General features: G+C 52.8%; 16 protein-coding genes across 28 annotated transcripts; 7 read left to right on the top strand and 9 right to left on the bottom strand.

Annotated features, from left to right (window-relative positions):
* The first annotated feature begins 4945 nt into the window (after positions 1 to 4945).
* Positions 4946 to 27332, top strand: WSCD2 (WSC domain containing 2). 4 transcript variants are annotated; one of them, XM_032127809.1, is made up of 9 exons: positions 4946 to 4964; positions 13999 to 14910; positions 17698 to 17812; positions 18552 to 18736; positions 19551 to 19672; positions 20886 to 21060; positions 21865 to 22029; positions 23711 to 23911; positions 25536 to 27332. In XM_032127809.1, the coding sequence occupies exons 2-9, from the start codon at positions 14535 to 14537 to the stop codon at positions 25886 to 25888; spliced, it is 1692 nt and encodes a 563-aa protein (XP_031983700.1). In that variant the 5' UTR covers positions 4946 to 4964; positions 13999 to 14534; the 3' UTR covers positions 25889 to 27332. The 4 variants fall into 4 exon arrangements, with proteins under 4 accessions (XP_031983700.1, XP_031983697.1, XP_031983699.1 ...); XM_032127806.1 differs by lacking the exon at positions 4946 to 4964 and adding an exon at positions 5055 to 5306; XM_032127808.1 differs by lacking the exon at positions 4946 to 4964 and adding an exon at positions 5625 to 6066.
* A 3897-nt stretch (positions 27333 to 31229) lies between these two features.
* Positions 31230 to 42241, bottom strand: CMKLR1 (chemerin chemokine-like receptor 1). Of its 3 annotated transcripts, none has more exons than XM_032127811.1 (3): positions 41863 to 42241; positions 35027 to 35117; positions 31230 to 34588 (listed from the first exon to the last, which is right to left on the bottom strand). In XM_032127811.1, the coding sequence occupies exon 3, from the start codon at positions 34521 to 34523 to the stop codon at positions 33438 to 33440; it is 1086 nt and encodes a 361-aa protein (XP_031983702.1). In that variant the 5' UTR covers positions 34524 to 34588; positions 35027 to 35117; positions 41863 to 42241; the 3' UTR covers positions 31230 to 33437. The 3 variants fall into 3 exon arrangements, with proteins under 3 accessions (XP_031983702.1, XP_031983701.1, XP_031983703.1); XM_032127810.1 differs by having other exon boundaries at positions 31230 to 34585; positions 41863 to 42240; XM_032127812.1 differs by lacking the exons at positions 35027 to 35117; positions 41863 to 42241 and adding an exon at positions 40240 to 41832 and having other exon boundaries at positions 31230 to 34585.
* A 12173-nt stretch (positions 42242 to 54414) lies between these two features.
* FICD (FIC domain protein adenylyltransferase) lies at positions 54415 to 60393 on the top strand. Of its 3 annotated transcripts, none has more exons than XM_032127632.1 (3): positions 54415 to 54460; positions 55032 to 55367; positions 56741 to 60393. In XM_032127632.1, the coding sequence occupies exons 2-3, from the start codon at positions 55082 to 55084 to the stop codon at positions 57811 to 57813; spliced, it is 1359 nt and encodes a 452-aa protein (XP_031983523.1). In that variant the 5' UTR covers positions 54415 to 54460; positions 55032 to 55081; the 3' UTR covers positions 57814 to 60393. The 3 variants fall into 3 exon arrangements, with proteins under 3 accessions (XP_031983523.1, XP_031983521.1, XP_031983520.1); XM_032127630.1 differs by having other exon boundaries at positions 54444 to 54460; positions 55004 to 55367; XM_032127629.1 differs by lacking the exon at positions 54415 to 54460 and having other exon boundaries at positions 54690 to 55367.
* On the bottom strand, positions 59361 to 74699 carry SART3 (spliceosome associated factor 3, U4/U6 recycling protein). Its single transcript, XM_032127628.1, is given in 20 exon segments — positions 59361 to 60750; positions 61629 to 61816; positions 62922 to 63074; positions 63759 to 64201; positions 64936 to 65101; positions 65472 to 65548; positions 66064 to 66176; positions 66395 to 66504; positions 66968 to 67026; positions 67242 to 67319; positions 67717 to 67824; positions 68160 to 68298; positions 69106 to 69261; positions 69696 to 69820; positions 70576 to 70681; positions 71663 to 71847; positions 72854 to 72958; positions 73638 to 73764; positions 74270 to 74567; positions 74569 to 74699. Coding segments are annotated over 20 exon segments (3033 nt in total). The 5' UTR covers positions 74685 to 74699; the 3' UTR covers positions 59361 to 60569.
* Positions 74700 to 74999: 300 nt separating this feature from the next.
* ISCU (iron-sulfur cluster assembly enzyme) lies at positions 75000 to 77767 on the top strand. The gene is made up of 5 exons (XM_032127633.1): positions 75000 to 75108; positions 75184 to 75297; positions 75520 to 75630; positions 76282 to 76360; positions 76741 to 77767. Exons 1-5 carry the CDS (start codon positions 75025 to 75027, stop codon positions 76833 to 76835), a joined length of 483 nt encoding a protein of 160 aa, XP_031983524.1. The 5' UTR covers positions 75000 to 75024; the 3' UTR covers positions 76836 to 77767.
* Positions 77768 to 78400: 633 nt separating this feature from the next.
* Positions 78401 to 81087, bottom strand: TMEM119 (transmembrane protein 119). Its single transcript, XM_032127627.1, has 3 exons — positions 80695 to 81087; positions 79831 to 80015; positions 78401 to 79744 (listed from the first exon to the last, which is right to left on the bottom strand). Exons 1-3 carry the CDS (start codon positions 81007 to 81009, stop codon positions 78967 to 78969), a joined length of 1278 nt encoding a protein of 425 aa, XP_031983518.1. The 5' UTR covers positions 81010 to 81087; the 3' UTR covers positions 78401 to 78966.
* A 3594-nt stretch (positions 81088 to 84681) lies between these two features.
* SELPLG (selectin P ligand) lies at positions 84682 to 87140 on the bottom strand. Its single transcript, XM_032127615.1, has 2 exons — positions 86788 to 87140; positions 84682 to 86020 (listed from the first exon to the last, which is right to left on the bottom strand). Exon 2 carries the CDS (start codon positions 86013 to 86015, stop codon positions 84825 to 84827), a length of 1191 nt encoding a protein of 396 aa, XP_031983506.1. The 5' UTR covers positions 86016 to 86020; positions 86788 to 87140; the 3' UTR covers positions 84682 to 84824.
* A 1070-nt stretch (positions 87141 to 88210) lies between these two features.
* Positions 88211 to 138455, bottom strand: CORO1C (coronin 1C). Of its 4 annotated transcripts, none has more exons than XM_032127610.1 (11): positions 136202 to 136304; positions 111892 to 112091; positions 102378 to 102500; positions 95916 to 96045; positions 94993 to 95174; positions 94346 to 94465; positions 93379 to 93483; positions 92324 to 92469; positions 91749 to 91806; positions 91421 to 91666; positions 88211 to 90745 (listed from the first exon to the last, which is right to left on the bottom strand). In XM_032127610.1, exons 2-11 carry the CDS (start codon positions 112084 to 112086, stop codon positions 90626 to 90628), a joined length of 1425 nt encoding a protein of 474 aa, XP_031983501.1. In that variant the 5' UTR covers positions 112087 to 112091; positions 136202 to 136304; the 3' UTR covers positions 88211 to 90625. The 4 variants fall into 4 exon arrangements, with proteins under 4 accessions (XP_031983501.1, XP_031983503.1, XP_031983505.1 ...); XM_032127612.1 differs by lacking the exon at positions 136202 to 136304 and adding an exon at positions 129626 to 129735; XM_032127614.1 differs by lacking the exon at positions 136202 to 136304 and adding an exon at positions 129610 to 129682.
* A 3192-nt stretch (positions 138456 to 141647) lies between these two features.
* Positions 141648 to 175843, bottom strand: SSH1 (slingshot protein phosphatase 1). Of its 2 annotated transcripts, XM_032127924.1 has the most exons (15): positions 175730 to 175843; positions 171198 to 171238; positions 158213 to 158316; positions 156507 to 156571; positions 155657 to 155778; positions 154266 to 154334; positions 153811 to 153876; positions 152398 to 152592; positions 152017 to 152110; positions 150833 to 150961; positions 150170 to 150216; positions 148804 to 148950; positions 148020 to 148220; positions 146663 to 147269; positions 141648 to 146231 (listed from the first exon to the last, which is right to left on the bottom strand). In XM_032127924.1, exons 1-15 carry the CDS (start codon positions 175793 to 175795, stop codon positions 144960 to 144962), a joined length of 3225 nt encoding a protein of 1074 aa, XP_031983815.1. In that variant the 5' UTR covers positions 175796 to 175843; the 3' UTR covers positions 141648 to 144959. The 2 variants fall into 2 exon arrangements, with proteins under 2 accessions (XP_031983815.1, XP_031983816.1); XM_032127925.1 differs by lacking the exons at positions 171198 to 171238; positions 175730 to 175843 and adding an exon at positions 160811 to 161107.
* Positions 175844 to 176693: 850 nt separating this feature from the next.
* DAO (D-amino acid oxidase) lies at positions 176694 to 185101 on the top strand. The gene is made up of 11 exons (XM_032128198.1): positions 176694 to 176818; positions 177917 to 178169; positions 178291 to 178405; positions 178723 to 178799; positions 179199 to 179264; positions 179619 to 179673; positions 180115 to 180219; positions 180694 to 180776; positions 182245 to 182362; positions 182880 to 182978; positions 183314 to 185101. Exons 2-11 carry the CDS (start codon positions 177976 to 177978, stop codon positions 183446 to 183448), a joined length of 1047 nt encoding a protein of 348 aa, XP_031984089.1. The 5' UTR covers positions 176694 to 176818; positions 177917 to 177975; the 3' UTR covers positions 183449 to 185101.
* Positions 185102 to 186731: 1630 nt separating this feature from the next.
* SVOP (SV2 related protein) lies at positions 186732 to 205406 on the bottom strand. Of its 2 annotated transcripts, XM_032128432.1 has the most exons (16): positions 205213 to 205406; positions 203007 to 203167; positions 201688 to 201773; positions 200641 to 200739; positions 199269 to 199340; positions 198767 to 198891; positions 196869 to 196932; positions 196198 to 196323; positions 195122 to 195250; positions 194710 to 194783; positions 194354 to 194430; positions 193065 to 193172; positions 191672 to 191783; positions 191345 to 191426; positions 191034 to 191123; positions 186732 to 190608 (listed from the first exon to the last, which is right to left on the bottom strand). In XM_032128432.1, exons 1-16 carry the CDS (start codon positions 205245 to 205247, stop codon positions 190420 to 190422), a joined length of 1629 nt encoding a protein of 542 aa, XP_031984323.1. In that variant the 5' UTR covers positions 205248 to 205406; the 3' UTR covers positions 186732 to 190419. The 2 variants fall into 2 exon arrangements, with proteins under 2 accessions (XP_031984323.1, XP_031984322.1); XM_032128431.1 differs by lacking the exon at positions 205213 to 205406 and having other exon boundaries at positions 203007 to 204432.
* Positions 205407 to 207206: 1800 nt separating this feature from the next.
* On the top strand, positions 207207 to 220491 carry USP30 (ubiquitin specific peptidase 30). Its single transcript, XM_032128433.1, has 13 exons — positions 207207 to 207228; positions 207636 to 207745; positions 208176 to 208358; positions 208958 to 209061; positions 211137 to 211235; positions 211964 to 212006; positions 212271 to 212365; positions 213086 to 213145; positions 214158 to 214244; positions 214706 to 214786; positions 215580 to 215799; positions 216423 to 216546; positions 217483 to 220491. The coding sequence occupies exons 2-13, from the start codon at positions 207646 to 207648 to the stop codon at positions 217733 to 217735; spliced, it is 1449 nt and encodes a 482-aa protein (XP_031984324.1). The 5' UTR covers positions 207207 to 207228; positions 207636 to 207645; the 3' UTR covers positions 217736 to 220491.
* Positions 220492 to 221307: 816 nt separating this feature from the next.
* Positions 221308 to 223411, bottom strand: ALKBH2 (alkB homolog 2, alpha-ketoglutarate dependent dioxygenase). Its single transcript, XM_032128435.1, has 3 exons — positions 223105 to 223411; positions 222238 to 222436; positions 221308 to 222060 (listed from the first exon to the last, which is right to left on the bottom strand). The coding sequence occupies exons 1-3, from the start codon at positions 223316 to 223318 to the stop codon at positions 221607 to 221609; spliced, it is 867 nt and encodes a 288-aa protein (XP_031984326.1). The 5' UTR covers positions 223319 to 223411; the 3' UTR covers positions 221308 to 221606.
* Positions 223412 to 223485: 74 nt separating this feature from the next.
* UNG (uracil DNA glycosylase) lies at positions 223486 to 228120 on the top strand. Its single transcript, XM_032128434.1, has 7 exons — positions 223486 to 223669; positions 224220 to 224414; positions 224492 to 224587; positions 225335 to 225432; positions 225816 to 225904; positions 226244 to 226422; positions 226850 to 228120. Exons 1-7 carry the CDS (start codon positions 223580 to 223582, stop codon positions 226988 to 226990), a joined length of 888 nt encoding a protein of 295 aa, XP_031984325.1. The 5' UTR covers positions 223486 to 223579; the 3' UTR covers positions 226991 to 228120.
* A 282-nt stretch (positions 228121 to 228402) lies between these two features.
* ACACB (acetyl-CoA carboxylase beta) lies at positions 228403 to 250801 on the top strand. Its single transcript, XM_032128429.1, has 53 exons — positions 228403 to 228545; positions 228914 to 229335; positions 230023 to 230149; positions 230545 to 230683; positions 230900 to 231009; positions 231172 to 231253; positions 231649 to 231747; positions 232029 to 232138; positions 232395 to 232505; positions 232659 to 232868; positions 233184 to 233354; positions 233593 to 233754; positions 233916 to 234079; positions 234646 to 234796; positions 234876 to 234979; positions 235567 to 235648; positions 236190 to 236335; positions 236413 to 236563; positions 236695 to 236829; positions 237249 to 237395; positions 237496 to 237684; positions 238005 to 238105; positions 238185 to 238273; positions 238392 to 238516; positions 238853 to 238966; positions 239049 to 239162; positions 239505 to 239594; positions 239688 to 239806; positions 240022 to 240159; positions 240575 to 240674; positions 240766 to 240873; positions 241053 to 241109; positions 241651 to 241692; positions 241770 to 241985; positions 242069 to 242224; positions 242523 to 242726; positions 243251 to 243406; positions 243669 to 243791; positions 244097 to 244366; positions 244684 to 244781; positions 244926 to 245046; positions 245228 to 245338; positions 245840 to 245983; positions 246064 to 246184; positions 246330 to 246426; positions 246592 to 246688; positions 246892 to 247027; positions 247326 to 247503; positions 247643 to 247755; positions 248269 to 248423; positions 248587 to 248757; positions 249315 to 249451; positions 249574 to 250801. The coding sequence occupies exons 2-53, from the start codon at positions 228923 to 228925 to the stop codon at positions 249698 to 249700; spliced, it is 7131 nt and encodes a 2376-aa protein (XP_031984320.1). The 5' UTR covers positions 228403 to 228545; positions 228914 to 228922; the 3' UTR covers positions 249701 to 250801.
* A 307-nt stretch (positions 250802 to 251108) lies between these two features.
* Positions 251109 to 266964, bottom strand: FOXN4 (forkhead box N4). Its single transcript, XM_032128436.1, has 9 exons — positions 266872 to 266964; positions 257323 to 257486; positions 256377 to 256486; positions 256154 to 256288; positions 255878 to 256005; positions 255055 to 255151; positions 254741 to 254948; positions 253570 to 253929; positions 251109 to 252930 (listed from the first exon to the last, which is right to left on the bottom strand). Exons 1-9 carry the CDS (start codon positions 266952 to 266954, stop codon positions 252680 to 252682), a joined length of 1536 nt encoding a protein of 511 aa, XP_031984327.1. The 5' UTR covers positions 266955 to 266964; the 3' UTR covers positions 251109 to 252679.
* Between the last annotated feature and the right edge of the window lie 996 nt (positions 266965 to 267960).

Genomic DNA, 267960 nt, shown 5'->3' with positions numbered 1-267960 from the left:
TGCCGTGCTGGGAGTGGCTTTGCCGGGTGCTCCAGGGCTCTGTGGGCTCCGGATCCAGCGAGGAGAGGTTGGAGGGGATGGAAACCCACAGGGAGCCCTTGGATCTCCTCCTGTTTTGTGGGAGCAATGTCACTGCAGCCTGGGGATGGCCGTGTGGCACTTCCTCCTTCCCACCATGGTTCCATGGCCACCATCCTACTGCCCTCATCCCCGGCCCTGGGATGCTCCTCATCGTCTCCAGGAGGGAGGGAAGAAGGCAGAGCAAATCCCTCTGCCAGGAGCTGCTGGGGGAGGATGGCAAACAGGGTAAAAATGGGGATTTTGGAAGGTTTTCCTGAGTTTCCCCATTCCATGTCGGAATAATCCTGGATTTGCCTCACTGTTCTCCATCTTTTCCCCCTGTGGAGTGCAAACCATCCCCAGGGAGGGCAAGGAGAAGCTCGCAGTTATTTGTCAGCCCAAAGCTCCAAGTGGTCACTGGAAAACTTCCAGCTCCACCTTGTGTCCTGTTCATCCATGATCGAGGATTTACGGAGCTGCCTCTGGCCCAGGTCAGGGGCAGATCATCGTCCCTGCCTCTGCTTCAGCCCGTCCCCACATCCATCACCGTTATCCCGGTATTTTATCAGGCACGGCCCATTCCTGAGGCTCCCAGGAATTGCTGGAGGATTTATTTCCCTGCATCCCGACGCTGCATTCGGGACACGCTGCCCTTCCAAAAGTTTCCCAAAATTTCCCTCCTTCAAACATTTTTCCTCCAAAAGCCCCAGGTTTGCAGGGCAGGAAGAAATTCTGGGAGCTGTTTGGCGATGCCATCCATGGATTCTCTCAGCACAGCCACATCCCGGTGCCTGCTGCGCTCCAAGGGCAGCTCGCAGACTCCAACACGTGAAAGACAAACCCAGATCCATGAATTAGTGGGAAGAAATGGAAATTCGATCCCTTTTTGAAGTTTAAAGGGAAGGTGCTGCGCAGGGCTGTGCGTGAGGGAGGCTGTGGGAATGGGAGCTGCAGCTGGGATGTGCTTCCCATACTCCTGGAGCACCAGGAATACTCGGAACACCCCTGGCAGGAATCTCCATCACGTTTTGGGATTCACCAGCCCTGGAAAAGGAAGCCCTGAGCCCAAAAGCAGCCGGGAGCAGCCACATGGATTGGAAAATGCCCATTCCTGGGGAATTCCTGCCTGGCTCAAGGAACACTTTGTGTTTAAGGAGCAAACGGCTCTGGCTGAGGGCAAGGGGGGACGGTTTTACACTGAAAAAGGAGAGATTCGGATTGGATTTTGGGAAGGAATCCTTCCCTGGGAGGGTGGGGAGGCCCTGGATCCCTGGAATTTTCCATGGCCTCCTGCCTTAAACCTTTCTTTCCTGCCCCAAAATGCCCTCTCCCTGCCCCGTGCCAGCAGCACAACCCTGAAGTGTTGGTTTTCATCATCTATTAGCAGGACAATCTGATTTAGGCCCTGCTGACAAACGGGAGGTTGTATTCCAGGAGTTTATCCCTGGGGGACAAATAAACAAGCAGAGCACCGGAAACCTCCTGCATTTTTTAAAGGGTTTGTCGAGATCTTGGTTTTCTTTTCCCCCTTTTCCCACAGGCAGAGTGGCTGAAAGGGGAAATATCCCCTCCATCTGCATTCCCAGCACTTCTTTTCCCTTCAATCCCTTAATCCTCTTCTTTCCAGCTTTAATCCACACGGTTGCCTCTTTCTTGTTGGGTTTTTCATCAATTCCCCGCACTCCAAATAATCACAAAACCAACACCAAGACTCCGGAGATCCGTGTCAGAACTCCCGGCTCCTTGAGCATTACATCGTCCCAATTCCTACTTTTTCCCTTTTTTTTTACCCTACAATGAGCCTGGATTTGCAGCCCCGGGGTGTTTCTTGGGATTGCAGGCAGCAGGAATTGGGCATCCATCAGTGCCCACACCAGGAGAGCAGCTCCCAGCTGGAGCCATCCCTGCCACCGGCAGCTGGATGAGTTAATTAAGGAAAAGCGGGGCAGGAGAGGTGTGGGCCCTCCAGGAATGCTGCCTGGGAGAGGCTGCTGTAATTCCCAGGGAACCGTGGCCACTGGCTGCTTCCCAGGGGAGCAGGGAAATGCCAGCGAGGAGGAGAAGCCTCGAGAAGCTCCAGGGGGATCACGAGGTGTTGGATTCCCGTTCCAAAGAGGTGTTCCCAATACTCCCCCGCAGCTTCCAGGGGCTGCTCCATCCTTCTCGGCACTGGGGCTGACTCGCATGGATCTCCTGCCTCCGACCCCTCCAGATCCCAAAATTCATCCCTAAAAGCAATTCAAATCCATCGGGAAAGCTCTGCTCGCTCCCGTTTTGGTGGTTCCAGCTTGTTCCTGCCCAGGTTGTACTGCTGGAAAATGAACGTGGGGAAGAAGAGTGGGAAAGGCCAGCAGGAGCTCGTTATTCCATAGCATTCCTGATTCCTGGGAGTTATTCCCTTTCCTGCCCCACATGGCTCCAAGAGCACGAGATTTGCTAATTATTGACTTCTAATCAGCTGCTCCCTGATAACCCAGCCCAGCTCCCCAGTCCGGGAAAACCGGGATTGCAAGGACATTTTCCAGCCCCAGAGGAACTACCTTGGGATAGAGATAAGTCAATAAATGAAATAAGGCTCCTTTCCTTGCCCTTCCCTGGATTTCACCTCCTTAATAACCCAGACCTGGAAGTACAAGCACAGCCTCATCCTCGGGAGGAAGGCAAAACCTCTGGAAAACCTCTGGGATGCTGCTCCAGCATCTGCTGTGGGAATGCTGGGGACCAGCAGGAAAAAAAAACCCTTTCAGCTGTCTCCAGGGAAAAAGATGATCTCCTAAAAAATGACATTTCCAATCCCAAAAGGCCTCAAATATGACTTCAATCCCAAACTTGTTTTCCCACATCTTGGCTCGTTGTGGAGCAGAGCAAAGCAGCACCAGTGACCCATTTAAATGGGAGATTCTGACCTTTCTGCTGAGGATCTTTCCAGCAATCCTGTTCCCAGCTTCTTTTTTGGTGTGTGCTGGCACTTCCTAATCCTCCAAACGAGATTGGATGCAGCTTTTTCAATATTAAAATGCACTGCATCCTCTTTTTTCCGAGCCCTCAGGTAATTAGAAGGTTTTTAAAAGCCCATAAACGAGGGCTGCAGTGGTGGGGAGGAGGGGACGGTCACTCCAGTGTCCCCACTGGGGTGGGGACCCAGAATTTGCCGTTTTCCAGTGGAAGCCATCCCAGTGCCAGGGCGCTGGGAGCCACTGGCTCCGTTTCCCTGGATAAGGCTGGCGCCAGGAACCTCCACAATCACTTTTGGCTCAAAATCCAGGGTCCCTGACATTGGGATTTATCTGGGGACACTTCAGGCCAGTGTCAAAAGTCCCCTGGCAATAACCTCGATGTCTTTGGGGCCAAACCCAGCCTGAAAACCCTGCGGGATTGGGTCCTTCTGGGAGCAGGGATTGGGAGTCACTTCCTTCACACCCTGGTCCATAAGGAAAAGAGATTTGATGTCTCAGGAGGATCCTGGGAAGCCAAACTTTATTCCAACAGATGGTGGCCCCAGGGGAAGGCACCGTGCGTCCCACCAGGAGAGCTGGAATTGCAAACACTCCGCTGGGGAGCTGCGGAGGGAGAGGATATCCCTGTTTTTACAAAATACAAGGAAGAATCGCTGGCTTTGGGGGGAATATGGGAGAGTTTGGAAGCAGGGAAAGCCCTTGGGTGGTGGGATCCACTGGTCCAGTGTGGCGCTGCTGTCCCCAGCGCCATTCCCGCAATTCCCCGAGCTCGGCCGGAGGGAGGGATTGTTGCATGGCCGAATCCAGGGAACAAATACCGGGAGGATTAAAATAGTACAAACGCGCTCCTCAGCCCCCAGACTGGAACTGAGGCAGCATTCCCAGCCTGGTTTCCTATGGAAACGAGCGCCGCGGTCCAGCCGCTTCCCTGCGCCTGCCCGGGGTGGTGTCGGGTGGCTCCTCGCACATGGATGCTCCCGCATCCCGCATGGATCGGGCGGAGGCTGCGCTTTCCCTCGGCAGGGTCCATCCCGCCCCTCTGCTGCTGCATTCCCGGACCTCCAGGAACGGGGATCCCAGCGGGATGAATGAACCCCTGGGGGTGTGTTGGTCCCCCCCCCCCCGTTTCCCTGGTACCCGGAAGATTCCGTGCTCCGAGCCCACATCCCTGGCTGCAGCTTTGGGAGCAGAGATTCCAAGGCCGTGGAAGGTGCTGCCTCAATCAGCTGCAGGCACAGGTGTTTCCTCTGGGGCCTTTTGGAATTCTGTCCTCACCTGGAGGGACTCCTTGTGTGCCACAGCTGGGAACGCTGTCGGATCGGGATCACAGCCGAGCCAGCACCGGGCAGGGGATGCAGGTCCCAGCTGCCACCAGCACCCCCTAAAAATCCCCCCGGCTCTTAAAGTTGGCAGCAAAAGGGGTGGGGAAAAAATTCCCGCTCACTTTAATCCCTTTAGCGTCGCGACTTCTCATGTTAACAGGGTCGGGAAGTTTTCAAATTAATTTTTAATTGATCTGACAGCGCAAAAATTATAAATTTCCACATATGCAAACACACACGCAGATACATCCCGTGATATATTTATACTTCTGTTTAATTTGATATATTCAGCTATGATATATTTATTTATAAGGCTGATTTGGATCATTTATATGCATTTACATCTACATATGTGGAGATATATTGCATGTTTATATCGTTATATTAATTATATTAATATATTTATATTAACATCTTGACGTATTTTTTTATTTCTATTTTAAATGTAGCTTTAATCCTTGCTGGCCCCATTCAATATTTCTCTGGCCGCTCCCGAGAGGATGGAACCGGATTCCCGTGGGGGGGGGGGTGCAAATCCTCAGCATCCCTGGCTTTGGGAGCAGCGGCGGGGCCGGGGCCACCCGGGAGCCGCTTCCCCATCCCTGAAAAACAGGGAAATGGAGAAGTAAGTTAAAAAAGGATCCGGTCGGGGCGGCGGGAGGGAAGGGGTTAAGGCCGGCAGCCGGCGGAGGGAGCGGAGCCGCTAAGAAGCGGCGCCCGGCAGCGGCTGCGGGCAGAGCCGAGCGGCAGCCGCCGGGCCGGGCTCTCCCCCGCCGGTACCGGCAGCACCGGAGCCCCCCCCCAGCTGTCACCGGCACCGTCAGAACCACCCCCGGCAGCGGGGCCGGGCCGCGGGCAGTGCCCGGAGCCCCCCCGGCCCCGCCGCTCCCGGATGGAGGCACGGAGGGATGGATGGAGAGAGGGATGGAGCGGCTGGAGCGGCGGCCGGGAGCAGGGCCCCCGGACGGTGAGGAGGAGGCGGCGGGGGAGGAGGAAGGGCACGGGGCCGCTGCCGGCGTGGGGAGCGCGTTAAAACCGGGGGATAGCGGGAAAAAAAACCCCCAAATTAGCGACTAAACGATAAGAGAGGAAAACAAACAACACCCCCCGCGCCAAAAAAATGCCAAAAAAAATAGGAGAAAAGAGAACCGCGAAGCTCCGGGAGCAGGGGGTCGGCGGGACCCCGGCCCGCCGGGAATTGTGCGTGGGAAGCGGCGGCTGCGTGTGCGGGAAGTTGGGGGGGAGGCACCGAGTCCCTCCCGCAGCTTTGCGGGAGTTGATGATTCCCGCTTCATCCCGGCAGGGATTTCTCGCTGGTTTCTGCTGGCTTGGGAAGGGTTTTGCTTCGCAGAGGGAGCCAGGCAGGAGAGAGCTCTGCTCATCCTCATCCTCCTTCCCAGACTTTGTGCAGGAACATCTCCGCCAGGGAAATAGGGAATATAAGGGAATGTAATCCTTCCAGAAGCCTCTCCCCTGTTTATTTTCCTCTTCCCACATCCATGCTGGCAACTTCGGGGGATAATTTAATCTAAAGATGAGCAGGGAGAGCAGAGGCAGTTGCAGAAGGGCGTGAAGGTAACCTTGAGCTTAGCCCTATAAACCCCGGCCTCCATCAAGGCAGGATTAAAGAAACTTTCCCGGCAATCCAGAGCTGGGAATCACAGCCTGGCACTGGGAATCACAGCCCCCACCCAGCCTGGCCCTGGCCCACTGCATCTTCTCATCCGGTGAGTGCCGTATCCTTCCTTCCTCTGGGAATTTATCTGGGAGTTATCCTTTATAAATAAGGGGCTGTCCCTTCCCTAGGCTCGGGAAAGAGCTTTTCCTTGGAATATCCAATGTTGTTGAGCTCAAGAGGCTCCTCCAAGACAGGGTTTGTTAGCAGTTATAACATTTTAAAATTGATATTATTGTATTATAGTTATTTTTAGCAATTATTGTGGTTTTTATATAGCTTTATATTACATCTATCCTATACATAATTAGCAGATATTAGGGGGGTTATATTTATTATTTTATTCTCTATATTAATGGCCACTACCATGGGGTTTTATTTATATTATATTATTCCATCTATTATTCAATGTATTATTAGCAGTTATTAAGAGAATTCCCCAGGGCGTTTTGCTCAGGTTTTTGGGATGCCTTTCCCAAATCCCGGTGCCCAAGGAGCTGAGCCCAGCTGCAGCATCAGGGCTGCAGGTGCCTGTGTCCAGTGGGGCTCATCCATGCCCAGATGTCCCTGTCCTTTAGGGTCCCTGATGTTTGGGATCCCGGCAGCTGGGAACCGCCCTACGGAGCCCTGGTCCCCCAACAGCCCAGCTGGGGTTTGGGAATGGTTTTCCTCTCCCAGAAAAATCTTCCTTCTTCCTGGGGGATTTGGAAGGTGGGGGCAACCCTCAGCAGCTCCAGGCTCCCATCCAGAGTCACGTTCTCATGGCTGAGGCAGGATCCCTTTCTCCCTGTGTGGGATACAGGCTCCATGGGTGTTCAGCGTCATTCCCAGCTCATCCAGACCCTGGGAAAATCTCTGCTTCTCCCAACCCCCATCCCCTTTGGACTACCAGGGACTCCGAGCCGTGCAGGGAGCTCTGCGATGGGAATCTGTGCTTCCCAGTGCGTGGGATCTCTCTGGAGCTCCTCCTGGGGCTGGGGAAGGAGCGTGGGACAGGAGGATCTACCCCGTGCCGAGGGATGAGCCCGCAGCATCCATGGGAATGGCAGCTCCCTTCCCAAGCCGGGCCTCCCTCTCCCTCGTGCAGCAGGAAGCAGCGCCGGGCGTGCAGGGAAAGGAAGGAATCCGCTCTCCCGGGAAAGGAGGTTTTGAAGGAAGTGTTGCACGAAATCCTCCTTCTCACTCCATTAATGTCCGTCGGCTGTGGAAGGCATTGTCTGCTGCTGGAAAAGCTCGTTAGTTAATTGCCCCAGTGCTGCTGTAATCCCAGATTAACGAGGGCTGAGGGAAATCTCCGTGGAGCAGACCTGAGCGTGGGATTTATGGGGAGATTGGGTTTGGCTCTTCCCTACCTGGGGGGTCCATCCTGGATGGGATGGGCCGGGTGCTCCCATGGGAAGAGGTTTTGGTGGGGCTAAAGAGGGGGGTGGGTCACTTCTCCCAAATCCCCCACGATGGTCCCCGTGGATCCCATCAGGGTCTCTGTGGGATTTAGACTGCTCTGAGCACCATGAGGGGGGGATTCTGCAGGTGGGGCACACCTGGATTTCCCTTGGGACAATTTCCCTTTGGATTCACCTCCCGTGAATCCTGCAGCCAGGACTGGGCTCTGGTGCTCAAAACCTCGGGATAAAACCCGTTGGCTCCTGCGGGGTTTGTTCCTCGTCGTCGAGCACAAGGAGAAAAACAGCAGCGTCCCGGTTTTCCCTGGAATAAGGATCTGTCAGGCTCGGGATGTGCCGGCGGCTGCGGCTCAGGAATGCTCTTCCACAGTGACAGGGACGTGCAGGTGTCCATGGATGAGTGTCCAGAGGATCTGGGGAGGATGAGCAGTGCGGGGAGGGCCGTGAATCCCCCAGGGATGGCAGCCAGCCCCGGCACCGCCTCTGGAAAAGTCCATCCCGTGTATCTTAAACCTCGGGATTCAGGCAGCTCCGTCCGGGGGGAGCTCTGCTGAGCCAGCAGCTGGCTGGGATCCAGCTGTGCTTCCCTGGGGAACAGCCCCGGCCTTCCTCCCGCCCTCCTCCTCCTCCTCCTTCTCCTGGCTCCGGGTGGGAGCGCATCCCCTGGAATGCACATCCCGGCTCCCGAAGTCTGATTGAAAACCGTAACTGGATTTTGCAGACTGGGCATGAAACGCCCCGAACGCGAGACGTGAAAACTCCTGAGGTTAAACCCTGTCACAGACACTCAGCGTCCTCCGGAGGAATTACATCACCTTTTCCAAGGGCTTAGGTGTGGGGAGGGTGGGAAGAAACGGGAGAGAGAGTCTGGGAGCACCCCTCCGTGTCACTGAGACCCCGCACTCCCGGCTGGCCTCTCGCAAATGCCACTGTGCGTCACCCAAAAAATAGGGAATTAACGGGGAAGTGGAGATTTCTCAGCCCTGAATGCAGGGATGGGGTTGATGCCCGCAGCAGGAATGCTCAGGGAGGGATGCTGGAAGCCGGCAGGGATGTGGGGGAAGGTTGGGAACCTGCTCCCCAGCACTCAAATTCAGTGACCCTGATCCCAAAGCAGGGAGCTTCCCGCTCCTTCCATAGCCCCACCAGAAGCACCCCGGGCAGACGGGATAACGCTGCTGGAGAGAGCGGGATCACCCAGACCCCGGGGGTTGCTGCAGATTAATTAACTAATGAGAATGCTAACGATGCTGTGGCATGGGCTGCATTTCAGCGGCTGGGAGGGGGACACCGGCTCCCACGGCTGGAACCCCGCTGTGCCACCTCATTTCCGTCATCCCACGGCTCCCTGGACCCCTCTCCCTGCTGAGATCTCCGCAATCCACGGCTCTCTCTCCTCCCTGCCTTCGGCAGCGCCGGGTGCTTTTTAAATCATTCATGGCTTAAACCATTTTTCTTTATGAGCTGCTTTTCACACTTGTGAGGGGAATTCAGCCTCCAAGAGCCTGGAACGGGCTTTGATGGAATTGTGGGTGGAGGAGCAGAGCGTAAAGTGAGAGCTCCCCATTTTCAGCTCCACTTGGGCCATTGTGGAGTAGAATACCCAAGGAAAGGAGCAGAGCCGTGGAGATGGGATTACCTGGGAATTAGTGGCCTGGAGGCAACAGCATTTCTTTGCTTCTGGGGGCTGGAGCAGCCTCCTCATCCTAGCTTGGATTGGTTTTGGGAGTCCCTCGCCTGCCCCACAGCGAATTCCCACCACCATCGTGGTGATCCCACCCCGTGCCAGCTGGTGGCTGTGGGGTCTGGGTGGGGATGAGCATCCCTTGGGTAGGAATCAGCACCTCCTGGATGGGGATAAGCATCCCTTTGGCAGGAATCAGCATTCCTTAGGCCGAGGTCTGGGATATCAGTGGGAATTCGCAATGTCAGGCAGCTCAATGTCGTAATTAAAAATGGGGTTAAGCTTCCTTAAATCAGCTTGATTAAACAAAATTGCCTTTCTGGGCCAGGCTGCAGGCCCTGGGCTCATGGGGCACTGGCCAGCTATTGGAATAAGCCAGGGCAGGATCCATCCCGATGTTCCTGGATTTATTTATAGCTCAGCCCTGGCAGAAACAGGGCTGGTGCCCTGTGGGCTCCGACCTCTGGAGAGCACAGGGAGCACCGAGAGGAGGTTGTGCAATTAGCAAGACCTCATTTCAGAGGAGCTTTTTACAGACCTCAATCAATTAGTCTGAGGCAGCCCCGAATGGATCCGTGATCCTTCTCTGGATCTGGATCCCTCTGGAACTCGGTGCCTTATGCCCTGGAAAAGTGCTGAGACCATCGATAAACCCCCAGAATATTTCAAAATCAGTTTTTATCCATAAGCAAAATCAGCTCCCTGATTCCAGTCCAAACCCCTCCACGGATTCCCAGTGAGGAGGAAGATTTGCAAACCCCACAAAATGCTTGGGAAACCCACACAAAAATCCACCGGCAGATGGGAAACTCCTGCCCCGGATTTCCAAATGGAGCCAGCAAATCCCAAATGAGAGGTTTTTCCTTTGCACCCCTTGCTGGTTTGGCTTGTGGAAGGGATTTAGAGGCTCCACAGGGTAGCACAGGCCTGGGAAGTGTCTCAGCCTTCAGGATGAGGATCCAATCCCGGTGCAGCTCCCTGGGATGAGCCTGGAAGCTGCTGACTCAGCTGCTTTTAAGGCTTCCCCAGCGGAGGGGAGGCACAAATCCATTTCTCAGCGGAATGAAGGCAGAGAGAAGCTGAATAAATAAACCTGGCTTTGATTTGAAGGCGGCTGACGGCTCTGTCAGCTCAGCTCAACTGGCCCCTGGGAGAGGCACTGGATGGTGCTGGGATGAAATAATCCATTTCCAACATCCCAGTTGGTCTCAGTCTCATTCCCAGCCATAATGGTGTTTAAATTCAGCCCCAAGCTTCTCGTTTGCTGCTTCTTTAAAGAGCAGAAAAGGGCAAAAAACCATTTCCGTGGGGCTGGGAAAGAGGATGGCAACTCCACCCCGGAGCTCGGGCTGCCCAACCCCTGCCTGGGCAGCAATTCCAAGCTTCCACTGCTGGACACTCCTAGGGCTGGAGGTTGAAGGGTTTGAGGGATGGCAATGCTGAAGGTGCCCGGTGTCACTGGGGGGCTGTACTGGTGTCACTGAGGGTTTGTACTGGTGTCACTGGTTGGTGCTGGGGAGGATGGGAAGCTGCAGGAACTACCCTGCAATGGCAGCAGCCAATTGTGGAACTGTTCTGGAGAGACACGGTGCTTTCTGGTGGCTTTTGGTGACAGCAGGTCCAGGGAGCCTCCATGCACTGGGTCCTGTGTCCCACGAGATCTGCACTCCATGGATTGGGTTCTTTCACCCCATCCCCCGGGTCCTTCACGGCCCCGCATTTCCAGGCTCAGCAGAAGCATTCCCGCATTCCCAAGGGTGCCCAGAGGGGTGCAGGACCTGCTGTCCCCGTGTCCTGTGGGACCGAGGTCGGTACCTGCGTCACAGCCGCCCCGTGGCGTCACCCCATTGTTGTCACCACCCCGTCTGTTTTCAAGCCCTGCTCTTTCCCCGTCCCTGTGATAAGAAATGCTAATGAGGGGATGAAATTGGATATTCCCGTCGCCTTCTCCTCCTAATGGAATTCTGGTGGTGGTTAATTTGCTGGTTTTAATGGGCCCATTGTTCTGCCGGGCTGCGGGAGCCACGTGAGGGCGTTTGGCCCCGCTCGGGTGGGAGGTGGTGCCTGAAGACAACTGAACCTTGGGGCTCGATAATTGCGGAGCAATTTGAAGACAAGCCCCAGATCCATAATTGATGGGCCCTTCATTCATCCCGCTCCCGCCGTGCCGGAGTCGCTCCCGCCGCTCCCGGACCCGTTCCCACCTGCCCACGGGATGGATAAACCTGGATAAAGCTGGCAAATTAACGAGGATTGCCTTGGCCTGGGGACAGCTGACACCGCTCAGGGAGGTGGGTTGGGTGTGGAGGGATGCTCAGGCGGGTATCCCGGCGCTGGGATGAGGATTTTGGCTCCTGGCTGGGAGTGTGGTGATGGATGTAGGCAGGGAACCATTCTCCAATCCCGGCTGGACCCACATCCTGGGAAATGCCCGCTCCGTGCTCCGCTGTCCTTTGGCTCTGGGTGCTAAAGGGTCTGGGGGAGCAGGGAGGGATTCCCCAATCCTGGCACTGCCAGCTGGGGGGACTTTTCCAACACTGCAGCTCCCAGCGCTGGATCCCGCCCCTGGGATGCGAGCAGAGGGATGGATCACAGCGGGTCACAACCGAGCGAGGGCTGGCGGATAAATCCCTCCATTCCCAGCTGTCCCAGCAGTTTTCCAAGCAGCCGTCGCCGCAGCCGCCGGAAGGCCAGGCTGAGGACGCTGCATTGCGCTGGCTGGGGACTGTCCCCGTTTGCTTCACCAGTTTGGATGACAAAGTGTGTCACCACTGTCCCCCGGCCACGCCGCGGGCTGGGCTGGCACCGGCGCCGCTCCCGAGCGCAGCGGGATCCAGGCAGGGGGGTTGGGGGGCAGGATGGAACCCCTGGGGACACCGCGGTGGGTGGTGGTGGCAGTGGGGACCCGGGCTGGCCGGTCCGTCACCCCAGTGCTGCTGCGCGGGGTTGGATCCATCCTTACAGCACAGGGAGCGCTGGCGGGATGCAGGGAATGGCGTTCTGGGATCCGCATCCATCAGCTCCCGATATCCCCCCGGCCCCTGCTGATACTGGGAGCGCTGGTGCCGGCTCTCTCTGCCGCCCTGGCCGCCTGTGATCCCCCGGCAGGCTGGAGCCCATTATCTGCTCGAGACAATTAGCAGAAGCATTAATGGAATATATGCAAATGCATAGTAATTGACCTGTGACTCCGCAGTTCACGATGGAGAAGGATGAGCTCCAGATGGCTTAATGAGAGTAATTTAAGCCCCTTCTTTATATGCTGTGCTGGAGCCTGGCAGGGCCAGGCCGGGGAGGAGGAGGAGGGGTGACACTGGGGAGCAGGGACAGCTCCGGGGCCATCCCATTTGCTCCCCAAACCACCCCGTATCCAGCTCCCATCCAAAGCCCGGGAAGGTGGATTTGTTCTGGGTAAGGGGAAGCCATAAAATCCTGAGCAGGGAGCACGGGAGAGCAGCCAAGCACCCCCGGGACCACCGCGCTGGGGGCTGCTCGCTCACCATGGTCCCCCCTCCCTGGCCATGCCGAGGTGCCACCTGCACCTCACCCTGCCACATCCCACACATGGAAAACCCAAAATCCCTGCTACTCCGAGGTTACTCAGCCTTTACTCCGGCTGTGTTGGCTCCGAGCAGGGCTGGGGAGGGGTGGTTTGGAGTTGTGCCCCTTCCCTGCTCTGCCCCAGCCTGTCCAGCCCTGAGCTCCATAAAATTCCCGCGGCAGAGCCGGAGGGATCTGAATAACCACTCTGGGAAACCAAATTAAAATATTGATGTATAATTCATGCCATATGTTCCACCAATATTTTTTATTTAATCAACTGAAGACAGATGGCAGGAACGCAGAGGCCATTAAACTAATGGCACTTTGTCTTTCCATTTATTTCCGTCTCCTTTCCTAAAATAAGACGAGACCGTGACAGGCAGCACGCCCTGGGCACGAGACCATTCCCGTCACTTGGATGTGTCAGCAGGGGCACTTCCCACGTGGCGTTTTCCCGGGAAGGGCTGGAGCAAATCTTCCATAACTGGGGGGGGCATGAGGGAGAGAAATCCCATGAGGGAACTCCAGCCTGGTGGGGCTGGAGGGGACTGTCCCTGCTCTGCCCTTCCCATGCCAAGAGCCACCAGGGATGCTCCTGGTGTTCCTGGGATGACACCATCCTGGTGGCAGGGTGGGAATGGGAATGCTCCTGGTGTTCCTGGGATGACACCATCCTGGTGGCAGGGTGGGAATGGGAATGCTCCTGGTGTTCCTGGGATGACACCATCCTGGTGGCAGGGTGGGAATGGGAATGCTCCTGGTGTTCCTGGGATAATACCATCCTGGTGGCAGGGTGGGAATGCTCTTGGTGGGAATGCTCTTGGCTGGAGGATAGAGGATGTTGTGGCAACCTCCAGTTCCTGGGGACATGAGGGACTGGAGAGACACCCAGGGATGTCGTGCTCCTGTGGGGTCTCCATCCTTCCAGGATGCTGGAATATCCACCAGCAGCACCCTGCTGTGCATCCATGGATTTCACTTGGGATCTGCTGGTGCAGAGATGTTTGGATGTAGGGGTGAAATGTGTTCGTGCAGAGTGTGTGTGCACAGCTCGTCCTCCCCGGGGTGAAATTGGGTGGAACTGGAAGTTTTCCACATCCCAGAGCCATCCTGGAGCCCCCCTCCTGTACGACGAGGCGGAGACGTGCGGGCTCTGGAATTTGGGCTCACCCCACCAGCATCGCTCCCACTGCACCCAGTTACCCACCTGGGAGTGGTGGAACTGCCTCTCTCCAGGGCTGGGAGGTGATGGACACCCCGGGTGTCCTTCCTCATCCCCGGGAGGGACAGGGCCACCATCCTCCCGTGTCCCGGGACGCTTTCCTGAATGTGCCTCTCTCTCTTTGACTTGCAGGTGGAGATTCCTTGCGCTGGGAGGGAGCTGAATGGGGTTCCCTTAGACAAAGGGTCCCAGGCAGCATTCCAGGCTCCGGGCGCGTCCAGGGACCTTCCATTCTTTGTCTGAAAGGGCAGCGCTGCCGTTCCCATTCGAGCGATGCCTGACGGAGCCGGAGCCGCCGGGAGCGAGGAGCTGCGGCAGCTGATCGGCTTTCAAATCACCTTCAACCCTCGATTTCCTTAACATGATCCCTCCTTCAGCGCAGTCCCCGGGGCACAGCCGGGGGGCTTTGCCGGCAGGAGAATAAACCGGGGCTGGAGGCGACAGCCAGCGCTGGAAAAGCCCCGGCCACGACGCGGGGACTCAAACTCCACCTTCCCCAGCACTCCAGGACTTTTTAGGGTCGGGCAACAGCTTTGCACGACCTCACCCCATCAGCTTCCCGGGATTCACCTCCAATCCAGGTGGGATAACCCCCTCCTCGGAGCATCCCAGGAGCCGCCGAGCAGCTTCCCCGCGGCGCCGGCTGCCGGGGAAGGGATGAAGACGCTATGGCCAAGCTTTTGCTAAAACTCCAGCGGTATTTTCGGCGCAAACCTGTGCGCTTCTTCACGCTGCTGGCTCTGTATCTGGCCGCCGGCAGCTTGGTTTTCCTGCATTCCGGCTTTTCTGGGGAGCCCACGGTGCCGGGGAGCCCGCGCAGCCCCGCGGCCGCAGAGGGGCCGGGGCTGCCCTACCTGGGGGTGATGCAGCTCAGCCGCGGCTTCAAGGCAGCGGCGACGATGCCGGCGGGGGCCCGGCGCCACGGCTCCTGGTTCAAAAGCATCTCCAAGGAGCCGTCGGAGAGGGGAAAATCCCGGGATAACGGCGGCCCCCGGAGCCGGGCGCTCAGGGGCAGGAGCGGCCGCGAGAAGGAGGAAGACAGAGGTGAGGGCTGGGGACACGCTAGCCAAAGGTGTGGGGGGATGGATCTCTCCTTTTTGCCTCTCCCAGGGGGACATCACGAGGTGTCTGAGCTGGTTTTGAGTTCTGCATCCCTGCCAGGAGCACACACCCCCAGGAAATGTGCAGTTATTTATTTAGTTATTTATTAACCACGTGCTGCTGGAGCACCGAAGTCTTCTTCCCACGTCCCACGGGAATGCCCTGGGAAGCAGCACCCCACTCTGGAGACCATCAATCCAGAGGATATTTCCTGAAGGATTTCTCCCTCTGTCTTCCCTCCTTCCTCTCCTCCCTCCTTGAGTGCCAATAATCCATCATCACTGAGCTCAGAGTCCCCCCCATGCTGTGACAGGCAATTTTAGGGGTGCAGCTGGGGGGATGCTGTGCCCCATCTTCCTCCCACCCTTTGGATCTGCCAGGGGCCGAAATCAGTTTTCATTCTGTTGGCCTGAGTCAACACAAAATCCAGGTTTGTGTGGGCGTTGTGTTGAGGGAGGGGCTGGCTGTGATTCCCATGGAAGTGCGGACAGGGCTGGGATGTGGCCTTTGGAGCCAGGAGATCCCTGCTTGGCTGGGGTCTTGTCAAATGGGTCCATTATTAATGATCAAGGATAAGAGAATGGAGTCGTTCCCATCGATTTTTAAAATGCCATCTATTTATCCTGGAGGCAGCTGGAGCTGCAGGCTCCGTGGGATTTGGGTGGCCAGACTCCAGCAGGAACCCCCAGCCCCATGGCAAACTGGGGCTTTCCCGGGGGTCCAGGCTTGATCCCCCCAACCTGGGCTGCTCTCAGGGCGTGGAGGGCTCCTCCTCCTCCTCCAGCAGGATGTGGTTGTGTTCACTCTGGAAAAGATGCATGCTCCAGGCATGGAAGCCAAAGGAAAATTATTTTGTGATGCTTATGGGATTTTCTCCTGCTAAAAGGAGCTGAAGGGATTCCCCCGCTGTGATCCCGCTCCGAGGGGTCCCTGGGGTCTTTTGGTGGCCACGTCTCTCCATTAATGCAGATTGACTTTAGTGCAGCCTCAGCAGATGGCCCCTGAGCCCGGGCTGTCTGTCCCCATAAAGACCACAAGCAGTGCCCGTGTCCCCGGCCATATGTCCCGTGTGCTCCAAGATTAACCTCATCCAGCACTGCCAGCAGGGATGGGATGCTGGGCTCGGGATTCGTGGGTTTAGCTGCTCCCAGTGCTCTGGGAACATCGTTTTCCCCTTGGAACATCTCAGCAGCTCCTGAGGGTGATGGTGTGGAGAAATTCTCCAGCCTGAGAAATCCCGTATGCCTGGAGTTCCTGGTGTGGCCAGCGGAGCCTCGGGAGCACCCCCTGGCTTCCCTGCTCCTCTGGAGCACCGGGATATCTGGCAGGAGCAGGCGGATTTAATGGCGCTGGTAATTAAGTGGGGACAGCTTAACGAGGCGGCTGTGGAAGGCTCTGCCACGTGAAATCATTCCCGAGGGAACACTGCTCCCAAAATCAGCTCTGGTTTAGAGCGTCATGTGCGGCTCCCTCTTCCTCCTCCTCTTCCTCCTCCTCTTCCTCCTCCTCTTCCTCTTCCTCCTCCTCCTCCCAGCAGTGTCAGACAAAGGTGTGGGCGGAGAGCAGCCCTGTCTGCCAGGGAACGGCCTCATCGCCATGGGAATGCAGATCCCCATGGGAAGGGGCATCTCCTGCCTCCAGCCAGGGAGGATTTTTAGGGAGTGAAGCCAAGTGGAGCAGGAACAGATCCCAGCCCTCAGCCACATCCATCTCCAGTGCCTTCCTGGACATGTCCAGCCATTCCCACCTGGGACACGCAACCAAGCAATTCCATGAGGAAGGAGGAACCAGTCACCCCAGGCAGAGAGCTGGAGCCATCCCTCTATCCCTAGCTTTCGGAAAAACGGGATGTTTGGGGAATTTAACGACGATCACTGGGTGGATTTGTGTGCCCGCTCACAGTCGTGTTTCCAACAGGCTCCGAAATTCCTCCTGGAGAGGTTCCCCTCTCCCTACAAACTGTGCCAACCCCACCATCCCCCTCCCAGCATCTCCCCCTTCACTCGTGTCCTCATCTCTCCCTAATTATTCCAGCTGGCTTCCCAATAAGTGGCAGCACGCATATGTCAGGAGCATTGGGTTGAAGGTAATGCACATCAGTCACCGGCTCCCTGCAAGTGTCTGGAGCCATCCCACACCCGCTGGATCCGGCACGGCCGGAACGCGCTGACCTGCCAGGACCTGCGGGAATGCTGTGTGGGATAACTGGGAGTTCTGGCTCCGGTGGTTGAAGTTATCCAACATTCCTCTCCATCTTCCTGCTCTGCCAGCCTCCAGGCTGGCTTGGGAAGATGTTCCAGCACTGGTGGGGTCTGTGCCATGCTGGGATAATTGGGAATGAGGGGAGGGGTCTGTGTGTGGGGCACACCAGGGATGGGGGGAGCTGGGTCAGGGACCCCAAGGAGGCATGGAATGCAGGGAGGAGGTGAGAAGTGTTATCCCAGAGCGTGGTTTGGAATTGGAGTGTAAGAAATTCCTGGCTGTGAGGGTGGGGAGGCCCTGGCACAGGGTGCCCAGAGAAGCTGTGGCTGCCCCTGGATCCCTGGAAGCATCCAAGACCAGCTTGGACGGGACTTGGAGCAACCTGGGATAATGGAAATGTCCCTGCCTGGTTTGGAAGCAGAGTTTCCAAAGCAAACAAACAGGGAATGCTGCTGCACATCCCTATTTAGGGAAAAATGAAGAGGGGTGGGATCCGTGGGTGTGACCCCCTGTCCCCTCCGTCCCCAGCCCGGTACATCGGCTGCTACGAGGACAACACCCGGCGGAGGACCCTGCGTGGGATGTCCTTCTTCGACTACAAGAAGATGACGGTGTTCCGTTGCCAGGACAACTGTGCCGAGCGGTAGGGACGGTGACAGGGGCTCCATGAATCCCTGAGCACTCCATGAATCCCTGCCCACCACCTTCATGAATCCCTGCACACCATCTCCATGAATCCCTGCCCACCACCTCCATGAATCCCTGCCCACCACCTCCATGAATCCCTGCCCACCACCTCCATGAATCCTTTCCCACCATCTCCATGAATCCCTGTGCACAGTCTCCATTAATCCTTTTGGATGGGATGGGATAGGATAGGATGAAATAGAATGGAATGGAATTATATTATATGATAGATTAGGATAGGATAGGAAAATAGGATAAGAGATAGGATGCAATAGGATGGAATGGAATGGAGTGGAATAATAGGGTAGAATGGACTAGAAAAGAATAAGGATAGGATAGGAGAGGAGGGAATTGCAGAATGGGATAGAATAATGGAAAGGATCAGATAGAATGAAATGGAATGTAATGATAGATTAGGATATTATAGGAAAATAGGATAGAATGGAGTGGAATAATAGAATAGACAAGAAAATAATTAGGATAGGATAGGAGAGAATTGCAGAATGGGATAGAATAATGGAAAGGATCGGATATTTTCAGCTGGAAGTGCCCTACAATGATTGCTACCCCAAAAACGAATCCCTGGGACGCAGTGCTGATCTCAGCACTGGCCACGAGCAGGAACGCTCCTTCCAAACCCTCTGCAGTCGGGGGGATCCTGGGGATGTGCTGAGATCCCATCTCCCTCTCGGCAGGGGGTACCTATACGCAGGGCTGGAATTCGGGGCCGAGTGCTACTGCGGGCACAAGATCCAGGCGTCCAACGCCAGCGAATCCGAGTGCAACATGGAATGCAAGGGAGAGCGGAGCAACACCTGCGGCGGGATCAACCGGCTCTCCATCTACCGCCTGGAGCTGGCCCAGGAATCCGCCCGCAGATGTAAGTTGGAGGCATCCATGTGGATCCCAGTTCGACCTTGGAATGAGGGAACTTCTCTTGGTTTTGGAGGGGTGATCCCAGCATTCCGTGTGAGCCAGGTCATGGCTCCATGGAAATGCTTGGAGAGTGGTTCTGGAGTCCAGGATGGTTTTGCTCCTGCAAACATCAGGAGTCTCCGTGTAGGGAATGTTGCTGGCTGGGATTGGGTGGAATGAGGAGCCCCAAGGACTCTGGCTGGAATTCAGGGAATTTTGGGAGACTTTGGGTGGAGATTTCCTTCCTTATGGCCCAACAGGACCATCAGTGTCTCCAGTGTGTGCTACGGGATGTGGGATGTGTGGGAATTCCAGACAGAGCCGAGGGTGCTCCCTCGTTTGGCTCCCAATTAGGCAGCTCAATAATCACCCACATTCCCTGCTCAGCTTTCCTCATATCCAAGGAATGGGAAAGGGGATGGCAGCACCCAGGAATGCCCAGGGCCTGAGAGTACCGAGGACGTGGGGTGGGATCCCAGTGCTGGGAAGGACCAGACCAAACCCAGCCTCACTTTCTTCCATGGCTCCATCCCTGCTCCATCCCTGGGATCACCGAGCTGATACAAACAGCCAGGAAAAAACAATCCCAACTTTGCTGCTGGGATTTTGCTCCATCAGCAGCCGGATGAGCATCAGCCAACGTGGCTGCTGTGCCGGAGGGGCCGGGAGCCGCTGGAGCGGTCGGGAATTCCGTGTCACACTGTGTCACATGGAGTGGCAGTGGTGTCACTTTTGGGGTGTCACTGGCAGCTCCCTCTCTCTCTCTCTCTCTCCCCCAGATGGAAGCGCGATATTCCGAGGGTGTTTCCGCCAGCCGGAAAACGTCTCCATCGCCCTGCCGGCCAGCCAGCTCATGCTCAACATGTCCGTGGATAAATGTGTGGATTTCTGCACGGAAAAGGTACCGGGATAAATTTAACTTCTTCATCATCGTCATCAGAGTCACACTGGGAGATCTGAACCGGATTTGGGGACATCCTTTTTGTGCATCCGAACATCAGAGGGATGAATGGATTTGTGTCCCCGCCACGGGAGGGACTGGAGCCAGCAGCAGCCCTGGGAAAGTTTGGGAAGGAGCATCCCAGAGGCATAGCTTGGGTTGGAAGGACCTTTAAAGGCACCACCACAGGGTCCTTCTCTGGTCCAGGGGTCCCATCCTGGGGTGCGGTGACTCCGAGCAGGGAGGGGAAAGGTTCCAGTGGGAATTGATGGAGGGTGGACACTGGAATGGGCTAGAAGGATGCTGGAAATGGTCTGGAATGATGCTTGAAATAGGTTGGAAGGATGCTGGAATGGACTGGAATGATACTGGAAAGGGCTGGAAGGAGGCTGGAATGGGGTGGAATGGGCTGGAACAATACTGGAATGGTCTGGAGTGATGCTGGGAATGGGCTGGAAGGATGCTGGAATTGGAAGGATGCTGGAATGGGCTGGAAGGGTGCTGGAATTGGAAGGAGGCTGGAATGGGCTGGAAGGAGGCTGGAATGGGCTGGAAGGAGGCTGGAATGGGGTGAAATGGGCTGGAACAATACTGGAATGGGCTGGAGTGATGCTGGGAATGGGCTGGAAGGATGCTGGAATTGGAAGGATGCTGGAATTGGAAGGATGCTGGAATGGGCTGAAAGGAGGCTGGAATGGGCTGGAAGGAGGCTAGAAAGGGATGGAATGATTGCTGGAATGGTCTGGAAGGATGCTGGAATTGGAAGGATGCTGGAATGGGCTGGAAGGATGCTGGAATTGGAAGGATGCTGGGAATGGGCTGGAAGGAGGCTGGAATGGGATGGAATGGTTGCTGGAATGGTCTGGAAGGGTGCTGGAATTGGAATGATGCTGGAATGGGCTGGAAGGATGCTTGAAATGGTCCAGAATTATACTGGAATTGCAAGGATGCTGGAAATGATCTGGAATGATACTAGAACGGGCTGGAATGATGCTGGAATTGCAAGGATGCAAGAATGGTCTGGAACGGTGCTGGAAGGCTCTGGAAGGATGTCCCAAACCGCCCCGCCCTGCCCCGCGGGGCCGGGACAGCGAGGGCGGGCGTGGGGGGCGAAGGCTCTGCCATGGAGGGGCGGTGCCGGTGCCGTTCCCATTCCCCGTGGCCATCCCCACAGGAATTCCCGCTGGCAGCGCTGGCGGGCACCACGTGCCGCTGCGGCTTTCCCAGCACGCTGTTCCCGCTGCACGAGCGCGAGGACGAGCAGCTCTGCGCCCACAAATGCGCCGCCGAGGAGTTCGAGAGCTGCGGCTCCGCCGAGTTCCTGCTGGTCTACCAGACACAAGTGCAGGGTGAGCTTTTGCCAACCTTTTCCCGTCTCCTATTCCCTGGGAGTGCTGGCAGAGAGCTCCCAGCAGCCCGTTAAAAAGGAGCGTTTCTTTGAATTCCCTGGGAAATCGGGGAGCTGGGATTGCTGCCTGGCTCAGCTGCAGGGCACAGCAGATTCCGTCTGCCTCGGGCAGGATTCCTCCTTCCCAGGGCTTCTCCCACCTCTCCACGATCCCATGGGAGTCTGCTATGTAGAGGGGACAAGCTCCAGGAAAAAATACTGAAGGGGGAAAAAAGGCTGTGACCAGGCAGAACATTCCTGAGAGGACTCCTGTCCTCCTGCAGTGGGAGCAGGGAGCCAGGGAAGCACAGGGAGAAGGGAAAACTGATCCTGGGAGAGAAAAGGGCTGAAGGGAGCAAGTGAGGATCCAAATTCGGGTGGTTTTGCTTTAGAGCGGGTCAGTTTTGTCACAATCCTTTGGTGTTTGGGGCCGTGCTGGAAACGCTGTTTGCTGATCCATAAAAAAAGCAGGAGCGGTGCTCAGCACAGGAACCCCTGTTACTCACCCTTCCCTAAGCGTGCAGCTGGGAATGACAGAGAACTCTTTGGAAAAAAATTCTCTTAGGACTTTTTGGGTGTTTAGGACTCTTTGAGGTGTCCAGGACCATTTGGGATGTCCCTCTATGCCTTAGACACGGCACCTTGCCCTGTCCAGCCACCTCCTCACCCCTTCCCCAGCATTTTCCCGGGAGCAGCAGCATTTCCTAAGATATCCCTGTGGGAAAAGCCTCAATCCATGACACATTCCTGCTGGCTCTCCCTGCAGACAACCGCTGCATGGACAGGAGGTTCCTGCCCAGCCGTGCCAAGCAGTTGGTGGCCCTGGCCAGTTTTCCTGGAGCTGGGAACACCTGGGCCCGGCACCTGATCGAGTTGGCCACCGGCTTCTACACCGGCAGCTACTACTTCGATGGGTCCCTCTACAACAAAGGTGAGGGGGGGACACTCCTGGGCTCCCCATCCCAGCTGGGGACAGTCCTGGTGACATCCCAGGGGGCTGCAGGAAGGGGGGAGCAGAGCTGGGTGTGACCGGTGCTGCTCCATGGGGTGGTTTGGGCTGGGGTGTCCTGGTGAGGGAATTCCTCCCTGGGAGGGTGATGAGATCCTGGCAGGGGTTGCCCAGAGAAGCTGTGGCTGCTCCGTCCCTGGAAGTGTCCAAGGCTGGGCTGGACGGGGCTTGGAGCAGCCTGGGATGGTGGGAGGTGTTCCTTTCCAAGGGGGCTGGAATGAGGTGAGCTTTAAGATCCCTTTCAACCCAAAGCATTTTGGGATTCTGATTCCAATAACCCACTGCATTCCCAGTTCCCCCAGTTTGGAACCGCTCACAACAGTTTTATCTGGAGACCTCGAAGGTTTCTCCTGTTATTCCTTCACTTTTTGAGGCTTTGAGAGGAAATTCTCCATTCCTCCTTAGCTGTGATGGAGTTGGGATCTGTACCGGGAGTACCCACGTGGCTGGTGGGGTTTATTCCCTAAATCCCTATTTTCCCGACACCACGGGCAGCACATTCCTTCCAAATTCCTGCCGAACCCAGCCTTCCAGAGAGGGAGATGCTCAGTGAGGCAGTGCTGGCCCAGCCCCCAGGGTGCAGCAGCATCCCAGGGAAGGGAGCACCGGTGGGAAAAGCCTTGGCTGGGTTTTGCTGAGCCACCCGAGCGTGGGCTCCGCATTCGTTCCCTGTCGGAGTGGCCGGGAAGTATCCAGGCAACCGGCAGATTTATCCATTGCCAAGAGCCAATTACACCTCTCTCATTGATGGCATACAGCTCCTTCCAGCTTTTCCCCCACTCCAGGTGCATTCCAGGGGCTGGGATTGATCCGTGTTCCGTGCAGGAGCTCCTCTCTGGACCCCCCACAGCACCACCCCCACCTTGGGCTGATCTGCTGCCCCACAGGCACAAGGATTTTCCCTTTATTTATTGGCAGAGTTTAAACTCTGCTCAGGGGGATTGAAGCCGTAAACTCTGCCCTTGACCCCTCAGAACAGGCACAAGAGCCAAGCATGGCCGGGGAGGTGTCGCCCTGAGGGGCCCCTGTGCCTGAGAGCCACCCCCTCGTGAATTTTATGAGACTCATGACATCCGAAAATAAATTAATTCCATCTGGGAGAGGGATGCAAATCCTCCTTCACGCCCCAGCTGCTTTCATCATCCAACTGGATTTCGCAACCTGATATCCCCCTGTCGTTCCCTTTCATGGAACCATGGGATCGTTTGGATGGGGAAAGCCCTCTGAGACTGATCCAGCCGTTCCCACAGTGCTGCCAGGGCCGCCTTGTCCCTAGGTGCCACATCCACATGGCTTTTAAACCCCTCCAGGGATGGCAGCTCCATCGCTGCCCTGGGCAGCTGTGCCAGGGATTGTCCACCTTTGGGGTGGAGATGTCTTGCCTGATATCCCATCTAAACCTCCCTGGTACAACTCGAGGCCATTTCCTTTAATCCTGTCTGTTTTTCCCTGGGAGCAGAGCCCGACCCCCCCCCGGCTGTCCCCTCCTGTCAGGGAGTTGTGCAGAGCCACAAGGTCCCCCCTGAGCCTCCTTTTCTCCAGGCTGAGCCCCTTTCCCAGTTCCCAGCTGTTCCTCCCATTAATCCCAGCTCTGTCCGGGCAGGATTCAAGGGCGAGCGGGATCACTGGAGGAGCGGGAGGACCATTTGCATCAAGACCCACGAGAGCGGGCAGAAGGAGATCGAGTCCTTCGACTCGGCCATTCTGCTCATCCGCAACCCCTACAAGGCCCTCATGGCCGAGTTCAACCGCAAATACGGGGGACACATCGGCTTCGCTGCCCACGCCCACTGGAAGGGCAAAGGTAGGGAAGGAAATCCAGCTCTAGCCCAGCTGCTGGCACTGGGAGGTGGTTGGGAAAGCCTGGCAGAGCCGGAGTTGGGTGACCATGGGGGAATCTTGGGCTGTGGCACCATTTTGGGGTCACCATGGCTGTCTCCTGGTATGATCTTGGATGGCTGAGGACTCCCGTGTTAGGTGGGATGGGAATGGGGACGGGATGGGGTGAGATGGGATGGAACAGGACAGCAGGACCACCCTGCCCTGGCTGGCCCAGGCAAGGATGGGCATCTCCTGTCCCCAGCGTGACCACAGGCAGTGGTGGCAGCCCCCAGCCCATCCCTGTGGTGTCCGTGTGTCATTTCCGTGTGTCTGGCTGCTCCCGAGCCACCACCTTTCCCACGCACGGGCGGGTGCTGGAGGCTGCTTAATTACAGCAATTTCCAAATTGCTGTTGTAGGATTGACTCCATCAGAAAGAGTTAAAGTGTTTAGCTTGATTGAACATCTGCTACCCTTAATTCCGAGTTTATTTAGGGGGAGCTTTGGCTGCCGGGGCTGGGATGTGCCTGGATTTCGTTATCTCCATGTGCTCATGGTGCCAGGGACAGCCCAGCCCTGCTCTCCCCATCCCATAAAACCAGCGGGGTGTGGTGTCCCCCACATCCTCAGCCTTGTGTCCCTGGGCTGGCATTGTCCTCGCTGTGGTGGCATAGGAGCCTCTTGGTTGGTTTTATCCCCATCCAGCTGTGGATAGAGCCAGGATTGGTATCCCAGCACCACAGGGAGCCTCCTGAGCCTTCCCAATCCCAACCCCCTCCCCAGCCTTTCCCTCGTGTCTCCGAGAGGAGGGAGATCCAGAGGGGACCATTCCCTCCACCCCAGCGTGGTCTTGTTTGGATGCACTTCAAAATCCATCACCAAATTCCTTCCAGAGGATGTATGGAGTAATTAGCTGATGGGTTAATTGTCAGGTTAATTAACCATTGCTGGGAAAGATGGAGATTTTTCATTGCGTGTTTGGCGACCCCATTCCCAGCTGGAGAGGCCCCTGCACATGGAGCATGAGGATCCCATTCCCAGCCTTCTCTGCAGCCCAGCTGTCCAAATTAATTCCATTTCCCAGTGACTAATTTTGGGGCAAATTTGGGAAAAAACACCCCCATGCCCTCTCTCCAGCCTCACCCCCAGTGCTGGGGGGTGTTTTCCCATTTCCCCCAGCCCGTTCCCAGCCCTGCAGAGACCAAACCCCTGCTTGGTTCCGAGGCGTTAATTTTACGGCGCCCCTGGAGCGGCTCCAAAGCAAAGCTTTGTGCGCTGTGCTTACCCAAGGTGAAGTGTCCTGGATCTGTTTAATGGAACACATCCCGTGCTTAACCATTCCTCGGGGAATCCCACCCAGTCCAGCTGCTAATCAGGCCTCGGTTTTGCGGGGAAGAGGGAGATGCCCGGAGCTCTAATGCGGCACTCCCGGGGGAGATGTGGCTGATTAGTGATGTTTCATTGTCCCTTTTACCACCTGATTCGAGCAGGAGGATCAATTAGCCAGCAGGAGAATTGAGAGATTCCAGCAGGGAGGGGAGAGGACGCTGGGGACACGGGGGACACATGGGACAGCCACTCACGGCCTCCTCTGCCCCTTTCCCCCAGAGTGGCCAGAGTTTGTGGCCAACTACGCGCCGTGGTGGGCGACCCACACGCTGGACTGGCTGCGCTACGGGAAGAAGGTGCTGGTGGTGCACTTCGAGGACCTCAAACAGGACCTGTTCGTGCAGCTGCAGAGGATGGTGGCCCTGCTGGGTGTCCCTGCCTGCGAGGACAGGCTGCTGTGCGTGGAGGGACAGAAGGACGGCAACTTCAAGCGCTCGGGCCTGAGGAAACTGGAGTACGACCCCTACACGCCCGAGATGAGGAAGGTGATCAGCGGCTACATCCGAACCGTGGACGCGGCGCTGAAGCTCCGCAACCTCTCGGGAGTGCCCGAGGATTATTTCCCCAGATGATGGTGACCGCAGCGGGGACACCGCGCCCTGCGTGGCCAGGGGTGGCTCGGTTGTCCTCCCCAGGCCTCTGCCTAATTCCACCCAGTGGGTGGCTGCTCTTTTAACCCTCCGTGTGCTGCTGTAGCTGTTGATCACTCCCTGCATGAGCCACCACAGGTCCCCAGCTACCGCTGAGCTTTTTTTTGGCCAACCTGGGGACACAGGTGCCTCCCCTGCTCCTGTTCCGGCTATCCCAGCCCTCCTGGGAAGTGCAATGGGATGTTTGTGTCCCCTCGGGCTCTCCTGGGGACGCCGAGCTGCTCAGGCCGTGCCTGACGCACCCGGAGTTGCCGGAGCTGAGCTCCCTGGGGTGGGTGTCCCCAAAATCCCAGCCCTGGAAGGATTCCACTCGTCCTTGGATGGAAGGGAGGATGGACCGAGGGCATGGTGCCATGGGGGTGATGCCCCTGTGGATCCTGCCTGAGGTTGTGGGATCGTGCTGTGCAATGTCCCCAAGCGTGGTGGCTGTGGCCCCTTGAGCCATCCTGTGGCTCCCTGAGAATTCCCTGGAATTCCCTGCCCACAGCACCAGGCAAAGTTGCTGCTCTGGCCCTTGGGTGGGTACAGGCAGGATTCCCTGTGGATGCTGCTCCAGAGCGGGACATTTTCACTGCACAGAGGAGCTGTCGGGACCCACGAGCTCCTCCAGGCCTCACTTCAGAGCCCACAGCCCAGGGTAGCCCCCCAGGAGCAGTTCTGGGGCTCCAGGAGCAGGGTCCGCTCTGCAGCCCAGCTGCATCCAACCCCCGTGGGGAGCAAACGCTGGGGCTGAGCTTTGGGGTGTCCCAAAGCCAAACCAAAGGATCCCACACACCGGGAACGTGCCGATTTCTGGGCTGGCTTCGTGCACAGCTGCATGTGGTCCCTGGCTGTCCCCTCATCCCCCTCATGCCGCCCTCCCTGTCCTGGCTTTGCCCCAGAGGAGCCCTCCAGAGCTCCCACCCCGCCAGCCGCCCTTGGATGTAGGTGCAAAAGCCATAAATTGTACGCAGCCTTCTCTAGAGTTAGAGATTCACCAGTTGGCTTTTAACTCCTGATCCTGACAGAAACGCAGGCACAGGTCGGATCCAGAGGCCCCGCTCGGTCTCTGTTCCAAGAGGGAAGAAAACTCCCTGGAGAAAAAAGGAGAATTTCAATAAAAATCTATTTTTCTAAGGTGTGTGCAGAGCAGAGCTGGGCTGGGGGGGAGCTCCTGCTCCCTGTTTTCTTGAAGGAGGTGGGGGATTGCATTCAGAGGGAGTTTTTAACTCTTCCCTTGACAAACAGCTGGAGGATTTTTGGGATTCGTGGCAGTGGGAATCGAGCTGAGCCCAGACTCCTTCTCTCGCGGCAGCCCCAGGGTTCTCTGTCAGTCGGAACAAACCCTCAGGGCAGCTCAGCTATTAAAGGAGAGGTTTTGTTGCTGCTCTGCCTCCCCGTGTGTTTGTGGGGCCACCTGAGCACCCCCCATCCAGCCCAGGGATGTAGGAACGGCTCCTCTCCCCTTTAATCCCATTAACTCATTTCTGTGTTTAAACCCAGTAATGGGTATTTAAATCCCATCAATGTCATTTCTGCCTTGACAACGCAACCAGAGCGGCTCCTTTTTGGGAGCTTTAGCACCTGGAGAACGTCTGGAGAGGCAGATTTAATGGGATGTGTGGTGGGAAGGAGGAGATTCACTGCAGGATTTATTCCTGGCCTTACTCAGCACCAGAGCGAGAGCTGGGTGCAATTTATTCCTTGTTTCTAATCTGGAGTTGGTGAAATTCCCTGGTTTTTCTCTCCTTAGCAGGGATGAAGCCTCACATCGGGCTTGATTTGTTCTGACAGGCCCTGGCCACCAAAGGGGCAGCACTCCCTCCCGCCCCTCGGAAGCAATTAACCCCCCAAAGCCAATTAACCGCCAAGATAAAACAATTAAGGGATGACATCGCGTGCGGCACTCGGAGCCCGGGCTGCAGCTTGGGAGGAGGGAAGGGTGGGCGGGGAGGAGACCCCACATCTGCACTGCCACCTCCACAAATCCCACAAAAAAGGGCTGGGAATCTCCCTGGCCACCAGCAGTATCAATTTACCTCTTCCTTTTTATTTTTCCCTGCTTTTATTGCACCAGAATCGCTTTTTTTTTTTTTTTTTTTTTAATTTAATTTGCACTGAAATGGAGCATTTGGAAAATATTATGACCATGTCAGGGTGTGCTGCACATCTGGCTGCACCTCTGGATTATGGGATCCCCCTTCCCCTCATCCCACTGAGGTAGGAGCAGCTTCCCCCCCTCCTGCCAGGAGCCGCAGCTTCGTACTCTGATTTTTTATTTATTTATTAAATTTTAACCACGCAGGACTGGCACGCAAGGGCAAAATTCCTAATCCCCCTGGAAAAAGGAGCCAACCACCCTTCCTACATCGTTTTCCTGGGGAAAGCTCTTGACATTTAACAGCCCGCTCGGCTGCCTCCGTGGTGCCGGGGGGAGGCAGCACTCAGCTTTTTCCAGGAGGATTTGAAAAGCTGGGAATCTTTCCGCTTGACTCAGCCTGAGCATCCCTGGCTGGGCACAGCGCGCCCTGCCCTGGTGTGGGGCTGGGGGGATCGTGATTCTCCCCCTCCTCCCTGGATTCCTGCAGGAAAAAATCATCTATTTTTGGCAATCCTGCATCCCTGGGAGGGCTTTCCTGCCTCCCGGTCCTGCTGCGGCATTCCTCCCTCCTGGGCTGGATGGGTTGCTCAGCTGTTGCCGTGGCAACCGCGTCTGCACCAAAAGCTCCCGCATTTCCCCCAATTCCGGGTGGGTTTTGTGCTCTCTGAACCCTGTGATGCTGGAGGTGATGCCAAGTGTGGCTCGGATCCGGGATCCCTTCCTGGCAAAGGGAGTGGATGCTCCTTTGGGGTGAATTCAGGGGGTTCTGGGCAATGCCCCCACTGATGCAAACGATGCTGGGGGGCTTGGAGAGAAGGAGTTCCCCTTCTTCCCAAATTAAATCCCCACTGTGTTTAAAATAAAGGAAATCCCATTTCCCCCCCCCCCCCCCCATCCCTCAGCAGCAGCACTTCCACAAAACCCCCAGAGCGGGGAGAGGGGCCATAAATCCAAAGAGCAGCCATCTCCATGCCTGACAAAAACAACAGGTTCGTGTCTCAGCTTGCCTATTTCCCCTCAAATTTACAGCTGACAACGTGCCTGAGCACAGCAGGGGTGATTTAAACCCAGCTCCGAGCAAAGGGAGAGGGGAACATGTTTATTCCTCGGTTTTGTTTTGGTTTTTTTTTTTTTTAAATTTTAAATTCCATCCCAGTTTGGAATAAAGGCAGCGATTTATGGGAGAGGGAAAGCACGGCTTTATTTTAGGGCCGTGACAGCCAAGTGAAAAAGAGCTGTCATTAAGGATGGCAACACATCCCACAGGAAAGGGGTTTGGTGTATTCCAGAGTAATTTCTCCCAGGAAATGAGAGCCAGCCCTGGGTTTGGGGTGGTGGGTAAATCCAGGGAAGCAGCAGTGGGAAGAGGGCAGGTTTGGGATCTGCTGGGTGAGGGCCAGTCCTGCCACGGCTCCCAATGGGGTCGGGGGTGCTGAATCCCACAGCACAGCGGGGGAACCGGGATAGGGAGAGGTGGGATGGTCGGGAATAGGGTCTGGGGGATGTGGATTTGGGGTCCCAGGGTTGTGGACTGGGGATTCTGGGCTGAGGGTGAGAATCCCAGGGATGTGGATGGGGGTCATGGGCTGGAGGTTTTGGTCCCAGGGTTTGGGATAAGGGTCCTGGATGAGGGTTGCTGTCCCAAGGCTGGGGATGGGGGTCCGGGGATGGGGGTTGGAGCCCCAGCTCCAAAACCTGCAGTTCTTTCCCACGAGCCCTGACCTACCCTCAAATCCTGATCCCCACTACCGCCCTAATTCCAGATTTCATGGGGATGGTGCTGGCTCTGCATCCCACTCACCCCATAATTCCGAGGTACTCCATCCAGTTGCACCCCAATTTCACCGATTTCTGCCCAAAAAGGGCTGCAGGCCCCGGCACCGCCAGCCCTGGAGCTGCAGCTCCCACCCAGCCTTTCCCTGGATGCTAATTCCAGTTTGTGCACGTTCCCCTGGAGCTGCCCGTGGTCATTAACCTCCTGCTGCCGTTAATCAAGAGGACTTTGTTAATTAATAGCTAAGGACGTCTCCAGCTGAGCAGCGCCGGGGAGGGACCGAGGTCACCGGGATGCATCCAAGGATCCTTGATTTAATATATTGGAGCTTCCCAACACCGGGGGGGAAGAGTGCAGCCCCCTCCCCTCCATGACCAAAACATCCAGCACTGCAAAAACCCCAAGGAATGCTGACAGGATGCAATCTGGGAGATTCCAGAGCTGCAGCTCCTGCAGGATTTTGGGAATATCAGAGGAATTGGGGCAATATTGAGCTGCATTTCTTTGCCACTCTGCCAAAAAGGAAAGAAAAACCCGGCTGAGGAGGCTGGAGTTTTCTGAGGAATGTGTTTTTTCCCCGTTTCCATTTTACAGACCTATAAAAATGTGCATTTTGAGCGCTCCCTGGGTGATCTGTTTGCTGCCTGTGTCAGTGGGTGACACGGGAACAGAAATCACTGGTACTCCTTGGGGGTGTTAATCCAAAGCTTACAGGGTCCAGCAGGAAAAACTCTGTGAGTTTTCCCCTTCTCTTCCCCATCCTCACCCCAAGCCCTGCCAGGATGAGGAGAATCAGGAACAAGAGGGGCTGGAACAGCAGCACTGGTGCCTGGATGGATGTTGGGGTGGAGCACTGGGAACCCACTGGGACTCCGCTGTTCCCTGTTCCCCCAAAACAGCCTGAAGGACCAGGGGCCTGTGGGGTGCAGGAGGTGATGGGGAACCAGCCCTGCCAGGTGGGATGCAAACAGATCCTAGAGAGAGATCCCACAGAGAGATCCCACACAGGGACCCAACGCTGGCATTAATAATTCCTTATCCAATCTGGAATAACGGAGCCTTTGCCAGATGTGATCCAAGAGGGAACAGGGCAGCTGACATGGGCTAGGGCCTCAGCCCTGCATGTGGATGTGGGGGAAATGATGCTCCTTCAGCTGCTTTTTTTCCCCCCAAATTCCTCTTTTTTTTTCCCCCTAAAGAGCCGTTTGGTCTTTGCAGGGACAAATACAAGCGGGAATCTCCCAAAGCCCATCCAAGAGGCTCAGATCCCATCTCAGCCACTCAAACCCCATCCCTCTGCTCCTGAGCTCTTTCCACAATTCCAAATTCACCACCAGGGATCAGGAATGCACACAGGGAAGCAACTGCTCAGTGAAAAACCCTGGGATCCTTCCCACTCCACGCACCGATTTGTCTGGAAAACAGAGGTTTTTATTAAATAAGCAAACAGCTACAAAGAGGGACTCAAATATTTGGGAGACTTGGGATTCCCAAGCTGCCATTACAGAGATGATTTAACCCCAGGGTAAGTACCAAGGCATTGCTTTTTATTTTTGGAAAGCCAATCGGAGTAATAACAGATGGGCTTCGGAAAAAACAGCCACCGGAATTAGCGAGGAGCATCCCATATCCAGCACGGACTGGGAGCAATGGGGCAATGGGATGGCATCCAGTCCTTGAGACTTCATCCCACTGTTCCCACATCCAGGGCAGGCACAGGGGAGCCCAGGCTGCTCCTGCTGCTCCAAACCCTGAGCCTGAAAAGCCCTGGTGGCTGCTGGCTCCGGGTACATCCCATTCCCACTGTTCCCTAAGCAGATCCTCTGCACATTCTGTGTGTCCCTCTCACCGCCCTGTCTGTCCATCTGTCTCGTCCTTCCCATCTGTCCCATCCCACTCCTAATAGGATCCCAGCAACCTTCCAGCAGTACCGGGGGAGATGAGAAAGAGGAGCCTCCTCCCACCACCAGAGAGGCCCTGCAGCCTCCTCAGGCACAGCATCTTCCACGGGTATGGATCCTGCATGGGTTTTGGGAAAAAATCTCAGTGCATCGGGGCTGGGAGTAGCCCTGGGCTTGCCCGTGGGACGTGGCGTGGTGCAGGGATGAGGCAGTGCTCCCTAGGGAAGCGGCTGGATCCTGACCCCAGGAGACACGGAGACAATCCAGGTGCTGAGTGTCCCATCACACTATGGATGATGCAGGTCAAGGTGGAGCAGCGAGGCAGCGCTGGGGCAGACAGGACGTCGGATAATCCGTCTGAAATCCTGAAATCCAGCTCCTGCAGCAGCATCCGCTCTGATCCGCGATGTTCCCGCGGCTCAGTTACCGGGGCTTTACTTGGTACCTGTGGCTGGCACGACCTGCTGCCTGGAAATAGCTCCCTGCTTTTCCTTGAGCTGCCTCTCCACATTTTTTTTCCATATCCTGATTTCCAAGAAAATCTGTAAATGAATATTTCAGCCTTTGTGGGCACCTGGGAGCAGACTCTCAACCGCGAACGTGTCAAACCCTACACAGAGCTGCCCTGAAATGTCCCCAGGGCCACTGGGAGCTGCCCAAATCCAGCTCCAGGGATTCCTCGCTGTCCTGGGAGTGACACATCAATGAGGGTGACACTGGAGTCGTGGTGATGGAGCCCCAATGGAGAAGGAGTTCCCAAATTAACCGGGCGTGAAATCGGATCGAGGTGGTGGCTCAGTCCCTCCTTCACTGCAGGGATTGGTGTGTGGAGATTCCCAGAGTCTCCCAAGATGGGAGAGAGAAAATCATCCCTTAGAACCGACTGGTCCCACCAGGGAGCAGCTGGCAATGGAGCCAGTCCCCGCTGGATGCCGGAGGGAACAGCAGGTCCTCCCAGGAGCTCATTCCCAGCTCATGGACCTGTTCCTGGTCCCAAACATCCAACTGCTCTGCAGGATGCACCGTGTGGAATGTGCCCACCAAAGGGGGGTTAAAAACACATTTCAAATTGACCTTTCCCTCTTTTTTTCTCCCAGTTTTCCATGCTGGTGACCTTGTGTGTGAGCTCAATCCCCACGCTGGCAGCTGGCCCTGGGTCTGGATCACTTGGAAGGCATTTGAGACTTCCCAGTTCTTTGAGGCGGGATATTCCAACTGCTCGTAAGGACACTTGCCAAAAAAGTCACAAACACCTTGCTCTGGTACCAAAATACCTCAGGACTTGACCATGAGGAGCCACACACAGACATGGGACAGAGGAGTGCTACCAATTTGGCCATGGCAGGGAACACCCATGGCATGGGGAGACGCCTTCCCAGACATCCTCCACCCCACCATGGTGCCTCTGGAAACACCAGGAAAACCCTTCCTGAGTCAGGCGATGCAAAGATTGGACAGGAACGCCCCAAAATGTTGTCTTAGCTCAGTGCAAGGATTTTTGCAATCCCACACAAGATCAAGGGTGGTTGTGTCTTGTCCATACCTTGGGGGTCTCCATCCCCTGCCAGCCCCCAGGCAGCAACACCAGTCAAAAATGGGCTCTAGGACAGTGGTGGACAATGCTTGACCCACACCAGGGCCGCCACAGTGGTGGTCACTGTCACAGTGGTGGCCATGGCCAACACCAGGACACTCCATCCCTCCTGCAGGCTGAGTTTAGACAACTGTTGTCTCCTTCTCAGTCATGGAGGAGATCTTGGAGAAGCTCCTGTGCACGATGCTGGAGTGTCCTGTCTCCTCGCTGAGGGCGTTCACCAGCCTGGAAAGGAGGGTCACCTTGAACTTCTTGAAGTCCTGGCCCATGAAGACGTAGAGGACGGGGTTCATGCAGCTGTTGGAGGCCGCCAGCGCCGTGGTGAGCGGGATGAAGATCTCAAACATGGACCAGGGCACCGTGTCGGGCACCGTCTCCAGCAGGTTCAACAGGTGGTAGGGGCTCCAGCAGAGGAAGAAGGTGACGATGATGGTGATGATGATCTTGAAAGGCTTCTTGGACTTGGCCAGGCGGTTCCGGCGCAGGTTGAAGACGATGGCGGCGTAGCAGAAGGTGATGATGGTGATGGGGAGGATGTACCCAGCCAGGAACCTGGTGATGTTCACCGTGCGGTGCCTCATCAGAGCCAGCCCTTCGTAGGATTTATTCCTGGAGAGGGAAAAGTTGCTGAAACAAATCACGGAATTGCGGGTCTGCGCCGTGTCCCGGAAGACGAGCGAGGGGCAGCTCATGATGATGCCCACGGTCCAGATGATCACACAAACCCCGTAGGCCAGGTTGGTGGAGCGGTGGTTCTGGGACCACACCGGGAACACCACGGACACGTAGCGGTCGAAGCTGATGGTGGTGAGCAGCAGGACACTGGTGTACATGTTGAGGATGAGGAGAAAGGAGTTCAGCTTGCACATGACCGTGCCGAAGATCCAGTGGTAGCTCATGGCCGTGTAGGCGATGTTGATGGGCAGGAAGATGTTGAAGAGGAAGTCGGCCACAGCCAGGTTGAGGAACCAGATGGCGTTGACCGACTTCTTCATCTTGAGGATGATGATAGCGATGACGAGGCCGTTGCCCAGGATGCCCAGCACGCAGGACACGCTGTAGATGATGACGGACAGGATCCGGGTGATGTCCTTGGGGTCGTGGGACGGGTCAGCCCACACACCGCTGCTGTCCTCGTAGGTGTAGTCCGGGTAGTCGCTGTAGTTGTTGAGGCCATCCAAGTAATCGGACAGGTTGGGAAGCGCCATTATCCGTACGAACCCGATCCCTATGATCCCGGCGGCTGGGATCTGCAGCCGGTGATTCTTCCCTGCTGGCCAAACACTTGGTGTTAATCACAGTGAGGAGAGCGGGAGGGACAATGGCCCCACAATGCGTGTGGGAATTGGGGACAGGGAGCGAAGGGACAAAGCACACAGCTGTGGGGGATCCCGTGAGAACCCCACTGCTGGTCCCAAATAAGATGCTCCCGCAGCTCCTCCCTGATTTCCACCCCCCTCTGTGAGACATCAGGACGTGATTCAGTCCTTCAGCTCCACCAGGATGTGGCTGCAGCCTCATCCTGCAAAAAATGTTGATTACCCGCCTACTTCCAGGGGAAAAACCGGGATAATGCTCATCAACACCTCATCAACAGCCCTCCAATCTGCAACATATTATGGCTCTTCTCTTTTTTTTTTGTCCTGAATTGGACTGAAAACCCAAAGGGAAGCTTCCCCACACACCCCACTGACACCAGGCACCCTCTCACCTCTCTCCTCTCCGTTGAGATGGGGGACAGGTGACAGTTCAGTGTCCCAGGGCACAACGGCAGCTCCCTCCACACCGGCCTAAGGCACGAGCTGTAACATTGAAGCCAGGATCAAAGAAAGGCCACTCGCCCCCGGATGTGGGGTTAAGGGAGGAAACCCATTCAGGGTGCGGCCACACTTAACCCCGTGCAGCCTCCCTCAGCAGGCTGTGCTGGCCCGGGGACCCTCCTCACCACCAGTCTGGGGAAGGTGGGGTCCTGCCATGATCCCAGCATCTTTTGGGATAACCCAGGGCAGAAATCCTGTGCTGTACTCTCTGAACGAGCACCCAACACCAGCAGCATCCGTAGGTGCACACAAAAACTGAACGATCAGCCACAGGTTACTATAAATAATTAAAGCTACAAATGAGGTGCAGTATCAGTTTTACACCCTGGACTCTCCCAGGGTTATTTTTCTGATTCATTTGGTGCCCTGGGTGTGAAAATGAGAATTGTGGTAACCAACAACATTTGCCACCACCAGATTCCAGCCTTCATTCAGTAGGTTCAACCTGTCCCCTGGGAATGTGGGTCAGGGGGGGTTAAAACCCAAATCCCCCAAAGCCTGAGCGAGCCCTGGCACAAGGAGCAAGAGCCCCAGCATGGAGCATCCCACCCGGACGTGTCCTCACAGGAGGGCTGTGGCTCTGCCCACCCAGGGACCCTCCCTGTTCCTGAGGCGTTTCACCCCAAAGGTCTCCGAGCATCACCCTCCCGCCAGCCCTGCTTTGAAATTCCCATGGTGTTTTTGTTGGAAGCTATTGTTTCTCCCTGGGCTTTTCCTGCTGTTCCTTCCTGCCATTGCTGCTGCAGAGTCCCCGGCCAGGGGTGAAATCCCACCCTCTCACCTCCCCCTGGCCGAGCTCCGAGGGACGATAAGCGGCCAGAACAAATGAGGTTTGAGTGTAAAGCTTGGGAATGAGCTGGAGCTGGGAAGAGGCCTTGTCCCAGGAAAACCTCGATGGCCAAAGAGATGAATTAAAGTCAATGATCTGGTGGAAGGAACAGAATCAGCAGAACTGACTCTCACAGCGACGTTAATGACAATTAATGAATCGTTGCTTTATGGAACAGGGACTTTCCCCTTTCCAAAGGCAGAGCTCCAGAAGGGTTGAAGAGCCCAGAACCCCATGTCCATCCCGCCCCACCCCATTGCCTCACATCCCATCCCACTTCATTGCATCCCATCCCACCACACCCCATTGCATCATATCCCATCCCATCCCATCCCATCATCCAGAGAGCCCCAAAGCTCCCTGGACCTGCTCTACAACCCCCATGTCCACCGTGGTGTCATCCATGGGGCAAGTGAGGCACCCCCAGGGCTGGACCTCCACCCCTCACCACCACGGGGTCACTCAGCCCCTGCTCTGGGGGGACAGGGGAAATTCCCACTCCTCTTCTCGCTTCCATGTTTTTAATGGAAAATCTTCCCCTTGTTATTATCTCCAATTGCTGGGCCTGGCGACTTTCAGCTCATTCCAAAGCTCTGTTTACTGGATTATTGATTTGAATTCTCTGTTAATTTTGCTCTGCCAGGTTGGGCAGGGATTGGCCTCTGTTCCCAGTTGGGATGAGGAAGGCAGAGAGCAACGGGAACACCAGGAATCTGCTTCCCCGTGGGATTTGGCAGAGGATGGGTTTGTTTCCAGGGCTCATGAGGAGCAATCCCAAACTCCACAGGAGCAGCAGGCAGCTGCCAATCCCACCATGAACATTCCAGATGGGCAGCAGGAGCTCAGATCTGCTGGAAAATCATCCAACAAACTCCCACCTGCCTCCCCAAAATCCTCCCAAAAATGGAGAGTTTCAGGGGCAGCTGCATGAAACCTCCTCATTTCTCACAGGAAAGAAAAACTCCAAAGTCTGGGACGAAAAAAAAAGCACCACATAATACTGAGTGTGTTCACTGGTCCTCTCCGGCCTGAAAATTCCCGTCTCGAGCCAAAACCACTGCTCTCCCTTCAATCTATTCATCTTTGTCCTCCTACCTCAACAAAAACGAGCTCAGGATTTACCCAAAATAGCCTTTTCTCCGTCATTCCCACAGCTGTGTTTGTCTTGGTACCCAAGGAAGGCCGGGTGGGATTCCCGACGGGCGGCCCGCGCACCGGCAGCATCCCGGCACATACCGGGGGGAGGATGAGGTCAGGGATGTTGTTCTTGGGAAGGCAACAGGAAACCGAGAGAACAGCAAAAAAATGTTCAAATCCAGCTTTTTCTGGGCGAAAAACTCTGTCCCGGCCGAGGCAGATGGGCGGGGGACGGATGTGAGCGGGGAAACGCGGCGGGATGCGCGTCCCAGGGACGCGGGGAGGGCAGGGGATGCTCGGGCCGCTGGCAGCGGATTCCAGCGGGCAGGGCGATGCCAGAGCCCTGCTCCAGAAGTTTATAGGGATGGGCAGGCTGCCAGCACCGCCTCCCGCCCGCCCAGCGCCCGCGGGGCCCGGCTTTTACTGGAGGCACTGGGACAGGTTGAGGAGAACTGACAGAACCTAATCAAATCAAATCAAATCAAATTAAATCAAACCAGCAGAGCAGCTTTGGAGCACATCAGATCCTGCCTGCGCTGTCAAAGTGCATCACGCTTTGATCCACAACATGAAATGAATCCGGGCTGGGACCTGCCGGGGCTGGGTCTGACGCGCTGGGGAAACTGGGAGAGCCCTTGGGTTAGTGCTTGTCCCACCTTCACGGGACACCCCGGACACGACAAACAAATCCCCTCGGAGCAGCCGGGTCCCTCCCCGGCAGCTGCTCTGCCTTCTCCTCCTTGGAGCACTTCCCTTCCCTCTTTCCATCCGTGGTTTCCAAGCTCCCCGCGCACCCCAAACCCCAACCCGCTTCCTCCGGGAGTGGGAGGCGCGGGCAGCTGCCCCCGCAGCTCCGGCACGGCTTCCCGGGAATTGCCGGCAGATGTTTGGAGCTGGGAGCTTTGGGAAGGGCACTGGGTAAAACGGGATCTCCACGCCCCTCTGGACCTGCTAGCACCAGACCGCACTGAGCTCTGCCACAGTCCTGGATGTCCCCGGAGGGCAGGGGTGTCTCTGGGGACACATGGCAGGTGCTGGTCCCAGTTTCGTGGGGGTTCATAGCTCTGGCTGAGCTCGAGTCCCACCCTGCGGGCTGGATCCCAGGCATCCCATGGGATTCCATGGGCCAGATCTCATGCTCTAGGGAAGACAGATGCAAACCCCATCCCAAGCTGGCACCCGAGGCCACCCCACCCATCCCTCCGGCACCACTGGGTATTTCCAGCCCAAGGTTACACACGAGGGACATCCCTGCCGGGATGCAGCTCCCAGGAATTGCCCGTGCTCAGGAGAGCAAGGAACCAAATGGGAAAACAGCTCTGGGTACCCAGCTCCAATTCCCCCTTCCTTTAGCCAGCGGTTGCCATGGCAACAGCTGCCACAGGGATGATGCTCCTCAGCATCCCACTCCCCGCCGGGATACCCAGAATGGTCCCTCATCCCTCGGTGTAAATCGACCACCAGCCCATCAAAAGGGGGTTTAGACCTCAACCCCCAAGCTCCAGCCTGCCCAAAAGCTGCTCCTGGCAGTGATTCCAACCCTGCCACCACCTCTGACCCCTCTGTCCTGCTCCAACAGGCTGGGAAAGGGGCAGGGATATGGGATGCCGTGGGAGCAGCAGGAGCAGGCTGAGAACGGGCTCCTGCCAGTGAGGATCCGGGCTGGAAGTTCTCCCAAACCTCCCCCTGGAGCAGCTGGAGACTCCCAGGGCAAAGGGAGGGGGCTCAGCCGCAGGGGAATGAGGAGGCACAGAGCTCTGCTCCAAGAACAGTGGGAAGCTTGATCCCTACCTGCATCCATTCAGACACATCCCAGTTGTTCATCACGGATCCGGGACCCCCGCACCCGGCAGCCTCCGGCATTCCCAGCATCCCGGCTGAGGCTGCTCACCCCGCCCGTGTGAACGGCACAGGAAAAAGGGAATAGCTGGAAAAGGCAGCCTTAAAAAAAGCTGCTGTGCCCAGGGTGGGACAGAAAAACATGAGTCAGTGTTTATCTGGGCACAGCCGGCCGGGCTGCGCGGGACGGGTCGGGTTAGGATGGGATGGATCCCATGGATCCTCCTGGCCACAGAGTGGGGTCACCCCCATGGGCAACGCGCCCCAATCCAGCCAGAAAGTGGCGTTTAACCTCAAAATTCGGGTCGTGAAAGGCCCCTCCCAGGGTGAAACTTTAGCAGAGGAGCCCGGCCTTCCCTGGCACGAAGTGTTGAAAGAGCCACTTCGTTCATAAAATCCTGGCCTTTTGCTCCATCTGTTTTGTTCTTGGGAAGGTTTGAGGATTGAAGGGGAAAATTTTGGGCGTTTGTACCTACACAGGCAAAGATTTTCTCTAAAAAAGGGCAGTTTGTGCTTCTGAGCTGCTTAAAACCACTCGACTTCCAAGATAATAAAAATTCTTTCATCTCCTCTGCTCTCTTCTTTTTCTAATAATCCGAGGTTTTCTCCTGGCACTTCTCAAGCAATAAAAAACCCAATAAAACTCCCTTTTCTGGAGCATCCTCCCTGCTACATCCCAGCAGTCGGGTGAGGGTGTCCCTAACCATGGCTTGGGTTTCATCAGGGCACAAAGCCCTGGGGACATCACTCGGAATTTGGGGTGTACAAAGGGAAAGAAACCCAGAAAAACCAGAAATAGGGCTGCGGGAAGGACGTGACCCTGCAGGGGATGTGGCATGGCCGGGGAGAGCAGACTCAGCCCCCCAACCCCCCTCCCGAGTGAGGAAGTCACCCCGGATCCACGGGAGCATCCTCCCAGCTGTGCTCGGCGTCCCCAGCTGAATGCTGATCAGCACGGCAAAGAAAAGCCACCCTGTTCTCCCTGTCCCCAGGCAGGGGACACTGCCACACTGTCAGGACATCAGCCCCCCCAAAGTCACAGCCAGCTCCTCTCCCTTCCGTGCTGTTTCCTCACCCCGCAGGCTGCAAAGCCCAGCTCTGAAAGGGGTGGGGCTTTTAGGGGAAATTAGAGGGTTTGGGGTGAAGGACAGCAGGGATCCCAGTGGTCCCAAAACCGCTTTTATAACAACAGGGGAGGAAAAAACCTCAAGTGGTTGCAAACCTCCAGCAAACCCCTCCTCCCAAATCCCTATAAAAAAATATAAATTAATAAATATACATAAATCCAGAGGGGTTTACCTGAGCTGGATAAATCCCCACGGAATTTTCAGCATTTAGAGGCTGGATCAGGCATCTCTGCTTGTTCTACAGCCCCGTTAGGGCTGGCATGGGAATGGCCCTGGGCTTGTGGCTTTGGCATCCAGCTGGAGCTGACACGGATACTGCCGGCTTTTCTCATCCCGAGCAGACGCGCATGGGATGGGAGGATGAGGAAAATAAACGCAGCCCGTGGAAGAAACCAGCTGCTGGAGTCAGCAGAGCTCAGGGGGAAGGGGGAGAATGTGGAACTTGCAGAGAGTTCAGCTGGACACAGAAGGGGATGTGGCAGGAGTGACGTGCCCCGTCCACCACAGCTCCTGTGCTGCCCACAGTGGCTTGGGAATCTCCTGGGAGCCCTTGGGAAGCATTTGGGGATCCCTCGCTGTGAGCACAGCCAAAGGGTCCTCTCGGGCTCTTCCACCCTGGCTGCCCCTCATCCCTGTTCTCCAGGACCCCCCAAATCCATGCCTCGCTCCTGGGATGCTCCTGGCCTTGCACACGCAGGAGAGGGGAAACCCAAAGCCATTCCTGGGGTGCAGGAAGGTGCCAGGTCCTGCCCATTCCCAGCTTTCATCCAGCAGCACGTTCCCAGTGAAGAAATCGGCCTGTCCTGGTTTGCACTGGGACTCAAAAGAGGAGATCACCAGCCAAGGGCCATCCTGACCTCCACCCTGTACCTGCCAGGACCTGGAAATTGCTGGTGGCATCCACGATGCAACCAGTGATCCGGCATGAGCTGAGCCTGGATGGACACAAATCCCTGCCCTGAGCCTGGATGGACACAAAAATCCCTGCCCTGAGCCGGGACAGCCCATCCAGAGGGAGATGGACAATACCTGGGGCAAAAGCTTCACCATGCTGTGACAGAGCTTCACCTGCCAGCAGAGCCCCCACCTGCTCTCCGTCACCAAGGTCCATGAGTTTTCCAGCTCTCGGCTTCAAGGGACAAATCCCAGTTTCCTTAGAGCTGGAAAACCACCACCCAGCTGTGATCAGGGGACAGGGGGTGATGCTGGCAGGGAGCTCACGGCCACCACGTCCCATCAGATGGGGACATTGACCCCGTCCCACGTGGACGAGCTCCCGTGAGAGCCGAAAAAGAGGAATCAGAGCCACTGCCAGCTTTGCACAATTCTGTGTCGCAACATCCCTGAGCTGAACCGGGGCGGGAAAAGTGCTGATGTGGGGCGCTCCAGGGAAAGGAGAAGCCCCAAAAAGCCCCGATGTGTGAAGCAGGCAGGGATGTGCCAATCCTCCTGTGGAGCCAGGCTGGGTGGCTCGTGACCGGCTCCCTGACGTCCCACTCTTCCCACAGGCTCGCAGGACTCCTGGAGTTCCAGGATATCCACGCTTGTGGCACCTGTGGCAGGTCCCCAGCAGGATGCAGAGGAGCGGTGCCCCAGGACAGCGGGAAATGCAGCCCAGAATTATAAAATCCATGAGAAACACGGCTGGAGAGTGGCACGGGCTGGATCTGTCCCGTCGCTCTGCCAGCAGGTCCTGTCCCATCTGCTCCCGCAGTAACACCGCCAGCGCTCCCAGTGACACTCCCCAGTGCTCCCAGTATCGCCCACCAAGCCTTGCAGTGACCTTTCCCAGTACCTCTCGTGGTGCCAACGCTCTCCCGCTGCTCCGTGTTGGGCAGGACGAGCTCGGGGTGCCCGAGATTCCAGCGGGATCCCATTCCCAGGCGGATCCCGGCGCGCCGGGACCAGGCACAGGCACGGTGCCGCTCGCCGCCGGTTTTAAGGGAGCGGGGAGGGAGTTTCATCCATCACCAAAGGTTTTCTTGGCAGCGCGATGCTCGGCGAGCAACAGCTGGGAGAGGGTGTGACTCCGGGAGCTGGGAACGCTGGCCTGGATCACAAGCCAGAGTGAGGAAGCAGCGAGCTGCCTCCCAAGGGGCCTCCTTTCCTGTGCCGTCCCCTCGGCCCGGGGCACCCCGCCCCACGGAGGGATAACGGAGCCCAGAGCGCTCCGCAGGGATGCTGCTCCAACCGGGAGCCCAAGAGGAGAGGCAGGTGGCTGCCAGCCCCCCTCCCCCGGCTGTGCTGTCCCCACCCTGGGTCAACCGCTGTCCTGTGCTCCCCCCACCGCCCCCAACTCCTTCCAAGACGTTGAGTCACTTCCCTTCGGCAAAATCTGGCTCCCAAACGCCGCTCCTGCTGCTCAGGGGCTGCTTCTCCCGATGGATTTCATTAGCACCAGGATGCTGCAGCTGCTTCCAGGCAGCCCCCCCAGCCCGCAGAGGCTCTGTGGTGGCAGCTCTGTCACCCCCGGCCCCTTTAACACCTGCGAGAAAAGTTCTTTGGAGGGCACAGAGGAGCTGGGAGAGGCTCCGGGGTCCCCCGGGTAGGAGGGACGGGAAAGGCTGGATGAAGGGATGGGGTTCAGGGGGACAAACAAGAGGTTTTTTGGGGCAGCCCCCCCAGTTTGGAAGCACTGAGCAGCACAGCCCCCACCCACACAGAGCAGGAGGTTTGGATAACCCCCAGCTTGATGTGGCACCGGGAAAATTCCTTCCCTCCCCATGCAGCTCCCAAGCCTCAGCCATCCCAGTCTCAGCGTTCATCCCAGCAGGGTAAGAGCCAGTGCAGGGCTTGGGAGTGAAGGCAGCACAAGGAAACACGAGGAAATCTGGCAGTGATGCCCCCTGACCCTCCTCCAGCCTGGAAAAGGAGCAGGATTTGCCCCATTGGGACACCCCAGCATCAGCTCAAGCGACACTACCCTGGGTTTGCCACCAGCCATGCCAACCCTCTCCCCAGCAGAGAGGAAGCTCATCTATTACAGGAGATTAATTGAAATTAATTAATCACCCTCAGCTGCAAAGACAGGCCCAAAAGCATCCTGAATCCAGGCAGCAAGGGAGAAAACCAACCACAAACCGATGGGATTTCCTTTGGTGTGCCTGGAGTTAAACCGTGCCACCAAGAGATGCTCAGCCCAGGCAGTTCTGGGTGGCACCAGCCACGTGCTGGCACCTGGGGGCTTCCCAAAACCACTCCAGGGCCTGGTGGGGCTGGGAATGCTCAGCCAAGGGCTGACCTCGGGACATCGTGCCGGAGCAACGACCGAAATCCCGGCAGCTCCGAGGGGTCCGGAGCCGAGATCCGGAACAATCCCAGTGTTCCCAGGAAGGCCGAGCTCTGCAGCCCCACAGAAGCAACCCCTCCCTCAGCACTGCCTCCTTTCCCAGGCACCTGCCACTGCCCCGTGTCCAGGCAGGATGCAGGATCCTGCTCTCACACTGATCCCTGTGTTTAGCAAGATGAAGGGAAAACACGCTGACTTTGGGATACGATTTCCCATTCCGAGCGTTTGTGGGTTGGAGTTTCCCTTCCTCAGCAAAGCCCTGCCGGCAGCAGCGCCTGCGGAAGGACAAATCCCTGTTCCCGGGGCTGGAGACGGAGCGGGATCGCTGCAGGAGCAGCCGTCGGGAACAGCAATCCCAGCCTTTGGCAGCTGCCATGTCCTTGGCAAGCGCCGAGTGCCACCCACACCGAGCAAAGCAATTAAAGCTCTAAATTGATTTGGGCTGATTAAACGCCCTGGAGCAGCTCCCTGTCGAGCCGGGATGCGCGGCCGGAGCCCGGCAGGTCCGACCCCTCCGGCTCTCGCCCTCCTTCCCTCCCACACAGGCGCTGGAAACCCGCCTGACTCATCCCGAAACAGATGTCACAGTTAATGGGGAAGAAATTGGAGGAAGGTTTCCCTCTCCGGGGGAGCTTTCTCCGACATCCAGCAGCACTTTCCCTCGCCCCCGGCAGAGCCGTGGGGACAAATGGGAATGGCTGGGAAAGGAGCTACGAGGACGCGACAGGAGGCTCCCAAATGCACATCCCAGCTCCAAATCCCGGGGCTCAGGGCTGGGTTTATGCCCATGGATAGCTCTGCCCTGCCTTTCCCACAGGGAGCTCATCCCTGGCTCCACACCCGCTGCGGTCCCGAGCTCCGGATCCCGCCACTGCTTCCCGATCCAAGTGGAAATGCAAACTCCCTGCACAAATAGCGAAGCCACAGACAGGATGTTCGAGAGACGGCTCCCGTTCCCTTTTTTCGCTGATTTGATACAACCACGGAGAAAAAAAAACCCAGTCCCAACCTTGTGCAACTCGAATTATAAATAGCCCCGGGAAGGCGGCGGGGCTGGGACCGGGCGGCCAAACCCCGCTGTGCTCCCAAGGCTGGCACCGTATCCCGCTGCATCCCACCCCTGGGATGGGCAGGTCAGGGCATCTCCGTATGGTTCAGCCCCCAAACACCCTCCCAGCGCCTTCCCCACCTCTGTTTGGCTCCAATCTTGCATCATTTCCCCCATTTTTCCATGTGCTTCCCACAGAGCTATGCCGGGGACTGAATCCAAGCGATGCACGCCCACGGGCCAAGGGACAATTCCCAGTTCTCGGCTCCCAAACCCCACCCTTGGCAGAGCAGGATTGATGGGAACATTCCCAGGGCACAGCTGGGCCCTGCTCCATGGATTCCCCCACCCATGGCATCACCCACCCGCTCCCATCCCCACCCTGCAGTGACAGCACCCCCCGGCAGTGATGGCAGGGCCACATCGGGAGATTTATCGGTGATTTCCGATTCCTGCCGGAGCTGCCAAGGGCCACTGACAGCTCCTGGAGCAGGGATGAGGAATTGCCAGGCATGGGCACTTTGTCCTTGCCTTGGAGCTCCTCAGCAGGTGACAGACAGGGATGTCACCTGCCCAGGGATTTATGAGCAGAGGTGGCATCAAATCGTGGAATGGTTGGGGTTGGAAAAGAACTTAAATTCATCCCATTCCTTTACCTGCCATGGATAGGGACACCTTCCATAGACCAGGTTGCTCCAAGGGCCAAGTCCAACCTGACCTTGGAATAAGAAATTCCATTAATAAAACCCCTACAGGGCTCCAGGTTTGGATGCGGAGCATCCCACTGGAAAATGGGAGCTGCTGACAGGTTTCAGTTCCTTGCTCATCTTTCAGCCTGAACTCCTTCAGCATCATCCTAAAATCCTCTGGATGTGCTTTTCCTGCTGCTGGTGTGCTGAGTGAAGACACCAAACACGGATAGAAGGGAGGATTCCTGAAGTCTCCCAGCAAAAATCAGTGGGATCTGGCTGATAAAGCCCCTCAGGAAACTCCCAATTCTTTAAGGAACCAGCTGGATTTGTCTTAATAACAAGGACTTAATAACAATACATTCCTTCAAATTCCCAAACATCCATAAGGAAACCTGCTTTATTCATGATTTTTTAATAAATAAAGCCAGTTTTCCTTGCAATCAATATCTGGGAACTCACCATTCCACGGAGCAGAGCTTTGCAGGGACAAGTGTTGTGGAAGGTGACTTTGCCAATGGCCCCATCCTGCTTCCCATCACTGGGATGAGCACAGGGATTGCCCAGCTCTGGGCTGGGAAGCGGCTCCTTGCGGGAAGGCTCAGCGTTCCCGCCAGCTCCAAGCAATCCATGCCTTTTTCGGGGTTTTTTGGCCATGGAGTGGCTTTGGTGCAGGTTCCCTGGGCTCCAGTTTCCCTGGAATTTATAAAAATAACAGCAAAATATGATTTATTCCTGAGCCTTTGCCAGGCTGGGACTATTTCTGGAACGAGGGAGTTGCTCGGCGGTGCCAGGGAGATGTGGGGGTACCTGTGTCCTCATTGGGGTCCCCCACAGCACCTTCCTGGGATGGATCTGGATCATTGATCCCAATATCCAGAGCTCAGCCCTGGGCTGGATCCCATCCTTTCCCATTCCCAAAATACAGCTGTTATCTAAGAATTATTGAAATAGATCCAGAAATGCAGGGATCTGTCCAGAGGGTGCTGTTGATGGAAGCCAGATCCAGAATTTGTCTTGGAAAGCAAAAACAGCCGAGCCCAAAGGGAGGGAAAGCTGTGCCATGGAGAAACAGGAACATTCCTTGTCACAATACAAGGGATTAATGCTCCGGCTCAGATGGAAAATTTAACCTATGGATTCAATTAAGGTTCCTCACAGCCTGATTTAACCTGGCTGGAATTGGGGGATCCATAAAACTGCACAGCAGGGAGAGGCAGGAGCATCCCTGTCCATGAGGGATTTGGGGAAAGCCGGGAATGGGACAGGATGGCCACAAGCAGCTGGATCCCAGCACTCTCAGAGCATCAGCACGAGAAAATCATGGATTTTTAATTCATGGATTAAAGAAGATTCTCAGTTTTGTTCCCAGGAGCGCAGCTCACCTGCAGGTGGGATCTTGGGATGTGCCAGGGCTGGATCAGGATCCACTCCAGGGCCAGGGCTGGCACACAACACGTTCCTCAATGACCAACCAGAGATCACTGGAGTTTATCCAGGAGTGATGGATGCACCAGCTCCCAGCCACACTGGTGACACTATGGGGACATTCCAGCTCCCAGCTCCAGCTGGAAGGAGCCCAGCATTCCTCCCATCCAGCCCCACGAGCGGCTCTCTCCATGTAAGAACCCAACATCACGAGAACACCCAGCTCTCAGTTTACAGAAGCAAAACCCTCTGTTCATTTCCCCTCTGGGAGGGGTTGTTACCCTTTGGAAGATCTCAGTCCTGCCTGGACACATCAAATCTCCATAAATTCCAAAGGGGATTCATGGCTCCCACCTGGGACTGGCACAGTGCCTCACTCCTGCCACTTCTGTCCCTGTTTAAAGCTGCGCCACGATTGATGCTCACCCACCGTGGCATCCACCAGGTGGGAAATCTGCGGGTTTATGGTCGGAGATTCATTTATGATAAATTAATTCCATGGCAGAGAGGGAAAACCCCTGGCGTGGGTGAGGATAGAGCCTCTGGCAGGGATTGGCAGCTCCAGCACTTCCCATTTTCCTCCAGTCCTTGCTTCATGTAACTCTAATGAATTCCTGATTTTTATTCCCTAAACGGTGCAGAGGGAATCCCTGTTATCCATGGCCTGGAGTGGATGGAGGAAATCCCCAGCACTGTTCCTGGCTGATGGAAAATGGAGCTCACATGGAGCTGCTCCAAGGAGGATTCAGTCATTGGAAAAACCTTATAAATCAATAGGGATAAATCGAAAATTCCAGCAGGACTCCACATAATTCATCCACTCTCCTATAAGACTTTTTGGGGAAAAAACAGGTTGGGAAAAGGGAATTTGGGGTACCTTAGCTGGATGCAGCTTCCCTGGCACATCTGGCTGGGGAGAAGATGTCCGAGGAATTAATTCTGTGTGGAGATCATTGGAATGTCAGAAGACCTCTGATTTATCCCCGGCCTTCAAGTGCAGGAATTAATTCTGGCCACGGAATTCTGGCTGCTTCCAACGCCAGCAGAAGCTGCCTTCAAGGAGCAATGATGGGGCCGTAATTCCCAAGGGAAAGCTGAAGCATTTCCCTGGATATCCCACCTGGAATGTGGATGCACCAGGGCATCCATCACTCCCAGCCTGGCATCTTCCCAACCTGGCAAATCCCCGGCACCGCCGGTGAGGAGCTCCTGCAAAACAATTTCCCTGTGGAAAACAGGGAGCTAATGGGATTGAGGGGAAGAGGAATGAGAGGTTGGATATAAGCAGACCCAATTAGTGGATGGGACAATTAAGAGAGAGGTGGTGGCATACTGGAGATCCCAAATCCCTGGCTCCCACGGCATCCCGGGAGCTGGCGCTCCTTGCTCGGAGGATCCCACGTGCTCCTCTCCCATCGTTGCTCCTGGAAAATTCCACCGTGAAGGATTTAAACGAGTCATTTATCAATTAAATGTGCCGCTCTGGCAAATTAAAAGCTGTCCTCTTGTTTAATTAATAGGGCAGCTTTAAATCTGACAAATTAGGGAGCCTCTTGATGAGCTAATTTGTTAATTAATGGAAGCCTGGAGGCTCTTCTCTCATTAGATGTTGGCACATCCTTGAATCCAAAGCGCAGCTCCTCCTTCAGGACCCCCGGGCTCTGACTGGGAGCAGCCCTGGCAGGGAGTTTGCCATGGGAGAGCTCCTGGCATGGCCCTGGCTTCCCGGGATTCATGGCAGCAGCACATTCCCCCTCCCTTTCCCTTTCCTTCGGGAACATTTACGTCCCTTGTCGAGGAAAAGCATGAGATCCTGTGGCCAAGCCGCTGCCAAACGGAGCCCAAAGCTGCTCCAGGATGGAAAGAGGGAAAGAAATTGATAAAAAATGGGAAGAAAAACTTCTGGCCCTGTCCAAGGATCTGTGTGGGGTGGGAATCAGCGCTGTGGGTGGAGGATCTGGAGCTCATCCCGGCAGATCCGATGGTGTCCCTGGACACTCAGCAGTGCCACCAACACCCGGATCGCTCCTGCAGGGAAAGTGAATCCCCCAGCTATATCCAGGCTCATGGATCAGCCCTTTCCCCCATCCCAGATGGCCACAGCCACCCCCAGCAGCCCTGTGCCAGTGCTTCCAGTACAAACCAGTACCAGGATGGTGCTGAGGCCAGGTGGGCTCCAGGAGCTGCTCCAAACGATGCCACGGAAAGAGGGAGCGCAGCAACCCCAGGACAGGGATCCCAAAAGGAGTGTTGGAGTCATCCCCAGTGAGAGCAGGACCAGTAACACCACAAAGAGCAGCGAGCTGGGATAAAAATCCCGCTGCAAGTCCCGCTCCACATTAAAAACCAGGAACGTGGATTCCCGAGCTCGCACTAAGGACCATTCCCCTCCAAACCAGACTATCCCAGATCCCATGGAGCAGCTCCCTCGTTTATTTTTAGCCAGCAGGTCCTGCTGCACTCATCAGTTATCAAATAAATACGGGAAACCAGGAGAGGCACCCCGAGACTCCCTTATCTCTGTTTTCCATGGAGTGGCAGTTCCTGGGATGTGTTTACTCTCAGCCTTTAAAAAGCAACCCCAGGTTCACTTTCTACCACAGGAGTCTGCCAAGTTTCCAGCTTTCCCTGGATCTTATCCCACCCAGGCAGGTCCTGGAGAGAGGGCACGGCTCAGACCCCAAAGCTGCAACAAAGGATCACGGTGAAAGGCGAATTCCTGATGGATTTTCCACAAACGCTTGGCCCAAAAAAATCACATCACTGTTGAAGCTGCCCCTACTTGGGTGCCTTTTCCAGGAGGACACAGATGGTTTGAGCTCTGGCTCTGGCTCCTGATCCATTCTCCAGGAATGCCAGGAACAGGGAACTCAGCTGATGCTAGTTCCTGCTGGAATGTGACCCTCAAACACTTTTCCCAAGGCTGCTGCATCTCCTATTCCTGCCCTGTGCATCCACAGCCTCCCTGCTGACTCCGGGGCGCATTCCCACCCTTTGCTGTGATTCCCAACATATTTCGTGCTCCAGTCCCTCAGAGAAACCCCAACTTCGACAGCTCCAAGGGTCTCTCTCTCCTCCCCACAAGAAGTGGCACTTCCAGAGCTGTGTTTTTATCCCATTTCAGCAGCAGGTTGTGCTGGAAGCGGGACAGAGAGAAGCAGATGCTTTTTCCCTATGGTTTTCCCGATGCATTTCTCCTTCCACAGCTTAACATACCTAAAAAGAGGGGGGAAAAAAACCAAAAAACCCCTGGAATAATATTTACAAGCTAATTAGGCAGAGGATTGATTTGAACATCACTGGAACACCAGAAAAACACCAGCTGAGCTGGGAATGCTTGGGCTGGTTTTCCATGGAAATTAAAATTGTTACAGGCTGCTGGAGGCAGGGAGCTGGAGCCATTCTTTGGGAGATCTGAGCACAGCCCTGAGCCTCTTCCCACCCCAGCAGCCTCCTGGAATCACTTGCTTTATCTCCAATTCGTAAAATGCCTGCCAGAGGTGAAGGAAAAGGAATCTTCCTTCCCAACAGGAGAGCAGAATTTGAATTCCTATGCCATGGGATTCAGGAGAAATCCAAGATACGCTGGAAAGAAACACCAATTCCTTTTGATTCCTCTTCGTACAAACCCCAGCCAGAATTCCAGTTCCAGTATCCCAACAGATTGCACACCAAGGAAGCACAACATGGAATTGCTTCTCCTTCCATTCCTCACTTCCCAGCGTTGCTCCTTCCTGCCTTGCCAGACCTCAGCCCTGCATTTCCAAGGCTCCCAGGAGTGGGATGGAGGCACCTCTGGAGCCCCTGCGGGTCTCTCCTGATTTTTCCATGCTAGTGGATCATTATCCCAGTTATCCAGTACGCAGCAGCTCGTGTTTGGAGCACTGCTCCCCTGCCACTCGGGAATTATGGATCTACCCAGCAAAGGCACAGGGAAATCATTGTTTGTTTGCTGCTCAGGCCTCTGAAATTCCAGGAGAAAATGAGATTTCTCTTGCTTGCTTTAGATCCTGGGGTTTTCCCCCCCACTTGCTGGGCTTATTTCCAAATTCCCACTGCTCCTGTTCAGCTGCCAAGCGCAAGCAGGGAGCTGCCACTGGCATTCCTTTTGGGAAGGGACAGGGAGCCTGGCACCTGCCCCCTCCCAGTGCTCAGGGAGATTCACACCCAGCTCCTGTTCCAGCTCAGCCTCTTCCTGTCGAAAGCCACAAAGCCCAGCTGGGGAGATTTAACATTCAAACTCCAAAGGAATTCAATCCAGCCTTACAAAGGGAAATGTTTCCCAACTCCGAGTTTTTGAAGAGCGCTGGAGGCACCTGATAAGGACGGAGTTCCACAGACAGGGGCTGCTCCCTGCTGGCAGGGGGAGAGGGGAGCCTGGGCTTTAATTTAAAGGAATTTCAGGAGATCCATTTTATCCAGCAGCGTGCAGGAAAATTAACAGAGCACCCTGGGAAGCTGGGAATGACTCAGGCTCTGCCTCCTTATTTCCAAGAGGGCTCTCTGAGCTCTGCTGAACAGCACAGGTTGGCAAATCCATTTCTTCCATTTGCAAATCCATTTCTTCCAACTCCTTGTTCCCACGTGTAGGTGTTGAGGAGTGGTGCAGAATTCCAAGGCCAGAGGGGCTCTGTGATTCCTGAAGGATCATCCACCTGCTCTGGTTCCCATTTATCACAATCAGCACGTATCAGGAGTCATTTGCATATCCCAGGCTCTGGGAGCCCTTGGAAACTCAGATCCATGGAGAAGCAAAACTTGAGTGGCAGGTGGTTATTGAGGCCTCCAGAGCTCCTGGTTCTCCTCCCGGGATTTAGGAACTTAAATAACTCTTGAGTTTCAGGAATATTCCCGTTTTCAAACCCTGCAGAGTCCCTCCCAGGCAGCCCACACTGCTTGAAATGTTGGAATTCAGCCCGGAATCAGGACATGAGACCTCCAGCAGCTCCCCAGCACCTCTGCCAGGACACAGCTGCATCCCCAGCATCCCTGCACTGCCGTTGCCATGGTGACCGAGCATCGTCCCCTCTCCTGCCACCTTTAAGGCAAAATGTCCCTCCACAGCACAGGACTGTCCCCAGACCACTCCCAGATGGCCTCTCTTGCGCCCAGGACATCCCACAGGACATCCTGGTCCCCCAGGACAGGGACTGCTGCCCGCGAGGAATTTCCTGGGAATTCCACCAAGGAAAAAAATACAGGAGGATCCAGTGACTCCCACACCTAAACAGGCAGGGTTTAAAGTGAAATCCAAGCAGGGAAGAGCTCGAGGCCATCCAAGACCAGCAGAGGATCTCTGAGCATAGAAAAGCTTGGGGCCACCGCTGTCCCCATCGCCGGTGGCACTGGGAATCCGCAATCAGTGCCACACCCCCGAGTGTGCCAGGCTGCTTCCGTGCCCTCCCAAATCTCCCCGGGACACCTGCTGAGCTGTGACAGCTGTCAGGGCCTAAGCAGGGGGCGAGCTGAGAAGCTTAAAGGAAAAATAGCTCCTTTTGTAATCTGCTCCCACAGCACTCCCACCCTCCTGCCCGTTTTAGCCCTCCTCGTCCTACATTGGAGCCCTGGAGACGGGAAATGGGTGGAATTGTAGCTCTTCAAGGCTGTGTCACATGAAGGTGTCCCCCCTGCGTGTGGCTGTGGCAGGAGAGGTGTCTGCCCTGATCCCTCTGCTCCTCTGGCGCCTGGGAAACATCACGGAATCAAAGAATGGTTTGGGTGGGAAGGGCCCTCACAGATCATCTCGTTCCCTGCCATGGGCAGGGACATATTCCTGATTCCAGGAATCCAACCTGGGCCTGAAAGAAGCAGCACTGATGTATCTGCCAGATCCCATCTTCCAAATTCATGCCAGGGAAGATGATCCCAAGGATCAGCCTCACAGCCACGGCGCTGTGCAAGCTTCGGGAGGCACCAGCGCCGTGCCTCGGGCTGCTGTCACACCCGATCCCAGGAATCTCTGAGCGCACAGACAGGCGGATTTTATCCCAACACAAGCAGTTCCAGAAGGAAGCCAGGGCCTTACTCAACCTCCAAATATGTTTTTCAGGATCAGTGCCTCCAAAGGCAGAAGGTGGGAAGGTCCTGGAGAAGGAATGCAGCAGGCTGGGGTGTTTCCATGGAGCAGCGAGATGAGTCAGTGCCATCTGCCGGCTGCGGGGACAGTGCCGCTCCCAAATCCATCGGATAGACAGGAATAAACCCCAGCTTCACGACAAAGCTTCCAGCATCCCTCTGGAACGCTGCTCCAAATGCGAATTCCCCATAGGATCCAGATGGGATCCTTTTGGCACAGCCGTGTCCAGCTACATCAAGAAGTCCCAGGATGACCCAGCAGGGCTGGGAGTTCTTGACGTACCCAGGCTGCAGCTCCAGCATTCCCCAGCTCTTCTCCTTCCCACCTTTGGGATCTCCCTGCTACGCCTGACAGAGCCATGCATGGAAATCCTCGAGCTGGCCCGGATCCATGCTGAGGAAGAACTGTGGGAATGCCAAGGATCCGCAGGGTCCCGAGGGATGATGTGGCATCGTCGGCTTCTGCCTCAGCTTGGACCATTCCAAGGGCACCAAGAGGCATCAAAGCTGGGATGAGACACCAGGAATCCCTGGCCATCCCTGTTGTCCCAGTCTGCTGGATCAGATTTAATTCAGGGACAGATTTGAAGTGGGTTTCGAATTTTTAGAAGGAAAACTCATCCCTGCTCCGTAATTATCCTGTATTTAAGTTTAGGAGCCAGATCCCTGGCACTGAGGGAAACACACGTTTCTGTTGAAGCTTCCTCTTGGAGTGAGGAGGGATTTGCTTGTCCTTCCAGTGCTGATTATCCCCCAAAGTTCTCTGCAGGCATTACCAGGCTCAGGCAGCTCCAGCTGGCTGGAGGACACAGCAGTTTGGAGCTGCAGGGATGGCCTGGGGCTCCGTGGGCTGGAGAGATCCCAGAGTTGATCCCTGTCAGGCTGATTTAGGGATGATGGCTGATCCGAGCTCATCCAGCTGCTTCTGCCAATCACAGTGAAATCAATGAACATCTGAGGGAACACCAGCTCCGAGAGAGTGGATCCTGCTTTTCCTGCTGAAAACAAGCCCAAAAAGGGGGATTGTCTCTGGGAAACGCCATTTGCAGAGGAAGCAGGATGGAGTGGGGGCAGCTTGATGCTGACGTGGATCGGGATGCTGGGCATGGGCATATCTGTGGACGTGTCCCCTCAGTCTCCTCTGAAATGCAGTTTAAATCACCTAAATTTATTTTTGACAAACCAGGTTATTTTTCCCTGCTGGTGATGATCTGCTGTGTAAGCATCTGGTAGAAAACCACCTTATCACCTTGCTAGATGCTGAAATCAGAGGGCGTTACCTGGAATTTCTTAAAACATCCTATTTTCCCTCAGGTTTTGTCCCATCTCCTCCTAATCCTCGTCCCCAGTGAAGGGAGAGGCACAGGCATGAAACACCAAGGTACGCTGCTACTTGAGGCCAAAAATAAAGAGTACTTTTCCAGAAGGGCCAGGGATAGGCGACGGGAACTCTGTATCAGCAGAAAGAGGTGATTTTCCATGGAAATGGCCATGGAATTAAACCCTCTGCGAGCCCCAAGCGGGGCCTACCGCGCTCCCGTCGCCTAGCAACAGCACGCCAAGTCCTTATATGGCAACCGCTCCCGCCCTCTCCCCACCCTTCCTTCTCATTGGCTGCACTCCGCATGATTGACGTGCATCCTGGCCAATGCTCACACTCCACGAGCCTCTCCCGTGCCCGGGGCGCGGCGTTACCCGGAAGCCGGTGCAGGAAGCGGTGGGAGGAGCGCGAGAGACGCGTCCGCCGCGACAGCCAATGGGAGACGAGCTGGGGGGCGAATCAGCCAATGGCAGGGCGCGTGGGCGGGGCTACGGGGGCGGGGCCGCGGGAGCCGGCAGCGGGCGGCGCCGGGAGGTGGCAAAGGTGAGGGGGGACCCCGGGGGGACGCGAGGGGACATGGGGGGGACACGGGGGGGACACCGGGGGGACCCGGGGAACGCCGACCGGCGGCCAGGACAAAACCGGAGGTCTTGGGCAGAGGGGATCCGGGGGAAGGCCTGGGGAGCACCGGGGGTACCGGGCAGAGGAGAGCCGAGGGGACCCGGAGTGCTGAGGGGGGGAATTTTGGCCGAGGTTCAGGCTCGAGGAGGGAGCGGTGGCTGAAGGAGAAGCGGAGGATGGGGATTCCAGAGTGGTGCAGGAACGTCGGGCTTGGAGGGGGGTGGGTCAGAAGCCTGGAGGAAGGTGGGGAGGGGATGGGAAGCTCCTTGATCCCCGCGGAGCCGGCTGGCAGAGCCTGGTGCCCACCCTGCATGAGCATCCATGGCTCCTCCTGCTGCTGCTGTCACAGTAATGCACAGCAGATCCCATACGGTGCTTGGAGGTGGCAGGCAAAGGATGCCCGGGACAGCCCCCAATAGCTGTGACAAACACCAAACTCAAAGCCACTCTTACCCCATGACACAGCGCTGGCTAAAGCTGGGTGTGTTCCCAGGTGGGAGCGGTGGGAAAGGAGATGCTCCAGGTGTCCGTGCTGGAAGCAGGATGAATCTCGTGGCGATGGCGACGGATCCCGAGCTCCAATGGGTGTCCCTGTGGGTCCGTGTCCGGTGGGCGGCCGTGCTCGTGCTGCTCCTGAGCTCCCTGGTGATGCTGCTGCTGCCGCTGGCTGCCGTGGACAACCAGTGCCACGCTGTGCTCAAGGGCCTCTCCTTCCTGAAGAGTAAGCTGGGCTCCTCGGGAATCACCAGGTTCTCGGGACAGAGCACGGAGCTGAGCGTGACCTCCAAGGGGCTGGAGCTGCTGGTGCTGAAAGGAAAAGCCTCCCCAGGTGAGAGGGTCCTGGGTGGGTACAGCCGAGTTCCTAAGACCAAGGAAGACAAGGAGCTGGTGGAGAGGGTCCAGCAGAGGCCACAGAGATGATTTGGGGTCTGGAGCATCTCTGTGATGAGGAGAGACTGGGGGAGCTGAGCCTGGTCAGTCTGGAGAAGGGAAGGCTGGAGGGAATCTCAGCAATCCATACAAACATCTCCAAGGGGTGTCAGAGGATGGTGCCAGGCTCTGTTCAGTGGTGCCTGGTGACAAGGAGCAATAAACTGAAACACAACAAGTTCCACCTCAATGTGAGGCAAAACCTCTTTCCATGAGGATGGCAGAGCACTGGGACAGCTGCCCAGGGAGTCATGGAATCTCCCTCTATGGAGACATCCCAAACCCACCTGGACACCTTCCTGTGCCAGGTGACCCTGCCTTGAGGGGGGGTTGGAGTGGGTGATTTCCAGAGGGCACTTCCAACCCCAACCCAGAGACCTTCACCCCCTTCCCAACCATGTCCTGTACCTCTGATGGGAGTGATGCTGTGCCCTGATGGTAACAGACTGCAATTAACTGCAATTAACACTGCCTGTAAATGCCCCCGAGATCAGGCAGGCCCTCACCAGCTCCTTGACTGCATTCCAGGGCCCTGTGCTGGCATTGCTCCATCTCTCCAAAGGTTTTCCTCATGTTTTCAGTACTAGTAAGTTCTGTGGAGGTAACTGGAACACAGAGAGGTGTTTAATGCACAGAAATCTGGGATACACAGCATTAATCCCAAAATCCTGGCTGGCACAGAACAGCCTTTCAGGCAATGTCAGTCAGGCTGTGGTCATGGCCTGTATCAGCCAGGATGTTAATTTGGAAAACACTTAAAGGAATTATTATGATTCCAGCACTGTTATCTTTGTTTGCATTAAAGCTCTTACTGCTGGGAAAACATTGGATAGTTCAGTGGGAAAACAGGAGTGCTGTTGGCAGCCAACGTAACAACGTTAACAGTATAATTTCCCCTAAAAGAATGCCAAGAGAACGTGTTTGAGGCACTGTTTCCTCCCACACGAAGCAGTTTGGTGGCCACCTGTGGCCACCCTGAGCCTGCTGCCCACAGGTCCTGCCTCCCCACACTTCCTGCCAGGAATGGCTCTGCTGCCTCCTACTTGGCCTGGAAACACGGCCTAAACCTGTGGGATTGTAACCTGGAAAAGGCTGGAACACGAATTCTGTTCCAGTTCTTAAAGACTGGTTTTGGTTAATTTTTGTAGCAGTGAACAGGGACAGCCATAGAATACCCTGAGTTGGAAGGGAGGCACAAGGATCATGGAATCCAGATGTCCAGAGGTTTTCAGTAAAACTCACCGCCCTTTATCTGTTATCATTTCATTCCAGAGGTGAAGTTGGAAGCCAGAGCAGCTCTGAATCAAGCCCTGGAGATGAAGCGCCAAGGGAAGCGGGAGAAGGCCCACAAACTCTTCCTGTACGCCCTCAAAATGGACCCGGATTACGTGGATGCCCTGAACGAGTTTGGGATCTTTTCCGAGGAGGAAAAAGACATCCTCCAGGCCGACTATCTGTACTCCAAAGCTCTGACCATCTCCCCTCACAACGAGAAAGCTCTGAGCAACCGGGGCCGGACGCTGCCTTTGGTGGAGGAGATCGACCAGAGGTATTTCAGCATCATCGACAGCAAGGTCAAGAAGGTGATGGCCATTCCCAAGGGGAATTCCGCCCTGCGCCGGGTGATGGAGGAATCCTACTACCACCACATCTACCACACGGTGGCCATCGAGGGGAACACGCTGACGCTCTCCGAGATCCGGCACATCATCGAGACCAGGTACGCCGTTCCCGGGAAGAGCCTGGCGGAGCAGAACGAGGTGATCGGGATGCACGCGGCCCTCAAGTTCGTCAACACCACGCTGGTGTCGCGCATCGGCTCCGTCACCAGCAGGGACATCCTGGACATCCACCGGCGCGTGCTGGGCTACGCCGACCCCGTAGAGGCCGGGCGCTTCCGCGCCACGCAGGTCTTCGTGGGCCACCACATCCCGCCGCACCCGCAGGACGTGGAGAAGCAGATGGAGGAGTTCGTGCAGTGGATGAACTCGGAGGATGCCATGAGCCTGCACCCCGTGGAGTTCGCGGCGCTGGCGCACTACAAGCTGGTTTATATCCACCCCTTCGTGGACGGCAACGGCCGCACCTCGCGGCTGCTGATGAACCTGATCCTGATGCAGGCGGGGTATCCGCCCATCACCATCCGCAAGGAGCAGCGGGCCGAGTATTACCACGTGCTGGAGGTGGCCAACGAGGGCGACGTGCGGCCCTTCATCCGCTTCATCGCCAAGTGCACCGAGACCACGCTGGACATGCTGCTCATCGCCACCACCGAGTACTCCGTGGGCCTGCCCGAGGCGGGAGGCACCGCCGGCTGCAAACAAACCATCCCCGTCAAGACTTGAGGGTTTTGGGGCACTCAGGAGCTGGTGAAGCCATGGGAGAGCAGAACTCCAAGCCACTCAGTGTTGCTGCTGGGAAATGACTGGACAGGAGGTGGCAGTTGAGCGTTTTATTTAAAGTGTCTTACATTTGATTAAATTAATATAATTTATTTATATAAACGATGCCAAACGGAACTGGTGATGGTGGCTGTGCACTGGAAGGAGGTGGGGAGAGGTGCCAGAGGGCTCAGAAAGATGAACTAAAATTGAATTTCTCCTTAAAATTAAGCTTTGAGGAGCTGCTTCAAAATCACAACCCTTCACCCAGGCAGTCAACTCTACTGTCTGACCTCAGTGAAGGCTGAACTGAGTTGGTTTTGTGTTACCTGTTCCACAAAGGAACAGCACTGTCCCAGCTGTGTCCATCAGACACTTTGGTGTCAGGCACACACGTACTGAGCAGGAAGGAGGCTGAACTCCAGCCCAAAGGCATCTCTCCCCTCCCATTTCTGTTTCCGTGGCACTTTGCATGTTTACTTTCAGCTGCCTTTCCTGGGGGTGAGTTTTGTACTCGAAGTGGGAAGTATTTCTCTTGGGATTACAGGTCATAGGAGTGGAACAAGAGGAAAAAAGCTCTGACTTACTCGGAGAAGGACTCAGAAAACACCTCAGCCAACAGGAGCCCTGGGAAAGCACAACTGTCCTTAGGCATTTCAGTGGAGGGGCTGGATGGAGCTTGTCTGCAGAACTGTGGGCAGAAAAGGTCATCAGGCAGAGCCAGGAGACGCCAGTTGTGGCAGTTTGGGAAGAATGTGTACAGGAAGTTTGCCAAAACCTTCAGTTTCTTTAGTCTACGTATGGGAACTTCCACAATTAATCACTGGTCATGTCATTACTCTGATAAATGTGTCAAGAATCACTCAAGGCCTCTGTGTGCTGCAGGGGCAGTGCAGTGCCTGGAGCTGCTGAGCAGTTCAAAGAATCACTTTTTCCTTGGTTTTTAAGGGAAAAGGACCCACAGATCTCCCCACCCCAAACCTGCCAGCTGTGTAACAGCATCATTGATCCCACCACCTCCAAGCTGACCCAACTTCCATTTAAAATCCCAGTTTAGAGCATTTAACCCCTTGACAAAAGCTGTCCCAGGCTTAGTTTTCTTCCCTTTTAACACTCTCTTACCTGAGAACAGGGAGTTAGGACATGTTTTAGAGAAGCAGGAAGCAGGATGAGACTGGGAATCCTCTGCACTGAGTGTTGCTGCCAGGGAAAGCAGACAGTACAAGAAGAAAGGTGTCCTGTCCTTACAAAGCATGTTATTTTTGTAGTGCAACCTGAGTATAAATAATGCACTTTAGAGCTCTGGGGGCGGGGGGAAATGTTATTTTAGTAACAGATTAATAAACTATTTTAATATGAAAGTCTTGGTTTGGAAGAGGCTGTATTCAGAACACTTGGCTGCAGTGAACTAAGTGGTTGTGGAGGAGGAAAGGCCATGAGACAGATCCTGGTTCCCTCAACCACGTGACATCATGAGCAGACTCATCGTTTCAAAGTAAAGCCCAGTGAAATCAGCACAGAAAATAGTGTTTATTTGCAGCAGTGTTTGTGTGGTACAAGTGAACTCAGCACTGGGGTCCCCCCTCACATCCACCCCTCCGGGTGGTGACTTCCAGGGTAGTTGACAAGCAGGAATGTTTCTATCCAAGATCACACCACTGTTTGAGAGTCTGAGGTGATGACTGAAGTGATTTCAGGATATTCAGAGCAGATGGAATGTGCTGCTTCAAGGCCTGAGGGACACTGAGCACACCTGAGAGGTGAGGTACATCACTATCACCCACCAGCTGCCAGAGGAGAGGTGCAGTTCCAACACCCACATTTAAACAAAAGCAACGGTATTTATAGAAAACCTTTGAGAACTTGAGTTTAATAAACCGAGAAACGTCAGCTTGCACTTCACAGTTGTACAAAAACCGTACAGAAACCACCTGCAAAAAGACATGAGCTAGCTAGGAAAAACAACCAAAAACAACCAAAAACCTGGTCCTCAGCAACAGCACATCCAGTTTCATGGGAAACAAAAATTACCACCTAAGGATCAGCTCCTGCCACTTAAAAATAATCATCTCAATGTCCTTTACAAATACACCATATAAAAAACAGCTCAACTGGAACAGAACAGGAACTGGATACATATATATGTATATCTGTGTATCTACATATACACACATATGTATAGAAACTCGCCCAATACTAAAAGAGGCCATTGTGGTGAAGTTGGAGCATCTGCTGTAGGATTCTGCATGGAAGGAGATGACAGTCCCTGCGTGCGTGGGTTTGGGTGGAGAATGGGGCTGTTGGCAGAGAGAATGTCTGCAATCCCAATCTGAGCTGACCAGTGGAGCTTGCTGAGGTCCTCCCATTGCATCTCATTCGTTAATGAAAGAGAAAATAGTTGGAAAGTACTCCAAAAAACTCCATGTGGCATCTAAGCTGTGCAGGAAATGTTTCCCCCCTCGTTACCCTCAATATGAGGAATCGCATAACGCCATTTCACCAGAACAAAAGTGTAACTCTTTGCTCTTAGAGGAAAAAAAAAAACAAAACCAAAACCACCTGGATTTGTGCCATCCTCCACTGATCCCGAGGAATGCAGCAGTCCAGTATTTACACGGGATTGGGACGGGTGTTCTCTCCTTGCAAAGCTTAAGGACACAACATGGCTTCCAGAAAGGCATTTCACATTGGACCAGACCCGCTGAGTGCAGACTCCTCGCTCACTTTTTCAGGAGCATCTTGGCAAAATCAGCATTGGACATTTTTTTAGGCTCTGCAGGGGGGTCAGAGGACGTTGCTGGTGAGTTCTGGACCATCCCATTCTCAGCCTTAGCCACAAGGTTGCTCTGACGCTGCAGCGCCCGGGGCATCATGGAGAGCTGTGTCCTTCCCTTCCCTCGCCTGGAAGGGAAAAAATTCCCATTGAAACCCACTCTTTTAGCTTGGGAAACAACAAGGATTTGTCTGCTATGAGGAGTCCTCATTTCAATATTATTCCTGTCATTTGTTTCGGGATAAAGCTTTCCATGGGGCTGTTTGTCTGGCAGACAACAAATGGCCCCCAGTCCCCAGGATTGAAGCTCTGTTTATCCACAGGGGCTCATCCAATACAGGAACACTCTGAAAGTTGAAGGAGCAGCCTTAATGCTCACTAGGAACAATGGCTGCTTCTCCAGAGGGAGAGGATGTGGAGGTTATTAGGGATCAGGTGCCACCATCAGATCCAAGGGGACGGCCATTGCCTGATACTCCCCCTTCACCACCGAGCTGTTTCTGTTGATGAAGAGTTAAAAACCTGCTTTTCCTCATCAATCCAACAACCCATTTTTTTTAAGGTTCAGCACCTTTTAAATGTTTTTTCAGATTCACAGAATCCTACAGTGGTTTGGGTTGGAAGGGGCCTTGAAGATCATCCAGTTCCACCCCTGCCATGGGCAGGGACACCTTCCACTATCCCAGGGTGCTCCAAGCCCCATCCAACCTGGCCTTGGACACTTCCAGGGATCCAGGGGCAGCCACAGCTTCTCTGGGCACCCTGTGCCAGGGCCTCCCCACCCTCCCAGAGAAGGATTCCTTCCCAATATCCCATCTAACCCTGCCCTCTGGCAGTGCGAAGCCATTCCCCCTTGCCCATATAAAAAGTCCCTCTCCTTCCTTTTTCTAAGCCCCCAGATTCCAGATAAGATTCCTGAAGTTTAGGATATAAAGAAACACAGCATTTCCTTCCCAGGCAGTGCCAGGTATCCCTCCCTCCTTCCCTCAATCCCTCCCTCACTCACGCTCCATAAATCTGCCGTGGTGCCAGGGGCAGGGAGGCCCTGCCAGGCTCGGGCCTGTCCGGAAGCTTCCGGAGCGGGGGGTTGCTGATCATCACCTTGATGACGTGGTCCTTCACTGTCAGCCCATCCATCTTCAGCACAGCCTGTGAGGCCTGGGCTTCGTTCTCATATTCCACATAAGCCAGGCCCTAAAAATAAGGGGTAGAAAGGTCCTCCGTTAGGTTTTAGTGCTCCTGTGACAGCTGATAAGGAATTCATAAGGAAGGAAACGAAAATGGCTCAGTCCCAGTTTCTTTAGCTAAAAAAAAAATATTTCTATTCACCACCTTTATTTCTTATCTCTCACTTCTGATGCCCTAATGGGTGGGAAAAAAAAAGAACCACCCCAAAACCTTATTTCTTTACTTATATTAAAGTAAATATAATGAAGCACCATGGCAGGCTCCCACAGAGAAGGGCATCACCTCTCCCTGCTGTTCCTCTTTTAAATGACATTCAAAGCCTTAAGCTGCATTTTTGGATTATCCAGTTTCACAGGAGAGGCATCAGGTTTTATATCACTTTCCCAAAATACATTTATTTGTGGTTTACACACAATCCCAACTCAAACTAAGCTCAGAATAAGACTTGGGGTTCCCAAGAGCACTCGTTGCAAGGTGTGCACACAGCAGGAACTGCACCTGAGGTGGCGCAAAGGACAAGAAAATTCAATTTAAATCCATGTCCACCATTCCCAGGATGTCTCCTGTGGACAGGACCCACCACACAGACACAGCCCAGGTGTCAGGTAGAGTTTTGGCAGAGCAGCAACTGGTTTAGAATCCCTTATGTAACAAGGAGTCATTTATTCCAGGATGGAAATAACGAGCCTTGTCAGAGAGGGGGGCTCATTTCTCACTGGCAAACCCCTTCCTGCAGCAGATGTTCAGAACAAAAGCCTCAGGAAACTGAGGAAAGGAGGATGGGAATTGCTTGCACCAGGCAAACCCCATCTAGCCAGTTATTTAAAACCCAATCCTTCACAGACGTGCCTGTTTTTACTATACTCAAAGTGCTGTCAACATTTCCCCCTCCATCCCATTTTCCTTGTGCAATTTAAGAAGTATTTTGGAAAAATTCCTCTTGGTTGTCTGCACAAAGGCACACTGGGCTTTATAAATCCAAGCTTTTCCACAAGTTTTAATGCAAAACCACACTGGCAACTTGATAAACCCAACTTTTTGTCTCCAGACTTCACGAGCAGCTTCTTTTTGAAGGACTTCTTAAAACCAGGAGTGTGTTATGGATGCCTACCTTGGGTTTTCCAGCTCTGTTGGTGACCAGCCGAATGTCCTTCACATTCCCATGGGCTTTACACACCTCCTCCAGCTCTTCCTTAGTGCAGGAAAATGGCAAACCAGATATAAAGAGTTTATGTTTCTCCAGGGTAGTGCTGTACCTGAACACCTGGAGCAACAAAAAAGATGTTGGTTCAAAAACCAGCCAGAAACTCCAAGGATTTTCATCTCATACCCCAAAAGTACTTCCTGTTTGTGGGATCCAAAAGTGCCTCAAAGCCCTGAGTAGTGTTTTGGAAGATATTTGCGTATCAACACAAAGATACATCAAGGACTTGCAAGTAAATGCTGCTAAACATCCCTACCCTTCACAACTGATAATCACAGAATATCCTGAGTGGGAAGGGATCCAGGAGGATCAGAGCTCAATTCCTGTAATAATGTATTTATAATCATGTCTTCTTGCTCAGCTGTCACCATGAGAACACTGAATTTCTCTGTGCAGGAACTCCAGAATGCAGAAATCCACTGATTACACAACTGAGCTCTGGTACACAGCATCCCCAGCCAGGGGGTTGGGTAACAAACGCTGGAGAGACTGAACCAACAGAGCTCTTCACAGGTTGAACCTGGGTAGGTCCCACCATTAAACTGCTCAGATCAGCAGATTTCTGCAAATCTTGAGTAAATGATGTCAATCCTGGTGTCTCCAAAAGTAAAAGAAGATCCAAGAAGTCCCAAAAACCAGTTTAAAGCAGCACAACACGATTGGATTTGAGCACCCTGGACACAAGGTACTCCACCAACTCCCCTCCCCAGACCCACTGTCCAACAGGAACCAACCAAACTTTACCTTAAAGTCAGGATTCTTGTTCTTGTCAACACATGGAGACACAAACATGGGCCTGCCCTCCACAGTCGTGCGATCCAAGGCCAGGGCCTGCCGAGCAGCCTCCTCCTCCCTGAACTGCACGTAGCAGTAGCCCCGGAAGGTGCCCTTGTTGTTGAACACTGCTCGGATCTCCACGACCTCCCCACAGCTCCCAAAGAGCTCCCTCAGCTTGGCTTCAGGCTCTGCCATGGTGTAGGAGAGGTTGCTAACAAACACAGTGACTTTATCCTTGCTGCTGTCGTGGAACACTTTGGGGATGTCCTTGCGGCTGGTGGATGCCTTTTCCTTTGGGATTGCTGGGCCATCTGGCTTTTCACTTCTCCCAAAGAGCCCGGTCTCCACTTCCATGTCCTCTTCAGGGAGCACTCCATCACCCTCTCCCCTGTGCCTCTTGCTGGGCAGCTCTGATTGATGGGATTGAAAGGCTTTGTTAGAAAAAAATGACCCCATTTCCTTCCCTATTGGAACTCCTCTGCCCTCCATTCCCGCTGCAGAGCTTGGAAATCGCACATGGAACCACAAATACGATGACAGGTCTTAAAGACACCAAATGAAAACCTCCCTCCAAGCTTTTAAAGAACAAATAACAACAGATTATTCCACCAAGACAGCTTTAGATGAAAGCAACTGGAATATTTGTTCCTTTTTTCAGCCAGTCACAACTGACAGTTGCTGATTCATGTTCTTTTTCTTTGTCTAATGGTTGTTCTTAAAAAAAAAAATAAATCTAAAAGCTCACAAAACTCCCAGGGGCAACAACCTATTAAAGTCTTCTGTTCCCACCTTCCAAGAGGCTGCCACAATCCTGAATAACCCAATTTAGACACATGGCTCGGCATCATAGGATGAGTCAGAAAAATGACTTGAAAGGAAAATTAAGGAGGAAAAAAAAACCCCCACAATATCCCTCCAAAGTAAGAAACCCCAAGAAAACTCTAGAAGTTCTTATAAACCTGTTTTTCTGTCGCTATAAAACCATTTAGCCTTGTTTGCATTTCACTCCCACACTGCAAACTTCCCAGGAGAAAGCAGCCCTGCAAAGACACCAGTGCTGGCAATTCCTCAGCCCCCTCTACCACAAGACAAGCAATAAACCCGTTGCCAGAGGTCTGAAATTTTCATTTAATTTTATTTTTACCTTCTTCTTGTCCCCATTCACCCTCGTCATCCTCATCTGCTTTGCGCTTGTCCCCAATCCTGGTTTTTTTGGCCTTTTTGGAAGCTTTCTTCTCTGCCCGAGCCTGCTTCCTCTGCTCAGCTCTCTCCTCCTCCTGCTTTGCCAGAGCAGCTTCTTTCTCAGCAGCCTAAAACACAGAAGATTGTTTTCTTTTTTTCCCCCACTGGCTGCAGATTGCAGAGCATTTTCCAGAGCATTGAACCCAGAGGGTTTTCTCCTAACCCCAGCACATCATTTAAAGCACTTCCCAATTCTTTGCTCTCACAGCTTTCCTGGAGGGCACATCACTCTTGTGGCCATCCAAGGGGCAAAAGGAGAAAGATAAAAAGCAGCAAGAGGTTGTTAATCATAGTTTTTAAGTAAAAATCAATAGTTCTAGGGCTTGAAGGCATTTCAGGCTTATCTGGGGGAAGGCACATTAAATATGTGACATTTGGAGAAGCATGGACTTAATTTAGGTGTATAAAATGCTCTGGAAGCTCACAGAAAGTTCTGACCTTTGCTCTTTGTTCATTCACTCGAGCCAATCTGTTCTCTGTTTTTTGAACAGCTGCATCCCAGTCTTCCAGTGTTCCTAAAGGATAAATTTAAAATAATAATAATAATAAAAAAGCCTTTTATTTAGCTTTCTCATAATTCCAAGATACAATTCTGGAAAAATAAGAGTCACTGAGTTCATGGCACTTGCTGCTCATATTAAACATCACACATGAAAATTCTAATTATAACAACTGGCCTGCAAGGTAAAAAAAAAAAAAAACCAAGAGCCAAGCAGAGCAGAAACCTCTCATTTATAATGCAAGACTCCAAAAAGGCATGGAAAAATCCAGTCATTTCAGAAAAGCAAGGAAGAAGAGAGCTGTCTGTGGATTTGCCAGCAGTGAGAAGAAAGGGAGGCTTCAGTGGAGCACAAAACACGGGATCAAAAGCCTGTGTGTCACCTCTGCCTAACCAGGCTGGCTAAGAGGTGCAGCAATTAATTCCCTTCTGCCAGTCATTTAGTTCCCTTCTGTCAGCCAATTAATTACCTCCTGCCTGTCACTCGGTGACCTTTTGTCACTTAATCACCCCCTGCCAGTGCCCAGGTACCTTCTATCCTCTCGAGGGTGAGCAGCACCTCGCAGACGTGCTCGGGGTAGTCGCTGGTGCACTGCACTGCTCGGTGCAGGGCCTTCCTGCAATGCTGGGTGTCCCCATGGGCCCTGCAGGAGGGGACAGGGCACTCAGGGACCAAACCACACGGAATTCCAGCCATGCAAACATTCTCCCTCCTTCCCCAGCTGCTGCAACACTTCTGGAACCCACAGCAGAGCCGCTCCAAGAACCTCCAAGATGTTTTGTAAACCCAAACAGAACACACTCGTTCTAAACTGTTTTCTCCCACAGGTGAGGACTAAAGATGAATTAGCCAAGCTCTTACCTTTCCAGGTTGTAATACTCCAGCCACATGTTGGCATATTTGGCATTTCCTTTAGTCATGATGTTGTCCCAGAGCTCCCTGGCTTTCTGCATGTTGTTACACAAGCGGGCCTGGAACAGAGAATCCAAAATATCCTTCAGGATTACTTGTTCAACATCATTAACCCCAAACCAAAAAAAAAAAAACCCACAGATGCTGCAGACAGACCCAGCAAGATACATCTGAGCCTTAGAGTGATCAAAATAAACACCTGACACAATCCTGCTACTGAATAATCCTTCCCTGCCCACATCTCCCATTAGTCTCGGTTCTGGCTCCCACATACATTTATTTGATTTTGGTCATTATAAAAGAAACTAGAGAGTTGTTTCTGAATTTTTCCTTTTGTTGTTGACGAATGTACCTGATCACTTCTCAGACTGAGCACTTGCTTTGTGTTAAGGAAGGGGAGCAGGGGAAGAAGGGAAAGGGGTTGGGAAATTACTACATTCCATGGCAGGAATGTTAAGACATTTTATTTTACATCCATTTTATCAGGTACAGCAATTTAAATACAGCAGAGAGAAACATCACCTCAACTCTTGCCCAGTTCTGCATGATGGTGCAGGATGGATCTCCACTTTCACTGAACCCTAGGAAGAAAAACAAAGGCTGTTTGTTGCACTTGGCTCTTGGAAATGAAGTGTTTATTAACCAGGTCCCACACGGAGATGAAATTTTTATCTGCAGCTTTCTGAAACGTTCAAGATTCTTGAAGACAAACATTGTGTGGAGAACTGGTTTTATGAAAATGATTTTGAAGAGGAGAAAACAATGATTTCACAATGATTTGGATGATTTCACTTACTTTCTTCTACTTCTTGTTTCAAGTACTCCACAGCTCGTGCAAATGCAGAGCGCAGCTCCTCCAGCTCCTTACTGGAGTCTGCAGAAAAAAAAGAAAGAACAGCCTTAAAATGATAATTTTGTTTTCATTTCCCACCCAATAAAACCTTCTCCTTAACAGGCACAATGATTTTATTGGGTAGCAGGGGGAAATTACATTTATTACTTCTTATTGTTGTTATCACTGCTTAAATTTATGACTTTATTACGAGTAAAACTCACTACATGAGTAATTTAAAAAATCAGATATCAAAAATATAAGGCAGGACATTTTTGCAATAGCAAACCAAGCAAATTCTTATTTTTATAGACATTAACTGGCCAGAAAGTAGTTTTTGTGAAAGATGAAAATGCTGTTAATTTTTTTTTTTTTAAGTAATATCCAAGAAGTACAAAGAAAACAGTTTAGATATTTATTCTGTATTTATCATACAGACCTTGTGTAAAATCCACCCTTCTCCTCAGGTAATCCAGGTAGGCCTGCCAGATCTCTACATAGTCTGTTGCCTGAATAAAACCTGCATTCAGAGCTTTTTCAAATATTTCTGGAAGAAAAAGGGAGAAAAAATACTGTCAGAATTAGCAAGTTGCAGTGATAGCACAAAGAAATACCTACACAAACACCACTGGTTTCTAGGAAGAGAGGAAAAAGCCCTATACAGTAAATTGGTTTAGGAAGTGAATTGAAAAGCAGCTGGATTCAGGAATGTTCACTCCAAGTTGTTCATGGCTTGCTCAGGGTGAAGCTGCTCAACCAAAGCAGCTTTGCCCTTGCAGCACCTGCAGCAGGGTGAGAACAGATCCTGCCAGGCCCATTTGTCACAGGCTGTTTGGAGTGCAGAGAGCAGCCCTGAGCTGTATTTCCTGGTTCTTTCCTTACCAGAAATGATGCTGTGCTCCACCCTGTGCCTCTCCATGGCCAGCAGGTACCTAATCCACAGCCCAACAGTCCAGGGGCAGTTCCTGACAGCGCGGTCGTGAGCGGATAAAACCAATTCCTTCACCTTCAGCTGCCTGTCCTGTAAGAGTCACAAAGGGAAAGTGAAGTTCCTGTCAGCCAGAGAGACCACTCCAGCCAAACTCCAACTTATAAAGAGCCAACACCTTAAAGCCTTTCACCTAAAAAGCACTTTCATTTTATGTTTGACAAGCTCAGATGGGTATTTTAAATTCTACATTCCTAAAAACCCAGTGAACACCTTCCAGTGAGGAAGAACATGCTCAGGAGAGAACTACCAGGCCAGTGAGGTGTTTTCTGCCAAAGCAATAAATATAATAAAGGCACTGAGTGAATTCCCAACTGTTCCTAGAATGTCAAGCATACAAAGAGGGAGCACACCCAGCCTGTTTGTGCAGGTGTTGTTCCACCTGCAACCTGCTGTGTCCAGCTGGGAAGAGAAAAGAGATGACGGAGCAACTGAGCCTGGATAAGCTCCTGCAGGGAGTCACCCTGATCCCTTAATCCAGCCACCTTCTGTCCTGCCTCTGGAGCTCAGCATCAGCTTCAAACTGCACTAACAAACCCCCCTGGAAAGAGGGGCTGAACATCTGGGTTCACTGCAGTGCCCACACCCTGTGATTCTGCAGAGAAAACACAGCTGGAGCAGAGAAAAGTGAGAAATGCTCACTTGAGCAATAAAGACACCCCTGAAAACAGGAGGAAACCAAAGGTGAGGTGAAAATCAGTTTCTGGAGGATTTACAGACTAAAGGACAGGACTGAGGTAGAACTTACTGGCTGTTTATCAGCAACTGAGATTAAAAAAAAACCCCAAAAGTAAAGGCAGGAAAATAAATCTGCAAACATTCACGGGTTTATTTCCTTACCAAATACTGGTTGTAGCGTGCCCAGAGATCTGGGACAAGGCAGTTCTCAGCCAAAGCTCTCTCATAGATCAACTGAATCCGAGCTGGGTCACCTGCTTTCATTTCAAAATCAATGTAAGCTTGGTATTCTGCCAGCTTTGGGGTTTCAGCACCCAGCTGGAAAACAACCAGGGAGACACAACATCAAACTCTTCAACAAAGCAACACTCTGCAACACTTCAGCTGCTCCTCAGAGCAGGTCTTGTGCAAAATTTCACACAAGAAATTTGTCCCTGTATCAGCAGCTGTTGATTTTCATACACCTCTGAATGGGTCCGAAATCAGTCAAATCCTGGTTTTATTCCCCTTAGCCCCATACTGGAAAACACACCCAGAGTCCTCATGTGCACCTCAGGGTGGCTTGGCACACTCAAAGCACTCCACAATTTCCAGTATTCCCAGGATATAATTGTCAAAAATCCCACTGCTGACAAAGTCCCCCAGCTGGGGACTAGAAAAATAATAAATTTGGAAAAAAAAAAAAAAAAAAAAGGATCACCCCAAAGCAACTCCCTCTTAGCTTTAAAGGAAGGTGAAAATGCCAGCATTACCAGTGCCTCCTCGTAGGGTTTACACTTCTCCAGCTGCTGTAGAGCTTTTTTGTAGTTTTTTATTGTTGTTTCTGGAATGGGCTCTTCTGACCACTCCTCATATTCAGCATAAGAAGCCTCCATGTCTATTAAAACATGAAATCCCATCAATAATACACTCATGAAACTAAAAACTCGTATTTTAACCTATGTTTAGTTCTGAGACAAATTCCTCTTTTTATTTATACAATATTTATAATTTATTTTATAATAAATATTTAAATGTGCATAATGTTTATAATTTATTTATAATAAATATTTAAATTTTTATCCCCCTTTGGCCTTAAATGTCACACTGCTGCATTCTTAAAGAGTTCAGACACTTCATCCCACACGGTGTCCTGTAACAAACTCAGGGCAAGTTATATTAAAGCTGCTGATTTGGAATTAGAAAACCAAAGTGGCAAAATATTTCCCCCAAAGCTCTAGAGAAAAGAGAACCCCAATTCTTTCCAGATGGAAATGAAGTCAAAAGAACTGTGCTTAACTTTCTCCCATGAGCAAGAAAAGGGACCCAAGGAGCTTAAAGCAGGAACTAGGGAAGGCAGAATTCCAACAGATACTCCCTACCAAAGTTTTCATGCAGCAATCACAGCTGAATTCCTCATTTTTAACTCACATTTTGTGCCCCTCACTTGCACTAAACTCCCTCAAACTCTGAACCAGGTGACCCAAGTTCCAACAACTCAGAATGCTCCTGATCCAGAGGGATCTGTGCCTCATCCAAGAGGGCACAAGACCTCCAGCTGCACTCGGTGTGGCTGTGCCAGGAGAATCCTGATGCCTGGAGCACTGTAACCCAGCTGCTCCATGCCCTCTCTCCCAGCATTCCAGCCCTTACCCAGCAGTGGGATCCCCAGCTGGCGCCGGAAGAGCGTGTGGATCTTCTCGAGCTGGCTGCACAGCACCTGCTGCTGCTCCGGGGATGGAATGCTGCCAGGGGCTGGCTGCAAGCAAAAAACCAGGGAAATTCAATCCATTCCCTCCAGCCCCAGCTGATGGACACGAGAGGGAATTGTTTATGAGCTGAGATCCAAGTGAATACATGATCCTTGAAGGGCACACAGGGCTAACTTGCATTTCAGTCACTGCCAGGAAAGCTAAAACTTGGGAATTGCTCCCCCTTGGAAGCTGGATGAATGGGAAGAACATTCCTGACTGAAAGCTGACACAAGCACAGGGAATTGATCACCTGAGAACAAGGAAGCAGCAGGTGATTGTGCCATTTCACAGGTCCACTGTGCTGCCAAAGAGGGTTTCAGTAAATCCCTGGGGTGTGGGGAGAGGATCTAAAACTTCCAGCCTTAATTGTGTTTGGGAATGAAAGGACATTCTCCTGTTACTCCTTTGTTAGGGATTCCATAGAACAGGGTTGAAAAAGACCTTTAAAGATCAAACAGTTCCCACTGCCACCATGAGCAGGGCCATCTTTTAACTTCCATCTCTTACGTAGCAAATTATCAAAAATGAAGAAATATTCCCATTCTGGCCATCTGGGAAAGGTCATTTTTGCAGACATCAAACTGTACATTCCACGGATAAACCACCCTCATCCAAAAGTCCCAAACTGTGGAATAGTGAATGAGTTAAAAGCTGAACAGTCTAGAAATGTAAACTTGATTGACTCTGTGCAGAAACAGCCACAGAACATTGTTTAATAGTGGAACATTTCAATTTAAAGCTGCTCTTGGCATTTCAACCAGCAGCAGAGCCAAACTTTGCTCCTGGATTGGAGCTGATTTTAGGATTTTATTTAAACACAAACCCATTACTTTACCAGCCAAACACACACAGAATGGTTTTCCTAGAGCAGAGGGCTGGAAAGAAACAACTGTGAGACATGCCAGGCCCTTTTCCACAAGAGACAACTCCAGGAGCTGCACCACAGCTTTTTTTGGGGGGATGGGAGCCCAGGGGAATGGGCTCACCTGTGCTGTTTCCAGGATGGCATTCTCAAATTCCCTGTATGCTTCCCACAGGGCCGTGCCCTTGGTCACGTGCAGCCCCACGGCCGTCAGGGCCCGCTCGAAGATGGACCGGACCTTCTCGATGCCTCCTTCCTGACCAATGCCTCCAATGGAATACTGGGCATACTCCAGCCAAATTTCAGGACCTAAGCAAGGTCAGGAGAAACAGGTGATTTGATCTTTTCAAAAATAATAATAACAACGACAACAAAAAAAAATGCAGCTCTGCTTCCCAAATGCCTCATTTGCTGCATATAAATTAAAAAAAAAACACAAGGCAATGTTCCTTTTTATCCAATGAAGTTAAAATATTTGGGAATCGTGTTTATGCTGTTGGTTCAGCAGCAGCAGGCACAGTTTCCTTCTGAAAGGAGTCACTCCTGTGGTTTTGCTGACAGTGACTGGCCCTGCCTGTAACCTCTGCCACACAAGCCCCAGCAGGGATGCACCCAGATGCCTTAACAGCAAATTCCTGTTCCCTGAGCTGGGACCACAGAGCTGTCACACTCTGGAATAATTCAGATTAAAGCAGCTCCTCCTCCTCTTTCCAGACTCCTGAACTTCCCTGATCAGCAACTCCTAAAGCAGCTGAATCCTGAAGGTGAAGGGGAGGTGGGAGAACAGCGTTGGCTGCCTGGCACCATTCCCGTCAACACCAAATTCCAGTCGGGGACCCCCATGTTAGGGCTACCCTGGGTTCCAGAAGTGATTCCAAACCCAAAATGCAACCCAGCAGATCCAGAGGACACCTCCTCAGTTCTTCACCTCCATCCCTTCTTCCCAAGGCTCCACCAACACCACGTAATGTCACTGATGTGACATTTTGTACCCAGCTTTTGAGAGGGATTTACCTCCACATTCCCGAGCCCTCCACTTCCTCAGGCTTCATTTTTCCAGCTCTTTACGCCAATTCCCAAAGAACTCACTCAGTGATTCATCCCCAAAATTTTAAGCTACAGCAGCTCCTGAGGAATGGAGAGACCAGACACCCCATCCCTCCCTTGTATCGCCTCACATTCAGATTTTAGAACTCAATTTGAAATTTTGACCCAATTTCTGCATTGTAACAGAAGAAAGAGACTTTCCTACAACAGAAAAAAGCCAAATCTGGATGTAACACAACCCATTTTAGAGCATTTCTGAATGACTTACAGATGTAATCTTTGACAGCCCTTTCAAACAGCTCATAAACCTTCTCTCTCTCAGAGATCTCCGAAGCCATTTTTATCTCATCCTTCAACCAGTCCAGCCAAATTTCTGAAAGGAAAAAATTTAGAACCCATCACTAATATGTAGAAATAATAAAGTTACGCCCACTCTGTGAGATTTTCATCAGAGTTTTTAGCAACAGACTTGAAACCAAGGAGAGGGAGCAAGGCAAAGAGAGGAATTTTAACCTCCACAACAATTCCTAATTAATTTCAAGTAACAGTTGGGTGGAGACCTTTTAAATCGGTGCTAAACAAGCACCTTTTTACTAAAGGGAGAAGTTGGAATTCCTCAGGACTTTAAAGCTTATCCCATTCCACCCCCTGCCATGGGCAGGGACACCTCCCAGGTTGCTCCAAGCCCCATTCAACCCGACCTTGGACACTTCCAGGGATGAGGCAGCCACAGCTTCTCTGGGCCACCTGTGCCAGGGCCTCCCCATCCCTTTCCAAGAATAAAATCCCACTGTCAGAGCAGCCTCTGCAGTATTTCCATTGCTTCTGTGTTATGAGCAAAAAGAGAAACCCCCCACTGCAAGGACCATCCACAACTTCCACCAACAGGGAATTTTCTTTGCTGCCTGCCTGTGAAATGTCACTTTTGGCTGGGCTCTGGATCACATTCCCTGACAGAGGGTGCTGAAAACCGGCCCGAATGTGTTATTTCACCACTGAAGCATCTTGCACAGGTGAGGCTTCACCTGTGGAGAGCAGAGGATGCTCCGTACCTTCAGTGAGGGGGAAGAGCTCGCTCATCTTCTGCCGAGCTCTGCGGAGCTTCACCAGCTCTCCCTCCTGCCGGAGCAGCTTGATCAGATCCAAATGACAGTTGTAGTCAAAAGCATTGATGGAAAGCTTAAAAAAAAAAAAAAAAAGAACAAAAAACAATTTTAAAAGCACTGCTGAGTGACAGACGTGAAGGAGTCAGGAAACAAATAACACAACTCTCATCGTGTGATCACAGAGCCAAGACAACACCGCGATTCCTCAGATTCAACCTCGCCCCTGACACGGCTCCGGCCGTTCCCTCAGGTCCCGCCACTGGTCACAGAGAGAATCGTGTTTTCATTTCTTTAAAGGCAATAAAAAACCGCGGGCAGCCGGCTCAGATTTCTGAATGAACACAAACTGTCTACTAGGACTTCCCTCTTATTTCCCTCTCAAAAAAAAAACCCCAAGCCGGTCAATTTTCATCTGAGACTCCAAATATTCACGCCATAAAATCACGGAATATCCCAACTAGGAAGAAATTCACAAGGACCATGGAAATTCACGTCCTGACAGTTCCCAGCACCAAACTACCGGGGCAGACACGGATTATCCTCCGTTCCCGCCACGCCCGCTGCCCCGCCGGGCCCACCTGCTCCTCCAGCCGCTGGATCTCGGCCTCATTCTCCTTCTCCTCATCCTCGCCGTCCCCAGACGAGTCCGAGTCGCCCTCATCGTCCGAGTCCCCGCCCGACTCGGGATCTCCCTCCGGCAGCCGCTTCTCCTCCTCGGCCGCCGCCTCAGCTCCCGCCGCCGCCATCTTATGCAGCTCCGCTCGCCGGCCGCCGCGCTCCCCCGGCCACCGTGGCTGCCCCGGCGCCGCCCGTCCCGCCGCCCCGCCCCGCCGCCGGCCGAACCGGCCGGGAAGAACGGGGATCCTCAGCGCGCCCCGCCCCGCGCTCGTCCGCGCTGCGGGGCCGTGCTGCACCGACTGCGGCCGCGGTCCGACCCTTTGTCTTCTGGTCCGTGGCTCAGGCAGCGCCGAGGGCACCCCGCCGTGTGGCCATCAGGGGGCCTCCGAGAGGGTCCGTGGCGTGCGCGGCGCCGCTCGCCCGCCATATTGAGAGTGGCGCCACATGCGGCACACGCGCCGGCTGTCGCGATAAAAACCCTGTCGCGATTGATTGCCCATCGTTTGTTTATTTATTTACTGATCGCTTTAGCGACAGCGCGAGGCCCGTCCCACAGGCGGCCTCCAGCGCGCGCGCCGTCTGCGCGGTGAACCTGTGACCGGGGTGAGACGCGGGCTCCGGGGGCGAAGGGGCGTGATTGGGGCGTGGCTGGGGGCGTGGCCAACCCAGCCGAGGTTATAAAGGGGACTCGGGCGGCGCCCATCCCTCAGTCAAGATGGCGGCGCTGAGGGCGGCGGGGGCGGCGCTGCTGCGGCCCCGGCCCGGGCCGGCCCCAGCCGCGCTGGGCTACCACAAGAAGGTGAGGGGCGAGCGGAACACGGGAAGGGGCGGGGGGGGGCGTGGGGTGGCCCTCGCTGACGCTTTATCTTGGCAGGTGGTGGATCACTACGAGAACCCGCGCAACGTCGGCTCCCTGGACCGCAATGCCAAGAACGTGGGCACCGGCCTGGTGGGCGCCCCGGCCTGCGGCGATGTCATGAAGCTGCAGGTGACCTTGGGAACTTGCTGGCACCTGGGTGGGGTCACATGGGGCTGTTGCGAGGGTGAAACTTGCCCGTGTCCCCTCAGGGGACAGCATGGGCTTCCCTCACGCCCGCCCTGCCGGTGCCCTGTGCCCGAGGCAGGGCCAGTCCCGCTACCCGGGGCCCCTGGTGGAGGGACCTGGCTGAGCTGAACCGGGCGCTAAAGTGTCCCCAAAATGCTCCCGCAGGTGGAAGTGGACGAGAACGGCAGGATTGTGGATGCCCGCTTCAAAACCTTCGGCTGCGGCTCGGCCATCGCCTCCAGCTCGCTGGCCACGGAGTGGGTCAAAGGGAAAACGGTGAGGGAGCTCTGGGAAAGCTTCACAGCTTCCCACGCACCCGTGTTCTCTGTTGGGATCGCGTAGGAAGTGCTCTCCAGGGAATCCCTGCACTGCTTCGTGCTGTAGAAGTGACTGCCAGCAGTGTCAGGGCTTCAGTTGTAGGGCAATAATTGTTTTTTTACAACAACCATCAGAGAATCCAATTAAGGTTGGAAAAGCCCTCTAAGAACATCAAGTCCAACCGTTCCCCCCGCACTGCCGGGTCTGCCACTAACCATGTCCCCAGGTGCCACATCCACATTGTTTTTGGACGATTCCAGGGACAGTGATTCCACCACGGAGCTATGTGGTGTCTTATGCAATGAGCATAACGAGGCTGAGGGCAGAAATTTTAATTATAGAGAGCCTTTAGATCATTTAGATTGGTTTTTCTGCCAGCAGTAAATGCCCCTCAGTGTTGTGATAGAGGATCAGCAGGCTTGGAGCAGCCCAGGATGGGGACAGTCTGTGACACTGATACGTCAGTCAGACATTCCTTAATTCCCACATCTCTCAGTGCCCTGGGCAGCTGGGATCATCTCCCCTGTGGCTTCTGCTGGCTCTGGAGCATTAAACCTTCTTAGCAAACACAAACAACAGGGCCCATGACCACCTCTGCCTGTGTTTCAGGTTGACGAAGCGCTGAAAATCAAGAACACAGATATTGCCAAGGAACTCTGCCTTCCCCCTGTCAAACTGCACTGCTCCAGTAAGTAAAAACCCTGCATCTCAGGTACTCTAGGAACAGCACAGATGCTTCTGTATGCTGTTTTCCAAACAGTTTCTTGTTCAGATTTCAGGGGTAATTCCAGACTTTTCAGATCTCTTCAGTATTTTGGAGCCCGTGGCTCAGTAGGCTGAAAACAAATGCTCAGATTCTGAATGTATTATTATCTGAAGTTGTATTACATGAATTCAGCATTATAGGAATTCAGTATTTTAGGAATTCCGTTCAGCTTCTACTCCTAAGATCAATCTGTGCTTGCTTGTCTTGTTTGCTCACTGCTGCCTGCTTTTCTTTCTACCTCATCTTACATCCTAAAAGCCCTTGAATTGTCCTTAAAATCCTCTTTATTTTTCCCTTTGCAGTGCTGGCTGAAGACGCCATCAAGGCTGCCTTGGCTGATTACAAACTGAAGCAGGATTCGAGCAAAGAATCCGACAAAAAAGCCGACAATGCCTGAACTGCTTGCACAGCTTCCCCTCCTCCCTCCTCCTCCTCACTCTGCAGTGCAATTCCCGAGCTGTAGTAGGACCCTGTGCACTACTCAAGCTGTAAGATACGCACAAGTTACGCACAACGTGTCCCTGTGGTGTCCAGCCACTCCGTAGTGCTCACAACGGCCAGGATGGGCTCCTGTCCCCTTGGGAATGCCGTGGGAAGACTCTGCTCCAGAGACACAACCCCGCTGTCTGGTACTGGAAGGGCTGCACTTTTTTTGGGGTTTTTTTTTTTGGGAAGATGTCTAGTTTTGCCTAATACTTTATGGAATTTAGTGGGAAGTGTTGCCTTGGTGTGGATGTGTGTGTGGGAGCTGTGGGGCCGCCCTTGGCTCCTGCGGGGTTGATTTCACAATCCGGGGGCAAATTCCCGCTCTCGGAATTCTTTGCAGGTGCCAAAGGGAAAAGTGGCCAGGAAACACTGGTGGTTTCTGCTTCCATCCTGTCACCACTTAGTTTTTGAAGCTCCTGTTTGAGGCACAGCCTGAATTTTGGGGTGTTTTCCCTAAGAATTCCACTTCACACTCACCAGGTGCTCTGTTACAGCTGTAAATCCTGGGCTAGAGGAGGGTATCCCTGCCCAAGGAAGGGGTTTGCAACTGGATGAGCTTTAAGGTCCCTTCCAACCCAAACCACTCCAGGATTCTCTAAAATGCACCCTCAGACTGGAACCCCGGTGGGGGATAGCAGAGTTGGAATGCTCTGAAGGGGAGCTCCCACAGTTCCTCTTTTGCGGGGAAATATTTCCAAACCAAGCAGACAACACATGGGAAAACTTCACCTTTTTACCTTCCAACCCCCCCCACAAGACACCTCACTTCCCATTTTTCATACTGAGGGCATTGTTAAACACTTAAAACCACATTTAAAGAAATAATTGTCTCATTCTGCTGCATCTGGGCACAGTATTTGTAATTTTTAACGCAGAGGTCCCACGTTGCTGCTGAGTTTGTCACTCACAAGGTCCCTCTTGTGGTTCCTCAGCTCCTGGCACCCTCCAGCAGTGAGGAACGTGCGCCTCTCTCTCATGGAACAATCCTGCTATTTCCCAGTTTAAAAAAAAAAAAAGTCAGGGAAACTTCACACACCCACATCTGCTTCGGGGCAGAATCAGCTCTTTGTGGTGGCACGTTCTTCCAAAGGGAAGCTTGTCCTGAGGCAGGGATGTGATGGGATAAAACACAGGGATACAGGAGGTTGCAAGGATACAGGGATGTGCTGCTTTTGAGGCAGAACAGCCTCTCCCACCTTCCAGGTTTCCCTGCTGTTCCCACTGGAGCAGCTGCACCCCAGTGCCGTGGCTGAGTCGCCCACAGCCCCCCCTTTGCCCCCCCCGCCCACAGCTGTGGGTACAAGATAAAGGTTTCCTGGAAGTGGCATGTGATGTGCTGATCTGAGGATTGATAACACCCTCCCCAGGGCTCCCCTGCCCCTGGAGCCCAATCCAGCAGTGCCCCTGGAGGAGCACAGGGACACGGGGACTGTCCCCTGGCCACCCCACGGCTGCAGAGACACACGGGAGAGGAGCTGTGCAGAGGAAGTGTTTATTTCTAGCTGAAAGGGTTTAGGAAATGAGGCAAAAATCCAGCTGGGCTCTGGGGTGAAAGAAGGAAAGGAGAGTCCTTGTCCCTAAATCCTCATCCCTCCTCCCCTCGGCTGGCCATGGGCAAAGCTGCCCCATGTCCTACACACCTCCAGCCCTGGTCCCATCCCTCTTCCCAGAGGGACACAGCTCCCAGCCAGGCACCGGGCAGGGACCAGGCTGCTGCTGATTATTAAAATCACGTTTGGGAGGAAGCTGGTGGCACACTGGGGGCAGGGCTGGAGCTGGGGGGATGCACTACCCCAGTGCTTGGGGTGGGAGAAGCCCCTTGGGCAGCAGGAGTGGCGCTGACAGCATTCCAGCACTGGGGAAAACCACCAGCTGGCAAATCCCCCCCATGAGCATCCCATCAGCACGAGGTCAGGGGAGGGAATGGGATCTTCATCGGGGCTCCCTTGAGCCACCACGTACGTACAGAGCCTCGTCCACCATGTCCGTCGTGTGTCCCGAGCCAGCAGCTCCTCAGGCTTGCCCAGGACCGTGTCCCTGCCTCAGATTCCAGAGGGGGCCTGGGAGCCATCCTGGGATGCATCAGGGGTCTCCTTGCCTCCTGCGCTCGCCTCTTCCTCCGCACCGGGATTTTGGGCAGGGGGCTTGGGTTGCTCATCCCCCACCTTCTTCCTTCCTTCCTTCTCTTCCTCCTCCTCCTCCTCCTCCTCCTGAGGGGAATTGTGCTCATCCCGGGCCCCATTGGCCAGCGGTGCCTTGGGGGGGGATTTGAGGTTCTGGGCAGCAGCCAGGATGTCCGCCTGGAGCTGCCGGCTGCCATCCAGCGGCTCCTCCGCGCCGGCCTCGGGCGCTTTCTCGGGCACCTCGCTGAACGCCCGTGCTCCCCCCGACTTGTCCCGCTCATCCACGTATTTTTTCTTGGGAAAGGAGGAGGGATAGTAGGCGGAGGCCTTGTGCTTCTGCCGGACGATGACGGCAGCGCAGATGATGAAGAGGAGGACGAAGGACAGTGAGCCCACCACCACCACCAGCAGCAGGTACTCCTTGAAGAAGTCCACCAGCCCGTCCAGCACACCCGGCGCCGAGCTGTTGGTCACCGTGGTCCCCGGCGCGTCCCCCACCGTGGGGCTGATCCGGGGGGTCACGGGCTGGGCGGGCAGCGTGGCCGACGCCTCGTCCCCGTCCCCGCTGCCCGCGGGCTCCGGCAGCACCGGGCGGTGCCGCGGGGCTGCCGCCTGTGCCGGGGCCACCGCCAGCAGCACCAAGAGCAGCAACCACGCACCCATGGCCGAGCCCGTTCCCGGGATTCGTGCAGGGGACCTGTGGGATGCAGAGGGGAGGGGGACACGTTAATACCCCGACAGAGCGAGCCCCCCAAGCCCTTCCCCAGGCCAGCCCCCACCCGCCTGAGTTTCCTTATGGAAGTAGAAAGGCAGCTCCGGTTTTCTTGCCCCGACAGAGCGAGGGGCTCCGTTTGTTTTCCAAGGGCGCAGCTGGAAGCCAGCTGGGTGGGATTGCTCAAGTCCAGGGGACCGGGGCTGCTGCCAGCACCCGGCTCCAGACAACGGTCATTTGGCTGATTAGAGAATTCCTGAAAAATGGAGGTTTGCAGTGGAAACTTTGACACAGGGAATGCTACAAAGGGGCCGGGCCTGGTGCAAGAGGCATTTCCCAACCGCCCGTCCCAGACCGTTAATTCCCAGCTGGAGCACGGCTAAAAATAGGTTGGGGCAGGATTTCACCCCAGTGCCACCATGGTGGTTGAGTGAAGCTGGGAAGGGGTGCAGGATAAAGGGGCAGCCCCAGAGCTGGGGTGCAGGGAATGGGGGTCCCAGGGGTCCTTGGCTGCCTGAGTGTCCCTGGTGAAGGGGGGAAGGTCGGCTCCGTCCCCGTGCCGTGCTCCTTGCCTGGATGGGCCGGATCTGCCCCGTTCCACAGCCCACAGTGTGCTGTAGGATATGGGACACGCGCTTCCCACCCCGGAGCGATGACCGGGGTGAACCCCTGGGCAGGCTCTGCACCCCACGGGATTTGGGAGCGGGACGTGACCGTCCCCACCACGTCGCGAGACATTCCCGAGGGACATCAACGCGTGCCACGCCACGTAACGCCATCGAGCCGTTCCCAGGGCTCTTCCCCTCCACACAGCTCCGTGGGGAGGTCTCAGGAAACAGCTCCCCAGGTCCATCAGCAGGGACCCCCCCATGACAATTCCCCAACCTCAGGCTCCCCAAATCCCAACCCACATCCCATTTTCCCCCCGAACAAACCCAAGCCAGCAGCTCTGCAGACCGGGAGGGACTCCAGCAGCAGGATTTGGCTTCCAGGCTCTTTCCCGGCTGCACAATCTGGTTTCCATTAATCCAGAGCAAACAAACGGCAGCAGAGGTGGGAGGTGGCCCTGGACCCCCGACCCTTCCGGGCACTGCTGCGGCTGTGGGGTCACAGCACTGACCAGCACTGGGAGAATGAAGGGCTTGGGGGGCTGGGATGAGCCCCTTCATCCTCCCCTTCACCACAGACAGGGGCCCCTCGGTGCGAAAGGGGTCCCAGGATGGGGACGGCATCAATTCCTCGGCAGCCATCGGAGCTGAGGAGCAGCTGCGGCCATGGAGGGGCTGAGCAAAGCCCAAAGCAGTGCCAAGAGCAGGGCCCGGCACCGTGGGCATTACCAGCCCTCCAACCCCATCCCAACCCCATTCCAGCCCCATCCCCGAACCCACAGCTCGTCCCCAGCTCCGCTTCCCTCTGCTTCCCAAGCGCTCCAGAAATTCACGATTTCGGTGTTGTCCAGACGCGGCACGCTCCGATTCCTGCCTGGGAATGCAGCCATGTGGCCGACTCCATCCCGTGTCCCTCCGTGGGGACATTGCCCAGCCCTCAGCGCAGCACCCCTGGCTGTGGGACAGCCTGTGCCCTGCTCCAGAGCCACCCCAAGATCGGGGAGCAGCCTGGCACACCCAGTGGGATCCTCACCTTGCCCGCAGCCGGCGGGAGGGAGCCGGGAAGACGGGATCTGTCCCACACACCTCGAGCCCCTTTCTGCTGCCTGCTGGGATGGAGCCTCCTCCTTCTCCCTCTTCTCCTCCTCCTTCTCCTCCTCCTCCTGCGTCGCAGCCCGGGACCAGCTTGTTCTCATTAGGGCCGGGATGGGGAGGGGGTGTGGGAGGCCAGGGAAGGGCAGGCAGCCCTCAGCCCCCTCCCAGATGAACTCCAGCTGGGGCTGAGGGTGTTTCCTGGTTTATCCCGTCAGCAAAGGAGCCCTGATGCCCCCCATCATCAGCCTCAGAAGGGGCCACATTTTGGGGTGCAAGTGGGGATGGGGTCACACAGGGTGTTGTTGCAAAGATGTTTTTATCCACGAACGTGGGGGTAAAGCCCCATCCGAGGGTCCAAGGGGGGCAGTGAGGGATGTGAGCTCAGTGCCCTGGCATTATTGAGGCAGTGGGGCAAACGTGGCTTGGGACCACCCCCCCCCTAATTTCAGGAGAACATTTCCTAAACATCCCAGCCTGGAAAGGCTCTGGCCTGGGCACCTCTGCCTTGGGCTCCAGGCTCCAGGCAGGGATCCCCCTGGTTCCCCAGACAAACACAGCAGCTGCTCAGATCCTCGGGTCCTGGTCTCCAGTTTGGGGATCTGGGGGCATTGCTTGGCCCCCCCCAAGCTCTGTCTCCCCCCGCCCTGGTCCCCTCGGCCTGGCCTGAGGTTGCTCAAGAGGCTGCAGCCACTGTGTGACCTCATCCTGTTGCTATTTTCCTCTGCTCCTCCCTGGGGACCTGCCAGACCCCCCAAAAAGCCATGGCCAGCGCCGGGGGACCGTGACCCCTGCGGGGTGGGGGGCGAGGGATTCTGTCCCCCCGACGGAGGGGAGCTGGCGCCGCTGGGGTTTCTCCGGCGTCGCCGCCGGCGTTGCGGCTCCCCGAAATAAAGGCCCCGTCCGTCTGGCTGCCCCGGCGGCTCGCAGCAGCTGCTGGGGCGGCTTTTCCTGGCCTTAAGTGCTCAGTGATGAAATCCTAGAGGGGAAGGGGGAAAGGCGAGGGGAGGCCGGGGGTGAGGGCTGCCTGGAGGAGTTCCAGCAGCATCCGGCCCTGCTCCTGCAGCCCAGGTGGGGATGGGACTGAGATTCCCCCCCTACACCCAGCGATGCCGGAGTTGAGCTCAATCTCCTTGTCCAGGGTCCCCTTTCCACCCTACCCAGGGTCTGCATCCCACATCATCCAGAGTCCCCATCGCTGCTCATCCCGCCCTAGCCAGGATCCTCATCCTGCTTTGCCCAGAGTCTCCATCCCTCCTGGTCCAGGATCTGCATCCCACCCTACCCACGGTTCCCACCCTTCATTGCTCAGAGTCCCCATCCCTCTCTGCCCAGGATTCCTATGTCCCTCGCCCAAGATCCCCATCCCTCCCTGCCCAGTGTCCCCACCCTCGCAGCCGGGATCCCCGTCCCAGTTCCCGGTGCCAGCTCCCACCGGCCATTACGATGCCGTTTTTGCCTGCGGCCGGGCTGTCCCGGCCCCTGGGAGCTGGGCAGGGCGGGGACCGCCCGGCCCCGCCGTGTAATTTGGGGCAGCAGGAACGCAGGGCTGCTCAGGGCTGGGCTGGGCAGCACAGCCCGCCCGGGGAACCGCCAATTTGAGGCATTTCAGCCCTGCTCTGCTTCTAATTTGCTTCCCTGGGCTGCGCTTTGCTGTGCCAGCAAAATACCCGGAGGGGACCCGTCCTGCAGAGCTGCACGAGGCGTGTGGAGCTCCATGTGCAGCGTCGTGCATGGGATTGTGCCACCCATGGCTCCGTGTCACCCACCCACAGCCCGGTGCCACCCCACCGCACGCTGCCCTCCCGCTGCCGGGCGGGATCCCTGCGGACCCTGCTGTGACACCGCGCCGGCTTCCCGTGAATTCCCGCGCCGTGAGCTGGGCGATGGCAGCCCTACAGGACCTGCCGACTGCGCCAAATAGGGCAATTCCCGGCTCCTGGCTGCCGGCTCCCGCTCCGGCGGTGGAGGAAAGTTTATCCTCGCTGGGCTCCTGCTGGAGAGCGGCCGGCACAGGGCTGGGAGAGCAGGAGCAATCCCTGGGATCTGCACCCATCCAGTTCCTCGGGACACACCGGCCTCATCCTCACCGAGGGCAGAGGCCGGCTCAGCCGCTGCGGGGTGAAGCCAGAAGATGGGAGCATCCCTCTTCCCCCGTGACTGCTTTGGCTGGCAGGGCGCTGGCGTGGGGACACAGTGGGACAGAGCAGGGTGGCACGAGCAGGGAGCCCGTGGCCAGGGTGTGGGGACCGGCCATGGCCACTGGCTGTGGGTCCCCTGGCCCGGCTGACTCACCCATAAACATTTACATTCACAGCCGTAGCGGGGCCGTGCAGCTGCCAGGATCCAGATGGAAAATATCCCAAGCACAGCGTGAATGTAAACAGGCAGCAGGGCCGGGATGCAGGTGAATGACCACGCTGGCTATTCCCCCCAGACAGACACCCCAGAGTGGCCCTCGAGGAGGCTGCAAGCTTGGGGATGAGGGGAAGGGGATATGGGCATGTGGGAATTGGGATGTGGGAATGCTGAATCTGGCAGGGCAAGGGGTGGGGACAGAGAGATGGGGACTTTGAGCCTGGTCACAGCAAGGATGGGGATGTGGGGATGGGGAGCCTGGGTGGAGCAAGAATGGAAAAATGGGGACACCGAGCCTGACAGGACAGGGCCAGTCCTGGGCCATTTCTGCTCCTCCAGGGAAGGGATCACTCGGTGGCCTGAGGGGTGACTGACACCTGCCTGAGCGGGTGAAATGGTGGGACCTTCATTGGCCTCTCACGGATTTGTTCTCCCTTCCCTCCCAGCCCCAGCCAGGCAAGGACAGCCGGGGCCAGCGCTGCCGGACGATGCCGATACCCTGCGGCCACCGTTCGCCCCCGGGGCTGAGCATCTGACAGGCGGCAGCAGCAGCTCCGGAGGCGTCCCCGCCTCGCAGCGGCGACCGCAGGCAGGAACACGTTGTGCCACTCGTCCTGTCCCCGTCCCCCGGCGTTTCCGCCCCGTCCCCGCCGACCTTCCAGCTCCCACGAGGCCGAGCCCACGCGGGAAGGAGGTCTCGGGGGCTGCGGTCCCGTCCCCAAGGTCCCGGGGTCTGGTCCCTGCAGCGGGTTTCGTTTCTGCGCCCCCAGGGGGGCTGAGGGGGAGGATGGAGAAGCGAAATTTTGGCAGCAGGATGTGGGCAGGCGGCGGGGCAGGGAGTGGGCTGCCAGGAAGAGACCACCATGTCCGGGTAACGCTTTAATGGGATGGGCCTGACCTGGCCGCGGGAGACAAGCTCCGTCACACTGGTCCAAGCTAAAACACCGGGGAACGCCCGTGGCTCCATCGGGAGCAGCGCTGCGGGATGCAGGAGCCATCCCTGGGGCTCAGGAGTGCTCCGGCAGGAAGCTACTGAGAGTCAGGTTGTCTCCATCGGGCTCGGGGCTGCCGTCGGGCACCAGCAGCTTGTGCCGCCGGGCCGGGACAGGCCGGGGGCCGGCGGCCGCCTCGGCGTCGGGCAGGAGCGAGGAGATGCAAACCATCTCGGTGCGGCTGAGCTGGCGCTGCCCCGTCCGCGCCCGCCGCCACAGCAGTGCCCCCAGCACCCCCGTGCACACCAGGAAGGTGGCGGCCACCAGCCCCAGCAGCAGGATGGCCAGCAGGCACTTGCTCATCACCCCGCTGGGCTCCCAGGGCACCGTGGTGCCCGCCGGCGTCGTGTCCCAAGGGGCCGGGAGGGTCGGTGCAGGCGGAGCTCCGGATTTCTTGGGTTTCCTGTGGCCCGTGGTGGTGAGGACAAAGGCTGGGGGGGCTGTTGAGCGCAGCCCCGAGGAAGAGCTGCTGTTCAGGCCATCCGTGGCTGTCCCCTCTTCGATGGGTGACGTGAGCCAGCTGGGGGTGGTGGTGGCGATGCTCTTTTGGGGTGCTGACGGTGGGCCAGGCTCCGAGGCCGGCAGCAGATCGGGATCAGGGGAATCGGTCTCATCCATGGACTCAGCCGTGGTTGGCATGAGTGCCTTGGTGCTGGGTGCTGGTGGTGGGGCAGAGCTCAGGAGCAGGTCGGGATCAGGGGGATCTGTCTCATCCATGGGATCAGCTGTGGTGGGCACTAGAGGCACCCGGAGCAGGGCGGTGCTGGCGCTGGGCGCTGCTGGTGACACAGAGTCCTCCAGTAAGTTGGGAGAAGGGGAATCTGTCTCATCAGGCTCGGCCATGGTGGACACTGCAAGCACCTGGGGCAGGCTGGTGTTGGTGCTGGGCACTGGTGCTGCAGGGCTCAGGAGCAGCTCAGGCTCGGGGGAATCATCCATGGGATCGGCTGTGGTTGGCACCCGGAGCAGGCTGGCCTTGCTGCCGGGTGCTGGTGGTGGCACAGAGCCACCGTCGCTCTTGTCACTGCTGATCACCGTGGTGGCACTGGGCTCCTGCCCACTGTCATCCCTCTTCCCACGGGAGAGGGGCAGGGGCTTGGCTGTCCCCCAGACCCACTGCCCTCCCTGGGGCAGCCCCGGCAGCTCAGCCTCACACGCCTGCAGGGGGATCAGCAGCAGCAGCAGCACGGCCCGGCACAGCGCCATGGGACCTGCAGGGGACAGAAAGGGCGGGTGGCATCGGAGTCCTGCTCCCCATGGGAGGATGCTGAGTGTGGAACTGCCCCAATGTGGGATCGCACTCCAGCCAAGGATCCTTCTCCCCTCCTGGAGAGGGGCCCTCGGGTTTGGGGGGATGGAAGATGCGCCCAGCGACCTCCTCCTGCTACAGCCCCCACCTGCGGGAGATCGGTTCCGCTCCAGGGACAAGTTTTGATAAGGAAGTGGAACGTCTGGAAATGGGAAATCAGCCGCGATGGAGGTGGCTGCTGCGGGTCGGGGCAGTTGCGGGATGAGTCTCCATGTGGAAATGAAACCACAGGGATGTCACCCACGTTTGGACAGACCCCGCCCGGGTGCCCGTCCTCCCCCTCCACCCACTGGGCTGGCACAGGGTTCCAGGGCTGAGGCCACCATGAGCCTGCGCCTCCGTGCTGGAGCAGGAGAGGCAAATCCACCCCAAACTCACGCCAAACCCCCCCATTCCATCTGTCCATCACCAATTCCCCCCGCCTCGGCAGCCGCCGTGGGCGGAAGCCACCGAGGTCCCTGCAGATCGGCACCCAACAGCATCCAGACACGGCTCAATGCTCCGAGCATCCCCAGGAGGCTCCCACATCCCCAAAGCACCCACCAGCCTCCCAAAAACCCCAGGGAGCAGCACGGAGCGCGGCACCCTCAGGGACCCCGAGCACCCCCTTTGCACTCAGAGCATCCCCGGGGCCGAGCCCCGCTCCAGCCGCTCCCCACCAGGGCTCACCTGTGCTGATGGAAGCGGCGGGATCCCGACTGCAGGATCCACCGGCGAGGGCCTGGCACGGGGGGCGAGGGCAGCCCTGGCACCGGCACCCGCGGGGCGTCGTGGGCCACCCTCCGCCTGCACCTCCCGCCGGGCGGGGAAGGGAGGGAGCGCGGAAGGGCGGCTGCGGTTTCGAGAGCCCGTGGGGGAAGGACGTCACGCCGACAGTGGGGCCACCGAGGGCTGGGGGCTGCGGGCACCCCCCGGGGAGGGTGGCAGGGGATGGGCTACACCCCAAAGAGGGGCCTCTTGCCCTGGTGGGAGCCCCCGGCTCGGCCCCACCGGCGGCCCCGCGGAGCTGCTGCGCGCCGGGGCTGGCGTCGCCCCGAAAGCAGAAGTGACGGCGAACCTGGTGCTGCCACCCCCGGGCACGGTGTGGGCATGGCCAGGGAGGGGGGAACGGTGCCCTGAGGTACCTCAGCACCGGGAAACGCCCCGGCATGCGGGAAGAAGGAGGAGGGTGAGGCCCTGACTTGATGTTTTGCACAGCCCTTGTGCCGGGCTCCTTCTCTCTGCACCATCCCCAGGATGCTCGCAGGGGCTCCCGGGGGGCTGCTGGGTGTTGTCCTGGGTGTTGTCCCTGGCATTGGCACGACAGGAAACCCCTCGCCCCAACCGCAGGCTCCGGGCGGGAGGCGCAGCCGCAGCCGCAGGAAGGTGCTGCAAGAGGCACATCCGCAGGAACGGGCTCGGGGTGCCAACAACCCCCCGCCCCCGGAAACCCCAGCCCGTCCCTGCTCCGAAACACCTGGCCAGGGGGCTGGAAGAGGGAAGAAATGCGGCTCAGGTCTGTGGGATGAGCATCCCTGGGATGGATCCATGGTGCCCAGGGAGCGTTGCCTCTCTGGGAGCATCCCTGCCCGGCTTTGGGGTGTGCCCAGGTCGGGGTGTTCCGGAGGTGGTTGTGCAACAGCCCCTGAAATGCCGCAGCCCTGAGAAAGCTCAAACCTGGGTGGAGTAAGTGATGCTGTTTCCAGCCCAGGCTCTGTGTCATTCCAGACTTCCCGCTCCCTGGAAGCAAGTTTCACCTGGGAAGAGCAGGAGCCCCTCCAGCTCCAGGGCAGTTCCCAAGCAGCGCTGTTCCTTCCTGGGAACACATCACCCCCACCCACCCCGAGACCCCCCAGCCCGTCTGTGCCATCACATCCCACATCCAGCCAAACTCTTGGGTTCATCACTGGGAATCACCAGGAGGATTCCATGTGCGACCCCAGGGATGGGCCCTGGCTCTCCTGGGACAAGAGCAGAGAGTCCCCCCAAGGACCCCCTCAGCCACAACCCCTCCACTGAAGTGTCCAGCATTCAAGATCCCGGTTATCAATCACACCTGGAATGCCGAGGGCGGGCGCAGGACGCCGAGAGCCAAAGGAAAAGCCAAGCAGAGGCAGTTTATAATCAATGACTTTTATCTTTTGAAAATGGAAGCAAATATTTGGACAGATACTCTGGCCGCTCTATAAGAGCGCGTCTTTCCGGACTGGGCTGGTTCTCTCCCGGGATATCACGGCTACAAAAAGCTTCAGGCACTGACTCCGGTTGAGCCTGGCGAGGCATCAGTTCATTTAAATAAAATACAGGCTAGGAACTAAAATCTCCCACAACCCCACCCCCGGGCATCTCAATCCAGCGGCTCCCAAAAACTGATTTCCCTCCAATGTTAGGAACAAACCCGAGGTCCCCAAGCACACAACCCTGAAGTCACACGTACAAATCAACACAGAAATCACCACTGTGGGGAGAACGACCTTCGGGTTTTTGGGTTCCAAAAGAAAAAAAAAATCCATAAAAATACACATCTCAGGCATTTACTGCAATACAGAAACATCACCAAACAGCCAAAGAACCCGGAGCGGCCGGATTGTGGATCCACGGGCACAGGGCAGGGGATGCCACTTGTCCCTAAAACACAGAAATCCCACTTTTCTGAAGCTTTCCTGCTCTGCAATCCCACCACATCCTCTGTCTCCTCCATCCCGTCCTCGTGCCTCTCCAGCTACGTCCCCCAGCCGATTCCGCCTCCACGCACACATCCCTCCACAACAGGGAATCCTTAACCTGGAAGTTCTGAACATGCAAACACTGGGAAAAATGGAAAATCGTAGAATTCCTAGCTAAACTAATGGAAAACAAAAAAATCAATCACTTCAGCCTGGACAAAGGGACTCGTGTCCGCCGGGATGCTCCAGGTGGGGGACGCTCCGCACACACGGAGCTGCCACAGGGACAGAGTCCAGCTGGGATAGGGATCAGGAGCTCTCTGATGGTCTTTGCCCACCTATGGATTCAGGATGGGTTGTCAGCACTCCCTGGTGCTGCAAGGATGGGCTGTGCAGGGATGGGCAGCACCGGTCCCGCTTGGCACAGCTTTCCAGGGTGTCCTGGATCCCATTCCCAGCACAAGGACACAGCTGGGAGCAGGGAGCCAGCCTGCCCCATAGCCCTGACAGCTCCTTCACAGGGGAGACCCCACCTGAGCAGAGCTTTGCTGAGCTGAGCTTCCATGGAATTCCAGGAGGAGCTCGCTCGCCAGCCCGGAGCACTCACAGGGTCTTTCCCTGGAGGATCCCAGAGAAACCAGTTCTCCAAACTGGGATCAAATCCACCCTCCCAGTCCCTTCTGCTCCGAAGGACTGGGAGTGCAGGAGGCAGGGTTGGGGTTGGGGGTTGCTCATCTGATCTGGGAACAAATCCTTTCCTGCAAAGCTTTCCAGCATGGCAGGGTGGGAGGCAGGAATGGGAATGACGGACAGGAGAAAACAAATGATAAAAAAAATAACAACGCAGGCGTTTTGTTTGTGGAGAATCATCATGGAAAAATCACCTTCCTGCTGCTCGTGCTGCCTTGGAAAATTCCTATCATCAGCACTGGTGTGAGGGGCTGACTCGGATTCCAAAAGCTCCTTAAAATCCATGAGCTGAGGGGGGCAGGAACAAGGATTTACAGCAACTGCTGGCATCCCACAGCTCACCTGGAACTCCATGCTCCATGGATAAAAACATTCCTGCATGGAAGTCAGTTCTGCCTCGAAATGGAAATAAAAATCAGCAAGTAAAACACGTGAGTTTGGTCACGGAATCAAACCTTGGGATTGTATGAAAATGGGAACGTGGTGCTGGCTTCAAACTTCAGTAGGAAATAAATCCCCTCGTTCAGAATGATAAATTTGTATTTTTCTGGGGCTGGGGACACGTTGTGGAGCAGGAAAGGCAGCTCATCCCATCTCCAAGGGGTCTCCACAGGGAAGGGAAGGGAATGGAAGGGAACCCACCTGACTGTTCCAAATGGAGGGTTTATACAAAATAGCTTCAGCTTTGTTCTCTGCACAGTGTAAACACCCCCCACACCCCCTGTCCCTTGGAATGGAAACACAAATACTGCAAAAGTGGCAAATAAGAAAAATAAAAGCGATTTTTTTTCTATTTTTTGGCAACTTAAAAAAAAAAAAAAGAAAAAGTGGTTAAGAACAATGTGGTGTTGGTCCCTAAATCTAGAAAAAAGATATTTGGGCATGACATTGGAAGTCAAGAATGGATTCGTTTTTCAAGGATTCATAATAACATCTGGAAAAAAAACAAACCAAAAAAAACCCTGTAAAAGTAGCACTTCTTGTTTTTGACACAGTCACAGAAATTCATTGGAACATCAGGAAACGAAAAAAATCTTTCACTAAAAAGCTTGGCTTGAAATCATCGGCTCTCGTTGACGTGGATTTAGGAGAACAGGAAAGCTCGTACTGGAATGCTGCTGGCTGCTGCTGGCTGAACTGGGAGCTGGGATGTGCCTGGGCTGGCGGCCCCGTCAGTCCGCGATCTTGGCCATCTGCTGCTCCAGCTTGGAGATGCGCTCATCCTGGTTGGAGATCGTGTCCTTGATGGATTTCAGCTCCTTCAAAATCTCGTCCAATTTGGCGTCGTTTTGCTAGAAGACAAAACAGGAGTGAGGAGAGCTCTGGGGTTTTCCAAGGAAAGGGCTCCTCCCAGTGGGATTGTTGGAGGGATGAGGGTGTGACACAGACTCTGGAGCAGTTGGGATGCTCAGGGCATGGAGCAGCATCTCCAGCAGCACCAGTGCACCCAGGCAGGAGCAGTACCTGCTCTTAAACCACACTTTCCTCTGTGTCCCAAAGGACACAGCTTGAGGACAGGGATTAGTGGTGAACAAGGTGCTGGTGCTGGGTTATGGTTTGGGCTTGGGGATCTCAAAGGTCTTTTCCCAACCTCAATGGTTCTGTGATTTAGAAAAAACAATTCCCAGTAATCTTCCATTTCTATAGAAACATCACAGAATCATGGAACATCCTGAGTTGGAAAGGACCCACAGGGATCATCCAGCCCAGTTCCTGGCCCTGCACAGACACCCCAACAAGCCCACCCTGGGCATCCCTGGCAGCGCTGTCCCAACGCTCCTGGAGCTCCCCATTCCCTGGGGACCCTGGGCAGTGCCCAGCACCCTCTGGGGGAAGAACCTTTCCCTGATCTCCAACCTAAACCTCCCCTGGCGCAGCTCCAGCCATTCCCTCAGGTCCTGTCACTGGTCCCACCCTGGGATTCCCACCTGAGGCCACCACCCCTAAAATTCCTGGAGTTCACTCACGGGGTTTGAGGCATCCGCTGCTTTCTTTGGAGCATTTATGAGATCACTCTTCTTGTTCCCGGCGGGTTTGTTGTCCAGTATGTTCTTCTTGACCACCTTGAGATCCCGGTTTTTGCCTGGAATGTACCCGTGCTTCAAGGAGATGAGGAGAGGATCAGCATTCTTCCCCTCAAACCACTCCTCTGCTTCCAGAGCTGCTTCTGGGCCGGCTGTGTCCGGGTACAGGTCGTCCTGGAAGAGGTCGGACTGCAAGGCAGGAGACATGGATTGGTCAGGAGCTCTGGAGGCAGGAGCTGGCTCCAAAGCCCGGCCCCAGGGCGGTGCTCACCTTGCGGGGAACCGTCATGATGATGGGCTCACACTTCCTCTCGTGGAGCTTGAAGAACCTGCCGTGGAAAAGGAGAGGTGGGACAGGGAGTGAGGATCAGGGAGATGCAGGAGATGGGAAAGGAGCAACCCCAAGGAATCACAGAAATCCCTCTGAGACCATCAAGTCCAGCCACTCCCCCAGCACTGCCAAGGCCACCATAACCCAATGTCCCCAAGTGCCACATCCACACAGCTGTGAAATCCCTCCAGGATGGGGACTCCACCCCTGCCCTGGGCAGCCCCTTTCAGTGCCTGACCACCCTTTCCATGAAGAAATTGTTCCTAATATCCAAGCTAAACCTCCCCTGGAGCCACTTGAGGCTATTTCCCCCTGTTCCCTGGGAGAAGAGATGGATCATATTCCCAACCAGCAGTGATGTTCCCTCCTGGAGCCACTGCAGCGACATCCCGAGATGTTTCCTGCCCTTCCCAGGTTTTCTGAACCACCACTGCCCTGTGCTCACTGCTCTGCTGCTTTAACCACTCCTGAAATTCCCAGCCCCAGCTCCCAGCCCTGGGATGAGCTCTCCTCACCTGGCAATCTCACACTTGTTGACATCGAGGCCCCTCTTTGGCATGAACCCCATCCCCCTCTGCGGCTCTTTGCTGCTGAAGGTGTTGAGGTAGTGAACGTATGGGGACTCATCCGTGATCTCGAAGTAGCGGATGCTGCTGTCACCCTGCAAGGAACCCCAGGAGACCCTCCAGAGGCTGCAGGACCTGTGTTCCCTGTGCCCACACTCCTGCTCCCGACAGCCATTCCCTCCAGGAATGCTGCCATGGACAGCTCACAGCTGTTTTTGAAGCAAGGCTGATCCCCACCACAATCCGAGTCCATCAACTGAACGGTTCCTCCAAGTCCTGTTCCAAACACTGTGGGACAGGGATTGAACTCATGCTTCCAGGCTGGGAGTGGCCCCTTCCACATCTTTTGTGGAAAAACCTCCTGCCACAGTCAGGCAGAAAGGCTGTAAACCGGTTTATCCTTAATTCCAAGCAATTCCACCGCACTGTTGTCTCTGAGACTGCAGGAGGGGTGGCAGATAGAAACCCAATATTCCTCCTTAGATAGAAACCAAATATTCCTCCTTAGCTGCTACAAAGATGGGATTCATGAACATGCTTGTATGGATTCTCCTTTGTAATTCCTTGCTCATCTTGGCTTTGGCTCCTGTTTGTAGGAGTCCATCACAAGTGGGCACCAAATTCCTACAAATTGCTTTTAGAAAGGAGCACCTCATTCCAGTTTTCTATTATTTAACCCCACAAAATTCCAGTGGGCGTTGCCACACGCTCCAGCATCTCCAAAGACGAGGAGGACAACATCCAAAATGTACCTTCCTCCCACACCAGTGTAAAATCCTCCAGGTCAACACCAGCAAGGAATGTTTTGGTAATGGTGTGGGACTTGTTGCACGAGGAGCAGCTTTACCTAATCCATCTCAAAGAAACATCCAGGTCCACTCCAGACCTTCCCAGGTTCTGCAGAGTGAGGATCAAACCCATTCCAGAGCAGCCTGATCTCTGCAGCACTGATTTTTTGGGGAACATTTTTGGGGAACACAGGTGCCTCCAAAGCCTCTCCTTACCTTCCCACACAGGTAAATGATGTTGGTGTCTGGGTCGTAGAAGGGCAGCAGGACCCCGTTGCTGGTGTCCATCTCGTGAAGGGCTATTGGCTCCTCCATGTTTTTCTGGAAATAAAAACACCAGGGATGTTAATAAAGACTGGAAAAGCTTCTGTTCATAGAGGGAGGGTTTAAATTATTAACACTTTGTAGCCACTGAGCTCCCAGTGGTGTCTGCACCACCCGGAGGGATCCGCGTGTTACAACAAACGCTGGGAATGTTCACGAGCTGATTCATTCCCCAAGGGCATTTTAATCACTAAATGAAATAAAAACAGGAGCCAGGAAAATTCACCAAGTCAAGGGAAATATGTGACACAGTGAGTTAGTGACAGTGGGATGGGATGTGTGGTGGATGATGTCCCTGGAGACACTCAAAAGCCACCTGGCCACAAACCAGGTGGTCCCTTCCACCCTGAACCTTCCTGGGATTGTTGCTGTCCTGCTCTGCTCAACACTGAGAGAGAGGTGACCTTCCCACAGCCCCTCTGCTCCCTGTGTGTCTTCCCAACCTGCAGCTCCCAGCTGATCGCTGCTCCTGCTCAGTTCCTTCACTGAGTGACACACAGCCAAAATTATGGAAGCAGGAGCAGGCAGCAGATGGAGAGGGAATAACCTCAGGTGGATAAATGATGAATTTAGGAAGGAATTCTTCACTGTGAGGGCGGGGAGGCCCTGGCAAAGGGTGTCTGGAGAAGCTGTGGCTGCCCCTGGATCCCTGGAAGTGTCCAAAGGCCAGGTTGGACGGGGCTTGGAGCACCCTGGGATAGTGGAAGGTGTCCCTGCTCATGTCAGGGGGTTGGAACGAGATGGGCTTTAATGTCCCATCCAACCCCACCCATTCCATGATTCCACAGCTGCAGGGCTGGGTTTAGGGTTAGGGTTAGGCTGGATGTGAGGGGCACGGGGATGCAGTTTGGGATCGTACCGGGTTCCACAGGGCCAGCTGCCGCTCGCTCATGCGGCTGAAGCCGGTGGTGAAGATGTTCCCATCCGCCAGGAAAATGGCTCGCATGGGCCGCGCTCCCTCGTGGGTTTTCTCTTTCTCCTGGAAGAGAGGAGCAGGTCAGGATTAGCAGTGAACAGAAAAACCCTTGGAGTGGTGGCTCCTCTCTGGACATGCTGCTCCTCCATGCTGGGGGAAATCCAAGGAGCAACATCCAACTCTCCTTCACTGCTGCTTCAGGGAAGAAGCCAATCACTGAACCACAAGAGAAGGGGACATTCCTGGCTTGCTCCAGCTTTGCCAACCGGCCTCCTGCAAGGCTGAAGGAAAACCTCTTTGCAAGCTACAACTTTGCATGCACAACTCTGGAACTGTAATTATACAAAAGGATTAGATGTGGAATTACACTCCTGCAGGTTTAAAACTGAGCCCTAAAATCCCGGTTCAAACGCTAATCCCAATAAACCCAGACAAATCCTCCAACCCCTACCATTCCTCTTGTAATTTTTGAAGAGCACGACTGAACGTGGTGGTGCGTAAACTGAGCAAGAAGGTTCTTTCTTCCATATTTTCTTGCTCATTCCCTGCTGGAGTGAATCCACGTTTCTTTAATAATTAAGCAAACTTACAGCCACAATTTCTTGTTTCCTGGGGTCGATAACTCGGACTTTTTTGTCTTTGGAAGCTGTGCAGATGAGGCTGCCGTTGCGGTTCCAGCTGACGTTGTAGATCATGTCCACGTGCATGTCATCCAGGTTGATGAGGGCTTCTCCTGTTCCCACATTCCAGATGATGATGGCGTTATCACAGCCTAAAATGGGAAATAACAGCTCAAGTCACAGCACTGGGGTACACAGGGGAAAAGCCAGAGGTGGGGAACAAGGGATAAACCTCCTGCAGCTCCAAAGGTTTTTTGGGGAAACCAAAACCCAAACTGGGAGCTCAGGAGGGATTTTTCTCAATGGAAAACACCCAGCTCATCCAACAATCCCGCTGAAAGGACTCGCTTCTTTCCTTGGGATCCAACCCATGGAAGCCTCAGACTATGCCAATGGATAATGAATTATCCCATTCATTTCCATAATGATGCAACTGATTTTCAGTGGTCAAAAAAATCTCAATACATGGACTGTACCAGCCAAGGAGACGATTTGGAAAATGCTGACCCTGAAAGTTTGTGGGAGGAACAGCTGGACTCTGGGATACTTTGTAGGGATCAGGGGGAAAGGAGAAACACTTGGACCAGTTCTAAAAGTACATGGGAACAGGGATGTAGGGAATGCAGACGTAAATCGTTACTGCAGATCAAATAAAGTCTGGAACAACTCCCAAGCTCCAATTCCAGACATTTCCTTGGTGCTTATCCCTGTAAACTGAAGATACAAAAGGCTGAGATACAGAGGGGGCTGCGAGCCAGCTACTGCCTCGGGTCTTGTGATTCACAGGGATCTAAGGGATCTGAGCAGCTGGGAGAGGGAAGAAGGAAAAGGAAAAGCAGGAGTGGAAGGAAAGCAGGGAGAGGTGGCTGTTCCCCCGTCCCTGCGCTCCGTACCTGCGCTGAGCAGCACGTTCCGCGCCGTCGGATGCCAGGCCACGATGCCCACTCTCTTGGAATGGCCTTCTAGCACTACCACGGGCTCTGTCAGGGACAGGGTGAGCCCGTTCTCAGGGATCTGCCACACCTGCAAGGGAAAGGAAAGCTGCTCAGCCAAGGGCGGCCCATCCGAAGGGCGCGTGGCTCGGCTGCTTCGCGCATCCCGCAGCCGCCGGAGCCGTGGCTGCTCCGTGTAAACAGGAAGGGAATTGGGGAGGGATTCGTTCCCAGCTGCCAATAAACCCTTGGCTGATCCATGTGGAATATCCTTCCTCACTCATGTGCCAGCACAAACCCACAGCTCCTGATGCTGCAATCCCTTTATTCCCGTGTCCACGGACACGCTCCGTTCCCATCCTGCTGAGGAGTTGGGAAAATCTCCCCTGCAGCTCCAATTCCATGGGAACAAGCTGCTGTCTTTCCAAACCATGCTTGTCCCTCAGAAGGACAATGCTGCAGCTCTACCACTGCCTACTTTTTATTTCTCTAGGAACACCAGCAATTTGTTTTCCTGTTAGATTCTGGCTCCTTTCAGATCCCATTTAATCAGGGAAGAGCAGTTTGGTCCTGGAAGAAGCCAGAGCAGCCCAACTCAGGACTGCCTGTTCACTTCTTGCCTGGTTCCACAACCCTTCTGTTGTAAGATTCCTCAGGGAAGGGCAACCAGGAGGAGGAACAGCCCCCCAAGGATGCCAGAGCACTGGAATTCCAGCAGGAGGGAGGTGGCTTTTCCAGCCAGCAACGACCAGGGATGGGACAGACAAACCCACCACCCCAAAGCCCCAGGGCAGGATCAGCCCCACCAAAACTATTCCTGCAATTCAGCACTGGACAATCATCTCGGAATTGAGTTTGACCTACATAGAGTGAATTAAAAAATTACATGGAATTACAGGGAGAGCCCCTCGGGGAGCAGTTGGAGCTGCTGTAGGTAGATGGCAGCATTAGAGCACATTCGCTTTGCTTCCCATTGTTTGATTTTCCTGGAGTTGGGAGAACGGGGCTTGCCAGACCCTGCCCACGACGCCCAACAGGCTGTGGGATGTGAGGGAGTGGATTTGGGAAGCGAGGCAGACAGAGATGCGTGATGGACACGTGGATTTCTGCGCTAATCCCAGTTTTTCCCTTCTCACAGGGATGGCTGGTGCTGGAAAAAACCCAGCGAGATGCAGAGATTCTCAGTGGGTACCAGCTCACCTCCAAATAACCCAAAAATGATTTAGCTTTTCATGGACACAGCTCCCGGTGCCATCCTTCTCAGCATGCCGGGAGAAATGAGCACAATGGGAACACCTCCCCAGGAGAGGATTTCTCTGCAAGGGATGAAAATGGTCCCGGCCCCGAGGCTGCCAGAGCTCCAGGAGCCTTTGGACACTGCTCCCAGGGATGCACAGGGTGGCATTGTTGGGGTGTCTGTGCAGGGCCAGGAGCTGGGCTGCAGGATCCTTGTGAGCCCCTCCCAACTCAGGATATTCCATGATTCTGTGGAAATCCCTCTCTCCCTTCCCACCCGATGGAACAGCGCTGGTGACACGATGACATCAACTGAGGCTTTTACCACTCCAATTTTAAAATGGGATTGCAAACAGGAGCTGCTCAGCCTGGAAAACCAGGATCTCATCCTGCTCACTTCCCATTCCCCCCCAGCTCCACCAGTGACTGGATCCAACCCCTTGCAGGTTCTGCTGAAACCCAACATGCCTGAGAACCTCAACAAATCCCTTCCCCCACCCCTGACACTGAAAACTGGGTTCCAAAGGTGTCGGGTTTGGAGAAACAGCTTTTCTCCTGCCACTCAGGGAGTAACAACCTGACAGCAACAGTTTGGAACATGTCTGTGATGGGAATTCCGTGTCAGCCTGGTGCTGCTCCTAATGCCAAAACTGTGGGGGGTCTCTCCAATGAGCCACTGGGCTTTGGTGGGTTTTGTGTTTCTCATCATCTGCCCTCCTGCATCTCTAGGGTTGGATGGGATATTGGGAAGGAATTGTTCCCTGGGAGGGTGCTGAGGCCCTGGCACAGGGTGTCCAGAGAAGCTGTGGCTGCCCCTGGATCCCTGGAAGTGTCCCCAAAGCCAGGCTGGATGGGGCTTGGAGCAGCCTGGGATAGTGGGAGGTGTCCCTGCCCATGGCAGAGACTGGAATGGGATGGGCTTTAAGGTCCCATCCAACCCAAACCATTCCATGATTCTAAGATCAGTCATTTTTTCCCCCTGAGAGGCACAGTGGGATACAGGGACCTGGCCCCAGTCCCTCAGCCTCACTCTCATTGTGGGAAAAGCCTTGCAAACTGAATTTATTCACCAAAATGACCCAGGAGCAGCAGAAGCTTCTGAGCCCATGACCTGCAGATGAGCCAGGCAGGGACAGCGGGGTCAGAGCAGCTCCAGCCAACATTCCTCCCTGCCAGGGGCAGCCACAGCAAATGCATGGGCGCCCTGGGCCCCCCAGTTCTGTTCTGCACCATCTCAGCCAGGAAGGATCCTGAGATCCCTCTGAGCAAGTGCAAAGGAGACAGAAAACTCCAGAACCAAATTTAAACATGAGCCAGCGAGTGCAGGGGGTGGGAGAGGGAAAGGAGACAAAATCCCAGTGAAAAAGGGTTTTTTTTAAAGCCTCTAGAGGACAGATGGAATTTTCTGTCAGGTAGCTGGGAGCAGCTGCAGGGCAGTGTAATCCTGGGCAGATTACAGACTACTGACCCAATAATCCTGCCTGCTATTCCCAAAAATAATAAAGAAACCAATGTGAAAGGTCAGGGCATGGTCCCAACTGGCCCAGCCCCTCGTTCCTGCACAGGGTGGGAGTCTGGCCTCAGCCTGGGATCAAATCAGGTTCACAGGGAAATCACAGAATTTTAGATGCAGGACTTACCCTGCCGAGGGTGAGGACTCGGGAGGACTCCAAGGAAACCTTAAAACGCTCCAAGGAAACCTTAAAATGCCTGGGCATTAGGAAATGTTTGTCAGCTCTTCCTCCCGTGGGTGTCTGGGGGTTTTTTGGGGGGTTTGATGTTATCAAGGCTGTTTGTTTGTGCAGGAGGAAGTGGAGCCGTGGCACAGCTGAGGGAGAGGTTTGGGGCTGCAGGAAGGGCAGGAGAGGAAGGTTTTGCACAAACAGCACGTGAGAAAGAAAACAAAGCAAACTTTTCTTTCATCCCCTTTAAAAAGAAGCAAAAACGGTCTCCTCTGGCTCTGCACGAGCTGAAAAGAAGACTAAATCCATTCTAGAAAGAACACTAGCTCCTACATCATATATATTCATTTTTATCACCTTAAGTAAGGAAACAAATGAGTTTGAGGCCTGGATTTATCCATGGCCCTGCTCCCATATCCCTGCAGGAAGAGGCTCTTGGTGCATCATTTTTACAGGGTCAGACCTTCTCCTCATTCTCCCTGTCCTGGTTGGTGGCCCAGGTTGCTGCAAAGGCTCTCTTTGATTTTTAAAGAAGTCTGCTCCATCCCATGAGCTCTGCTCTGGCCTTTCCACACAAATTCCTTAAAATGCACCTTCTGATGAAGGAAATTTTCCATACCTGAGGAAGGGCCTCGATACCATCTACAAACCTTTATCCACTAAAACATTTTCCAGCTGAATGGAAAGCCTGCAGTACATCAGAGCCATCCAATACAATGTCAAGCAGGAATATTTAAGTCATTCCTTATTTGCTGGCACAAGGAAACAATTCTTCCACGGGAAGAGGCCACAGAAGGCATCTGCAAGGAAGCCTTTGGAGAGGAATGTCAGGTCTCCTCCTCTTTCCCATCCCCTCTCCAATGCCATGTCCGATATTCCCAACACTGAACCTGTCCAAGGTTTATGTGCAGGTGTTGTAAAAATCTGGGAATTTCTTTAGAGGAGATTTCTGGCTTTGGAAAGGGCTGAGTGAAGCTTCCCTGTGCCACACGGGGGCTGCAGAGTTATGGCTGCAGGGAATCAGGCCTTTCCACCTGGAGACAGTGGTTTGCACCTCAAATCCATGCTCTCTCCCTCAATACCATCCCAAATCCACGCTCTCTCCCTCAATACCATCCCAAATCCATGTTCTCTCCCTCAATACCATCCCAAATCCATGTTTTCTCCCTCAATACAGTCCCAAATCCACGTTTTCTCCCTCACACCATCCCAAATCCACGTTTTCTCCCTCACACCATCCCAAATCCATGCTCTCTCCCTCAATACCGTCCCAAATCCACGCTCTCTCCCTCACACCATCCCAAATCCATGTTCTCTCCCTCAATACCATCCCAAATCCACGCTCTCTCCCTCACACCATCCCAAATCCATGCTCTCTCCCTCAATACTGTCTCAAATCCATGCTCTCTCCCTCAATACCATCCCAAATCCACGCTCTCTCCCTCAATACCATCCCAAATCCACGCTCTCTCCCTCACACCATGCCAAATCCATGCTCTCTCCCTCACACCATCCCAAATCCACGCTCTCTCCCTCAATACATGTCTGGCTGACGTAGCTGAGATCCCTTGTGGCAGAGGGTGAGATCCTAAATCCCTGAGTGCTAGAGCACAGATGGCCTTTAAGAACAAGGTCTTTTCTCCGGCAGCTGGAATTGACGCAGAATCCCCCACAATTTCCTCCTCCACGTCACTTTCCCTCATCTCCCCCCGGCAGAGTTTGGAGCCCATGAACAGCCACGTGTCCTGTAAAGCTCCCTGTTCAGGCTGCTCAGGAAGCAGGACCCAAACCCTTTATCAAGGAAAATAGGACACTGAACTACCCATGCCAGGCCAGAAAAGCAATTACAGTTGGGAAAGCTCATGAGCTCATTCCCAAAAGTCCAAGCCAGGGGTGTTCTTCACACCGGTGCAGTTCCTAGCTGTCCCAAATGAGTTGGGATCCATCTTTTCCCATTCCAAACCTCCAGCTAACACACCCCCAGCAACTTCCAAACCCTGGTCTGTACATCCCTGACCCTGGAAGCACAGCAAGGCCTCACCTATTTCCCCTTCCACTCCAGACAGGTCACACCAAACACAACCACAAGGGTGCAAACCCCCAGGCAGCTCCACCCTGGGACCTTCCCACACGGGTGCTGCCTCCAGGGATGCACGGGAAGCTCATCCCCACCTTGGGATGTGTGGAGAAACCCCAGAGTCCAGTGGGAAGTGCAGATTCCTGCAGTTTGTGCCCACATCGGGAGCACTTGGACAAGCATTTGGACAACTTGTAACTGAACTCCGTTGGGTTTTCCCCACAATTCAGTCTCTCTGGAGCCTCCCAAAAGACTTCTCATTGCACTTGGATTAGAGACTTATTTGGCCTCCGAGGAGGCAGCTCTGGGCCTTCACTGATGCTCAAGTATCAGAAACATTCCCAGTGTGCAGCCCTTCCACATCCCGGCTGGAGAAACGTTCCCGCATCCTTCCAAAGCTCAGTTCCAGCCCAGTAGTGAGCGTTGCAAACCCAGAAGTTGTTGTTTTGTTTAATATTAAATATAGCCCATTTTGTTAACATGCTTCAGCTTCCAAGACTGAGAGATCACAGGCAAGAGCTGTCCCAGGAAAAGCCTCTTGGGATGAATCCCCTCCCAAACATTTGAACGATGAACAGAAGCAAAGGAATTTATCTGACATGATCTATAATAAGATTTCAATATAACATTCAGCCTACAGCATTTCTAAATATGGCCAAAGATCCCTGGAGTTATTTGGCATTATTTCATCTTCCAAGGATTTTCTTTCACTTATTCTGCTGTGTTTGCATACACAGGATTCCACATCCGTCACGGAGCGAGCCCGGCTGTTGTTCCATGGGCTCTCACTGAGATAAAACAGGTCTCAATCCAAGGTTGGCAGGTGCAGAATTTGGGATTAATTGTATTTATTTATTAAAAAAAGGCCTTTTGACACCTGCTCAAAACTTGGAGATACAGGGAAAATTTTGAGTGACTCCTTTAAATCAAGGGTTGAAGGAATCCTGGAACCTGCTGGGTTCATTCCCTGCCAATCCTTCTCTCTTCCCAGCACATTGGGATATCTGAGGTAAGGAACCACCTGTCTTCTCAAAGCTCTACAAATCAGAACACGTCACCACAGACTGGCATTCTCATTCTTCCTCCCAAACATCAGAAAAATGCCAAGGGGAAGGAAAAATAGAAAAAAATTCTTCCCTGTGAGGGTTATGAGGCCCTGGCACAGGTTGCCCCATCCCTGGAAGTGTCCAAGGCCAGCTTGGACAGGGCTTGGAGCAACCTGGGCTAGTGGAAGGTGTCCCTGGCCATGGCAGGGGGTGGGATGGGATGAGCTTTAAGTCCCTTCCAATCCAACCCCTTCCACAATGACCAAATCTTCCACGACTTCCTCACCTCGGAACAGGAGGTGTCTTCAGGAATACCAGTGTCCTTTGGAGCAGGAGCTCCAGCAGGGAGCAAAGCCCACCCCACCCCACAAGGAACACTCACCATGACAGTGCAGTCCTCGGAGCCGCTGGCGATGACCTGGTCATTGTGGGGACACCAATCGATGTCCAGCACCGGCCCCGTGTGGCCACACACTGTGGGGTAGGACTTGTCAATCCTGCCTGTCTGGAGGGAAGAACGAGAAAGAGAGCTGTGATATCCCGCAGGAAGCTGCTTCCCAACCCTCCGTTTGCTCTTTCATATCTGCAATTCCATGAGATCTGAACTCATGGATCAGCAGGGGAAACAAACCAGCAGCTCTTCTCCAGCATCAACGAGCTGGAAATTCCCTAGGGAGCAAGGAAAGGGTTCAGAGATCCAGCACAGGAGGGCTGTGACCCCAACACCTCAGCACCTGCTGCAACACCACCCCTTTGTCCATCCCAACTTTTTGAGAAGAGCAAAGCTCTGGTTTCATCTGTGCTTCCCAACAGCAACAGCTGAAGACAACCAAGGTAAAAGTGTCATTGGAGGGCGTTGCTGGTCACTGGATTTACCAGGTCTCCCTGGTTTCTTAACACAGAAGGATTTTGCTTGGATGGGAAAATGTTAGGATGCAGTTGTGCAGAGGAAAATATTGTTTGGAGGAATAAATGTTGCCAACATGGACTGTGTCAGCCACACCTGATCCACACCTGCCTCTCCATGGCCAGAGGACCGAGGCCACCAATGCCAGGCTCCCTACAGGGATAACATTTCCAAAAACAATGAGCTAACGAGCCACTTAAACCCGAACTGGGACAAATCCAGTGATTCCAACCCAGCTGATGCTGACACACCAACTTTGCCCCTGGATCTGTGTTTTGCTGAGGAGCCCCTGAAGATCCTGAAGCACCTGATCCCCACCAACAGCTGATTCCACAAACAAGGAAAAAGGGAAAGGAAAATCACTCTCATCATCCTTCTCTCTCTCGGCCAAGCCTTGCACACAAGGGAAGCAATATCTACAATACTGAGGATGCACAGCAGCAGGGGAAGGAGGAAACTCCTCCACTTCCACAGCCACGTCCCTGGTCCTGCTCCATGGGGTTTTGTTTCCAGGGAATGACCTTTTCATGATGAGTGATGGGAGAAGAGAGACAGCAGGCAGAGGTCTGGGATGGGGTCGTCTTCTTTTGTGTTTAAACATGCAGAAGAAATGGTTGGAATTTCCCTCCTGCCATTGGACAGTAACATTCCCCAACCTTGGAGGTGACATTCCTTAATTTATGCCTCCCACCCTGCTCCATGTGGGAGGCTGCTCCTATTCAAGGCTGATAACCAGAATAATGCTGGACATTGGCTTTTGAGGACAGCTGACCTGGAGCCCTCCACTAACAGCAAAACAAGATATGGATCCCAAAAGATCCTACTATCTCCGAAATGGCCAAATTTAGGCTTCAAAAGGAAAAGAAAGTCTCAGTGATTCAACTGCTTTTGGAATTATTAAAAGGGGAAGAGTTGTGGATGAAGAGCCATAAACCTGCCATTCAAAAATTAAAGCCTGTGTAATCCCTCTTGGATGCCACAATGTGAAACAGGATTTAAAAAATTAATACACCCAACTGCCATGTAGAATTCATCCATTTTAATTTACCTAATTAGAAGGAGAATCATGCAGAGCACACGAACTGCAGAAGGCACATGACAGGCCACAGACAAATACAGGCCTGAACCAAAAAGGAAAAATAGGAATAATAATGTAAAATGTCAGGGACTGCCTGTTCTGGCTCCCTGGCAGGAATCAGTGGGATCCTCCAGGAGGAGCCTCTGGTAATTATTTCCAGACTGCACGAGCACTTATGGGTTCAGTTTTGGGGTTTTACAGTCATTTATGACTGTGGGAAGGGAAAAAAAAAAATCAATTTGAGCAAATTAAAGGCCAAACGTCACCTTTCAGTTTGGATCCCGATGAACCTGCACAGCCTGAGCAGGAGCAGCCAGGAGCCCGTGGCAGCAGTGACACACAGGAGCTGCTTCCCACCACCCACGCCAGAGCTCGGCTCTCAAACCAGGATCCTGCACTTCCCTGAAGAGCAGTGCTTTGAGAATCATGGAATGGGTTGGGTTGGAAGGACCTTAAAGATCATCCAGTGCCACCCCCTGCCATGGGCAGGGACACCTTCCACTAGCCCAGGGTGCTCCAAGCCCTGTCCAACCTGGCCTTGGGCACTTCCAGGGATCCAGGGGCAGCCACAGCTTCTCTGTGAAATCCATTCCAGGGCCTCCCCACCCTCACAGCCAGGAATTTCTTTCCAGTATCCCATCTAAATCTACCCTCTTTTATCTTAAAGCCATTGCCTCATATCCTGTCCCTCCATCCCTTGTCCCAAGTCCCTCTCCAGCTCTCCTGGAGCCCCTTTAGACCCTGGAAGTGGCTCTGAGGTCTCCCTGGAGCTTTCTCTGCTCCAGGTGAACACCCCAGCTCTCCCAGCCTGACTCCAGCCCTCAGAGCATCTCCACGGCTTCCTCTGGACTCTCTCCAGCAGCTCCACATCCTCCCTGAGCTGGGATGCCAGAGCTGGAGGCAGCTCTGCAGGTGGGGTCTCACCTGAATTTCCTGTGCATCACCCACAAACACCCCTCTCTCCCTGCCTGCACCTGGAGAGTGACCCCAAACCCCGTTTCCCATAGGGAACAGGCAGGCAGGATGGGGAAAGGAGATGTTATTTAGCAGCAGTGTGGGAGAGGCAGCAACTTCAAGCTTCTTTATCCACAAAGAATTCTCAAACCAAGGAAAAGAGGACAAAGCAGAGCAGGAGATGTCCCACACAGCTGCTCCCTGGGATCTGGCAGAAAAAGACAATCCCAGGGAGATGAAGAGCCCAGGGGCATATCAACATCTTCACCTGGGCATGAAAGGAGAGACCCTGCTGCTCAGCAGGCTCCAGGAATAATCCCAGAATCATTCCAGTTGGGAAAGACCTCCAAGATCATCCAACCTGTGCCCAATCCCCCCCCCTTGGCACCCAGCCCAGAGCCCTGAGTGCAAGGTCCGGTCCTTCCTCAGCCACCTCTGGGGAAGTACAAAAATGAGTATTACACATCAAAACAAGACTAAATAAGGATGTAAAGTTGCTGCTGGAGGCCCCAGTGGGGTGAGCAGGAGCGGCAGCCCTTTGAGAGAAGCTCCTGCCTTGTGGTCAGAGGCACCAAACGGTCTCTGCAGAGCAGAGGAAACCACGGTGTTTTCCTGAGCACGGCCCGAGAGCTCGGCCGCGCTTCTGAAGGTGCCACATCCGCCCCTCGTCACCAACACCTTCAGCAGGGACCCTCCCAAGGCACCGTGGGGACAGCACAGGACAGCCACCCACAGCACCATCACAGGGATGACCCCCCGGGGTGAGGAATGAGCAGCTTTGAACTCAGGTGTGGTATTTTGCCACCTCTCAGCATCACTGTTGCAAATTCCATCCGCCAGATTCCTCCTCCCGGCAGCATTCCGCTGCCTGGAGCTGGGAACCCCAATTCCTGGCATTGTACTGTGCTCAGAAGAGCTTGAAAAATCAGTATTTTAGGGGATTTGCCAAAAGGGAAAAACCAGGAAAGCTGCAGTAGGGTTATAAAAACCCACCAGGCTGCAAAATCACCAAATTCCACGGTTTTGAACGCAATTCCTCTCCAATGCCACCGGAACACCACGAGGTTTGGGAACTTGGTTGCCAGCTGGGTGTGTTTCCATGCTACTCTAATGCTCCCAGGTTTGGGGATTGATTTATTTATTTATTTGTAAAATGTAATCTTTTAATTAGGAGAGGATTTGAAATAAATCTCAAGTGCTGATACACAGCTTAAAATTAACTTCAAGAAATTCAATCCTTCTCATAATCCACTGGGACTGTGGTTCGACACATCCCTGATAACTTTTGAATTTTGGAGTTGTATTTGATAAGATGTTGGTCAAAAAGGTGAATTTGAGGATTTTTAATAAAGTTGGTGTTGACTGAACACACATTCAATATTCAAGGGGTGAAGTTGCCTTATTAAGTTAATTTTAAGTGCTTTCATGTATTCCAGATCAGAAAAAAAAAAAAGTTAAATCATCAGAAATATTAAACCCAGATCAGATGAGAAGAAAAAAAAAAAAGATTAAATCCAAAAGGGATGGATAAGCAACACAAGAAAACTGTTCCTAAAAGTGGGAGTTTTATGAATTAATTTGAGTGTCTTGTGATCGTTTCTCTGCCAGAAAAGGGCATTTGGTGGCAGGAAACAGCTCATGGATTATGGTAAAAATATCAGGGAGAACAGCTGCTTCCCCAGCCCATGGCTGTGCTCCTTGAAATCTCCATTTAAATTAGGGAAGTGGCATCGAGTTGCACAAGTCAAAGCAGCTCCCCCCTCACTCTGCACAAGTTTGAGGAAGGAAATCAGGTCACAACTGCAAAGTTTGAAACCCCAACTGAACTGCTAGAGAAAATACTCCTCTTTTCTTTAAATCATAGATTTTCATTAAAACACTCCTAAGTTTCACCCAAGGAAGTTGAACTTCTGAGCACTGACCTTCCACCTCTGGCTGCAGCAGCTGGGCCTGGAGGAGGCACTAGGGAGAAAACTGGGCTGAAATGGAAGCTCCTGCCCATGCCCAACATCCATCAGTCACCCCACAGCCCAATCCAGGCATCCAGAACAAATCTGGAAGATTAGGAAGTGTTATTCCCAAAAGATACACTGGAAAAGTCAGGCAGTAAGAGACCACTGGGCTCTCCAAGAATTCCCCAGCAGTGCTCCCATTCTCCCTGTCACCTTGGCAGCTGCAGGGCTGTGACATCGGATACTGGGGGAAATTTCTTCACTGGAAGGGTGGTCAAGCATGGAACAGACTCCCCAGGGAAGTGGGGGAGTCACCATCCCTGGAAGTGTTAGAACACAGGCAGTTGGGGCATTTTGTGACGTGGTTTAGTGAGAATGGGGGCACTCGGTCAAAGGTTGGACTTGATGAGCTTGGAGGTCTTTTCCAACCTTAATGATTCCATGATTCTATGATTCCATCCCAGGCTGCCACAGAATGGACACATGCTGGCTTTAAAGAGGAAAAAAACCCAACACAAACAGTCCTCACACCCAACCCAACCTGTGAAATCCCATCACTCGGAGCTGGGAGTGCAGCACAGCTCCAGCACTTCCATGGATGTTTGTCCCAGCTTCCACAGGAAAGCTCTAAACACACTCCAGAAATAAATTTCAAAAAGAGAGACCTGTTGCCCAGAAATTCCAATTAAAAAGGGACAGAGTCACTCTTTCATTCCCTCCCTAAAATATGATTTCCAAAGCAGTTCATCCCCCTGCTCCTTCCCAGCTGCAGGAAAACCAATGGGTATCCCAGAAGTTGAGGGTTCTGGATAAAGTGGTAAAACCCCACTGCAGTTCAGAGGATGAGCATCCATCCAGAGAGAGCAGAGCTGCTGGGCAAGGAGACAGGGATCCACAGCGATCATCCCCAAGAGCTGGGAACAGATGATCCAGGGCTCCACCAAGCACAACTTTCATTTTCATTATTGGACAAGTCCTTAAAATTGCAGAGGTATTTGTACAAACCTCTGACTGTAAGACAAGGGATGGAATTTGCTGCTTTTTTCCCTGGAGGAATGAGATCCATTAGCCCCTCTGCTGCCCTCTCTTCCCTACTACATTAGAAGCTGATGATCTATTGGAATCAAGCTGACAGTGATAAATATAAACTTCTTTTTATAGAGAGAAATCCAAGGTGAAATAAAAGGACAGAATCCATCACACTCCCCCTAAAATGGCTGGAAAGGCTTAATAAACCCATCATGGCAAAACCTCCTGATTTTATTTTACACACAGTTCAGAAAAGGATGATTTTCTTTCCCCCCAAATCCTTCCTGGTGGAATAGGAATGGGGAAGAGCTGCTTAACAACTCTCATATGCCATGGATGAACACCAAGGCCTGTCACTTGCAGAACGACATATTCCTTGGAGAAGATCATTCCCGAGGTGTGCACGCCCCCACCCACATGCTAATTGCCTCTCAGGGCACCATCTGATCCCAGATCCTGCAGGAATGTTGCTGGTGTGAAAGGAGTGCAGGAAAATGGAAAAATCTAATAAAAGCTATATCCAAAAGGGACTGAATAAACCTCTGGTAAAGGCCTTACGTAACACAACTCGTGGCTGAATGGATCTTTCTGCATGAACTCAAACAAAAAGGAACATTTGCAGCAGGTTTTTCTGTGCAGATAAAAACTGCAAAGGGTTTTTGAGGAGGGGAAAAAAAAGAAATTTGTCTCCAGTTCTGCTGGAGCACAGACCCAGCACCAGAACCACCCCTGAATCCAGGTGTTTTTCCAAGTTATTCTGCCCAAACTATCAGGAAACCCAGAGAATTTTTATCTGGTACCTCCCCTGTGTACCCAGAGCTTTCCCTGGGATAAGGCTCAGAGAAAACCAATCCTACAACCACAGCCCAGAACAAGCAGGGAAGTTTCCAGTTCTTCCCTGGTGAGCAGAGTTAATACTGATTACCCTGGCTCTTATCACCTACACAGCCCTGATGGAGAGGAATTACAGCTTTTCCAAACTATGTGGCTCATTCCAACAGAGGCCAACCCTCTAGACCGAGCAACCTGTGGGAATTGGATTGTCTGATGCTCAGCGGCTCCTGCCGGAGCATGGGAATAGCGAGTTCCTGGCAAAGCCCCTGCACATGTGCGTGCAAGAAAACAGGAAGTTCAGACAAAGCATTTCCACAGCCAGCAAAGCCGGCTCGGCTGCACCGGCTGCGGCTGCTCCGGGAGCTGCGGGGATGGAAAGGGGATGCAGCCCCTGGGTCCCCCATGCCTCTATCTAGCGGAGGAGGGAGGGGGCCGGAGAGACCCTCAGCAGCACGTGGGGGCTTGGGGCAGGGCGGGGACGTGGGTGCACAGGGGATAATTCACACACACACACACACGGGTTAATGAATCCCGGCGCGCACGGGCCAATTCCCGCGCTCACGGGTTAATTCCCGCGCACTTGCCGCGCCGCGCCCCCGCCCCCGCCAATCAGCGCGGCGGCCGCGAGCGCTGCCATGACCATATAAGGTAAAAAGCCGCGGCCGCCGCAGTGCCGCTGCGGTGGGCGCGGGTGCGCGCGCGCGGAGGGGCGGGGCTTGCGGAGACAGGGGCGGGGCTTCCCCCTCCCTCCGCTGTCCGTCCCCCCCCCCACCTCACACCGAGCACATGGGTGCGGGGTCCCGGCGGGTTCATCGCGCCCCAAAAACACCCCCAGACCTCCGACCCAGCGCCGGGAGGGAGCTGGGAGCCGCCTGCCCGGCAGGGAGAAACCCCGGCCATAACAAAACGCTGCAACGGTACCGCAAATTGGCAAGAAAAAGCGCGTTAAAACGAGTAAAATTCCCCCTTTTCTGTGCTCACCCCGCACCGAGGGTCAGCCACATCCCAAATAATTCCCAGTGAGCCGCAAAGCACTGGGTTTGAGCAGCCACGATGTCATGATGGGCTATTTTCCCTGCAGAAATGCAGCAAGCGTATTTTTATGGCCCAATTTTAAAATCAGCCCAAACCCATGGCTGAAAATTGCTTTTTTTTTTTTTTTTTTTTTTACCCCTGAATATAACAACAAGGATTTTGCTGCGGGGAGCTTAATAAGTATCTGTGCTAAACAGGCTCAAAGAGAAATCCAAATGTTATTTAGGGTGTTGAAGTTCTGAAGGAACAATTTCATCAGCCCAGGCTATAAAAATAAATGCGGAACCCAGGAACTGGTTAGAGCAGAGCCAGCAAAGCACTGCATTGCAAAAGAACGTGTCAGGCTGGGGGTGAGGGACACAGCTCCTCCAGCTTCCCATGGAACCTCCTCAGATGTGGATGTTAAATGGCTGTGGAAGGCAGGAATGGAGCTGAGGGCACCAAGGCAGTGATAAATAGAGGGAGAGTGGGAGGAAGAACAGAATGGATGTGAAAATAACGCCAAAGATGGCATTTAAAAATGCAGAAGGCCAGGGCACTCAGAATTAGCAGGAATTTCTGCCAGGGACTGAGAAAACACAGAATCATGGAATCATTAACATTGGAAAAGCCCTCTGAGACCATTGAGTCCAACTGTTCCCCCAGCACTGCCAAGGCCATCATGTCCCCAGCTGCCACATCCATGAGGCTTTTAAATCCCTCTGGGGCTGGGGACTCCATCACTGCCCAGGGCAGCCTGTTCCAATGCCTGACAACCCTTTCCATGGAGAAAATTTCCACAATATCCAATCTAAACCTCCCCTTGCACAGCTTGAGGCCATTCCCTCAGGGTCTGTCCCTTGTTTCCTGGGAGCAGAGCCTGACCCCCATCTGGCTGCCCCCTCCTGTCAGGGAGTTGTGCAGAGCCAGAAGGTTCCCCCTGAGCCTCCTTTTCTCCAGGCTGAGCCCCTTTCCCAGCTCCCTCATCAGATTTGTGCTCCAAACATTGGGATGTAAGAGAGGAAAAGAAGGATGCACATCCCCTGCTGTGGGCATGTGGAATTCCTCATCCAGGGCTGTGCCACCACGCGTGGTCCAGGCAGGAGGAGGACACGTGGCCTGAGGATGAGCCCAAAGCAGGGAAGGGCTGCTCATCAGAGCACCAAATGGAGCTATTTTGGGAGGTTGGGGTTTGGCTTTGCTTAACACGATGGAGAAGTCGCTGCCCCTGCTCTGCCCTGGCCGGGTGGGAAGTTGAGCTGAGCCCTGGGCACTAATTCTGTATTCCACAGGGCAGATCTGGAAGTGGAGCTGGGAAAGCAGCTCAGGGCTGATGACAGACTGAGGACAACTTAACCACAGCTTAAGAGAGGAGCTGGAGGGTCACAGAGGAAAGAATGTTGCAAAAAAAGGCTTTTGATCACAAGAATTTGCTGGTTAAGCATCAGAAAGGGATGAGACAAATCTCCTCCAGAAGATGGATGTGACATTTCCATGTAGGACCAGAGGCAACAGGAATGCCCTTCCTGGAACCAGCTCATTCCTTCACATGCCTCCAATGTGGGGCTGCAAGGAGCAGTTGGGCTCAGGTGCATTCCTGAACAAATTCTGCAAGGAGCAGTTGGGCTCAGGTGCATTCCTGAATGAATTCTGCAAGGAGCAGTTGGATTCAGATGATTCCTGAATTAATTCTGCAAGGAGCAGTTGGGCTCAGGTGCATTCCTGAATGAATTCTGCAAGGAGCAGTTGGATTCAGATGATTCCTGAATTAATTCTGCAAGGAGCAGTTGGATTCAGGTGGTTCCTGAGCAAAGTGACAAAAAAAATAGTTGAATCCCTGACAGTAGAAAAACCTGACTTGATCATAAAGAGGCTTCTAAGATACGATTCCATGTGGAAAGTTCTGCCAGAATTGGCTCAGATGAGTCAAGCAAACAGCTTGTTTGTTGTGTTTAATGTACAGGAAGCATCAGACTGATTACAGACATTAAACACATTCATACACGGCACCACCGAGCAGCGTTTGTCACCACAGCTGACACTTCCCAGCCTTCAGTATTCCCAGAGAAACTCCGGGATGACAGCACAGCCGAGCAGGTGACTCAAGAAATATTCCAGCAGCACTTACCTTGTGCAGAGGCAGCACCAGGAAGGCTCCCCCACCGCTGGCATCCACGATGATGGCCACGAAGCGGGGGTTGACGGCGCAGAAGGAGCTGTCCCAGGTGACGCGGGACACGCGGATGTCATCGTAGCACTGGTCGTTCTTCACCGCCTGGCCGAAGACGTGCCGGAATTTGCTCTGTCGTACCACCCGCCTCATCGTGTCTGCACAGGGATGCAAAAGGAGGGGGTCAGTTCAAGGGGAAGGATGTCCTGCTTGTCCAGAAGATTCTTGGACAAGGATCTACAACACTGGATCTTCGCATCAGCTCCATCGCCCCGCTTCCAGCGACGCGGGAACACGGGTTCGCTCGCTGTTGGTAGAATCGTGGAATGGCTTGGGTTGCAAGGGACAGGATCCCAGAATGGTTGGGGGTGGGAAGGGATCTCTGGAGATCAGCCAGTCCAACGCCCTGCCAAGGCTGCTCACCCAGAGCAGGTGACACAGGAATGCATCCAGGTGGGTTTGGGATGTCTCCAAAGAGGGAGACTCCACGCCCTCCCTGGACAGTTCGAGTGCTCAGCCACTCTCCATGGAAAGAGGTGGAATTCCATGTGGTTTAGTTTATAGCCATTGCTCCTCATCCTATTGTTGGGCCCTGCTGGAAAGAGTCTGGCACCATCCTCTTGGCACCAAAGACCTTAAAGCTCATCCTATTCCACCCCCAGCATGGGCAGAGATACCTCCCACTATCCCAGATTGTTCCAAGCCCCATCCAACCTGGCCTCGGACACTTCCAGGGATCCTCCACCTTAAGACCTGGCAAATTCTCAGCCAGCTTTGCCTTTTCCTTCTTTTATTAACTAAAATTTCAGGTAATTTTACATCCAACCCAACCCAACTGCATTTCCAGGGGGCTTTTACAGAATTTGCCAATTAAGCATTAATTTCCCCACTGTAAATGTGTTCCCTGACTGCAGTAAAGGAAGTTCCTAATCCCAAAAGCAGTTTTTAGACAAGTCTCCACATATTTTCAGGGATAAATCTAGTCTTGGATTGAACTTGTTTACTTTCAAGTCAGACAGGGTCCAGAAGATGTAAATAAAAATGCAAGCTCTCAAAATCCGGTGTTCCTGTGAAGTGGTTCCACATGTTCCCTAGCTTCCAGTTCTTTCTTCTAACTCCAAAATCTCCCTAAAAAAAAAATGAGTTTCCTAGGCAGAAAGGAGTAATGGAAACAAGTTAATGACTCCAATTAACTTGGTGCGTCTGTAGCATTTCTTGAGAAAAATTATTTTCAAGAATGCTGGAGTTAGAATAGAGGGAAAGGGAATTGGTGTGGAAAATTCCAGTACCTGGGAGAAGACACAGGCACAACACCAGCCTTGGACTGTGGATACAACCTACGGAGCCCTCGCATCTGGGAAGGGCTTTTCCCATCTCAGAGAAGAGGGAACAAAAGAGGAGCCTCCATACAGCATCTTGCTTTTACATATGGGAAAAAATATTTCTGTCCCAGTCTCTAGGAAAAGCAAAAAAAAAAGGGAAAAAATAAAAATAAGCAGAGTCCACCTCCTATCTCGCCTCTCAGAAGGTCCCCAAGTACATGGAGAGGCTGGGAAAAACTGCACAGCTCCTGGAGCTCCTCGCTCCAGCACGATGCTCCGGAGTGAGAGACTGGGAATGTGGCTGCATCCCGAATCCCTGCTCCCAGGCTGTCTGCTGCAAACTGTGATGAAAGCTCAGAGGGCTGTCTGTGACTGCAAAGGCTTCGCAGGGAAGCGCCGAGCGTTGATGGGTGTTTTGTAGTCTGGGAGGTTAAATAAAAAATTAACAGCGACAAAAAGCGGGATAACTGCAGGGAAGCGCTCATCAGAGCCGGGAAATGCCACAGAATGTGTTTGAAGAGGAGAAAAATGTTCCAATTAACGAAACAGACAGCTCTGCAGTGAAACTCTGGTTCTGCAGTGATAAGGGAGAAGAAGCAGAGGATTTGTTTTCCACCAGAGCCCATTTGGGAACTGGCACTGGTCACTTCCATGGTGGCTCAGCTGCTGGGACAGGGATGTACCAGTGCCACTGGAGCCACCAGTGTGCCCAGTCCACACCAATTTGGGGTCAGTTTTGTGATGGGGATGCCTGTCCCAGGTGTGGAGTGGAGGCCACCGAACACCTTCACGCTGACCTGAGCTCCACACACTGGTGACACAGAGCCAAGGGCTCCACAGTCATTCCCAGCCACGGAGAGCAGGTGGGGGTTCCCCACAGTACCTTTTCCATACTGATATTTTAAGGATAATTAAGAATGTTTAAGAAAAACCAGGTCTTAAATGCAAAATTTTTGGAAGAACTGGAGTGTTTGATATGTCCACGGAAAAAAAGCTATATGGAAATTGTTAATGATTTCTGTCCCGTTAAAGCTGAACTTAGGCTCCCCCCCTACTTCCATCAGTCACTGGAATTGTGTAATGCACTTTCTGCCAACTGTTTCCCTCAGAGCACAAATCAAAGGCCTGTTCCACGCTGGACACACCCCGGAACACCGGAGTGCGATGGGAAGTCGTAAACCAGGAGCTGCTCTCCAGCTCCAGCCAGCAGGTGAGAGCACTAAATAAAATCATGGAATGGTTTGGGCAGGAAGGGACCTTAAAACTCATCCAGTTCCACCCCCTGCCATGGGCAGGAACACCTTCCACTAGTCCTATCCAACCTGGCCTTGGACACTTCAGGCACGATCCCAGCCTCACCAAATCATGCCCAAAGAAAAGGTGAATTTCAACTCCAAGATGCCCAAATGACAAGAAATGCTTAAGTCTCAGGGTTCAGTTAAGACACATCAGAAAAAATGCAGTTCCACACCCAGTTACTGATTTGTGTCAACTCATTCCGAGCCCTGTCACACGCTTCCATCCCGAGGGCTCCTCCCAGAACCGTGAGGGCTTGGCTGAACCTCTGGGAGTCCATGGCCAGGGCTGGCAGTGAGACCATGCAAGAGCAACATCACCCCCATCTTCCCTCCTTTCTGCCATTCCCCAGGCCACCCCCAGGACATTGGGAATGTTCTCCCAAGCCCAGCGTGCCACGACACCACCGGAACTCGCACCCAGCTCAGCCCTCTCCCACCTTACTCATCATCCGCCCGCTCGACTCATCCAGGAGCAGGGAAAAGGCTCCTGCTTTGTGCACGGTGGATTTCCAGGAGTGTTCACCCCCTGGCAACATTCCCACCCTGCTGTGAATCCAGATTAAAATCAGATTGTTGGGAAGAAGGTAAAGCGAAGGTTTGAACTTGTCGTGCTGAGCAAGAACAGCAAATTGCCTGGAATCACATCCCACAGAGCCAGGGGTCTGGGAATGTGGCTGCTCCAATGCTGGGAATTCAGCATTGTGATGCTTTCAAAGGATTATTTGTGGATAATTGTATCTCTTCTTCACTTGATCAATAGCAGAACAGCAGGAAAAGATGTTAATTTCAAATATCAGATCCTGGGGATCTGTCACCCCTTCCACATTCACGGAAGAGAAACTCCCTTTATCCCACTGTGAAACCCTACTACTTTATTTCCCTCATTTTCACCGTTTGATGGAAAGGGTAATCATTTGGTTTTCTATAAATGACTTTTAAAAAATGTAAGGAGTTCAGGAGCATCCAAAAATATCCTTATTTGTTCCAAAGGGATGTGCTGGAACACACCTTCCCTGCCCTCTTCCCCACCTACAGCTCGTCATCCTTAGCAGGAACTCTCTGATGCACACATGGTGAGCAGCCCCCAAGTGCTCATTTCCATAGCAAAGGGAGTGATTCTTGGCGTTGGATCAGAGCCATTTTGATCTGGCTGCTCTCCAAGGAGAAGGAGGGGGGAATGTGCTGCCTGTGGTTGGAAGGAGCAGCGGCTGCAGCTCTTTCAGCTCACCAGGGAGAGCAGGTGAAAAACCCAACGGGGGGAGCTGGAGCCCGAGCACCCCAAAAGAATCTCCTGTCCCTGGCACACACTGTCCTTAAATGGGAAGAGTGATTAACATTCTCCTCTTTGCTTCTCAATCCCCTTCCTTCTCCTCTTCCTCCTCATCCCTCTCCAAGAAAATCCACAGCTCAATTTGGCTGCCACAGGTTCTCCCAGCAGACTCACGGGCAGGAGCTCCAGGCTTGGCCAATTCATGGAACGGTTTGGTTTGGAAGGAACCTGAAAGCTCCTCCAGTTCCACCCCCTGCCATGGGCAGGGACACCTCCCAACCCAGCCTTGGGCACTTCCAGGGATCCAGGGGCAGCCACAGCTTCTCTGGGCAACCTCTGCCAGGGCCTCACCACCCTCACAGCCAGGAATTTCTTTCCAATATCCCATCTAAATCTACCCTCTTTTGTCTTAAAGCCATTCCCCCTTGTCCTGTCACTCCATCCTTTATCCAAAGTCCCTCTCCAGCTCCTCTGGAGCCCCTTTAGGCAGTGAAAGGGGCTCTGAGCTCTCCCTGGAGGTTTCTCTGCTCCAGCTGAACACCCCCAGCTCTCCCAGCCTGGCTCCAGAGCAGAGGGGCTCCAGCCCTTGGAGCAGCTCCGTGGCTTCCTCTGGACTGGCTCTAACAGGTCCATGTCTTTTTTGTGCCACTTTTAGGATTATCAGGTGAGACACCAACACCTGAGATGATTCACCCCAAGGAAAGGCTGATTCAGCCTCTATCACACTTGCAAAAGGATCACCTGGGTGGTTCAGGGAACCTTGGGAAATAACTTTGGAAATACCCAAGTGGGTAAGGAAGTGTATCCATGGCTAACGGGGCTGTGCTGGGGATTTTCTCTTAGGAAGTGGACTTGGAACAAGAGCTTTAAAAAAAGAAATGAATCAGATTATTATCTATGCCCTTAAACCTTGCCTGAGGAACCATCTCCATCCACTTGCTAGACAGAAACTATTTTTGAGGGGTAAAGCACAAATTTAGAGGATTTAAAACCTCCTGACTGGGAGCTGAAAGGCTTTTAAATTTTGCCAGAGCTACAACCCTCAGCAAAATTAAAACAGAAGCGTTGGACACCCTGCAAAGGCCTCCACAATAGAAGTGCTGACAGATCTACGGCTGCTGAGGTCCTGGATCCCGCTCGGCCACACACGGCATCTTGGTGGGGACAGAGGAACGAGCCTTCAAATCTCTTATTTATTCCCTTCCTGAGTGACTTCCAGCTGAATTTTACCAAAACTTTGGGTTCATCTCCCAGTCTGTGCCCTCTGAACAGCCCAGCCCTTGTGGCAGCTTTTTAAAGGACCTTGGAAAGGCCAGCCGCGCTCGCACAGGGATACTTTTCATTCCACTCCTTTCTGATCTCCCATCACGATGTGTCACAAGAGCTACCATGAGTTTGCCCATTTTCCTGTTTATAAAGGATTTATCTGTCTCAAGAATCCAACAGATGGATTTCTGTGGCTTTGGAGGGTTTGCAGCCTTGCTTATGCAAGAGGAAATGCATCCTGCTAGGGAACACTTACAGGAAAACCCCCCACTAATGGCAAAATCCTGCTCAGCCCATGTGATTGTGATCCCTTCTGGAAAGGGAGGCATTGGAATAAAAGGCCAGTTGAAGTCAGACAGCCGGAGGCTACTGTTAAGGGGGGGTGAGGAGATACAAATCCAGTGGATAGGGAGAACAGCATTTATAAAAGGTTGGTACTTGGCACTGGAAGGGCTCTTCCTTAAGTGGAAAAAGTCAAGTTGCAGCTGTTGGTGGTGAATCCCCAAACTCCCAGTCTGAGCCTTGCTGAGGAGCTTTGGAATAAAGGTCCAGTCTCAATGATTAAAAAATGAGAAGCAGATTAAAAAAAATAAAAATCAAGAGGTCAGTGGTTGGACTTGATGATCTTAAAGGTCTTTTCCAACCTCGGTAATTCAATGGTTCAATGCACCACCACCAATTACAAATGATGTTATGGGATGGATGGGGTGCTGGGGTCAGCAGGGACAGGCGATGGTCCCGTTGGTGAAACTGCAACATGGGAAAGCCCAGAGGATTCCCAAGTACCAACTGTGAGGCCCAAGGTCTTCCTGAACACCTGGGCTGAGCCACTTGGGCCTCATCTGCCAAACCAGTGAGTGCTCAGAGCTGGTTTTATACAAAAATATAGGAAGTATGTTATGAGCATAAACCCAAACCGGGCCATGAATGTTCCAACCTGCCCCTGGCATGGAGAGAACACCCTCCCTGGGAGCAGGGCTGAGCCACATCTGCGGAACAGTTGGCCATCGTGGAGATAAGCAGCGGAGAAAAGCCCACAAGGAATCTGCTAATTCACTCCTTGGAGCACTTTGAACATCCTGTGGAAGATAAGGTACAGAGCCACACATGGAAGGGAGAACAGAGGCATTCAGAGTGTTTGGAGCCATTAAAACACCACCATCCCTTCGTGTTTCCTGCTCCTCGCAGCAAGGACGGCTCCGTGCCGCTGCTGTGGGCCCAAGGGAGCAGGGACTGAGCCAGCAGCTGCACCCCACTGAGAAAGGGCACAGAGACCTCCAGGTTATTTCCTAATCACTCCCTTCTGGCATTTCTTCACTCCAGAGCCTTGGTTGTGCAAGCTCCAGGGTTCTCAGTGACCCAGGGCCATGCACAGCCACAGGGCCAGGGACATACACTGCCCTGGGCTCAGTCCAGCTGCACACCTATTGCAGGGAAATATTGCCACCACTGTCACCGGTACGTCACCAGCAAGGCTGGAGCAGGAATTAGTATCACAGAATCCCAGAATGGTTTGGGTTGGAAGGGGCATTAAAGCCATGGGCAGGGACACCTTCCACTACCCCAGGTTGCTCCAAGCCCTGTCCAACCTGGCCTTGGATATTTCCAGGGAGGGGGCAGCCACAGCTTCTCTGGGCACCCTGAACCTCCCTACCCTCACAGGGAAGAAATTTCTCCTAATACCTCATCTAAACCTACCCTCGTTCAGTTTGAACCCATTCCCCCTTGTCCTGTCACTACATGTTCTTGGAAAACTTCATATCCCTCTCCAAGTACCCATGGAATCAAAGAACTCAGTCTCGTGATGTGAAGTCTTGCAAGATTTGGGCAAGAAAGGAAGTGGGGGAAAAAATGTCACGTGGCCACAAAAAGTTCAGCTCACCCCACAACTTCACACGAAAGCTCAGCAGAAAAAGGGAACAGCCACGAATGCCTTGATGCAGTTTCTGTGCTTTTAAACACAACACTATTCCCTCTGTGTATCCTTTTTCCAATCAATCCAGATCCAGTCCATTGCTGACAGAACTGTTGTTTTCAGCCATTCAGAGTTATTTAAAACAAAGGTGAACACTACTACAGATGGTCACAATTCCAAAACACATCATATTTGTGTGCAGATTATTTTGAGTCTTCGGTTACTTGAGCCTAGGTTGAGCAAGACCCTGCCATCTGATTTCACTTCATTTTAAAGACAAAAAGCTGGAATATGAACTTAACACTGAAATTTCCAGCTGTTCTACCACTGGCAAGATTCTATTTTGGGATGGGAACCTAAACCACAAACTACCAGGGAATTTGATTATATCTCAACTGGGGAGCCCAGCACATTCAAAAACGTAACACAACCCAAACTTTGAATAAGCTGAAATTTCTGTCCTGGACAAAGCGCAAGGTGTTGGCTGCAACCTGCGAAACACTTGATACAACTCGGGATTTCAGAGCTGTAACCTCAAATGATCGTATGAAAACCTTTAGAATATGAAGAACTCTAAGTCAGAAGTGCCTGTAGAGCTCAAATCTGCCAGGATCACCCAGAAGGACTTGTTATTTCCTGAGGGTTTACCTGTGTGTGCTCGCCTCACATCTCCCCCCGGGGCTATTTTCACTTCAAGATTTCCAGGGATACAATTCATCTTCTTGGGGAATCACCTGGTTGTGGAAGGTGTCCCGGCCCGTGGCAGGGAGGTGGAATGAGATGAGCTTGAAGCTCCCTTCCAAGCCAAACCCTTCTGGGATGATCTTACCACTCCCACACTCTGTCACTGTATCTCCACATCCAGCATTACATCATTGACCATAATTTGCAGTGACAAAAGGACGCCACAGTTAAAGTCATTACCCCGGACTGAGAGCGTTGTCTGGCTTCATTTAATCTGTGTCATCTACCAGAAAGGCAGAGCAATGAATGCACACAAAAATCATTACACAAAATAATTCAGCAGGAGCCATAGCGGGATAGGTAACCAGCAAAGGGAGACACCAGCAGGAATGGGAGTTCTCCTGCACTGGAGCAGCAGCCTCCAAACCACCTCTTCTTTTGGGTTTATTTTCTTTTAGAGCATCTTCTGTCAGCTGGAACTAAAGCTGCCCCACCTCACAGGTGGTGGGGGATGTTACCACAGGCTGGGCAAAAAAGGATATTAAAATGAAAAGAGGAGGGCAAAGTGATGATAAAAATAAAGGGTTGAAACTCAGGACAAAACCTCATAAAGGCAAGTGACGTACAAAATACAGGGCTAAGATTGCAGGGATTGAACATTCCAGGTGCCTCAGTGCATTCAAATCCAGGTTGGAGCATGGAAGGTGTCCCTGCACATGGTAGGGGGTGGAATGAGGTGAGCTTTAAGGTCCCTTCCAACCCAACCCATTCTGGGATTCTGTGATCCCTGCATTTCAGCTTCCACTTTTGCTGCCAGCAGAGAGAGTTCCACAGTGGTTGGACATCACGGAAGCTTTTTACTGGATAAGGAAAGGGAAACCTCCCACACACTCCCACCTCCGACACCGCTGTTCCAGCAGCCGACCACAGAAGGCTGTGGCCTTTCACATGATCCCCTCCAAAAATCCTTCCTTTTCTTTTCCACTGGAATAAACACATCAGAGAAGCTTCTTTGCGCACTGTATCCCATCCACTGCCAAGAGGCAGAGCACTATCCTGAACAACAGCCCTGGGAGCTGCAGCCAGAGACATCACAGCAGCCCCAGGGAAGCTCCTGACACCCATCCGAGCAGCCATGGGGAGGAGGGAAGAACAGGACTCCAGACCACGCTGTGATCCCAAGGGAAACACGAGCAGGAGCGCACGGCTCTCCCAGGATTCCAGCTAAGGAAAGTCAGTGATAAAATGCTTCTCCCCAGCACTGACCTAGTTCTTTTATCATACTATCAGGGAAGTAGCAATCTGGTCAGAGCTGCTGCCCCAACCCGCTGGATTCCTCTCTCGCTTGAGGGTTGGTTACATGCTAGCGTTTTCCAGGCTATATTCCTGAGATACATTGGAAGCTTTTCTTTAAAGGTTGGTAGCTACGAACAGAAAGAGCTGTTCCCCAGCACAGCGTCATTAAATTCTCACCAAATCACCACCAGATCCCAGCATTCCCAACCAACCAAGCACCTTTCTCCAACAGAGTGCTCACAGCAGAAAAATGCTGTATTTTCATCTCTCTTTTCTCCTACAGCTCAAAGCAATCAAATCTACCTAAATGAAATAATTTATTTCATGAGTTTCTATGTGTGTCATAGAGGAGCTCACCAGTAGCACTAGACCTGACACTCAGCCCCTACCCAGGACTTATCTGTCCTCTCTGATGGTGGACTTAAGAAGTCAAGCAGACAGCAGCTCCCAGGTGCTGGGAGCCTAAAGAACACCACCTGCAGGATTTCCCATTCTGCTGGAGTCAAGAAGAGGTGCAGACATGAAGGGAACTCAATTAACAGGGTGTTTTCTAAGCACAGTTCCTGGTAAACTCCAGTGGGCATTACTGGAAACATTACCCTGCTTCTCCTCTCTCACTTAATTGGATCATTCCTTAAAACATGACCAGAAGATTTAGTGAAAGTAGAAATCCCCAAATGGTTTGGATTGGAAGAGACCTCCAGTTCTTCCCCTACCACGGGCAGGGACATCTTCCACTATCCCAGACTGCTCCATGTCCCATCCAACCTGACCTTGGGGACACTTCCAGGGATGGGGCAGCCACAGCTTCTCTGGGAAACCTCTGCCAGGGCTTCACCACCCTCACAGCCAAGAATTCCAATATCCCATCTAACCCTGCCCTCTAGCAGTGGGAAGTCATTCCCTCTTGTCCTGCCACTCCATCCTTTGTCTGAAGTCCCTCTCCAGCTCTCCTGGAGCCCCTTTAGGCACCGGAAGGGGCTCTAAGCTCTCCCTGGAGCCTTCTCTTCTCCAGGTGAACATCCCCAGCTCTCCCAGCCTGGTTCCATGGCAGAGGGGGCTCCCACCCAATCCCCAAAGGAATTGAGAAGCTGTTTTCTATTCCTCAATTACAACATCCCATGGCATCCGTAGGTAGAAACTCTGAACATTAAAGGTGTTTTAAGAGATAAACAGTCTCACAGATAAAAGGTTGCAGGTCCCAGTTCTCCCAGAGCACTGCACCATCAGAGAACCAGGACCTGCAGAATCCTCTGCTCCAAACATCAATTTAACTGGGACACAAATTCCTCCCAACTCCAGAATAAGGCAAAAACAACAGATCAGCACAACCAAGGCTCCCAAAGAGCCCGGCCAAGAGTGAGTCAGACTGACCAAGTGAGGAGCAGCATTCTCCACATGACCCGGCCTGATCACAGCGGCTCCAAGCTCTGCGGGACCGAGCACAACTCCCAGACCTGCTGGGAGCCTGCGGAGAAGCCGGAGCTGCCCTGGGGAATGTGACTTCGGGAGCAGCAGGATGGCCAAGTGCAATGGCAGCACCTCGTGGACCAACACCACAGTCACACATCTCCTGCTGTAACAGGGCTGGAGACCTGGAGAACATCTCAGGTACACTGGAGGTACAGCACAGAGCAGCGTGGTCCATCACACTGGAATTTTGAGTGGACACACTCAAAAAGTGACGATGAGCTTGGCTGGCACATCCTGAGTAACACCTTCCTCCACTTCTCAACAACACCCACCCAACAGGTGAGGCACCCACACTGAACTGCTTTTAATGTTCTCAAAGTAACCCCAACAATGGTTAATTGTCAAAGACAAGACAACATCCTCACCCCAGGACGTGGAAGGTTTGGGCCGGACAACGCAAACATCTCGGATTTTAATGCAGTACAAACAAGCTGCAAAATGAATCTCAGTGCTCCCAGTTGGAACTGGCGTGTGTTCCTCCACATTTCCATTTGCTGTCCTGCCAGCTCTTCTGGCCAAGCAGCCTATAATTCCAAGAGCACCATTGTCATTCCGGCCCGTTTCCGTAACGTGCAATTTGAAATCAGGGCTGGGGGAGGGAGGGTGGGGCCGGAGGAGGCCGAAACTTAAATCCAGATAGTTTAATCTGCTGACTTGATTTTAAATCCCTGTCTCATGGTGCCAATTACAGCCCCCCAAACATCTGTTTCAGCAGAGGCTTCCAAGTTCACATTTCCTCTGTCCTACAGATGTTCTTTGTCACTGACCTGTCGTGGGACGACACTGAGAGGGCACAACCTGGTGTGAAACCACGAGGGTGACACAAAGCACCTTTCTCACCTCCCTGGGCAGGCAAGAAACCCAAAATTAACTTAGGGAAGTAGATTTAGTCTATTTAAGAGCTTTAATAAACATTCTATGCTGTGAAGACAGATTTCAGATCCAAGAAGGGAAAACATCTTCCTACCCCTGTCCTTGACACCTCCACAGCACCACCTCCACCTCTGAGCTTCCCTGACAGGGAGAATCACACCCACTTCGACACTGGACAAAGGCTGATTCCTTGGGGAATTCTTGGACCTTCAGCTGGCTGCTCTCAGCTGGAGAACTGGTTTCCAGTGAAGAATTACAGCCTGTGCCTGGATGACCTTTAAGCTTTACTTACCTGTTGGCTTGACAGTCACGTTGCTGCACGTGCAACCAACACTTCCAGTCCTTCGGGAATCCCTGTGGCAAATCCAGCAGCTCTGGAGGAGCCCGGCCAAAACAACAGAATTACACCCAGATAAGCCCAGCTGGTTTTTATGAGAGCTTTCAGAGCACTTAAGAATTCCCTGAGTAGAGCGGGAAGATCAATGTGGCAAAGCAGGGATACAAAGAACAAAAAGATAACCTTTACCCCCAAAGAAACATCAGGGAGCCAAGGGAAGAGCAGGGAGATAACCCCAGGGTAGCCTGACCCTAACCAGAGGCACCCACCTTTAACAGCAGCACCTTGAAACCCCACAGAGAACAAATTGTTCCAGAGAGGAGCAATTTTCCTGGCAGAGGCCAGGAAAAATGCTGGAAGTACAGCAACACTGAGCTAGAGGAGTTTTGTGCCCACCCTTCAGGCTGTACTAAAGCAGAATATATTGCAGAGGAATGTCTGGCAACTTGTGTTTGCCTAAGCTGGCTCAGGATTTTCTCCTGCCTTGCAAATTACCTCAGCAGATCCAAAAATTCAAATAAACCTTAAAATGTATCACTGAAAACTTAAAAAAAAAAAAAAAAAAAGTAATACACCTCCTGTTCTGAACAAGACAGCTTTGGGCCTCCAGTCTCCAAGATATGGTATCATTAACATAAATACTGCAGAAAGGAATGAAGTAAGAAGTTAAGAGTTGAAAAGTGTCACAACGGTCATTTATCCACATGCACACACGCCGCCACGTGTGCTGGGGCAAATACCTGAACCATGTGTAAAATAACAACTCCACTTAGTAGTACATGCTTACAAGTAGTACGTGCTAGAAGTATTTCCAGCCTAGTACCTGCCAGACCCTGAGTAAAATGTGTAGCCTCACATTCCCAGCTTGGAAGGAAGGATACCAATCTGTTTCACAAAGGTATGATGAAAAATGCCAAGGAAATGCCAAGCAGACGCCCTGAGTCAGCTGGGGGATCCAAATTCCAGCAGGAAGCAACAAACCATGAGGGCTTTTGAAGTATTTAAAGTGAAAAGGGGGAGGCGGGGGGGGGGGGAAAGCAACTCCAGGAGGTAATTCCAGCCTTGAGCGGGTGCCTGAGCATTGAGCCTTTGCTGATGACAATCTTCCCTATCAGACCATCATCTGCCCAGCATGGCCAGTTTGCCCAGTTCCCAAGGGACACGCTGCTTACTAGGGATTGAAGTTGTTACTGCCTGCTAATCCCTGGAGCTGCTAATTACACCCATTATCAGCTTGTCCAGCATCCAGACCTGGCACACTACAGGATGTCAAGTCCCCGTCAGGTTTACAGACTGGTTTAGGTCTTAAAGCTCATCCAGTTCTTCCCTTGCCATGGGCAGGGACACCTTCCACTATCCCAGGTTGCTCCATGTCCCATCCAAGCTGACCTTGGACACTTCCAGGGATGGGGCAGCCTGTGCCAGGGCCTCACAGGCCTCACAGCCCTCACAGAGAAGAACTTCTTACTTATATCTAAGCCAAAGTTCCCCTCTTTCGGTTTGAGTCCATTGCTCCTTGCCCTGTCACAACAGTTCCTGGTGAAGAAATGCTTGGGAATGGGACACTGCAAAATGTGCTGCTATAATGCTGCAGATTTTGATGTTTATTTGGGAGAAACAATGGATTTTCAAGGACTCCGGAACACAGTCTCTATGGCAACTATATGTAGAACCAGGGGGGAGGGAGGGGAAGTTCCCGTATTTCCAAATACTCAGAACAGAGTGATTTGAAGTCCATTTCCCAGGGATTACTTATACCAGGAGCTGCAGGTGCAATGCACTGCCCATGTTCATACAAGGATGCAAACAAGGAGTAGTTTCAGGCACACCATTCCCATGGAGTTTTAGGAAATCCTGCTCAGACACACCTGCTAAAAATGCTGAAATGGCTGCCTTAATATTCAGCTCAGAAGAATTATTACCTATGTGCTTGTTCCTACATAGACAGCAGCCAAAATCTGGAAAACCACAGGGAAACCCTGGTCCTTCCTAAAGGGAACACTTGGCCTCAAGCACAGCTCAGCAACACTCCAAGGAGAGCTGTGAGCTCATCTCAGCATCAGGCTGAGCCTTAATCACTTTAAGTCAGATCCCACCACTGGTTTATTTCCATTGCTCTTTCAAATTCAATTATTAAAAAAGGAAAACAAGACAAACCTAATTATGCTGGGCTGAGAGGCCCAGCTCAATGTCAGAGTCACTGCAACTTCTCCCACCGAGAGAGCCAGACCTCAAACGTCATCACAGGCTCAGCAAAAAGCAGATTAGAGATCACTTATTGTTATCACCCACAAAACATGGGCTGAGACAAAGCCAGTGATGTTGAAGAAGCGAAGTGCTCATGCTGAAGAAATTGTTCTTTCCCCAGTGCAGGTGATTCTGCCTCGATTCTCCCTCTAAGTCATCAACACAGAGGAGAAATGGTCCAAAAGGCCACGTTTTGTCACCTCCAGACCAAGCAGATCCCCTCTATCCACCATGAGCACACCAGCAGCTTTCAAAAAACACAGGTTTTCCCCTCTGGAGGCAGCAGCAGATGCCATTTTCAATATTTCTCTGTCAAGTTCCTGACCTACAAAGCAGGATTTTAAAGTTTTCAGGATGTTCCATCACAAAATCCTCTTCCATTTGAGGAGCACTTTGTGATTTGTTAGGAAGGTGTTTTGCTCCCAGGGATCACCCTCTGTCTTACTGGCATCAGGAATTCCATGGGAGAGGGGGTAAAGCTCAATTTTCCACTTGCCCAACAGCCACCTTCTACTTTCCAGCTACATCATTACCTCCAGCCATTAATCCTGACTGGATTTATATTCCCTACACAAACCCATGAGCACAACTAATGGCTGGTGATACAACTAATGGCTGGTATATTCCATTAGGATCCTCTCCAGACAGTTTGTTCCTCCAAGGAAAAGCCCTGCAAAGCTGCTGGTGGGACCTGGGAGCAGCTGAGCAGTTCTGTGTCACGCTGGTATTTCACATGCCTATGTGTGGCTTGAGATGAGAAAAGCCACAAAAAGTCATGTACTGAACAATTATAACCTCAAAAAAAAGAAACAAAAAATCCATTTTTTTGCATGGTTACTCACAGGAGGAAAAGCAGAACAAAGCAATTCTATTAGATAAAAAGAAAGGGCCTGGTAAACAATTCCCAACCATACTGGTGTAGCCAACACATCCAGAAAAATGGACTTTCACTGCTGCTTTCCTGAGTCACTCAGCTAAGCCTAAAACCTTTTTCTGCTTCATTTTAGCTTGGTGTTCACCACCACCTGCAACTGTGCACAGCGTGACAAAAACTCAGCAGTTCGCATCCTGTCAGCCCCAAGCCACCAGCAGCCTGACTTTTCAGACACAGCTCCAGGAACTGACTAAACTGAAGCTCTAAGCAGTTTCTAATCAGACCACTTTCAGAGTTACCCACCAGAATACACCAGCCCAAAAATATGAAGCGGGGGAGACTACAGGGAGCGAGCTAGAAGAGAGCACAGACATTTAATTCTTGTTCCTATGCCCTGCAAAGGCTTAAACTGGGGCACTTCAAATCCTCAGTGAGTTTCTGTTCCAACACATCCTCGGAGAAGGGCTGAGATTATCACAAAGGCCTCAGTAAAACAAAATCAAAACAAACAAACCCAGACTTTAAAAGTCAAGTGAAAATGTGCCTGTGAGCTTGCCCAAGAGGACATTCCTGGCCCTGGGAGTGGTGCGCTGATGACCTCACCACGCTGCAAACTCAGGCCAGGAGGTGTTTTGCTCGTGTCTTTAGAATAGGAAGCTGGCATCCCAGGGATATTCCTCGGAATCAATCACCAAATGAAACCCAGGAACATAAATTCCCTCCCCATCACAACACAACGTTTGGGTTTAATGAGCCATCCTACGGAGCCGTCGTTAAAGTCTGATGTTGGACGTGGCCACCACGATGTCACCGAGGGCAGAGCTCGGCACCCTGGGCTGCATCACCCAGGGAAAAGCTGATATTTCCCCCTTCTACACATTCCTCCTCATTGCCATTAAACTGAATCCCTGCCTTTCGCTTGGAGTGAATCCCAGAAGTGACAGATGCAATAAGCATGAAGATTTCACTTGAAAAAATCCAATGCTGTTTGAAAAGACAGCTCGGGAGAAGACAGAGCAATGCCAACAGCGAACACAAATGCTGATTAAAGCAATCTGGATTAAAGGCTACAAGTGACCATTGAAAAATTACTATTATGAAGTGCTGCATTAAAACAAACACCGAGCAAATGCTGCCTGACGTGTCCCCGAGCGTGTCAGGTCTTACTGGGGCTACCAAAAGCACAGAAAAACAAATATACCCAAAATAAACAGGCATTGCCACAAAAGTATTTGATCTTCTACCTTTGTGTACACAGTCCTTAGCAAAAACCACTATTAGCTGCAATAAAACCTTCCTGCAAGCACACAGCCATCTGGTTCCCCCCCCCCCTTGAGCAAAAAAGATGATTCAATGCTCTTTATTCAAATGAAAACGGAATAAACCCTCTCCTGCCTCCTGCACACAACACCCGCCGCTTTCCCCACATCCAAACACGCTTCTCCCAGGACACGCTGTGCCAGTTCACACCATTTTCCCACACTCCAGAGCTTCCCTCGTGCGTGCCACGGAGGCACACGGAGGGAGAGGATGGCGCCAGGTAACTTGGGAACAGCCTGGCCTAAAATTAAAACAAAATCGGGAAATTCAGGAGCGAACTGAAAAATCGACCGCAACCTGGTGTGTTCAGAACATCCCTCTCTGATTTTGCCACCGTCCTTGGTCTTGCTCCCAGTAATCCCCACACACATCTGCACGAACAGACGTGCTCAGACCAACTCCAGCTGCTAAAAAAACCCCAACCTTAATGCATATCACTTATCTTCAACAATAAAACTGCTTCCATCGGATTTACTGTTGTTTCCTGGCACCTTTCACTGCCTTTTTTTATTTTCTTTTTTTTTTTTTTCAGACCTGTCTCCAGTGCAGTCAGTCAGTTATGGCATCACATTGTCTGGCTGGGGGTCCTACAGCTGAACCTCTGTGTGGTGGTGTTGGACACCTGCCCATGTGTCCAAGACCTGCCCTCGTGCTGCAAACAGAATCAGTGGGAATTTCATAAAGCACAGGTAAGGACTAACCTTTAAATTCCAGCCTTTGGCATATCACTGTTAAACAATGTGGCTTCCTGCACAGGAAAACAAAGCCCAGGGACATCTGCCCACGGCAAAGGGATAGGATGAGATGGTCCTTAAGGTCTTTTCCAACCCAAACCATTCTGGGATCCCCCGGTGATTCCATGACATGTCACACAGCCCAGGACTCCACACATTTCCTGCACAGCCTGGAAAGAGCCCCTAATAACGGCGTGACAAGGACCTGCTCTACGGGAGCCTCCGGAAAATAAACCCAAACTAAACCCCCATCAAGGCGCTCATCTTTTGTCCTCTGCCATGGTGCACGGGCGCTCCGGGGGCGGCACACGCCGGTGGCACCGAGCGGCTGCTGCAGCGCCGGGCGGAAAAGAAGGAAGCAAAATAAAAAAAAAAAAGAGGAAAACGTGCGGAACAAAAGCCCCCCAGCGCTGTCCCCGCCGCGGCATCAGGTGCGCGGCGGGAGCGCCCGGCGCCGCCGCCCCGCCCCGGGCTTGCCCTGCCCGGCGGCCCCGGCCGGATGCGGATGCGGCGGCGACCCCGCGCCGCTGCCTAATAAGGAGGGAGCGGGAGCGGCCGGGGCCGAGGCGGTGCGGGGAGGGCGCTGCCGCCGCGGGCCCCGCGCTGACAGCGGCCGCTGCCTCACGGAGGGCTCGGCGGCCCCGCGCGGGAAGGGCCCGCCCGGCCGGACCCCCGCCCAGCCCGGCGCCCACCCGCGGGCACCGCGCCGCCCGCCCAGCCGCAGCCCAGTTCCCCGGCGCTCCCCGGTTCTCCCTGCTCGCCCTCACCGCCCCCGAGCCGCACCGCGATCCCGAGCCGCCTCCCGCGTCCGCTCCTCAGCCCGGCGGAGCCGCCGCCTCCGCCTCCTCCTCCGCCCGCCGCCGCCGCCCGACTGAGCGCCTCGGGGCGGGGCGGGGCAGCGCGGCCGCGGGGCCCGCCCCCGCAGAGACCACGCCCCACAGGCCACGCCCCCTCCGCTCAGGCACCGCCCGCCTCTGCCTGCGGGGGGGCGGGGCGAAGCGGTGAGTGGCGGCCCGGCCAGCCAATGACCGTGCGGCGCTCGCCACCACGCGCGGTCGCGCGCTCTCAGGCCCCGCCCCGCCGCCCCTCAGCGGCGGGTGGGGGCGGGAGGTCATGAGGGGGCTGAGGGACCGAGCATGGCCGCCCTGAGGGACCGGCCATGTCGTCCCTGTGGGAGCAAGTCCTGTCTGCTCTGAGGGACCGGTCATGTCATCCCTGGGGATCAGTCATCTCATGCCTGAGGGATCGGCCGTGTCTGCCCTGAGGGATCGATCATGTCATCCCTAAGGGATGGATCGTCTCCTCCCTGAGGGATCGATCATGTCATCCCTGAGGGACTGACTGATCGTGTCCTCCCTGAGGGATCAGCCGTGTCTGCCCTGGGGGATGAGATGAGCCTGGTGTCCTCAGAGGCAACGCTGAGGAGAACCAGCAGCTCCACAAGAAAACAACCACGTCACCTCACGCTGTCACACCAAATCACAGTGGCTGTGGTGAAAAAAGGACGGTGACAAAAGCCCCCACTAAAGACTGCCGAGCTCAACCCCCGCTAAGAACCGCACTTCAAGGAGACACCCGGAGCAGAGGTTTCTCACCAGAGGTTCTCCCCGTTGCACCCATGGTAAAGACAATTTGGGGATGCTGCGCTTTGAGGTGTAAGGTTTGTACCCGTGTTGTTCTGACACTTTGTTCTGAGCACTTTGCACACACACCTGGCTGCACACAGGTGACACCGCCACACTCGGGGCCATTCCGGCCTCAGGGAGCCCGAGGGGCGGGTGAACAACACCCGAGCAGAGCCCACAGCCCTCAGTGTTACCATACATGGCCAAAAACAAAACTCCTCGAGCTTCCTCATCCGTTTGGGCCGACGTTTGCACTGTCATTTGCATGTGGTTTGCTGCTTAAGGGGAGTGATGTTTCAGGGGAGCGACACCCCGCTAATTCCCCTTCTAATCCTTCAGAATTTGAAGGAATATGTGTCGTGATGAGCTGAGCTGAGAGCCCTCCTCCTCCCCCATGAAGCAGTGACAAGACCATGAATTACCCCCTGTGAGTGATAGCTGGTGTTAAAACACACTGGAAACCTCAGCGAGATACATTTGTCCTGGTCTGACTGTCACAGCTGATGGAAACATCAGTAGCTACAGATTAAACAAATGTTATCCCGCGTTTATTAACCTTTGACACTACATGTAACCACTGATCCAACAAGCGGGAAAGCCTCTCTTGCCAACCGAGCAACACCTTGATAAAAAAGTGATACACACAGAGGTTGGACTGGTAAGGCTGCACCCCTGCCCACGACAACAATTACCCTGAAATTAATTAATAACTTCCTTCTGAAAGCCAGCCCAGCACAATTACACCACCCTGCTCCTTCAAACAATCATGGTAAAGCTAAAAGAGAAGAAAACGAAAGCAGCCTTGGAGCAGAGCTGCAGGTAACCTGGAATTTAGGGAGTTCAGGTTGTGATTCACATTTTCCACATACATACGTGACGTGTTGAAGGTCACGGAATGAGTCAGTGATAGAGCTGAGAGTCCTGCCTGCCCATCCTGAATTTATTACAAGTCTCAGACCTGTAGGGAAGGGGTTAAAATTTTATAAAGCTGATATTTTAATCGTGTACCAAGTGATGCTTTAGCCTGGACTGGAAAACAAGAGCGAAGGCAGCAGCACCCAGCACCACCCAACAGCTCAGAAAGGGGAACCAAGGAAGATTTTTGGCCTCCAACTAAAAAGAAAGTGACACACATAGGACACAAAGTGAAATTCATCCTGAGAAATCTGATTGAAGCCTAATCCTCTCAACAAATGCCATGGGAAGGGTGGATCCTGCAGGGATGGACGTTCTGTGCTCAACACAGCGCTGGAAGAGTCACTAAGGATGGACTCAGGTGGAAATGATACCTGCAGAATTTTTACTAGAGCTTCCTAAAACAGCTGGGTGAAAACACTCCAAAGAACACGCAGATCCTGTCTGGGATTAACGAGCTGTTTAGATCACAAGGTGATGAAGAAATTACAGGAATTTTAGTCTGAATTCTCCAACAAACAGAAGGAACAGCTCAGGTTTTACATGTGCTCTTTGGTTCTGCTGTAACCACTAATTTTCATCACTTCAGGTGAGTAAAACCACCCTAACAAACAATTTAAATGTTATCCAGAGTGCTGCAAGCCCAACAATTTGTCAAAATACACCACAAATCCTAATATTTCTAAAGGAAAATCACCAAATCCTTACAAGCTACAAGGAGCCACACACCAAAGTTTACCCCATTTTATCAGCACCTGGTTAGCCACATTTTGCAGAAATTCATGATTTATTAAAAGATCCATTTCACCACTTTTAGCCATCCCACATATTTTCCCCTCGGCTACATCACTGCAGGATTGCTGCAAACTATCTCACAGCCTTTATACGGAAACAGCACCGTGGCTACAGACTCCACCTCTGAAACTTATGTCAGCTGCTAAATTTAGCTTCCTGCGAATATGCATCAACTCCATCCCTGCAATAAATCCCCCTCCTTTGCTCCTGGGATGAGCCTGATGTGCTTCATAAGGACCACGTTGGGTGTGTCCCACAGCCTTCCCCACCAGGGAGATGCTTGTAGTTAGAGGAGGTAAAGAAACACCTGAGGCATGTATTTTTCAGGAGAAATTCTGATTATATTCTTCAGTTTGGTGTCTCTGAGCCCACCCAAAGGGGTGGCAAACCCCGTTTTTTGGAACCAGTGAGGTCACCGGAGGGATGAATTTGTCTCAAACGTTTAATTTTGCTGAAATCCTCATTGCTAAATATATTCTGAATGGAGGGAAACAGCTTAGGGAGGGTTTAGAGAGATCAGCAATTTAAAGTCATGTTATTTTGCAGCTTAACTGCTAAATCAAGTGAAATATGCCAGACAGGACAGTCTTGAACCCTGGGTTTGCAGGTATCCAAGTTATACAGCTTTTCAAGGACTTTTATGTCCTTATTTATCTATTTATTTCCTGAAGCCTTTTGATTATTATTATGTTTACTTTATCATAATATTTAATTACCAGGCAGTACTGGGTTCTCCCACATCAAATTTGAATATTTTTATATTTCTCCTTCTATGGCTTCCATAATTTAGGGATCCCAGCAAGGCCACACCCAGCAGCATTGGGAAGAGCTGCTCCTGCTGAAATCAGGGATGTGGTCCTACTTTTCACCTAACATTATTGGAATTTAATGATTTTTAATGCAGGGAAAAGTTCCCTGCCTATGGCAGGGGGTTGGAATGAGATGATTTTTGAAGTCCCTTCCAACTCAAACCATGCTGGGATTCTGGGATTCTCTGAAATCTGAACTGATTGCAGTGACAAACCCACCCCACCACACTTTCTGTCCGTGGAATTAGATTTACTCTCAGCATTAATTTACTTTTTCTACCTTGTTTCCTCCATGTCCATGGGCATGGAGTGAGTGCCAGGGGCAGCTTTATGAAACTACTCCCAATCCTGGTTTTTAAGAGACATCTCCATGATCATCAAGTGTTGAGCAGCTGCCAGGATGAAATTGTTCTCAGAGCCACCACATAAGGGCTCTGGATAATGGGAAATCGATGCTGTCACTGGCTGGGAGGATGTACTGCCCAGGGAAGTGTTCCCCAGCTCCTGCAGAGGGTTCGTCTGGAGAGAGAGGGAGAGCAAAATCCCTTTGGACAGGCCTTATTCAATCCTTGGCCAGAAAGGGGAGCTGTAGAATTAGGGAATGAAGATAAGGAGAGCAAAATGTTCCATCAGATGTTTCGAAACAACAGCCAGGAAAGGAGAATTGTCTGAAAGTGTGGCAGAGCTCATGGGCAAGGGAAGAGGAAAACAGGGATTAAAGGCCAGGGTTAGGAGCCAGCACCCCTGAGCTTTTTTGCCATCTCTGTGTGACATGGAACCATCACGGTGCTACTGCCAGACCCCAGAACTGGGGTCACATCACAACCCCCCCTCCCCAAAGGGCAATAAAATCCTCTGTGGTGAGTGAGGGCCTGCGCTGACATCGCTCCTGTGCTGCTTGGAACGGCTGGAAGATGCTGGAGATGGACAAGGAATGAGTGAACATTAGGCCAGGATGTGCATTAATAATTGATGTTATTGTTATTAATGATTTACAATAGATTTCATCAAGCACATCTATTACTGCGTCTCCCCACTCTCACACCTTTTGTGCAGCAATATCAATGTCAGACACATCCCTCCCAACTCAGCTGGAAGAAAGGCATCAAAAAAAGAGTTTTTACAGCAAAAAAGAAACCTGTAATTTCAAGCTGATCTATTTCCTCGTGTATTTTTCTCCATCATTGGACAGGACTGTGAAATATATTTTCATTTCTGTTTCTTCAGTGAAGGGGAGGTAGGTCCCAATACTTAATTAAAATGTTGGGCCACTGAATAAACCCAAAGCAATTGCTTGCAACAGATGGGATTTCCTTTGTTGCTGCCTCCGTATGATTAACGAGGAGGAGAGAGACAAGAAAGCAGAACTGAAATTAAAAAAAAAAAGAGAGAGAAAAAAAGAAAGAAAGAAAAAAAGCAAGCTGTATTTTATTTACAACATGAATATCCTGGGGTTGACAATTCCTAGCATCCTGAGCAGCAGGAAAAAATCAGGCAGGCAGGGAAGGAGCCGGGGCTGGGCGCTGGGGTTCCTGGGCACTGATCACAGAGCCTCAACATTCAAGCACTTTGGAATCCTTTTGCCATCTCCTTCTGTTTCTCTCCCTGCTGTCTAGGATCAGGTTGGACCAAAGATGCTGGAAAAATCAGAGGTATAAGAAAGGAAACACATAAGGGTAAATCCAGGTGAGGTGTCTGCGTTTGAGATTTGGGAAGATCAATGTTTAACCCAGCTTTTAAAACCCCAACAGACTGTCATGGACAGAGCAGAATGGAAAGCTGTTCCTGCTCTTCTTCCTGCTCGAGTGGAAGGTGTCCCTGCCAATGCAGGGGGTGGAATGCGGTGGGCTGTGAGGTCCCTCCCAACCCGTACCATTCCGTGAGTCTCTGATTTTTTATTGCAACATTTCCACAGTTCAGCACTGAAATATTGTCTCAGCCCTCCCTGTTTCTTCAGGAGAGCAAGGACGTAAATTTGTGTCAGGAGGGATTGAGCTGCAGCTGGTATTGCCTTGGGGAGGGAGCTGATTCCTTGTATCCCTTCCCACCTCCTTCTTCTGCCAGCCCGATTCCATCCACCTGCTCCTTCCATCCCGCGAAGGATGTGCTGCTCAAACATCCCAGTGCCTGGTGTAGCTGACGGGAACGCTCCAGCTCTGTGATACCAGACCCTCCAGTGATATCAGAACCTCCCTCTCAAGGAGCGTGGAGATCCAGACACTCAGATACCACCCCCCTGCTCCGTGCTCTGAGCCTGGCACTGCTTGCAGTGACAAATATCTCCCACCTCTATTTCTTTACATCATGCAACGTGTCCTCAGCTGCTTCCTGAGAGCACAGGAGCTGTTTGTCATCCCTGCAGGGATTTTGTCATCCCTGACACACTCAAACTGTGGCACGTTCATGCTCTGACTCTGTCGCGACAGAAACCGACAGCACGGCGTGGGATAATCACACCTATTTTTTAAGCAAACTCAGTTCAAAGCCACCACAGATTTCCTGTGCCTCAAAACACTTATTTTCCCTTATAAGGAAATGCACAATTGCAGATTGTCACTGAACAGAAGATGGGAGTTAAGCAGCGTGGGTCGGGTGGCTCCTTGCGGGATCCAAACTCTCACACAAACACTCATTTCTATCCCTCCCTATTTCTGCAGAACTGCTGTTTTACCAGGAAAATTTCAGCCGAGTTCACTTCTCCATATTTTTTGCAGTGAAAGGGTTTCCAAATTGATGTCATTCTCCTGAAAGGCTTATTCAGTGAAGTCACAGTGCAGGAGAAAAAGAACTTAGAGAAAATAATGCTGCTTTTTTATAGCTAAAATAAAATTACATTGGCTCACCCAGCGCCTGGAGAGACAGAGGCAAATAATCCCACATGGCAGTGGGAGGAAGCATCTTATGGACACTGCTGCACTGTAGCTGCTGTGAGAAGCAGTGAACTGTATTTACTCCTACACGGGAGTCTGACAAAATAAATCTTTCTCCAAAACAGTTTCACTGCACCAAGGGCTTTGAACCAACACCTGATTCCCATCCTGCCTCCTTAGGAGAATCCATGCGCCCTGAGCACATCCCGTCTGTCACCCGCCTATTCCCGGCATTTATTCCCCATCCACGGCCATGCTCCCACCTCCCCTCCCCACCAGCCCTGGAACAGCGACCTTTAGGATCCCCCCAGCCCCACGGCACAGCCGGGACCCTTCACTCCTCACCTTTTTTGGGCACTGGTGCCGCTGCCGTCCCCTCCGACGCCTTGGGCTTTTCGAAGGTTTTCTTGGCATCGGCAACTTTAAGCACATTCTCGTCCTCCTGACTCTTCCTCCCCTTCCGCTCCGGCTCCTCCGAGCCCCCTCCTCCCGCAGTCCTGCCTCCAGGGAGCAGCTCCGTGCCCGCCGCTGCCCACTGCTCCCTGCCAGGCTTGGCCTCATCGCCGAGGGGCTCCAGCAGCGCCTCCGTCAGCGCCACAGCCTTGCTCATACTCAGAGCCAGGCTCTCCTTGCTGTGGGTCCTGACAGGAGGGGCCGGGGGGGTTCTTTTCGGGATGTAGGAATCGAGTTCATCGGCTTCACCTCCAGGCTGCTCCCTGCTCTCCGGCAGCTGGCCGCTGCTTTGTCTCGAAAGCTTCCCGGTGTCTCTGGCCACCGAGGGATAATTTGTGACCGCAGGGACCATTCTCTCAAGGCTCTTCACTACCTGCTGGTCTGGCTCGGGCTTCCCGGCCGGATGCTCCTCGCCGGCCTGGCCGTTCTGGCACAGCTCTGGCGTTCTGTCGGGCTGGGGGGTGAAGCTCCACGCCTGCCTCAGGCTCTCGGCTGCCTTGCTGCTGTCCCTGGGGATGTAGGAGACAGGTGTTCCTGCCTCCTGCTTGCTTTGCAGGATGTAATCCATGAGGATGGCATTGCGCTCGAAGCTGTCGGACCTGATGGGCACGGTCGGCTTGCTCCCCTCCGAGGGGCCCTTGGGGCTCAGTTTGGTCACTTGCCTGCTCTCGACGCTGCTTTCCGAGTCCGAGCGGCTCATCTGCTTCCTCAGGACTCTTTCCAAGGAATTGAGCCTGCTGAGGCTTGGACTTGCCACCTTCCCATCCCCTGCGTAGTCCTCCCGAATCAAGGGTAGCGTGTCCTCTGGCTCTTCCCATTCCTCCTCAGGTTCCGTTTCTGCCTCCTGGATGAGGCGCCGGTACTCGCTCTCCTCCAGCCTGTAGACCACCGGCCTCACCGTCCTGCCCGTGCCCACCCGCCTGGGCACCACCTCCAGCTCGTACACCTTCGGAGGGGCTTCTCCCTCCTGCCCTCTCCTGCACCCTTTGGACACGGGATGCTCTTCCAGGCTCAGGTCCCCTGCCAGCCCCCGCTGCCCTCTCTGCCCACTGCTGCTCATCTCTGACCTCTTGGCAGGGCCTCCGGTGTCACTCCGGATGTTGGGGAGGTCCCCCCGCTCCCGGCTGTGTCCCAGGCCCTCCTGGCTAAGCTGCAGCAGTGGATAATCCTCACACATCCCTGCGGACTCTCCCCGGGAAGCTGGGCAGTCTCTCCCCCTCGCCTTACTTGTGTCATCCCGTAAATATCCACAGTACTGCCAGGTGGAGGCTTCCATGGCTGGGAGCTCTGTCACCGTAAATCCTGGTTCCAAGTGCTTTGGGACTGGCCAGCCAAGATTTTTCCCACCTTGGGTCTCGGCAGGCTTTCAGCACCGCCTTCTCCTCGCTCCGCTCTGGGAGACGGCAGCACTTGGAAGCGTTGGAGCCCGGGTCATGTGAACTGGCGTTCCTTGGCCTCATGGCCAGCGGAGAGGAACATCCCGTTGGCACGATGGAGCCTGTGCTCTGCTGCTCCTGACACCACACCCAGCACAGCTGATGCCATGCTGGTCCCTACCCAAGCACATCCCACCTGGATAACTGGAAAAACCCCCTCCAGCTGCTAATTTGCTGGTCCATGGCACTTCACAGTCAGGACTTGCTTCCCATCTGCATCCTTCTCCAGGGATTCTCCTCTTTCCCCAACCTGCTCCAGCAGCAGCTCCCCACAGTCCTGTGCAGCAATCCTGGCTTCCCTCCGATTTCGCCGCTTCCAGAGGGATTTACTGCCAGGCTGTCTGGGCAGGATCACCTCTGTCAGCTCTCTCTGTGGGTTTCACAGAGAGATGGAAACCCGCATCCGTGCCCCTGGCACTGTTCCCTCCTCCCTGCCCCGCGCCTGTTGGACGCGGAGCGGCTCCCCCAGCGCTCCTTCCTTGGAAGCAGCGCTGAGCCTTGGGCTGCGTCCCAGAGATCAGGGGAGAGATGCCGCCTGCACGGAGCGTGCGGGGCAGAGCCGGAGCAGCTGGAATGATCTGCGGGAATACGTTATGGCAAAGGGAATTGCTGTGACGGAGAACAGCATCCCAAGACAAACACAGGAGCCCGACAGCAGCCTCAGACACAACTTTCCCTGCAGAGACTCCAAAACACAATTATCAAAAATCCCTATTAACACGCCGGGCATTTCTCTAAATAACCCTCCAAGGAGAACGTTCCTCCCTTTGGATAATGCTCCGGAAGGCAGTGGAGCCGGAGAGCTGGAGGGCTCTAATCCATTTGTACACAGCTGGGATGCCTGGCATTGCAGCGAGCCGCAGCTCCCAGCCCCGCTCCCAGCCCAGCCGCTGCCCCAGCGCTTTGCCTTTTATGGTTCCCCGAGCCGGGAAGCATCCCGAGGCAGGATGCAGGAAAACACCTAAATCATCCCAAAAGAGATGCCTGCACAGGCACCTCTGTGGTGTCAGGGCTGAGTTACCCCAGTGTCACCTGAAGAGTTGGCAAACAGCCCCCAGGACCTGGCCCCAGCCCAAATGCATCCCCCAATATTCCATAGGGCCAGAAAATCCTGCAGGGCCTCATCCAGAGCCCTCAAGGACCCAGGCAGCCTCTGAGCATCACCGACCCAGAGCAGCTGTGTGGGTGATGCCTGGATCACAGTCATGATGCCACCACCTCATCCCATGTCCCGTGTCAGGAGTGAATCCCGGCCACTGCCGAGGGGAAGGAGCGAGGGATGAGGGTTATCCTGGCCCTTGTCGGCCCAGAGCCAGCCAGGCCCCTCGCTGGGACAGTTCTTTATCAAGACACATTGCAGAGCTGCTCTGCACAGACAAAATCCTGTTTGTTTCCACTGGAAGTCTTAAATCCCTGCCGAGGCTGCCCAGAGCAAACACAACCAATTCCCAGTGGGATCAGGGCTGGTGGCCGGGCTCCTGCTGCTCCTGCCAGCACCGGCAGTGGGAGAACCTGGCAGCAGCAGTCCTGACAGGTAGAGAAATGCTGAGCAAGGTGTGCTGGCAGGTGCAGGAGTGAGGGATGTCACAGCCAAGTCACTTCTCCTGTGGGATGAACTCACTCAGTGTTGGCACTGAGATCCGGTCGATAATTCCGAGTGTTCCCCTCGAGCCCTCATGGCAAAGCCAAATTCCTTCTGGGCTTCTACAAACTCTCACGATTTGGGGATATCGTGGTGGTTTGGGCTTGTCCTGTGTGGGGATCGCAGAGCCCAGGGCTGGTGTGGAAGGGGCACAGCCGTGTCCTTGGACCTGCCCTGGGCATTGTGTCCTGTGTTCCGGGGAGCTGCTTGGAGCTCTGACACAGCACCAGCGTGGTTCTGCTCCTGAGCCCTCTGCATAAAAGGAAATGGCAGCTGCTGCAGCGTTGCTGCTGCCCCATCCTTCAAACAGAGGGAGGAAGAGACTTTTAGGGAATACGCACTGAGGCCAGAGAAAACCTGACCGGCAGCGCAGCTCGGCCTGTGCCTGCTGCAGGAACAGGCTCCTCTGGTCTCGGCAGCGCCGACTCGCAGCTTCTGCTTAGAAAAATATTTACATTTCCACCTTTCCAGAGGCCAGTGTGGCTGTTCCTGCCACGGCCCAGCAGGAATGGACACAGAGGCATCATCCTGGGGCTGCAGGCAGCTGGAGAACCACTGCCAGACAGCAGCTTCTCCTCTGCCGGCGTGGAAGTGCAGCCACAGCCCTTGGAGTCCTTCCTGTGGCTTCTCTGTGCACTACAATCAGCCTCACCCTCCTGCTAAATCTCATCTTTTTACCCAAAACCACCGTTAAAGCACCTGCTCACCACCCCTGTGGTCACCCAACTCCACATGGAACTGGGAAACACTGGCAGGGAACGGTCCTCCCATCGGAGGGCCCTTGAGGAGATCGGTTCAGGAGCACCTGCAGCTCCTCCATGGGGACCCTGCTGGACCCTGCACCTTCCCACCACCCTAGTTCCTCATCTGAGGGCACCCAGTGCCAGGCTGCCCCTGGCCACGGCAGCTCCAGGCTCAGGCACCTCCTCTGGTCAGTGAGGCTATAAATAAACCCTCCCTGGTCGCCAGAGAGAATTTGTGTTGCTCCAGATGTTGCCTGGTTTTGTCATGGCAACATCACAACAGGATGTAACATTCGGCTGTGAGGAACTGCTCCAAAAAGGACCAATTTCCAATCCTAACAAGAACATAAAAAGAGCCAGGGACTCACCAGCAGCCCAGGCATGCTCTGGCCATTCCACAGTCCCATCTTGTGGTTCCCCATATCCAACTCACACCCACCTCTGGAGCCGGGAACTGCTCTGTGGGGAGGCTCCATCTTCGGGAAGCTGAGCTGAGCAGGGAGCGAAGTCTCCATCGATGCAGCCAAGGGATGTGTGAGTTAAATGAGCCAACAGCAAACATTGACCCCAAAACAGTGTGGGCTGAGGGACAGGCTGTGCTCTAGAACCTCAAACCCCAACGGGAAGCTGTTCTTCCCAATCCAGAGCTCCAGGTCTCCCAGCTCAGCACAAACTCCCAGCGGCTCCACGCTGGAGAGTTAACCCCGGGGTGTACGAGCTCTACACAGCCCCTGCTCCTGCTGTTTCCCTTCCTTGTTCCATCGTGTCAGCTCACCTGGAAACTCCGGGGAGGCCCTGTCACTCGGCCAAGTGCTCCGTGCCGGGGTCCTGGATCAGGGCAGGGACAGACCCGGTACCAGCTCCCGGTGCCTCAGCTCCCGCAGCAGCACCTGCCCCAGGCCGTGCCAGAGCTGCTCCCACACCTGGGGATCCATCTCTCCCCTGGGGATATCCTCAGGTGAAGGAGACCCAAATGTTCCAAACCCACCCCCGGCAGCCCAGGCCAGTGGCCTCCATCCTTTGCAGATAATTTTCCCAGCCAGGGAGCTGCTGTCCGTGCTGAGTCCCTGTGGGAGCTCCTTGGCTTCCACACCTAGGATGGGGCTTTTCTGAGGGAATTCCACAGCCCACGCTGCTGTGGCAGCACCAAGCCCCTCTCCCAGTCGGGATTTGCCAGGCTCAGCAGGGTGCAGGTGTCACTCTTCCATGCGCCACTGCTCCGCTGCCGGCATCCTCTCTGGAAGGTGAGCGGCTTCTCCTGCACCCAGTCTGGGGTCTCTGAAGAGACCAGGTGGAGAATGAGTGATTTCCATCCTATTCCCCTGGATCCAGCCTTCAGGGGCATCAGAAAAACGCTAGGACCCCAAAATGAGGGAAGCAGAGCCAGGATAGGCAGGGCAGATAGTGTCTCCGGGCTATGTCCAATTCCCTCCTTTTGTTTCCATCCCTTCAGGGCCTGATCCCCACGGCCTCGCTGATCCTCCCCCACCTCCAAAAAAAGCTACAAAACTCATTTGTAAAAGGAAAAAAAAAAAGTTTATTTTTTTTCCTCACAAGAAGCACATAAAATATCCAGGACACTTTTACAAACAAAAGTAAAAAAAAAAAAGTGCATGATGCATCCCTCCCGCGGGCGTACAGTACAAAAATCCTGCAGATTTCCATATAAAACTGGGATAAGAAATACCATGGAATAAAGGAACGTTGTTACGGAGTACAGCAATGCACAGGAACAGCTACACGTCACTCATCCCCTCCTCAGGGGCTGACCGGGACAGTCCCCACCGCTCCGGCCGGGAGTCGGTGACACGGCCGAGCCAAACCCCCCCGGCACGGGAAGGGGCCCCCGGGAAGTCGGGCACTGCTGCCCCACGGAGCGACACCACCCGGACCGGGAATAAGGTGCCGGTTTGTGCATTTCAGGATTTCTGGCAGGACGGGACAGGGTTTGGATCTGCCGAGCAAAGCGTGGTCGGTGATGGGATGTGTCCCTGCACACCCCGCCCGCGTTCCGGCAGCGCTGCATAGATAAATGGGATCAATGGGATCAATGGGGACACCGGGAGCAGCCACCGGCACCTCGGCTGTCACGGAGCCCTTTGGTTCTGCCATGCCCAGAGCAGAGGGAAGCGGTAGCAGGTGAGCAGTGCCGAGCTCGGCGGGGACAGGAGGGCAGGACAGGAGGAGAAATGATCTCACTGCTACCGGAAACACCAAAAGCACCAAAAACTCCCCAGAGAACAGCAAACAGCAGAGTCCAACAGCTCAGCAGATACACAGTGTTTGTAAACTATGAGTAAGGCACTCCATCGTAAGGACACGTACGACACGTGGGGAGGACGAGCACATCAACCTTGTCATGCAACAAACCCGACGGGACGGGGCAGGTTTGGCTACAAACTCCCGGGGATGGCACAGCGGAGCATCCGGAGCAGCTCCCACCAAGCCGTGTCTGTATCCCGACCACGCAGGGAGGGAGCCCCGAGCGAAGCCTGGGGCTCATCCAGCCAGAGCCAGGTGGGAGCAGCAGCGGGGGAAGGCGGACGGTGCCGAGCCGAGCCCCGGAACACCCCCAGAACTCGGCAGGCACTCGAGAAAGAGGAAGGAAATCAGATGTTTGCTTGTATCAGTTCACAGAATTTTCAGAATTAATTCAAATCTGTCCCCAGCACCTCTTCCCTCAGCCAGGCAGCGATGGGAAAGGTCGGCAGCACACAGAAAAATAACCTGTGGGTGGCCCTGGAGAGCCGAGGGTGACGGTGGAATTGTGCTGGGGTCACTGCGGGAGGCAGAGGCTCCCGGGCAGGGGACACGGAGGGTTCCCGGGTGCTGCTCCGACCCCGCGGCACCCAACAGCCCCGGCGCCTCCCGTCTGCCCCTTCCCAAATCCGAATCTGGGTGCGAAGGAGAATAAAGATGATCCAAACACAGGGAATGGATCCGGCCGTGGTTTATAGGGATTCATCCTGCCCCGAGCACGATCCAGCACTGCCTCAGCCCAACTAAGCAGAGGCTCCAGCACAACTTCCCTCTCGGAGCAGCTTTTGCTCCACACCAGATCTCCTGGGTGGAACAAGTGCAAATCAAATTCACACTCTTTCAGGAGGGACAATTATTCACTGATTGCCTGTCCCTACAATTCCCCACACAAATGAAACATGCAGGATCTTACGCTTAAGGGGAAAAAGGGAACTCCAGGCATTTAGGGCAGGAAAACATACGGGCTCCCTTCCTTGAGACACTGAATTTTCAGTCAGAACAGTTCAGAGCAGCTGCTGCAGCCTGGCTCTGTCCCACCTCAAAGAGGGGAGTTGCAAGAAAGCCTTTCCATGGAGATTTAAAAATGTGGGCATACTCACAGCCAGGGTGAGCAAATCCACCTGTGTGATCCCCCAAATCTGCTTCGAAACATCACCTGAAGGCACATGGCCTCGGATGGGATCGGGGGGCACCGAGGTTTGGAGCGCATGCCCTGCTCACTTCCCAAGCTCTTCCCTCTGGACTCCGTGAGGGCTCACATGGAGCAGCTCTTGACCAGGCTGGTTGCCAAAAATACTCACAGAAAAGTGCATTCCCTATGGAATGGGTGCACTGCTGTGATCCAAGCAGCAGCCCTGGCAGGAGGGGTAACACTGGACTGAGAGCACGGACAGCCCCCGGCTGCCCCCCTTCCCTCCAACATCCCTCTCCTCGGAGAGTGTCCATGCTTCTGTCCAACTGCTCCCCCGAGCAGGATTCATGGGGCTTTCACAGCCCTGTGAGGTCTGGGACAGGCCCAGCCCGGCTCCAGGGCCACCCAGGCTCCTGACACCCATCATAAATAACACCCAGGATTCCTCCAGCAGCTCCCGGGCTGCCAGCAAACCCAGGGCACAAGGACCGTCCTACAAAACCGACAGCACAACCACAAAAGAGACTCGGTCACCTAAGGGGCTCCAGGAGAGCCACCCCTCCTCGGCCACCTCCTGTCACTCACAGCCCAATGACAGAGGATCCCTGGCACAGCATCCACGACACTGACACAGCTTCACATCACGAGGGTCCACAGGCAACCACTGGCCAGGCTCTGTCAGCACTGGGACAACACCGACCACAACGACAGCAAAACACCCCAAGAACACAACACCTGTGACAGCCACACAGCCAGGGTGACATCGGGGCACAGCATCCCCACGGACACAGCTCAGCACTCTGACACCTCCCAGCCACAGCCCGGGGAAGCCTCTGTGCCCACACTGCTCCAGGCCTTTACAGCTAATGCTAAGGGAATTCCTTCAAACAACAGCAAGAATTCTGGGAAAAGCCTTTTGGATAAAAGCCCTGAACAGCAAACCAGGACGAAAAGCCAGTGAGAACAGAGGTAGTGTGCGTGTCACCATTTTAAGGATTTTCCACAAGTGCCCTGTTTAAATAGAGACTTGTGTTTGTTCTGTAAAAAAAAAAAAAAAGTCATGAATAATTATTTTGAGTCTTTGAAACAGAGTATTTCAGCATTTCAGATATAGATAGATAGAGATACAAATATCTATCCATAACCACACACAAATCCACGTTATTACACTTGGCAAACAGTACTAGGAAGAGCATCCTGCAGGACAACAGGCAAGTCATACACCAAGTCCTCCTCTAAGCCATGCAACACATTTTATTTCCCTTGTGCCCTTCACCGTGACCCATCGTGGTTCTCTCCTCCTCTCTCGGAGCACAGGGAGGGGATGAGGAGGTGGCACCACATGAGCTGCTGCAAGTCAGATGATAAAACAGCACTGAGGCAATGAATAAATGCTGCAAACCCCCAAAATCCAGCCCCCTCCTCCCCCTGCAAGGCATCAACTTTTGCCCATCCAGAGCATGTTCTTCAAGTTCCCACCCAGAGGCTTCAGCCCCGGTTTGGAGGTGCCGTCCGCGCTCCTCAGGGGGGGCTCACAGAGCACGGAGCACTCGCTGGACACGGCCTCCTTGGAGTCCGTGATGGTGGACACGTCCACGTCACTCGACAAATCCTCGGAGGACAGGTTCAGACACCCCAGCTTGGCGAGGGAATTGGACCTTTTCAGGGGTGAGGACACGGTGAGGCCGGCCAGGCGCAGCCTGGTCTCGATCTCCTGTGTGCGCTGCTTCACCAGCCCGGGCTTGCCCCGCACGCTGTGGATGCTGTCGCTGCTGGAGCTCCGTGTCAGGTTGGAGCTGCGGGAAGAGGAGGGGGTGTAGCAGATGGTCTTCAGGAAGTCCTTGGTGAAGCTGCTCGTGTGCTCCAGACGGCACCCGGCCGGCGTGGAGATTTTCTGGGAGATCCCCTCCAGGACGCGCTTCACCCCCAGCTTCTCTACGTCATTCTCGGCGTCTCCGGGCACCAGCGGGGCCGGTGCCAGGAGAGGCACAAGGCCAGGGTGGGACATCAAGTCCTCGCTTTCCTCCACGATGCTGGAGTTGACCCTGCCCAGGGGGCTGTCCCGGAGCAGCGCTGAGGCGTCCGAGGGCAGGCTCTTGAGGCGCTCCAGCTCTTTGGTGTGCTTCCTGACCAATCCCGCTTTCTGCAGCTGGAGCAGAGACTCCTGGTGCTGCATCAAGTAACTGTTGGCGCTCGGCTTCTCCAAGTCTTTGCTGAACAACAGGTACTTCAGGTCCTTGGTGGGTCTGGGGTCCTTCCTGGCCAGAGACTCTTCCCTCACCACCTCTGCCTGAAGGAGGCTCCTGTCACAGTGGGAGTTTCTCCGGGGCAGCAGAGTTTTTTCAGGGGTTTTTGGCGCATCTTTCCCTCTCTCCAAAAGGCCGCAGTGCTGATCGAGTGACCCGCACGTGCCAACCTCCAGAGTCCCGGCTCCTGGCGCCAGAGGAAGCGGAGCCTCGTTATGTTTAGTTCTGAGTGGCTCCTCGGGGTGTGCCCTGCTGGGCAGGTGCTCCATCAGGTGGGAGTGCAGGTGGGGCAGGAAGGGGGGCTGGGTGCAGATGGTGCTGCTGCGCCGCGCGGCGCCGGCGCTGAGCCTCTCGCACTGCTCCCCGAAGGAGTCGGGGGACAGTCCCGCTGAGGAGTACATGCAGTCAGTGCAGGACTGGTAGGAAGGCTTCACCTTGCTGAGAATCCCGAACACGGCATCGTGCTGCAGGAGAGAAAACAGGCACAGATCAATGAGCATGGAACGGACACCAGCACAGCCCACAAGGTGTGGGACAACCAAAGAGATCGGGAGCAAAGCCCATTTCCACCTCAGGCCTGGCAGCAGGAACTACAGCCATGTGCTTTCCCAGCAGACATCGTCTCCAAGGAATACCTACCGTGCCAAGCGAGGGTCATGCAAGCGAGCTGCCCACAGCACTTTACAGGGCACTCACTGGGCACTCTCTGGCATCTACATCCACAGCTCGGGCAAGCAAAGCCCTGGTCAGAAGCACTTCGAAAGGGGAGAAGCTCATCATGGAATGAAAGGCTTTATCCAAGTCAAATGAAACTGGGCTATGAGGATGAGAAGAGCAGTTTCACTTGCAGCAGAGTCAGCCATGCCAATCACCTCCATCTCACCTCCATACGCACCTCAAAATCCTCTGGGCAACTCCTTTTGCTGTTGTTGTTATTCAAGTTCTCCCTATTGAGCCTGCTCTCCTCCTTGTGCATGGATAAACGTCGCTTCCACTTCTCCATGGGATTTTCCTCCCTGACACCATCCTCCCCCGGTGCCCCAAGGACCATCCTTCCCTTCCTGGGGCTGAAGTCCAGTTTCTTCTTCGCCTCCTTCTCACAGAAGCCGCCCAGCTCTGCCAGCAGCTCCGCTCTCTCTGGGGCCTTTCCTGTCTCCAGCAGCCTCCCCTGGGACGGTGCAGATGGAGGCTGTCCCACCAGGGCATCGCGCTCCAGCTGCTGCTCCATGTGGAAGAAGCCCTCTCTGTCCCCGGGAATCTTGTTCTCCAGCAGCGTGTCCGAGAGGCGGCGGAAGCAGTAATCGAAGCCCACGGAGCCGTCGGAGCCGGCGCGGTTGTCCAGGTAGGCCGACTGGGAAGGCATGTCCAGGTCAGCCAGGCGGTTTTCCAGATCAATGTCCAAGCTCTCCAGTAAGAAGTCTCCCGATCCCGTGGTGCCGTCGGTGTTCTGGGGCAGGTTGCTCTCTGCCTGCTGCTTCCAAAGTTTATTGTGGCGCTGCTTGCTGAGGATGGGACAAGGACACGAGTGACTGCCCTGCAACTGCAGCATGCCCAGTGCCAGGAGCTTCCCTCCCTCCCCACAGCCCAGAACCCAAGGGCTGGGCCCACACCTGAGATCCCACTTGGAAAAATCACCTTCAGCATCAGGACTTTTCCCCCCCACCCGCCCATTCCAGAGCAGTGCCCTGAGAGCAGCCACGGTGGGATCAGACCTTGGGAGACCCCTCAGGGCACAGAAGCCTCCTCAGAGCAGAACATTCCAAACTGACCCCTCTGCATGTGCCATGGCACAGCTCCTGCTGAACCGGGGGACAGAATTCTCGCCTGTATCCTTAGAAGATAAATACTACAGCCCTTGCAGTGACAGAGCCCTGGGGTTGGCACAGAACCACGAACGCTTCGCCTCCGGCACGGCCTGAGCTCAGTTCTGCCTCATAAAACAAGAACAATGCTGTGCTGAGCAGCACTGGCTGCTGAGAAATCCAAATGTGCTTCCCAAGCACGGAGAAACCCTCACTGAATTACACCAGAGCAGCTCTCCCAGCTAATTTCCATGCAGGGAGCGTGGCACAGGGAAGGTTTGGGGAAAGTACAATTGGCCCAGGATTCTGCCTGTGCCCTTCTAAAGGGACCCTTCAGCCTACACCCCTCACACATCTGTGGGCACGACACCGACAGAGCCCCACGGAGATCCAGCAATCCTTTGTGATGTTATCCACAATCAGCTCCTTCCCACTCATCCCGAGCCTTACCTGGCATCCAAAATGCCCTCGTACTCCAGCAGCTGCCGCATGAAGCCGGCGTTGGGCCGCGCGATGCTGCGCTTCTGCTTCACGTAGTTGTAGGCCTTTTCCAGGGACCAGCCGAATTCCTTCATGGCATAGGCGATGACGGTGGATGCGGAACGGCTCACGCCCATCTTGCAGTGCACCAGGCACTTGGAGTGGTTCTTCCTGCAGGAGGACAAACAGGAGAGTAAATCCCGTGTCACCGGTTATGGATTTGTTACAGAGGAGGGATGGCACTTCCTGCTTCTGCCCACCCTGCACCACGGCTCCGAAGGGGAGGAACACTTCAGGTTATGTGGGCCAGGAGAAGAGTCCCTGTCCAGAAAAGCTGGGAGTTAGAGATGGGCAGCCTCATTTCAGAGAAAGCCTCCTGCCTCCATCCAAGTCTTTGGATGCTGGGATCACTGGGAAAAGGCTGAGTGTAAAGGCCCAGCAGGGTTTGACAGGCTCTGCCTGCAGAGACAGCTGGGGCAGGTCCAACATGGACACGTGCTGGAGCAGCTCCAGAACTTCTCCAGAACAGGAAACATCCTCATTTCCTTTTGGAAGCAAAAGAAAGTAGCAATAAAAACGCTGGGCTAGGAACAGGTTAATGCCAGTCCAGGAAGGGACAGGGCACAAGGGAGCTCCGGGGATGCAGAACGATGATGCCAAGGCCCTGCAGTTCACATGGCTTCAGGAGAGCCCCGGAGGAGACACGGAGAGCTGGGATGTGCCCTCCCCCAGGGCCAGGTGTCCCAGCACTCACTTGGCCTTGTTGATGAAGTGATAAGCCTCGTTCCAGTGTGCCAGCAGGTCCGTGGTCTCCTCGTCGTACACGCGGATGTTGTGATACGCGAACAGGCCCGGGAAGAAGTTGTCGATTTCCCGGGTGACGTTCAGGATGTAGTCAATGCTGTGGGCACGAGGAGAGACACCCTGAGCTGCCGTGGTCATCAAACAGGCACTGAGGGACACTGTGGACTCATGGAATCCGACCCAACGTGAGCTGTAAGGTTTTACCTACAGCCCTAATCCCAATCCCCCAGGACAGCTGGTGACACGGGGCACACAGGAGGCCGTTCAGCCACCTCGCACTGCCAGCACATCCCAAAGTGTCCAAACACCCTGGGCACAGGAGGGAGAAGTTTATTTTATGCCATTTATTGTCTCTGAGTCTGTGTAACCCAACCAGGAACTCTTTGCTGTGCTGCACAGCTCTGGGGACGCAGAAAGAAGTGAATCATCTGGGAGCAGAACTCAGGGATCACCATCTCCAGCTGCAGGTTTTAGCTGCAATCCCTTCCCCTTCTTTCTCACCAAAACCATGAGAGAGTCACATGTTATCTCTCAATTCCTGCCAAACATCACAGCAGGGATAACAATGTACCCGAGAATGAATGTCCAGATTGATTTATCACCTCCTATCACTCAGACAAATCAAGGACACAGGATATTTGTCTCAGAATTTGTCCAGCTTTGCCTTTGGACACTGCATGGCCCAATGCAGGACATAATCATTAACACCCTGCTTGATTTCCTTGTCCCAAGATGTGCAGACATCTGCTCCCAAGGACTCCAAATGAAGTATTTTCAGCCGTGCTGAAACCGTGAAGAATTTCAGTTCCTCACACCAAGGTTGGTGCAGGTCTTGGGCAAGCAGCAAATATTCATAGGCAGAATTCTCCCTGATCCAAAAAGTGTGGCAGGGAACAGAGCCAAGCAGCACCGTGGTGATGGGAGAGACACCTGGAGCTGCCTGCCCAGGCAGGTGAGGAGGAGTTTGCTCAGCCCCAGGCAGCTCTGCTCCATCTGGATGGAGATTTTTCCTTAGTGCTGTAACCTTTGCCCCTCTGCAGCCTGCAGGAATTCACACCCGGCACAGCACTGGGCACACTGTGGGGATGGAGATCCTGATGGACCTCACAAATGACAAGGTTTGTTATTTTCCCTCTGTGCTGGTGATAAAAGTGAGGTTGGACAGATTTCTCCGCAGAGCTGCTGGTGGGAAGTTACCCCACGGCTGAGAATGGGCCCCAAATCATCCCTAGAGCCTACAAATGTCCTCTCCAGAGTCCTGGGGGAAGTGCAGGCACACAGCAGAGGGTTTGGAGCCTGGCAGGGGCAGTACTCACCCCGAGCCCTGCAGCTCCTCCAGGTTGGAAGCGTTCCACTCGGAGCCCTGCAACAGCCACAAACACACGTTTCCAAGGGGCCCCAAAGCAGCCCTTTTTCCTAAAATTCTGCCACCCCCCACCCCCAGCCATCCTCCTGAGCTGACTGGAATGTTGGGAACAGCCTCTGAGACAGGAGTAGGGCATGGACAGATGTCCTGAGCAGGCAGGGATCTGCTGAAGCAGGGACAAGGGCACAACTGAGACACAGAGTTAGTTCTAGGTCAGGGTGTGACTGAGCTCATCCCAAATCACTGCCCCGGCCACTCTGGATTTTTAAACACAGGGAGAAATAGCTCAGGGGAAGAAAGTGAATACACCTGTGATCCCAGACATGGAAGTGAGGCACATCCTGAAAGCTCTGGTGGTGGCTACACCTTGGATTCCCCCAAAACCTTCGCAAGAGAAAGCTTAAAACTGTTAAAAAGCAGCTTTTACCCTCAAACATGAGCACTTCCTCTGACTCTCTCCAGAACAACAACAAAAAGCCCCAACGGGCACAAACTGTTCATCTCTGGGAAGTCTTTGTTGCAGAGGCAGAGCCTGGTTTTGCCTGGAGTACCATCTAGTGGCAAAGGATTGGACACAGCACAGCCCAGCTCTCCTGGAGCTCCTCACACTCACCAGGTACAAATGATCAAAAATCAGGGATGGTTTGTCCATCTGACCCAGGATCAGCAGCATTTCATTGTCTATAAATTCCTTGAATTCCTTCAAGTTGCAGTTCATGTGTTTCTCCAGCTCGTTTCGGATCTGCAGAGCAAAGACAACGGATGGCACTGGAATCTTGGTGTCCAACAGAAACATTCGTGGGCACTTCCCTCCAAACACTTTTCTGTCCTTCATTAAAAACAGCAACAGGGACTCAACCTTCTGGAGACCAGGGATTTCCCTATGTGGCATCTCTCCAACTATCCCAGAATGGTTTGTGTGGGAAGGGACCTTAAAGCTCATCTCTTCCCTGTCCCTTCCACTGTGCCAGGTTGCTCCAAGCCCCGTCCAAGCTGACCTTAAGACACTTCCAGGGAGGCAGCAGCCACAGCTTCTCTGGGAATTCCATCCCAGCCCCTCACCACTCTCCCAGGGAAGGATTTCTTTCCATTATCCCATCTATCCCTGCCCTCTGGCAGTTTAAAACCACAGTCCCTTGCCCTGGCATCCTGGTATCCTAAACTCAGAAGTTGTAAATGAAGCTTCAGGTAACATTTAAGAGGGGGAAAAAAAAGTACTTTGGGGTACCTGCTCCTTAAAAATAATAATTTGAGAGATAAAAACCAAGAGCTTGTCTGCAGCAGGAATGAGGAACATGTCCACAGACAGACAAGTTCTCAGCTTCCTCCTACCACTTGCATGTTAATAACCTCCCTTAAAAACCAAAAACCCACCCCAAAAAGAACTATTTCCACTCTGATCACGTCTGCACTGTGGGTGGATGGATTACACCAGCCTGGGGGATGGATCCAAACGAGCTCTAGCCTTGATTTGTGATTTTCCATCCATAAACTCACCAGCAACACGCTGTCTGCAAGGTCCTCTGACATTTGTCCAGGGAAAAAAAAAGGAAATAAAACCTTAAAATTTGACTTGAAACTCACACAGTTGTTACTGAGGTCCTGCAAGACAGTTCTGATGCTGGGATTATCCTGATTTCTCAGGAGGGAGGTGCAGCAAAGCCAGAGCAGAGCCTTTACAGAACGGTTGGAATGCACATTCCAAAGCCAGCGATACCCAGGCATATGGTGCCTCCTCACCACCCTCTGGAGAGGGAGTCTGGCAGGAAGAATAAGAGTGAGAATTTTTATATTTACCTCCTTGGAAGTCACATTTTCCAGGTCTTTGCTGGTCATGATGCTCCGGAGCTTGGCTTTAATGAGCCGCTCTGTTCGTTCCCTTTCCGTTGGCCTGGGAAGGAACAGGAATAGGAGAGGATGATTCCAGGCTGGCAGCACATGCACAGCACTGAGGAGTAGGGGGAAAGGGAATTTTTATAAGAATAACCGGAAAAAAAGCAGCTTGTTGGTGCTCATACACTTTATCACCAGCTGAAGTTTCAGGTCTGATTATTTCACACAAATTCTCTTTTGTTGCTTTCGCAACCCCAAAAACGAACCAGGGCAGGAAGAACAGGGAGAAGGGGAGATTTCCTTCACGAGCCAAGCAAACTTTTCCAAATAAAATCCAGCACTGACTTGTCAACAAAGAGGGCTGGGGAGTCGGGGCGGGTGGACTCCAGGTCCTGCATCGCGTTCCACTCGTTGATGCAGCTCTGGTCCGAGCTGATGCAGCTCTCGTAGTAGGTGGCCCACACCAAGGCCACCCCCCCTGGGAAGTAGTTGTACCTCCTGGCAACTTCACAGGCTTTGTGGAGGATCTGTAAAGCAGACCTGCAGGGTGGGAGAAGAGATTTGGGCAGCTGTGAGCAGACAGAACAGGAGCTGAGAGGATTTCACGGAGAAAAAGTGATTTTCAGCATTAGTTGTTGCAGTTTGCTCTTTGAAAGCAGCAGATTTATGGTGTCAGAGCTCAAAGAGGCACAAACTGCACCTTGGGGGCTTCTCACAGCACGGCCGAGGTAGGGGCTGAAATCTTCTCCTAATTAACAGGGAAGAAGGAGGCACAAGTCGCTCTGGGATCTAATCATTAACCAACTTGTACAGCCAAAGGAAGATAAAGAACAGGGACAATTTTCCATCCACCTCCAGCAAGGAGCCTGATGCATATTTACCAGCATTCCTGGCCTCTGACAGGCTCCAGGGACAAGGCCCAGATTGGGTCATTTGTTTTTGTAAATCCTAACATTACTTTTTCCCTCCTTCCCTCCTCAATTTTTCCTTTCTTTAAGGCTCTACTCCGAAGTTGTTGCACTGAACACATCAACCACGGCCAAGGCTGGCAACAGGAGGGGCCAAATTCAAAACTGACAGGAACAGGAGCTTTATTTGTGTCTGTACCAAATCATCCCTAGCACAACATCCTTCTCCACATCTGTATCTGTTCCCTATGAGATGCTGCAGGAACAGGGATCTCTCCAGGCTCCAACGGGAGCCAGCATTGCCCAGGCACAGGGAGATGCAGTTTCATATGGAGCAGCCTCTTCAGGGAGGAATTTGCTGGCTCAGCCACTGCTGACTCAGCCACCTCTGCTTCAGGGGTTTGGAATCCCTGCACAGGGGAGGGGTGAACGGGCTGAAAGGTGAACGGGCACCTGGGGCTGCAGGAACCCCAGGAATGGGGCAGGACACAAGGAATGCCACAGGCTGGCAATGGGCCCTGCACCTCCTCTGTCAGCCCGCGAGAGAAACATGCAGAGAGAGGAAATTCTTGGTTTGCAGCTCCAGGAATTCAAGTTCATCTTTCATATTTATTCATCTCTCTGGTGCCACTTCCCCCGTGCTGAAGGACACAGAGCTGCTCTGAACTGAAGCAGGAGATCCTGGTTTGGGATCAGGATTCCCACAGCCCCTCTGCTGACACAGGGAAGCAGCTCTCTGCTGCAGCTTACTAAATACCCATCGTGGAGAAGGCTAAAATGCAGCTGATTTTTTTTTTTGAATTTACTGACAGAAAGAAGAGTCTCTCCCTGAGCCCAGCCCCTCACGTACCACATGGCTTGCACCGATACAGGTTTGAAGATGTGCATCCTCCCTGCAGTGCTCACGCTGAAGCCACTGGTGGAGAGAGGGAAAATCAAGTCAAAAACCGCTTTTCTCTCCATCCCAGCCTGCTCTCTACAAAGAGCTACTGCACTGGGGCACTCACAGGCCAAAAGAACCAGGATGAGAATTTCTCTCACTGATTTTCCAACCTCTCAAATAAGAATGGCAAGAGGCTGCCAGGAATGGGAGCTCCAGCCCTCAGTGGGGTTTCAGAGCATTCCCTGGAACCATGGGAGCAGTGTGAGGGCAGCAAGACAAGAATTCACTGTCTAAGTAAGAGGACTCTGCAGCCATGAATCCAAAATGGGCACTTCATTTGCAAGGTGACGGAGAATCTCTCCTGGAGCAGCCCCCAGATAGGGAAGGACATTCCCATTTATCCTTTTAATGTGGTTTCTTACCCATCCCCGTCCAGATGGATTTTAGTATCACTCCACAGACGAAGAACCATTCCTATAGTGCAGCTTTTACTGGAAGAGAGATGGTGAGACAGGATGTTAAATATAGGCCACGATGTGATCATGCCAATAGCCTAAATTATTAATACTCTTTAATTTTTAAAATCCTCAAGTCTTGCTCTAGTAATCCCTCGTAATATTTTAGGCCATCAAATAAAACTGGAGGCTGGAGTCTGAAGGTCTGACAAGGTGATAACTCATGGTGATTGCTTCATGGGATCACTCTAGCTGGTGGAACAGATAAAAATGGATTTCAGGGGTTTATCTGACCCAAAAGAACACTTTCAGTTCAGACAGGCAATCTGGCAAGAAAACCCTGCTATAATGAAGGCCAGGAACTTCCAGCAGTAAATAATTAAGCTACTGAGATATTCAGGTTTTAAAGGAAATTGGGATGCAGACAGCAACACAAATCCATCTTTCCTCTTGTCTCACATCAGTAATCACCAGGAGCAAATGAATGCCAGGTTGGTTCAGAGTGGAGGCGACATGGTGAACTTCCACTGCTGTGGCACACCAAGGGAATGCCACATGGGAATTTCAGAGCAGAACAGAGGCAGCATCAAAGCCAATGACAATAATCTTACGAGGAAAGCACAGCTGGGAGCTTCCCTACAGATCCCTCTGCTGTGCAAAGCTTCCCCTTCCCACTTTCCAGGGGAAACCACCAGTAAGGTTTTCCAGAATTAAACAAAACTCACAGTGGCTGCACCACAAGGATGGGGCAGCTTGTTAAATCCTGGGAGAACACACACAACAGCCTGGCAGCTCCAGCCTCCGACTCCAGCTCTGCCAAACCAGTCCCTTCTCCCTGAGCCAAGAGCTTTGCTGCCTTGGTTTACTCACCAGAACTGGAATGATCTGAGAGGGGCTGCGATAACAAAGTATTTCACTTGCTTTTCCAAATACTGTGTGCTCTTATCAGTCAGACAAAAGGAACAGCTCGTTGCTGACACAGTTGTTTGTTGGTTTTGGAGCTACTTCTGCAGTATTGTTTTTTGACGTTATTTGGCAACAAAGCTACTCCCCAAAAGCAGCTCCATTGCATCATTCCATCAACACACTGGAGTCTGGGGGACAGAATGAGCTCCAGTTTTGCAAATGTGTCTGCAAGAGCATTTTGCAGGGAGCAGGCAAAAACTCCCACTGGTGAGGTGGATGCCACGGCCCTGGATTCCACAGAGACTGAAAACTTTCTGGAATAAAAATGTCAGAAAACTCAACCCCGTGTCCTTTCTCTTGCTGGAATCCGCAGATGCAGGTAACCCAACTGCTCGGGGACGGTTTGGTGCTGCCAGAGAGCCCATCCTGCCTGGTTCCCAGCTCTGACCTACCTCTCCTTGCTGGAAAAGTCCACTCCCAGCAGGATGTTCTCCTCGGTGTCCTGCCGCCCGCTGCTGTACACCACCACCATGTAGCGCACGCGGTCGCTCCACACGCTCTCCAAACGCACAGCCTGCAAACCACCTCTGCCTCATTAGTGCTGCCACTGCTGCACGAGGCTTCTGAAGTTTTCATTATGCCCAAAAGCTTTATTTAGTGCAGTATGGAAGATACAGCAAGGCTTGCTGCTGGTGAGGGGAAGATTAGCCGAGATTATCCTCTCCAGTTTGGGGGAATGCTACAAAATGTAACCCAAAGGTTTGTTCTGGAGTTTCAAGCAGGAAGTGTAAAAACATTGGTGATGCACTGAGCTGGAAACAGACAGGCTCAGAGGATTCTCCCACTTGCAAGCCTTCACTGAAATAGGTTAGTCCCACAGGAGGCACAACTGGCATCCACTTCTCTGCAGAGAAGTGACTTTTACAGCAGATTTTTATCTGCAGGTTTCTTCAAAAGGAAGCCCAGCCCAGCTGATGCAATTTCAAGGCTGACTTAAAAGTGTCCAAGAGCATCAGCAAGGTCTTGTCTCTCCTCCTGTATTAGTGTTTGTCAGCTGGCTGGAAAATTGAATCTAACAAAACAATACATTTCAGGCAGAGCGATTCCCTGACCCAACTCATTGCCTGGACACAAGGACCAGGGCAAAAGGAGTGGTCAGGAAAATGGGGCAGGGCTGGAAACCAGCACAGAGTCAAGGCAGCTCTGAAATCTAGGATTTGCCAACGCTTTTCCTGCTCCTCTACAGGTCTGTTGCATACACTTCCAACAGAAATGAGAGCAGGAAAATGCACCTGTCCTTACCAGTTTGATCCTGTCCTCGCAGCGCAGGAGGTTGATCATCACCTGGAGGTGCTGGGGCAAGTCACCTGCACAGAAAGCAGGGCAATCATCAGAAAGGGGCTCTTTCTGCACTAAGAATCAGCAGTGTCCTGATCTTTAAAGAAATTGGATGTTTCCAAGTCAAAAAATACTAATTAAGGAAGGTCAATTAACTTTGCTGTCCCAGAGAACACTAAGAACAGTGAGATTCTTGGATGGGCATTCCCTGGATGTGTGAGAACCCAACCTTATGGTATTTGGAAGCCACCAAATCTATTGAGACCAGCTGTGCCTGGCACAAGTGAGGATTCTCTTCCTGTCACAGCACCTTAGAGAGGACAGAAAGGTTTGGCCATGAGAACAGGTGAGGAAGAAGAGGAGGAAAAACTCAGATTAAAAAAACGGGAACAAAGGAGGAAAGAACACCTTTGAGCTGTGAATCACCCCCAGCATGTGGGATCAGCCCCACCGGCCCTACAGAGGGTGCGGCTGAGCATGAGTGACCTCCAGGGGGATGAACTCTCCAAGTTCTGCTCATGCACCAAGTCCCTTCAGCTCTAGGTCTGTGGGTACATTTCTGTTTGGGGAAAGCAGACGAAAGGAACAAGGAATCTACAGGAAAACAAACCAAGTTCCCATCTAATAACTCAGTAATGCACTCATAACTTTCCATGCGAGATAAAATTCCTTCCGTAGGCTGTTTGCTGGGTATATGGAATTGCTGACAGTTAAAGTAACCCAAAGCCAAGCCTGGCATTCAAACACCCCCTTTGTGCTGGAGTGTTTGCTAAGCAGCACCACACAGTACCATACTGTGCCTTTCCCACAGGCTCCCAAAATGCCCCAAAATCCCAGTTCTTCCTGCCCAGTAACCACCCATTCCCAAACTGCCAAAGGCGGAGGGTATAAAAACTGGGGAAGCAGAATCCGCTTCCCTGAACGCCCTTATCTGCTTCCAAATCCGTACGTACACTCACCATACCACTCCCTACCATTTCTTCCCACCAGTTTGGCAACTGGAAGGGACTGGGGGAAGCAGGACAGTCTGTTCTTAAATCATGATAAACTCCTACAGATTGTGGTGAGCTGACAGGAAAGGGGGTTTTCCTGAAACCAGGATATGAGGAGCTGACAAATGTAATTCTATCCAGCCATCCAAATCCTGATCAAACATCCCTTCCTCTGACCAGCAACATCCAAACAAAACCAGCAACAGGAAATTTCAAAGCAAAAAGTCCCAAGCTTTGGATTACTGGAGGCTGGGAGAGCCCCTGGAGAAGTGTCCAGGACATCCATGACTGCCCAAGGGGAGGCAAAGATTAAATCACTGAAGCTCAAGTGACATTTCCTCATCTGTGGCTGGGGAAAATAGGGAGAGAGATCCCACACAGCCCTTCTGGCTGCCCAAGCTTCCCTGCCTAATGAGAGCCATGCAAAATACCATGATTTCCACAGAGAATAAATTTCTACTCCAGTCACAGTTCCAAGAGAATGATAAAAGTTTAAACCAAAACTCAATGATCCCAATAGAAAACTCAATAATTGGAATGTGGGCTGAAACCCTGGGCTTGCTCAGCAGGTTGTACAAGGCCCACCAGGACAACCTGGGCAGTCACCCACCTGTGCCATCAGCCTGTCCCTTTGGATGGGAGGGAAAAAGGATCTCCAGAGGTGATTGAATCCATTACCTGCATGTTTGTGGGGATGCTGAAGGCTTCGCTGGCCCTGGGAGCTGTTTCCTTGCTGTAAGAAAAGGGCTGCACCTTTCACCATGAAAAAGCTCTCGCTGAGGCTGGAAAAAAAAAAACCACACAGGAGTCAGCTGAAAGGAAAGAGCAGTAAAATGTCCACATCTAGGGAAGGAAGGGCTTTCCTCACTAAAATAGTAGGATGCCACTTGCACAGCATGGCTCTGGGATTATTCATGGATTATTCATCTGTCATTTTCCACCACTGTTTTATTACTTAGCCCCTGCAGGAGATACTTGCCTGAGCTGTCATGGGCTGGAAATGACTTTATCACTTGATTATGGAATTCTGCAACTTAAAAGAAGCAGAGGGTTGGACTTTTTACAGGCTGAGACCTGCAAAGGGACTGGAGAGCAGGTTCCGAGCCCATCGCTTCCTGCTCCTTCCAGTTCTTGACATTTCTTTGGAATGCAAAAGCAAGAACCTGCAACTGTGTAGATTTTAAAGAGAAACGGAGATGGAACCTGCACATCTCAAGGGAAAGGACACGGCTCTGAACCCTCAGGGAAAAACAACCGGCGCAAGAGCAGAGGTGTGGCTCTGCTGTGGCTGGATCAGCATCCTGGGACACAGAGTCTGGGCAAACACAGCGCCATTTCCAGAGGGAAATGACACCCAGGGCTGGAACATAATGGAAGAGAAGGCAGAACAGCACCGGCACAGCCGGATTTTGCCGCTCCTGGATGCACACGAGAATCTCGGAAATGGTTTGGAGCAGCTCTGGCCAGAAGCAGTGAAGTTGCGTTTCCCACATGGCTGAGAATCCCTGTCTCCTGAGGTACCTTTCAGCTGCACAGGGATTGCTTAGGATGTGTTTCCTCTGCTCCCCAAACAGCACAAGAGTCATTTGTTGTTCCAAAGCCCAATTTTCCGCCGCCCCACGCTCACAGCCATAGATCACCGTTAATTACTGTCTGCATTTACTAAATAGAAATGCTCCATTATGAGACTGTGCTACACAGGAGTTACTTATGCTCCAGCAAATGATCCCACTGGACTTACTACTCCCAGCACTCATCTATTCCATATTTTATCCATGGTCTTTGCCTTGGGGCAGGAGTGAGCGTTAAAGCTCCCAATGCTCTGTTCTACCTCAGCAATTTTGTGAGGACAGACATGAAATCCACATCATTTCAGATTTTCCAGTCTCTTAAAAACACAGCCCAAGTTCCCAGGCAAAGCTTCCTCCTCTTTCAACTGAATTTCAAGAATTCCCCAGAAAAAATCTGGATCAGGTTTAAATTCGAGATTTCAGCTGCTTTTAAAAAATGAACTAAAATTTTTGCCTGAATTCCAGGCTCCACAAGATCAATAAAACGCAGCAGGAGAAGCGCACTCGAATTCCGACAATTCTCCACTTCCATTCCCACAGGATTCCAGCACTCCCCCCTCACCTCACTGGCTGTGTCTGAGCAGGAGCCGTGCGGGGTTTGCTGCGATCCGAGCTCAGCCTGGCTCGGGATAACGGCACCCACGGCTGCAAATGGGAATGTGGCTCCTTCCAGCAGCCAGCCAGGAAGAGCCTTGTTTCCTTCTCACCCCAGACCTCACAGGAAAGCGTTAAAAAAGGCCAGAAGTGACACAAAGGCAGCGACCCCCACACAATGTATGGGATATTCAGCACTCACAAGAGGCAGGGAATGCTTAGATCATGCACAAGGAGATAATTCACAACATTCCCATCTCGAGAATTTGGGGAGAAGCTTCTTTGGGAAAGCAAAAAAATATCCTGAAATAGGATATTTTACTCCAGTCTTTTACCCCCAAAGGATCTTTGATCTCAAAGTAGTGACTAAGATTTCTACAGCAGGAAAAACCTTGGAAAAGACAGAGCTCCTTCCCAAAGTTATCAGGATCTCCTGCTCTGATGGTACCTCTTGCCAGATGTTCTCCTCTCCTGCAGTCAGGAAATCTGTGACAATAAAGCAATTCCCAGCTTCAGGCAAAAGGGAAAGCTGTGCTGCTGGAGCAGCAATCGGTCCAGGAAAAGGACAACTCACACTGCAAAATTTTTGTTCCCGTGTATCCATGTGCATGGAAACGAATCGGAAAGGAAAACTAGGAGCCTGCTGAGAGCAAGGTTTCCATTTCCACTGAAATCCCTGTTCCTACCCTGCACACAGCCCTCCCGTCCCCCCAGCATTCCCCATCTCCACACCAGCTCCCGTTTCCATGTGCCCAGCACGGTGCCGGACACAGGGAACACACCCAAACGCCTCTTTGCTCACAGTTTACACCACATTGTAACAACAACATTACCCAACCCCGGCCCTTATCTCCGCTCTGGGAACTCTCTGCGCTCTGCCACTTCACACAAATGCTCTGGACACAGCTCAGTGAGAAAGGCAAGGCACGAGATTCCAACTCCCTTTTAAATCCTGCAATTCTAGTAAACAATTAAAACTCCGAGCTTTTTTTTAAAAAACCCCTCTCCTAAAGAACACCCAAATCCTGGCATGAAAAACGTCCCCAACCTCTGCCCCACAGCAGAGGTGACAGATGCCCCAAAGCAGCACAACCCAGTGGCTCATACATACTAATTCGGGCTGGTTTTCTCTGCACGGTGGCAGCATCGTGCTGGCCCCAGCGTCAGACAGAAGTCAGGGAATTCGAAAAGATTCATAATCAGCTGTAAAACTCACATCCTTTTGCTTCTAAACCCATAAAAAACCACCAGAAGGCAAAGAAAAGCTCGACCGTATTTTCTGTGCGAAGCAGAGGAATCGCGGCTGCTGATGCTCCCCGGGAACTGGATGGCTTTTAGGGAACACTGTGTCTTCCACTGATATCCTGGCTTGAAAAAGCACTTGTCCCAACACATCCTGATGAAAGAGGGCCATTCAAGAGGGGAAACAACCAGCTGAGGCTCGGCTAATCGTTTCCCTCCTCCAGACTTGTTTGTTTGTTTGCTTCCCCCCGCGTGCTCCGGAGGCTCCTATGAGCACCCACACAGCCCCTCGCTGTGGGAAGTCCATATTCCCTGGAGGGATGGGACTAGAGGAAAAGCATCCTATGGACTGATGCCTGTTCATTCCTTTACAGTTAAAGCAATGCTTTAATATAGATACAGGAAATTAAAATGGTCCTTCCCTCACTGTACAGCTCCCCTGCTGGATTTTCAGGCCATTCCCGAGTTCCTGAGCTCCTGCTGGACGAGGAGTCTCTCAGGTGCTTGGTGTATGTGTGTTAGGGGCTGGCTGGCACTGAATTCCCTGACGATTTGTTCCTTACAAACCCTAATTCTTTCTGCAGGCACACGCTGTAAGGCCACACTGGTCCCACCAGCCTGACCAGGGGCAGAAGGAGCTCTCTGTGCAGTTCTCATCCAGTTTTCAACCAGTTCGACTGGCACACACCACAGAAACCACCCAATTCCTGGATGCCCTTCCAGGAATCCCAAGCAGCAGAACTTCTCTACAAGGAGTCACTTCAGTCTCTTGAATAAACACAGAGCCCACGAGTTTTGTCACAGCCCCTGATGCTCCAGTACAGCTGCAGACCAGTTCTCCTCCCACCCCCTGACCTCAACTTACCAAACAGAGGGAATTATCACCCCAAGGGAGCAAAAAACCTACACTTGCAGCACCTGGGAAACGCCAGCAGTGTCAGGAGGAGGGTACAGACAGTGACAGTCCCTCCTGCCCCCAGGGGCTGGCAAGGAGAGGGTGCTCATGGCCACGGCCCGCTGAGAGCCGGCCCCAGAGGCTGTTGCTCCATCTGTTGGCTCCGTGCTGCTCAACTTGAAAAGGAAATATTTCTTCCCCTTTGGGAAAGCTCCAGAGGAGCGTGGCTGCAACACACATCAACCCCATTTCAAGTTGCTGAAGAACACAATAGGCAGCGCCTTCTCGGCGGTACAAACTGCCACCCCCCGGGGCCGGGAATGCCAGTAAGCAATCCCTTAAAAATACTGGATTTTGGGAAAAGAGACAGAGCTGCTCATGGTACTGGACAGCCAGAATGAGCTCCAGTCCCAGAACAGTTTTCCCCAGGCAGTTTGCTTTGCCATCGTGGCTCCAGCTGTGGGGTGTCCCAGGAGGAATCCTTGCATGCCTCGGGTGCTTGAGTTCCATGTTTTAATGGGGAATCTCATATAAGCCATAATCATCTTGCAGGACACAAGGAAACACTCTATTAATACATCTCACAGCTACAGAACTCATCTCAAAATAAAGATCCATACAGAGAAGTCAGGAGAGAGAAAAAACACTTTTCCTGGGAAGACCCAGGCAAGCCTGAGGTGAGTGAGCAGCCTCCTGCAATCAGGTCCTGGTTTAAGGAAGAAAAAAACCCCAAACCCCCACAAGAAAAGGAATATTCACTTCTCTCAAAATGGGTCATGATTTTACGAAGGCAAACATGGCAATGCCTCCCAGTTCCTCGGGTTTCATGGCATCTTCTACTCAAAACATTTCCAAACTGATAAGGTGAGGGAAAAACAGGCCTCCCGAGCACCACAGAATGGAACACACTTCCCTTTCCCATAGCCCAGTTGATAAGGAGGAAGAGAACTGATTTTTTTCCCCTTTTTTCTTCCCCCTGTTTGCTGCTTGATCTGGAACAAGCTTTGGCCACCTCAAGGCAACTGAGAAAGAACACAGAACAGCCCTGGAGAGAGGCCGAGTCAGCCCCGCCAGATGCTCCTGCAGCCCAATATTCCAGAGGGCGGATTTTAGGCAGGACACTGCTGCAGCGAGCAGAGGGGACTGGCATTGTCCCACAGCCACACCCAAACAGCAGCACAACCCAGGCTGGAAAGGAGCACATCAAACAGGAAGGAAGATACAGCGAGAGAAACAGGAAGAGTCGAGAGCAGCTGTGTGGCTCCTGCTCCCCAAGACAGCTGATGGTTAAGGCAGAGGCACTGCTTGCTTTGGCCTGATAGAGGCACATCTGATAACACTTCCTGACCACAAGAGGGGCCTTCGGAAGGGGCCTGAGCAACACAAAACAGCGCTGGAGGAAAAGGGACTTCAAAGCTACTCCTTTCCATGGTACTGCACAGCCCCAGGAACAGCCCCGGGGCTCCAGCAGCAGCAGCAGCAGCGAGTCCCTTCTCCCGCTTTTAATGACGTGTCCAAGTGGCCTTTGCTCCGTGTCACACAGGGATTAACGGCCACACAAGGGAATCACCTGGACAAACACAGGTGGGAATATCACCACAGCCATTCCAGCTTAACCTGACATGGAGCAGGGCTGCCATGGGAGGGATGAACAGTGAGCTCGCTCCCCATGGAGCAGCACCTGGAAAAGTCCACTTTCAACATGTGCAATGATGGTTTAGAACAAAGTGCTATTGCACACGTGTAGGATTTGTGATATGCTGACAAAACCTGTGGTCAGGACTGTGGGAGCCCAGCATGCCTGGCAAGGTGGTGAGAACTGCTCAAGACCACTTGAACTGAGGTGTTTTTGCTACCAGAAATGCAAGGCAGGAAAGCTCTTCCCATACCTGTGACTTCCATACCCAAAGTCATCATTCCCAGACATCCTGAGCTGAAGACAAGACACCCCCAGAAGAAAAGCAAAACGTGGGCTGCAGGTTCACAGGGAGAACATCTCTCCTTCTTCAGACACAGCCAGGGCATCTTCGTGCTGGGAAGGGGCCAGGCAGCAGCTCCAGCTGTGGGGGCTGTAAAGCCTCCCTGCAGGAGCAGACATCTCTCCCATCTATTTTGAAGGAAGTGAGATGTTGGGGAGATAGGAAAACTCAACACGCTTTGCTGTTCTCAGCAGAGCAGGGACCAGGGGGAGTGTGAGTGTGCATTGTTGGGCTCGGAGGCGTGGGGATCGTGGGCCACATCCCAGCAGGAATGCTGAGAGGGCTGCAGACACTGCAGGCCATTCACACACAAACACTCCTCTGGCACAAAGGACAAAAAGAGAAAAATGAAATCAATCATGAAGCCCACAAAAGCCAATTTCCCAACAGAAACAGACTGCTGATGATGTCCCTCCAGCTGCTCCTGGGATGCGTCGGGCTGGAGCAGTGATCAGCACGGATCCACACGGAGCCAAACCAGCTCAGCTGTGAGTATCCCACCCTGGGGGCAACCCCAGGATCCAGGCTGTGCCTGCAGACAACCCAGGAGCAGCTTGGATAAACCCTCCAAGAGAAAGGGCAGGAAGAGGGAAACAAACAAATTAGCAGGATCATTCCCCACTCCAGCAGACTTGCGCAAAGCAAATTGACAGAACTGCTCCCAAACAGCCAGGAATGAGAAAATTCTAGGAATCCCTAGTACTTGGATGGTGAAAAGCCAAATAAAATAAGAGATTGTTTCACAAGGAAAAAGAAATCCTTTCTGCTCATCCCATTAATCGCAGAGTTCAAAAAGGCACGGGGCTGATCCCGGCATCACCCAGCTACGCCACGGGCTTGGAACTCAGTCTGCATCCCGAGGAACATTTCTGAGATTCCCACTGAAACACGATGTCATCTTGGTGACAGTCCCTGTCTCAGGAGGCCAGGCCAGATCCTCTCCAAACCTCAGCCTGCACGAGCTGCTAGGAAAAGGAGCATTAACCCTACAGAGCCCCCAGCACTGGCATTCCTGGTGTGCACCCCTGACTGTCCCCAGCCTGCTGTGCCAACCCAGGGCCACCCTCCCTGCCATGGGGGCCGGGCAGAGCTGCTCCAAGCAGCAGCTCACATTTGTCTGGACTCATGGACTCGGAGGACAAGGCTTGGGAAAGCAGCAGCTGGCACAGGGGAAGAGCAAGAGGCACACACAGAGATCCCAGCATCAGCAACGCCATGGATTTCCCTGGTGGTCTGAGGGAAGCTGGCTATTCCCAAAACACCGGCTCCCTATGATTTCCTACAAGTCACTCTTCTGGATGTTGCCATGTTACTACCACAGCTGTTCCATGACCACAGGTAGGAGGAAGCCAGACCACAGAGCCATGTCCAAGCTGAAGGAGAGGTGGGACGATGCAGAGCCTCCGCCCGCGCTCCCGGCAGGAGCCGATCCCGCTCCCGTCCTCCACCCCAGCCAAGCTGTCAGCACATGGGCCCATCCTCCTGCATTCCTCCTGTCAGCCCATTGTTTTAATCCTTGGAACTATTTTATTAAGTCACCCCACTTCACCCACTCAGCAGTGTCTCCCAGAGACAGGCCAAAGAAACAAGTGGAAACTCTCCAACGGCACCACTGGAAAAGAAAAGGAAGGTGAATAACAGCTTGAAGGATTAAGGGAGCAGCTTCCAGGCGGTGTGAGCGAAGGTCAGCCAGGACACAGACAATGGCATCGGAAGCACGGCTGGGAATCTTGGTGGCACAGCAACCCAAAAACCAGCTGAGCTGCCGGGTTTCAGAACGGCTCCAAAAAAGGCAGCGGAGACCAGGGAGTACTTGACACTTTGGTAATGTGGAAAAACAAAATAAAATAAATCCAGGCGGATCACGCGGGGTAAGAGCAGAGTGAGAAAAGTTCTGGCTCAGCCCTGACACCTCAAGTGTCTAACTAGACCACAGCCTGCCTTCCCAGCCTCCTGAGGGTATATGGCCAGCACTCCCAAAATCAGGAGACTGCCAGGCAGGGGCAAAGCTCACTCGCAATGGAAAAGTGGTGGTAAAAACATCAGGATCATCCTTCTTTTCCCCCTCCACCCCAAAGGCATTTTTTCCAAGCAGGATGGTGTTGCAGAGGGAAGCAGACAGCTGGAGTTCAGGATGTTTTGCAGGGCTGGGAGGGAGATGCCCAGCCATGGGCAGCAGTCTCCACTGGGATGCGAATGTTGGACACGGTGGGATGTGACCATTTGGATGGCAGACAGGGCAAACAAGGAGCCTGGCAGCTTTCCGGGAAATCTGAACAGGACATTTTGTCCCATTCCCTACCTTTCTGGCTGACTTGGTCCCTGATATGAACATTTCCTTCACCAGTAGCTCTAGCAGCAAGGATTACTTCAAGAAACTAAAATTTTCAGAGAGGGAGGACAAGCTCTGCCGAGGAGAGTCCTGATCCCAGATAAACCTAAACAACTGATGGATGTGGTGTGCACCCTAATCTGTTTGAATCTGGGCTTATTTTTGTGCAGTGGTGAAGTGATTGTGCATCAGGGATTTAAATGCTGCAAAGGGATGTGTAAATGTTTGGGAAAAAACTCAGTGCTCTCAGGAAATAATCTCAACATTCTTCGTTAGAAGTAAAACCAGGCCTAGGAAGGTGTTCTGTCCATTCCCCATTCCAAAAACATCTTAGGAGCACTTGCCAGGCAGAGCACAGCTCTGATTTGTATGAGAAATCCCTGACTCACAGATCTTGGCACACCATTATCAAAGATTAAGATAATTTAAAATCAAGAGGCATTTGGAACCAAAATATTGTTCTGACCCAGCTCTAACACCTAAATAAACAGTGACCACACTGGCCTTTTACAGAAACAAGTGTTCAGTGCACAGCCAGCACCTCTGATAACAGGGCCTCGTGGTTTGGGTTCTGCTAAACTGCTGAGATTTCATGGAAGAAAAAAAAACCAAAAAGGTTTAGATACAATTCCAAAAGAATCTGATCATCACATCTTCGGATTGGCAGCTCTCCTGCTGTTGCTCTACCTACATCCAAGTAAACTCCTCCTATTGCTCAACTTCAAGTCAGCAACGGTTTCCTGGAAAGGCCAGATCTTAAATAAGTGTCAAATAAGTGAACGTTTCCTCAGCTCTGCGGCCTTTGAACATCCACACACAGCCCAGCACAAAACGCAAAGGCCTAATTATACCTTCCTGAGCTTCCAGGGCCACACCTCCGGGCTGAGAGCTCCCGAGGGCCGGGGGCTGGGCCGGTGCCTCCCCATTGTATGGAGCACGCTAAGGCAGGATGCTGCCACCGGCCAGGATGTGATTCAGCATCCTGTTTTGAACACTTCATGAAGTCAGCAACTTCTGCCCCGAGATCTCCCACCAGCTCCCCTGGACACAATCAATCTGCAGCCAGCAGGACTTGTCAAGGCTGTAATGAGCTGCTGTCCCCACAAATAAATCTTCAGGGCAGCTGCCCCCACGTTCCCCCCGCCCTGAGCGCCTCCCTGGCACCATGAACATGGCCATGAGTACGAGGTGTTCACTCAGTGCTGCTCCAGCAAAATCTGCTCCTAAATCCCCAAAGAAATTATGGATCAAGGTGTTAAGAGAGAATTTTGGTGCACTAAAATATAATACACATTAAATATATAAAATAGATACATATGTGATATAAGATATAATGGTGTCCTGTGGTGTGTGTCAGAGGGATGATCATGGAATCATTTAGGTTGGAAAACACTTCCAAGATTGAGTCCTACTGTTCCCACAGCACTGCCAAGGCCACCACTAAACCACGTCCCCAAGTGCCATATCCAGGCAGCTTTTCAATTCCTCCAGGGATGAGGACTCCACCACGGCCCTGAGCAGCCTGTTCCAATGCTTTACAACCCTTTCCAAGAAGGAATTTTTCCTGATATCCAATCTAAACCTGCTGTTGCTCTGTTAAGAGTTTGTCTGCAGCAATGACTCCTCCTGCTGATCACTGATCTGCAAATGTACACGAGCCCAACCCTGAAAACCTCTACCTCCCACAGCTGCTCTTGCCAGCTCTTAAAATTTGGTTTAGAGGTGCCAAACAAGAACAATTATTTCCATAACCATCTTCAGGCTTAATCAGAGCCTGGAGATACCCAACTTCCAGGCCCTTGCACAGTGGTTCAACCTCTATCTCCCGGCAGAAGGTGCCTGAAAACATTCACCCGGCTCTGCATTCAGGCTGTGACTGGAAAGCCAATAACGGCCAAGATTACAGAATGACTGGCTAAACAAACCTATTTATATTTGTAATTAAAACCAGTGATTATCTTGCTGTGTTTGCCAACCACATCTGAGAAACAGCCAACACTCACAGAGCGATTTGGGTTGTACAACATCTCCTCTGACTCGGTGTGACAGAGCCAGCACACGGCCAAGGCTGAGAATCCACTGGGTCGCACCAAAAAGGGGAAACTGCACATCCAGCCCTGTTGCTGGAGCAGGCAGCTGAGAAAGAGCTCGGCTCTGCCCTGCCTCCTCCTTGATAGCATCTCCTCGGAGTTTGCTAGGAGCTGGAGCAGCAGGATGTGGGGCTGAGATAAGGCCACGGGCACCGCACGCACGAGGCTCGCACGGAACTCGATCTCAGAGAACTTAAGGCTGTGCTCAGGTCTAGGCTAACACATCCTCCCATGAGCTTGGCCTAGCCCTGACAGCAGTTTTAGTAAGATTCGGGTGAGCTGTGGGTGTGCTGCACCCTTAGGAGAAAAAAGGGTTCAAGCCACAGCATCTCCCTGATGGTTATCCAGGAGGGAAAGTTTGAGTAGACACTGATAACACAGCTCAGATGTGCAGCTTCTGGCTGCACCAAGTCAAACGGGGCTCTCACATCTCTCTGTGCCCTTACTTTCCTTCTGCTCTGAGACTTTATCCTCAGGGAGAAACACAGACTCCAGGCTGCCTGGTGGGAACAGTGTGGATGTTACATTGTTGAAGCTTCCACAAAATTTTTGGTAACAGAGAAAAAGATGACTTGAAGCAGATTAATGTCTAAGAAAATGCAGATAGCAGCAATATCTCTGAAAGCAAAGCTGAACCTAGAGCGTGTCCCCGTGGTTTTTGCTGGGATAGAAACTGTTCCAGGGAGAAAGAAAAGCATTTTGGAATGACAGAAACCACAAGGAAGGACGACCAGGGAGCAGCAAGACGTAGCTGGGTGCAACACGATGATACAGATCTGTTACTTCAAGAAAACAATCAGACGGAACCAAAGTCATGGAACCAGAGTCATGGAACCAGATCCAACTACGCAACAGCAAATGAAAATCCTGGAATGTTTTGGAATGAACAAAAAAAAATTTGTTCACCAGGCAGATGAATACATGATGTCATAAATGTGGACTAGCACAGCCACCCTGTATTGATGAAACACAGCCTGAGCTGGCAGCACGTTGGGGACAGGTTTCCAACAATCCTTCCTTTTCCCTAACCATTAGATCGCCAAGGTCTGCAGAGCCAGGAGCTGGACTGCTGACCCCTGTGCCCAGGGCACGTGTGACAAAGCCCAGCTGTCACCAAGGCTAGACCAGGATCGAACCGAGGCACAAACAGCAGCACAGGCCACCCTGCAGGGATTTTTCAGAAGAGAAGCAGCACAATGAAGTTGAACAATTCTGCCACCCCCTGGGCACCGGGCAGAGTCTCAGCGGATTGCTCCCGAGCAGGGAAGGGGACAGCAGTCAGTGGGAACGGGACAGGATCGACCCACAAACGAACAGGAGCTTCATTTATCATCTGTGTTGTGTCTACACATTTCCTGCAGCTCTTGGCAGTGTTTCCCCCTGAGGACAGCAGAGGCTGTGCACAAGAGCCATCTGATTCTCGAGGTCTGTCTGGCTATTTAATTACCAGATTCTTATCCTGACAATCGTATACGGAAGAGCAGCCCCAGGAGACTGAAGGACGGAGGAAGCTTATGGGATCTCAGTGTTCAACGTCAGTGCTGCAGCATTTTTCAACAGCCAGGAGAAAAGCATCAGCCTTTAAGCCTGGTCTAAGTGCATCTACACTCCTGGTAGCCTTGGTCAGTGGTGGATGTACATGCCCAGCTTGCAAAGAGGCCAGACAGACCAAAGGTGGCCACAAATCCAAGGATCTCCCCAGGATTTATTTGCACAGTGAGAACATTTGCAGTGAAGAGGATAAAGCTGGATTTTGTCTCTCAGCACAGAACTGTATATCCAAAAGAGGAAGCTGCCATCCTGCTTGGTTGCAGGTTACTGTTTAATACAACATGGGGAAAAGCACAAGAATTAGGGTTCAGCAGGTTCCTGCTGGGGCCCTGCATTGTACAAGGAGCAGAACTGGGAATCCTGAATTTTGATTGAATCAATACAAAAATCATTCTCCACAAGGTCAGCTCTCAAATGGCCTAACAGAGAGCCATGAAATGCCCATACACAGGAGAGCACACAGAGCAGACACAGCACTTCTGTCTGCACCCCATGTGTGCGCAGACAGGACAGCTATGGAATTCCAGGCTTCCCAGGTGGGCTGCAGCCAGGAGACACCATCCCAGAACACAGAAACAAAAAAGTCCAACAATTTCCTACTCTGTCCATGAGCAGCCCTGCCTTCTGGTCTCTGACTTCACTTGCAGGGCAAACACAGTCTCAGCAGCAGCATGAGTGGCTTTGCTTTTCCTGAACTCAGGACAACAAAAGCAGGAAGGAGTGACAAGGAGAAGAGACTGACTGCTGAACCACTGTTGTGCCTTTACACTGCTCTCTTGGGCTGTGGTTTACAGGTTAGAGGGTAAGAGCTGCCTATAAGAGCCAGGCTTAGAGTGAGCCATCCAGAGCATTACTCAGACCCCATGAGCCAGGGCCCCAGCACATGAGCTTGTGTCACCACTTTGGATCTGCACAGTGTCAGCAAGAGGAGCCCCTCCTCTAGCAGGACAGCTCAGCCCTTTCTTCCCCTCACACGAACACAGTGGCTCTGCACAACCCCAAGGAGGCAAATTCCTGACACTCAATACCCAGGAATGAGCAGAGCTCTCCCCTCCCCAGCCTGGGAGCAGAGCCCCCTTCCCAAGCGGAGCCCCAGCCTCAGGGAGCAGCAGTAGAGCCAGAGATGCTGTGATAACATTAAAGTGCTGTGGCCAGAGCTGACCAGCAATTTTCCAGTGTCTTCCCACCAGGGGAAAAAGGATCACAAGCTCTCTTTTATGCTTTCAGCTCGTTAAACGCTCATCTCAAAACTGATGAGGGAGAGAGCATTCCCAGGTTCAGCTCTCTGCAGACCATGCCATCCCCTCCAGGCAAGGCACAGGCTCGGGGATCTCTGTGGGATCAGGACTTGGATGCTTGGCAGACAACAACAGTGGAAACGATGCTTAGAGCCCAAAAGCTCTGCTTACCTCACATTTAGTCTACGCTCTTCATCACTGCCGACCTCCGCCTGAGGGGAGAAAAGGATACAACAGAAAGTTACGTGTTTGTTGTTTCCACATTACACCTTTAAAGAAAATCCCTGCTCCAACAGGCTGTGAGGGGCTGTTTTCTGCGGGGTTTTTCTTCCTGGTGCCAGGGATAAGCGAGCCTCCCTAGTCCTGTATGCCACCAGCACCCGGCGCCGGGTGACAAAGGGGCTCATGGGGATTTTAAAGCTATTAGGTCCTAATCCTGCAAGCTGGTCCTGGAGTGCAGAGCGCTTTGAAGAGCGCCAACCCCGACGTCACCGCAGCGCACACCTTGCTCCCACTGCACACACACGTGAGGGCAGCAGCTGGCAGCCACGGCTGGGCACAAATAACTGGGATTTGGGGTGTCCCAAGCACGAGGACACAGCCAAAAGTGCTCCCTGGGACTGTCCCAGCTCCAGCACCTGATGTGCAGCTCCAGGGCTCACACCAGCAGGCCAAGGAGGCCACCTCCACCTGGATGCTGGCACACGTGTCCCCAGGCTAGGACAATGCCCACTGCCTTGCATGCCCTCTGCCTGCTGCCTTCCTGGGGAACACACTGCTTTGGTGGCAGGCATGGATTAAAATGGGCACTTTTGCACCAGGCACTGGTGGAAAGTCCCCCAGAAGCAAATCCGGCTGCTCAGGTGACACTACACTTTATTTATTCTCCTCAAAAGAGAAGTGTGACCTCAGTCTGCTGCCAAAACCAAGCATTTTCACAGCCGTGCTTTCCAGCCATCCCCTTCAACTGCCCTATTAGCTTCTAGACAAAACTCCTTACTAAAGAAAAGCAGAGTTGGGGCTAATTGCATCCAGAGCTGACCAAAAAAGACCCCAAAACAACAGGCGCTAGGATAGTTCTGTTTTGGTCCTGTGTGAGTACACAAAGGAGAAAGGGCTGGGAGCATCCCCTTGGAGGGCAGGGCTGTGCTGGGGAGAAAGTTTGGGCCCAAGAAGTAAAGCAGGGACCTTACAGGAAATCCTTCACACTCACAACACAAAGCTGGAGGGACACGAACCTTGAAAGAATCAGGCTCCATCAGGGCTGACACTTGGGGAACATCCTGGTATTTCCTACAGCATTGCTCAGAACCCACATCAAATAAGGGTCCCCGTAAGAGTTACTTGTTTCCAGGTGGTTTTGTACAAGTTAAAAATAAGCAAATTATATAATTTCAAATGTTCAAGACTGGAGCTTTGTGTGGGGGGGGCACCTGGATTGCTCCCCACCCTCTCAAGTGAGGACTTGGGAGGCTAGAGGGCACAGGAGCTGCTCCGCTGACAATCTGTGAGAACCAAGTAAAGCCAGGGAAAAAAATATCCTGCAAACGCAACAGCAGAGGCCGGATATTGGAACTGTGGCCATTGGGAAGAAGGGAGATGCACAAGGCTGTCCCGACTGACCCAGCAGAGGGTGAGGAGCATACCACGGCTATTTTTAGTCTGTTTACAGTGCAGAGCTGGGCTGCAGGCAGGGCCCCAGAACACCCCGAGTCCCAGTGCCCCCACTGGCAGATGCCCCAGCCCTGGGAAGGTCTGGCAGGTTTGGGACCTTTGCAGGGTCACCCTCCTGTTTGTTTGGGGCTATCACGTAGCAACAAGGGGGAGAAAAACTTTCTTCCTTTTTAAACAAATGTGACTGCGAGGGTGATGACTCTTGGATGTCGTCAGCTAGGGCTCAGCAGCAGGGCTGGGCCTGAAGCTGCTGTGGGCTTCTCTCCTGCAGGAGCTGAGCTGTTCCCATAGCCAACTTTTCCTGTATTTTCTACTAAAAACTGCAGGAAAACCAAAGCAAGGCTGCAGCAAGGCTGCCACACTGAGCCTTGTCCTGCTCAGAGCACCCCTTGGAGCTGGCAGGGTTTGGGGTGCACCACACACTGTGGAGATGCCGTGGACCTGCAGCTGCTCATCCCACCACGGCCGGACCCCACCAGCCACTGCCACGTCCCTCCCTGGGGTCTGTGCTGAGTGTGGCCACACTGAAGGGCCACAGGGAGTGGGAGGTGTGTGGAAGGGAGGTGCACAAGCAGGGAAGGTTTGCAAGTGCGTGTGAACCACTCTCTCCTACGAATTTATGGCACACTATGGCAAGGCAGCAGCAAAACTCTTGCAGGCAGCAGCATCCATTTTATAAATTCCTTTGGGCTCGTGAGTTAGGAGAGGCCACAGCAGCACAGTCGCAATTAGCAAGGATGTGTGGTCATCATTTCCCATTAAAATATCTTCTAGTAATTATTCACATCTGCTAAAAGCCCCAGTGAGCCCTGATTTTCCTTGCAGGAAAGACCCTAAAAGAACAGGAGCAGGCAGGCACTTTTTGACAGGATTTTTCTTTAACTTGGCAAAAACAACATGCTGAATCTGGAAAAAGAATCTGGAAATCATAATTTTATGGTATTTCATGCCAGAAGAGACCATTCTAGCAGGACTCAGTGTCTTCCTCTGGGAGCCACCACAGCACACCTGAGCTGTGGGTGCTGGTGGCAGAAGTGCCCTGCCATGGACAACACCTGGCAGCAAATGTGGGGCAGCTTTTTTGGGAGGAATTTTATGGTCACCCCCCAGAAAATACAATCACCAGCAGCAGCTCTGACACAAAGCAATGCCTAAGACAGATGTACATGGCAAGACTGCTTTGACTCCAGTCTAATTCCACTGCCTGCTCCACAGTTACAGCTCATTTTCATCTCTCTAGATTGGGTGGCCACTAGGTCTTGTTTAAGACCCTGTCTAAACCAGATCCCACAAAATTCCTTCTGAAAACTCCTTCCAAAAGTGCAAGTCCCATCTCCAAGCTCCTCAATGAGCACAGCGTGGCCCAAACTGGGTCCCTGCAGCCAGGGACCCCCTGCAGCCCCTGGGGCAAGGGAGAACCTGGGAGCTTTGTGGCTCCCGCCTCCTGCTCCCACCTCAGACCAGCTAATCGGGGGAGTCACAGGGACGTGACAGGTGACAAATAGGATTGTTTACCTGGCAGGAGTGGGGACAGAGCGAAGCCAAGGGCAGTGAGCATCAAAGGAAAGAAGTGTGGGGGGAGAGGGATGCATGGGGAGGATGTGCAGAGAAATACCAGGCCTGTCTTTGAGGGTCACAGCAGAAATGGGTTAGGAGGGAAAAAGGCAAGAAGAAAGAGAAACTGGAGGTGCAGCTGTGTTTGGATGGTGTGGGGGAGCTGTGGGGGAGGAAGCAGAAGCCCAAGGCCAGGCAGAGGCAGGAGAGGGCATTTTTGGGGCACAAGAGGGGAGGGGGTGTGCAGCAGAGCTGGGACATGCAGAATGCTGTGCCAGCAGGACACAGATATACAGATGGCACCATGGGGCAGGTGAAGTGGCAGGTACAGGTCCCTGGAGCAGCAGAGCTGGGAGAAGGAGAGGGCAGCAGCATGATGCCACTCTGTGCCACAGCAAGGAGTGGCACAGGTATGGGGTGGAGCAGGATGGGAGCTGCTCCCACAGATCTGACAATGGTCACCTTGGGGAAGGGCTGGCAGGAGCTCCCTGAGGGGCAGGAGCTGCAGCAGATGTGGGGAAAGGTGGTGCTATGGCAGGGACAGAGGGATAACACAGGGCAAAGCAGAGCATCCCTGGGGCAGGAGGTGGTGGCAGCTCTGGGATGCCAAGGAGGGACAAGGTCCAGGGCCAGCATAGCTGCTCCATGAAGACAGGCCCAGCACTCTGCCCAGAGATTTACCTGGCAAGAGGGAGGTGAAGCAGGCTGCCCCACGGTTTAGGGAGCTCAGGCTAATGCCAGGGTTGCAATGGGGGACAGCCACGGGAGAATGGGGCTGTGGGGGGGAGGGACGGCAGGACAGACCCAGGCCTCGCTCAGCCTGGCAGCACCAAAAGGCTGGGGCTGGGCAGCACCGAGGGCTACGAGAGGAAGGGGCTGGGATGGCTGGGGGCTGTGAGGGGCTGAGCTGGGCCAGGCAGTGGCGGGGGTTGTAAGGCTCAGGGCCATGGGGGCTGTAATGGGAGGAAGGCTGGGGGTAAGTGGCTATGGGGGACCAGGGGGCTGTAGGGCTGAGAGCCATGAGGGACCAGCACCTGTGAAAGGGATGAAACCAGGGGCTGGGGGGACTCTGAGGGGCCGAGCTGGGGCCAGGGGGCTGTCGGAAGTTAAGGCCATGGGGACTGCGAGGGGATGAAGACAGGAGGCAAGTGGCTACGGAGGGCCAGGAGGCCGCGAGAGGGTGGAGCCAGGGGCTGGAGGGGGAAAGCTGTGAAGGGCCAGAGCCGTGAGGCCGGGACCATGAGGGACCTGGGTCTGTGAGGGTAATGAAGCCAGGGCCTGGAGGATATCGGGGGGACCATGAGGGACCTGGGTCTGTGGAGGTGACGAAACCAGAAGCTTTGGGATACAGGGTACCGGGTGGGACTGTGAGGGCCCTGTCACCCCGCCCTTCCCCGCTCCCCATCCGCCGCCGCCGCCCCCGGGGCCCACTCTCCCCTTCCCTCTCCATCCCTGCCCATCCCGTCGCCGCTCACCTCGCTCGTGCTGGCCGAGGAGGCGGCGCTGGGGGTCGGCGAGCGCTGCAGGGTGACCAGCGCCATGGCTGCGGCTGCGGGGCCGCGGCCGCCTCCCCCTCACGCCGGGAAGGGGCGGGGCCGGGCCGGGGCCGGGGCGGGGCCGGGGATGGAAGGGGCGGGGTCCGCTCGGTGGGCGGGGCCTGTTGGGATGGAAGGGGCCTCCGGGCCCATCCCGCCCCCAAATCCCGCCCCCAAATCCCGCCCCGTCCCACCCCAACGTCTCATTCCATGGGCAGGGACACCTTCCACTATCCCCGGTTGCTCCAAACCCCGTCCGACCTGGCCTTGGATACGTCCAGGGATGGGGCAGCCACAGATTCTCTGGGCAACCTGTGCCAGGGCCTCCCCACCCTCACAGGAAGGAATTTCTTCCCAGTATCTCATCTAACCCTGCTCTGTGGCAGTAGGAAGCCATTCCCCCTTGTCCTGGCACTCCAGGCCCTTGTAAATAGTCACTCTCCATTTTTCCATCAGGCTGTCTTCAGATACTGGAAAGCCACAGTTAGGTCCCTCTGAAGCCTTCTCTTTTCCAGGCTGAACAATCCCAATTCCCTCAGCCTCTCTTCCTACCCAAAAACTGAGCCAGAAACACCCAATTTTTCCAGATGCCACAGGAATCTTGTGTTCAAGAAGTAACTGGATGTGGCATTAGTGCTCAGGTCTAGTTGACAAGATGGTGATCAGTCAAAGGTTGATCTCAGTGATTTTTCCAACTGAAATGATTCTGCAAATCCAGGCGTTGGGAAGTCATAAAATCATGGACATTGGAAAAGACCTCCAAGACCATGCCCACTAAACACATCCCTGTGTCCTGGTCTGCCAGTGGTCACCATGGAGACGAGTGTCAGGGATGGCGTTTTGCCACCGATGGTGGTGACCCTGTGCCAGCGGCACCACGTGGGAACTCCACCTCCCTGGGACCAGAGCAGACTTTGGCCCTGCTCTCCTGAACACTCAGACCTTGCCCTGCTGGGCTGTAAAACAACTCTGACTCTGTGAAGCCTTTGGACACGGCAGTGCCTGCTCCGGGGACCCTGCACTCTGCAGGTAACTGATGAAACGTGTATTTTCTTTATTTTTTGGTGGATCCTTAGCTGGTGCTGCAGGGGCAGCCGGGGTGACTCCCTGTCCCAGGTGGAGGAGGTGACCTTGGTTCCTGTGGGTTATAAAACCACGGCAGATGGGAAGCAGCTCCTGCTGCGCCGTTCCGATGATTCGTCCCTCCATCCTGGCAAATGTCAGTCCTGCTGTTATCACAGCAGAGATGCTGGACTTCACCTTGTCCAAAAAAACCCTGTGAGCTGGAATTTATTCCTGCTCTGAAAACCAGCCAAGGATCTGCACCCCCCAGCCGTTCCCCCAACTGGTCTTTGTCCGCTCCCTGCACAGGCAGTGACCACGAGCTTTTCCAAGGCAGGAAAGCGCTGTCAACAGGGAATCAGAGGATGGAGAGGGGCTGCAGCCCCTCTTGGCAGCTGGAATTTACCCACAGCCATTCTCCTAGCCCTGCCCGGAAGGGTTTGGGGTGGTGGCACAGCCACCCTCTCGTGCAGCCCCGAGGGTGACAATGGTATGAGGATCCAACCTTGCACTCATCACCCCTGGCATTGCTGCCCGGAAAATGCCTGCTGATTCCCATCTGGTTTATCCATGCTCACCTCTTGCCTCCAGCCTGTGCCAGTGGCTGGGTAGGATTGTGAGCAGGTCAGAGTGGGTTTGGGTCACTGGGAATGGAGGGTTCATGGTGTCCCTCAGGAGATGGAGCTGTGGTGGGTGCTTCAGCATCTCCCTGGCTGCTCAGCCCGTGGCTGGTGGGAGGCAGAGGAGGATCCCAAGGCTGTGCCACCCTGTCCCGGGGCACGGCACACCTGGAGCTCCTTGTGCCACGTGAGGAGTGCAGCTGTGGCAGCTGAGCTGCAGCTCTTCTGCTGGCACAGCCAGGGATGGAGACACATTCCCCAGCCACTGTGAGGAACCACAACCACCCCTCCATGCTTCCAGTGACTGGTCAGAGCTTGAGCAGGACCTGGGAAGCTTTATAAGGAATGCATGCAGACGCACCATGGGGACCTCAGCCCTTCCCTGCTGCTCCAGCAGTGGAGCTGAGGCTCCTGCAGGAGCTGATGTTCCCCCTGATGTTCCCAGCTTGTCCAGCAGCCCCAGCACTGCCCTTGGAGCCCTCCTCCCCTCCAGGAGCCGGAGCCATGCGCGTGGCCATCATCGGAGCCGGGGTGATTGGGCTCTCCAGCGCCCTGTGCATCCATGAGCAGTTCCACAGCCTGGTGCCTTCCCTGGAGCTGGAGGTCTATGCTGACCACTTCACCCCCCACACCACCAGCGACGGGGCGGCCGGGCTGTGGCAGCCCTACCTGAGTGACCATGGCAACCTGCAGGAGACGTAAGGCAGGAGGAGGAGGAGGAGGAGGATGGTGCTGTGTCCCTCTCTGTGTGTCCCATGAGCTGTCCTGGCACAGCTCCATGGGGCTGGCAGAGCCACCACTCTCCCATTCTCATCACAGGCTCTGGAATAAAGAGACGTTCGATTACCTCCTCGGGCACCTGCACTCCCCAGCAGCCAAGGAAATGGGACTTTTCCTCATTTCTGGCTACAACCTGTTCACAGAGCCGGTGGCGGTAAGCAGCAGGGCACAGCCAGGGCTGGGAAGGGCTCCAGCTCAGTCTGGGGTGGGCAGGGCTGTGCTTCTTCCCTGCCAGTGCTTCCACATTTCCAAGTTTGCCTCGTGACAGTGCCTGGGACACAGCGTTTTCTGTGCTTCCGAGGCAATACTGGTGTGAGGAAGGGCTGAGCCCTCTGAGGGTGGGAGGGACAGAGCCCCTGCACATCCACCCGTGTCCCTCTAGGATGGGCTGTGTCCCGTGATCCCCCCACCACTTCTGTCCCACAGTGATCCCGGTTCATTCATAATCTCAGAACTCTTTCCCTGCTGTAGGACCCATCCTGGAAGAACATTGTCCTGGGATTCAGGAACCTGACACCAAAAGAACTCGAACTCTTCCCTGGTTACAGGTATTTTTCAGTCTGTTTTCTGGAGACTCAGGTAGGACAGTCCTGGATACCTCCTGGGTACATCCCTAGCATGGGGCAGTGGGACAAGGAACTGCAGGCACAGAAATTTCCTCACTTCTTAACAGCTACTTCCTTTAAAATAAGTAGGAAACAGCTCAAAGGGCCAAAAAAGCAGCAGCCCAGCACAGAAACCATTCCAGCTCCTCTCTTACCTCACCAAAGTGGGGGAGGAAAACCAGCAGAAGGCGTCTTATGCTGGAAAAAGGGGGGGAAATCATGCACTCATTGTGTGAGGAGGATCCCACAGGGAATTGGGGTCCCAGATACGCAGTGGCTCTCGGGAATGTTGGGGCAGGAGGCTCCTGTAGGTCCTCACAGCTTCCTCTCCTCCTGTTTCAGCCATGGCTGGTTCAACACGGCGCTGATGCTGGAGGGCAGGAGTTACCTGCCCTGGCTCACCAACAGGTGAGTGCTGCTGCTCCTGATTCCACCTCTGGCTGCAGGTGTGGATTTTCATCCTGCACACCAGGATAGGGGAGGCAGAGATGCATCCCTGGGAAGCAGGGAAGAGGGTCTGGAATTCCTGCTCATTGCCCCAGCGGGGTATCAGTTTCCCCACTTTAACAGTGAGCCCAGGAGTGGATTTTTGCATGACAAAAATGAAGGTAATGGGATACTTGGAGCTGCATCCAAGTGCTTTTGTCTTTGGAAGAATTTGGGGCTTGATTTTATTCCTGTAGTTTCTAAAGCTGAGCAGGTGTCCTGGTATTGAACATTCGCTTTTAATTTGCCAGTAACAAATGAACTTGTGCTTCCCAGGCTGACGCAGAGGGGAGTGAAGTTTTTCCATAAGAAGGTTGAGTCTTTCCAGGAGGTGAGTGGGGATGTGGAGCCAGGGCAGAGGGCACAGCCCCATCCCAGAGTGGAGAAGCAGCATCCAGCAGGCAGGTGCTGCTCTGGGATATTCCTTGGCATGAGTGATGGGCCAAGGGACAGCAGCAAGGCTATGGCAAGATCCGGGAAATAAATTCTATCAGGAAAGATAAAAGGTCTTGGGCATTGAGGGACGGTTGATGGAGGATGGGGTAGAGCAGTTATCCAGCATGGATTGGCAGCTTTCCCTGGAATGGCTTGGTGGCACACATGGGGTGTCAGCAGGAGCTGGCTGGGGAAGCTGTGTCCTGGATCTGGCCCCTCCGGTTTATCCATTTCCTGACGGTTGGAAAGAGCACTTGGCTGATTTGGAAGCAGGAATGTTGTGCCTCTGTGGCAGCATCCCCACGTGCTGCTCCCAGCCGTGTCCCTCTCTCCTCAGCTGTTTTCCCAGGGTGTGGATGTGGTGCTGAACTGCAGCGGGATGCGTGCGGGGGACCTGCAGCCCGACCCGGAGCTGCAGCCCGGCCGGGGCCAGATCATCAAGGTGAGCTGGGGCAGGCCTGGGGGCTTTCCAAAAACCCATCTGTTACCATGAGGAGTGGGAAAAACCATGGGCTTGTGGCTGCACTCACACTGGGATCAGGTCCTGATTCCCAGCAAACACTGCTCATGTGAAACCAACCAGGATCCCATTCCCGGTTCAGCTGTGGGAACACCCTCAGTCTCCAGACTGTTTCTCCATAGGGTGAGGACTGGGGGAGGTCAGAGGCACAATGCTGGCAATAAAAAGACATAAAATCTTTGGGACAAGAGGATGATTATTTGGGGAAACACAGATTCAGGCGAGTAGGAAGCTGCTCTCTACCTGCACTCCTGTCTTCTTCTCTTCCTAGAGAAGAGAGCACAGGGAACACAGAGCTCAGGGAGGGTCCCACATCCGGACCCCCGTGTCCCTCCCACTGCCCCCTAAGCCTGGCACCCACTCTCCAGCTCTGACTTCCTCCCCTTTACCTCCCAGGTCCTGGCCCCATGGGTGAAGCATTTCATCATCACTCACAACTTGAAATCCGGGATCTACAACTCGCCCTACATCATCCCAGGGTAGGTGACAGAGGCCGAGGCAGGGCTGGCTGCCGCTGGTGACATTCCTCTGTCAGTGTCCCCAAAGCCCTGGCTGGGACAGGCTCCTGCTGCTGCCTGCCAGGCCTGGCTTCATCCCTGGTGCTTTCCTTGGCTGTGTGGGAGGAGAGCAGAAGGATGTGGGCAGCAAAGTGAGGGAGCTCCTGGTCAGTACAGAGAGCATCCTGCACCCTGGGGCTTCCATGTCCTGTCCTTTTCCAAGGACCAAATCCCACCAAAGCAAACTCAGTCCTGGCCAAGTCCCCAGACAACCAAACACTGACAGTGGAGTGGATGTTTTGGGGGAGATCTTTTATTTTCACATTTATAGCCATTGTTATTATCAATGGTGTGGACCAAACTGTGCTGCAGCAGCTCAGGGTGGGGAAAGGCACTGCTGATCCATGTTCCCATAAAAACAGGGCAGGAATTCTTTTACTTTAACAAAACCACCCTGGGAAAGCTCAGCCTTCCCCTCACTGTCCCCTGAGCTGCTGGTGAGCCTGGGGGCATCCTGTTGGGTTTATCATAGAACCATGGAATATCCTGAGCTGGAAGGGACCATAAGGATCGAGTCCAACTCCTGGCCCTGCTGTGGGATAAATAAATCCATCTGCTCTTCATCCCAGCTCTGCTTCCTCCTGAGGGCCTGCAGCCACCCTGCTCTGGCAATGGAGAGGGGGTCTTTAAGCTGGAATTTGAATGCTGCATCTCTGGCACTTGCTATTGTCCTAATATTTCAGGCTTAGGCAATAAGCCAGGATGTAAACAGGAGCTTTGCAGGCTCACAGCCCCTATTCTGAGTGATTCCCGGTCACAGTCCCAGCCACGGATGAATTCCTCTGCCTGTGCTTGTTTTAGCTCGAGCTGTCAGAGCTGGGCACCAGGCTGATCCCAAAGGAAGAGCTGGATCCAGTGCTCACATGGAGGACACCCCTTCCCTGCTGGAGAGCTCAGCCCTGGAGGGTCCCTCCTTTTGCTTTTGTGCTTCCCAACAATCAAGCAAGGTTTTGGAAGGGTCCAGCCAGTCCAGACCCCTCCAGGCCCCCCTCAGCCTTAACCTGCCTCTTGTCCTCTGTTAATCCACAGGAGTTTGAGGCAGCAGCAGCACCAATCTGTTCTGTGCTCCCCTCCGGAGCCATCCCATTCCTTCCAGCTCTTCCTGAGCCAGGCAGGAGCAGACCTGTTTGATAAGGATGGAATGATCTGTCTGCTTTGCCCAGACAAGGAAGGGCTGACAGGATTTAATGAGTGGCTTGCTCACGAGCAGACGTGCAGGCACTGCTCTCCGCCTGCTCCGTGTGGGAGTTTCTCCCACAGGGATATTTTGCAGGCTCAGGGTGCAGCAGGATCCAACACCACGCTCACACAGTGTCCCTCCATGTGGTGGCCCCCAGGGGACAGCTGGGGACAAGTCACCACCGTGTGTCTCCTTTGGCTCCCGGTGCAGGAGCGAGTTCACGGTCCTGGGAGGGATTTACCAGCACGGCAACTGGAGCGAGGAGAACAGCGCCAAGGATCACAAATCCATCTGGGACAGCTGCTGCCGGCTGCTCCCGACTCTCCAGGTGGGTAATCCGACTGCCAGCATGGGGCATGGGCAGCTGAGAGGCTCGGGCTGTGGGAATGGGCGCTGGGACAAACCACAGGACCTTGATGTTTCCATGAGTCGGGGTTCCCGTGTGTCCATCACAGACACCTGGGGCTCTTCCACCTGGCTGGGGCTGGCACTGAGACAAGGTTTGTAGGGATAATAGTCACTCATGTAGCTGCTAAAAAGTAGAAGCAGAGCTTTGGGAGGTTCCAGCCCTTTGGTTGTGGTGTCCCCACACCTCTAGAGAAGGGCTGTGTGGGGTGAGACTGGTTTGTGTCCACTCCCAGTGCTGCTGTTATTCCCTGGATTAGCAGGAAAGGTGGCGTGGCGCTTTTGTCTCAGCACTGTGATCCCAAATTGTTCTGCCTGGAGCTGCTGCAGGATGGGGAACCCCTTGTCCCCACTCATCTCAGGGCTCACCTGGTGCTGTGGGGTTTGGCTGGTGGGATTCCAAGGAATGCTGTGCAGCGCTGATGTGCTTTTGCTTGCAGAAGGCAAAGATCGTGGAGGAGTGGAGCGGCCTGAGACCAGCACGGCCCACGGTCCGCCTGGAGCGGGAGAGCATCCGCCTCGGGAATCTCCAGGCAGAGGTACCTGCACAGCCCCGGGGGTTGAGTGTAATTAATGACTGTGTTAATTGTGCCCGGGGCAGTGATAAACAAGCCCTCGCTGTCCCGTGATTGTCCCTCGCTCCATCTCCCCACCAACAGCAAGGGAGTCTTTGAGCCCAGGGATAAACATCAGAGATTCTGAAACAAATTATTGATGTGACTGCCCCATCCCTGGAAGTGCTCAGGAATCGGTTGGACAGGGCTTGGAGCAACCTGGGCAAGCAGGAGATGGCCCTGCCCGTGGCAGGAGGTGGGACAAGATGGGCTTTGAGGTTCCCCCCAACCCATCCTGGGATTCTGTGGTTCTCCCCCAGGTGATTCACAACTACGGCCACGGCGGGTTCGGGATCACCATCCACTGGGGCTGTGCCATGGCAGCAGCGCGGCTCTTTGGGAGCATCCTGCAGGAGAGGAAGCAGCGGGCCAGCCCTCCAGGGCCCCGCTTGTGAGCACCTGCTCCTCTGGAATATGTGACAAGAGTAGCTCAGGAATCACAGCAGAATGATGGGATCAACACAGGGATACACACACGGGCTGCTCCACCCTGCTCCAGCTCTGGCTCACAGCATCTCATTTCCAGGTTGCCGCCATTCTCCAGATGGCTCCGCTCCCTCCACAGCCTGCCTGGAGGAAGGGCTTTCAAATATGCACTAATTATCCATGGCAAAGTGCACCAAGTGCTGTCTGGGATCAGGCTGCAAAGGGCAGGCAGGGTTCAGCTGAACCCTGGACACTCCTGCAGTTCATCTGCACCAAGGGACGGGATCTGAAACGGAGCTGGGGACACCTGAGGTCTCTGCTGGCTGCTCCAACACCCAGTGTGTAATTAGATTTACAGGCTCCCCTCCAGGAGGCAAAAGCTCCTTAGTAGGAAGAAGCTCTGAGGCTCCCAGGGGAGTAGCAGCAGCTCTGGGAGCACGTGCCTGGGTTACACCAGTTTTCCTCACATTCCTGCCAGGACAAAGCTCGGGCCGCAGCACCTGGTTAGTGTAGCTGGCCCCAGACAGCAGCACTTGCCTAAAATGGCCTTTCCAAACGACTTTTTTAGCAACAAAAGCAACTTGTTCCAACCCCGTGGAACTTGCCAGACTCTATATATAGCAGAGAGCATAAGAAAATAGCTCTTCTTGTCCCTAAAACTCCCACGGGCTCCTCAGCTTTCCATTTCTCCCAGCCGTGGGACACAGCTCAGAGAGAGGGTCTGGCTGGGGAAGGGCTGTGCATCCCAGAGGAGGAGCAGGGCTTTTTGGGGTGTTCAGGGATGCTGTTGGGGCACTGTTCTGAAGATGCAGCCTGGCTGATTTTCCCATGCCATGTGCCTTCCCTGCTCTACAAAGCATCCCAGACAGGGATGGTCGGGAAGCCTCAATCCAAAGGCTGTTCTGAGCCCAGCACAGTGCCTGGCTCGCTCTCCTGTGTGGATAAGCCAAGTGTTCCTTACTCATCCGTGATGCAGCTCCTCTCTCCCCATGACTTCATGTGCCAGGAATAGCTCAGCAGCCTGGGCTGTGCTGCAGCCGCACCTCAGGAATGGGGGATGCCCGAGTGATCTCTGTGCTGTGCTTGGGGAAATTGGGAGCTGGACAGGGGAAACTGGGAGCCACTGCCATGCCCAATCTGTCCAAAGAATTCCCAACTTCCCTGGTAGCTCACCTGAGATGTTGCAGTCAGTGGGTAAGATCAGAAGAAGGGTTTGGAAAAGGAAAACAAGGGCTGGAGAAAATTCCCCACTGATTAATGCTGAATCTGTGATCCCACCTCAGGAGAAGCCATTGAGGGGAACTGGATCCCCTTGGTTTCACTTGTTCCAAATAGGAGACATTCCAGGAGCATGTTCTCCGCTGTAAAGCCAGCCCCACGTAGGTGATTTTGGGAAAATTCCGCTGGACAAGCAGGGATGTAGGAAATCATCGCACACCTGGCACCAAGCAGCTGATTGTTGTGATCTCAGAGCCTACAGGAGCCACTGCCCTGTGATCTCCCACGGCCCCTTGGCACACAGGAATGAGCAGATTTGTAATTTTATTTGCAGGTTAATTCTGTTTGTTTTCTAAAGGCCGCAATTTCATCGGTGTGACCAATAAAGGGAATATTCAAATCTCTGGTGCGTGATGCTTCTTCCTCTTAGTGATGGCACAGGAAGGGCCTCAAATGCTGATTCCATAGAAAAGTCCCAGCAGATCATCATTCCACGTCTCCACACACATTTTTCCTAAATATTTCATCCTGGAGGAGTAGGAGTCATCACCCCAGATTCTGAGCAGACCAGGGAACGTGGAATATCATCGTGTGAAGGTCTGTGGTTGCTGACAGTGCCCAGAGCATTAAGAACTCACAGAAATCACAGAATCATGGATTTGAGTGGGAAGGGACCTTAAAGCTCATCCAGTCCCACCCCCTGCCATGGGCAGGGACACCTTCCACTATCCCAGGGTGCTCCAAACCCTGTCCAACCTGGCCTTGGACACTTCCAGGAATGGGGCAGCCTCAGTTTCCCAAGGCAAACTCCCCACCGAGGGATTGAAGTTCACTCCTGAGGCCAGGGAGAGGTCAGGGAAGGGGGTCTGGGCAATTCCTGCAAGACCTTTGATGCACACAAAACACCACCTCCCATGTCCAGTGTCAGCACATTTTAGGAACTCCCAGTTCTCCACAAGGATCTCCTGTGACCCAGAACAAAGCTGGAAGCACATCAAGTACCAGGGAAGTGAGCAAACAGCAGCTCACTCCAGGAGCTTTTGGACAACAGTCTCAGGCACAGAGTGGGATTGTTGGGGTGTCTGTACAGGGCCAAGAGTTGGACTGGATGATCCCTGTGGGTCCCTTCCAGCTCAGGATATTCCATGATCATGAGAATGAGCTTTAGAAATGCCTGAGGGTGCCAAAAAGTAACCACGGAAGAAGGAATATTCCCCCCAGCATTGCTTCAGCCACACAAACCCTTCTAGTTCCCAAGTATTTCCATTCCCAGGAACAAGGCTCTGCATCCCAGGCTGGGAGAAGGAAGCTGGATGCACTCTGGGATGAGAACACCCTGCATTAGCATGAGAAGGATTTGCAGCTCGTTAGTCATTTTGACTCATCCTTGAACCACCCCCTGCCTGTAAATTATTGGACATCAAAATAAGAACATCAGTGACAGGGCAGAGGAAAACAGGGTTGGGCACTTAATTATGGTTTAGAAAAATGATAGGGAAATGAAAGGTTTATATTAAAATGTAAATTAGTAGAAGGAAGCCTCCCTGCCCCGAAGTCCAGACACATGTGGAGCCACCTGATGCCAACACACCCAGGGAAGAGCCCAAACTGGCTGGGGCTTCGTGTCCAAACAGAATTAAATATGAAAATCAATTAAAGATTTAAGAGAATTTAAAAAGTCATAGAACCTTAGAATGGTTTGGGTGGGAATGGACCTTGAAGCTCATCCAGTTCCACCCCCTGCCATGGGCAGGGACACCTTCCACTATCCCAGGTTGCTCCAAGCTCTGTCCAACCTGGCCTGGAACACTTCCAGGCATGGAGCATCCACAATATTTAACTGCAGTGAGGTTACTTACAATGGGAACAGGAATCCTGTGACTTTTCTTTACATCTAAATACACAAAACAGACAGAAAATGAGTCAGACCTGCAGAGTGCTGAGCCCAAACTGGATCTCAAACCTCTGAACACCAAGACAAAAAAATTGCAAAGTTATAACCCCTCCTAAACATCGCCCAGAGGAGCCAAAAACTCATTTCCTGAAAAAACTATTTATTTGTTTAACATAAAATATCTAATGTGGACTTCAACTCTCCAATGCCGTGTCGGGAACAGGAACCAGAGGAGTATTTTACAACAAGCTCAAGATACACCAAGTTTTTCAACATTAAAATGTAAATCCAGCTTAGAAACTGTACATTCAGACATGGAAACATTCACTGCTCTCTGGGCAAGTATTTGGGAATAACCAATCATTCCATCCAAGCACACTTGGGGAATGACGTTCCCACGCCAGCTTGGCACGTTGATATCTTGGGCCACTTGGCAAATCTGAGTCCCACAATTCTGTTTGAATTCCAAAGGACCTCACTTCCCAGTTTGAAATGAAGCAGTTGCAGTAATTCCTTCACCAGTGAAAAATAGTGTGGAAAAGGATTCTTTGGAAGTTGATTTTGCACCTAAACGGTGCTGCCCTACTGATAAAACCTATTGGTGGTGATTTCTAACTGCTGTGTGTCAACCCCAGTGTTCCCAGTGAACAAGCTAATTCTCTTACTAATTATATGCAAATTCCTGCAAATCCTGAATTCCAGCTCTGTTTCTCCAGTGCCCAACGGGCTCCTGCCAAATTCAGCCAGGTGGGATCAGCTGTGGTGGGCTCCTACCTCTCTCTTTCATTCAGCTGATCCAAAGCCCATGGATATCCACAGGGGATTTTCCCAGATTTCAGTGAGTTTTGGATCAAGCTTTGACAAAAATCAAAGACCCAGCAGCACCAATCTTGGTATTTCTATCATTCAAAAGGTTTTTTAGTGCAGAATTCATAAAAAGTGAAAAGCAAAAAATGCCTTCCATTTTTTGGTTAACACTGTAAACGTCACAGGTTAAAACTGATCTATTCAACAGCAAGGAAAACGTTGCATTCCCTATAAATCTTTACCTGGGAAGTGGCTTATCTGTAGGATCCAGATCCAGGTGTGCACGAACAGATAAACTTCACCTAAAACTCTCTAAGGGCTGTTGAATGCAATTCTTTAAAACTGCTGAACATTCACCTAAAAAAGTGAAGTGAGATGTGAACATTAACCCTGGGAAAGCAGAATTTTAACTCAAGGCATTGAGTAACAAACTGGGCTGTGGGGTGGGTTCCTTCAGGCCAAGCCTGTGCTGCACTTTGGATTCTCCGTCACCTCTACTCAGGCTCAATTCCAGAGTTTTGGGATGCAAACACAGCTCATGGCAAGCCCAAGGAAGGAGGGAGGGGAGCACCTGGGGGACTGGAATGGCCTCGAGGGCCTCCATCAGCAGGAGGAAGAGGATGGAATGGCAGAGCTGTCACTGAGGGGTGAACAGCCTGACTATGCAAAGGCAAACCCAGCTCCAGTAGATCCCAGCTCCAGGACATCCCAGCCCAGCAGGTTTTCCAGCTCACTGGCCACATGTGGGATAATACCTGATTAAACCCATCCAGGATCTGCTTCCTCACTGCTGTGTCCCATATCCAGCACATCAGAGGCCAGTCCAAGGGAAAGCAGAGAGGTTCCCCATCCCTGGAAGTGTTCCCTTAGGTCATGTTTGGATGGGGTTTGGAGCAACCTAATCCAGTGGAAAGTGTCCCTGCCCACGGCAAGGGGTGGGACTGGATGAGCTTTAAGGTCCCTCCCAACCCAAATCACTTTGGGATTCTGATATTCCATGAAAACAAGTCCCTCTGGCTCTGCTCCAGGCTGCCCCAGGCACACAGGGAGAATGACCCAACTCAGCCTGGCAGAAGGAGGTGAACAAATGAGTTGTGGTTGCTGTCAGTGCCACGAGAGCCCTGTCCGTTTACTGGGATCAACTGGAGCTTGAGCCTGCTGGAGAGCGAGGACCCAGGGACAGGGGACACAAAGGGAACCAACCCAGCTGGAACGGACGGAGGGTTCTGTGCCATCACCCACAGCTGAGCCCGGGGATCCCAGGGATCCCTTGGGAGCTGAATTCATTTTTGTCTCTCTGGGAAAAGCCAAGTTTGCCTGTTTCCACCAACCATTCCTGGAATCCTTCACTGAGTCACCATCCTCCAGTGGGACTGGATGGACACTCGGTGCCTTGGCAAACTCTGTTCTCAGCAGAACACCCACCTCCCACACACAATTATCAACAACCTCTTTGGCCTTTTCCATCAGCCTGAGTTTCCTGGCTTTCTTTAAGGAATTATCCACTCCTGTTTTCCCCTCAGTCTCCAAACGAGCAGCCTGGAACGTGGTGGAGCACTGCAGTGACCTCAGAGCTGTGACCCTCAGTGACAGCCGAGCCCCACAGTGCTCACTTGTACTGCACCAAGCATGGACTTGGACACCTATTCCTGACCCCGGGAATGGGACCTGCTTCCCAGGATACTTAAAATATTCGGCTGTAAAAATGTGTTGCACATTTACCTGTGTTCAGGTGAGAAACCTGCTCAGACAGACCACAAACCCCCATTGCTTCCACAGCCTCACAGAGTCCATCCTGAAAATACACTGAGACCTGGATGAGGCACGTCTCAGATCCTTCCGCATTCCCACAGACTCTGCCACCTGCCCTGTGCCCAGGGACAGGTTTGTGGCACACCAGACGAGCTTGTCCTCACCTGAGCTCTGTTACATTCCCTGACAAGAGCGGGATCATCCCTTGAGGAGCCACACCTGAAGCAGGGCTGTTCCTCATCCAAGGTCACTGCAGATGGGCTCTTCCCATGGTTTTGTTCATTTATTCCAGCTACATTCCTTTGTCACCAGTCAATGTACAATGGGCAGGAAAAGTCCTGCCCAGCTGTCAGGGAGTGGCTCCATCCCAAAGGCAGCGCTTCCGACTCCGGTTGGGGCCACCCCACCGTGAGGATGTGCCCAGGAAACGGAGCAGGGACACACCTGGATCCATGCAGAGAACCACAGGAGCGAGAACCTCCCCACTCCAACAACAGGCAGAGAGCTCAAAGTCCCTGGCAGTGCCAGAGAAGTCCAATTCTGCTCCAAACCACGAGGATTTATATACTGGACTTGATAAGCTTGGAGGTCTTTTCCAACCTTAATGACTCTGTGATTTACATTTCTGCTACAAGGTCCCAGCTCTGCAGCAAACACCACCCTCCCTGCTCCAACTACCCACCTGGGATGGGAGAAACAGGCAGGAATTACTTCCCAAGCAATCCACTCCTATTAATTCTCCAGGAACAGAACCCAACTGGAAAGCCCGGGTCGGTTTGCCAGAACCACATTTTGGTGGTGGTTTTGATGGCTAAAAGTGCAAGGCAGGCATTCAATCCATAGTGTAGGGTATGGAATCCACCCTGTGCCAGGCCAGGGCCACACTAAGTATGAACCTCTTGGTTTTAGGCATCAAGAGCTCAGTGTTTTAATGACAGCTGATGCTGGGCTGCAGTCACTTGGCATTTGCTTGGCACGGGACATTTTAAGCTGAAGAGCTGACCATGCAAGCACGACAGACTGAAGAGAAACCCCTCCTGCTAAACTTCCAAGGATATTTGGATCAAAGGCCTCTCCGTCCAGAAAGTTTTTATGAGTGTGAGCAAAGAGCAGCAGAAACACAATTTGCTGAGGTTCAACCCCAAACTCCTGCAGTTTGACACGTGACGTTGGCAGTGATGGTGGTCAGCTTTCCATGCTTCAGGCTCGGAGGTTTTGTGAGACATTTTGCTCCTATCCTTCATTCTTCCAGCAGGTTTCCACGTCCCCTCATTCCTGTGACTCCCCTGGGGAATGAGATCCTCTGCCCACCATCTCCTGGCCCCATTCCTTGTGGCTGGACTCCTGGAGGCCACGGCCCTTGGTCTCGATGGGCAGGAAGCAGGAGGCCAGGGCAGCCAGCAGGCAGCAGCCACTGTAAACCACCAGAGTCAGATAGACTGAGGATTCCAACATCACCTGCAGGAAAAAGGCAGGGAATGCAAAACAGCACCTCAGCATGGAAATACAGACACTGATGGAACAACAGAAATTTTAATTGTAGAACTGGGGAAAGAGTTTAACTTGAAGCTTCTGGCAAGGAGGGAGAGGGACATTTTATAGATAGTGCCAGGCCAAGGAACAGTGGTTTTAAACTCTCAGAGGACAGGATTAGACTGGATTTTAGGAAGTGGGAGGCACTGGCACAGGCTGCCCAAAGAAGCTGTGGCTGCCCCATCCCTGGAAGTGTTTGGATGGGGCTTGGAGCAACCTGGGATAGTGGAAGAAAAGCAGGTTCTCCATCACCTTCACAGAATCATGGAATTGTTAAAGCTGGAAAAGACTTTCAAGATCATCAAGTCCAAGCTTCCTGTGCCTCCAATCTCAGAGGAGAAGGGATTTACCTGTGCAATGAACGGGGTTATGAGGGCTCCCACTCTGGCCATTCCACTGCACGTTCCCAGGCCCAAAGCACGTGTGGCTGTGGGATAAACCTGTGGAGAAAGCATCATCCCATCAATCCCAGTGGGAAGTTCTCCTCCTTCCACTCCTAATGGAAATTAGTAAGTGGTGCCACAGCACATTCTGTTAGACAGTGACAATGGGATCAACTCCAATCTGGGGTGAGGTTCATTGGGAGCAGGTCATCAAAATGAATGTCCCACCCTGTTCTCACTCCCCTTAAATATTCCCATCACCACAACATCCCCCTTACCTCAGGGGTGTAAACATAGGCAGCCTGAAATCCTCCTGAAATAAAAGCTCTTGCAATGAAGAGCAGCACAGTAAGAACATTTCTGTGAGAAGAAAGAGGAGAGCAGAGTTTGGGAACGTCCAGTACAATCTGCTGGGTTCACTTGGCATTCACTTTTATTTCCCTCCCAAACTCTGGTGAGAAAACCCAACCCCAGCCTTAAATCTTTCTCCAGCTGAGCACGACCATCCCACGGCTTTTCAAACCACCACTCCCAGTTCTCCCACCACAAACAAGAGAGAACATGGATGAATCCAATACTCCAGTTGTTCCCTGTGCTAGACTCACCTTCCAATGCAGAGAAAGAGCAGGAGGCTGCAAAAGGAGAAGACAAGAAAGGACAGGGCCATGGTTTTCTTGCGGCCGATGCGGTCGATGATCCACAGGGTCACCAACACACCTGTGGGAAGAGAGCAGGAGACCCTTGGGAATCGAGCAAAGTGGGGCTGCAGCAGATTTAACACAGCCTGGGTGGTTTAGATTGGAAATTTTGGTCTCTCTTTCCAACCCTCCGCTGGCCCCAGGCAGGGCTGTAGGATGGATTGCTACTGGGTGAAACAGGAATTCTGTGTCCCAGCTGCTGAGTCCTGCTCCATGCTCCCAGATCCACAAATCCACACTCCCATCCGGGGATTACTGATGTGAATGCCTAAAACACCTGCTTATGGCTCACTGGAAGAACTTTTGTTCAACTTCTGGCCATTATTCCCTGCTGGATGGAAGGGCTCCTTAGAACATGGTATTTTGTTTCTATTCTGTTATTTAGCTGTTGCCACTGAATTATTTCTCAGCTGCTTTTTGATAGGAGATAGATCAAGCTCAGTAAATCTCACATTGTTATGTCTTCCCTCCAATGCAATTTTCCCAGATCCTTTTGAAGGCTGATGCACAGCAGGAGTGAGGATTATTCCAGCATCAGTGTCACATGCAGAGCTATCCTGTCAATATTTCTCACTCCCCCCTCAGTGTGAGGATCAAACCAGACCTTTCAGCCCAGCACCACTCCAAGGTACACACTCCTTTTTCTGGGAATCCTTCCCAAAATGTCTGTTTGGCAGCACACTCCTCTTAGGAATGACTGTGCATATTTATCAGTCATCCTTGCAAATTATCATTAATTAAATGGCTTCTCCCTGAGCTTTTAGCCCTGAAATTATGATCCAGAAGAGTGAAAATCACCTGATCCCTGTCTGTGGTGTTGTTCCAATCAGATGAACACTGATCTGAGGGATCAGTGGCTGTTTCACACTACTTTGCTTGCCCTATGCCAGAGTGTCCACTGAAATTCACTGGAATTGCCCGAAAATCACAGGATCGGGACTGAAGCTGGACACAGAGATTTAGGGAGCAAGGTCTCCATGGATGCATTGTACCCATCATCCTTTGAAAATACTTCTGGATAGTCATTTATGGATAGAAATTCCAGTGTTTCTGCCTCTTGGATTTAGTTGGTTTTCCTCTTCCTGAAGAGGAACCCACAGTCAGAGGGGCCATTCCAGAGCAATGACTGATTTTTTATGGAGTGATCCCAGGCCAGGGAGGACCCAGAGCCACAGCAAGGAGCTCTGAGTGCTGTGGGAAGCATCAGGCCAGACATCCCAGTTCCACTGCTGCTGCCAGAGCCCATTCCCACACCCTGAGCCATTCCAAGGAAAAACTGGGGCTTCTCCTCGCTCCTTACCAGGGAATTCTGACAGGGTTGTCCAGAGCAGGTCAGTGTAATCTTCCTCTGTCAGGTACTCACAGGTCAGGCTGCACTTGGCTTTAACTTCCTGCCTTCTGCTGGATACTGGAGGGAAAAAAGCACAAATATTTAATGTATTTTAAGCAAACTCTTCCCTGTTTACCTTCCTGCTGTGTCTCTATCACTCTTACTGCTGAAATTTAGGAAGGGATGCACTGGAAGGACTGGCATGGATTCACTGCACCCACCATCCTTTAAAATACTTCTGGAAAGTCGTTTAGGGATAGAAATTCAAGTGATCCTGCCCCTTTGATTTAATTGTTATTCCTCTTCTGAATGCTTGATGTGCTGCTGGGATGGAATTCAGAGTCAGAGGGGCATTGGAGAGCAATGCTTGGTGATTTTACCTGGAAACACTGATCATTTATAATGTTTTCTGTGACAGGATGTCTCAGCTCAGTGAAAATTCCATCTCCTTATCAGCTGTACAGTCTGAATTATTTTCCAGTCCAGGGCTCAGGACACAATTAATTCCAATAATTCAGTTTCTCCCAACACAAATTGGGATCCCAACACTTCCCACACTCTGGGAATACTGAATTACCCCATGTCCTTATAAAACCAAGGGTTTTTAAGGGCTGCATCCTTCTCTGGGGAGGCAACACTGAGTCAGAGCTCTCAGAGCTCATCACTGCTCTTCAACCCTGGCATCTGGGGCTGCTCCAATGCTCCCCACCCTCCTTTTATAATTTCCCAACTTTCAGGCAGTTTTCCCTAATTACAAGTGCTCTGAATGCAATCATTCCTCCCCTGGGGAATCAAACTGTTCAAGCCTCTTCTTAACTGAGTCAAAGCACCTTTCTTCCCCCCCCCACCCCAAAAATTCTGCAACACAAAGGATGTCGATTTCCCACCATTCTCTTTTTTCTCAGCAGGTTTTCCCATCTCGAGAACCCAGGAGCTCCACAGGAGCAGCAGTTTCTCTCTCTCAGAACTAATTAGGCCTGTCAAATCTGCAAACTTATATTGATTCAATCACTTTTTTTTTTAAATCAAGAAGAACAGATAACAGGTCTGCCTTGAAGGTTGTCTTGCTGTTTTACATTTTGGGCTCAAAACCACTGCAGGATCTCTCTGCAGTGGGCAGAGATGTGGAAACATTTAAAATAAACTTAAAACTCGACCACATTCCTTTCCCAAAATACCAGCAGAAGGTGATCTGATAAAAGATCTTCCAGCAGTTTTAACAGGACATATGTAGAAAGAAAAGACGGAGCAATACTCACTGCTGCAAACATCTCCTGCTTGGAAGAGCTCTGTAGTTAATAAAACTAACCCATAATAAGAAAAAGCATTGGAAAACCTGCAAGGAAGCAAATGAGAGAGGAAGTTTCAGCTGGTCCAACTTAAAAAAACCACCACGAATCAGAAGTCCTACCTCAAAGCTGTTTCAGCAATCAGAAAATTAAAGGGCAATTTGGGAATGATGGGTGGTTGAATAAATTACAAATCAATACAGGTTGGGGTTTTTTTGGTTGGTTGGTTTTTTTTCTGAGGAGGAAGTTGCTGGATTTGAGTAAAATCCCTTCAATAAACCCCATTTAGAGCTGTGCTGGCACTGAACCTTTAGGTTTTCTCTTACCAAATGAACCAGAGCAACAACGTGGTCCAGCGGAAATGGGGGGTGAAAAGGTCCCTCATTTTGCCTCGGTCCTCCTGTTGGGAACAAGCAGAATTTGGATGATGAGGGACAGCTAAAGTATCAAATTCCATCTTGTCTCACGAGTTCAGATCCGGGAATTCTGACCTGAGCTCTTCAGCAACCTCAAGGTTTGGTTTTCTTTCATAACAGTGAGGTTAAACAACATTAATGCCCATTTTAAAGCTGCTTTTTACTTCCAAATGAGAAATTACCTCTTCCTCAGTGGGAAAGAGGCCGAAATGATCAAACCTCATTTTTTTTAATGCCTAGCTGAGACCTTAAAATTGAACAGAACATTGATTATTTGCTTACAAACACCCCTAGTTTCACTGTTACTGTGACCTGCACGTACCTGTCTGGAAATCACCAGTTTTCCCAAGGGCATCGGAGCTCCATTTTCCGTGGCTATCCTCTTCAAAGTGGCCAGAGCTTTCTCCTGGTTCCCAGATAACACATCATACCTGGCACTTTCTGGCAGCCACTAAGGGAGCAAAGCAGGTCACACACACAGGAGGGTGTCACAACCAGCAATGGGATTTTCCTCGGGGGAATCTCAGTGACTCCAGCAGATTCTCACATAACAAAAGGATTACAGGACTAAGCTTGAAGAATTCCAAGAATTATCTCATCAGGCTTTAAAAATTGCAACCCCCCCACTTTCCCCATGACCTCAGAACTCTTTCCCTTCCATTCCTCTGGGTTTATCCTTGAGAAGTGTTGGGAATTTTTGCAGGTTTTTGACATGATCCCTTCCCTGTAGGAATGGCAAAGCATCCAGGGCAGATAACAAGATTCTGGCATTCCAAAATTTATGGGTTTAAGCTCCTTTTAATTTAGAACAAGCTTGTGAGCACCTGGATAACTGGAGGTATTCCTGAAAAATTAAGGGAAATTATAGGTGCTAAACCACCTGACAAGGACATTTATCTATGAGGAGACTGAGTGATTGGCAAATATATCACCTAATAAATAATAAAATAAAAAATATATCACTGAAGCTCAGGTTTAACTTATTCTGGAATCTCACCTGCACTCTGCAGATTCTGTCCCTGATTTGGGAGGATTTTTAAGTGGAAATTGATTCTAAAAGTGACAAAATCAAAAGAGCATTTAGGGAAATAGCAACAGCTTTTGGTAAAATGCTGATTCCACTGAGCTTAGTTGAAACAAAGTCATTAAATTGGAGAGGGTTCCAGGCCTGATTTCACAAAATTCCAGCCCACCATTGTCCTCCAGCAGTTACATCAACACAGCTCTCCCTGGAATGTTTTTCCCAGCACCCTGTTGAAACTGCATTTTTTGGTCATTATTTCAGTTATTTCACAGAAGAGAGCTCAAAACTGTCCTGATTTTCTTCAGCTGGGTCACAGAATGGGGTAGAGGAGCGGGAATTGCAGGAATTCACATGAATCCTTGAGGAATACCTACAAAACACAGGCCAGCAAAGAGCAGGAGTGGAAGGGCAGAGAGGATGAGGAGCCAGCGCCAGCCGAGTGTGGGCATCACCACCACTGCCAGGAGCACTTCAAACACAGTCCCAAGGGCCCAGAACACCTGGAAGAGGGAAAACCAACGACAAAATGAGGATAGGAGTGCCCCCAAGGCCTCCTCTTTGGAGCATTCCAGGCTGTGCTCAGCAGGGATGGCTGGAGAGAGAAATTCCAGGGGTGCCAATTCTGCCTTGAAATGTTCCAAGGACAAAATTCTGCCCTGTGTGACTGTGACACATTGGAATGAAGATGTGGAGCTGAATTCAGCACTGCATTTGTGGGGCTGTCAGCTCTCCAAATCCATCACTGAGATGAGTTTCACCACAAAATCATGGATACCCAGTTCCCACCTTGTGCTCACTCTGCAGCCCTGGGTGCAAACTAATTTGGAAAAAGGCAAATTCAGCACAAAGAGTGGAGTGTGACAAGAAAAATTTCTGCTGCTTTTGGAGCTGGGCTGGTCCCAGAGCTCAGGAGTGACTCAGCTCCACACCAAGGTGGACAGGCAAGGTCTGGCTGCAGCTCTGAGGGGATTTCCAGGCAGGAGGATGGAAGGGATGTGACCAACAGAAGGATTTATCCCTCGAGGATCAGAATGCAGCTACTCACCTCTATTAATAAAATGCATTTTGCTCGGGCTTTCATTGGAAGGAATTCAGCATATAAAGTTACCCTAAAAGAGGGAACAGAGAGGAAAATGTCAGGTTAGCACAGAGAGGAAAATGCCACAGCAGACAGAGGTTCAAAATCCCCTTTGCCTCTTAATTAAAGAGCTAAACCCAGAGCAGTAACTCAAAGCTCTCCCTATCCCCAGAGCCAGCCAGGCTCTGACACTGGGTCACATTCCCCTTCCACTCCAGAACAAACCCTCCAACACTGAAAGAGAGGACACAATCTGTTCTTTTTGTGTGGTTTTGTGGCCCCACAGTTGTCAGTTAAATGCAGATCTTGATGCTTATGCTCTCATAGCCCTGCTCTGAGCCAGAGCACCATTTAAAATACCATTTTATCTGCTATTTTCAGTGTGGTCCATCAGAATTCAACACAAACTCTTGCTGGATAAAGAATTCCTTCAGGGCTTTACAACTGGCTCAGAGAATTCCCATCAGTCTCTTGTGCCAGGGTTCAATTCTCCAAGAGGGGAATACTTTCATGTCACTGGTATAAAATAATTTGCATTCTTTTATTGTGGGATTCAAAGAGCAACCACTGAGGCTTTTTTTCATGCCTGTGCCAAGGAGTGATGGCAGAGCTTCTCCAGGAGGAATTCCTGAGGGGGAATTCAGGCAGCAGCCAGTCCAGGCTCTGTCATCTCCTTCAAACTGGTAAGGCTTGGCTTTGCTCTGTTTGCATTCCATTGACTCAGCCTGTTCCTGCCTCCGAACTCCTCAGGCTTCCTTTGAGGTTTAGGACAAAATTCCTACTGACTTCAAGAGTGGATTGATCTCTGAGGAGCTGCCCAGGACTCAGTTCATGGAAAGTATAAAGTTTCACACATTATCTCATTCAAGCAGTGATTTAGGGAACTCAAATCATGTCTTGAAGTGTAGCTCAGGTCCCTCTGTAGTGCAGAGAAAACAGGAGCTGCTGAATGACCCTAACAAAAGAAGGACATGGAATTGTTGGAGCCAATCCAGAGGAGGAAATGACACTCATTCCATGGAGATCCAGGCACTCACCCCCAAAATCACACAGCCTGCTTAAGGATATCAGAAAGGAACTACTTTTCATCCTGCTTCATCCATGTTTACCCCTCTGTCAAATAAATCCTTGTTCTAGTCAGAACAGGAAACAGACTCAGGGAGGATGGGATCCACTTGGAGATCTGTAACTGGCTCTGTTTTTTCTCTCATGAAGACACAACCTCAGTGAGCCAAGTCAAGTGGCCCTGGCTGGGATGTACCTGCAGCTCTGGATTTTTTATCTGGGAGTGGCAATGGAAAAGCCATTGACTTGCTTTGGGAAGGAATCTGTGAGCCATCAATCCAAGTCAGGCTCTGCCTGCTCCAAAATAGCACCTCCAGAAGGCAAAGTATCAATTATTGATAAGGATAAAAGACTACCCAGAGAGAGAATGGCTGTACCCTTCCCTTTACATTTCTAATTAAAAGCCATGGGCAGGGTTATTTATTGCAGGTGGAAAATTTATGGATCCCTCTCTTCAGTGAAAGGAACCACACAGGGATAGAGAAATATCCTGACACTGCCTTCTCCTTCTGAGCCATCCCAGCATCTCCAGTGCTCCAGGTTTGGGCTGGGTGGGCTTGGAATTCCAGCTCAGGGTGAGATGGGGAAGTTCAGGCTCTGACTGAACAATAATCTGGGGTTTTACAATCACAGTCAGGGCTCAGCTCTGCCTCTAAATGTTGGTGTTTAGGTCATGACCTGCCTTGCAACAAGGCCAAGGGTTGGGGTCGCTGAACAGAAACAAGACTTCAGTTTGACATGAGAATTTTGTAAGAAAGAAATAGAAATGAGGAAGTTTGGATTTGTGAATATTTACTTACGACTGAGGCACTCCTCCAATCCCAAAGCCCACCAGGCCCCTCAGCACCAGGATCCAGCTGTAAATGGGAGCAAATCCACTGAGGATTCCGTAGTAGAGAGTCCACAACACGCTGATCTTTAGGCCCTGCGTTCAGCAAGAGTTAAAAATCACTGTAACACAAATTAAAGTGTAAAACAGAGCTTCAAATGCCTTGTATTTCATAGGAGCTCAGTCCTGGATGTGCTTAATGCTGCTTTGTACATGTGGACATTTGGGAACACAAAATCCTAGAATGGGTTGGGTTGGAAGGGACCTTAAAGTTCATCCCATTCTACCCCCTGCCACGGGCAGGGACACCTTCCACTGTCCCAGGTTGCTCCAAGCCCCATCCAACCTGGCCTTGGACACTTCCAGGGATCCAGGGGCAGCCACAGCTTCTCTGGACAGCCTGTGCCAGTTGCACTGAAATGTCCACGCTGCAGAAATGTTGGGATATATCCCAGTAGGAGCTGCAGACTTACTGTTTTCCTCCCATACTGGTCTGAAATGTTTCCCCAGAGCGTGGAGCTGGACATCATTCCCACAAACACCACCTGTGAAACAGCAGGGAAAAAAATCTTTCCCTTAACAACAAGTGAAAATTCCAGTGTGACAGACACAGAACACAAACTTCCAGTGAAACCAGGACATTTCAGCCCAAAACAGAGTGAGATGTGCAGGAGGTCAGAGAATGGGTGGGGTTGGAAAAGATCTTAAAGATCATCCAGTTCTCTTTGGGTTGGAGCAGGCAAGCAACAAAATGCCTCCTCAAGTCAGCTTTGCATTAAAAGATCCACCAGTGACAACCCAGACAGTCCCAGTTTGGGCTGGACTGGGCACACTGGTATTGTCCCATTGTGAGTCCAGCCCTGGAAGACACAGAGCTCTCCAATTCCAAGGAAAATATTCCTGAATAAAAGCAGAGGAGCTGTTGGTTGAGATCTGCATGGCAGAGCTCTCCTCCAGCCCCCTACCACCATCCCCAGCAGCTCTCAGGTTTGAAGGGAGACAAAATTACACCTTGAAAGTTTAGAAAAGTCTGAAGTGTGGAAGAAAATACCCTGAAGCCTTTTCAGAGGTGACACTCTCATGCTGAGCTGCAAGAAGGACCCTCTGCATTCAGAGATAGGACATTCACGGGATTCAAGGACATCATTTCAATCTGCTGAGCATTTTTACCATTTTACACAATCAAAGGGCATGAAAAATAAAGGAGAAAGAAATGCAGGGAATAAAATCCCTGCATTACCAGTGGCCTATGCTGAGAGAAGAGTCCCAAATTTGTTTTTTTATCCCTAAAGGCATTGCAGCATTCCAAAATCACAGCACCATACTTGGAGGTGGTGTTATAAGATCTCTGCTTCCAAAGATCACTGCATAATCCCAGAATCATTTGGGCTGGAAAAGACCTCTGAGATCATTGAGTCCAATATCAAAAATCAACTGTTTGTTCTCTCTCAGGGCTCTCAGTCTGTCAGAGAGCTGAAACGTGGGGAGAGAGAAAAAATTTCAAGCAAGGTAATAAAAATTCATTGTTCTTTTTAAAATTAATCAAATAGTTTGAATTTTAGGATGAATCTGAGTGAATTCATAGATTCTCCTGGAAATTACATGAAACTTGGAGCCTGCAACTTGCAAAGTGCCCTCAGCTGTCACCGCATTTCATTACTTCAATCTTTTAAAAAAAACCCTCCTATAAATCTCTTTTAAAAACTCCTATAAACTTCCAAGCTGAAGGCAATCTGCAAGTGCCACAAAGAGATTGAATTTTGGGGGATACAAAGCAAAATGTCTGGATAACAATGATGGAAAAAAACCTCAGGGAAGACAGGAGCTGTCAGATATTTTTCCTACCGAGGTGAGCAATGCAACCTGCCAGCTGGGTAAGCGCCACTCACAGTGCAGCTGAGGAGCAAGGATACTTAAAATCATCATTTCCATGGCATCTGCCATCTGTAGGGGGAAGAGAAAGCAAAATCAACAGCTGCCTGCAAATCAGGTGGATTTAGGAGTCAGTAATAGGCCTTGGTGACATTACTGTGCCATTCCCACCTTGTGGTTGAACAAAATATTTAACATTTAACCTCATTTCTGGTTGTGAGCACATTTAGTAACTCTGGCAGAGAGGATCCAAAGAGCCAAATCCAAGGATTTTGGGGAGCTTTGGCTGGTCAGTGACTCGGGTTCAGTCACTTCCACAGTGCAAATTCCAGCTTTCAGCTCCTTTGCACATGGATTCAGTTAGGATTGTTTAATACCTTGTAACCTATTCCCTTAAACACTCCTGGATTTGGATAGATCACCTGCAAAGCAAATTCCACAGCTGATTTAGGATCTAAGCCATGGCAGATTCCAGCCTTTTATATGGATAAAAGCCAGTAAATACAGCTCCAGGTATCAGGATCCTAAAATACACCACAGGAGGTGGAAAACAGAGCTTCAGAAAGAGCAGAAAAATGGAAACCAAGACTTTTTGTTGTTGTTGATATCAAGGTTAAAAGTGGAAGTGCTGGGTTGCTGTTCCTCTGAAACTGAGATTACAGCAATCCTGACTGATACAGACAACAGAGATTGCAGCTGATGGGAGGAATGTGGCAAAATCACTGCAGGAAACCTCAGGCTCTGCAGGAGTAGCCTGGAATCTCTTTCATTCGAAACCAAATTTGAAGTGGAGAATCAAAATGGGTTTCCAAACCCTGGTTTCTAAAAACTTCAGAGACAAAGAAATCCATCATTACCTCTCACAACAAGGCTGAGTCCTGCTGTTATTGTAGAATTTCCAGTAAAATTCCTGCTTTATTGTACATTTATCTGTTGGGAGACTCTCAGTCCCCATTATTTGAAATCCCTGAGTTTCTCTAAGGGATGACCATGCAACAGATCCTGATCCCAGTTACTTGCCCATGCTAATCCAGTGATGACAGAGAGCTTCCACTGGAACTTCCCAAATCCAATGGCTTCCACCGCATCTTCCACCATGAAAGTATCTGGAGAGAAAACAATTCCAGTGGATTCCTTTCGAATAAAAGCCAGCCCTCGAGAGAGAATTTTTCTGGTTTAATTGCTAATTAATTGGTTAATCTGCTGAGACCTCAAATATCTAACAGAGCTACTTAGTTTTTATACAGTTCCTACTCAAGAAAATCTCTGTGTTCTTCCAAAGCCAAAATAATCCTAATTATTCCCAGAATATTTTAATCCCATGGAGGTAAATCACTGTGGCACCCACAAATTCAACCCATGTTCAGCCTCTTCCTCCTTGGAGTGACTCCTCCAGCCACTGAAGTGAGGAGAAACAGCTCTGCCACAGCCCACAGCAGTGCTAGGAGCTGCAGGGAATATTTTAGTGCAACCCGTCATTACTTAAATCAAGAATTTCTCCAAAACACACAAATCTTAAACCCTGCTTTTGTTAAAAATGCTGCTGGTTGTTTCCCATCCACTGCCATGACCTCTTTAGTTTGTTCCAGCTGAAGGTGCTGAGATGTCTCAAATTCCTTTGCTCAAATGCCTAATGAAATGACCAAGAAAAGCACATTTTTGGTATTTGAGTTGTTTAAATCAATTTAAGTCTCACAATTCTAACACTCACAGCACTTTGAAAAGGACATTCCTCAGCAAAGCTTTGGCTCAGAGCTGTGAGATCCCCACAACACCACAAACCAGGAGGAAATCAAACCAAATCCAAGGGATGAAGCACAGCACAGAGGTCCATAAATAAGATTAATACCAAATTTTCACGCCGTGCTAAGACAAACCCAATATTTCTCACCTCTCCTAAAGCAGTGCTGCCTCCAGGCAGGAAGCACAGGCTGGGATGGACATTCCTGTTGTCCTCTAGGAAAAGAGGAGACAGGAACTCTGCAGATTCATCTCAACCTTGAAGGAGAGCCAGGTGTAGCTGCTCCAGCAGCACTGAGCAGTTCCAGAGGGAACTAAGGCAAATTCCAGTGTGGAAAAGGGGCTGGCAGCTGGATCCACAAGTCCCTAACAGGAGTATCCAGCAGGGGGGGACACAAAAAGGAACACAAGGAGCATCCCACAGGGAATGGGCTGATCAAATCCTGATTTTCAGCTGTAACAGAATTTCCCTGTGTTACTGTTTTTATCTGGGGATCCTTAACTTCTCCAAACCCCCTGTACCCAGCCTGACAGGGATGAAGGGGCCACACCTTTCTCCCCAACCTTCTCCTTGCAGGAAAACAAGAGAGATTGCTCACCATCCGTGGGGTTGGCAAATTCCTTGGGCACTGCAGCTCCATCCCCCAGCTCCACGGGCTCCAGCTCTGTCCTCACCCCCTCGATCTGCACCTCGTGCTCTCCCGAAATTCCATCCTCGTCCGACCTCGAGCTCTCCCCGGTGCGGCGGAACTTCACCACCCTGAAACCACAGAATCTGGGATGGATCCTGCCAGGGGTCTTTTCCAGCTTGGAGCTCTGCTTGGTGAGTCTTGAAGCAGCATCCAGGTTTCTCCTCATTCCCTGTCTCCATTCTCCACAGGGAATGCTGGGATTTGTGTTTGGATCTGGTTTCGGGTATCCTACGTTGGGATGGGATTTAATCCTTGTTCTCGGATATAGAGGTTGTTATTGTGCTATCCACAAAGTTATAAAACCACAGAGGTCATAAAAATATGATGGAATGATGCATATTTAATGAGATCCATGTTTTGTGTGCCTGGATTTAATTGGGAATTAGGCATTGCCACGTCATTGATTTTCAGAGGTTTTGTCCTGGCAGGAAGAGCCCAAATTCCATTTTCTGAGTTGTTTTTGTGATTAAAAGTGAAACTCCTGAAATGCACCAGAATTTGAAATATTATTTAGTGAGTGACAATTAATGAGCTCATTCAGGGAATGGATGGATTTTTTTCCATCAGGATGATGATTCTGTGACTCCGCTTTCATCTTCAACAGAATTATTTAATAGCATGTAATTCATTAAATATCTGTATTTTAAGCCCAGAATTTGCTAAATTGACACAGCTTTGATGTTTTGCTCAGAGTGATTTGCTTCCTTTCCACAGAAAAGGTTCTTTTCCCATCTAGGAAGTTTTCTGTGGCCAAAGATTTGGGAACAGATCCACCAGATTTAACAGAACAGATCCCTCAAGCTTTCTTCACTTTATCTGCCGCACAGTGTAACTTTTTCCCCTTGGAAAGCGACAATTCCCTGGATTTAAGTGAAATCCTTTTTTTGGAAATAGATTAAATTATCACAGAATCACAGCGAGGGAGCTTAAAGATCGTTCCAGCTTTGGAGGTGATGGATCCCATAAAATCTGAGAACCACAAATCCAGGCAGAGATTGCCAGGTTCCTCAGCACAGGAAATAAAAATACAGGTGTGTAATTTAGGAATATGTGAAACAAACTGATACAAATGACAGAAAAAAACCTCCACGGGGATCATTTTTATTCCACACTTGCCAAATTTTTCACATCTGGGACATCTCAGGGAGCTGCTGCATTTATTTGCAAGATCTCACAGCACCAAAACACCCGCACTGGAAAGTCCTTTGGGACGTATTCCCAGGTTTTGTCCTTAAAAATGGGGAAAAAAGCTCAATAAAATTCTTTTCCCTGACGAGCTGAAGGCATCCCAGGGAAGGATTGGAAAAGAACTGGAGTTCACGTCCGTTTTCCCAACTTATCAGGAATGTTATGGGACAAGGTGCTCTGTCATCGACAGGAGCTCATGAATATTTAACAGCGACTTGAAACATTCATTCCCTGCCTTGCCGAGCCCAGGATTTATAAATAGGAAGATGTTGCAAAACACCTGAGAATGGAGCATTAGGAAAAAACGGGGTTGGTTTTTAAGGAAGCGTTTGGCATTGAGGGATAAGGAAGGAATTCCTGGCGTTAAAGGTACTAAAGATTTTATCAGGTTTGGGGTTGTTTGTTTCTTGGGGTTTTTTTTTGCACAGATCCAGCACCCACATTCCTGGCAAAAATCAGCATTTTCCTTGTGCAGCAGCGTTTGCCTTTCCCAGAATCACTGGGAATGCCGACGGTCCCCCCAACCCCACCTTGGCAGGGCAGGTTCTGCTCTGCAATTCCTCCCTGCCAGGGAGGAGGATGGGGAGGAAGAGCCTCCCCAGCACACAGCGTTATTTACAGATAAACCCCCCCTGAAAAGGCAACCCCGACGTCTCCTCTCCCAAAATCTCCTGGCACTTGCACGGTTTTATCCCACCTCTGCTGATTTTCCACCACCATCAAATCCACGCCGAGAAAACCCCCCCGAAATGAGTGAATTTATGTAACAAACAGCTCCCGCATCCCTCGGGATGCCGGACCCGGGCAGCTCCACCGGGAAAATGGCCTGCTTCCCGGGGGCCTAAGCCTCCTCCCGGCAGAATTCCCCGGACCCCGCCGGCATTCCCGCGGCCGGAGGGGCAGGAGCCCCCCCGGCGCTACTCACGGCAGCTGCTTCAGCTGGAACAAATCCTCCTCCATGGCCGGGCGGCGGCTGCGCTCATCGCTCCCGCATGGCGGGCTCGGGACGCGGGATGGAGCGGCGGGAGCCGCGGAGAGAGAGGCGGGATGGAGCGGCTGGGGATGCTGGAGAGGCTGGAGAAGCTGGGGATGCTGGAGAGGCTGGAGAGGCTGGAGAGACTGGGGATGCTGGAGAGGCTGGGGATGCTGGAGAGGCTGGAGATGCTGGAGAGGCTGGAGAGGCTGGAGAGGCTGGAGAGGCTGGAGAGGCTGGGGATGCTGGAGAGGCTGGGGATGCTGGAGAGGCTGGAGAGGCTGGAGAGGCTGGGGATGCTGGAAAGGCTGGAGAGGCTGGAGAGGCTGGAGAGGCTGGGGATGCTGGAAAGGCTGGAGAGGCTGGGGATGCTGGAAAGGCTGGAGAGGCTGGAGAGGCTGGAGAGGCTGGGGATGCTGGAAAGGCTGGAGAGGCTGGGGATGCTGGAGAGGCTGGAGAGACTGGGGATGCTGGAGAGGCTGGGGATGCTGGAAAGGCTGGAGAGGCTGGGGATGCTGGAGAGGCTGGAGAGGCTGGAGAGACTGGGGATGCTGGAGAGGCTGGAGATGCTGGAGAGGCTGGAGAGGTTGGGGATGCTGGAAAGGCTGGAGAGGCTGGGGATGCTGGAGAGGCTGGGGATGCTGGAGAGGCTGGAGAGGCTGGGGATGCTGGAGAGGCTGGAGATGCTGGAGAGGCTGGGGATGCTGGAGAGGCTGGAGATGCTGGAGAGGCTGGAGAGGCTGGGGATGCTGGAGAGGCTGGGGATGCTGGAGAGGCTGGGGATGCTGGAGAGGCTGGAGAGGCTGGGGATGCTGGAGAGGCTGGAGAGGCTGGAGAGGCTGGACAGCTCCGCAGGAACCGCCGGCCCGCGCGCACCCGCTCGGCTCGGCTCGGCTCGGCTCGGCTCGGCTCGGCTCGGCTCGGCTCAGCCTGGCACGGCACAGCTCGACCCGGCTCAGCGCGGCTCGGTGCAGCACAGTTCGGCTGCTTTGGCACGGCTGAGCTCAGCTCAGCTCGGTTTGGCTCAGCTGGGCTCAGCTCAGCATGGCTCGGCTCCGTTTGGCACAGCTCAGCTCGGCTTGGTTTAGCTCAGCCGGGCTGGGCTGGCTCAGCTCAGCACAGCACGGCTGCCATCAGCTCACTTGGACTGGTCATGGCTGGGTCTGGCTTAGTTCAGCTCAGTGGGGTTTGGCCCGGCTGGGCTGGGTTTGGCCCGGCTGGGCTCACCTGGACTCGCCGCGGGCGGGTTTGGCTGAGCTCGGCTCGGCTGGGCCCGGCCCAGGCGCGGTTCCCGCATTGCCCCGAGCGGGGCCGCCCTGAGGGGCCGGAGCTGCTCCCGCCCCGCGGGCTTGGATCGGGCCATGGAATCGCTGCCACGGGAAAACCCCCGAGCCCAGGTGCTGCCAGCACCACCACGGCCGTGTCCCCCCGAGCGTCGCATCCCCAGGGACGGGAAATCCCCAGGGATGGGGAACCCCCGGGCCGGGACTCGCCCCTGCCCCGGGGCTGGACAACCTTTCCAGCAGGATTTGCCCTCAATATCCCAACTAAACCGCCCCTGGAGCGTGCGGGACTGGAATATCCCACTGTTTTCCCGGAGTTTTCAGCCCCGGCCGCGGGGCGACGAGCCCTCGGGGGCTGTGAGGGCCGGGCAGGGCGGGGATCCGGCCCGTTACACCGGGACCGGCCCGTGGCTCCTGGGATTTCCCGTCACGGCCGGTGTCACGGCCGGTACAGGCCCGCTACCCCCGGTCCAGGCCGCTCGCACCGCCCCGGGCCCGTCCCCGCCGTGTCGCTCCCGGTCCCGCCCCCGCTCCGCCCCCGCCATGGCCGGTCCGCGCCATAACCGGCCCCCCCCGCACCACTTCCGGCGCCTCAGCCCGGCCGGTCCTCGCGCTCCCGCCGTCCCCCCGGCGCCAGCCGGCCGCGCGCCCGCGTTCCGGCGCGGCCATGCTGGCGGACGGGCCGGTGCGGCGGCTGCTGCGGGCGGGGGAGGGGGCCAGGTCCGAGGGCAGGGCTCGGCTGTGACGGGGGGGGGTCGGGATGGACCGGGAAGAGGCTCGGGATGAGCCGGGAGGGGGCCGGCTCTGAGGGGAGGGCGGGCGGGGGGCTCGGGTTGGTCGGGGCGAACCCTTGGGCCGAGCGCTTCCCTTCTCCCTTTCCCTTCTTCCCTCGCTTTCTTCCTTTTCCTTTTCCCTTTCCCCTTTCCCTTTCCTTTTCCCCCTTGCCTTTTTCCTGCTCCGTTCCCCCCCCTTCCCTTCTCCCCCTTCCCTTTTCCCTCCCGTTGCCCCGGGAAGGCCAGGGACCGGCGGCCTCCTCCCGCTTGCTGCAGCTCCGGACCCACTTCCCGGTTTTTCCCGGTTTTCCCCTTGCAGGCACCGAGCGATGAGGAACTGGGGGGTGCTGGGGGGCGCGGCGGCGGCGCTGGCAGCCGGGATTTACGTCCTGTGGGGCCCCATCACCGGCAGGAAACGGCGCCGGAGAGGTACCGGGGGAACTGGGGCTGGCAGCACCGGGAACAGCCCCGGGGGATGCGCTTTATCCCGTTTTTCCAGCTGGGATTGCTCTTTCCCACTGCCAGAGGGCGGGATTTTGGGAAGGAATTCTTCCCTGGGAGGGTGGGGAGGCTCCGGCACAGCTTCTGCGTGGCTGCCCCATCCCTGGAAGTGTCCAAGGCCACGTTGGACGGGGCTTGGAGCAACCTGGGCTAGTGGAAGGTGTGGGGTGGGATGATCTCCAAGTTCCCTTCCAACCCAACCCATTCTGGGATTCTCTGAAAGATGGAAAATCAACCAAATAAACAGAAAGAACTCCATTTTCACCTAATTGTAGCACCCTACACAGCATTCCCGCTGACAAATGGGATTTGTTTTGCCTGGACTTCGTGGTGTAAAGTCTTGCAATTCTCTTTGCAGGGCTTGTCCCGGGTCTCCTGAACCTGGGCAACACGTGCTTCATGAATTCCCTGCTCCAGGGCTTGTCCTCCTGCCCCTCCTTCATCAGGTGGCTGGAGGAGTTCACAGCACAGTACAGGACAGAGCAGGAAAAATCCCAGGAGCATCAATACCTGTCAGTCACTTTGCTGCAGCTCCTGAGAGGTACTGAGACATTTTCCTGTTGTGGCAAACCAAGGATGAAATATTTGAGGAGAAATGTGGTCATTTTTAGCCTCTTTTCCCAAAGAAAGAAGCTCATGGGGTTTGTATTCCCTATTTTATCTCCCTGTCTAATTTTCAACCCCATGGCCAAGCTCAGCCACCTTCCACAGACTTCTTGAATGCCATAGAATTCCAGAAATCTAGAATTCCATAGGGGAAAAAAAAAAAAAAAGAAAGAATCAGCAAATAATTTAAGCTTTTTTTTTTTTTCCCCCCTCCAAGCTTACTATTTTCCCAAAAATCTGGACTATTCAATCACACTTTGCAAGGTTTTGGATAAAAATATTAAAGATTTTAAGCTTGAGGTGCCTCATTTCAGACTTGTCCCTGTGCTAAATTCATCTCGGACACCCTCAAGTGATCCCCTGGCTCTGCCTGGCTTCCCTCACGGGGTTGTTTTTAAAGGAAATCCCTCGGAGTTTCAGTCTTGGGATATTCCTGTGGAAGTGGTTATGAGGGTGGTGGTGCTTTAACCCCAGAAGCCACCGATTTTTCCCCATTTCTGCCTCCTCCTGACACTCCTGCCTTGCCTTCTCCAGCTTTATCCTGCCAGGAGGTGACAGAGGACGATGTCCTGGATGCCAGCTGCCTGCTGGAGGTGCTGAGGATGAACAGGTGGCAGATCTCCTCCTTTGAAGAGCAGGTGATGGCAGGAATCTGGGAAAATTCCCACTTGGACAAGGATCCCTCAGACCTGGAGCTGTCAGATGTGAATCCAGCTTCCAGAAAAGTGATGGAAAAGATCCATGTGTTGGGAATGGGGCTTTCAGGTTGCTGGGATATTCCTCAGGGAATTGCTGGCTGCTTCCAAATTATTATATGGAATTATCTTCAGGCTTGGAATGACAGGGCCAGGAATATTAAAGCTGAAGAGATCCAGCCCTAACTTCCCTATGGATAATGGACTTTCACTCTGGATCATGGATCTATGCTCTGCTCCTAATTAGGATTTTCAGTAATCCTAATTATTTGGAATTCTTGTCAGTGTTTTGATGCACTCCATCAATTATCCCACTCCTAAAATATATTCCTGATTTCCAAGGATAGATTGCAGTTGTGAAATTGAGGAAAACAGGGATTTGGGAATTTATTTTGGGGTAGTTTTTCTCTCTCCTTGTGAGTTTCTAAGGCCCAGAATGTCTTTAGTGCCTTGTGCTGTTCGGAAGCTTTTGGGCACAACAAAATAGATTCAATATTAATACAAATAATGGAAAATTAGAATATATAATTATTATAATGAATTAGAATAACGAATTATTATATATCAGTAGAGCACATAATTATTATAATCAATTAGAATATATTATTATTATAGAATATATTCATTTTAACATAAATACAATTATAAACATATATAAATTATAGCTATAGATAATTATAAGTATTACTATAAATGATAAATATTAATATAACTAATACATATGACTATAAATATTAATATAAATATATTCATGATAGTATAAAATAGAATTCATGGTAATGTAATATAATGATAATAATTATTCTTGTAATTGTATAACATAGTATAGAAGTATAATAATATATTTATATTTTATAATTGAAAATTATTCTTGTAATTATATAACATAGTATAGAAGTATAATAATATATTTATATTTATAATTACTTAATAATTATAAGTATTACTATAAATTAGGAATATTAATATAACTAATAAACACGACTATAAATATTAATATAAATATATTCATGATAGTATAAAATAGAATTCATGGTAATGTAATATAATGATAATAATTATTCTTGTAATTATATAACAGTATAGAAGTATAATAATATATTTATATTTTATAATTATTTATAATAATTATAAGTATTACTATAAATTAGGAATATTAATATAACTAATAAATACGACTATAAATATTAATATAAATATATTCACGATAATATAAAATAGAATTCATGGTAATGTAATATAATGATAATAATTATTCTTGTAATTATATAACATAGTATAGAAGGATAATAATATATTTATATTTATAATTATTTATAATAATTATAAGTATTACTATAAATTAGGAATATTAATATAACTAATAAATACGACTATAAATATTAATATAAATATATTCACGATAATATAAAATAGAATTCATGGTAATGTAATATAATGATAATAATTATTCTTGTAATTATATAACATAGTATAGAAGGATAATAATATATTTATATTTATAATTATTTATAATAATTATAAGTATTACTATAAATTAGGAATATTAATATAACTAATAAATACGACTATAAATATTAATATAAATATATTCACGATAATATAAAATAGAATTCATGGTAATGTAATATAATGATAATAATTATTCTTGTAATTGTATAACATAGTATAGAAGTATAATAATGTATTTATATTTTATAATTTATAATTATTCTTGTAATTATATAACATAGTATAGAAGTATAATAATACATAATAATATATAAAATATATAATTAAAATATATAAATTTATTATTTATACATTTTATTGTTCATTATTACTTACATTTAGTATGTACTTACCTTAATAAATAAAAATACACATACAAATAAAAATAAAAATATAAAAAAAAATAAAAATAAAAATATAAATATAAATAGAAGCTCTGAGCTGTAATTTTTCCCGAATTTCCTGTGGAATTCCAGCCCTCCTGGAATGTTCTGTTGATGGCTCTTGGTTCTGACTCCATTTCCCAGGATGCCCACGAGCTCTTCCATGTCCTGACCTCTTCCCTGGAGGACGAACGGGATCGGCAGCCCCGTGTGACCCATCTGTTTGATGTGCATTCCCTGGAGGTGAATTCCCATTTATTTCCTTAGCAGAAACTCCTGGAATCTGCCCACATTCCCAAGTTGAAAGTGGCTGTTCAGGACCTTTTTATTCTGTTCCCAAAGCTGTTCTTTAATCCTCACCAGTAAGTCAAATTTAAAGAATTCTCGGGTTTTCCTAAGAAAACATCTTGGAATTTCCAGTGATCCTGCTTTCCTGAGGGGTTTTTGCATCCTTAAATCCGTGGAATGTAGGGATTTAAATTGGCACAGAGCAGGAGTCCCTCCAAGCAGTTACTGTGATCTGTAGTTCACACCTGAAAAAGGGGTTGAAATCTGCAAAATGGGCATTTGTGGAAGAGCTTCATGGAGGTAAAATTTATCTTATCCTCCAGCTTGCTGCTAAACTTGATGCAGATGGAAAAATATCTGGGTTTGCCTATGAAAAATACTTCTAGGTCTAAAATATAGACCAAAAAAATTCCAAAATCTCCTATTTTAGTGCTCTGAGGCAGAGAATTCTTCAGGTTAATGATTCCTTTTATAAGCAATTGTCAATTATAAATTTGGTTTGTACCAGTTGTTTTTTTGTTCTTCAAATAGAAAGAGCCTCTGAGATTCCCACAATTTTTCTAATGCCAGAAAAGCCCATTAGGGATGAAATAGGAACACATTTAATACTTCATGTATTAACTTTACATTTTTTCTACGTTGCTGAGGTAGAGTTAATGAAATGTTTTTATCTCCCTCTGCAGCAACCAGAAATAACCCAAAAGCAAATAAGCTGCAGGACAAGAGGTAGGATTTGATCCCTGCTGGATATTCTGAATATTCATAGTGTAGTTGTTTTGTTTATTAAGTGGGATAATATTAATTGATCTTTGTACTGAACTGAAATAGAAATCAAGAATATAAACAAATGCCCCCCCCCCCAATTAATTATTAATCAGTGGGACAAAAAAGGTGCTTTGGAGCCATTAATTTTGTTAAAAAGTGTGGGATTGGAGTGCTGAAAGTGGATGGATGGAAAATCCAAGGACAATTCCAACTTCTGTGTTGCAGGATCTCTTCCTCCTGTGTCCAACCACTGGAAATCCCAGCACCCTTTCCATGGAAGGCTGACCAGCAACATGGTTTGCAAACACTGTGAGCACCAGGTATGAAAAGAGATCATATTTTCTATCATTATTAATATCTGTGCAATGTGAGAAGGGATATCCAACCCTCAGAGTGCATCCTGGAACCACCATCCCTGATTTCTGATCATGGATCAAGCTCCAGAGCTTTGCAGGACTCAACAGCTCAGGGCTGTTCATTTTCCAGGTGTTTATTGTGGTGACGAACAAGGATTTATCCCTAAATGGACTGAAAAAAAAATCCATGTGATGCACTCTGGGGGGGGTAACAGCTGTCTCATCAAACAGAATAATAGATGTTTTATTCTATTATTGAATTAACAGTTAATTAATTAATAATATCACCTGAAAAATCCACTCACGTGGCTGAGTTTAGGACTCGCTGCTCATTCAGCACATTTGGCAAAGGCACTCTAAGTCCAGTTACTCCAAGTAAGGAGATGAAGATAACCTGGACAAAGGGAAAAAAATACAGAAAAGAAACCCCATTTATAGACCAAACCAAGAGAACATTTGCATTTTACTGCCCAAAACCTTGCAAACAAATTAGAGTGAGCAGGAAGAGGCCGAGCAGAACATTCCTGGTGTTCCCTGGCACTGTGCTTGGGAAATTGGGAGGGTTTGGATCCTGTTCCACCAGAGAATTGTGGCCAGCACGGGGCATAGGCTCATCTTGGGAGAATTGGGTTGGATTTGTTTTGGGACTGACATAAACTCAGGCTCTGGAATGTTCTCTCGCAGAGCCCTGTGAGGTTCGACACCTTCGACAGCCTCTCCCTGAGCATTCCAGCGGCTGTGTGGGTACGTATCCCCCTGCTCCCTGATGCTGGCACCTTGGCTCTGCCTTCCCAGGGCCTTTCTCAGGTGCAGAGGACATTCAGAGCTCCTTTAGGAGTCGATTTCCCTGCTCTTCTATAATCCCATGCTGCTGCAGGACCTTCTCCCTAATGGGTGGTGCAAGGTTCCGATGAGTCCAACAAACACCACTTGGTGACACCACCGGAGTTTTTCTGCTTCTCCTGGTGGAGGATTTGGTCTTTTCTGTGGAATTTGAAGAGCCCAGATCATATCCCAAGGGCTTGGAAGGTGACCTTCAGCTGCTCTCCCCCTGGCAGGTCACACCTTACCCCATCCAGGCTTTTCCATCGGGTGATTTCAAGTGGGAATTGTTTCCATTTCTTTCTGCCTCTGAAAAACTTCAAATGACAAAACATTGTGGATTTTTGGGGCAACATTTGCAGGGTATTTTTGGACTGTGAGAGTTTGTTACTTCGTGTCTGGTGGTGATTTCTTTCCACAACTACTGGTACTCATGGAAATGGTGATTCCTACTTGCAAAGTAGCCAGGATTGGGATTTGGACACATCTTCTGTTCTTTGTCTTTTGTTTTATCCAATCCTTGGCAGGGCAGGATATGAGGAAGGGCAGGAAGGAGGCCTAAATTCCATTAAAAGCTGTATTTCTCCTATGGAGAGGGTCAGAGAGCATAAAGTGACCCCTGAAATGCTGGAACTCGAGAAAAATAGCAACAGGACAGGAATCTGTGGTTTAAAAGCCAACTGAAGGACTCTCACAGGGAGTCACAGCTGTTGTTATCAACAGGCTGCAAAGTTTTCCATGTTTAATCCAGGCTAAGGGAGAATCCCCCCAGTTCCATGATCACCCAAAGCCATTTAGTCAGTTCTTTCAAGAAATAAACCTGCCCTTCTGTAGTTTTTCTACGGAAGGGATGATTAAAAATCCTTTCCCCAAAAATCCAGTGGAATGCACCCTAAAATTCCTGCAAGTAATTCTGGCTTTTCTTGGCACTCAGGGTCGTCCCATGACACTGGACCATTGTCTCCATCACTTCATCTCCTCGGAGTCTGTGAAGGATGTTGTGTGTGACAACTGCACCAGAGTAGGTCACTTCAATTCCTGTCACCTCCCTGCTCAGTTTTGAGCCTGCTGACACATTCCTGGCTTCACTTCCCAACTCCTTTTTCTTCAGGACTTGGGGAAAGCCTCTGGGATTTCAGATATTTAACAAGGAGTTCTTATCTCACAGAATATTTGAGGCTTTACTTACTCCTACTGTTACCAAATCTACGAATATTTAATTCTGTAGTTACTAGGTATGACCAGGGATCATTTTTTTTTGCTCTGGTATTGTTTAAAAATCAACAGAAAAGGCAAATGAGTGCAGTTCTGAGTGAGTGGAATTCTGTAAATGCTCATTTCTGCTTGATTTTGGTTTAGAATTCTGATCCTTTAGGACAGGCCAGGAATTCTGAAGGTGAAATTCATGCTCTGAGTATATTCTAAACAGACAATTGCTCCTGTCTGCAGGTGCCTTCATTTTTTTTTCCCTTCTGATTCCAGATCCAGGCAGAAGGAATTCTGAATGGACAGAGCATAGAAAACCAGAGAACAACGTTTGTTAAGCAATTAAAGTTAGGAAAGGTGAGGCAAAGAAACCCCTCCAAATCTCCTAAATCCTGTCACACAGTAACTTCTCTCTTTGATCTTGTTGTGTCCACTTCTTGCTGTTAGACCACAAACATTTTACTTTTCAAAGTAAACTCAGCTGGCAAATATTTGTGGGCGTTGAGGCCTCAACTCAGCAAAGCATCAAACATTAAACATTTCAAGAATGGGAATATTCTTCTGTTGTCTAGTAAACCACTTAAATGCGAGTTTGGATCAGTGGCGTTTCTTTTATTTTACATTAATTCCTTGGAATTCCTAATTCCCATAAGCTGATTTACGTTTACAGGGTTTGTAGCACCTTTAGCAATTCCACATTTCAGGGAAATTGAAGTATTCCAAATACAGCTGGTGAATAAACATCAGGTGGGATTTCTGTGAGAAAACACGGGATTTTTTTGCTCTGTAATCCTGTCATGCAGAGGCCAGCAGGGCACTGGTGGGTAATTAGGAGCCTCAGGTGCCAATAATAATAATAATAATAATAATAATGATGATGATGATGATGTACTTCTTGCTACAGCAATGATTTTAAATTTCAGCTCTTTATAACACTTGATGGTTTTGGTTTTCCCCTGTGCAAAGCCATTAATTATTGGGAATTAGGAAACAGCAGGAATCCCACAAGAGTTACTGTCCTGCTTTAGGACACTGTTGCCACTGAGCTTACACAGAGATAAAGGCAATGCATTTCCTTATTCCCTGGACTCACCACCTGTTTCTTTCCATGAAAAATTTGGATTCTCCTTTCCTGACCACATTCCTGAAGCTGCCCCAGTGTTTGTGCATCCACCTGCAAAGGCTGAGCTGGTCAAACCAAGGCACTCCCCTGAAGAGACACGAACACGTCCAGTTCAACGAATTCCTGGTCATGGACATCTACAAATATCGGGTTCCTGGTCCCAAATCCAGCCAGGAGCAGCTCAGCTGGAAAAACTCCGAGGAGACAACACCTGGAACAAAGGATGGGAGAGCAGGGAAACCTTCAGGTACCTCCTTTGCCAGTAAAATAGATCAGCTCTTTCTGCATTTCAGGGATCAAACATTGCTCTGCAGAATCGACCCATCAGCAGCATCTTGATGTGGGGCTCTGCAAAGAGGACAGAAATCTCTTTCCCATTCCCAAATTTACAGTTCAGTTTGGTAACTTCGTTTTGATCCTACTAAATATATATCTATATAAAGAAAAATTATAAAGCACAGCACAGAATTCCCATCTTTTATATCCAGAGGAGTGTTGAACTTGGGATGTCCCAGGGTTTTTCTTGTTAGGGATCTCTTCCAAGGCTTCAGGACAAGCAGAGAAGGAATACTGGGAATGATGAATTCTTGAAAAACAGTTGGAAGATCCACCTGTAGGAGGTCTGTCCTCAGGCACCTCAATATTCCTTGAGCTGGGATTTTGGACACAATGGGAATTTTCATATTTGCTGTGTAAAACCAGTTTGGATCCGATATCCATTGCCTGTGGATATTCCAACCCTCTGGATCTGTGTAATGATTTAAAATCAATAAAATACCTTCAGTATCCCATGGTGAAAGGCACTGCAGGAGCAGGGCTGCTGTTCTTAGCAACAGCATTAAATCCCTGAATTTCTCCTTCCTCTGGCAGATGCAGAACAACCAGCTGGTACCAAACCTCTCTTCATGAATGGTGCCTCCTCTTCCTCTTCTTCCTCCTCCTCCTTTTTAATGTCCCCAGGAACTTTCCCACTTGCTGCATTCCCTGAGTGCAGGTAAGTTAAGAGATTTTTTTACCCTCTCGCTTCACTTCTGTCCTTCAAATCGTCTCCCTTTCTTCTGTCCTTGTCCTGAGGCTGCCCAGTCACAGCATGTAACCTTTGTCCCACCTCCTGTGCTCATCTCTTGGGTGATTTTTAGTCCTGGGAGAAGGAGTAGAGCAAGTTACAAGCAAAACTCAAAATCTCCTTCCTCTGGTTCATGTAAATCCTCCTGAACAGCCATAATGCCATTGCTGCTGCTTTCCTCTATGCCTTCTTTTCCTTCATTTTAAAATGGTTGTAAGAAACCCACAGATTTTCTTTTTTTTCTCAGACATTTTTGATTTCAGTTGCACCTGCCATGATTCCACTTGGTAAATCACCCTTGGGGCTTCTGCTGATAATCCTTTTCCATGGAATCCCAGAATGGTTTGGCTTGGTAGGGAACTCAGGGACCATCCAGTCCAGTCCCCTTCCCATGGGCAGGGATACCTTCCTCTATCCCAGGTCGCTCCAAACCCCATCCAACCTGTCCTTGAGTACTTGCAGGGATGGCACAGCAGGTTTGAATCCCATAATCCCAGAATGGTTTGGCTTGGAAGGAGACTTGGAGATCATCCACCTTCCACTATCCCAGGTTGCTCCAACCTCCGTCCAGCCTAGCCTTGGACCCTTCCAAGGATGGACCAGCAAGAACAAGCACTTGATCCCAGAATTTGGGTTTGGGTTGGAAGGGAACTGACACATCACCCCATTCCACCACTTGCCATGGGCAGGCACACCTTCCACTAGCCCAGATTGCTCCAACCTTGAACATTCCAGGGACGGAGCTGCCGTCCCCCTCAGGAAACCACCCCCTTTTTGCTCCAGGGACGACTTGTGGCTCCTCCTGCTCTCTCTGTGTGTGTCTGTGTGTGTGTGCATGCCCAGGCTGAGCCCGTGTCCCCGCAGGGCCCCGCTGTACCTGTACCGGCTGATGGCCGTGGTGGTGCACCACGGGGACATGCACTCGGGACACTTCGTCACCTTCCGGCGCGCGCCGGGCGCCCGCAGCAGCAGCAGCAGCAGCAGCCAGTGGCTCTGGATCTCGGATGAATCCGTGCGCAGGGCCAGCCTGCACGAGGTGCTGGCTGCCAGTGCCTACCTGCTGTTCTACGAGCGCGTGCACGGCCGGGCCCAGCCCCAGAGCCCGGCCCAGGACTGACGCGGTGGCGCTGGGATCATCCCGAGCCCGTGGATTGAGCCTCTCTGTTATGCAAACCTCCCCCCCTACCCCCTGCCCCCATCCGGGATCCCTTCCCTGTGGCAATGGCTGGGAATTGTGGTTGGTACCCTAATCCCGCTCTGCCGGCATTGTGCAGCCCCAGGTGTGTGTTGAGAAGTGTTTTTCTGCCTTGTCCCGAGGCTCTATTCCATGTCCTGACACGGCACTTTTCCCGGGGAGATGCTTTATCCCACACATTTCACTTCCCAAGGGGGAGCCCTGCAAAGGGTTGATGTCAAGCTGCTGTTGAAGAGCCCCTTCCCATCCCAATCCCTCCTCTGGCACCTCTCCATTGTGCACCAGCCCCTCCAGGTTCCCTTCCCTGTGGCAATGGCTGGGAACTGTGTTTTGTACCCACATTCCCAGAGCTGTTCCAACATCGTGCAGCCCCAGGTGTCTGTTGAGAAGCCTCTGTCAGGCAGGGATTTTATCCCAAGGCTCTATTCCCAGTGTTTCCCAGTGGGGAGCTGTGGGAGGGGGCGAGGGGAAGCTGCTGTTGGCAATGATTTAAGACACAAAGTGCCTTGAGCTTCCCTGAACAGCTGCATTGCCACTGGCCCAGCCCTCTGCATGCCCACTGTGCCCTGGGAATGCCTCACGACCATGGGATGAACTCACGGCATCACATTTCTCCTGACCTATCAAGTAAAGGCATCTCCACAAACAGCCACGATCCAAAAGATTTCCCCGTTCACACGATTTTCCTACTACTTTAATTCTTTATAAAGCCCTTCTCCTGATTTAAAATGCAGTTTGCTTTATCCAGGAGATAGTTTTGTATCTATTAAGAGCTGAAACCTTAATTTATTGCTCCATGCCTTTGGAATGTAGCTGGAATCAGCACATGGAAGTGTTTGCTAGTGCTCAGTGTTGTCATTTCCTTCAGCACTGTTGGATTCAGTCGTTTTGTAGCATCAACTACAACTTTTAATGCTGTGATTTCCAAGCTGCTGTAATTGTTCTAGACTTGCCCTTCCCATTTTCTTGCTGGAATCTGCCATTCCCAGCATTGGGATCCATGCTCCTGGCTTGCAGCTGAGCTGTAGAGCAGCCCCAGGCCTTGTTGAATGGAATATAAACATCAGGGCCAGGACTGGTGGGCACTTCCTGGTGTCATGAAGAAATCTGGGAATCCTGGTGTCACTGCATCAGCTCCAGACTGCCCTGTAAATAGAAATAAGGGGAATTCTGCTGCTCTGGATTGTTTGATGTGCAAAAGTAAAATCCCAAACAAAACACAGAGGGAGAAGCAGCAAAAATCCTCCTTTCAAAACCTGCTTTTAAATGACCAGGAATTAAATATGTAGGTTGTTCTTAGCTCTTTTCTGTCCTTGTAAGCTTGGAGGAGAAAATCCTTCATCAGACAAGCTTTTTTTTTCATTGTGAAGTTTTCAAATAACAACTTAATCTTAAATAGTTGTTTTTTTTTTTTTTTTCGGGCAACTTTGTACCTCATGAATTCATAGTGCTGCCCAAAGCTCGGGGGTGTTCACACATCCTCAGGAGAGGCTCCAAACCAGCCAAAGCAGGAGTGGTCAAATGGGTGGATATGCAAAATTATTGACACAACTCATCATTCCAGAGTCTGGAGCACAATTCCTGCTCCAGGTAATGCTCCTAGTACATAAATACTGAGAAATCCACTGCTGGACTGGCTCCTGGTTCCTGGCTGTGCTGCACGAGCAGTAGCTTGGTTTTAACCTCTTTTAAGTTATAGAAAAAACAAGAAAACAAACCAACAAAAACCCTTGAAGGATGCAAAATGCCAAAAAATTTGCTCTGGCCATGGAAGGGAGGGCTGACAGAGCTGGAGGAGGAGCAGCACTGGGGGTCATCTAAAACCATCACTCCAGCAGCTCTGCCCCTGTACCTCAGAACTGAAACCATTGCCAGTGCCAGCAGTGGGTGTCCTGCATTATCCATGCTCAGTGCTCTGCTTAGAGGTTTTTCCTGGATTTGGGAGTTCAGCTGAGCAGCCCCTTGGTTTAGCTGTGCTGGAGCAGGGGCAGAGGACACGCACACTATGGACTGTCAGAGAGCTGGCAGCTGGGACAGGGACAAAGTCACCTCTTCCTGCACAGCCAGCAGATTCTCTTTTGCCAAGAGCTGTTTCCTTGGGCTGTGGATTGACTCTGGATCTCCTTCAAGGGCTATCAAGGGGAGGGTTGAGCCTTTGTTGTGGCTTTGCCTGGTGGGCAGGAGTGGATGGGCTCGGCTTAACCCTCAGGTGAGGAAGGGAGCGAAGCCCAGCACCTCAGTCCTGATCCTGAGCTGTGCCAGATCCTCCCAACCCCCTGTGAGCATCAGATCTGTGCAGGGCTTTGGGAGCTCATCCTCTCCCCTGGAGGTCACTGGGATCTGTTTTCCAGCCAACCACACCTGTGGAGGTCACTGGGATTTGTGCAGGTGTTTGGGAGCCAAGCCTCCCCTTTGGAGGTCCCAGGGCTCTGTGTTTGCCAGCCAAGCCTCCCCTTTGGAAGTCACTGGGATCTGTCTTTCCAGAGGTCACAGAGCTCTGTGTTTTACAGCCAAGCCTCACCTTTGGAGGTCACTGGGATCTGTTTTCCAGCCAAACCTCCCCTCTGAAGGTCCCAGGGCTCCGTGCAGGCACAAGGCTCAAACTTGTTACTTGTCCCTCCCAAGCTGCCATGGTGGAGAAGATGTTAATAGACTGTAAAGAATTAAGAGCTCCAAGACGACATCTCTATGTTTGGATTATTCTGGTCTTATTTTGTGTGTTAATTTAACAATGTCTGTTCCAGTCCAAGCACTGCACTGCTGTTGGAAGTTGCTTTTTTCACTTCAGGGTATTTTTGTAACTGTACAGTAGCAATAAAAGAACAAACTTGGTAGAAAAATCAGTTGTGGGAATGTCTTGAAACAAACACCAAGCTGGGAGCCAGAGGGGTTCAAACAACACTTCAAAAGCCCTGGATAAGAAGGATTTTCTGCAGGAGCTCTTCATGTTCCACAGAGCATCTCAGAGTGGCAGAGGGTGGGAATTAACAACTCCAAATTGCCTGCACAGGCCTTAATTCCATAGGAAAAATGGACCCACCTCTGAAAGCCAGAGCCCAGCACTAATTCCAGTGGCTGCAGCCAGGATTTGGTTCCCATTCTCACTCAGAACTTACCATTCCTTGATGCCTCAAGATCTCTTGGTGACCGGACAGAATTCCCTCATTTCAGCAGGATTCGCTGTGGGCATGGGGGGTGATGGCTTTCAGGAAGTCAGGATGGGATCCCTAGGGATAATTATTGAGGAAAATGCACTCTCAGAGTGACAGCCTTCCAGTGGAAATGGGACAACCCAGTTCTCCCCCACAAGGGCATTTTTTGCTGCCTGGTTTTTGTACAAAGGACCTGAGGAAGGAAAAATCTTGTGCTTCCTCCTGCAAGAACAGCCTCCCCTAAGAGCAGAGGAGTATCAAGCAGAGAGGAATCACAGTGACTCAAACACTCATCCAGCCACACTGCACTCCCTGTCCTCACACCTCAGCACTCCCCTTCTCCATGTCAGGCTCATTAGTGCTTTATTTCAATTAAAACCCAAGCAAACCAGAGCTCATTGACAGAAAGTGTCACCTGTAGAGTATCAGCTTTAAATGGTCACAGCTTGTGGCTCACAGTGTTTATAAACTGCTGCCTCCAGCCTGTGGAGGATTTTCATCTTCTTGGAACATAGCTTAGATTAAGATCAGCTTAGAACAAACTTCCTCCCGAGCAAAACAAGGGTAGCAATGACCAAAACCAGGGATCAGCAGGACCAGAGCAACATTTCCTCGTGTAAAAAACCTTCTTGCCTTTGAGATCAGTGGTCACAAGCTTTAGCAGCAAAGTTACCAAACCTCTCCTGTCCGTTTGCTCCTCCAGTCCCTTGGCTCACCACAGGGGAATCCACATTTCCAGCAGGAACTAAAGCTTCACTTTTCAAAGGCCCTGACTGATGAACTTTTCCCTGCTTGACCCCGGGCAGGACTTTCCTGAAGGTGAGGTTGACCCTGGGGGCCAGCACCCTCCTGCGTGGGGGCAGGCTGTGGTACCAGTGCAGGTTGGTGGGGTGCTTCATGAGGAGCAGGCTGCCGTGGGCCAGCTGCAGGGTGATCCTCCCTGTGCCCGCCATTCCTCCCTTCCCGCGGTGATCCCGGTGCCGGAACACGAAATCCCGGCAGGCTCCGAAGGACACGGAGGCGATGGGGCTGCGGGGAACCAGCTCCTTCTCGTCATCCCGGTGCTCCCCGATGTGGTCCAGGCCGTCTTTGTACCTGTGCACACAACTCTGTTAATTACTACCGTTAATTACTTACCAATAATAGAATATAATGAGTTATTTACTAATTAAATGAAATCAACTCCTCAGAAATTGGCCAAATGCTGCAGAAGCTTTTGTTTTGTTTCGGTTGGAGGATAAGGTGCTTGGTGCAACTGGAAAGGGGCTGTACCTGTTGATGAGGACGAAGTTAAAGGTGTGCCCTGTTTCCGCGGTGACGCGCTCCCGGATCCGGGTCAGCACTGGGATCCATGGCTTAGGGTGGAATGTGACCCCTGAGTAAGTGTAGGACAAGCCAGGGTCTCCGTAGGTGACCTGCTTCCTGGGAATCTTGTGCCACGTGCCAAATATGTGCAGCTTTGTCAAGTCATCTGTTTAAACAAGACAGGGGAAGGATCAAACCCGGCTCTATTGTCTCTGCACAGCCCAACATTCTCCTGGATCTGCAGCTTCTGGGAATCTCCAGACAACAGGAATGGGGGTGCTCATGTCAACCCAAAAGCTGGCATCCCCACTGCCGGTGTTTCTGTCCCAGCAAAGCTGGACACTGCCTTGTTATCCCCCTCGAATGGGGTGAACAGGACCAGCACCCCCACCACATTCCTCATTTCTGCATCTCCAACAAATTCCAGTCACCACTCCGGGATTATCTCTTGACAAACACTTCCAGCTGAGCAAAACCAACCCTGCAGGGCCAGACCTGTGTTCTTGGCTTCTCAGTACAACATTATGCAAACACCAGGTGGCTGCAGAAACCTCCCGGTGCCTGGCCAGTTGTGCCCGGGCCCTGGGAATTGCTTGGGACTCACCTGGGTGGGCTGGGCAGGGAAATGCTTCACTGAGAAGGGGTAAGGGGGATATGGAGGGGAATAGAGCTGGACACAGAAAGGTTGAGGTTGGAAGGGACCAGAGGGGGTCATCCAGGCCACCCTTCCTGCCCAAGCCGAGTCTCCAAGAGCACTGTCCAGGCCCTTTGGGAGGCCTCCGGAGCCTCCCTGGACAGCCCGTGCTCCGGCACCCTCACAAGGCAGGAATATACCTTCGAAATACTCCACCTCCTTCTCCAGCTCCTGGAAGATCTCGTCCGCCTCGGCCTTGCCGAAGAGGATGCGGTAATCACAGCTGAGCCCCTCGGCGCGGATCTCCCGCGGGAGAGGCCGCCCCGGGCCGGGCTCCTCCAGCCGCGGCCTCTTCCCGCCGCCGCCGCCATCCCCCGCCTGCCCGCGGGGCAGTTTCACCACGAATCCGTCCATGCGCGGACCCGGGACCGGCAGCGATGCCCGAAGGAGGGACGGGGGCAGCGGAGAGCGCGATCCCGCGGGAAACGGGAGCGCGCACGGGGCACGGCCGCGCGCAAAGCCACGCCCCCTCCCCAGCTGGCCACGCCCCCGGCGCACGCGCGCGGGTTTGGCGCCAAATCCGAGTCCCAACCCTACCTCCGCGCCTGTTCCGCGCCGCTGCCGCCCCTCAGTCACCCCGGTCTCCCTCGCTGTCTGCTCCGCTCCGCCGCAGCCATGATCGGGCAGAAGACGCTGCACTCCTTCTTCAGCCCCGTGCCGGCCAAGAAGCGCGGCCGCTCCCCGGAGCCGGGCGGCGATTCTGAGGTGGGGAGCGGGGGCCTGAGGGAGCCCGCGGCCTGGGAGGAGAGGGGTCGGGTGGCGGCGCGTGCGTGTCTGGCTCTCTGTGTGTGGGAGGGGGCCTGGGCGTCCTGGCGGCCTTTTCTGAGGGGAATTGGTGGGGTGGGGGGGAAGGGGGGCACCATTTCCAAATTCCCGCTCGGCTCCACGCGTGGCTGAGCTGTCAATCGAGCGGCCACGCTCCGCTGCCGCCCAATGGGCGCTGAGACCTTCCGTGACGTCACAGTTGCTAGGTAGAAACCTCCCCTCCATCCGCGGCGAGCCAATAGGGAGCAGCAGGCTTTCTCCAGCTGGCCAATAGCGAGCGAGCATTTGTGCTCCCGCCTGTGGGCGGGGCCCGCGCGGCGCGGCGGCCAATGGGGGCGCGCTGGGTGTTTTGCCGCGCAGCCGGCGCGTGCGGCGCGGCCGCCCCTCGGGCGGGGCCTGGCCCGCCATGGCCGTGCTGCTCCGGGGCCTCGGGCTGCGCCCGCTGCGCTTTCGCACCGCCCGCAGCCTCCTCCCTGCCCGCTGCTTCCAGGTGAACGCCGCCAAGAAGGCGAAGGAGGCCGGGGATGAGGCGAGCCAGGCGCTGAGCGCGGAGCAGCAGGAGCGCATCCGCAAGAACAAGGAGGCGGCGCGGCAGCTGCTGGCGCAGCGGAACGTGCCCCCGGGCTTCGGCGAGAGCTGGCGGCGGCAGCTGGCCGGGGAGTTCTCCAAGCCCTACTTCGTGGAGGTGAGCAGCATTCCCCGATCCCCCCTGCCCACACGAGCGGCCGCTGAGCCCCCGCTGAGCCCCCGCTGCCCCCGCAGCTCATGGCGTTCGTGGCCGAGGAGAGGAAGCGCTACACGGTGTATCCGCCCCCCGAGCAGGTCTTCACCTGGACGCAGATGTGCGACATCTGGGATGTGAGTAGAGCCGCAGTGGGGGTCTCTTAGCTGCTCCGGGGAGTTTAAAACCCTGAAGGTGCAGGGTGGGTGCACAGACACGTTCCTGCAGTGTTTGGTCCCTTAAGCTTGGATCCCATGGGATGAGGGATGCTGGTTTTTTGCTCACCTAACTCATAAATGCAGCCTTACCTTTCATGTCTGATACCAAACCGTGCTTTTATTGTTTTACTACCCTCACAAGCCACAGAACTTCCTCTGATCCTTTTGATCTTTTTTTCTGGTGTTACCAGCTTAACCTAGTTCATAGCTTTTTGATCTTGAACATCTGTTGTTTTTTAATTGATCAGTAACAGACTCCAGTTAAAGCAAAAAAGGACAGCATAAGGTAATGTCATTGCCAATAAAACATCTCAAAAATATCACAGCAAGTGTGGCATAAAGCTGTAATGGGATGAAACCTGCTTGGAAAATAACAAGGTGGTTTTTTGTGGCTGTGAAAATGTTGGTCTTCTGCACTCAAATTATATTAGTTGTACTCATAATTTTGACAGCAAAGCTGTAGGGCTGTTAGTGTTAGGTGGGCTCTGTGCTCTTTCTCAGTGAGATATCTGGGATTTAACTTCAGTTTCTTGGAGGAGTTGGGTTGGGTTTGTGTTTTTTTTGGTCTCTGTTTTAGGATAAAGCTCATTTATAATCCTTTTATTCCCCCACTCTCTGGGGAATAATATTGATTCCAGCTCAGTGCTAACCAAGGTCTGCTTTCAGGTAAAGGTTGTCATTTTGGGACAAGATCCATACCATGGACCTAAACAAGCTCATGGGCTCTGTTTTAGTGTTCAGAAGCCTGTTCCACCTCCCCCCAGGTAGGAAAATTTGCAAAATCCCTTTTGTTCCTTATTTGTTTGCAGTTCTGTGTTGCTCAGGGCTGGGAGCCAGAAAATTGATGTGAAGTGGTTTGCAACTACTTAAATTTGAGTTCTGCATTGCCTGGAAAAAAAACATCACTGCAAGACATGGATAATTCTGTGTAGTTTTGGTGATATTCTGGATGTAAATTTTCATTTCCAGTCTCATTAAAGCTTCCAAACAGACACACACAGGCTTTGCTGCTCTGCCTGTACAAATGGCTTTATTATCTTAAATAATAAGATTAAAATCAATGCTTTTTTTGCCTGGTTAGAGCAATAAGTGCTCCTTGCTCTTGGCATATTAAAAATCTTCTGCTGGCTTGGTTTAAATTTTCCAGCTTGGAAAATATTTACAAGGAGCTCTCTGAGGACATTGAGGACTTCACCCACCCTGGCCATGGGGACCTGACGGGCTGGGCCAAGCAAGGTGAGCTCAGACACACTCAGTGATATGCCCCCTGTGGAGCAGAAAAGAATCTTACCTAAAAAAACAGCCCTGTGATTGGAAATAATCCACCTGTAGGAGAGAAAATCACTTCTCAGTGAAATGAAAATCTTGAAATGAAAATCTGCTTCATCAACAGGAGAAAAAAGCAGTTTGAATCCCAAAATCCCAGAATGGTTTGGGTTGGAAAGGAGCTTAAAGCTCATCCAAGGACCACCTTCCACTATCCCAGGTTGCTCAGAGCTCCATCCAGCCTGGCCTTGGGCATTCCAGGGATGGGTTAACCCTTGTTTCACCCTCTGGATGTGGTTTGTTTGCCAGGAGTGCTCCTGCTCAACGCGGTGCTCACGGTTCGGGCTCACCAGGCCACGTCCCACAAGGAGAGGGGCTGGGAGCAGTTCACGGATGTCGTGGTGTCCTGGCTCAACAAGAACCTGCACGGGGTGGTCTTCATGCTGTGGGGAGCCTATGCCCAGAGGAAAGGCAGCTCCATCGACAGGGTACACCTCCTTTTCCTCAGCCCTTCCCTCTCCCTGATTTTCCCTCAGTTTGGTGGACACTAGAGGGCACTTCCCTTACGGAATTAGGAATTTTTCCTGAGTTCTGCTTCTGCTGCAGCTTAGCCTTTGACAGAGTTAAGCAAGAAAAGTGGAGCAAGTGTAAGCCCTGTCTCACAAGGACAGAGCTGTTTTTCCTAGGAAAAGGCTCATGAATCAATGTGAAATGTGCTGGTGGGATGACAGCAGTTGGGAAATGCCGGGGTATTCATGTCTTTGCTTAGTGGGACAGAAGTCTTGGTCCTTAGGGCTGGTTCTTCAGGGCTCAGGCTGGTGCAAGAGGAGGAACAGGGGTAAATCACACCTGCCCTGGAGCAGGAACAGCCAAAACCCTGCAAATCTCACAAGTGGTTTCCTCTGCTGTTCCCAGAAGCGTCACCACGTCCTGCAGACGGTTCATCCCTCGCCCCTCTCTGTCAACAGAGGGTTTTTCGGCTGCCGGCACTTCTCCAAGACAAATGAATTCCTCAAGAAATCTGGGAAGAAGCCCATCGACTGGAAAGCACTCTGAGCTGGGGCTGAGGCTGGGGAGCAGCCCCTGGGTCAGGGGTTGGGGCATTCCTGAGAAACTCCTGCTGACCTGAGAATTGCTCTTTGGGTGTTACCAATGAACAAGTGACCGAACTTTCAGAGATGGTTCTGTTTCTGTTTTAAGTGTTTATTTTTCAAGAGCGTGTTGGAGTGTTTCATGGACAGCTCTGCTGCTGGAACAGATCTTAACCTGGTTTGAAGCAAAACCCCAAACACCAGAGTTCTGTATTAATTTGTGGTCATTGTTGCAATGGGAATAGATTTTCAGACTCTGGTGAAGGGATGTCAGTTCTTACTGAGCTGCTCAGCTTTTGTACATGCCCTGCTGCCTCCTTCCCATAGGTTTCCTGTTTAGGGGGAGTGGAGCTGACTCCATGGGAGGAAAAGGCTTTTGGTTTTAGCTTTTTGCTACAGATTTATTACAAAAATGGCTTCTCGAGGCTGTAAAGAAAATACATGGTCAGTAGTGTTGCTTGGTGTGTCCATGATCTCAAGATTTTGGGATAAATCCTCCCAGCAGTCAAGGGGAGGCTGTGACCAAGACCCTTGGTCATGCTTTTGGATTTTTTGTTGGCATTTAGAGAGGAAAATCAAAAAGTGTTAGGTTCTTCCTGGGTATGTAATCACCTGGATGACAGGTGAGCTGTGCTGACCATGGACCTGGGGGTACTTGCTGATGGCAGCAGCGAAGGTTTGTTCATCAGCATCTCCCAATTCATGGACTGATAGCTGCAAATTACTTCAGATCTTTTTAAGATCTTGAAAGAGAGAACTGTGCTTTGCCACCTTGGGAGCAAATTAAAGTTTCCACCTCCTGTTGGCAATAACTGTTAGGACTTCCAAGAGGAAGAGGTTTTGGACTTCATACTCCTGGGTTTCCAGCCCATCTTTGACTTTGTAATTCCTTTAGTGGAAGTGAAGTGCCCTGGTTTTTTTGGAAATTACACCAGTTTTTATAGAACATCCTTGTAACCCTTCCTCTGTGTTCTTTCTGAGGTAACACTATCACCAGTGACGTTTACACTGTCTGTGGCCTTGCTGTATATGCTGTTTGCTTTTGGTTTTCTTTTTCCCAGTGTCGTTTTTTTTAAATAAAAATTACTTTGTTTACGTGCTCTTGGTGCTTTAACAGAGGGAGGGAGGGGGGCAGGCTCTGCTTCTTCAGTGGGTGGAAGTGGGAGTCCCTGTTCCCCTCAGGGAGCCAAACCCAGGAGCGTGTCCTTGTCCTTGTCCCCGTGACCAGGCACAGCGCCAGGGCACCTTTGTCCCCCAAGGATCGGGTGTCTCCCTCGCTCTTTCCACCCTCATCTCCAGCAGAAGTTTTCCAGACACGTTAGCAGGGAAATATTTATGCTTGACGTGACCGTCACGTGCGAGACCCAACTGCAACACCCGAGGGGGGGCCCGTGCTTCCCTCGGGGGCGGCCCTGGCACCGCGTGGGCTCCGGCCCGGGCAGGGGCGGGACACGGATGGACACACGGAGTGACCGGTGACACCGCACTGACCGGGGTGACCAGCGGGGCTGGCAGCCATGGTGAGGGCTGAGGGGAGGGTGAGGGGTTGAGGGGGCCGTGGCGCTTCTCCCTCACCCCCGTGCCCAGCTTTGACGGGGATAATCGGCCGCACTTACCGGGATTTGTGGGGGGCCCGTTCAATGCCCCCTCCCCGGTGTGAGGGCCGGGCTGGGGGTCGCCATCCTGAGGGTGCTGTGAGGGCCGGGCAGGTGCGAGGCCGCCCCCCCGGCCCCCTCACGGAGCTCCGGCACCGGGCAGGGAAAACAGCTCCGGCTGAGGGCGGCTGGTACCGGGGGCTGCGCTGTTGGAGCTCTGGGGCCGGGGCCGTGGTTTCGGGGACGCGGTTTCGGGGACGCAGCCGTGACCGCGGTTCTCCCTCTTCCCCCAGGGCCCGTGAATGCTGCCTGCCGCGCTGCTGCTGCTCGCTGTGCTTCTGCTCGTTTGGGCCAAAATGTCCAGCTCTCGGTGCGAGCAGGAGAAGGAGCCGGAGGAGAGCCCCGCGGGGCCGCCCCCCGCAGCCGGGCCGCCCCCCGCAGCCGGGCCCCCGGCGCGGCCGAGCTCCCCGGGCCCGCGGGCCGGGCGGGCGGGCGCGGAGCAGGAGCGGCTCGGCGTGTACAACCCCGCCGCGCTGCGCCGCCCGGCCCTCGCCAAGTTCGTGCTGGGCTCCTTCGACGACAACTCCTCCGATGACGAGCTGATGGCCACGGCCTTCAGGGTGGGCCGGAGGCGCAGCAGCCTGGCCGGGGTGGGGGGCACCGTCTCCGAGCCCTCCGCGGTGAGCGCCGTTCTGGAGCCCAGCGCCGGCATCAGGTGAGGATGGCAGCCCCCAGGGGCGGGAGCGTGGCCGAGAAGGGATGTCCCAGTTCGGGAGGGTGGGTGCTTGTGGTGGATGCATTGCTGTTGGTAAAATTGCGGGGCACATGTGCTGGTGCTCGTCGGAACCCCAAGGTGATGCCCCCAATCCCACTGCCTTTGGGGGGAGAGCCAGTGTCCTTGGCTGTGTGACAGCAGTGCCACCTGCATGACTGTGGCAAGGACCAGGGCAGGGGGTGCCCCCCCCAAATCTCTAATTTGGATGTGGGGCAGCTCACTCCCTGCTGGCTGCACCGGGCAGCTCCCATGGGAACGCAGCTGACATCCAGCAGAAACAACTGGAAGCCAAATCCCTCTGCCTGCCTCCTCTGGCTGCTCTGCTGCAGCTAAAAATAAGAAACCTTTGGCTGCAGGGACGTGCTGTGACACTTGACAGCCCGACAGTGGCTCTTGCCACGCTGGGTTTGGGGTGGTGTTGCCAGCAGTATCCCTGCTGCTCCTCCATGCTTCCACAAATAAGGAATTTTCCTTGTGTCCTGCCTGAGTCACGTTGTAGACGTGGTTGGTGACCTTTGCAGGACAGGCTTTGTAGGGGGTTTGGGGCTGGAAGAGGGCTCACTGGAGTGGCTCTGGGCTCTCTGGGGTGGCCCTGGGCTCAGTGTCAGCCACCACATCCCACCACAGGCCCAGCATGTCAGGGCTGCACCTGGCAAAGAGGAGCCACAGGAAGATGGACCTGCAGCGGGATTTTTCCGTCGCCTCCCCAGCTGAGTTCGTCACCCGCTTCGGGGGGAACCGTGTCATCGAGAAGGTCTGTCCCCACACGTCCCTGCTTGTGCCTGGGTAGAGGGTCACTGCTTTTCACAGGGACACCTTTGGGTGCTGCCTGAATGTCCTGTGTCCGCCGGGCTCGGAGCAATGGCAGCCCAGAGCTGTTCATCCCATGGCTTCACTCGCTCTCACGGGGCTGGGAGAGGGAACCCCATGCAGCAGCTTTGCACAAACAATGGCCAAAGTCCCATCCTCGGTTATCCCCAGCACCAGACATCAGAGATGTCATTGAGGAGCCTCATGCTCCGCCGGGATGTACAACCAGCTGTCGGGGAGCTCCTCATTAACACATCCCCCCTGCTTTGCTCCACACCCATCCCTTGGGGCAGCAAGGACAGGGTTCACCCTGCCACCCCCTTGTCCCTGTCCCCCCAGGTCCTCATCGCCAACAATGGCATTGCAGCAGTGAAGTGCATGCGCTCCATCCGCCGCTGGGCCTACGAGATGTTCCGCAACGAGCGCGCCATTCGCTTCGTGGTCATGGTCACCCCCGAGGACCTCAAGGCTAACGCGGGTAATTCCTGAGAATATCCCAAAAGGGAAGTTCCCTGCCTGGGGCTGAGGCAGAGTGGCCCTTTCCTGCACAGCCTGGAGTCACACACTTTCCTCCTGTGCAGCCAAATCCTGGAGGGAATATTTTTTCCCCGCTGCAGCCTCCCCAGGATGGAGGATTTGGGAAGGGGTGCCACTCAGGGATCTAGCTCCCCCTAGCCCCTGTGCTGTCTTGCAGAGTACATCAAGATGGCAGATCACTACGTGCCTGTCCCTGGAGGGACCAACAACAACAACTATGCCAACGTGGAGCTGATAGTGGACATTTCCAAACGGATCCCAGTCCAGGTAGTGGCCATTCGTGTGTCTCCCACCTCTGTCCCAAGGGAAGTTGCTGGGCAGAGGGGACACCCCAAAAGGGGGTGATGTCCCTGCATGCTGAGGAGCTGGGCACAGTGGGAGATGCCAGTGCAGGGATAATGCTCCCACTGCTGCTTCTCCTTGTGCCAGGCGGTGTGGGCTGGCTGGGGACATGCCTCGGAGAACCACAAGCTGCCAGAGCTGCTGCAGAAAAATGGGATAGCTTTCCTAGGTAAGGTCACACTGCTTCTCTGTGCTGGGTGTTGGGCTGGAGTGTGCACTCACTGCCAGGGACACTGCACTGGGAATGCCCCTTTGGTTTCTCTGGCATGCCCACCCCATGGAGTGGCAGTCCTCAGGCTGGGGCATTCCCAGGAATGCTCCTGTTTTCTGGGTTTTCCAACTGATGCAGTATTCACAGAGGGACATCAGGTGGGAGCAGACCTTGTGGGATTCCCAGCCTGAGCTCCCCATGGAGAAGGGTTGAGCTTCGTCCAGAGATGGGCAGTGGGTTTGGGGGGGTTCCCGCATACCCAGTCCTTGCAGAAGGCTGGTGGGGTTGGCTCAGTGATGTGGGGATGGGCTGGTGGGTTGGGCCCCCCTCAGCCCTTCTCTCCCTCTCTGAAGGTCCCCCCAGTGATGCCATGTGGGCGCTGGGGGACAAAGTCGCCTCCACCATCGTGGCGCAGACTCTGGAGATCCCCACGCTGCCGTGGAGCGGGAGCGGTGAGTGCTTCCTCGCAGCCCCCACACCCTCCCTGCTCCCCCCTTCCCCTCCTCCTTGCCTCTCTTTCCCCCCAGAGCAAGCACCAGGATGGGGTCCTTGGCCCAGCTGGCCACACATATTGGGGACCCCACTGCAGCAGCTGGTTTGGGCAGCGGGATTTTGGAGATGGGGTGCATGGAAACAAGGAAAATGATGGAATCCTCAGATCCCTGGGCACAGCCAGTGTGCCACCCCAGCTGCGCCACCCTGGTAGTGACCTTAGCCCTGGCCACATCTGCAGGTCTGGTGGCCCAGTGGTCCGAGGAGGACCAGAAGCATCAGCAGGCCATCAGCATCCCCCTGGAGACGTACGCGCAGGGCTGCGTGAAGGACGTGGAGGAAGGCCTGGAGGTAAAGCTGAGCCTGTAGGCAGCTGCTTATCTCTTGCCCAGCATGATTCCTCCTCAGAACCTGCCTGCCCTGGCCCTTCTGGCCTCCCAGCACATGTCACAGTGACACAAGGCTGTGGCAGCAGCAGTTTGTCCCTCTGCTGGAGGGATGTCACTCGGGATAATCCCGCTCAGGGATGCCTGCAGCTGTGTGGGCTGTCAGGGTGGTGGGCTGGGGTCCAAAACATTGCAGTCACCCCAGCCCTTGACCCTCTCAGGTGGCCACGAGGATCGGCTACCCCCTGATGATCAAGGCAGCAGAAGGTGGCGGGGGCAAAGGCATCCGAAAAGTGGAGGCAGCAGAGGAATTTAGCGCCTGCTTCCGGCAGGTGAGAGGTGCTTGGAACCCCCATCCCTGTCCCCATCCCAGCAGGATCCTGCTCCCACCTGGAGTACCTTCCACTTCCTTCCGGAACTCTGTCTCCATCCTGGGATGAATTTTGGGGCATGATGCCAAAGCACGACCCTCTCCCCCGCTGCAGGTGCAGGCGGAGGCGCCCGGATCCCCCATTTTCCTGATGCAGCTGGCGCAGCACGCACGGCACCTGGAGGTGCAGGTCCTGGCAGATGAGTACGGCAACGCCATCTCCCTCTTCAGCCGTGACTGCTCCATCCAGCGCCGCCACCAGAAGATCATCGAGGAGGCACCGGCCACCATCGCTGCCCCCACCGTCACCGAGGTGATGGAGAAGGTGGGTGGCCTGGTCTTGAGGCAGCACCAGGTTTTAGTGGGAAACTGGGCTGGGTTTATTGGGGTTTTAAGGAAGGGACCCCTGAGCTGAGCAGGACTCCGTGTCCAGGGTGGTTGGGCACAGGAACAACCTCCCCAGGGAAGTGGTCACAGCCCTAAGCCTGCCAGAGTCCAGAGAGCGTTTGGACTCTCAGGCACGTGGTGGGGTTTTTGGAGCGTCCTCTGCACAACCAGGAGTTGGGTGATGATCCAGTGGGTCCCTTCCAAGCCAGGATGCCCCACGATTCCATGATGCAGGGGTTTCCCTCTCCCACAGTGTGCTGTCCGCCTGGCCCAGATGGTTGGGTACGTCAGTGCAGGCACCGTTGAGTATCTGTACGGGGAGGATGGGAGCTTCCACTTCCTGGAGCTGAACCCCCGGCTGCAGGTGGAGCACCCGTGCACGGAGATGGTGGCGGACGTGAACCTCCCGGCTGCCCAGCTGCAGGTACCTGCACACACACACAGAGCTCACTCCAAGGGTGTTAGAGGAGGCAGTTTGGGGATTTAGGGAGGAGCACTGGGCTGGAGCCTGGCAGAGGGAAGCTGCCCCATATCCCATCATGGAGGGTGCAGGTGAAAGCAGTGTGGCAGCTTTCCTTCTCCTCTGGCTTCCCGCTGGGAACTCTCCATTCAGACTCTCTGTCAGTGTCTCCCTGGCAGCTCAACTCTTGTCTCTCCTGCAGATTGCAATGGGCATCCCCTTGCACAGGATAAAAGACATCCGGGTGCTGTATGGGGAGAGCCCCTGGGGGGACACCCCCATCTCCTTCCACAGCCCCTCCAACCCCCCCGTGCCCAGGGGCCACGTCATTGCTGCCCGGATCACCAGCGAGAACCCCGAGGAGGTGAGCTGGGGGTTGGGGTGGGGACAAGGGGACTCTGCCACCTGTGGGGTTGATCTGGGCAATGTTCATGGGATCAGTGCCATCCATGGGGGTTCCCCTTCCCTGTCTCGCTGCACGAGTCTCAGTCCTGGTTCCTCCATCTCTGCTCTGTCTTGGCTCAGGGTTTCAAGCCCAGCTCGGGGACGGTGCAGGAGCTGAACTTCCGCAGCAGCAAGAACGTCTGGGGGTACTTCAGTGTGGCAGCAGCCGGGGGGCTGCACGAATTTGCCGATTCCCAGTTTGGGCACTGCTTCTCATGGGGAGAGAACCGGGAGGAGGCCATCTCGTGAGTGTGATGGGATGAGCTGGAGGGTGGGTGTCCTTGGGAAGAGGCACAGTCGGTGTGAGCTGGGAAAAGTGTTTTTATCCAACAGGACCAGAACGGTGCTGCTGTGCTAAGCACCTGGCTGGCTGGCCAAAGCCAGAATTTTTTGGACTGTGGTGGTGCTACGGCCCCAGTTCATCCAGCTGATCCTCCAGGAGATGTTGTAGTGATCTGCTGAGCATTGCTTAAAGCCTGTGAGCAGCAGTGTCCATTCAGGAACTGAGCAGCAGTTTCATTCAGGGCTGTTTCGTGGCCAGGTTGGATGGGGCTTGGAGTAACCTGGTCTAGTGGAAGGTGTCCCTGCCCATGGCAGGTGGTGGAACAAGAGAATTTTTAAGGTCCCTTCCAACCCAAACCATGCAGTGAAGCAGGTTGAGCGCCTTGAGTACCTCTCTGAAGGTGCTGGGGGCTCAGGAGCTCATCACCTCAGGAGCTCATCGCCCCAGGCCCTGAAGCTCCCATATTCCCTCTGCTGAGAGTGAAGTGCCACCTTCTCAGTCATTAATGAAGGGCTTTGTCCCTAAAAGGAACATGGTGGTGGCCCTGAAGGAGCTGTCTATCCGTGGGGATTTCCGGACCACGGTGGAGTACCTGATCAAGCTGCTGGAGACAGAGAGCTTCCAGAACAACGAGATACACACGGGCTGGCTGGACGACCTGATTGCTGAGAAAGTGCAGGTGGGGGTGACCAGCTTCCAGGGTCACCATTCCCCTTCCTTGGGATAAGACCCAAACCCTGTTCTTTTTGCCCCCACAGGCAGAGAAGCCGGACACGATGCTGGGGGTTGTCTGTGGTGCCCTGAACGTGGCGGATGCTGCTTTCAGGACGTGCATGACTGACTTCCTGCACACGCTGGAGAGGTGTGGAGTGGGGGCTGCTTGGAGGGGGCTTGGTCATGGGGGAGGCACCTTTCACCAGATCAGGTTGCTCGGAGCCCTGTCCAACCTGGCCTTGAGCACTTCCAGGATTGGGGCAGCCACAATGGAGACATGAGTGTTGCTCTTCTGGGACATCTTCCTTTCGTTTTTGCTTTGCAAATTTAGTGAGAGTAGTGCTGTGACAGGCAGGGACAGTGTGGCTCACAGCTCTGGCTCCTCAGCTATCACTTTGTCTGGACATTAGGAAAGGCTTCCCATGGCTGGGAAAACAGCTTTCAAGGGGAAGTGGCTTGGCTGTGCAGCTTGCTTTTGTTGTTCAATATCAAGGTTATTCCTCCGGCCTTGGAGGACACCCGGGGCTCTCCCATGCACCTTATCTGTGTGTTTTCCCAGTGCCTGGCCTCCCTCCAGATCTGGCTGTGCATGGTGCTCACGTGGGTCACTTAAAGCTGACACTTGTCCCCTCTGGTCACTGTCATACCCTCTGTCCAGGAGGGAGCACTGCTGACATCCCACCTACTTGGAGAGGCTGGGAATGCCTGGGGCCTGATCCCTCCATTGTGTTTCAGGGGCCAGGTGCTGCCAGCAGCCTCCCTGCTGAACATCGTTGATGTGGAGCTCATCTATGAGGGTGTGAAGTACATTCTGCAGGTGAGGGCAGGGCCACGCTCCCCCCAAACCAGCCACAGCGCTCCTCAAGGGGTCAGGGATGTGCTCCTGTCCTGAGGGAGAAAGGTGAAATAAATACAAGGTTGTCCTTTAAAAATGTGCAACATAAAAATGAGGTTAATAACCTCATAACCTTAACAACCTCGTTTTAACCTGACAGACATTTCCATACACCCTGTTGCCCTGAGTTTATTAAGGGAGTTCCTTTTCTTGCTTTTAAACCCAATTAGTTGGACTTCATGCAAAACTCCCTACTCACAATGAAAGTAGCAGGTGAGCCATGTGTTGCACCAGCTCTGGGCTGGGAGTTGAGTTAAGCCAGCTCTGGGCTGTGTGTTAAACCAGCTCTGGACTGAGTTGAACAGCTCCTCGGTGCAGCCTGAAGTTGTGCCTCCTGCCCTCCCAGCCCAGCCCCATCCTGTGGCAGCAGCTGTTGCCCTGAGCATGGCGAGGTGCCCCCCCAGCCCCAGCCTCGCTATTGAGTGTGTTTTGGGGTTGCACTGAGGGTGTCCCCTGCCCGCAGGTCGCCCGCCAGTCGCTGACCACGTACGTGGTCATCATGAACCGCACGCACATCGAGATCGACGTGCACCGGCTCAACGACGGCGGGCTGCTGCTCTCCTACGACGGCTGCAGCTACACCACCTACATGAAGGAGGAGATCGACAGGTACCCCCTGCCAGGGCCCCCATTCTCCCTCCCCGATGGCCAGCAGCCGGCTGGTGACACCTTTCCCTCTCCCGTAGGTACCGGATCACCATCGGCAACAAAACGTGCACCTTCGAGAAGGAGAAGGACCCGACGGTGCTGCGCTCGCCCTCCGCGGGGAAGCTGCTGCAGTACCTGGTGGAGGACGGCGGCCACGTGGACGAGGGGAAGGTTTTTGCGGAGATCGAGGTGAGCTTTGCAGAAGATCTGGAGAAGCAGCATTCGGCAAAGACGGAACCCCGCAGCGCTGCCGTGATGCTCGTGGGATGTGCAGCCCGCGGGTGCTGCTGGCTCGCTGACGGTGTCCCCCTCCTCCCCAGGTGATGAAGATCATCATGACGCTGGCGGTGGAGGAGGCGGGGCGGCTGCGCTACATCAAGCGGCCGGGAGCGCTGCTAGAGGCCGGCTGTGTCATTGCCCGCCTCCAGCTCGATGATCCCTCCAAAGTGAAGCCTGTGAGTCTGCTGGGGGGTGCCACGCTGCTGTCATCTCCTACTCAATCCCGGTCGGCATCCTGGGAATGCTCCCTAGGGGACAAAACAGAGGAGGTACCCTGATGGGGCATCACAGTGATGGTCATGCCACGTCTTTGGGCTCTGCTGGGGCTCAGGTGCAGCTCCACATGGATTGCTCTGATTCCTCGGTGTGGCAGGGGCTCACATGCACTAAAAATGTGCATTTATAGCACTAAAATCCCCAGTTTTTCTGCATTATTTTCATGATGGACACTGGCACATCCACAATGCTGAATGTCAGGTGCTTCCTCTCTATCTAACCCAAAGCAGGGGTTGTGCTGGTTCCTTTGGGGCAGCTGCAGCTCTCAGGGGCCCTGTCAGCAAGGCCAGTTCAGCCCACCTCCCTCTGCCCTCTCCAGGCACAGCCGTTCACAGGGGGGCTCCCAGCCCAGCAAACCCTCCCCATCACTGGTGAGAAGCAACACCAGGTTCTCCGCAACGTGCTGGACAACCTGACCAACGTCATGAATGGCTACTGCCTGCCCGAGCCCTACTTCAAGACCAAGGTGGGTGCCAGGCTGTCTCACGCAGTTGCCACACGTTTGCCACGAGGGCAAGTCGGGCAGCACCAGTGGGAATGGGCAGCACCACCTCCTGCTCCCACAGGTGAAGGAATGGGTGGCACAGCTGATGAAGATCCTGCGGGACCCTGCCCTGCCCCTGCTGGAGCTGCAGGAGATCATGACGAGCATTTCGGGAAGAATCCCGCTGGCTGTGGAGAAGTCCATCCGGAAGGTGATGGCGCAGTACGCCAGCAACATCACCTCAGTGCTCTGCCGCTTCCCCAGCCAGCAGGTGAGTGGCAAAAGGGGCTCACGCCCTCTTAACTGGAGCCAGCTGGGAGCTCCTGCCTGAATTTGTGCTGCCAGGATTTTATAACAAATTAAATGAGTGAGGGAAATCTGTGGGGGTTCGTATTTTCTACACGTGTTTGGTTTTATTTGTGTATTTGTATTGATTTGTGTGTTTCTTTTTATATTCATTTGTCACTTTGCATTTTTCATTTTGGGGGAAAAAAAAAACCACAGAGAAAGGCTCTGCATGGAGTAAGGAAAGGGGGAGCTGGCAGCCTCATGCCCCTGAGCCACCCCAGACCCTGTCCCCTCTCCCCACAGATTGCCAACGTGCTGGACACCCATGCGGCCACGCTGCAGAGGAAGGCTGAGCGGGAGGTCTTCTTCATGAACACACAGAGCCTGGTGCAGCTGGTGCAGAGGTGAGCCCTGTGCTGTCTGTGACCCTCCTGTCCCCCCACGGCCACCTCCTCTCAGCTCAGTGGGCTCTTTGCTCCCCAGGTACCGCAGCGGCATCCGGGGCTACATGAAGGCAGTGGTGCTGGACCTGCTCAGGCGCTACTTGCAAGTGGAGACACAGTTCCAGCATGGTGAGGTCTTGGGGCTCTCTGGGGAAACTGCAGGGCTCTCTGGGGAAACTGCAGGGCTCTCTGGGGGCTGCAGGGCTCTCTGGAGGAGCTGCAGGTCTCACCAAGTCCTGCCCCACAGCTCACTATGACAAGTGTGTCATCAGCCTGCGGGAGCAGTGCAAACCCAACATGACCCCTGTGCTGGAGAGCATCTTCTCCCATGCCCAGGTGGCCAAGAAGAACCAGCTGGTGATCATGTTAATTGTGAGTAAAGCCCGTGCCTGAGACTCCAGGAGCAAAGGCTGGTGGCCGGGAGGAGCCGAGGCAGCTCTGCATCGCTTGAAGTGTCCATTCCTGCCTCGTTATCCCTTTATTTTAATTATCTCCTCTCTGTGGTGTTGTGTGATTATACTTGGGTCAAAGAGAGCCCATTTTAGTGCCTTGGGCCATTGGCTGCATGGGGCTGGGGTGCAGGATGAAGCCATCCCATGTGGGACTGGGATGCAGGATGAAGCCATTCCATGTGGAGCTGGGGTTTGGGATGAAGCCATCCTGCACAGCGAGGAGCCTGAGCTGAGCCATGGTGGTATGACATTGCAGGACCAGCTGTGTGGCCGTGACCCCACGTTGACAGATGAGCTGACGACCATCCTCCACGAACTGACACAACTCAGCAAGACCGAGCACTCCAAAGTGGCGCTGAGAGCCCGGCAGGTCAGCCAGCATGATGTGGTGCCATCCCATTCCTGTCCCCATCCCTGTCCCCCATGCTTCCAGCTCCTCTCTGCCCTGGCAGGTGCTCATTGCCTCTCACATGCCCTCCTACGAGCTGCGGCACAACCAGGTTGAGTCCATCTTCATCTCCGCTATCGACATGTATGGACACGAGTACTGCCCTGAGAACCTGAAGGTTGGGAATTGCTTGTTTTTCCAGAGGGAGTTTGGGTGGCTTTGGGGAGGGATTCTGGCTGCAAGTGGTTTAGTCTTAAAAATAGCTAAAAAGCACTCAAAGCCTTGCTGCAGTGGCTGTGTGGAGCAGAGGAGGGGTTGCACCCCAGTGCTGCCAGTCCCATCCGTTGCCCCACACTCTGGCAGGGAACAGACATGTGGATTCATGTCTGGCTCTAGTGGTGTCCCCATGGTGGGCTGGGTGTTCCAGGGCACCCTACTGAGTTCCACATTGAGGGACTCCCTCAATAGGGCAGGGAGGTCTCACTTCATCCTTGCCCTAAATTTTGCTTTCTTCCCGCAGAAACTGATCCTGTCAGAAACCTCCATTTTTGATGTACTTCCTGTGTTTTTCTACCACACCAACGAGGTGGTGCGCATGGCAGCGCTGGAGGTGAGGGCTGGGGGGCACAGAGGGGGCCTGAGGGTGGCATGGGGGGCCCAGGGGTGGCAGGGCCACGGCGGTACCTCCTGTGTTCCCTCACAGGTGTACGTGCGGCGGGGGTACATCGCCTACGAGCTGAACAGCCTGCAGCACCAGCAGCTCTCTGATGGCACCTGCCTCGTGGAGTTCGAGTTCATGCTGCCCTCCTCCCACCCCAACAGGTACAGGGGTCCCTCCCACACACCTGTCCTGCTCCCCTGGACTTTCCACAAAGCTGGCGAGTTTGTATCATCCCTTCCATGCAAAGCAGGAGCTGCCACTGCGCTGTCCCGTTGGCAGTGGAGCAGGATGAGCCCTCTCCGGGTCAGGGTCCCCTGTGGGAGATGTGGTCCCACACGGTGCCTCCCCCACAGCTGACACTTGCTTCCCATGGCAGGATGTCAGTCCCTATCAGCATCTCCAACCCTGACCTGGCCCGGCACAGCACTGAGCTCTTCATGGACAGTGGCTTTTCCCCCACAAGCCAGCGGATGGGAGTCATGGTGGCCTTCCGCAGATTTGAGGACTTCACAAGGTGGGGGTGCAGGGACATGCCTGGCCAGTGTTTGTGTATTTTGGTTGCCACTGCAGTTGTTGGAGAGCAAAATGGGGTGGAAGAGTCACAGTTGGGGGCAGCTGGGCGGTGCTGGAGGCAGCTCCAGTTCCCACCACAGCTGCAGACTGGGTATTCTCAGTACAACACTTACCTTGTGGGGACACCAGGTGGCTTTTGGGGACATGTAGAACCTGGGGCACAGGTTAAACCCCTCTGCCCATGAACACAGCAGGGCTCAGAGCTGCCTTTCATGAGCTGTGGGTTTGCCGTGGGGCTGTTGTGCTGGTACCTGTGTCCCTGTCACACTGTCACAGCGGGTCCCTGGCGCTGTCCCTTCAGGCAGGGGGTGGGCACAATGTGCTGGCCTGTGACCCCATCCCTGCTGTTTGGGCAGGAACTTCGATGAAGTGATCTCATGCTTCGCCAACTCTCCGTCGGACAGCAGGTTCCTCAGTGAGGCACAGGCCACCACCTACGATGAGGAGGATGCCAAGGTGGGCATGAAGTTGCTGCTGATACCCCCAGGTGGTGCTGGGACAGCAGTGATGCTGCTGGCCAGGGTTGACTGTAGGGTTTTGTTGCCAGAACATCCGTGAGGAGCCAATCCACATCCTCAACATCGCGCTCTGCTCAGCTGACCACGTGGAAGACGAGAAGCTGGTACCCATCTTCAGAGCCTTTGCCCAGTCCAAGGTCTGTCACTGGGGCTGGACCCTCTTTTTGTAAACCTTGCAAGCCAGAACACTGTACCCCAAGGCACTGCCTCCTCTCCATGCCGTGTACCCCAAATTGCTGCAGCTTGGGTTGTGTTTGCTGCCTTGGTGGAGATGTTTAAGCTCTCATGACTGGTGGCATCTTCTGTTTCCATGTAGAAAAATATCCTTGTTGAGTATGGTCTCCGGAGAATCACGTTCCTCATTGCCCAGCAGGTGAGTGCAACAGCCTCTGACATCTATAAATACCATCACCTGAGTGATGGATGGACCCACTGTGCTTCAGGAGCTGGGAATTAATTAATGAGCCATTCAATGAGTGATTCATCTCCTGTATCATCCTTTATCCTGCTCATGTTTCCAGTAACATGGCTCCTGCAGAGCCACAGAAGCCATCACAGAGTAGAAGCCCAGAGTGGTTTGGGTGGGAAGGGACCTTAAAGTTCATCCCATTCCACTCCCTGCCATTGGGTGGAACTCTCCACTATCCCAGGTTGCTCCAAGCGCCATTCAGCCTGGCCTTGGACACTTCCAGGGATGGGGCAGCCACAGCTTCTCTGGGCAGCCTGTGCCAGGGCCTCCCCACCCTCACAGGGAGGAATTTCCTCCTAAAATCCAACCTAATCAATCCCTCCCAGCCCTTTTCCCTTTGCAGGAGAGCAAAGCCTGCCATGTTTTTTCTTTTTAATGGAGAATCAGAACAATCCTCCGCAGGCCAGGACTATTCATGTTGCCTTCTCTCTCCCTTTTGCCGCAGAGAGAATTCCCGAAGTTTTTCACATTCAGAGCCAGGGACGAGGTAAGATCCTGTGGGAGCAGTGGGAACGGTGCTGGCGTGGCACCGGCCCGGCCCTGGCTCACGGCTGTGCCTGGCAGTTCGCAGAGGATCGGATCTACCGGCACCTGGAGCCGGCGCTCGCCTTCCAGCTGGAGCTGAGCCGCATGCGCAACTTCGACCTGACGGCCATCCCCTGTGCCAACCACAAGATGCACCTGTACCTGGGGGCTGCCAGGGTGCAGGCGGGCGCCGAGACCACCGACTACCGCTTCTTCATCCGCGCCATCGTGCGCCACTCCGACCTCATCACCAAGGCAGGGTGGCACAGGGGCCCACGGGGGCACAGTGAGGGTGCAGGGGTGGCCTGGCCCCTGCTGAGCCACCTGCTCCATCACAGGAGGCCTCCTTCGAGTACCTGCAGAACGAGGGCGAGCGGCTGCTCCTGGAGGCCATGGATGAGCTGGAGGTGGCCTTCAACAACACCATTGTGCGCACTGACTGCAACCACATCTTCCTCAACTTCGTGCCCACCGTCATCATGGACCCCTCCAAGGTGTGTTTCTTGGGGTCCTGCTTCCTCTGTCCTGGAAAGGTTCCCCTGATGTGGAGATGGAGGTTTTGTCATCCCCTGTGCTCAGGACCGCCCGCCACCATCTCTCCCTGTCCCCTGTGGAGAGGGTGGATATCAGCACCGGGCCCAACCAGGAGGCATGGAGAGAGGGAAGGATCTCACCCAAATCTGAAATGGCTCTTTGGGGTGGAGATGCAACAGGGCTGCTCCAGCCTTGGCATGGTGTGCTCAGTGTTGTCCCTGGGGCCACCGACCCAGCCGTGTGCCATCCCGTGCGCAGATCGAGGAGTCGGTGCGCTCCATGGTGATGCGCTACGGCAGCCGCCTCTGGAAGCTGCGGGTGCTGCAGGCCGAGGTGAAGATCAACATCCGCCTGACGCCCACTGCCACCGCCATCCCCATCCGCCTCTTCCTCACCAACGAGTCCGGATATTACCTGGACATCAGCCTCTACAAGGAAGTGAGGGACCCCGGCACTGGCAGCGTGAGTAACCCCAGTGGTGACTCCAGGAACCCAACCGCGGCTGCCTGGGTGATGCTGGGCTCCATCAGAGCTCTGGGGGGGCTTCTGCAAAACTCCTTGTGGACCTGAAGTGCTGGTCTGCCCAGAGCCCCCAGACTTCCAACAGCATTCCCACAGCTGGATTGGTTTCATTCCTATCTGTCTGCATCCAGCTGGATTCCTTGGGGTGGTGCTTTGTTCAAAGTGTGCTGAGCTCCATCCAGTTGGATTCCTCAGTGTGATACTTTGCTCCAAAATACATTGAGCTTTATCCAGTTGGGTTCCTTGGGGTGATGCTGGTGTGGAGCTGGGCAGTTTTGAGTGCTGAAGGTGAAGGTCACTGTTAGGGTGTCACTGGTACTGGCAGCACAGTAGTGTGACAGTCCCCTCAATAGCAAAACAGTGGGTGGAAAATCACCTTGGCCAAGCAAGGGTCAGCAGTGCTCCAGCAGAAGAGTCACCATGACATCCAGGGAAGGCAGCCAACGCTCTGCTCTCCTCTCCAGATCATGTTCCAGTCGTATGGGGACAAGCAGGGGCCGCAGCATGGGATGCTCATCAACACCCCCTACGTCACCAAGGACCTGCTTCAGGCCAAGCGGTTCCAGGCGCAGTCCTTGGGCACCACCTACGTGTACGACTTCCCGGAGATGATCAGGCAGGTGAGTCTGGCTGAGCAAAAAGAAGCTCCAAATTACTGTGTTTGCTCTTCGTCCCCACCCTCCCCAAAAATTCCCACCTGATGAAAAGGTCCCTCTCCTTGAGCTGTCAAATGAGAAAACAAAAAGAGCCCAAGCCCCAACACTTTTGGTTATGTGAAACATTTCTACACCAATTCCTAGCTCTTGAAATTCCTGAAACTAGATGGTCTTTAAGGTCTCTTCCAAGCCAAACCATACCAAGCCATGTGCTGTGTCTCCACAGGCTCTCTTCAAGCTGTGGGGCTCCTCGGACCTGTACCCCAAAGACATCCTGACCTACACTGAGCTAGTCCTGGACTCGCAGGGGCACCTTGTGCAGATGAACAGGGTCCCTGGAGGGAACGAGGTAGCAGGGAATGATTTGGGAATTGGGCAGGGGAAGCAGGTGGGAATGGCTGGTGGCTCCATCTGGCTGTGTTTAAAGCTTGGGAGATGCTCCTCAACCATTTTGTCTGTTGGTTAATGCCACCTGCAGCTCAGCCCTTGTGTCTCTTGGCCATGGCACTCAGTGCTCTGGTCTAGCTGACAAGGTGGTGATTGGTCAAGAGTTAGACTCAATGATCTTGGAGGTCTTTTCCAACCTGGTGAATTCCATGCTTCTGGGATTCTTGTGAGGATTCTGCCCTGTAACCTTGTGCTGTTTCGAGCCAGGCGGGGATGGTTGCTTTCAAAATGAAGCTGAAGACCCCCGAGTACCCCAAAGGCCGGGATATTGTGCTCATTTGCAACGACATCACGCACAAGATCGGCTCCTTTGGGCCTGAGGAGGACCTGGTGTTCCTGAGGGCCTCGGAGCTGGCGCGGGCCGAGGGCATCCCCCGCATCTACATCGCTGCCAACAGCGGCGCCCGCATCGGCTTCGCCGACGAGATCAAGCACATGTTCCAGGTGGCCTGGGTGGACCCAGCTGAGCCCTACAAGGTGTGTGGGCACCTCCCCTCCTTCAGCACAGGGAACAACAGAGGGTTTACCTGGGGAAGGAATGACCAGAGCTAGACCGGGATGTCAAATTGTGGGTTTGGAGCAGGCGGTGAGGCCACACCTGCACCCAGCACCGTGGGGATGGTTCCTTTGGCTTCTCCCAGGTGGTGGAGGTGGAGGTGCCAGTGCTGGCATGGCTGCTCTGTCCAGCTCTGGTCCCTGAGCTGCTGCACAGCATGGTTTGGGAAAGGGCCATGTCCCACATGAGTATATGTATGTGGGGCTCCACAACTCATCCTCCTCCTTTTTCTTTGCAGGGCTTCAGGTACCTGTACCTGACTCCCCAGGACTACACAAGGATCAGCACCATGAACTCGGTGCGCTGTGAACACGTGGAGGAAGGCGGCGAGTCCAGGTGAGTCCCATATCCCATGAGACACACGGAGATATCCCAAGCTCTGCCCTACACCCCACCAGGATGCAGCTCCCACCTCAGCATCCTGCCAGGCACATCATGCAGGTGAGTGATTCCCACACCACGGCTCCACTTTCCCCACAGGTATGTCCTCCTGGACATCATTGGGAAGGACAATGGATTTGGGGTGGAAAACCTGAGAGCTGCTGGTACCATTGCTGGGGAATCCTCCCGTGCCTATGATGAAATAGTGACCATCAGCATGGTACAGCTGCTCCCCTTCCCCTCTCTGCTGCTCCCCTCTCTCCTGCTGGCTCTTAACGTCACCCTAGGAGGGATAATGGGCTGCAACAAGGAGGCTGAGCCCGTCAGAGCAGCCTTCTCCAGGTGCTCATGGTCTGTGCTGCAGCCCCAGTGACCCCACGTGTCCGTGTGTGTGTGCCCAGGTGACCTGTCGTGCCATCGGGATCGGTGCCTACCTGGTGAGGCTGGGCCAGCGCGTCATCCAGGTGGAGAATTCCCACATCATCCTCACGGGTGTCACGGCTCTCAACAAGGTACCAAGCTCTGGCTGCATGTCCTCCATGGCACTGTCCTTCCCACCACTACCTGTGTGGGCTTCTTCCCTGCCCCATAGGAAGAGGTGGCAGCTCCCTGTGTATCATCTCATGGGACCTCTCTGGGGGAGCTGCAGCTGTGCTGGTCTCACTGAGCAGGGAGAGAATGACCCCCCACAGCTTTTTGGTGTTGCTTTGGGGGCCAGGGAATTGCTCCTGGGGTAGGGTGGGATGGCAGAGGTGCCTTGGGACCCCTCCCCAGGGACAGGACCCATCTCTGGGTAGAATCCCATTGGTTTGAGCTGAATTGAAACTGGGTTCACTAAACCTGTGCAGTAAAGCAGGATCCTTTCACTTTAACATCAGCCTGGACAGAGGTGGAAATTCAGCCTCAGCCCAGAGGGAATGTGCCTGTGCAGAGGTTTGGGCTGACAAACAGAGCAAGGGAGCAGCTCCTGTGTCAGCAGAGCCCCATGCATTTCCCTTGGGAACTCTGTCTAGGTGCTGGGACGGGAGGTTTACACATCCAACAACCAGCTGGGAGGAGTGCAGATCATGCACAACAATGGCGTTTCCCATGTCACCGTCCCAGATGACTTCGAGGGGGTCTACACCATCCTGCAGTGGCTCTCGTACATACCCAAGGTAGGAGGGTGCTGCAGGGTGGAGGTGGGGGGTGTCACCCATACCTGGCTGGTGACCTGCCCTCGGGGTCTCCCCTGCAGGATAACCAGAGCCCAGTGCCTGTCACTGCCGTAAGTGACCCTGTTGAAAGAGAAATTGATTTTGTCCCTTCCAAAGTCCCCTATGACCCCAGGTGGATGCTGGCAGGGAGACCCCATCCAAGTAAGTGAGAACAACCCAAGGCCTCTGCAGCACTGCTCCCAAATGCATCTTGTAGGTGCAGAAGGTGCTCTTGGCTGTGGGTTGGTGCTCAGGAGCCCTTCAGTGCTCACCCTTGCACCATTCCATGTTCTCCTGTGCTCCACAGCTCTCAAGGAGACCTGGCAGAGTGGCTTCTTTGACCAGGGCAGCTTCATGGAGATCATGAAGCCGTGGGCTCAGACCGTTGTGGTTGGCAGAGCGAGGTACTGCTGGGAGCAGGGATGGAGCTGGGATCCTGCATGTGTGCCCACTCACCTTTGAGCCCTGGCTGTGGCACTGCTTTTGGGATGGTGGAAGGGGAGCAGCTCTCTAGTGGGGCTGGGGTGGGAGGGAGCTGGCCTTGCTGAGCCCACCCTGCCCTGCTGCAGGCTGGGAGGTCTCCCCGTGGGCGTCATCGCTGTTGAGACCCGCACCGTGGAGGTGATGATACCCGCCGACCCCGCCAACCTGGACTCGGAGGCAAAGGTGAGTGGGGTACAGCTGAGGCCAGGTGGCATCTGAGAGGAGGCTGGAGGGGAGGGAAGGGAGCAGTGATCCTTGAGCATGTCTTGATTTTCCTTAATTCAGGTGAAATCAAGGATGCTAGGGTACTTTGTTTTCTTCCAGCTGTTTCATGCAGCATTCAAGGAAGAACTGCCGCAGTCTCAGCTGCTCACTGTTTTTTCCAGATAATCCAGCAGGCTGGGCAGGTGTGGTTCCCAGACTCTGCTTTTAAAACAGCCCAGGCCATTCGGGATTTCAACCGGGAGCACCTCCCACTGATGATCTTTGCCAACTGGAGAGGCTTCTCCAGCGGCATGAAAGGTACCCGTGCTTGGGATACCCAGATTCCCATGGTGTGACAAACCTCTGGCACCCCTGCCACCCCACGGGGTCGTGGGACGGCCCAGCCTACCAGGGTCTGCACCACTCTGGGATGTGGGGTTGGGCTGGGGAGGTCATGGGGCATCGCAGTGCACAGGTCCCATGGGTTGGTGGCTTCCCGCTGGTTGATTTTGGGGTGCTTTGTGTCTCCAGTGGAGAAGGTGGCTTTGGGCAGCTGGGAGGAGGCTGGGGCAGTGGCAGTTGGGACACCCAGCCCCTGAGTCCCTTTGGCTTTCAGACATGTACGACCAGATGCTGAAGTTCGGCGCCTTCATCGTGGACAGCCTGCGGGACTTCAAGCAGCCTGTCCTGGTGTACATCCCTCCCCACGCGGAGCTGCGCGGCGGCTCCTGGGTGGTCATCGACTCCACCATCAACCCCCTGCACGTGGAGCTCTACGCCGACAAGGAGAGCAGGTCAGCATCCAGAACACCTGTGGGTCATCCAGAACACCTGTGGGTCATCCAGAACACCTCTGTGTGTCAGCTGCCTGGACATCTTGCCCTAGAATTTATTCTCCCATGCAGACCTTGCTTTACCAAATGTCCCTTCCAGGGGAGGCATTTTGGAGCCTGGAGGAACAGTGGAGATCAAGTTCAGAAAGAAGGATTTGGTGAAGACCATGAGAAGGATTGATACAGTCTATGCCAAGCTGGTGGAGCAGTTGGGTAAGGGAAGGAAGGGAGTTTTGGGCTGTGGACATGGGTAGTGTAAGTTAAACATGAGGCTCAAGCACTTCAGTGGCAACCACCAGGAGTCCTTTGGTGTCCCTCTGGAAAAATTCTTTGTGTCTTTTCTGTTGGTGGAGCTGGGAGGATGTGGTGGTGCTTTAGAACACCTGTATCTCCTGGGGGCTCTGTCAATGGGTTAAATGGGGCTGGGGTCTTCTCCCGTGCTTTGAGATGAAGGATGGCCGGGTTGAATCGGTTCCTGATGCACTGGGAGCTCCTTGCCCCTGTGTTACAGCACAGTCCCACAAAGTCCTTGCAAATGCCGCCTCCCCTCTCCCGTGGCAAGCGCTGAGCGCGGTGCGACCTCTTGGTGGCCGTGGCCTCTGTGGCTGTGGTGTCAGTGCGCCAAGGAAAGAGCCGTGGCTCTGGGCGTGGTGGCTGATGTGGGAACACAGAGGGGACCCCGTGGTGGCATCATCAGGGGGCTGCTCAGCCCGCTCTGTCCCACAGGGACCCCCGAGCTGTCGGAGGGGGAGCGCAGGGAGCTGGAGAAGCAGCTGAAGGCGCGGGAGGAGCTGCTGCTGCCCGTGTACCACCAGGTGGCCGTGCGCTTCGCTGACCTGCACGACACCCCGGGCCGCATGCAGGAGAAAGGGGTCATCACGGTGAGCCGGCAACAGGGGAGGGCTCTGAGGTGACAGACAAAGGCGGGGAGAAAATCCCCTTCCTGTGACATCTCTGCCCCGGGGCTGCTCTCTGCCCTCCATCCCGCCGGAGCTGGGAGCGAGCAGCCGCCGGCAAACCCGGGCTGTGCTCCGGTTTCCGCAGGACATCCTGGAGTGGAAGAGCGCCCGTTCCTTCCTCTACTGGCGGCTGCGGCGGCTGCTGCTGGAGGAGATGGTGAAGGGGGAGGTGCTGAAGGCCAACAGCGAGCTCAGCCACATCCACATCCAGTCCATGCTGCGGCGCTGGTTCATGGAGACGGAAGGAGCTGAAAAGGTACCTCCAGCCCCCGCTTCCTGAGGCACCTCCACAGCCAGGGCATCCCGAGGGATCTCACCTCGTTCTCCCATCATTCAGAGGTTTCAGTGGTGCCTCAGTGTGTTGTGGGAATGTGTGAGGATGGACGGTGAAGCAGCCCTGAGCTAGGGCTGGCTCTTCAAATCAGGTGACCCCAGTTGGGTGCTGGTGCTCAGCGGTGGCAAAGTGGTCCCCAAATAATTATTTTCTGCCATGACAGGGCTTCCCAGGGCAAAAGTGGGGTCTTTAGCATTTGAGCTGCTCTCAAATGACACACACATTGCTGTGACTGCCTCAGGAAGTAGGACCTGCAAGAGAACCTTTTTGCATTTTAAATGGTTTGCAAATGTTTCCTGAATTTCAGCTTGCAGATTGAACTTTTTACCCCGTGGCTGCAACATGGGGGAGTGTGCCGTGCCATAGGTGCAGGACTGGGAAGAAAAATCCCAATGCCTGCATTTGAGGCTCCAGGAGGAAGGGGGAGTTTGGGCTGTGCAGGCAGCAGGATCCCCTGCCCACGGTGCTGCTTTCCCCAGGGCTACCTCTGGGACAACAACCAGGTGGTGGTGGAGTGGCTGGAGAAGCACATGCAGCAGCAGGACGGCACCCAGTCGGCCATCAGGGAGAACATCAAGTACCTGAAGCGGGACTACATCCTCAAGCACATCCGGAGGTGAGTACCTGTGGGAGCTGGGATGAGAAGTGGCATGCTGATCCCTGGCGTGGGAACAGCAGGGGATGAACACCGGGCAGTTCTCACTTGGGCCTCTCAGGAAATTGCCCTGTGCCTTGCAGCTTGCTCCAGGCCAACCCCGAGCTGACCATGGACTGCATCGTGCAGATGGCTCAGCACATCACCGGGCCACAGAAAGCCCAGGTCGCCCATCTCCTGTCCAGGGTGGACACTGATGATCCCTCCTGAGCTGGGCAATTGCCATGGGGTAGGAGAAGCACCAGGACATGACCAGACCTCACCTGCCCACCTGGTTCCTCAGCCCTTGAACTGAAGCCTTGGACTCTTGCTCATGTGCCTAAATAAAGGACGCCAGTGCTTGTATTTTAAGCCATGGAGATGGTCTTGCCATCCATACAGAGTCCCCTCTGGCACTTGGGGTGATGCCCAGAAGATGAACTTGTCCCGAGCCAAGCCTGGAATCTGGACCTGGTGCAGAACTTGGTTTTAAAAAGAATCTAAAATATTTTCCAGTTTTAATTGCCAGCCCTGGCCTTGGTCTTTCAAACAAGCACCAGGTCAGACATGTCTCACCAGACTGGACAGAGCTGGAGGCACAGACCCCTGGCCAGGGCTGGTGTCTGGCTGGCTGGGCTCAAGCTGACTAGGCACCAAGACCAGGAAATGAGAAGCAGCCTCCAAGTGATGCTTTATAAACTGCAAGGAGCAATTTTTGTCATCCTTTCCCTTGCTGGGGGGCAAAGAGTAGATGTGACCACGAGCAGCTGACGGCCCAGGAAAGACCTAAGTGAGCTGATCTGGGAGCTGCTCCTGTGGGAATGTCCAAGGATCCATCAGAGTTTGACTGACCTGACTGTTCCTCTCGTCCATCTCATGTCCTTTCTGGCTCCTGCAGAGCATGGAGTGGAAGGAGGATGGCTCCAGGTGCTCCTGCCCCAGTGACCTGGCTCCTCCTTGGAAGCAGCGGAGCCAGGGGGAGCTGTCACCTGCTGGGACCTGTACCCTGCTGCTCAGGTAGCCTTTAACCATCTTGGTCATGGAAGGGAAATTTGAAGTTCTCCAGTGCCTCTGGCTGTGTCATTTCCCCAGCACAGATTTACCCTGGGCTCAAAAGGAGGAGGTGGGATGGCCACGGAAGATGGGAGACCTGGCTCGAGAGAGAAGATGTTGGACACCTCCTGGGACTGAGCTGGAGGGTCCCACAGGGCCTGTGGGAGGTCTCCCTGTCCTGGGGTGGGGATGGGAAGGGTCTTGGGAGTCGCTTCCTGGCTGGAAGGTGTCACTGCTGACAGGCAATAAAGTGAGCTCAGCTCCCAGGGAATTCCCTGACCTCTGTGTCTTCTGTCATTGTCCTGAGCTGGGCCTGGTGCCTGTGGCACTGGGCAGCCCCTTCCCTGTGGCACAAGACCTGTTTGGGGTGGGGCAGCTCCAAGCATCCCTCCTGTCAGCCTCTGTCCCCACTCCAGAGCTTTTCCAGGCATCTCAGAGGGTTCCAAGAACAGAGTGACACGGTGGAGGAAGAACTCTTAAATACCTGTAAACTCTTGCTCTCCTGGAGGATTTGAGCCAAGGATCCAGCTTCAACTTGGCCACAGGGTCTGCAAAGGGGAATGAAACCTGGGAAAGCCCAGCATGACACCAGAGGAGGTCTCACAGGGACACCAAGGCAGGCACCACACAGCACATCCAGAATGCCCCAGGCGTAGTGCTAAGAAATATTTATTTAAAAAAGCAAAGACATCGTAGGTGACACCAGTCACAGCAAAGGATCATTAATCACATTTGACCTTGGACAATAAATTAGCACGTGGAGCATCGTGGTGCCCTTTGGAAGAGGTTGCCAAGGAGGGGTGTGCTGGGAGGAAACAGGCACAGATGTTTCCAAGCCCCTGATCTTCATATTTTCAAGCAAGAAAGTGCCCTTTGGGGCCACTCCAGCATCCTGCACCCTCCAGCTTTAATCCATGGATGGGTGTGGGAGAGAAGAGCCTGGGAGCACCTGGATACAGCACCGGGAAAGTCTCTGAATGCACAGGAACAGACAAAACCCAAGATATAAATATCACTTTTTTGCTCACAGAGGTATAAGTAGACTAAATGCTAAATTCCAACATATTCCAGATGTTTCATCCCATTATTTGCAGTGTATGTTAACAAGGACAAAGCAGGGTTTGAAAATTTTTTTTAAAAGCTACATTAGCCTCAGGTTTTTTTAGTTAATTAGCAAAGACTATTATGAAAGGTACAGTGGCAATATTTGGTCTCTGAATTTTTAAAAAAGCATGAGTTTCACAGTATCGAAAGTGCTTATTAAAGAAATATAGTGTAAAAACTGTGATAAGGTGGTTGTGGTTCTGATGGTGAATAATTTAGTGGCTGTAAAACAGGTTACTGCAGCATTTTACAAATTGAACAGTGCTCAGTTCACATAATTTCTTTTCATAACAATAAATATAAATAAATTTACAAATAGTAATACTGCCTAGCACAAGAATAGACAGAAGCACAATACACAAGACTATAAACAAATCTATTTTTTAAAAAAATCCTAAAAAGAGGCGTAATTCCTAAAATCCTCTAGCCAGTGATCAGTTTAATAGTTCAGTAGTACCACTTCCTTCAGGGGTGAGGACTTTTACACATCTAGATACAACAGTGGTCTGCTAGGGAGGTGAGTTTTCCTTTTTTAGTGGTTTTTCTCCTTTTTTTCCTACCTCCTAACAATAAATTAACAACAGTTACATCAGAAAAGCGTTAGTGGTGCAAATGTCTCCAGGAACTGTGGGAGGTCTTTGTCCAATTTGGCAAATTAAGAAAAAAATGACACACTGGGGGCACAATCAACCAACTTGGGGCTGGCCAGCCCCTTGGCTCGTGGTGGCTTCTGTGACAGTGGTGACACAGCAGCTCCACCACGGTGTAGAATAAATTGATTTCCCTTAACTGGGTGCTTTTTAGCTCAGTTACATTCCAGTGGAAGTTCCTGCTGCCTTCCAGGTCCTTCTGGAGAGCTCCCCAGTCCCACAACACAAGTGTCCGTGCCCTTGCCATGGGGGAAAAGTGGTTCTACCAGTCCCAGCTTGATTTATTTTGGCCTCACACGCTGGAAGCAGCCAACACATCCCAAAGCAGGACGAGCTCTTGTAGCTTCCTGGTCGGATTTGAACCATGGGGAAGAACCGTCCCTCGGGATCTGTGGTGCCAAGCTCAGAGCAGAGGGATGGGTTTGTTGCCTTGGGGGTTCATGTACTGAGCAGCTGCCACATTGTCCAGGGTGGTGTAGGTGGTGTAAAGGCCAGTGACCTGCAGGTCGGAGAAGGAGCGGTCACTGCTGCTGGACACGGGCGTGAGGCCGGGCATGCCCAGCTCACAGTCGGAGAGATGCAGGGGGGAGTTGCTGAAGGCACCCAGGGTGTCCAGGCTGAAGCTTTCGTCTTTCATCTCCTCCCAAATGTTCCCTGGAAAAGATGGAATCCTGCTCACAGCAGCACATCCCCCACCCTCGGGGTGCTGGGTGGGGTCAGGCAGGGACTAAAGGGCTTCACCCAAAGGGTGGGACCACTGTGGTGCAAGGGCAGCAAGTGTGTTTGAGCTCCCAAAACCTGAGATTCCAGACCTTTCTGGGCAGCAAGTGTGCCTGATTCCCCCAGATCCTGTGATTCCAGACCTTTCTGGGCAACAAAAGTGTCTTTTCCCCCACATCCTGTGATTCCAGACAGCACCTCTCTACCTGTGCTCACCATACACCCAGGACCACGTCAGGCATCGCCACAAACCGGGGAAGTTCTCCTTGCACAGAAGGAGAACACCAAGGCATGGGCAGAGCTCTGTTTCATGGGCAGAGAGATGTGGTGTCCCAAATCCAGCTGGACACCCCTTCCTCCACCCCCTGCAGTGCCTGCACTGGAGCCAGGAAGGTGCTTTGCCGTCCCACCTGGCACAGGGACAAAATCCACCCAAGATGTCAGATTAAGATGCCAACACCCAGCACCAGTTTTTAGCTCAGCCCCATTCCAAACCATCCCACTGAGGATCCTGGTTGGATATTCAGAGATAACATAGCCAGCTCTGCCCTCCCCCGGCGCCTTCCCCCGTACCTTGCAGGGCGAAATCCATAATGCTCGGATCCAGAGCATCCACCTCCGTGCTCATGTCCACCGCCACGTTCGGGAAGTCCGGGGCGCGTCCCATGGGATGGTGGGGCAGGGGGCTGTGGCTCATGTCGGGCAGGGTGTGCAGAGGAGGCGTTTGTGCAGGTGCTGGGGAGTTGGGGGCGAGGCGAGCCTGGGTCTGGAGCTGGTGGTGCAGGGGGAGGGACTGCAGGGACAGCGTCATGATGGGCTGGGGCTGGAGCTGGGACACGGAGATCCGGCCCAGGGGGGGCCCCTCGGGCTCTGCCTGTTTGCTGGGCCGCCTGCAGCTCTCGGGTCTGTCCGTGATCAGCTTGTCCAGCTCCTCTGCCCATTCCGAGGAGGAAAAGAGATGCTTTAACCCATTTGATCAAGCAGGGACTGCCCATAGCACAACCACACATCTGTGCCATCAACTGACTGTCACCGTGTGAGACCCAGCACAGGCTGTGACCGTGCAGGGAGCAAAGAAAAGCCACCTAATTCCTTCCCCAAATCCACTTCCATGAGAAATGATCAGGAAACTGCAGAGCAGCCCAGCCACCCCTGATGGCAGCTCACCCCCAGCTGCAGAACTCTGTGCTCAGAGGAGCACTCAGAATTCTGTTTATCTGCCAAGTAAGTACAAAAAACTCCTGACTGTTTTCAGTGGCCCTTTTGCTTTTAAACAAATAATGTGTAATTTATCACTGACTGCACTTTACTGATTTTGTAGCAAAAAACCTCCAGTTGATTTTGTCAATACTGAGCTCCTGAAAGCTTCCAAAAGATGTTTCTTTATAAAAAAGACATTTTATAAATAAGAAATTTTATAAATAAGAAATTTTATAAGTATGAAATTTTATAAATAAGGGGGAAAATGATAAATAAATTAAATATATAAATAAACATAATAAATACATATTTCTAATAACAGATATTATAAATAATAATAATTTCTATTTTATAAAGAACAAAATGTCTTAGGAAAGGGAGACTTTTGCAGGCAAGAAACAGCATTAAAATGCAACTCTATGAAACGTGCATTAAAATGTGACTCGATATTAAAACATTCCTACAAACAATAACCCCGGAGGCAGCGGAGCCCCGCAGGGAATGCCGTGGATGTGCGGGACGGGGTGGGGGATCCCAGCCCTACCTGGGTTCGCCATGCTCCTGTGAATAGCAGCCAAATCCTTCCTCTTCCACTTCTGCATCTCCTCCTCCATCTTGTCGATCTTGGCGGGGTTGAGGGCCCACAGGCAGCCCTTGCGGGAGGTCCCGCTCAGTTTGTTCTCCACCTTCTCAAAGCACTTGTTCAGGGACAGGTTGTGGCGCACGGAATTCTTCCACCCGTCGGGGGCTGTCTGCAAGGAGCAGGAAGGGGTTGATGGAAGCAGCTACGGTGTTGGGGAGGGAGGGGGGAAAGGGGCTGGAATGTGGTGCTTTTCCAGCCTGGGAATGCTCAGGTACCTTGAAGTAGGGGAAGTGCTCCTTCATGAAGCTGTAGATCTCGCTCACGGGCAGGCTCCCGGTCTTGCTGTTCTTCAGCGCCATCGCGATCAAACAGCTGCGGGCAGGGAAACGTGGGAATGGCTTGGAATCATGGAATGGCTTGGGTGGGAAGGGACCTTAAAGCTCATCCAGTGCCATCCCCTGCAACCTTCCACTAGCCCAGGTTGCTCCAAGCCATGTCCAACCTGGCCTTGGACACTTCCACGGCTTCTCTGGGCAGCCTATGCTGAGGCCTCCTCACCCTCACAGGGAGGAATTCCTTCCCAATATCCCACCTAACCCTGCCCTCTGGCAGTGGGAAGCCATTCCCCTTGTCCTGTCACTCCATGCCTTCTTCTGCTCTAGCAGCCTTGGACCTCTTCAGACACAAACAGCTGGGATCCTGGGATTTCTGTTCCCAAGGGCTCAGAAGTCACAGAATCATGGGATAAGCTGAGTTTGGAAGGACCCACAAGGGTCATCGAGTCCAGCTCCTGGCCCTGCACAGCACCATCCCCAAAGAGTCACACCACATTCCCAAAAGGATTGTCCAAACCCTTCTTGGGCTCTGCCAGGCCTGTGCTGTGACCACTTGAGATTTTACTCCTCTTTTGCTACTCCTATGCTGCTCTCCAGGAATTATTTTGCTTGTTCACTCCTGCTACCCTCAGAGGCAGCTTCCACAGAACCCCTGGATGGATGAGGGGATTTTTGTTCCCTTCCAAAGGACTCAGACACCCCTGCAGTGTCCCAGCCATCCCGGGACAGGCTGTAGGCAATGTGCTTCCTGCTCCCCACTCACCTGTAGGAATAAATGGGCTTGGGATAATGCTTTGGATGCAGTTCCTGGGCAGAGTGGGGAGCCAGGCGTGGCTGGGAATAGTGTGGCTGTGTCCCATAGGAGGTGTTGTAGATTGCTGCTGGGTTACACTGCGTGCAGAGGGAAAAGAAGGGAGATGTTGGACGCAAAATGTCCGTGGGTGTGTAGGTTTAGGGATAACTTCGGTTTTCTTTTAAAAGACATCTAGATTTGATCTTGGTAGGTATTTCACGACAGACAACAAGCACATACCAGTACCTGCTGGGGGTTCTGGGCCAGGGCAAACACCTGCTGGGAGTGAGGAGGAGGAGGATGAGGAGGAGGAGGAGGGAAGAGCTGTTGCTGTGTTTGCAAACCAGGGGACAGCTGCCCACCCACAGCGTAGGGGCTCATCTGCTGAGAGAAACACAACAGGCACGGAATTAGCAACCCCTTGTCCCAGGAGCTGAGGCAATAACGAGCCATCGAGGCCTGCTCTTACATTTGCTCCATGTGTTGAGATGGAATTGAGGCCCAGGATTCCCTGTGGGAGGCTGGCCTGGACGTGGATCATTGCTCCGGGTGTCGAGTGCATCGTGCTGCCCACAGGACCTGGCACGGAGAGAGGAAGGCAAGGAATGCTCCCATGGAAGCACAGTTCAGGAAAAGGGGCTGCCACCGGGTGCAGCTGAACACAGGGAAGCTCTGGAGTGGAGAATCCCACCTCTCTGGCTTTCCATCCCCAGAGGAGCCAGAGCATTTCGCAGCTTGCCCAGATGACATCAGCTGCTCCCAAAACTCGTTAGGCAGAAGATGAAAGGTGGCAGCTGTTTAACAGCCCACGGTGGTGACACAAGCACCGGGTCTTACAAAAGAGAAACAACACATTCAGCATTAGCTGTGCTCCTGGAGGATTTGTGCTCTCAGGCAGGCGGGGTGACACGCTGAGCTCTCGCTGTGGAATGCCACAGGGAATGACGTGTGTTTACCTAAAGGATGTTCACAAAGGAAAGAAAGGAGCTCGACCAACACATGCGGCTGCATGAAGGAAAGAGGTGTGAGGTAAATGAGGTGCTCTTCGTTTTATTAATGTTGAAACAAAGCAGAATGATTAATTACCTAATTTCCTAATTTCAGAGCTGTTGAAAACCTCTAAAACCCAGGACTTAAATACCTCAGCCCAGCAAGGCACCAGCAGCTGCACTGAGCAGAAATTCCCATGGGATCCAAGGGTTGCCAGTGCTGGAGCTCTCTCCCTTTAGGAATGAAGGGAAGGCACCAGCAGAGCCCTTAGAGAAACCAACAGGCTCCAGGTCTTTGGACAGGAAACAAAATGCAAAGCACTTAAAAGGAATCCACTGACAGGAAAAGGGCGCCTGAGGGGGAGTGGCGGGGACAGGTTGTGCTGCTTAGGGAGCAGTTATTCCCATTTCCCATCCCAACAGTACCTGTCTGCTGGAGCATGGCATTCTGGGCCCCCAGGCTGAAATCCATTCTCCCACTGGCCATCTGTTGGAGCCGAGGCACATCCACGGAAGTCAGCCAGGACAGGGACTGCAAATCCCCCGGGAGCTCATCCTCACTCAGCTGGGACGGGTCTGAAGCCAGGAGTCTGCAAAGCAGCAGGGAAGGTTAACAGGGAGCAGGGATGGTGCTGTATTATCCCTGGAAAGAGACGGCTGGGATGGCAAAGCTCCTGTAGGTCAGTGGGAAAAGCACCAGGCTGGAATTCTTTGTCCAAATCCAGCTGTGCCCTGCGGTTTCACAGCTGGTTACTGACACCCTTTACCTGCTCTTGTGTTCCTTTGTCCAGTTTGAAACATTTTGGTTAAGAAAACTTCTTGTGGAGCATTTGTAGGGGAAGGAGGCCCGGGGACCCAGCAGAGAAACTACCTGGAAATGAACCCAAACTGCTTCCTAATTTTCACATCTGTCAGAAATTTGCACCTGTTTGGCTTTGATGGGGAGAAACCTGCCAGGATTTTGAACCTGATTGTTCTGTATTAACCCTGAAATCCAGAAGGAGCTTGGAAGGAGCTCTGTGCCCAGCTCCTGGGGAATGTGTGTGCTGCTGCTGGAACACCTGGAGAAGCTTTTCCCAGCCACTGGATCCTGTCAGTGCTGGCAGATCAGCAGCTGCTCAAAGAGAACTTCACAGACGGAACTGCTGATCTCTTCCATCCAGACACGTGAAGTTATTGATACTTAAAAAAACAATTTTTAGGCAGTTTTTGACAGAGCAAAGGATCAGAATGAAAGGTTTGGCACTGGAGGCACCGTATCTGCCAGGCTGCCTTTAGCAACAATGCCAGGCACAGCTGTGACAGGCTGCTTTTGGTTTAAAGCTCTGCTTTTGGCACCTTTTACATGCTCCAGATCACCTGTTTTGCTTTGCTTCTGACAGAGCGTGTGGTACAAAACGGGAATATTGGAATATATTTACAGTACTCAAAAATTCCTGTGTGGCCCAAACTCCCCATTAGAGTCAATAAAAGAACTCTTGCAAATGAAAGGCTAAATTAATTAATTTATGTGGAACACTATTCCAGGAGTCACTGGTACCTTGAGGAGTAAAGCAGTAATTAGGACATGTCAGGAAGTTGTCATTAGACACCCAGGGTAAACCCAAAGGGATTCAGATGCAGGAAAACACCTTTATCTCTCAGAAGAACGTACTTTAGTTGGATGCAGTTGATTTTGCTTTCAAACCCAAGGCTTTCAAGAGCTCTCAGAGATGTGTTAAAGTGGTGTCTGCTGCTGATGCGTGTTTGCTGCCAACTGATGCTGCAGAAGCCTTAAATAAATCTGGTCTCTTGCTGAAGCACCTTTTATGTTTTACACGACTCTAAATCAGCTTAAAAGAACAGGGCAGAACTCCTGTGCCTGCCTGCCCTGGAGCTTTTAGCTCCTCTATTCAGGAATTCCAGAAACACCTATCAAAGCTCCCCGAACCACTACCGGGGAGATCTTTAAAGCAGAATGCCATTTGTTTGCAAAAAGACTCTGAAAAGAAGAAAAGGGGGAAAAATCAACACAGGACCAAGAGCCAAAAGCTCCAACTCTAGCCAAAAACAACCCCTCTTCAAATCTCCCTCCCAGCCTACCCCGTGCTCTCTCTCCTACTGTAGTTATAGGGCAATAATTAGCATTGCCATGGTTACGCCCTTCAGTTATTTTGCGAGGCATGGGGACTTCAATCCATTAAAAAAAAAAAAAAAAAAAAAAAAAAAGCCCATCAGGTGACGGCTCTCCCGGCGCGGAGATTGGCTGGATTGGAAGAAAACAAGAGGCATGAAATGATTTGAAAACTGGGCAGGCTCGGGGTCGTTTGCAACAGTTGGTTGCATTGAGGGGGAGCCGCGGGCCCTTTGTGCGCCCAACGCCCGCCGCCCGCGGCACGTGGCCCCCATTGTCTTTGGGGACCCCGCTTAATTGTCCTGCCCCGGCCCCCCCCCTCCGCTCCTTTCTTACAAACCTCCCATTAATCTGCCCGAGTGACAGGCGACACACAACACACGTCCCCTCGCCATCTGGCACCCCGCGCCCTGCCAGCGCTGCGCGAACGGGGTCAGCGCCCACCGCGCTCCGCGAACGCCGCTGGCAGCGCCCGGAGAACGGCGGCTCCTTCCTCACCCTCCCCCGGGATGCACCCAGCCCGCGGCTCCCCGGACAGCCCGGGAGCGGGGGAGGCCGTGGGAAGGTGGAGCTGGGTGTCCCGCTTAGCATCTGCCCTAGGGACACGAACAGGGGCAAGGAGAAGGGCTGGTATCAACTGAAAAGTTGATATCGCGGTCGTGAGGCTCTGTTTGAAACAGATATGAAGATGCAATAATATTTAATAACTAGACAAGTGTGTAAGACAGCTTTCTCCAAGTCAGTGGTCTTCCCTTCCCTTCCCTTCCCTTCCCTTCCCTTCCCTTCCCTTCCCTTCCCTTCCCTTCCCTTCCCTTCCCTTCCCTTCCCTTCCCTTCCCTTCCCTTCCCTTCCCTTCCCTTCCCTTCCCTTCCCTTCCCTTCCCTTCCCTTCCCTTCCCTTCCCTTCCCTTCCCTTCCCTTCCCTTCCCTTCCCGTCCCCTCCCTTCCCTTCCCTTCCCTTCCCTTCCCTTCCCTTCCCTTCCCTTCCCTTCCCTTCCCTTCCCTTCCCTTCCCTTCCCTTCCCTTCCCTTCCCCTCCCGTTTGAATTTACAGTTCTTTTAAAACCACCTCAGGCTGTTCACTATGGGTTGGGTTTTTTTGTTTGCTTGGGTGTTTTTTTTGTTTTGTTTCTGTTTGGGTTTTGTTTTGTTTTGTTTTAATGGATTCACTAGTTATCAGATTAACATTCAGTTAATTATGGGGGGGGGAGGGGGGGGAAGAAGCATATTTAATCAGAATTACATCCCTGCCCACAGCAGAGGGTTGAAACAAGAAGATATTTAAGGTCCCTTCCAACCCAAACCATTCTGGGATTCTGCGATTCCATGATTTGGTAATTCTATGATTCCATGATTTCAAGTTTAAGGATTATTCTTCAGGCTGCCTTCAAAACCGATGTTGAGATCTCACATGTCTTAAAGAAGGTGAAACTTTTAAAGAATGCCCATTGCTGCCTGGCTGAGGTGTTTTAAAAGCCCGGGGATATTCTGTAGTGTAAACCCAGGACACGTCCCAGGCCACAGGCTCAATGTGTGCCCTGCTGTCAGTGAAGAAATTCTAATTTAACTGCAAAAAAGAGCACTGGAATAACCAACGTTGTCATCTCCTAGGGTTCAATCTTCCTGACCTGAAAATTCCCTGTGCCGAGACAGCTGCAGATCCATGAGTACGTGTTGGAATATCAGGTGGGATTGGATGCTGTTCCTCACCACCACCCTGCTTGTCTCACGTTGGAGGATAAACTCCAGGAGGATAAACTCCAGGAGTCAGAGCTCCTGCCTTTGGCTGGGTGTTCACAGCCCCTGGCACAATGGGGCACTGTGGTAAAAGCAGCCTTTCAGTGCATGTAAATGAGATAAATAGTGATAGGCTGTAATTAATGCGCTGCTGAGCCTCCCCTGCTCATTCCCAGGGCTCCTGGAACAGCCATGGAGCCACTGAATCCCGGGAAGGGGAGGGTGCAGTCCCACCAAACCTGTTGCTAACGTGGTGTTATTTTTCAAGGTGTGGTGAAATCACCCAACTCCACTTTTACCCCTCTGTGTTCCACTCTCTGCAGGAGAACACCCCCCGCCTCTAGAAAGGGATGAGAACCCAGAGGGTGCTGAGGATTTAAGTCCTGGTTCTCCTGTGTATCCCAGGATGCTGATCCATAGATTCTCCTGTGAAAAGTGCCTGGAAAAGTGGAAGTGGCACGGAAATGCTCCATGGCACCGTTAGTCCTTGCTGTCTGCTCTGCAGTTATCTGCCCAAAATATTTATCCTGTCAGGGTAATGCTGGATCAGGAACACCTTGGAATGAGATCCCTTCCCAGATCTGATGCTGGGCTCACCTGGCAAAGTTCACCAGAGCCTGCCAGCAGCACAAAATCTTCACTCACAGCTACCTGAAGGTATCTTTACCTTTTTCTCCCCCCCATCAAGAGCATCCTGCTGGCACAGCATGGAATTGGAGTCATTCCTGGCCTCACCAGGCAGGAATTTAACACCAGAGCTGGATGTGAGTCTGTACTCACCAGTGGGACTCTGCCACCTTTCCTCAGGCTGAGCTGTTGGAGGGAGCTGGATCTAAGGTGGTTCCTCACCTCAGGAAACACAGGGCAACTATCCATGAATTATCCACCTCCACATTGTGTGGGATGGCGAACTCATCCCTGGAGACTGTAAGGACCATCTCCTCAACAACCTAGTGTGTGGTGACAACTCATCACCTCCATCCCAAACACAGCCAGGCCAAAACCCTACAGCTGCATTTGGGATATTTCACAGTTTTAAGTCTCAATGGACAGGCTTTTTTCCCATTCCCAGCACTGCCACCTGAGTTTTTAGCCCAGGCTTAGGTGACACAACTGCTCAACCAGCAGGAGGAATTGGGTGATAGGTCCTTAATTAGCTGTTTGCAATGGTTTGTCCAGCAAGAGACAATTGGACACGAAGAATCCTAAGAAAACCTCTTCTGGAAATGGTGATGAGAAACTGTTTTCATTTGTCTGGGATTACACAAAGTCCTCAGGACAAGCACAGAGAGTTCTTCTGTGCAAGACAAGGAGAAGGTTTGCACTGTGACTCTCCAGCTGTGTCCATGTGAGAAGTGTCCTCTGTTCTACTGAAGGGTTCAACTTCCCCATCTCCTTCAGCTCCTCATTCCCACTGCTCTGCTCCTTCCCTTTATGCCCTTCCCCTCCCATTTTCCTGCCTTTCAAGTGCTTTTCCCCCCACTATTTTCTGGTTTCCACACTCATAACCAGCTGCCCCTTTCAGCTTGTTTCTGCCCCAGCTCCTCTTTGGCTTTACCCAGCTGCTCCCAGAGGTTTTGGTCTGTGATTCCTCCCTGAAGGCACAGCACACACCCAGTCCCAAACCATCATCCCACCCCCTCCCCATCTTCAACATCTCTGAGTTATTTCTGGCCTTGCTGGAAATCAGAACAGAAATTAAGCAGCTTTCTAGGGACAAAGAGAGTCCCTCCTTATCAAGAAACATTGGATTATCAGAACCAAAACTGGTGAGGAAAAAGCAAATGACATTAACCTGGCAGGTGTTACTGGCCTCCTTTCCTTGCACCATGCTGGACTCTCTGAAAATCTCCTGCAAAGGCACTTGGCACTAAGAACAGGCTACAGCTGCACTCCTGGAGCCTTTTATCCATCCCAGCTCCACATTTGACAACCCACATTACACCAGTTTGCTGTGGGATGAGTGGAAACTGGGTTACAGTAAAATGTGTAATACTTAAACCCGAGAGGAAATGAGGGGTGATGGCAGCACTGCACCCCCAGGCACTCATTCCCTGCTCTGCTCTAACCATCCCTAGGCTGGGATTTGCCAAATGCAGCTGGGATCTGACTCTGGAACCTGTTTGGTCAAAAACCCCAAACCCAAACAAACCAAAAATCAGATCTGTGACCGATGTCAGAACAAGCAAAACGTGCTGAAGTACCAGGCACTGCAGGAATGTTGTGTATTAAAAACAGGACCATGGTCTGACTGGAAACTGCTTTTTCCTTGGATCTTGCTGTTCATTAGCACTGGAGCCTTGTGTAGGTGTTACTGGAGTGTAAAGGGAATATCAGCTCTACACCCTGTCCCTGTGCAGGGTTGTCAGAACCCCCTCAATCTCTGGGCCTGCAGCAGCTCTGCTTCCTGCCCTTGTCAATGGGTGTGACGAGCCTCTGAGATCCCCAGGAATGCTGGAAAAGTCCCAATTCCCTTTCCCTTTCCCTGTTTTGGACAAGCACCCTTTCTGAGGTGAGGGATGAACCCGTTCTGGTCTCCCAGGAGCTCGAGGTGCTGCTCCAAACCGGCCCTTCCCAGCTCCGCCATCACCGCGGGACTTTGGGACAAGCGGAAGGCCGCAATTTTTTATTCCTCCAGATCAGCACATTTCAGGAGTGCTGAGGAAACAGTCGTGCTAATCCACTTAAATCAATCCAGTTTGACTGATTCCTTGGAGGTTTCTCACTTTTTTTTTTTTTGAAAGAATGAAGCAACTCCCGTGCTGGAATTCCTGAGGCACTCGGAGTCATTATCTCACTCCCTGTCAGACGAACACACGGGAATGTCATGGGAATGGACACTGGCATTTTCTCCAGGAGCAATTAGGGTGTTGTTAGTGATGCATTTGTAACCTTTTGTGTGCACACTCCCTCCCTCCCATCCATCCATCCATCCATCCATCCATCCATCCATCCATCCATCCCAGGGGACAGAGGTGTCACTTCCTCTCCAGAAACCCCAGTGCAAAAAAAACCAGGTATGAGAGCACCACTTAGAGCTAAAATGTGCTCAAATTCGAGATTTGTCACCTTTTTCCCCACTGGAATGCTGTCACATCCAGAATTTATGGATTACAGCAGCCCTGTGCTTCTTAATCTGATTTTACACTTTATGGCAATGTAAAGTAATTACAGCAAAAAATTGATCAGACTAATGAGCTAATGAATATAGACAATTTTTTTAAGAATCAAAAGGACAATTAAAATGGGGTAAAGGACACTATAATCCACTAATATGTTGAATTATTAATGATTAACACCTTTTGATCAAAAATAGATCTATTTAAAGCTTAATTCCTGTTCAACATATAGAGAATGCATGGCAAGGCCTTCGAAATGCTCCACAAGGCTTCTGGCAACTGGAAATACACAATAACATAAGAAAATAGAAATGTGGTCCTGACACCAAATATCATGGGATCAAATCTTAAAATCAAAATGATGGATTTCATATTTCAATTCAAAACATTGCTGGAAGACCACAGCACCCAGGAGCTGAAGAACCTGGTGATTCCCAGGAATCAGCCCGTAGATCCCATGGGAAAAGCCTTGAGCCTGCTCCTAGAATTTGCACAGCTCTGTGCTGAAACAACCACAAAGCTTGTGGTCTGCCCGTGCTGTGATTTAAAATCCGAATTTAACTAAACCACATTAAATTATTAATTATGATTAACAGGGATAAAGCGCTGAGGGTTCAAAAACGCCGGTGCGTTAACAATTCTCTGCTTTCGTTCCCTTAAATGTGATTTGGGATCATTAGAAATATCTGCCAGCCCTCTGAGGATGAATATATTGAATACGGTGGTGTTTTCTGGAGGAAGCGAAGAGAGGCAGCTCCTAAAATAAAGAATTACTTTGCATTGCAGCCAGGCAGTGACAGCACCATAAAAGCAGGCAGTGGAGGAGATCTGATGGCCTTTAATCATCCCTGTGCTGTTTTATATCCCACAGCTGCACTGGTGGGAGAGATATTTGCCTAAAATCGTTTCACTGGGGTGCAAAAAGTCCTGGGATTTCTCCCAGCAGCCAGAAGCAGCCCAAGCCTCATCACCACCCCGAGCCACGACAAATTTACTGCACGTGCTTTGGAGCTGCACAGTTCAAAGATCTGCTGAAATCAGGGATTTTTTCCCCCACATTTCTTTTACAAATAAAAAAAAAAATCCCAAAATCCCAAGTTTTCCAGCTGTAAGCATAATCTGCCTGCAAACTGATGGGTGTCTGGGGGTTTGATCCCCTCCCTTCCCAGCCTTTCCTCCTCGCAGCAAAGCCGGGGCTCCTCCAAGTCCAACTGTCCCATTGAAAGATTCCAAGTGAGACAGAAGAGTATTCTCAGCACAGCCCCAGCCTCCCACTCGCTAATTGGAGGCCATTCCCCCATTTTGTGGAGCCTTGATGCTCCCCCATGGAGAACTCGGGACTGTGGGTTCCAGTCTTGGACTGTGGTGACAGCAGGAGAGTAAACAGAGCTGATAGAATTTGACAGGTCTATTCTTTTCCTAAAATCATTCAGTCTAAAAGATTTTCTTTTACATAATCCAAAGTGTTTTCTCATGAAGTAGGACAAATACTGCTCTGCATTTATGCTGCAGTTCAGATTTTATGCATTTTTATCAGAATTTGCCACTATTAAACGAGGTCGAATAATTCGTTTTAAAGCCGCAGTAAAGAAATCGCAAGTGGGTGAAAAACTTTAGAGAGCTGAGTTCAAAATGTTTCGTGGAGAACCCAAAGCTGGTTTTTAAGAAGAGGAAAGCCAGAAAGTTATGATTTTTTTTTAACTGCAGTAAGATAAATCCTATCTTTCTCCCCCAAAAAGCCAGTTTTTTTCCTGCAGCTCTGAGTTAAAGAATACTTCTCTCCCTAAAAAAGGGGGCTTTGTTAAGGTGCTGAGTTCTGAAGATTCAGCCTTAAATCCACGTCCCCAGAAGTCCCTCTCACCCACACCCTTCCTTAAATCCCGAATAATTTCTTCACCAATATTTACGGAGCCAAGAAAAATGCCCAGAGCAAACAGTGCCTCGGTAAACAGCAAAAACAGAGCCACAAACCTTTTACCCCAGAGGCTGCAGGGACTATAACAAATCCCTTGTTGAGCTGCAAGAGGCTGCGCTGCAGCGTTTGCATTTTGAATAGAGACAGGCTGGGAGAAGAATACCTGCAGCAGCCCCAGGAAAGGTTGCAAACCCCTCAGGCTGGGAGGAAGGAGTCTCTCAATGCTCATTTTAAAGAAAAAGAAAATAATTTTCTTCTGGTTTGCTCTATGTTGGTTTTTTTTTTTTTTTTGTGAACTGGGATGTGTTGTGTGTGTTCTGTATTTCTTGGAGCTTTGCATCATGTGACAAAATGTAACCTAACATAACCCAGGGCTCTGTAACTCATGCAGAACCCTCCTGTAACCTCTAACAATGCTTTGAAATGATAAATGGAAGCACGGTGGTGCAGGTAAATTAAATTACGAAAGGCTCTTGGCAAAGCCAGGTTTGTTCCCACCCATATTAAAAGCCCTTTGACGTGTCAGTGCTTTGGAGGGTTGCACAAGTGCTTGTTTTAATTCAAAACTCCTCCAGTGTCTCTTGCACTTGTTCAGTCTCTCCATGACTGCTCCATAACAATGCAAAAAGTGATCTGAAAGGGAACTTTTAAATTATTATGATTTAATGAGAATATCCTTCTCTGGCAACGCTTGCCCAGGACAGAGAATTTAGAGAGAGGTCAGCCCAAGGTCGGGGAGGTGTTTCTCAAATACAGGTTAGTATCAAAATCAGAGAATCATAGAATTATGGAATGATTATGGATGTAAAAGACCTCCAAGATTATCAAGTCCAGCCTGCACCCAAATGCCCCCATTGTGAATGCTTTAAACAGCAATGTTCCTAAATAAGGAATGCATTGTAACCGCCCATCAGCTTAGAAATCTTATTTAGAGTGGGGAAATAATGCAGATAACTTAAAAAAAAGTAAAGAAGAGGAAGAAAAGTGGATTTCTACATGCTAAAGGGATTTTTTAGGAAACAAGGAGGAAGCAACGGGAGTGGCCAGCTGTGCCAGTGCAGTGCACGTTTTTTTGAAACGGAGAAAACCTCACCTGTACTCCTGCGAGGGGTGGTGGTTTTGCCCTGAATTCCTAATGATTCCTGACATTATGGACGGGATATCACTCTCTATCATCTCCTGGGAAAGCAGCAGAAGGCAGCGGTCAGCAGCAGTAGCTATCCAGCACTTCAGCAGCGGCGGGAGGCACCGACCCCGCCCGAGCCCCGGCACCGGGGCACGGCACAGCCCGGCGCTGGCACCGGCACCCCCAGGCGCGCTGGTGGCACTGGGAAGGGCAGGAAAACACTTCACGGGGGATACTGCCATCCCAGAGAGGGACCCCTGAGGGAGGGACAGCTACGGACAGGGGATGTGGGTACCGGGAGCACCGAGCCAGCCAGGAGCGCTCCCGCCTTGGGCTGCTCTTATCCCCCAAACAGCGTCCGTCGCATTTTGGATGAAAAAGCTGCGGGAGCTGCTGCGGTTGCCCCGGGGATGAGGGGAACCGGGAGACCCCAGCCCTGGACGCCCAGGGATGGAAGGGGAGCCCGGGAGATTCCCAGAATCGCTGCCCCACAGATGGAGGGAGCCTGGTGGTTCCCAGCCCCGCTGCCCTGGGGATGGAAGAAGAACCCGGGAGAACCCCAAAACCGCTTCCCCGGGGATGGAGGGAGCCAGGGAGAACCCCAGCCCCACACCCGCGGGAATGGAGAGAGCCCGGCAAGATCCCAGACCCGCTGCCTCGGGGCTTAAGGGGAGACCGGGTCCCCAATGCCGCTGCCCCGGGGATGGAAGAGCCCGGGGGTCCCCAGCCCCGCTGCCTCAGGATGGAGCGAGCCCTGGGATTCCCAGCCCCTCTGCCCTGGGGATGGGTGGATGGAGGGAGCCCGGGGGTCCCTATCCCCGCTGCCCAGGCATGGAGGAAGCCCGGGGGTCCCCATCCCCGACCCCCAACCCCCGCCCAGCGCTGCCGCCGCTCCGTGCACCAACCTGTCGGGCGGGGCCCCGGGGCCGCCCGGAGCTCGGCGGGCGCTCGGTGCGCGGGGCCGGCGGCGGGGCCGCGCTCCGGCCCCGGTTTAAATTTCCCTCTCCGGAGCTGTCCAGCCCCGAGCATGCGCGGCCCGGCCCGGGGTCAGCGCCG

The sequence above is a fragment of the Corvus moneduloides genome, chromosome 18 (genome assembly GCF_009650955.1).
Source record: "Corvus moneduloides isolate bCorMon1 chromosome 18, bCorMon1.pri, whole genome shotgun sequence".
In the NCBI taxonomy this organism is placed as follows: Eukaryota; Metazoa; Chordata; class Aves; order Passeriformes; family Corvidae; genus Corvus; species Corvus moneduloides.
Note: the sequence above shows the minus strand (reverse complement) of the source record. Positions and strands in the feature narration are given on the sequence as shown.

Excerpts from the sequence above, each read along its gene's own strand:
- CMKLR1 (XM_032127811.1), bottom strand. The coding sequence starts at position 34,523 with ATGGCGCTTCCCAACCTGTCCGATTACTTGGATGGCCTCAACAACTAC.
- UNG (XM_032128434.1), top strand. The coding sequence starts at position 223,580 with ATGATCGGGCAGAAGACGCTGCACTCCTTCTTCAGCCCCGTGCCGGCC. Across the intron at positions 225,433-225,815 it reads CCTGTTCCACCTCCCCCCAG|CTTGGAAAATATTTACAAGG; the intron begins GTAGGAAAATTT and ends TAAATTTTCCAG. Across the intron at positions 225,905-226,243 it reads GACGGGCTGGGCCAAGCAAG|GAGTGCTCCTGCTCAACGCG; the intron begins GTGAGCTCAGAC and ends TTTGTTTGCCAG.
- DAO (XM_032128198.1), top strand. The coding sequence starts at position 177,976 with ATGCGCGTGGCCATCATCGGAGCCGGGGTGATTGGGCTCTCCAGCGCC. Across the intron at positions 179,265-179,618 it reads CTGCCCTGGCTCACCAACAG|GCTGACGCAGAGGGGAGTGA; the intron begins GTGAGTGCTGCT and ends TGTGCTTCCCAG. Across the intron at positions 179,674-180,114 it reads AGGTTGAGTCTTTCCAGGAG|CTGTTTTCCCAGGGTGTGGA; the intron begins GTGAGTGGGGAT and ends CTCTCTCCTCAG.
- SVOP (XM_032128431.1), bottom strand. The coding sequence starts at position 203,265 with ATGAGGAGAAACCTGGATGCTGCTTCAAGACTCACCAAGCAGAGCTCC. Across the intron at positions 196,324-196,868 it reads AATGCATTTTATTAATAGAG|GTGTTCTGGGCCCTTGGGAC; the intron begins GTGAGTAGCTGC and ends TCCCTCTTCCAG. Across the intron at positions 191,784-193,064 it reads AACCCTGTCAGAATTCCCTG|GTGTGTTGGTGACCCTGTGG; the intron begins GTAAGGAGCGAG and ends CTCTTCCCACAG.
- USP30 (XM_032128433.1), top strand. The coding sequence starts at position 207,646 with ATGAGGAACTGGGGGGTGCTGGGGGGCGCGGCGGCGGCGCTGGCAGCC. Across the intron at positions 211,236-211,963 it reads TTGATGTGCATTCCCTGGAG|CAACCAGAAATAACCCAAAA; the intron begins GTGAATTCCCAT and ends CTCCCTCTGCAG. Across the intron at positions 212,007-212,270 it reads AATAAGCTGCAGGACAAGAG|GATCTCTTCCTCCTGTGTCC; the intron begins GTAGGATTTGAT and ends TCTGTGTTGCAG.
- TMEM119 (XM_032127627.1), bottom strand. The coding sequence starts at position 81,009 with ATGGCTGCCGAGGAATTGATGCCGTCCCCATCCTGGGACCCCTTTCGC. Across the intron at positions 80,016-80,694 it reads CTGCAGAGCTGCTGGCTTGG|GAATTCTCTAATCAGCCAAA; the intron begins GTTTGTTCGGGG and ends TCCATTTTTCAG. Across the intron at positions 79,745-79,830 it reads ACTTCCATAAGGAAACTCAG|GTCCCCTGCACGAATCCCGG; the intron begins GCGGGTGGGGGC and ends TGCATCCCACAG.
- CORO1C (XM_032127611.1), bottom strand. The coding sequence starts at position 137,585 with ATGGAAGCCTCCACCTGGCAGTACTGTGGATATTTACGGGATGACACA. Across the intron at positions 134,624-136,201 it reads GGCACCAGTGCCCAAAAAAG|CATCTTTGGTCCAACCTGAT; the intron begins GTGAGGAGTGAA and ends TGATTTTTCCAG.
- ACACB (XM_032128429.1), top strand. The coding sequence starts at position 228,923 with ATGCTGCCTGCCGCGCTGCTGCTGCTCGCTGTGCTTCTGCTCGTTTGG. Across the intron at positions 230,684-230,899 it reads GGACCTCAAGGCTAACGCGG|AGTACATCAAGATGGCAGAT; the intron begins GTAATTCCTGAG and ends GCTGTCTTGCAG. Across the intron at positions 248,758-249,314 it reads AGACGGAAGGAGCTGAAAAG|GGCTACCTCTGGGACAACAA; the intron begins GTACCTCCAGCC and ends TGCTTTCCCCAG.
- WSCD2 (XM_032127809.1), top strand. The coding sequence starts at position 14,535 with ATGGCCAAGCTTTTGCTAAAACTCCAGCGGTATTTTCGGCGCAAACCT. Across the intron at positions 18,737-19,550 it reads CCAGGAATCCGCCCGCAGAT|ATGGAAGCGCGATATTCCGA; the intron begins GTAAGTTGGAGG and ends TCTCTCCCCCAG. Across the intron at positions 21,061-21,864 it reads CTACCAGACACAAGTGCAGG|ACAACCGCTGCATGGACAGG; the intron begins GTGAGCTTTTGC and ends CTCTCCCTGCAG.
- ISCU (XM_032127633.1), top strand. The coding sequence starts at position 75,025 with ATGGCGGCGCTGAGGGCGGCGGGGGCGGCGCTGCTGCGGCCCCGGCCC. Across the intron at positions 75,109-75,183 it reads CGCTGGGCTACCACAAGAAG|GTGGTGGATCACTACGAGAA; the intron begins GTGAGGGGCGAG and ends TTATCTTGGCAG. Across the intron at positions 75,298-75,519 it reads GCGATGTCATGAAGCTGCAG|GTGGAAGTGGACGAGAACGG; the intron begins GTGACCTTGGGA and ends ATGCTCCCGCAG.
- FICD (XM_032127629.1), top strand. The coding sequence starts at position 54,860 with ATGGCTCCTCCTGCTGCTGCTGTCACAGTAATGCACAGCAGATCCCAT. Across the intron at positions 55,368-56,740 it reads GAAAGGAAAAGCCTCCCCAG|AGGTGAAGTTGGAAGCCAGA; the intron begins GTGAGAGGGTCC and ends ATTTCATTCCAG.
- FOXN4 (XM_032128436.1), bottom strand. The coding sequence starts at position 266,954 with ATGATAGAGAGTGATATCCCGTCCATAATGTCAGGAATCATTAGGAAT. Across the intron at positions 256,487-257,322 it reads TGCCATGCTCCAGCAGACAG|GTCCTGTGGGCAGCACGATG; the intron begins GTACTGTTGGGA and ends TCTCCGTGCCAG. Across the intron at positions 252,931-253,569 it reads TATGGATTTCGCCCTGCAAG|GGAACATTTGGGAGGAGATG; the intron begins GTACGGGGGAAG and ends CATCTTTTCCAG.
- SELPLG (XM_032127615.1), bottom strand. The coding sequence starts at position 86,015 with ATGGCGCTGTGCCGGGCCGTGCTGCTGCTGCTGCTGATCCCCCTGCAG.
- SSH1 (XM_032127924.1), bottom strand. The coding sequence starts at position 175,795 with ATGGCGCTGGTCACCCTGCAGCGCTCGCCGACCCCCAGCGCCGCCTCC. Across the intron at positions 171,239-175,729 it reads CCTCGGCCAGCACGAGCGAG|GCGGAGGTCGGCAGTGATGA; the intron begins GTGAGCGGCGAC and ends TTCTCCCCTCAG. Across the intron at positions 146,232-146,662 it reads GTTGCCCAGAGGATTTTGAG|CACGATGCCGTGTTCGGGAT; the intron begins GTGCGTATGGAG and ends TCTCTCCTGCAG.
- ALKBH2 (XM_032128435.1), bottom strand. The coding sequence starts at position 223,318 with ATGGACGGATTCGTGGTGAAACTGCCCCGCGGGCAGGCGGGGGATGGC. Across the intron at positions 222,437-223,104 it reads GGAGGTGGAGTATTTCGAAG|ATGACTTGACAAAGCTGCAC; the intron begins GTATATTCCTGC and ends TTGTTTAAACAG. Across the intron at positions 222,061-222,237 it reads AACTTCGTCCTCATCAACAG|GTACAAAGACGGCCTGGACC; the intron begins GTACAGCCCCTT and ends TTGTGTGCACAG.